The sequence below is a fragment of the Pristis pectinata genome, chromosome 10 (assembly GCF_009764475.1).
Source record: "Pristis pectinata isolate sPriPec2 chromosome 10, sPriPec2.1.pri, whole genome shotgun sequence".
Lineage (NCBI taxonomy): Eukaryota > Metazoa > Chordata > Chondrichthyes > Rhinopristiformes > Pristidae > Pristis > Pristis pectinata.
The window spans coordinates 91,784,131-92,072,488 of record NC_067414.1 but is presented as its reverse complement, the minus strand read 5'-3'; the positions used below and the strand labels follow the sequence as shown (position 1 = coordinate 92,072,488).

General features: G+C 45.8%; 1 protein-coding gene and 1 pseudogene across 1 annotated transcript; one reads left to right on the top strand and one right to left on the bottom strand.

The window, feature by feature from the left end:
• Positions 1-67,326: 67,326 nt before the first annotated feature.
• LOC127575398 (leucine-rich repeat and fibronectin type-III domain-containing protein 2) lies at positions 67,327-201,175 on the bottom strand. Its single transcript, XM_052025232.1, has 3 exons — positions 200,201-201,175; positions 96,597-97,989; positions 67,327-68,234 (listed from the first exon to the last, which is right to left on the bottom strand). Exons 2-3 carry the CDS (start codon positions 97,967-97,969, stop codon positions 67,331-67,333), a joined length of 2,277 nt encoding a protein of 758 aa, XP_051881192.1. The 5' UTR covers positions 97,970-97,989; positions 200,201-201,175; the 3' UTR covers positions 67,327-67,330.
• LOC127575399 (60S ribosomal protein L31-like) lies at positions 108,331-108,698 on the top strand (annotated as a pseudogene).
• Positions 201,176-288,358: the final 87,183 nt, after the last annotated feature.

Genomic DNA, 288,358 nt, shown 5'->3' with positions numbered 1-288,358 from the left:
AACATGCTGAATTTCCTTAGCCTTGTGAGGACGTAGATGCATCCCACCACACCAGTGATACCAGCCACCAACCACCAAGATCGGGTGGACCCGAACTCTCACCAGACTCCGCACACTGAACCTGACATGTGCAGGCTTCTGTCAGATCCAAAAGCCCTGTGCTGATGAAGAGGTGGCACTTCACGTCCCTTTTCATGAATATATCTTGGAAGTTTTAGTCTTTCAGATTTGTGCCTCCAAGTACCCACTTAGTATTTTGTGCTCTGTTTGATTTCGCTGGCTCTTGATTTTCTTACTAATCCATCTTTTGGACACGTTACTAAACCAAGTCACAATCTGCCCTTGTGGAGGTGGCATTACTCTTAAGGTAAGGTGGCAAACTCCTTCCTGGGTTGCAGATCAATATTAATCCTTCAAAAGTGACAACAGAAAACCCTGCAAGCACTCAACTGGTCAGGCGGCATCTGTGGAAAGAGAAACAGAGTTAACACTTCAGGAGGAGAAACCGTTAACAGAGAGAGGCTTACGAGTTAAAAAGGAGACACAAGAGACTTCAGGTGTTGGAGCTAAAAGCAAACTGCTGGAAGAACTCAACAGGTCAAGCATCATCTGTGGAGGCAAACAGATAGTTGATGTTTCCGGTCAAGATCCTGCATCAGGCCTAGGAATTCCTGCCTCATCTGGTCTACATCCAGACTCAGACCGTCAACAATGTTCCTGACTCTTACCTGCCCTCTAAAGTGGCCCAGCAAGCCCTTCATGTCAAAGGGCAATGGGGAGTGGACAATGAAATCCTGGTCTTTCCCTCACTCCATGAATGAATAAGGAAAAAAAAACATCGGAAGAGGAATTCATCAGCTGATTTTCTCCTCACTGCAAACATATGATGTGTTTCCACCCAGAATCTGGTCATTATGGTGTTGCTGTCTGTGGGAACTTGCACTGTGAAAATTGTTCCTACTTCAGAAATAATTCATTGGCTGTGAAATGCTTTAACATGTCCTGAGGTCATGAGAGGGGCAAAGGAAATGGATGCATTTTATTTCTTAATTACTCCAAGGAGTATGTTTTTTTTAAACAGAGGGTGCTTGATATCTGGAACAAGCTGGAACAATTTGGTGGAATCAGATAGAGTTACTACATTTAAAACACATTTAGACAGATTTAAATAGCCATGGCATAGAAGGATACAGTTCTAATGTGGGCAATGGGATTCATATAGATTGGCAAAATGATTGTGACTCTATGACACTACTGCAGTCTTTATGTGGTTATCTTGCCTCATCATGACAACAACCTTTCCCTCAATGTCAACAGAACAAAAGAGCTGGTCATTGACTTCAGGAAAGGGGGCGGTGTACATGCTCCTGTCTACATCAATGGTGCTGAGGTCAAGAGGGTTGAGAGTTCAAGTTCCTGGGTGTGAACATCACCAATAGCCTGTCCTGGTTCAACCACATAGACGCCACAGCCAAGAAAGCTCACCAGCGCTTCTACTTCCTCAGGAAGCTAAAGAAATTTGGGATGTCCCCTTTGACACTCACCAATTTTTATTGATGCACCATAGAAAGCATCCTATCTGGATGCATCATGACTTGGTACAGCAACTGCTCTGCCCAGGAACGCAAAAAACTGCAGAGAGTTCTGAACACAGCCCAGCGTGTCACAGAAACCAGCCTCCCCTCCATGGACTCTGTCTTTACCTCTCACTGTCTTGACGAAGAGGCCAGCATAATCAAAGACCCCACCCACCTGGGTCATTCTCTCTTCTTCCCTCTACCATTACGTAGAAGATAGAGGAGCCTGAGGGCACGTACCACCAGGCTCAAGGACAGCTTCTACCCCACTGTGATAAGACTATTGAACAGTTCCCTTATACAATGAGATGGACTCTGACCTCACGATCTACCTTGTTGTGACTTTGCACCTTATTGCACTGCACTTTCTCTGTAGCTGTGACACTTTACTCTGTACTGTTATTATTTTTACCTGTACTACCTCAATGCACTCTGTACTAACTCAATGTAACTGCACTGTGTAATGAATTGACCTGTATGATCAGTATGCAAGACAAGTTTTTCACTGTACCTCGGTACAAGTAACAATAATAAACCAATACCAATACCAATCTGGAAGACCCCTTGTACTGTGTTTGGAAGAGTTGTGTTGGCAAGTGCTATTTCAGCAAATAATCTCACCTGACCAGTGTACATTAGGGTGGCACAATGGCACAGCTGGTAGAGCTGCTGCCTCACATCTGTCATGACCCAGGTTCGGTCCTGACCTCCGGAGCTGTCTGTTACCCTGGTTGTTCTAGTTCGGCCCCCCCCACCCCCCACACTCCCATAGACGTGTAGATTGATAGGTTAATTGGCCACTGTAAATTGCCCCTAGTGTGTGGGTGAGTGGTAGAATCTGAGAGGGCAACTGATGGGAATGTGGGGAGAATAATATGGGACTAATGTAAATGGGTGCTTGATGGTCAATATGGACACAGTGGGCTGAAGGGTCTGCTTCCAAGCTGTTGACTGTATGTCTCAAGCAAGTCAAAATGCCATCAGTAAGCTAAGAACTCCAGTTATTAGAGACTGCAAGGGAACTTACTTGCTCCAGCCTTTCTGTGACCAATGCACCTCACTCTTAGCTCCCTCTAGAATGGCCGATCAAGCCATTTATTTGAAGGGTAATTGGAGATCCAAAAAGCGATTGAACAAAATAAATTGGGTGACTGCTTCGTTGAACACCTTCGCTCTGTCCGCCACAACAGCCAGGACCTCCCGGTGGCCACCCACTTCAATTCCACATCCCACTCCCATATTGACATGTCTATCCATGGCCTCCTCTACTGCCACGTTGAGGCCAGGTGCAGGTTGGAGGATCAACACCTCATATTCCGCCTTGGGAGTCTCCAACCTGACAGCCTCAACATTGATTTCTCTAACTTCTGGTAACCCCTCCCCTTCTGTTTCTTCCCCCCTCCCCCCACTCCTTTGTCTTCCCTTATTCCTGTGGCTCCCTTCCCCCACCTTGATAACCTGCCCATCTCCTCTCCTCCCCTCCCCCATCCTTTATTCCATGGTCCACTGCCCTCTCCTACCGGATTCCTTCTTCTTCAGCCCTTGGCCTCTTCTACTTACCTACCCCCCCCCCCCCTCACCTGGACTCACCTATCACCTGAACTCAACTGTCCCCTGCCTGCGTGCGCTCCTCCCCCTCCCCCCCACCTTCTTATTCTAACTTCTGCCCTCTTCCTTTCCAGTCCTGATGAAGGGTCTCGGCCTGAAACGTTGACTGTTTATTTCCCTCCGTGGATGCTGAGTTCCTCTAGCACTATTTGTGTACTGCTCCAGATACGTTCAGCATCTGCAGAATTCCTTGCATCTCTGAATAAAATAAAGGATTGAAAGCAAAGTTCTACAGATGCTGACAATCTAAAACCAAAACAGTAGATCCTGGAGATCCTCAGCATGCCAGGCAGCTTCTGTGGAGAAGATCGATCGGGACGCCATGCTCTGAGTCGCAATTTCCTCCAGTGGCTTTGGTGTGTGACAACCTTTAACGCACAAAATACTGGAAGAACTAATTTTGTGTGTTGTTCCAGCACGTTTGTGTGTTTTTCCAGCTTTTTTGTGTGTTGCTCCAGTGTTTTTATGTGTTGTTCCAGTATTTTTGTGTGTTTTTCCAGCATTTTTGTGTGTTGCTCCAGCGTTTCTGTGTGTTGCTCCAGCGTTTTTGTGTGTTGCTCCAGATTTCAGCATCTGCAATCTCTCGTGTGCACCCTTGCCCATTATTAGTTGGGGTTCCTGTGCCTGGAAGTCGGGAAAGTCTACTGCTTTTCTTAAACGCACGGGGACAGGTGAGGGATATTCCCACACAGGGGCGTAGTGAACGAAATTACCTGCGCCAGTAAAGTTTCAAAGGTGTGAAGCTGGTGATCGGCTTCCTCATTTCTCCCTCCCTCCCACCCTCTTGATTTCCGTCCCTGTCCTATTACCACGATGTTGTTCAAGGCAAACGAGAATTCAGTAGAGAGAGAAAAAAAAATCACATTCTCATTTTTAACTCTTGAATCCCAGTTAAGGACAAAACTATTCGGAGGAGGTTGACATCACTTGAAAGGCAAGACCCACCCCTGGTGTTGAGGGTATGTCCATGGTGCCTATCTACACTAATCCCATTTACCTGCATTAGGACCGTATCCTTCTTGGATTAGAGAGTATTGAATATGAGGAGAGGCTTAAGGTGCTAGGGCTTTATTCACTGGAGAGGAGGAGGATGAGAGGAGACGTGATAGAGGTATATAAAATATTGAGAGGAATAGATAGAGTAGACAGTCAGCGCCTCCTTCCCAGGGCACCAATGCTCAAGCCGAGAGGGCATGGCTTTAAGGTTATGGGTGGGAGGTTCAGGGGAGATGTCAGGGGGAGGTTTTTCACCCAGAGAGTGGTTGGTGCATGCAATGCACTGCCTGGAGTGGTGGTGGAGGCAGATACATTGGACAGGTTCAAGAGCTTGTTGGATAGGCATATGGAGGAGTGTGGGATGGGGGGATATGCGGGAGGAAGGGGTTAGGTAGTGTGAGGGTGGTTTGATGGACGGCACAACATGGTGGGCCGAAGGGCCTGTTTTGTGCTGTATGGTTCTATAGTTCTATGGTTATCCTTGCTTATTTCAATATCTGTCTAAATGCCTCTTAAACATATTAATTGTGTCTGATTCCCCTGGCAGCACGTTCCAGATATCAACCACTCTCTGTGCGAAAAAAACTTACCCCTCAAATGACCTTTAAAGCACCTCCTCTCACCTTCAAGCTATGCCCTCGTGTTTTTGAGACTCCTTGCTCCTCCAAGGAAAATGTCATCGACATGACTCAGTGGTTTGCTGGGGTCACTGCAGGGTTTGGTTAGTGTTGGGCAGGAGTCAAACTGGTTGACAGTCATGAGTCGGGCAAGCCAAGAGTACATTAGTCATCCGTTTGGTGATCCGTGACAGTCTGACAACTTCAGGACCACTCTCATAGAAAACTGCAGTCTATTTCCAACATAAGAAAAGAAATTCCTGTTTCATGCTGCCATGGTGCATTTTGAACATCTATTAGCAATCAAATCTTTTTTGATCAATGGTCAAGGTATATAACCATTGGGTGACCATGATATAGAAAGGTAGATGGAACGAGTGGGCAAAGATCTGGCAGATGGAGTGTAATCTGGGAAAATGTGAAATTGGTGTGAAAAATATTAAAGTATTGCCTAAATGGTGAAAGATTTCATGACTTGGATAGGAAAGGTTTAGAGAGATATGGCCCAAATGTGGGCAAATGGGACTAACTTAGATGGGCATCTTGGTCAGCATGGACACGTTGGGCTGAAGGGCCTGTTTCCGTGCTGTATTACTCTGTGACTTATGACTAGTGCATGGCTTTCAAAGGCTAGTACAGCAATGATTAGAAAAACTAACAGAATGTTATCAGTTATTGGGAGGGCTATTGAATACAAAAGTAGGGAGGTTATGTTTCAGTTAGGTCGTTAGTGAGAACAAATGTGACCAATGCACTTAACTCTTAGCTGCCCTCGAGAATGGCCCATCAAGCCATATAGTCAAGTCAAGACAAGTGGAGTTTATTGTCACGTGCACAAGTACGGTGAGGTACAGGTACAATGAAAAGCTTGCTTGCAGCAGCATCACAGGCATGTAGATTCAGACAACACACTGGATATAAATTATGCGTAAGTTATTTAAGACAGGGAAAAAAAATACTGTGCAAAACAAGACATTACTACAAAAAAAAGACATAATCAGAGACAAGTTCATGGAAGTCCAAGAGGTGGTCCATAGTGTTCCATTGCTGAGGCAGAATTAGTTCAAGGGTAATTAGGGATCTAAAATTTAATAAATACAATAAATGAATGAAAAGCAAAATTCTGCAGATGCTGGACGATCTAAAATCAAAACAGCAGATGCTGAAGGTACTCAGCAGGTCAGTCAGCATCTGTGAAGCAGTTTACTGGAGTACTGTGTTACAGTATCAGTCTTCTTGTTTAAGGAAAGATGTTACTATATTAGAAGCAGAATAGAAAAGGTTTGCTTGACCCATACCTGCAATTATGAGGAAAAGTTGGGCAGGCTCGGCTTGTATTGCTGGTGTGGGGAAGGACTTGATTGGAATATCTAAGATCCTGAGGAGTCTTGACATGGTTGATATGTGGAGGATGTTTTCTCTTGTGGGAGAACCGAGAACTGAGGGTTACATTTAAAAACATGAGGTTACCTACTTAAGACAGAGATCAGATGATTTTTTTTTTCTCTCAGAGACTCATAGTTCTTTGGAACTCTTTTCCTCAAAGGGCAGTGGAAGCAGAGTCTGGGTATTTTTTAAGGCAGGGGTACGGATCCTTGACAAGCAAGGGGGTGAAAGGTTACTGGGGTTACACTGGGCTGTGGAGTTGAGGTTAGTCACATCAGCCCTGAAGTGACAGAGCAGAATGGAAGGGCCGAGTGGCCTACGAACGATATGTTTGTACGTCCAACAAGCATTCTTCCCTTTAAAATAAAACACCAAGTGGTCTTAGCAATGTTGATCATGAGAACTATTGGATTCTCATAAAAACCCCTTGTTCCACTGATTCTCTTCAGGGAAGGAAAATCTGCCGTCCTTACCCATTCTGGCCCATACGTGACTCCAGACCCACCCAAGTGGTTGACTCTTAAATAACGTACCCTGTCCTACCAAGCCACATGGGTTGAACCATTATTGTGGCAATTACAGATGGGCCACAGATGCTGGCATTTCCAAAAATGCCCAGATCCCACAAATAATCCATCAAGGACATCTACAAGAGGCGACGTCTCAGGAAGGCGGCATCCATCACCAGGGACCCCCACCATCCGGGCCGTGCCCCCTTCTCGATGCTGCCATCGGGCGGGAGGTACGGGAGCCTGAAGACCCCGCACCTCAAGGTTCAACAACAGCTTCTTCCCCACTGCCGTCAGGTTCTTGAGCCGACCTGGAAAACCTTCACACTACCTCGGACTATATTTCTCTTTCTCCTCTCCAAGTTTTGGCACTCGTGTCATTATTATTTGGTTGCTTATTTGGCACATTATGTTATTATATAAAAATAAGTTATATATAATTTATGTTAATTAAGTTTATATTAACATATATTTGTCCTCATCTTGTGCTGTTACAAAAAGCTAATTTGGTTAGCATTTATTCCCTGTGTATTTATGCCCTTGACAACAATAACTCGATTATCATCAAAAAATGGATCTCCCAGTTATCCCAGTTCAGCTGGAATTTCTTTTTTTTAGCTGGTCTCTCTTTTGCCTTGAACTCTTTCAGCATCAGTACATTGTGCATCTCTCCCACACAGCTCAGCTCTGGCCCACCAAGGGTGGGATTTATTGCATCCATCCAATGTGGCCAAGTGGATTTATAAACCCGTCTGAAACATCGGGCCTTGTTGTTCACTGGGAGTTTAATGAGTCTGATGGAAAGGAGTTGGAGGCTGATTCCAGCCTGCTGGTCATGTGAGGACATTCGTTATAGTGTTACTCTCCCCAACACCAATTATTAAACTCTGCAGACAGCCAGGTGACAATGGACAATGTTTCCACTGTTTTGCTGTGAGGTCCTTCATTTCTCTTTCCAAACACTTGCTGCTGGGTCATCGAGAGAACGAAGAGAGAGGTAATTATCCTTGCATCCAATCCATCACAGACACAGCCCTCCCCACCCCTGACAGCATCTACAGGAGGCGCTGCCTCGAGAGGGTGGCGTCAATCATCAAGGATCCCCACCATCTGGGTCATGCCCTCTTCTCAGGCAGGAGGTACAGAAGCCTGAAGTCCCACACCACCAGGTTCAGGAACAGCTGCTTTCCTACAACCATCAGGTTCTTGAACCAACCTGCACAACCCTAACCCTACCTCAGCAACGGAATGCTACGGACCACCTCTTGCACTGCCACGGACTTGTCTCTGATTGTCTTTTTTTCCACTATTGTTTTGTTTTACACAGTCTTTTTCTTCATTGTCTTGTATAATTTATGTTTTATGTGTTGTCCGAACCTACGTGCCTGTGATGCTGCTGCAAGCAAGCTTTTCGTTGTACTGTACCTCACCGTACTTGTGCACGTGACAATAAACTCCACTTGACTTGACTTGAACTCCAAAAGTTGTCTAAGGTCCCTGAGGAAGTTGCCCATTGATCATTTCTCCATCACACACATGGGCAATGGACGGAGAGAGGCCACCATTGGCTCTGTCTACATGCAGGCAGACGGATGAGAATGGAATCAAGGCAGTGTGAACCCACCCATCTCAAGGAGGGACCCAAGTGTTGGGTGATGACGGTTTGCTCAATTGCGTCAAACCTGCTGACAGGTTGAGAAGGCCAAGGACCTTTTTCTCAATCACAAGTGAATTTGGTGTGCAGAAGGTCGGGATGGATTCGATTAAGGAGTTCTGCGAATGGTGGTACAGATTTGGGAGGCCGCAGTGCATTCAAGAACCTTCTCACATCCACACCATAACCTCTAGTGTCATTCTCCCTTCTTTATCTCATCTACATATTGCCCTGTGAAGAGGGGCTAATGAAATCACTCTACTTGGAGTTGACTTTGACTCAGTGGGACAAATGGCTTCCTCTGTGGCATAACAATTCTGGGCTTCCATCTTCTAAAACACAACATTGCTCTTCACATGAATGCTGGGAACATTTACCTCACCAGCATTGCTCTTGATCCATCCATTGTGCGTTTCCTTGCCAAATATTCTTTACTGGATGAACCATTATTTTTAGTTCATCACAAACTTCGATCGGCTAATCCAGGCCATGACATCTTCTTGCAGCTACCATTGGGCAGGAGGTATGGAATCCTGAAGTCCCACACCACCAGGTTCGACAGCAGCTATTTCCCTTCAACCATTCTCTTCAGCACAACCCTAATCACTACCTCAGTATAGCAACACTGTGACCACTTTGCACTCCAATGGACTTTTTTTTTGTTCCATTTGTGCTCTCTTTTGCATAAATGATGTTTAATTCATGTTTTTCTTCTGAATGTTGTGTCTCTGATGCTATGTGCCTGTGATGCTGCTTCAAGTAAGTTTCTCATTGCACCTGTGCCTACATGGACTTGTGCACATGACAATCTACTCGACTTTGACTTTGAAATATCATGCAGGCATCTGTCGAGAACTGGATCAGTGTGCTTGCAACCTTGGTGTCAAATGTGACATAAAGCTGAGCTTGAGTCTTCATCTCTAAGAATGACCATTTCTACGTCTGTACCCTTACCTGACTCCATCCCCGTAACCTTGAAGTAACTTCCAGTTATAACCACCCCCATGCCCTCTTGGATGGATGGTTGGATGGATGGCACGGTAGCGTAGCGGTTAGCGCAAAGCTATTACAGTGCCAGCGATCGAGGTTTGATTCCCGTCGCTGTCTGTAAGGAGTTTGTACGTTCTCCCGTGTCTGCGTGGGTTTCTTCCGGGTGCTCCGGTTTCCTCCCACATTCTAAAAGACGTACGGGTAGGTTAATTTGGGGGTTTAAAATGGGCGGCGCGGACTTGTTGGGCCGGAAGGGCCTGTTACCACGCTGTAAATAAAATTTTTAAAAAATTTTTTAAAAAGTCAAAGGAAACACTCAGTTCGTGAGTTGTTAGTTTAGTTTCATCTGTGAATAAAAAATGAGCCTGTGTTTAAAGGCGATCTGTGTCATGGCTTCCAAGGTGCACCTGATAATTGAGCTGAGTTGACAATTCATTCTGAGGCTTTCCTCACTGATGTTCTCAGAGTGCCAGTAGGTTATGATTACATGGTATGTCAAAACAATTTCAGTGGCAGAACAATTCATTTTCTGTTGAAACATTATTTCTTTATACATGGGAATAAAAGCCCACATGGAATTCGGTGTATGCTTAATTCATATAGACAATACCTCCTTGAATAAACTCTACCCTCACTAATGGAACAGGTCTATCAGTCTGCTGAAAGCATTTATCATCATCAGATGAACACTGATAGATAACTCTTGTCGACTAAAGTTGAACAGTGATATCCTTTCATGTGGCCTTGTCAGAAAGCATTTGAAAAGCACATTCAAAAATTCCGAGAGCAGAATCTTTGCCACACCTTCACCGTGAGTGAAAGGACAACTGCTAATTAAAGCCACCCGTTCATAAAAGGCTTATCTGTAGTTTTTCAGAGCACTGACAATGATTCATAAGCAAGTAGTCTTTGGGATCCTTCTCTTCGCTGGGGTCGACTGGTTGTGAGTCTCTGTCCCATTCCAGAAACTTCAGGTCAACTGCTCCAGTGAGGCACTGAGGGGGTGCTACACTATCTCATCTTCCAGTGAGATGTCAAACCCAGGAGCTGTCTGCCTTCTGAGATGGTTGGCAAGTGGGATTCTCTCCACTGGCCTGGATGAGTGCAGCTTCAACAACACTCAAGAAGCTCGATACCACACAGAGATAAGCACCCCATCCACAACCATCAGAATCAGAATCAGGTTTATTATCACTGACATAGTTCATGAAATTTGTTGTTTTGCAGCAGCAGTACAGTGTAAAGACATAGAAACTACTATAAGTTACAAACCAAATAATAAATAAATAGTCCAAGAGAGAAATAATGAGGTAATTTCATGGGTTCATGGACCATTCAGAAATCTGATGGCTGAGGGGAAGAAGCTGTTCTCTGAAACTTTGAGAGTGGGTCTTCAAGTTCCTGTACCTCCTCCGCAATGAAGAGAGCATGTCCCTGGATGGTGAGGACCCTTAGTGATGGATGCCACCTTTCTTGAGGCACTGCCTCTTGAATATGTCCTCGATGGTGGGGAGGGTTGTGGCTGTGATGGAGCTGGCTGAGTCTACAACCCTCTGCAGCTTCTTGCGATGCTGTGCATTGGAGCCTCCATACCAGGCTGTGATGCAACCAGTCTTTTACAATTGTAAGAGTCTTTGGTGAAATGTCTCTATATGCTATGTCTCTATATCTCCAGGAAAGTATGTTTGTAAATGAAAGTTAATCAGAATCAAAATCAGAATCAGAATCAGGTTTATTATCATTGACGTATGACATGAAATGTGTTGTTTTGCGGCAGCAGTACAGCGCAAGATGTACAAATCTATAATTACAAAAATAAATAAATAGTACAAAAAAAGGAATTACGATGGTGGTGTTCATGGGTTCATGGACCGTTCAGAAATCTGATGGCGGAGGGGAAGAATCTGTTCCTGAAATGTTAAGTGTGGGTCTTCAGGCTCCTGTACCTCCTCCCCAATGGTAGTAACGCGAAGAAGGGCATGTCTCGGGTTGAGGAGGGTCCTTAATGATGGTTGCGCCTTCTTGAGGCAACGCCTCCTGAAGATGTCCTCAATGGCAGGACGGTTGTGTCCGTGATGGAGCTGGCTGAGTCTACAACCCTTCTGCAGCCTCTTTCGATCTGCACATTGGAGCATCCGTACCAGGCAGTGATGCTCTCCACCGTACATCTGTAGAAGTTTGCAAGAGTCTTTGGTGTCATAAAATCTCCTCAAACTCCTAGTGAAGTCAAGCTGCTGACATGCCTCTTTGTGAAACCATTGCACATGCTCCGCCAGTCGTTCAGGTTGGAGAAAGCAAAAACCATCCCAGTACCCAGCAACAAGAGCAGCTGAGCTCGTCTTTGGAAAAATGTAGGGTCAAAATATTCCCATAAATTTGAATTACTGTTCTTTCAGGTGCTGCAAGAGCAAAGCTAAAATAATCTTTAAAAAGTTTTCTCTGCTTTGACATTTTTGGGAAGCCTTTGAAATTTGGTACAATTTCTATATTTCATTCAGATTGATTGTGAAGCTGGGAAGCATAAAGCTGTAACTGATTTACAGGAATTGTGGTCTGTTGCAATTAAACTTCCCCTAAGTAATACATGGAGCTATCCGGTGCCGGTGTTTTCTACCAATGGAGCATGGGTTTGTTGTTCTCTCCATGTACCAAATGTACATTTGAAGTGAACCAGTGTCTGCCTCTTCTGACAAAGGAAAGGAAAGGTGAAGCCAAGAGTGGGCGAATAGCAGGTGAGGTTCATAGCCAAACCCTTCCATGGATAGCACAAGCTCATTGAAAATGCAAGAGGTTTGTCACATCAGAATCAGGTTTATTATCACTGACTTATATGACATGAAATTTGTCATTTTGCGGCAGCAGTACAGCACAAAGACATAAAAATTACTATAAATTACAAAATAAATACATAGTACCAATAAAAAGAATAACAAAGTAGTGTTAATGGGTTCATGGACCATTCAGAAATCTGATGGCGGAGGGAAGAATCTATTCCTGAAATGTTAAGTGTGGGTCTTCAGGCTCCTGTACCTCCTCCCCGATGGTAGTAATGCGAAGAGGGCATGTCTCGGGTGGTGAGGGCCCTTAATGATGGCTGCCGCTTCTTGAGGCACCACCTCTTGAAGATGTCCTCAATGGCATGGAGGGTTGTGTCCGTGATGGATCTGACTGAGTCTACAACCCTCTGCAGCCTCTTTCGATGGTGAGGGTCCTCAGTGATGGACCCTCATCATCAATGTAATTAATTCAAAGAAAAGGAATCAAAATATATCAGGACAGGTGGATGGCTTGTGTTAAAGATTTTGTGGTTAAACTATTTCTGGTAGGCAGACTCTAGGGGATTGGGCCAACTGTGTTTCTGAAATTCCAGCCCTCGACATTACTAGAAGAATATGCTTCCTCACGGAAAATAACTTTGTTTCCAAAATCTTCAAAAGGCTTAGATGGTCATCTTGGTCGGCATGGACCGGTTGGGCCGAAGGGCCTGTTACCATTGTTATATGGCTCCATGACTCTATGAGACTATCCGAACCCCATGGTCTCTAAATTTTTTCTCTCATTCCCAAACTTATGAAGGTCCTCCTCTCTTTCTGCAGATGCTGCCTGACCTGCTGGGTGTTTCTAGGCATTTGGGTTTTTATATCAGATTACTCCATTGGCATTTTTTTGATTTTCATTTTGAAATGGAATTTGGTGGCCTCTTCTACTTCAGATCCACGGACACTTCAGCAAGCCTGACTGGTGAAGAGCAGTATGAAGCACTTCTGATTGGCCACATACAGCCACATCATTAAGTAACATTATTTGACGTTCAATGAAGGGAGCCAATAATAAATGACTAAGAACAGGCGGATAACTGAAAAGGGACTCAAAGACATTCTCTTAGCATAGGGCTAATAGAATCCTTCCTTGTTATAACTTGTGTCAGGGTCCCAAGATGTTGTTGTTGTAGCTTCATTAAAGTCATCCATGATAAGCCTTGGTGAAGCAGCCAGCATAATCAAAGACCCCGCCCACCCGGGACATTTTCTCTCCTCTCTCATCAGACAGAAGATACAGGAGCCCGAGGGCACGTACCACCAGGCTCAAGGACAGCTTCTACCCCACTGTGATAAGACTATTGAACAGTTCCCTTATGCGATGAGATGGACTCTGACCTCACGATCTACCTTGTTGTGACCTTGCACCTTACTGTCTACCTGCACTGCACTTTCTCTGTAGCTGTGACACTTTACTCTGTACTTTATTGTTTTTACCTGTACTACATCAATGCACTCTGTACTAAACTCAATGTAACTGCACTGTGTAATGAATTGACCTGTATGATGGTATACAAGAAAAGTTTTTCACTGTAACCTTGGTACAAGTGACAATAATAAACCAATATCAATACCAATAGCAATATAAGATACAGGAGCATAATGAGACCATTCGGCCCATTGAGTCTGCTCCACCATTCGCTCATGGCTGATTTATTTTTCCCTCTCAACCCCATTCTCCTGCCTTCTCCTTGCAACCTTTGACGCCATACTAATGAAGAACCTGTCAATCTCTGCTTTAAATATGTCCAATGACTTGGCCGTCTGTGGCAATGAATTCCACAGATTCACCACCCTCTGGCTAAAGAAATTCCTCCTCATCGCTGTTCCAAAGGGACGTCCTTCTATTCTGAGGCTGTGCCCTCTGGTCCTAGACTCTCCCACTACTGGAAACATCCTCTCCATGTCCACTCTATCCAGGCCTTTCAATATTCAGTAGGTTTCAATGAGATTCCCCCCTCATCCTTCTAAACTCCAGTGAGTACAGGCCCAGAGCCATCAAATGCTCCTCATACTTTAACGCTTTCATTCCCAGAATCATTCTTGTAAACCTCCTCTGGACCCTCTCCAATGCCAGCACATCCTTCTTAGATATGGGGTCCAAAACTGCTCACAATAATCCAAATTTAGTCTGACAATGCTTTATAAAGCCTCAGCACTATCTATATTAAACTATACAGCAAGATCCTATCAAGAGAGGCTAAACAGTTCAAGGCTGTATTCTTTGGGGTTTAGAAGAATGAAAGGTGATCTTATTGAGACTTATGATCCTGACGGGGTTGTGTCAGGTTAGATGTTGAAATGTTTTCACTCATGGGAGTGCTTGAATGAGGAGACACTGTTACAAGATAAGGGGGTGGTCATTTAAAACTGACGTGCATCGAAATTTCTTTTGCAGAGGGTAGTGAATCTCTGGAATTCTCTGCCTTGGACGATGTCGAGGCTGGATTATTGGAAGTATGGAGGTGGAGGTAGATAGATTTTTGAAAAATTGGGGAATTGAAGGAGACACAAAAAGAGGCTGCTGATGCTGGAATCTGGAGCAACAAACCATCTGCTGGAGGAACTCAGCGGGTCGAGCAGCATCTGTGGGGGGGGGGGGGGGGTTAAAGGAACTGTCGTGATGCAGGGTTTTGACCTGAAACATTGACAATCCCTTCCCCCTCACAGATGCTTCTTGACACGCTGAGTTCTTCCAGCAGATTGTTGTTGCTGGAGAATTGAAGGCTTTGGGGAATTGGCAAAAAAGAAAGAATTAAGGCCAGCATACTTCAGCCATAATCACATTGGATGGCAGGGCACAACTGAAGGGCCGAGTGACCTACTCCTGCTCCTATTTCTTGTGTTTCTGTGTTCTCGTGCGGTGCATGGCACCAGGAGAACTGGATTAGACTTTACAGTTTTATTGTATAAATAAGAATTCAGAAAACGTTACACCAAAAGAAAATGGAATACTGATGATTTTGCAGGAACCTTGTGTGATTAGGAACTAGAACATTGAATATAGAACATAGAACAGTACAGCACTGGACAGCCCATTCAGCCCACGATGCTGTGCCGATCTTGATGCCAGTTTATACTAACTGTCCTCCTCCTGGTATCATCAACATCCCTCCATTCCCTTCATATTCATGTGCCTATCTAAAAGCCTCTTAAACTCCACCAAACTGCCTGCTTCCACTACTACCCCTGGCAACCCAGTCCAGGCACCTACCACCCTCTGCATAAAAACTTGCCCTCACATCGCCTTTAAACTCCCCCTCTAACTTAAAACATGTCCTCTGGTGTTTGACATTTCTACCTGGGGAACAGATTCTGACTGTCTACCTTGTCTCTGCCTCTCATAACTTAAGAACCTTTCTCAGGTCTCCCCTCAGCCACCGACATTCTAGGGAGAACAACCCAAGTTGTCCAACCTCTCCTTATAGCTCATACCTTTAATCCAGGCAGCACCTGGTGAATCTCTTCTGCACAGCCTCCACATCCTTACTACAATAGGGCGACCAGGACTGCACACAATACTCCAAGTGCGGTCTGACTGAAGTTAGACTAGAACAACCAACAGTGAGCAGAAAAGGAAGTCTCTGTCTCAACCTCAACTTTGCATTGGTCAAAAGCACTCTGTGACATTGTGAGGTGTATATGAGAGACACAGCAAGGGAATTTGTACATTGCAAGATCCTGCAACACAAAGGTGATAAGCATTAGGGCAGTTACGGTAGTGTAGCATTTAGCGTAAGATAAGAAGATATCTTTATTAGTCACACGTACATCAAATGTATCACTGTAAAGCGTTACGCTATCCGCTACACTACTGTACGCTATTACAGCGCCAGCGACCTGGGTTCAAGTCCAGCCTCTGCCTGTAAGGAGTTGTATGTTCTCCCCGTGTCTGCGTGGGTTTCCTCCGGGTGCTCCGGTTTCCTCCCACACTCCAAAGACGTAAGGGTTAGGAAGTGGGCATGCTATGTTGGCACCGGAAGCATGGTGACATTTGCGGGCTGCCCCCAGAACACTCTGCACAAAAGATACATTTCACTGTGTGTTTCGATGTACATGTGACTAATAAAGATATCTTATCTTATCTGTTATTGATGCCTGCTGAGGGTTAAGTATTAGACAGGAAGACTACTGGTCCTGTGGGAAATGAATGACTGTAGAGGGGTTGAGGGAGACACAAGGGACTGTAGGCTTGCTTCTCTTCTTCAGGTCAGTGAGACGGGACCATTTACGTCCATCTGGGGGGAAGCAAGGACCCTGTTTAATGAACTGGAAAGATGACACATCTGACAATGCAGCACCCCTCAGTACCGCAGTGGAACCTGGGGCAGGACAAAGATGCGCAGCTCCCTTTATGTGCCCCTGTTTTGTCTTTGTTCCCATCTCTTTCTCTGCATTCAGTCCCTCTAGATACCTCTGGTCCTCTGTGTTTTTCTCTCCATTGCTGTCTATTTTTGTCACCAGGGCAACAAACAACCTGCGGTGGTGGAACTCAGCAGGTCGAGCAGCGCCTGTGGGAGAAAAGAGATTGTCGACATTTCGGGTCGAAACCCTGCATCAGGGCAGAGGGGTTGACGATTCAAACAAAGCGCTGTTCCTTCAACAATGCAGCACTCCCACAGTGCAATATAGTAGAGTCAGCTCAGATCTCCAGCTGGGCCAACAGGGTGGGAATAAACTCTCAATGAGGCTTGAGCCAACCTGGCAGACCCATCGTGGTTCCCTGTTGGACGACTGCCTGATGTTCCTTTATATGCGAGAGGCGTTGGATGACACGGCTTGGTAATTTATGGATTAATTTCTTTGTGATGTGGAGCAGTATTTGTCAAGGGCCCACAACAAGTCTTTCAGGCAGGATGACAATGATCTAAGATCGAAACCCACGTTGTTTCAGGTTGTTGTGTTGCATCAGTGATTATAAATGATGTTAGATGGACAAACACTACTTGACGTTCATTGTCTTACTCAGTGTCTTGGAATTGTTCAATATATTTTTAATTATGTTCTTTTCTTTACGTGAAATATAAGGAACTCATTTCCTTGCATCTCCTTTTTATCGATGTTGCTATGGTTACCTCCCTCACTCCTCCAAAGACCGTCAACCTGCTCAATCTTCCTCCCACTCAATCTTTATTCTGTTCATGTTGTTGGCCTTTTAATCTCTGCCCAAAGACTACCCCAACCACAACTCCCAAACCCATTATGATGAATCTTTCCTCTGTCCCCCTGGTAAACGAAAAGATGGACTCTTGACTTCACAATCTACCTCGTTATGGCCTTGCACCTTATTGTCTACCTGCATTGCACTTTCTCTGTAGCTGTTACACTTTATTCTGCATTCTGTTCTTGTTTTACCTTATATAACCTCAACGCACTGATGTGATGATTTGGGCAGACATGGTAGTTGTAGCAGTTAACGTAACGCTATTACAGCGCCAGCGACCCGGGCTCAATTCCGGCCGCTGTCTGTAAGCAGTTTGTACGTACTCCCCGTGTCTGCGTGGGTTTCCTCCGGGTGCTCTGGTTTCCTTCCACATTCCAAAGACGTACGGGTTAGGAAGTTGTGGGTATGCTATGTCGGCGCCGGAAGTGTGGCGACACTTGTGGGCTGCCCCCAGAACACTCTACGCAAAAGATGCATTTCACTGTGTGTTTTGATGTCACTAATAAAGAAATCTTACACGTTATCTAATACAGTCCACTCTAATTTTGTTGAATAATCTCTTGTGTGGTACATTATTGAAGGATTTCTAAAAGTCTAAATACACAACATCAACTGTGTTTGGGTATTTCTAGGAATAATATCCAGTAGTCTGGAAAATCTGCTGCTCCGACACCATCAAGGGTGCCACATGATAGAACATGCCCTGCCTGTGCATGTGCTTGTCTAAGTGCCTCTTATCTGCCTCTAACACTAACCCTGGCAAAGCATTCCAGGCACCAACACTCTCCATGAGAAAAAAAGCTCGCTTCATAAATCTCCCTTAACCTTCGACCCCAACCCTCATCTTAAAGCTATCCCTCTAGTATTTGACATTTCCACCCTGGGGGAAAGACTTTGACTATCTACCCTATTTATGCCTCTCATAATTTTATAAACTTCTATCAGGTCTCCCCTCAGCCTCCTACGCTCCAGAGAAAATAATCCAAGTTTGTGCAACCTCTCCTGATAGCTAGTACACTCAATGACCTGCTGAGTGCTTCCAACACTTTTGATTTTTATTTCAGATTTCCAACGTTTGCAGTCTTTGAGTTTCTTCTACGTCGAGCAGTTTGGAACCTAGTCTGAGCTGGTCATCTTTGTCTCTCTAATTAACATTAATGGATATTCAATCAGTACAAAAACTCATTAATCAAACTCCATGGCACTTTAATGGGGTGCAGCTGCTTCACAGTCTCTCATATTCCACAGCCATGCAGATGAAGCTTTATCACGCAAAGTAGATGTGAAAACTTCTGAAACATGCCATCAATCATCAGTAACAATTAGAAAGGACCGATACTATTAGGGATTAGAAAAAAAGTGCAGGAGAGAGGGCAAAAGCAACATTCAACCGATGATGCGGAATGTTTCATAAAAATAGTGACTGTGAAAATAGTCATAATGTCATGGGTCGTATTGTGCCCTCAGTGTTTTCTTCATATTAATTGGAAGACAAATGCTACTGTTTTCCTGCTCTTTAGCTTATGCGCACAGAACACGTACCTCAAGCATTAACCTCACTTATAGGGGTTTTAAAGATTTAATGGCAGAGTTGGATAGATGGAGAACAAATAAAATGTAGACTATAAAGGAGAGAGAGGGAGAGGGAGAGAGAGAGGAGAGGGAGAGAGAGAGGAGAGAGAGAGGGAGAGAGAGGGGAGAGAGAGGGAGAAGGAGGGAGAGAGGGAGAGAGGGAGAGGGAGAGAGAGAGGGAGAGAGAGAGAGGAGAGAGAGGGAGAGGGAGGGAGAGAGGGAGAGAGGGAGAGGGAGAGAGAGGGAGAGAGGGAGAGGGAGAGGGAGAGAGAGAGGGAGAGAGAAGTAAAAAGCAAACATCAGAACAGAGAATATGGTAGAGGGTGAAGCAGAGGGACAGAGGGAGATGAATAAAGAGGGAACTAGGGACTGAGATCAATAGGAAGGTCAAGATAACTGGAAAGAGGGAGAGAGAGTTAGGGAGACAAATCAGCCGAATAGGCTGAGGCAGAAATTTAAAGAGGGTGAGAGAAGGAAATCAATAATCTACAGGAGAGAAAGAGATAGAGATGTAAAAACTGAGAGGGAGCGAGAAGTAACTGGAGGGGGGAGAGATAGAGGCAGATACGCTACTGGCAATAAACGGAGAGGGAGAAACAGAGGAAGGGAATTTAAGCAATGAACGAGGGAGAGAGGGAGGAACAGTTAAACAGAAGGAGAGAAACAGATAAAAACAGAGGGAAAGAGAACTATAAACAGGAGGAGACACTTGAAACTCAACCATCTCCTCAGTTTATTAACATTATAAAGTGGGAACTCCTGGTCAGGCAGCATCTGTGGACAAAGTTAACATTACATCTGAAACAAATAGAAGCAGGAGGAGGCCACTCGGCCCTTGTGACTGCTCTGCCATTCAATAAGATCATATTTTACCTTCTTTTCTTTGTATCCAAATATCTATCAATCTCCATCTTGAATGCACTCAGTGACTGAGCCTCCATGGGCCAGTTGGGTGGAGAATTCTGAAGAAACATTTGTCTTTGGGGTGAAGAAACTTCTTCTCAACACCGTACTGACATGCTCTACATTGATGACCGCTCAGCCAAGCATCAGTACAGAGCCTTCGACTTGCAACATCTTTTCCTGGGAAGTGGGGGCCACCAGAAATCATTGCCAATTGGAGGCACAAGAGACTGCAGATGCTGGAAATCTGGAGCAACACACAAAACGCTGGAGGAACTCAGCAGGTCAGGCAGCATCTGTGGTGGGAAACGGGCAGTCGATGTTTTGGGTCGAAACCTTCATCTGCACCAGAAACATCAACTGTCCATTTCCCTCCATAGGTGTTGCCTGACCGCTGGTCAGTGTCGGTAGGGTTGCTGGGGGGGGTGGGGGGTGGGGGGGGTTGACTCACTGCACACCTTCAGCAGGGAGCTGGAGTGAATACATGAACACAAGAAGATTGGAGCAGGAGTAGGCCACTTGGCCCTTCAAACATCCCTTCCCATTCAATAAGACCATGGCTGACCTTCGCTGGCCTCAGATCCTCCTCTGTGCCAGATCTACTCAATTATCTGATCTTTTAACAATTTATCTACCTTCTCTTTAAACACCTCCATGATCTCACCTAGGTGTAAATATATTTCCACATCATCACTTCATACTTTTAAGGGCAGTTGTTTATGTGGAGGAAGGAAGCTCAGACTGTACAGTTACACCTGACATTAATAATCTTCTCGCAGCTACCATCAAGCAGGAGGTAAAGAAGCCTGAAGTCCCACACCACCAGGTTCAACAACAGCTACCTCCCTTCAAGCATTCGGTTCTTGAACCAACCTGCACAACCCTAATCACTACCTCAGTGTAGCAACACTATGCACTACAATGGACTTTGTTTTTTTTGTTCTAATTGCGTTTTTTCTTGTATAGTTTTGCATAATTTATGTTTAATCTATGTTTTTCTTGTGAATGTTGTGTCTCTAACGTTATGTGCCTGTGATGCTGCTGCAAGTAAGTTTATCATTGCACATGTGCATACATGTACCTGTGCATTTGACAATAAACTTGACTTTGACCTTTCAATTTATTATCATCCTGGTTAATATCTTTGAACCTCCTCTAATGTCTCTCAACTGCTTTTGTAATTAAATGACTAGAACTATGTACAGGTTCTATGTATGGTCAAATGAAAGTTCACTATTTGCCTCACTATTATATTTGCTCATTACTTGTGAACACAAAGGACAAGGGTGAAATGTTTGTAAACATGTTCTGCTATAAGTGCTAAGTATTGCTTCCAGTTCTGGTCAGCATGCATCAGGAGGAATGTAAAGGTTCTAGAAAGGATGCAGAGACGTTTACCTTGGAATTGTTCCAGTGATGAAGGATTTCAACAATGGAGTTTGACCTGAGAAGCTGGGGCTGTTCTTCTTGCAGCAGAGACATTTTTTTTCAGCACAGCCTCCATTGAGTCCAATGCCCACTGAGTTCTTTTTTGGTTTCAGTGAAAGATGCAAGTTTTGAAAATATTGTGAGGTTTGAACCAAATTGCAATAATTGGTTAGGTTCTCCCATTTCAAAAGCTTTATGGAATCCATTTGTTCCCCTTCATCCACAGTGCATGCTACTGAAATCCGTTGGGGATTTTCCTTCACAGATCTGGATCTTACCAACTATGCCAACTGTTATGGTTGAATTGTCCTGAGCTGCAGAGGTACCAAGTCTTTATTCAATCAGTCTCAGTACAAGCATACATATAGGAGGTTAGAGTGACCTTGCACCGTATTGTCTACCTGCACTTCCTCTGTAGCTGTGACACTTTACTCTGTACTGTTATGTTTTTACCTGTACTACCTCAATGCACTCTGTACTACCTCAATGTAACTGCACTGTGTAGTGAATTGACCTGTACGATCGGTATGAAGGACAAGTGTTTCACTGTACCTCAGTACAAGTGACATTAATAAACCAATACCAATACCAATACCCTTTAGAATCAAGTACTTTGCACTTGTACATTGTAGATAAAATGATAATACATGACTTGTGATTGACCAGAATCATTCTTTGGTGAACTATGGTGTCTGGCTTACATGTACAAGTGAGAAACCAATCATAGTCTGTACAACTGTGACGATCAGTTTCCAGACCACTTGTGTCAAGTGGCTCCCTACTTGGTAACTGTTCTAATAGAGAGCAAGCTTTGTTTTACGCAGCTGCATCTTATGATTCAACAGGAATCCCTGCAATTAATAATGCAGTCAAAGTAAGTATCTGAAGGATGGCTCTTGATTTTAACAATGGTTCTTGTACTACCTATATACCCTTTGTCTATTACTCTCTAATCCTCAATAACTTCTTCAAAGATCTCAAATGAATGGTCAAACATGACCTTGTTCACAAGACCTTGTTGGCTTTGCCAGATTACATTTTAAGCAGCCTGCTATGCAATAGGAACAGTGAAATGACTCTGTAGAACTGCAGCAGAGAACAGGGGGATGACCACGTAGCAGAGAGATAAAGGGAACTCTACAGGGTTGGTACCAGGCAGAGAAAGTCTGGAACCAGTTCAAACTGGTCCAAACTGAGGGAAGGGTTAGATAGATCTTAGAGCAGGATAAAATGTCGGCACAACATTGTTGGCCGAAGGGCCTGTACTGTGTTCTATGTTCTAAACTGACCCAACCACAAACTGCAGGCTAAAGTGAACTATTGTAAACTCATGCCTGGTTACCAGCCTAACAACAATCCCATAAACTCCAGGACAGAAGTTGTCATTGTACGTATAAGGTAAAGACAGAAATGACACAGCTCACGTAGCAGATGAAATGCTCAAGCGTGATGGCTCACGTACAACGGCACTCAAGCTTGACATTGCAAAAGGTGGGGTAGAGAAAATGGGGGGGAAAGTAGATAAGAAATAGTATAAGAATAATGGAAACTTTGGACTGGGGAACATTGTTCCAGGACGAGAGACTCCTCCAGCTTGTAATAAAGAGAAAGTTTGTTCTGTAGATAAACTCCGGACCCTGTGTGAATTCTTCGCATCTACACTGTCTTTAATAATAGCTTGTAACATTTTCCCAATCACAGACATAGAGCTTTGTTGAGTTGGTTTATTTTTCCTGCTTTCCATCTCACTTTTTTTTGACTAGAGGAGTTACACTCACAATTTTCCAACTTATGCAATCTTCCCAAGTCCAGAGAATTTTGCAAAGTTAAAACCGATGTCTGAGCCACTTCAAAACAGTGATGAGGAATGGGAATGTGGAAATAAGAACAGTGGAAAGACTGCAAGAGCTTCTGTAGAGTTATGAAAAGGAAAAGATTAGCTAAAGTTAATGTGGGTCCCTCACAGACTGAAATTATGATAGAGAATTAGGAAATGACAAAGGAATAAACAGTTATTTTATGTTGGTCTTTATAGAGGAAGACACAAAAAAATTGCCCAAAATTGGTGAAGATCTACAGGGAAGGTACAAACGAGGAGCTATGAGAAAATAACTCAGCGGGTCAGGCAGCATCTGTGGAGGGAAATGGACAATCAACATTTCAGGTCGAGACCTTCATCTGGACCAGAAACATTAACTTTCCATTTAACCCCACAGATACCAGCTGAGTTCCTCCAGCAGCTTGATTTTTACTCCAGATTCCAACATCTGCAGTGTCTTGGGTCAACGTTGGTAAAAAGATTTCGTTGGGAAAAATTAATGGGACTGAAAGTCGATAAATCCCCAGATCCTGATGACGTTCATCCAAGGAGTTTGAAGGAGATAGCTATGGAGAGAATGGTAATACCAGCTGTTGTCTTCCACAACTGAATAGATTCTAGAATTCTTCCCACAGGTTGGAAGGCAGCAAACTGTAGTAATAAAATGTGGTATATTCCACACTATAGGACATGAATTTAAAGTGAGAGGAGGAAAGATGTGTGGGGTAAATACTTTACACAGAGAGAGGTAGGTGTGCGGAGTAGTAGTGGAAGCAGATACAATAGTGGCATTTAAGAGGCTTTTAGATAGACACGAATATGCAGGGAATGGAGGGATATGAATCACGTACAGGCAGAAGGGATTGGTTAGATTGGCGTCATGGTTGGCACAGACATGGTGGGCTGTAGGTTCTGTTCCTGTGCTGTACTGTTCTATGTTCCATGTTCTATGTTCTATGCCAGGCCGTATAACGTAAAAAGAAAGAGGCAACGTTTCAGGTCGGAGTGATTGCTAGTTTTCAAGGAGGTGATTTCATCGAAATTTGTAATTTTTATGAGGCTTGACAGCCTGGATGAGGAGTCTAGAACCAGGGGTCAGGGCTCAGAGCAAGCAACTGAAACTTCTTCAGGGGATGGCGAATCTTTGGAATTTTCGAGTCCGGAAGCTCAGTCATTCAACACAGAGATCGATAGATTTCTGGATATTGAGGGAATCAAGGTATTTGGGGGATAGGAGGGAAATGGTGCTGAGGGAGGAAGATAAGTCGCCATCTTAATGAATGGCAGGGCAGGCTTGAATAGTCAGGTATTCTACTCTTGCTCCTGTTCCCAATGTCCCTGTGCCAAGATCGAATCTGCCATGACCTTATTGAACAGTGGAGCAGGCTAAGGGTCCAAATGATCTGCTAATGCTCAGAGGTGAAAGTAATTCAATACCAATACAGTCGTATGACTGACATTGCCTATTTAAGTCACTTGTATTGCTGGAGTCAGCTACTTTATTATTGGTGCAACTTATCGGCCTGAACTGGCTTACTTTCACCTCTGGTCCTGCTCACATTTCTAATCGTCTTTGGTTCTTCTGGGTAGACATCGCTTCTTTGAGCCAGCTCCTATTCATCTGCCAACATATCTCCTTATGTGCTTTGTCATTTCCCTTTGTTCGATAACTCTCCTGCGCGGTAGCTTGGGGCATTTGGCCACATTAAAGTCACTACCTAAATGCAAGTTGTCGTTATTGAAGGTCACTTTTTGGACCTCAAAGAAACACAGAAGTTAAAGTTCCAGGCTCATTTAATCTCAGGGCACCAACAAAAATCGCAAAGGTGAACAGTGGTACACACAGCGAAGCTGATCCCGATCCTGATCTCCGCTGCTGTCTGTGTGGAGTCTGCACGTTCTCCCTGTAACCGTGTGGGTTGGTAGGTTAATTGCCCACTGCAGTTTAAAGGGGACGTGGGGGGCAAGTTATTTTTATGCAGGAGAGTGGTATGTGACTGGAACGGGCTGCCAGGGAGGGGTGGCAGTGGAAGCAGATATAACAGTGATGTTCAAGGGACTGTTGGATAGACACATGAATATGCAGGGAATGGAGCGATATGGATCATGTACAGGCAGGAGAGATTTAGTTTAATTTGGCATCGTGTTCAGTAAAGATTTTGGGCTGAAGGGCCTGTTCCTGTGCTGTACTGTTCCATGTTCCATGTCAATTGCCCCTAGTATGTAGGTGAGTGGTAGAATCGGGGGATAATTGATGGGAGTGTTAGGCAGAATAAAATGGGATGGATGCGTAAATATGAATTTGATGGTCAGCACTGACTTGGTGACCTGTTCCTGTGCTGTATGGCTCCGCATTCTATGTTTTCTATTCATCTGGAGACTCGGACAATAAACAAGGGGTGGTCATGAGCAAAAGGAGATGGGAGGTTGCAAGGTGTTGCGGTTCCTTTAAAAGACCTGCCTACTGCCTGTTAATCAGCACAGCTGAAAATCAGGGCTGTGACCTCGCAGATGAGTAAGGTGCGTGACCTGACCAAGGCCGGAGAACGGGCAAGGTTTTGTTGACAGAGAGTGCCTAGAACACAAATAATCCCAACTGAGCAAGCTGTCCAAGGACTTGACCTGGAGAGTGAAACGTGAAGCACTTCTGCATTCTGTTATTGCTTTTCCCTCGGACTACCTCGATGTACTGATGTGATGATCTGTATGGATGGCATGCAAAACAAAAGTTTTTCACTGTACCTCGGGATGTGACAATAATAATCCAATCTGCCAACTCCGACAAGCAGGGGCAAGGTTGTGACAACGCGAAGGTTTGGCCCATGACAGGGAAGAACCAGTAATGATACCCTTGTGGCTCTAGTCAAGAATTCGGAATGCACTGCACGGTGTCAGACCTAGTGACGGAAGGTGGGATTGGGTTCGGTAGTACTTTATTTATCTGACCGGCATAGTCAAGATCAGTTGAATGGCCGCCTTCTTTGCTGTAAGTTCCCTGCTGTTCATAATTCACGGCCTGAAATGGAGGCAACAGCAGATTACACAGTAGATTTTACAGGAGCGACATACAAAATGCTGGAGGTACTCAGTGGGTCAGGCAGCATCTGTGGAGGGAAATGGACAGTCGACATTTTGGGTCGAGACCCTTCATCTGGACTGACAGATGGAGGGGAGGTAGCTAGTGTAAAAAAGGTGGATGGAAGGGGTGGAGCAAGAGCTGGCCAGTGAGACACAAAGCGCTTGAGGATCTCAGCAGGTAAAAGGAACTCAGAAGGTTCCTTCCAAAGGGAGTTGGATAAAGGCTCAAAGAGTCGCTGGGATATGGGGAGAGGGCCAGGAAGTAAGGTGAAGGTATATCTCTTCAAAGGAGCTGATAAAGGCTCTATGGGCTGAATGGCCTCTTCTAGGGGACTTAATGAGAACTCTTCTATCTCTGAGGGTGGTTCTGATTTGTAAACTCACTGCCTTAAAGGGCGGTAGAAAGAGAATCAATTGGAATTTTTGGAGGGGCACAAGAGGAAGATGAGTGAGGGTAGGACTTTCACGGTGAATGGTCAGGGCCCTGGGGTGTGTTGTAGAACAGAGGGACCCAGGAGTACAAGTACATGGTTCCCTGTAAGTGGTGCCGCAGGTAGACAGGGTGGTGAAGGAGGCTTTTGGCACATTGGCCTTCATCAGTCAGGACACTGAGTAGAGAAGTTGGGATGTTTGTTGATGCTGGTGAGGCCACATTTAGAATATTGTGTTCAGTTTTGGTCACCCTGCTATAGGAAAGATGCCATTAAGCTGGAAAGAGTGCAGAGGAGATTTACAAGGATATTGCCAGGACTCGAGGGACTGAGTTATAGAAAGAGGTTGAGCAGGTTGGGACATTTTTATTGGAGTATAGGAAACTGAGGGGTGATCTTATAGAGGTGTATAAAATCATGAGGGACATAGGGTGAATATGTACAGTATTTTTCCCAGGGTTGGGGAATCAAGAACAAGAGGGTATAGGTTTAAGGTGATGGGGAGAAATTTAATGGGAACCTGAAGGGGCAACTTTTTCAACCAGAGAGTGGTCAGTACATGGAACGACCTGCCAGAGGAAGTGGTTGAGGCAGGTACATTAACAACATTTAAAAGGTACATGGATAGGGAAAGTTTAAAGGGATATGGGCCAAATGCGAGTAAATGGGACTAGCTTAGATGGGAATCTTTGTTGGCATGGACCAGTTGGGCTGAAGGGCCTGTCTCCGTGCTGTTTGACTTTAAGAAGGAAGAGAGACCACAAAGCAGCGGAGCGGTGCAGCAGTTAGTGCTGCTGCCTCATAGCCCGGGGACCTGGATTCTATCCTGACCTCCTGTGTGGAGTTTGCACGTGCTCGATGTCGCCATGTGGGCGCTCTGGATTCCTCCCACTTCCTAAAGACACGCCGATAGGTTAATTGCAACTGGGATTTGATGGGCTAGTGAAAGCGATCAGTGCAGGGACAATGGAGAAAGGAACTGAAGGGATTTCTCTTTCAGGAATTGGAATAGATCCAAAGGGCTGAATGGCCTCCTTCTCCATCATAATAAATCAGGGCTGTAGAGGAATGGGACAAAACGGATTACTGTACCAGGAGACACAAAAGAATGCAGATGCTGGAATCTGGAGCAACAAACAATCTGCTACCAGTCCTGATGCAGGGTTTCAACCCAAAACATCGACAATTCCTTTCCCCCAACAGATGCTGCTCGACCCGCTTAGTTCCTCCAGCAGATTGTTTGTTGCTGCACCAGGAGCTGGCACTGACTTGATGGGCCAAATGGCTTCCTTCTGTGCCATAACGATTCTCCCTCCAACCTAAAGCAGGTCTCCAATGGGTCTGTAAGCAAGGCTGCTACACCAGAAGAATAATGACTTAAAGATCCAAATGAAAGACTGACACCCAGCGAAGGATTTCGGTTTACAATTACCACCTGGGATTGGCCGGCACATTAAAAAGTAATCCTAAAAAATTATTGATCTTTTATTTTACATGGTATAGCAACCAGAAGTGATACATTTCAATACAAACCAATACACCCCCTTTATCACAGTGACCCGTGGACACTCTGCTCACAACCACCCCCTGCCCTCTCCCACACAGCAGGATTGGCCCTTGGGGCCCTGTGTCCTGCACTGCCTTATAGCTCACTGGAATCCTGTTTCCTGCGCTCCCTTATAACTCACTGGGACCCTGTTACCTGAGCTCCCTTATAACTCACTGGGGCTCAGTTTCATGTGTTCTGTTTAAAAGCACTGGGGCCCTGTTTCCCAAACTCCCTTCAAATGTACCAGGGTTTATTTCCCACACTCCCTTCAAACACACTGAGGCCTGTTTCCTGTCCTCTCCTTAAGCTCATTAGGTTGCTAGAATTGTGTAAACATTGAGAGAAGAGCTGAAATAAGAGAATGATAGATTAAACGTTCTCCTCCAACCCAACACAGGTATCCAATGGGTAAGCTGTAAAGCAAGGCTACCTACACTAGATGGATAATGACTTAAATATCCAAATATAAGACTTACTCCCAGCGTACGATTTCAGTTTACAATTACCAGCTGGAATTGGCACAAATATTAAAAAGTAATCCTAAAATATTTTTTTGTATTTTTGTGGCCATGGTGACCATGTGTGATGTATTTCAGTCTAAGTCAATGCACCATCTTTATCACTGGTGGCCAGTGAGACACTCCCTCAACACTACCTCCTGTCCTCTCCTGCACACACAATTCCAGTCCCAACTCAAGGCTCCCAGCTGCCGTCCCCACCTCATCTGCCGAGCGATATGGAGGGTTGTTTATCAGACTGGAAGCCTGTGACCAGCGGTGTGCCACAAGGATTGGTGCTTGAGTCCACTGGTATTCATCGTCTATATTAAGAATTTGGATGAGAATTCCAATTCTGAGCATAGGTGGAACGATTGGTAAGTTTGCGGATGACACTAAAATTGGCGGTACAGTGGAAGTGAAGAAGGTTATCTAACATTACAATGGGACCTTGATCAACTGAGAAAGTGAGCCAAGGAATGGCAGATGGAGTTTAATTCAGATAAATGTAAGGTGTTGTATTTGGTAAGACAAACTGGTCAGGACTTGCACAGTAAATGGTAGGGCCCTGGGGAGTGTGGTAGGACAGGGAGATCTAGGGGTGCAGTTACATAGTACCACGAAAGTGGCGACACAGGTAGACAGAGCGGTGAAGAAGGCATTCAGCACACTTGCCTGCATCAATCAGCACACTGAGTACAGGAGCTGGGATGTCATGTCACAGCTGTACAGGACATTGGTAAGGCCACATTTGGAGTACTGCGTACAGTTTTGTTCACCCCGCTATAAGAAGGATGTCATTAAACTGGAAAGGGTGCAAAAAAGATTTACAAGGATGTTGCCAAGACTGGAGGGCTTGGGTTATAAGGAAGAGGCTGGATAGGCTGGTACATTTTTTCCCTGGAGCGTAGGAGGCTGAGGGAGGGACCTTATAGAGGTTTATAAAATTATGAGGGGCATAGATAAGGTGAATAGTCAACATCTTTTCTCAGGGTAGGGAATCCAAAACTAGAAGGCATAGGTTTAAAGTGAGAGGGGAAAGATTTAAAAGGGACCTGAGGGGTACTTTTTTCACACAGAGGGTGGTGAGTACATGGAAGGAGCTTCCAGAATGAGTGGTAGAGGCATGTATAATAAAGACATTTAACAGGTACTTGGATAGGAAAGGTTTGGAGGGATATGGGCCAAATGCAGGGAAATGGTACTAGCTTAAGTAGTCAGCTTGGTCAGCATGGACGAGTTGGGCCGAAGGGCTTGTTTCGGTGTTGTGTTATGGCTCTATGACTGTGACTCACAGAATTGGTTAATATGGTTCAGGCCAGCCAAGCCAGAGCCAGGACGAGAGACGACCGTGGAGGGGGTGAAGGGAGGTGAATCCACACTAAGCTGCTTGATCCTCCTCAAGCTTTAGAGAGCAGATGTCAGAACTGGAGACTGCTCATGCACGAATTATAAAGTCACAAAGTACTGGAGGAGACTACTCCGCCCTTCTTGCCTGTGGTGCATCTGCTCAGTGAGGTTTCACTTCACCCAACATCCTGCCATTCTCTCTTCTCTCCCATCGGGTAGAAGATACAGGAGCCTGAGGGCACGTACCACCAGACTCAAGGACAACTTCTACCCACTGTGGTAAGACTTTTGAACAGTTCCCTTATACTATGAGATGGACTATGACCTCACAATCTACCTTGTTGTGACCTTGCACCTTATTGCACTGTACTTTTTCTGTAGCTGTGACACTTTACTCTGTACTGTTATTGTTTTTACCTGTACTACATCAATGCACTCTGTACTAACTCAATGTAACTGCACTGTGTAATGAATTGACCTGTACGATCAGTTTGTAAGACAAGCCTTTCACTGTACCCCAGTACAAGTGATAATAATAAACCAATACTAAAGGGAAGATTCCACCTGATAAGAATATTCAGGGAGGACATGAGACATCTCCTCAGCACCGGTCCAAGGATTCACTGCTCACTCTCTGCTGAGGAGATCTTAACTCCTTTCTCCAGCCTGTGTCACACCAACAGATCTGGACTGCTTTGTATTAACCAGTTCAGGTTACATCAGTCCAGTAAGACTCCAATAATCCGCTATCCTGTCATTCAGAAATCCCAATGGTTGGGCATCTGGCCCTGCTTCCCATGCCCCCTTCAAACTCACCAACCCCTGTTTCCTGTGCTCCCTTAAATACGACTCAGTCCTGGGACCCCTTTAAACTCACAGGGCTCCCTTTACCAATGGTCCCCACAAACACACCTGCTACCTGGCCACCAGGAGATCCTGCGTATCACGGCAGAAGGAGCCAAGGTACCTGGAATAGGAAAGGTTTAGATCACTCGACGAGGCGGTCACCCAATCTACATCGGGTCTCACTGACATAGAGGAAGCTGCATCAGGAGCACCGGATGCAATAAACGACACCCTCAGAATTATAGGTGAAGCACTGCCTCACCTGGACAGACTGGCTCAGGCCCTGAATGGTGGTGAGGGAGGAGGTATAGGGGCAGGTGTGGCACTTTGGCACAGTTGCAGGGATCAGTGCCACAAGGGTCTCAACCTGCAATGTCAACCATTTATTTCCCTCCATAGATGCCACCTGACCTGCTGAGTTCCTCCAGCATCTGCAGATTGTCTTGTGCCTCTTGTTTCCTGTCTTTGCTTTGTTCTATTTGCTGATTTCCCCTTAAATTCACTGAATTCCCATTGCTGTCACAACATCGAGCAAAGAGCAAGCTCGTGGAGAACCCCAGTACAAGACTGGAGACAGGATGCTTCCTCAGAACCAAACACAGACCAGAAGGAATCTTGCCTCAGGGCTCTGAGGCAGAGTCTCAGCAGAAAACCAGGACTGCTCTAGAGTTGCCAGCTCTAAGCAGCCAGGGGACAAAGTACACCCAAAAGTAGACTAATATTCTGGGGACTGGTGCTAGTGAAGCCAGGGTTCTTATGTTAGTCCCTGATGGGGCTCAGCTGTGTGTCGTTATGCGATTAGTAATGCATAGATGCATGGACTCCATGTGCTGCACAACGAGGCACCGTCAATGGAGCCGAATCGAGGGCCAGCACTCAGAACCATGACAATTGCCTACACTCCATTTAAGCCCACTCACCCTCACTCCTCTTAAACGTACCAGAATCCTGTTTCCCACCCTCCCTTTAAACTCACTGGTTCTGATTTCCGTGCTCCTCTTAAACATATCAGGCTCTGCTTCCTATGCTGCCTTAAACTCCCTGGGACCCCAGCTCCTGTAGACCCTCTGAGTTAGAGTCATAGAGTATTACAGCACAGAAACAGGCCCTTCGGCCCATCTTAGTCCATGCCGACCTGATCTTCTGCTATTCCCCATCGATCTGCCACCGGACCATCTCCCTCCAAACCCTTCCCATCCATGTACCTACCCAAACTTCTCTTAAAATGTTGAAAACTGAACCTGAATCCACACTTCCATTGGCAGCCCCTTCCACACTCGTACCATCCTCTGAGTGAAGAGTTTCCCCCTCAGATTCCCCTTAAATATGTCACCTTTCAGCCTAAACCTACGTCCTCTAGTTCTAGTCTCACCCAACCCTGAGGGGAAAGAGCCTGCATGCATTCACTCTATCTATACCCCTCATAATTCTGTATACCTCTGTAAGATCTCCCCTTATCTCCTGTGCTCCAGGGAAAGTTTCCACCGGGTTCACTGGATAGTTTATTAGACTGCTGTGTAGCATTTAAAATGTGCATTAAAAAGCATGTTGGGCATTTGTAGGAGTGTTGGATTCGACTGTTTTAAGTAGTTATTTTAAACAGGTCTCGTGTTTAATACACCTCAAGTGGTTGTACAAGGAATGGCCACTTCTAGCTTATTGGTTCGTCCATCAGGTGAATAGCTGTTTTCTCACTGGTTGGTTTTGGCCACAGGTATCTAATAGGTTTCTGATTGGACTATTGTTAGCTAGAAGTACCTCTTATCTCAGTAGTAAAAGGTGTCGCTTTTTGTTAGCCACCTCTCTTTCTCTCTTCCCCCCACCCCCCTGCACCCCCCCCCCCCCCCCCCCCCCCCCCCCCCCCTACCCCCCCCCCCCCCCCCCCCCCCCCCCCCCCCCCCCCCCGTCCCTAGCTCATCTTTAGTTCCTTATGTCTCGGCTCATCTTCCAGTAGTAAAGCTAGTGCCATGTGCTCTGTGGACTGTTTCTTTGTTTTACACTTTTCCAATAAAACTTTGTGAAGCACTAAGTTGTTTTCAACTCATTCCTGGACTCCTGCGGATTCGAAAATAACTGGATCGACAGAGCAATATCCAATCGTCCCAGAAAATCTGCCAGTCCGACAGCACCCAAGTTCCAAGGACTCAGCACTATCAGAGTTTACCTCGACTTGCACTGAGAAACCCCTATCAGGCCACCAAGTGAATGAATTGACCCTTGTAACCTGTTGTCAAAGCATACTCACGAAGTTGTGCCCATGTATTCTGAACGTCACTTGAATACTGAGAGTCAAAATACTGGAGATCTGAAGCAAAAGAGAGAGGCACTCAGCAAGTCAGGTTGTGTGTCCACTAACACTGCCTGATTTGCTGGGCATCTCCTTCAGTTCTGAGGTGTGGATGGGGGTGGCTGGGGGCACTCAGTGGGCAGGTAGGCCTCTGTGCAGGGATGGATGGGGCTCACGGTTCTGGCTGGACACCTATTGTCAAACTGACAATTGTTTAGGACCCTTAAATCATAGCATTCACCGTAAACATTACATAATTAATTAATACACTGCAATAATTGATTAAATGCACAATGACAGCACAATTTACGTTTATATGACACCTTTAAGTGTCCTAAGGCACTTCACAGGAATGTTAGTGAATAAATTTGATGGGATTCCTCTTTCCCAATATCTGTTATTGTTTGATGTTAATTCTAGGGGATTTCTGGCACTCAGTAATGGGGATATCCTCAGTATCAGGATGCATCGTGGCTTGGTACGGCAACTGCTCTGCCCAGGACTGCAAGAAACTGCAGAGAGTTGTGGACACAGCTCAGCACATCACGGACACCAGCCTCCCCTCCTTGGACGCTGTCTTTACTTTTTGCTGTCTTGGTGAAGCAGCCAGCATAATCGAAGACCCCACCCACCCGGGACATTCTCTCTTCTCTCCTCTTCCATCAGGTAGAAGATACAGGAGCCTGAGGGCACGTACCACCAGGCTTGAGGACAGCTTCTACCCCACTGTGATAAGACTATTGAAAGGTTCCCTTATGCGATGAGATGGGACTCTGACCTCACGATCTACCTTGTTGTGACCTTGCACCTTATTGCACTGCACTTTCTCTGTAGCTGTGACAGTTTACTCTGTACTGTTATTATTTTTACCTGTACTACCTCAATGCACTCTGTACTAACTCAATGTAACTGCACTGTGCAATGAATTGACCTGTACAAACAGTACGCAAGAAATATTTTTCACTGTACCTCGGTACAAGTGACAATAATAAACCAATACCAATACCAATCATATTAAAGAATTCTCATAGACAGCAAACCAAAAAGCAAAATGCAAGGGCCTAGAAATTCAGTTGTACTTCCTTTGGTCCTTTGAAATTGAAAATGGACTGTTCCAGAAGTTAAACACAGCAGTATGTATTTTCTCTGTGAAATTTTGACCAGTGGGACACACACTGAACTCTCTATTTTTTTCTCTCTCTCTCTTCTGCCTCCATCCATGATTGACCTGCCACTGTCTCCCAGCTCCACCCCCGCTCCCCTCCCCTACCCGCACTACCTACCCGTCATCTTACCCGCCCTCTCCTCAGTTCACCGATCACCTCGGACTCCTTTATCACCACTCCCCTTCTCTTCTTTATACTGGCTACCTCCCCTCTCCACTCTCAGTCCTGATGCAGGGTTTTGATCCAAAACAGCAACAATTCCCTTTCCCTCCACAGACGCTGCTCGACCCACTGAGTTCCTCCGGCAGATTGTGTGTTGCTCCAGATTCCGGTATCTTCCGTCTCTTGTGCCTCCTGACACACACGTATGTATCTGCTGTGGATAAAATCATGTCACTTCCCATGAACGTCAGTGGGACAATTAGTCCAAGTTGTCCTACAAGTGCCCACTTCCAGGCAACCTCAAACAACTACGTTTTCATCACAAAATTACGGAACGTCCCCTTTAAGGGGAAGTCACAATATTTCTCTGTTCATTTTTCAGGATGTGGATCTCACTGAGAACGCCAGCATTTATTTCCCATCCCTAATTTCCCTCAGGAAAGTAGTCGTGAGCCGGCTTCTTGAAGTACTGCAGTAAGGATACAGAGACACAAGAGATTCTGCAGGTGCTGGAATCTGGAGCAATGCACAAAAAGTGCTGGAGGAACTCAACAGGTCAGGCAGAATCCATGGAGGGAAATGAACAGACGACGTTTCGGGCCGAGACCTTCATCAGGACTGGAAAGGAAGAGGGCAGAAGCCAGAAGAAGAAGGTGGGGGGAGGGGGAGGAGCGCACGCCGGCAGGGGACAGGTGCGTTCAGGTGATAGATGAGTCCAGGAGAAAGGGGGAAGGTAGGTGGGTGGGGGAAGGGGTGATGACCTGCCATCTCCTCTTCTCCCCTCCTCCATTCTTTATTCCATGGTCCACTGCCCTCTCCCGCTGGATTCCTTCTTCAGCCCTTGGCCTCTTCTATCTATCACATCTCAGCTTATTACATCTTCCCCCCCTCCCCCACCCACCTTCCTTCCCCCTCTCACCTGACTTGCCTATCACCTGAACTCACCTGTCCCCTGCCTGTGTGTGCTCCTCCCCCTCCCCCCAACCTTGTTATTCTGGCTTCTGCCCTCTTCCTTTCCAGTCCTGATGAAGGGTCTTGGCCCGAAACGTCGACTGTTCATTTCCCTCCATAGATGCTGCCTGACCTGCTGAGTTCCTCCAGCACTTATTGTGTGTTGCAGTAAAGATACAATTGCTCGGCTTGCTAGATTGTGTTGGAGCACATAGATCACAATGGAGTCACAAACAGGCCAAACTAAGTATGGAAGCAGATATTCTTCCCTGAGGAATTAGTGAACCAGGTTGTTTGTTATGACAATCCAGAAGTTTTGTGGTCACTCTTCCTGAGACATTTTCTACCTTCTATTCTTCTGATTGTGTACTTTCTGTGCACATTCCACACCATGCTATGCAAGTATGTAGCTGCTGAACCAGAATCAGAATCAGGTTTATTCTCACTGACTTATATGACATGAAATTTGTTGTTTTGCGGCAGCAGTGCAGTGCAAAGACATACAAATTACTATAAATTACAAAAATAATTAAAAAGTGCAAAAACAAGGAATAACAAGGTAGTGTTCATGGGGTCATGGGCCATTCAGAAATCTGATGCGGAGGGGAAGAAGCTGTTCGTGAATCACTGAGTGTGGGTCTTCAGGCTCCTGTACCTCCTCCCCCGATGGTAGTAATGAGAAGAGGCATGTCCCGGATGGTGAGGGTCCTTAACGATGGATGCTGCCTTCTTGGGGCACTGCTCGACGGTGGGGAGGGTTGTGCCTGTGATGGAGTTGGCTGAGTCTACAACCCTCAGCAGCCTCTTGCGATCCTGTGCATTGGAGCCTCCATACCAGGCGGTGATGCAACAAGTCAGGATGCTCTCCGCCGTACATCTGTAGAAATTTACAAAGCCTTTGGTGACGTGCCAAACTCCTAATGATGTAGAACCACTGGCGTGCCTTCTTCGTGATTGCCTCAAAGTGTTGGGCCCGGGATAGATCCCCGCCCCGATGTTGAGGCACAGGATCATGAAGCTGCTCACCCTTTCCACCACTGACCCCTCAACGAGCCGTCATTAAAAGGGTCATCGGCAATACAACAATGGGCATAGTGCATGCCTATAACCGTCCATTTTGATACTGCAATTAATCCATATTTTAAGTATTATACACAGCTTGAAATAAAAATTGGAATTAAGGTAGAAGGTGAAAATATCATAAATAAACCAACAAAGTATTATTTTAATGTCCAAGATATTTTGAAATATTTATCTGAGGGAATTACGATCCACATCTATAAGATAGGTTTCATCTGTCCCTAGTTCCTTATGAAGTAAACCTTTCCAGGTTATCCATTCTAGTTTGTACTGTTTAAACTTGGTTTTGCTCAGTCCAATTGCTGCATTCTGCAGTGGTAAGGGGTTGTTGCAGTGCGAAACAGGCAGTGAACTCACATGCACTGTTAGGTGTGGATATCCAGAACCATTGTGGTTGACTCCCAGCTCTTCTACAGGGCCTACTGATTTATGATACTCCTTAGAGTAATCCACAGAAAGCAAGGTTTGATATTTGTGGGCAAAATTGACAGAAACAAAGTTGATTCAAGGCTCAATATGTCCAATCAATGCAGTGTTGCCATCAACGGAAAGCTGATATTCTACTGCCAAACCAGTAGAGTGCCAGAGGGAAGGAGAGTTGCAGTGAAGTGCTAGACTGAAAGTACACTGTTACTGGCTCCATCTCCTTAGGTTCTACTACTGCAGCTCAGGTATCACCGACATGGGCCCCTGGTACAGGTATCTAGTCTGAGGGCCTGTGTATTTAAATCCACAGTTTTAAAGGCCACACTCTGTTGCACAGATACCCACGTATCATCAGCAGTCCCTACCTCCAGCCCCATAAACCCGCAAAATTGTGCTCCTTCAATTCTGGCCTCTCTTAGTATACCTCGTTTTCCATTGCCTTACTGTTGACTGCACGGAGTCAGCTAACAAGCACTAAACACTGGGAGCCTTTCCCTGTGTCTCTTAACTTGCCTGTAGAACCACCTGTTGGACCAGGATTCTGGTCACCACCCTGATCACCAGAATTCGGTGCAGCCACTCAGTCTCTGCACATTATATACGAGTATAAATGTTCACTGAGCCCTTCATGTGTCACTGGAGATTAACAGTTATTGATATTCAGGCCGTTTTTCATTTCGTTATAAAAGCATTCATAATTTCAATAAATGCAGAACATGACAATTAAATTATTCATCCCTTCCGTTCGTTGTTTTTATTCCATTGATGACTCCTGAAAGACCCTCCCGTACACATACATATACATGTGCACATGATGCATACGCACAGCATGGTACACATAGACAGACATAGACACATACAACTTCGCACACTTGCACCCACCCACACACGCATGCATGTGTGCTTCACGTACACACTCACATGCATACTCAGAAACACACACACACACACACACACACACACACACACACACACACACACACACACACACACACAAAGAAACACACACTTACAATCATTCATTCCCAGTCACACGCACACACCATCAAGCAGGAGGTACAGAAGCCTGGAGTCCCTCACCACCAGGTTCAGGAACAGCTACTTTCCTACAACCATCAGGTTCTTGAACAGACCTGCACAACCCTAACCCTACCTCAGCAACAGAACACTACGGACCACCTCTTGCACTGCTGTGGGCTTGTCTCTGATTGTGTTGTTTTTGCACGAACGACTTGTTTTGCATGGTCTTTTTTTTTCTTCACTGTCTGGTATAATTTATGTTCTGTGTGTTGTCTGACCCTACTTGCCTGCGATGCTGTGCAAGCAAGTTTTTCATTGTACCTGTACCTCACCGTAATTGTACATATGATACTACATTTGATTTGACTTGACACATATAAACATATGTACATATACACACAGACACACACTTATGCACAAACATACACACACATACATAGTCACACACATACAGACACACATACATATATGTGCGCAAACACACACACACATACAAACACACACACATATATATGCACAAACACACACACATACACAGACACACACATACAAAGGTGCACACACACAGACACATGCACAAACACACATGCACAGATACATAGACACACATACAAAAGTGCACACACACACATACAAAGGTGCACACACACACACACACACATATGCACAAACACACATGCACACATACATAGACACACACAGACACACAATATTTACAAGACATCAGTCAGGAGTGTGTTGGAACACTCCACTTGCCTGGATGAATGCAGCTCCAGCAACACTCAAGAAACCTAATACCATCAGGATGAAGCAGCCCACTTGATTGGCCCCATCCTCCACTCCCTCCCACCACCAGTGGCAGTGCAAACCCTCCACAACACAACGCCAGGTCTTTTTAATGGTGAGAGATTGGTTGCTATGGAGTGTTGAGGGCTCACATGCACATGGCTCACATGTGACAGAAGAAAAAAAATCAAAACTGGCCAAGAGAAAAGTAATCGCACAAAGACAAGAGGGCTCTCCCACCTTCACAGCTATAAAATTGGGTAAAAATGGGTGAAAAATGTAAAAATGGGTGTGTTCTCAGTGGGCTGAAGGGCCTGTTCCCATGCTGCATCTCCAATGTGGCTCATCTGTTTGACAAGGTCCCTCAATGTACGTCTCATCCAGAAAGTTAAGATGCACAGGATCCACCGTGACCTGGCTGTTTGGATTCAGAAACTGGCTTGCCCATGGAAGACAGAGGGTAGTGGTCAATGGGACTTAAGCTGTCTGGAGGTCTGTGACTAGTGGTGTTCCATAGGGATCAGTGCTGGGACCTTTGTTGTTTGCGATGTATATAAATGACTTGGATGAAAATGTGGATGGGTGGGTTAGTAAGTTCGCAGGCGATACAAAGATTGGTGGCATTGTGGATTGGGTAGAAGATTGCCAAAAAATACAGCGAGATATAGATCATTTGCAGATATGGGCGGAGAAATGGCAGATGGAGTTCAATCTGGCCAAATGTGAGGTGTGGCACTTTGGGAGATCAAATGTAAATGGACACAGTTAACGGCAAGACCCTCAACAGTGTTGATGTACAGAGGGATCTTGGGATCCATGTCCATAGTTCCCTGAAAGTGGCGACACAGGTTGATAGGATGGTAAAGGAGGCATATGGCATGCTTGTCTTTGTCAGTTGAGGCACTGAGTTCAGGAGTCGGGAAGTTATATTGCAGCTTTATAAAACTCTAGTTAGGCTGCATCTGGAGTATTGCTTTCAATTCTGGTCGCTCCATTACAGGAGGGACGTGGAGGCTTCGGAGAGGATGCAGAAGTTCACCAGGATACTGCCCAGAATAGCAGGGATGTGCTATAGGGAGAGCCTGGAGAAACTGGGGTTATTTTCTCTGGAGCGGTGGAGGCTGAGGGGAGACCTCATAGAAGTTTATAAGATAATGAGAGGCATAGATAGACAGCTGGTATCCTTTTGCAGGTCAATACCAGAGGGCATGCATTTAAGGTGACAGTCGGTAAGTTCAAAGGAGATGTGCAGGGCAGGCTTTTTACACAGAGAGTGGTGGGTGCCTGGAATGCACTGCCAGGGGTGGTGGCGGAGGCAGATACAGTAGATGTGTTTAAGAAGCTCTTAGATAGGCACATGAATGTGCAGAGGATGGAGGGATATGGACATTGTGTGGGCAGTAAGGATTAGTTTAGTTAGGCATTTGATTACTAGTTTAATTAGTTTGGCACAACATGGTGGGCTGAAAGGCCTGTTCCTGTGCTGTGCTGTTCTATGTTCTACGTTCTATAATTCTATCATCGGCTGACCCTCATTCAGCTCCGCTCTCCACTCTACCTCTTTGCCAGCACTGACCTTTGGCTGCTGCTGGTCAGGTCAGATGTCAACAGTCCGTTTAAAGGCAGGAGACACCATGGAAGCGGGAGTGCAATGGTCAGCTCCTGCAGAAAACATCACCGACTCCAGGGCTATGGTTTTGGGAGCGAGCGGGGCTGGTGTGAGAAATGGCCCCAGTCGGATCTTACTTCAGAGACTTCCCTGTCAGAGCTTTGCTTCGAACTGGATCCCCCTCTGAGTCTGCCCAGTAAATGCCAGCATCACCAGTGACATCCATGTCCTGTGAGTGAAGCACAGAAAACAGAAACAGGCCATTCAACGCTTTTAACCTACTACGCCGTACAACATGATCACTGATCATCTAAATTCAGTCCTCAGTTTCACCTTTCTCCCCATATCCCTTGATCCCACTAAGGGCAATACTTAATCCATTCTTGAATATATTTAATGATTTTGCTTCAACCGCTTTCTGTGGTAGAGAATTTCACAGGTTCACCAGTCTTCAGGAGAAGAGATTTCTCCTCCTCTCAGTCTTATGTATGGAATGATCTGTCTGGATGGCAGGCAAACACAACCTTGGGCGGCAAGACCCGCGTTCAATTCTGGCCACTGTCTGTAAGGAGTTTGTATGTTCTCCCTGTGTGTCTGCGTGGGTTTCCTCCGGGTGCTCAGGTTTCCTCCCACATTCAAAAGACGTACGGGTTAGGAGCTGTGGGCATGCTATGCTGGCGCCAGAAGTGTGGCAACACTTGCTGGCTGCCCCCAACACACTCTCAGTAACCATAAAGATGCATTTCGCTGTGTGTTTTGATGTACATGTGACTAATAAATAAATACGTTATATCTTTTTACTGCATCTCAGTACATGTGACAAGAATAAACCAATTCCAATTCTAATTCCAATTCCAAATGCCTTTCCCCTTATCCTTAGATTTTACTGGTGGTCCTGGATTCACCAGCCATCAGGAACATCCTTCCAAAGTTAAAGTCAAAGTCAAAGTCGAGTTTATTGTCATAAGCACAAGTACATGTGTGCACAGGTGCAATGAAAAACTTACTTGCAGCAGCGTCACAGGCACATAGCATCAGATAAGCAGCATTCACAAGAAAAACATAAATTATACACAATTTTTACAAAAAAGAACAATTAGGACAATAAAAAACAAAGTCCATTGTAGTGCAAAGTGGTCATAGAGGTCATAGTGTTGTTATACTGAGGTAGTGATTAGGGTTGTGCAGGTTGGTTCAAGAAATGAATGGTTGAAGGGAAGTAGCTGTTCTTGAACCTGGTGGTGTGGGACTTCAGGCTTCTGTACCTCCTGCCTGATGGTAGCTGCGAGAAGATGGCATGGCCCGGATGGCGAGGATCTTTGATGATGGATGTTGCCTTCTTGAGGCAGCGTCTCCTGTAGATACTACCGATGGTGGGGAGGGATGTGCCCATGATGTATTGGGCTGAGTCCACTACTTTCTGCAGCTTCTTATGTTTTTGCACATTTGAGCTGCCATACCAGACCTGCACCTGATCTGTGCAGTCCCACTGGAATTTTGCAGGTTTCAGTGAGACCCCCAAATGGGATGAAAAGTCTCCTTCCCCTAGCTAGCTGGGGGAGTTCCAGCTTCCATAGGATAAGTGGGTGTTTACAGAAGTGCTTGTGACTAGTCTCCCATCAGTGGTGAGGCAGCTCCCTTCTGGTCTCTTGGGCACTAGAGTCACAGGGCTATACAGCACAGAAACAGGCCCTTCAGTCCAACTTTCCTGAGCTAGTCCCATTTGCATGCGTTTGGCCTATATCCCTCTAAACTGTTCCTATCCATGTACCTGTCCAAATGTCCTTTATGCATTGTAATTACCACTTCCTCTGGCAGCTTGTTCCACATACCCACCGTTCTCTGTGTGAGAAACGTCCCCCTCAGGTCCCCTTTAAATACTTCCCCTCTCATCTTAAGCCTTTTCTCTCTAGTTTTGGACTTCCCTGCCACCGGAGGAACCATCCACCTGATGTATGCCCCTCAAGATTTTATAAACCTCAATAAGGTCGGTCACCCCTCAGACAGCATTTATTCTTCATCTCTAACTGAGAGCACATTAGTGAATCTTGAACTGCTACACTCCTCACGGTGAAAGTGCCCCCACAATGGCGTCAGGGAGGGGGGGGGGGCTCCAGGATTTACACTGAGCAACTGTGAAGGACCATTGACCTGCTCCATCGAGGTGGAGGGCGCCATTGGGCACTGTACCTGACATGACCCAGCGGTCACAAGCTGTGGTACCCCTAGACTTTAGCGGCGCTTGTTGGGTGGCGTGACAGTGCGCTGAATGTTTTCTCGACTGCTTTATCAAGATCCTCTCCTGACTAACTGTTTAACAGCCTGCTCTCCATTCTGCAATCACAGTTGCTGCTTTTAGTACCATTACATATCATCTTAAATGTCTCTGTATTAAATGTCATTTGGTGATTCATCTACCAGGCTCTCATCACCAATTCTGCTGCAGCCTTGAAGAATTCCAATAAATTTTTATCAACGTGGCCTACCACTCATAAACTCCTGTCAGTGTGGGACTACTGAACCCGATTTCATTATTCTCTCTCTTTATATTAGATCCCAGTGTTCGAGCCACTGCGGATGTCAAGGAAGAGATCAAAGGTCACGGATCAGCTTTTGTTAAAGGTTTTTGAAAACATCAGCTTCCTTTTAATCATCTAGGGGTTGTTGCTATGAGTAAATGCCATGTACAGTTCTGGTCAGCAGACTATAGGAAAGCAATAGAGAGGGTGCGGAGAGCACGGTGTCAGAGATGGAGAAGTACAGTTAGACAGAGGGAACAGCAAGGATCTCATTCTCTAAGCAAAGCATGGTCATGGATTGAATTTAATTGGTGGAAGGATTAAAAGGTTGAGCATTAATTATTTCATTCAATGAGCAGAGGGCATCTGGAACTCATTTCCTTAAGGGGTGGTTGAGGCAGAATCCCTGAAGTATCCCTGGATGGGAATTTGAAGAGCTGTAACCTACTAAATTGGTAATTGCCAAATTGGTTTATTATTGTCAGAGTGAGAAACTTTGTTTTGCATCCCATCCATACGGATCATTTCATCACATCAGTACATCGAGGTAGTACAAGGGAAAAGCAATAACAGAATGCAGAATATAGTGTTACAGGTACAGAGAAAGTGCAGTCCAGGCAGAGTCCATCTTATCATACTAGGGGACTGTTCAACTACCTTAGCAGGATAGAAGCTGTCCTTGAGCCTGGTGGTACATGCTTTCAGGATTTTGTATCTTCTGCCCGATGGGAGGGGGGGTGAAGAGAGAATGTCCAGGGTGGGAGGTGTCTTTGATTATGCTGGCTGCTTTACTGAGGCAGAGAGAAGTGTCTACACAAGAGTCCATGGAGGGGAGGCTGGTTTCTGTGATGTGCTGAGCTGTATCCACAACTCTCTGCAGTATCTTGTGGTCTCGGGCAGAGCAGTTGCCATACCAAGCCATGACGCATCCAAATCAGATGCTTTCTATGGTGCATCGATAAAAATTGGTGAGGGTCAAAGGGACATGCCAAATTTTTTTAGCTTCTTGATCTGGAACTCATTTCCTTAAGGGGCAGTTGAGGCAGAATCCCCTAACTATCCCTGGATGGGAATTTGAAGAGCTGTAACCCACCATAGACCAGAAGCGGGAAAGTAGGATTAACATAGTCCATTTTTTGGCTTGTTTGAAGACAGAATCATGGAATGATACAGCATGGAAACAGACCATTTTGAGTCCAACTCATCCACACTGACTAGTGGGCACCTTTCCATACTGATCCCATCAGCCAGCACTTGGTCCATTGCCCTCCATGCCTGGTGATGGGTTAATGCAGTTCTGATGCAGGTTATGCAGTCTAGCCACCCCATTACAGAAAGGATGTGGAGGCTTTGGAGAGGGTGCAGAAGAGCTTCACCAGGATGCTGCCTGGATTAGAGGGCACGTGCTACAAGGAGAGGTTGGACAGACTGGTGCTGTTTTCTCTGGAGCGGTGGAGGTTGAGGGAAGACCTAATAGACAGGTTCATAAAATTATAAGAGCCATAGACAGGGTAGACTGTCTTTACCCCAGGGTAGAAATGTCAAATACTTAGCTTTAAGGTGAGGGGAAGAAAGTTTAACAGAGATGTGCAGTATCAGTTTTTTACACAGAGAGTGGCGGGTGCCTGGAACACACTGCCAAGGATGGTGATGGAAGCACATACAATCGTGGTGTTTGTAAGGCACATGGGCAGGCATGGTAGTGTAGCGGTTAGCGTAACGCTATTACAGCGTTAGCGACTAGAGTTCAATTCTGGCCGCTGTCTGTAAGGAGTTTGTACGTCCTCCCCGTGTCTGCATGGGTTTCCTCCGGGTGCTCTGGTTTCCTCCCACATTCCAAAGACATACGGGTTAGGAAGTTGTGGGCATGCTATGTTGGCGCCGGAAGCGTGGCGACACTTGCGGGCTGCCTCCAGAACACAGAAAGGAGCATTTCACTGTGTGTTTCAATGTACATGTGACTAATAAAGATATCTTATCTTAAGAGGCTTTTAGACAGACATGAATATGCAGGGGGTGGAGAGATATGGATCATGTGCAGTTGGATAGATTTAGTTTATCTTGGCACCATGGTTGGTGCAGACATCGTGGGCCAAATTGCGTGTTTGATGTTCTATGTGGATAAATCATGAAGACGTTATTCACAAATGTGGCCTTAATTCTCTGAATATTGTGAGGTGAAGTGTTCAAAATCAGAAGCAGCTTGAAGAGGAACTCCAGATCAAGAGGGCACCCATTGAAAATTAGCCAGGCAATCTAAGCATGAGTGCAAAGATCTAAAATTCTGCCCCAGAAACTTTAGACACTCCATCAATTGAAATGTTGAAGCCTCAGGATGATAAATGCAAGACCTACTCCTAATCCAAGGCTGCAAGACCTACTCCTAATCCTACATTTTATGTTCTTTAGATAGGCAAACAGCTTTAAATTGCTCTGAGTGATTTAATTGAAGGGCATAGAGGGACATAGATAGGATGAGTGCATACAGTCTTTTCCCCAGGGTTGGGGAATCAAGGGCATATGTTTAAGGTGAAAGGGATTTAATAAGAACTTGAAGAGTAACTTTTTTACACAAAAGGTTGTACAGTATCTATGTGGAACGAGCTGCCAGAGGAAGTGGTTGAGGTAGGTACAATAACAGCTTTTAAAAAACAGTTGGACAGATACATGAATTGAAAAGATTTAGCAGGTTATGGGCCAAATGCTGGCAAATGGGATTGGCTTGGATGGGTCATCTTGGTCAGCATGGACCAGTTGGGCCGAAGGGCCTGTTTCTGTGCTGTATAACTCTACGACTCTAGGACAGGACAGGCTGATGCTAATGAAGCAAGTTTGAATGCTATTGCAAAACGATAAGTCACTTCCTCTGGAATCCAGAATACGCATGACACAATCTTAAACTTACAGTGAGGTCATCCAAGAGTGAAACAAGTCATTAGTTGGTTCAGGCAGGAGACTTGGCTCAAGTGTGTACTACCACCATCCTTTTGATAACCTACTGAGGACACACAAATACAGTCTGAGTTCAAAACATGGCACAGAAGGAGGCTATCACACCAGTGTCAGCTCCTTGTGAAAATAGTCCAATTAGTCCCACCTCCCCGCTTTGCTCACAAAGTGCTGCGAAGTATTGATATCTGAGAATGATAGAAATCTTTTCTGAATGTTACCATTGAAATGACTTCAACCACCCTCCACAGCAGGTAATAATAACTACCCGTGTCAAAGAAAAAATCTCTGCTGCTGCTGTTGTTAATTGACCTTTGACTATTAGCCATCATGCCAATGCAAGCAATTTTTCCTTTTGTGTTCTCTCAGAACACTTCACCATTCACAGCACCTGGGGGACTGTTGTAGAAAAGAGGGACCCAGGAGTATAAGTACATGGTTTCCTGAAAGTGGAGTCACAGGTCGACAGGGTGGTGAAGAAGGCATTTGGCACGCTGACCTTCATCAGCCAGGGCATTGAGTATAGAAGTTGGGATGTTATGTTGCAGTTGTATGAGACGTTGGCGAGGCTGCATTTGGAATATTGTGTTCAGTTTTGGTCACCCTGCTCTAGGAAAGATGCCATTAAGGTGGAAAGAGTGCAGAGGAGATTTAGGATAGGATAGGATACCTTTATTAGTCACACGTACATCGAAACACACAGTGAAATGCATCTTTTGTGTAGAGTGTTCTGGGGGCAGCCCGCAAGTGTCGCCACGCTTCCGGCACCAACATAGTATACCCACAACTTCCTAACCCGTATGTCTTTGGAATGTGGGAGGAAACCGGAGCACCCGGAGGAAACCCACGCAGACATGGGGAGAACGTACAAACTCCTTACAGACAGCGGCCAGAATTGAACCTGGGTCGCTGGCGCTGTAATAGCGTTACACTAACCGCTACACTACACTGCCTGCCCTCTACACTACTGTATTTACGAGGATGATGCCAGGACTCGAGGGACTTGAGTTAAGGAGAGAGGTTCAGCAGGTTGGGACTTTTTTCAGTGGAGCGAAGGAGAATGAGGGGTGATCTTGTAGAGGTGTAAAAAATCATGAGGGGCACAGATAGGGTAAATGCGCACAGTCTTTTTCCCAGGGTTGGGGAATCAAGAACCAGAGGGCATAGGTTTAAGGTGATGGGGAGAGATTTAATAGGAATCTGAGGGGCAACTTTTTCACCCAGAGGGTGGTCAGTATGTGGAATGAACTTCCAGAGGAAGTGGTTGAGGCAGGTACATTAACATTTAAAAGGTACTTGGACAGGTACATGGATATGGAAGGTTTAGAGGGATATGGGCCAAATGCAGACAAGTGGGACTACCTTAGATGGGAATCTTGGTCAGCATGGACCAGTTTCCCTGCTGTATGACTCAATGACTCTTGCTAATTGACCTTTGATTATTGGCCTTCCTGCCAAGGGAAGCAGTTCTTCCTTTTGTATTCTCTCAAAACACCATTTACAGCATCTTTGGTGAATTTTCCTCACCTTATCTTTCCCAAGGAGAACAAGGATATCTCTCTATATTAACTGGTCCCTCATTCTTTTGGGACTCTTCCAGGGCTCTTATGTCAAGATCAGACATGGGTGTTGGTGTTGCGGTGAGGGGAAGAAGGCAGTGTCTGTGAGGAGAGTTCTGGGTTGAAGATACATCACTGCGTGCGGAATGAGATGGAGAGAAATGTACTCCAGTGAATGAAGCAGAGTTCTGGTGTCAGGGTAGGGATGAGGGATGGGACCTTAACCAGACTCATGACAGATATTTGAAATCTTACCTCGGTCAGGCTTCCAACACTGGAGTCAAGAATCTAGTGCAATACCCTTGCCATTAACACATTGTGCCAGCTGTGTCCCCAAATGAGATGAAGACACCACCCCACGAAACTGGTAACCTTCTCCACTGGCACCCCCCTGTGCATCAGATACATGAGAAGCTGCAAAAGCAAATAGGTCTCCTGCCATCTCTCCAGCCCTTTCTGTTTGGCTGCAGCCAAAGTGGACCTCCCATGTAAGAGGTCCAGTCTCCCTTTAAGTATCACCAGAAATTCGGTTATCATTTAATCTATGTGACCAGCAATGATTGTGGGCTGAGAGATAGGCAATGAGGACCGATGTGTTTGGTCCACATTGGCCCAGGTTGTGTTGCTGGTGACGTCAAGTTTCTTGACCAGATTATGTTACTGCCCCTTTGAACCCAGGCTTCAAGATTTTAGAATTCAACCATCAGGTGGATCATTGGCACAGCCGGTAGAGCCGCTGCCTCACAGTTCCAACGGCCTGGGTTCGATCCTGACTCCCGGTGCGACCCGTGTGGAACTTGCACGTTCTCCCTGTGATGACATGGGATTCCTCCGCGTGATCCGGTTTCCTCCCACGTCCCAAGGACGTGCAGGTTAGTGGGTAAAGTGGCCTCTGTAAACTGCCCCTGGTGTGTGGGTGAGAGGTAGAATCTGGGGGGGGAGTTGACGAGAGTAAAATGAGATTAATGTGGGATTGGTGCAGTGCGGTTGATGGTCAGCATACACTTAGTGGAACGAAGGGCCAGTTTCCATGCTGTATCTTCCTACTGCTCCCTCTCTAGCACATACCAATCTTAAAAATAAGATAATATATCTTTGTTAGTCACATGTACATCGAAACACACAGTGAAATGCATCTCTTGTGCAGAGTATTCTGGGGGCAGCCCACAAGTGTCGCCACACTTCCGGCACCAACATAGCATGCCCACAACTTCCTAACTCCTACGTCTTTGGAATGTGAGAGGAATCCGGAGCACCCAGAGGAAACCCATGCAGACACACAGGGAGAAGGTACAAACCCCCACAGACAGCAGTGGGAATTGAACCCAGGTCGCTGGCGCTGTAATAGTGTTACGCTAACCGCTACACTACCGTGCCTGCCATAGTTAGTCGCATTTCTCAATTCAAGGGAATGGCAATTGCACAAGGGGTCACTGTTGAATCATGTTTGACACATTGAAATAAATAAGTCCAGTGTAATTATCACCCTTCCAAAAGTTCATTCCAAGCTGTTTCAACCTTTATCAAAATAGAAGCATTGCTAATTATTACCTACAATTTACTTATTTTGCACTGACTGCACTAATTATTCTAATCATCCGACATTTAGGGAGTCTACAGACCACGTACCAGAAACACAAGGCAAGCCATGTGATGAGGTCAGATTCTTTTCTGAGGGAGCGCCAAGTGGTCCATTGTTCCAAAGCCACATTTAATGCACCGGGGGAACCGGTGCGTGAAGTGAGTCCTGTGTCACCTGGTAACGAGGAAGGAGAGAATGCTCTAGGTCATATGCAGTGTTTGATTCCAGCTTGGGCTCTCCATTAGCTGGGCAGGCAGGTCAGCATGAAGGTTAACAATTGCCATTCTCTTATTTGTCAATATAGCCCAGTACATCCTTAATCTTCCTTCCTTTGTCATACGGACAAACAAAGGAAGGGGAAAGGAAGGAAGATTAAGGATGCACTGGGCTATATTGACAAGTAAGAGAATGGCAAGGTATGCAATGGAGAATGTGTCCTTAAAAGGAATTCAGACATGTCCATAGAAGATCAGCACCTCATAGTCTGCCTGGGTAGTCTACAACCTGACGGCATGAATACTGAATTCCCCAATTCCCCACCTGACCAATCCACCCCTCCTCACCTGGATTTACCTATCGCTGGCCGACTCTTGCCTCACCCCTCCTCCTCACCTCTTTTATAGTGACTATCTCCCCTCCAATCTCTCAGTTCAGATGAAGGGGCTCGGTCCAAAATGTCGACTGCCCATTTCTCTCCGCAGATGCTGCCTGACCCACTGAGTTCCTCCAGTGGCTCGATTTTTGCTTCAGACTTGCATCCAATCAGATTTGGTGTTGCATTTGTGCATCCTGTCTCTGCAGATCTGATTTCACAATATCTTTAAAATGTATAGAGCCAAAGCAAGTTTAGAGATAGAAGTTTCAAGCAGTGAACATCATCAATAGTCTGTCCCGGTCCAACCATGTGGATGCCACGGTCAAGAAAGCTCACCAGTGCCTCTACTTCCTCAGGAAGCTAAAGAAATTTGGTATGTCCCCTTTGACCTTCATCAATTTTTATCAATGCACCATGGAAAGCGTCCTATCCGGATGCATCACAGCTTGGTACGGCAACTGCTCTGCCCAGGACCGCAAGAAACTGCAGAGAGTTGTGGACACAGCTCAGCACATCAGGGAAACCAGCCTCCCCTCCATGGAATCTGTCTATACTTCTCGCTGCCTCGGTAAAGCAGTCAGCATAATCAAAGATACCACTCACCCCGGCCATTCTCTCTTCTTCCCCCTCCCAATGGGCGGAAGATCCAAAAGCCTGAAAGCACGTACCACCAGGCTCAAGGACAGCTTCTATCCTAATGTTATAAGACTATTGAACAGTGCCCCTGGTACGATAAGATGGACTCTTGACCTCACAATCTACCTTTTTGTCTACCTGCTCTGCACTTTCTCTGTAACTATAACACTTTATTCTTCATTGTATTATTGCTTTTCCCTTGTACTACCTCAATGGACTAATGTGATGAAATGATCCGTATGGATGGCATGCAAAACAAAGTTTTTCACTGTACTTCGGTACATGTGCACTAATAAATCAACTGACCAATTTACCAATTTTCAGTTTGGTTCCCTTCTGCAATCTTTGATGGGACCTCACAAATGGCAATAAATATAAAACACGGCCTATTTTTCGAAAAAAAAAGTGCAGTCGGAAAGTCTTTAAGCTGACAAGGCCATGACAGAGCCTGTTAGCTTAGCGCTGAGTTAGAGCTTTGAATAACTGTGCTTCTCTGCCAGCTACTGACTACATCTATTCATGATTTGCCTTCAGACATGAATGCTGTTCCGTAATTTGCTGCCAATATCACAGCACTCACTGTTCAGGATGTGTAAATAGTTCAGCAGTTTGAAAGAAAGGCTTGCATTTCTAATGGAGGAAATGCAGCAGCCAATTTGCACCCTAGAAACTCCCACAAACAGCAGTGCAATAATGACCAGATAATCTGTTCCAATGGAATAAATATTGGACAGGATAAATATTGGAATGGCAAAGTGGGATCTCTTATATTGCCAATTAAGATGTGTCAAGGACTCCCGACAAAACTGGGGCTTCTCTTGCACTTCTGTTGCCAGAGTTTCCTTGGGGTAATTCTGGTTCAGGTCCCCCTGAAAGAGGGCTCCTCTGACAGACTGGTGCTCCCCCATATCTGCACCGCTGCAGGAGTCTGTGTGTATTGATCGAGTCTGTGAGAGGAGCACTTGAAGCCACAGCCTTTTCCCTCAAAGTTGAGTATAAGAGTAGGAGTAGGCCCCTCGGCCTCTAGAGCCTGCCCTGCCATTCAATCTGATCATAGAACCATAGAACCATAGAACACTATGGCAGAGAAAACAGGCTATTCGGCCCTTTTAGTCTGTGCCAAAACTTTATTCCGCTAGTCCTATTGACCTGCACCCAGTCCATAACCTTCCAGACCTCTCCCATCTGTGTATCTATCCAATTTATTCTTAAAACTTAAGAGTGAGCCCGCATTTACCACATCAGATGGCAGCTCGTTCCACACTCCCACCACTTTCTGAGTGAAGAAGTTCCCCCTAATGTTCTCCCTAAACCTTTCCCCTTTCACCCTAAAGCCATGTCCTCTCGTACTTATCTCTCCTAATCTAGGTGGAAAGAGCCTATTCGTATTTACTCTGTCTATACCCCTCATAATCTTGTAAACCTCTATCAAATCTCCCCTCATTCTTCTACGCTCCAAAGAATGAAGTCCTAACCTGTTCAGTCTTTCCCTGTAACTCAACTCCTGAAGACCCGGCAACATTTTAGTAGATCTCCTCTGCACTCTCTCAATCTTACTGATATCCTTCCTATGGTTAAGTGACCAGAACTGCACACAATACTCCAAACTTGGCCTCACCAATGTCTTATACAACCTCACCATAACATCCCAACTCCTATACCCAATACTTTGATTTATGAATGCCAGGATGCCAAACATCTTCTGTTTGCTGCCAGTTCTCCACAGCCCTCAGTACCTTGATCTCTCAAAGGCTGATCTACCTCCTGCTCAAGTACCCCAATGGTCCTGTCTCCACAGCCCTCTGGGGATGAGAATTCCAGAGACTGATCACCCTCTGTGACAATTATGCAAATGAGCCAATCTCAGAGACAATGATGTACAGAGGGATCTTGGGGTCCAAGTCCATAGCTCACTGAAAGCGACCACGCAAGTAGATAAGATATCTTTACTAGTCACACGTACATCGAAACACACAGTGAAATGTATCTTTTGCACAGAGTGTTCTGGGGGCAGCCCGCAAGTGTCGCCACACTTCTGGCGCCAACATAGCATGTCCACAACTTCCTAACCCGTACATCTTTTTGAAATGTGGGAGGAAACCAGAGCACCCGGAGGAAACCCACACGGACACAGGAAGACGTACAAACTCCTTACAGACAGTGGCTGGAATTGAACCCGGGTGACTGGCGCTGTAATAGCATTGTGCTAACTGCTACACTACCGTGCCTGCCCAGAAATCGTGTTCCTGTCCAGGATCAAACTGTGGACCTTTTGCATGTGAGGCGAACGTGATAACCGCTACACTACAGAAACCATGCCAAAGAAAGTGCATGGCATGCTTGCCTTTATTAGTCGAGGCAGTGAGTTCAAGAGTCAAGACATTATGTTGCAGCTTTATAAAACTCGAGTTAGGCTGCATCTGGAATACTGCATTCAATTCTGGTTGCTCCATTATAGAAAGGATGTGGAGGCTTTGGAGAGGGTGCAAAGGAGGTTTACCAGGTTGTTGCCTGTGTTGGAGAGTATGTGCTTTAAGGAGAGGTTGGACAAACTTGGAATGTTTTCTCTGGAGCATCGGAGACCTGATAGAAGTTAATACAATTATGGGAGGCACAGATGGGGTAGACAGACAGATTATTTTTCCTGGGGTAGAAGTGCCAAGTACTATGCATTTAAGGTTGGGGGGGGGGGTTTAAAGGGGATGCGTAGGGCAAGTTTTTTTACACAGAAAGTGGTGGGTGCCAGGAATGGGCTGCTGGGGAAAGTGGTGAAAGCAGATACGACAGTGACATTTAAGAGGCTGTTAGATAGACACGTGAATGTGCAGGGAATGGAGGGATATGGATCATGTGCAGGCAAATGGGATTAGTTTAATTTGGCACCATGGTCGGCACAGACATCGTGGGCTGAGGGGCCTGTTCCTGCGCTGTACTGTTCTATGTTCTATGTTCTGCATTCTGTGTTCTAATCTTGTGAATCTGGGATTGGCTGTGGAATAGGTGCAAGTTTTAAACCAGTTGGGGTTGTCTTATGCCTTGTATAAACCAGCCCTTGTGTTCTCTGCTTGTAATTCATTATGAAAACTAGTTGGCAAATACCAAAATCTCTGCCTCATGGATTTAAACAATTAGTTCCACTTAACAACTGTGCTAATCTAAGCTTACCTCTGCTCTTCAGTCCACAAGGGAGTTTGTATTATGCTGTGCTCTGCAGTTTTAATTTAAAATTAAGAGCCTGATGAGGTTCAATTCTGACCTCCATTGCCGTCTGGAGTTTGTGTGTTCCTGCGCTGGCCATGTGGGTTTTCCCTGGATGCTCCGGTTTCCTCTCATGTCCCTGGTAAATTGATGACTGGGAATTGATGACTGGGAATTGTCCCTAGTGAGTGGGTGAGCGGTAGGAGCTGGGGGCGGGAGTTGATGGGAATGTGGGGAGAAATAAAAAGTAAGAATGATGCAAAGGGACAGTCAGCGCGGAATCGAAGAGTCAAAGGGCCTATTTCCTCACTGCAGAGGAAGGAAACAATACCGCAGATCTCTTTTCCATAATGGAGACGCAAGAGCCTGCAGATTCTGAAATCTGGAGTAAAAGCAAACTGCTGTTGGGAGTCAGCGAGCCGAGCGACATCTGTGGAGGCAAAAGGATGGTCGACGTTTCAGGTGGAATATCTTGCATCTGGACAGGTCCTGATCCACAAGGTTGACCATTCCTTTGTTGCCATAGATGCTGCTTGGCCGCTGAGTTCCTCCAGCAGTTTGTTTTATGGCCTTTCCGTAACAATGGGCAGGAGGCGGATATTCTTCCTCCGGGGGTGGGGGGGAGGGCAGGTGGTGTTGGGGGCTAAAACACAAGTACTAAGTTTGTGGATTACAGACTTTCTGAAACTACACTCCATCTGCGTGGGTTTCCTCCGGGTGCTCCGGTTTCCTCCCACGTTCCAAAGACGTACAGGTTAGGAAGTTGTGGGCATGCTATGTTGGCACTGGAAGAGTGGTGACACTTGTGGGTTGCCCCCCAGCATGGCATGGTAGTGTAGCGGTTAACGCAACGCTATTACAGCGCCAGCAACCCCGGTTCAATTCCAGCCACTGTCTGTAAGGAATTTGTACGTTCTCCCCATGTCTGCGTGGGTTTCCTCCGGGTGCTCCGGTTTCCTCCCACATTCCAAAGACGTACGGGTTAGGAAGTTGTGGGCACGCTATGTTGGCGCCGGAAGCATGGCGATACTTGCGGGCTGCCCCCGGAACACTCTACACAAAAGATGCATTTCACTGTGTGTTTCGATGTACATGTGACTAATAAATATACATCTTTTATCTTAAATATCTTTCAGAAGCAGAATACTATGTGAATACGTGAGGCTATGTTGCATTCACTGTGCAATCAAGGGCAAGTTTCTACTTTGTGGAAACTATAAGGGAAAGAATATCCCACCTTTGTAGGTAAGGCGACTTCCTGGAAAACCCACTTAAAGAGCACTTGTATCTTCTTATTCAGTAGCTGTTCAAATCTCCCAGTGACATCCTAAAGGGCAAAAGTTCTGAAATTCTGTTTGTTTATCACCTGTCTCTCTGCATGACCTCACTGGCACAGATGGGAATTGCTGCCACGTCCACAACATGGCGTCATACAGGTGTTTTGATCCATTGTCGATACATCAATCACATTTGTTGTATACTAATCCTACCCAAATCCAATTCATTCACTCCACATTCCCAATCAACTCCCCCAGCTTCTACCCCTCACCTACACACCAGTGGCAATTTACAGTGGCCAATTAGCCTACCAAATCGTACGTCTTTGGGATGTGGGAGGCAACCGGAGCGCCTGGAGGAAACCCATGCGGTCATAGGGAGAACACACACAGACAGTGCCCGAGGTCAGGATCGAACCTGGGTCACTGGAGTTGTGAAGGCAGCAGATCCACCAGCATGTCACCCAGCTTTCCCACAGATCTCCTGCTGGGACAATAATTGAAAACCGGGGGGAGGCTCCTGGAATTACCGCACAATGAAGTAACTCCGAGGCTGCTCAATGAAGCGCACGGAACGATCCCACGGAGAGCAGTTGAAAGGACGGATGGCAACTGCTGGTCGCAAGGAGAATGGAACAACTCAGACATTGAGAGGGCAGCCTTCTGTTCATCCATCCTTGGCCCATTCCTGGACGGAGCGTTTATGGGGGGGTGGGGTGGGGTGGGGGTGTCCTGGGATATTAAAGTAACAGCACAAAAGCACAAAATGCCAGAGGAACTCAACGGGTCAGGCAGCATCTGTGGAGGCAGAGGGACGGTCGACGTTTCGGGTCGAGACCCTTCATCAGGGCTGAGAGTGTAGAGGGGAGATATAAAGAAGTGTGTGGGGGGGGGGAAGTAATGAAACAGGGGCTGATAGGTGGTGGTTGGAACTGGGTGAGGAGGGACATGATGGGCAGGTGGAGCCAGGTGGGGGAGAGGGAGGGGTGGAGTTGGGAGACAGCGGCTGGTGGGTGATAGGTAGAAACATAAAGAGAGCGGGATGTTGAGGGTGGGGAGGTGTAGATGGGAGGTGGGGAGCCATGTGGGGGGGGGGAGGGTGGAGGTAGAGACAGAGGTTGTCAAGTGGGGACAAAGGTGCTTTAGCTCCACAGTATCTGCAGTCTCTTGTATTTTTAGCTATTAGTATGTTTTAGTAGCTGCTTCCCACTGAAAAGGGACGGAGGGGGTGAAGATAATTAATTCGCGGCCAGTCATTGTCATGGAAACAGGCCCTTCAGCCCAACTCATCCATGCCTACCAAGATGCCCATCTAAGCTAGTCCCATTTCTCCATTGTTTGGCCCATATCCCTCTAAACCTTTCCTATCCATGTACCTGTCCAGATGTCTTTTAAATGTAGCTTCCTCTGGCAGCTCGTTCCACGTCCCCACCACTCTCTGTGTGAAGAAGTTGCCCCTCAGGTCGCTTTTAAATCTTTCCCCTCTCACCTTAAACCTACGCCCTCCAGTTTTTGATTCCTTTTCCTTGGGAAAAAGACTGTGTGCATTCACCCTATTGACGTCCTTCATGGTTTTATACATCTCTGTAAAGTCACTCATGTCTGATTTACCAGAAAGGATCCACAGCGTGGTATAAAACACAGCCACACCAAAAACGAAACACAGTACAGGCTCTCGTCACTCACAGCGGATTTAATACTCTTTTGTTTTTTTTAGAAAAAGGACAAACTACATTACGACAAAGTTCTGCGATAGGATTCCTCTCGCCTCCTGGTATAAAACGAACAGAGAGACGAAACACAGGGTTCTCCACCAACGCCACCACCAAACACAGGGAGGGAGTGGACTGAGCTCCCCAGGCGCCGGGAGAGCCTTGGCAGGCCAGAGAGACAACCGCGGGACGCAGGAGGAGCAGCGCCATGGGTCCACAAATGGAGTTTACAGTGTGAGTAGTCTCGCCTTTCAGTTTGTAGTTGGAGCAAAGGATTGTGATTCTTGAGGATAAAAATAATATATTTATATATATATGTATTTATATTATGTACACCACGTGCGTAACGATTATTTAACAACTTTTTTTTGCAGTTATATAACACAATATTTATACAACTGACTTCACAGCCAGACAACGTCAATGGTGTCTCCCTCACTGCCTTTGGGAGGGGGCAGGGGGGGTGGTTGATGGAGGGTGTGGAAAGGGTGACAACAGATCTACCAGACATGGTGGGCTTCCATCACCCTGAGTTGACCAGGCACACCAGAGACCACCAGCCATCTCTGGTGCTGTTAGTTCTTTACGTAAGAGGGAGGGGATTTGATGTGACTGCACCGTAGGGAGGGTTTACAAGGAACTGGATACAGAAGAGAAGGCCATTTTGGCTACAGAGCAAACCTCACTAATTTTCCCTGGAACCCACTCTTCCCCACATTCCCATTAACTATCTCAAGATCCCACCACTCACTCGGGAACCATTTACAGTGGCCGATTAGCCTATCAACCTTCAAGTCTTGGGATGTGGGAGGAAACCGGAGCACCCGGAGGAAATGGTCCAAGGGAGAGCCTGCAGACTCCACACAGATAGCACCTAAGGTCAGGTTTGAAGCTGGGTCCCTGGAACTCTGAGGCAGCAGCTCTACTGGCTGCACCACTATCACGCCCCTATTCCAATTATAGCGAAGGATTGATTGGATAATCTGTTTTCTTTTTGGAGCAGATCAGATTGAGAGGAAACTTGATTGGGGTGTGAGATGAGAAAAATAGATAAAGTCATGGAGTCATACAGCACAGAACCAGGCCCTTCGGACTAACTGGTCCATGCCAACCAAGATTCCCATCTAAGCTAGTCCCATTTGCCCGTGTTTGGCCCATATCCTTCTAAACCTTTTCTATCCAATGTACCAGTCCAAGAGAGAGTAGATAAGGATCTATAGAAACTAATTTTTAGGCGCATTAGAGGGGTGATGAGGAAATACTTCTTTACGCAGAGAGTGGGAGAGATCTGGAACTAATCTCCAGAAAGTGTTATGGAGGCAGAAACCCTTGCCGCAGTTTAACAGTACTTGGTGAGTATTTAAACAGCTGCAGACCCAATGCTGGGACATAGGGTTCAGATGGGTGGCTCTTTTTCAACCAGCACAGACAGAATGGGCTGAATGGCCCCCAGTATCATTAAAGGTTTATGCTTTCAGCTTGCACAGCCCCTTAAATCCACTCTAACATTCAACAAGATCCTGACTAATCCTAGATTTTGACTTTCTTCCCCAATATCCAATTACCTTGCTTCTCAATAGACAGCATCAACAAACCTTCAGCAGCATAGAGCCATAGAGTTATACAGCATGGAAACAGGCCCTTCAGCCCAACTTGTCCATGCCGACCAAGATGCCTACCTGAGTTAGTCCCACTTGCCTGTGTTTGACCCATATCCCTCTGAACCTTTCCTATCCATGTACCCGTCCAAATGTATTTTGAAAGTCTTAATTGTACCCACCTCTACCACTCCTCTGGCAGCTCATTCCACACACCCACCACCCTCTGTGTGACAAAATTGCCTCTCAGGCCTCTTTTAAACCATTCCCCTCTCACCTTAAACCTACACTCTCTAGTTTTAGACTCCCTTACTCTGGGAAAAAAGACTATTTCCATTCACCTTATTTACACCCCTTATGATTTTATACACCTCTATAAGGTCACCCCTCAGCCTCCTAGGCTGCAGGGAAAAAAGTCCCAACCTATCCAGTTTCTCCTTATTCTTCCTTTCCCAGTAACACCCTTGTGAATGTTTTCTGCACTTTTTCCAGCTTAACGACATCCATCCTATAGCTGGGAGACCAGAACTGCACACAATACTCCAAGTGTGGTCTCGCCAACGATTTGTGCAGTCGTAACATGACGTCCCAGCTCCTTTGCTCAATGCCCTGACCAATGACGACAAGCGTGTCAAACGCCTTCTTCACCACCCTGTCAGGAGAATGCTGAGAGATCCAACTAATGGGATTGGTTGATTTTGATCCCTTCCCTACAGATGTTCTGCATTCCTATACCAGCTGCATGTCCCTGCACACCAACCTCGTTACAAACCCTAGCCTCTCCTGCCATAGTATACTCTACTTGCCTTGAAGTTGATGCAGTGTAGAACTACAAGACTGATATCTATGATGTCCCACAAGAAAGTATTACATAGGATTGGACTATACTCATTGAAGGATGAGAGGTGATCTCATTGAAATATTCCAGGAGGAATATTCTGGTGGAGGAGAGGCTGTTTCCTCACACTGGAGAATCTAGGACTAGGGGTCAGAGTCTCAGGCTAAGGGCTTGGTGATTTAGGACTGCAATGCCATAAGAGTGATACACTACAGAAACAGGCCTTTTGGCCCATCGTGTGCCACCATCAAGCATCCATTTACACTGATCCTACACTAATCCCATTTTTTATTCTCCCCACATTCCCATCAACTATTGCCAGATTCTACTGCTCACCTACACACTCAGGGCAATTTACTCTGGCCATTTCACCCTACCAACCTGCACGTCATTGAGATGTGGGAGGAAACCGGAGCACCCGGAGGAAGCCCGTGTGGTCACCGAGAGAACGTGTGAACTCCGCACAGTCAGCGCCGAATGTCAGGATCGGACGCGGGTCACTGGAGCTGTGAGGCAGCGGATCTGTCAGCTGTGCCGCGGTACTGCCCTTTGAGTGTTCGGAGTGATTGGGCGGGATGGTGTAATTATGATTTAACAGCATTTTCAGTGATAGTTATACGACTGAACACGCTTTCCTCCCGCCGCTCAATTTACTCAGTCACCTTTGTTGGGGTAGGAATAGGAGGATTTGGGCATCAGACAACAAAGTGGAGTTCCGAACAATCTGCTGGACGAACTCAGCGGGTCGAGCAGCATCTGCGGGAGGAAAGGAATTGTTGACATTTCGGGTCAAAACCCACTGAGTTTCTCCAGCAGATTGTCTGTTGCTCCAGATTCCAGCATCCGCAGTCTCGTGTGTCTCAACAAAGTGGACTTGAGGCAACTCGTTGGTCATGAGCTTACAAATGTTGGAACAAACTCAAGGCACCTTACAGTTTCCCCTTGGGTCTGTTCCTTCCACTCTTTTTACTTTAGACCCTCCTGAGTGTCGACATGTCCTGGAGCCAAATCAATCCTCCCAGTTAGGAAAAACCCTGCTAACATCCCTTCTCCCTGAATCTCATAAAAATGTCTTGTTGATGTGACATACTGCAGACTTGAAACCAAAACACTTAAAAATAAAGGCTTTCAAACAACCCTTTGAGAGACTAGTTTGTCTACAAAACAAGATTAATGCCCATACTTAAAATCCCTTAAAGTGCTTTGTGGTGTCAAAAAAGAAGGCAAAGGAAACCGATTTATCAGGTTTACAGTGATTGCATATTCTTTGCAAAATAATCAGCATCAAGTTTGATTGAATAACCCAGGCTGAACAACAAAGAATGCATGGGTCTAGCATTTTTTTTTGGTTTTAATCGATTAAAAAAAAGTGCTTCCCTCAACCAAAACCTACATGAAAACTTATTTTTAAATTCTGTTTACCTCTGAAGCTCAGTCCTGACAAAAGATGTCAATCATGCAGAATTTACGTTTTTGTTCATTTTGCGCTAAGGGCTGCACATGATTTCGACTGGACCACTGGCCAACCCGACCTGCTTGTGAAATGCGCTGGGAGCTCGACAATGGTGACCTCATTGATGGCAGTAAATTTTCAATAAGATGATATGGCTTGGAGCATTAAAGTGTTATAATTCACCTGGTCACCAGATCCTGGGAAAGGTGAGGACAGAGGCAGCGGGGAAGACTCCTGTTTCTGTTACAGAGCCCACATGTGTGTGTGTGGTATGTGTGTCTGTATGTGTGCATATATTTATATATGTTGTGGGTCTGTATGTGTGTATGTGTGTGTGTGTGTGTGTTTCTGTGTTTGCGCGTGCGCGCAGGTCTTTGTGTGAGGGACTTGTGTGTGCATCTGCTTGCATATGTGTGTGTGTGCATGTGTTTGTGTATGGGGTATGTGTGTGTCTTAGAGTCATACAGCACGGAAAGGAGCCCTTCGGCCCAACTGGTCTATGCCGACCAAGATTCCCACCTAAGCTAGTCCCATATGCCCGCGTTTGCCCGTGTGTGGGATGTGTGCGTGTGGGGGAAAGTATGTATGGAGTGCGTGTACCTCATGGAGTCATGGAGTGAACCAGCCGAATGAGTCCATGGTGATCATCAAACACCCACTTACACTAATCCTACACTCATCCAATTTTATTGTCTTCACATTCCCATTAGATCTTCCCAGATTCCACCGCTCACCAACACATCAGGGGCAATTTACAGCGGCCAGATGTGGGAGGAAACCTATGTGGCCACGGGGGAGAACATGCAAACTCCACACAGACAGCACCTGAGGCCAGGATCAATCCAGGGTCACTGGAGCTGTGAGGCAATAGTTGCACCCCTGTGCTGTTCAATTATTAAATCTAACTCCGTATCAACACCTAGTTAACCCTTAGCAATAATTCAGCAACACAGATTCGAATTCTTTGGAAAAAGGATTAGAGGGGACATGAGGAAATATTATTTCACCTTTGGAGTGGTGGGGCTTAGAACTCACTGTCTGAAAGTGTGAGGGAGGTAGAAATGCTCACTGTTTTTAAAATGCATCTTGATGGTCACCAAGGGATTACCAGGAGCTGGGAAGTACGACGGACTTAAATTCATTTCTTTTTTACGGTCAAGCCTTCTTTCTGTGGTATAACTTTCTGCTTGCCTTATAAAACAAAATCAATCCATCTCCATCTTGAACTGATATCCCTTGTCACCATCCCACAGCCTGAACAATGGGAGAGATTCCAGTTTTTCTCCAGCCTTTCACCTGAAGGAGCCTTTCCTACTGTAACCCTGCAGTCATTAGCTCCGATTTTAAGATCACGTCTCTCTGCTCCAAGGCATAGTTCCTCTCCAGCTGCCTGTCAAATTCCCTAATAACAAGCTTCAATGCAAAATAGAAGCAATTGGAGTTTGGATGCAATTTTGTTGATCAAGGTTGCCAGTGTCACTTCTTTTTCATTGTTATTCCTTTTTTTACACTATTTATTTAGTAATTTTTACGTCTTGCACTGTGCTGCTGCCGCAAAACAACAGATTTCATGACCAATGTCAGTGATAATGAAGCTGGTTCTGATTATCCAAGGGAGATAAAGCACTCAGTGTAGATACATCACAAACATAGCGGGGTTTCAAGGGGCTGAATAGCCAACTCCTGTTACTAAGCTTGCTCATTGGGTACTGTCCTTCCCTCTCTGATTCTCTCAAATTGGCAACATTTGATGCAAAACAACAAACAGCTGGAGGAACTCAGCAGGTGATCCTATGGAGGGAAATGGACAGTCGATGTTCTGGGTCAGGCTTCATCTGCGGGCGGGGGTGGGGGTGGGGGAAGAAGCTGCTCTAGATTCCAGTGTTTGCAGTCTCTTGCGTCTCTGTGGCAACTTCAGAATCAGAATTATCATCACTGACGTATGTCATGAAATGTGTTGTTTTGCAGCAGCAGTGCAGTGTAAAGACATAAAATTATTGTAAGTTACAAAAATTAAATAAATAGTGCAAAAGAGGAATAACGAGGTAGTGTTCGTGGGGTCATGGACCGTTCAGAAATCTGATGGTGGAGGGGAACATTTGGTTATTAATTTCTAAGGGGGTGATACAAATAGCATTCTGGAAACAATAAATGGCTTTATTGGTAAGGCAATCTGGGTCTGAGTCATAACATATAAAGGGACCAGGTCGTCTGGGGGGCAGGGGAGAAGGGTGTCAGCCAGGACAGTCTCCCCCAAGGCTCTGGGACAGGACTGTTGGGTGCACCTTTACACAGTATATTTCTCCCATTGAAATATTATCCAATCCTTTCTGAAGTAATGTTCAGGTCTTTGTCTTAGTTGGGACTTGCTGTCTGGCCATCATCTAATGACCCTGTCTGAAAGAACTCTCATCATTCCTGTCCTCATTCTTCCTACATTCTCTTGTTGTCGTTTATCCATCAGCATTAGAAGTCTACATCTGTGACTAAAAGCGGGATTGAGCTGTGATCCGAGAGCGATCTGTGAGATTGCAAAGGATAAATTGAGAGGGAAGTTGTGGGAACCCAAAGTTCAGGGCCCTTGAATTAATGACAATTTCCAACAAATCCCAACAGGGAACGTAGGGAAAATGAAAGTGGAATGTGGAACTCACCATCCCGCAGGCTGGTTGATGCATTGAAAAGATGTTAGAAAAAGAATGGGGATGGGATGGGGAGATTATTTGTGTTTAGTTATTCATTTACAGGATGTGGGCACTGCTGTGAAGGGCAGCATTGATTGCCCACCCTGATCATAGAATCATAGGGTCATATACCACAGAAACAGGCCCCTCAGCCCATCATGTCCATGCCGACCATCAAGTACCCATCCCATGAACACTACTTCATTATTTCTTTTGTTTTTGCACTATTTATTTATTGTGTAATTTATAGTAATTTTAAGTCTTTGCACTGTACTGCTGCCACAAAACAATGAATTTCACATGTAAGTCAGTGAAAATAAAACCTGATTCTGATTCACTTGGTCCATAGCCTCTGTGCCTTGCTGATTCAAGAGCTCATTGAGATATTTCTCTAATGTTGTGAGAGTATGTGCCTCCACCACCCACTTAGGCAGTGAGTCCCAGATCCCAATCACACTCTGGGTGAAAAACATCTTTTCCTTAAATCCCCTTTAAATCTTGCACCCCTCACCCCAAAACCTGAGCCCTCTGGTTTTCAGGCAGTTTATCACTACCCTGTCTATGCCCCTCGTAACTTTGTGCACCTCAGTCAGGTTCCCTCGGCCTCCTCCACTCCATCTTATCCTGGCTCTCCTCATAACTGGTGTGTTCCAACCGAGCAACATCATGGTGAATCTCCTCTGTACTTTCTCCAGCGCAGTCACGTCCTTTCTTTCGTGTGGCGACCAGAACTGTACACAGTACTCCAGCTGTAGCCGAACTAATGTTTTATATAGTCGTACCATAACCTCCCTGCTCTTATGTTCTATGTCCCAGCTAATGAAAGTATCCCATATGCCTTCTTCACCACCTTATCTACTTGTGCTATTGCCTTCAAGGATCCTTGGACATGTACACCACATCCCTCTGTTATCCCGAAGAAGGTGGTTGTGAGCCACCTGTTTGAACTGCTGCAGTCCTTATGGTGCTGTTGGGAAAGGAATTCCAGGACACACCCAGTGACGATAAAGGAACGGTGATATATTTCCAACTCATGATGGTGTGTGCCTTGAAGGAGAGCCTGCTGTATCTGCCAGCTTGCTTCCACTGACCTTTATTTACCGATATATTCTTCAGGGGGTGGGATCTGGGTATCATTGCCAAGCCCAATATTTACTGGCCATCTGTGGCTGCCCTGACAGAGTGGCTTGCTGGACCATCTCAAAGTCAACTAGACATGCTCCCCTCTGGGGTGCTAGAGATCTGTGATCCAGATGTTTCATTGGTATCTTTATCTTCCTTCACAAAATTCATTATTAACTTAATTTTAATTAGAGTCATAGAGTTATACAGCATGGAAACAGGCCCTTCAGCCCAACTCGTCCATGCTGACCAAGGTGCCTTCCTGAGCTCGTCCCATTTGACTTTATTTGACCCACATTCCTCCGAACCTTTCCTATTCATGTACCTGTCTAAATGTCTTTTAAACATTGTAACTGAACCCGCCTCTACAGCTTCCTCTGGCACCTCGTTCCATGTACCCACCATTCTCTGCATGAAAAATTGCTCCTTAGATCCCCTTTAAATCTTTCCCCTCTCACTTTAAACCTATGCCCTCTAAATTCCACAACTGCTGTGGCAGGACTTGAACTCTGATCTCTGGATTGGTAGCCCATTAACTTAACCACTGCACATTCTGGGTGATTCTGTTGGAACTCACTGAGGAGGTAGTGAGGAGGCTCATTTACAACACAAAGAACAGCAATAAACCTGCTACTGTTAGTGTCATGAGCAACTGGCAGGCTAGGACTTTATTCCCTGGAGCGTAGGAGACTGAGGGGTGACCTTATAGAGGTGTATAAAATTATAGGGGGCATAGATAGAGAGAATGCAGTCTTTTTCCCAGAGAAAGGGATTCAAAAACTCAAGGACATAGGTTTAAAGGGGAAAGATTTAAAGGGACCTGAAGGGCAAATTCTTCACTTAGAGGGTGGTGAGTATATGGAAGTGGTTAAGGCAGGTATAATAGCAACATTTAAAAGACATTTGGACAGGTACATAGATAGGAAAGGTTTAGAGGGATATGGGCCAAATGCAGGAAAATGGGACAAGCTTAGATGGGCATCTTGGTCAGCATGGACGAGCTGGGCTGAAGGGCCTGTTCCCGTGCTGTATTACTCCATGACTATGACCTCTGGATGGATTCTGCTCTGTAAACACCATCTCATTTACCCTCTCAAAGCCTTAAACCTTTTCAATAAAGTGAGACTACCTCACTGTTCTGGGGAACATGGCTGAGTATTCCTCGGTTACGATAGCTTCTTCTTTCTGGGAACCTTTGACGTAACCTCTCTGTGGTGCTCTCACCCTCACTTTGCCTGTAGACCAACCTTGTATGCCTTTCCTATTTCTGACATCCCATACAAAATTCCACGGCCCTGCTTAGTTCCCAGAGCCGGGATGCAACGTGCTTCCCCTGGTTGAATAGCCCCCCTGACCGGATCAGGATCACACGATGAATGGCTTCATGAATGAGGGCATTTCTTAAAAAAAATATCTGGTTTACTCACAGAATGGGGGCACCACTGAGCAAGGCCGACACTTATTGACTGTCAAGTCGGTGGTGGGCCTCTTTCCTGAACTGCCATTGATCAGGTAGTGAAGGATCTCCCACAGTGAACGGTGCCTTTGGTGGCTTGCTGAGATATTTCAGAGGTATCAGGGGGAGGGGGCCAGTCAAGATCTGACCATGTTAGTGAAGGTCCTGAGGCCAGAACACAGAAAGGGTGGAAGATTTCCTTCCTTGAAGGATGTTAATGAACCAAATGTCTTTTTCCAACACCACCACCATACTTTTTATAAATTCTGGATTATTTAATAAATATATTCAACCACGATGGGATTTGAGCTCATATCTCGAGGGTATCAGGCAACACCCAAAAAGCTGGAGGAACTCAGCTGGCCAGGCAGTATCTGTGGAGGGTAATGAACAGTCGACACTTCTGGGCAAGACCCTTCCTCTGGACTGAAAGATAGAGGGGTGATAGACATTGTAAGGTGAGGAGGAGGGGTGGAGCAAGGGCTGGCAGGTGGTAGGTGGATCCAGGTGAGGGGGGTGGGAATAATGGGCAGATGGGGGAGGGGAGAGTGGGAATGGCACCCGAAGCTGGGAGGTGATAAGTGAGAGTGTCACGGGGCTGCGGCTGATGCAACCTGACAGGAGAGGAAGGCGGAGCATGGAATGGTGGAGAGGGCAGAGGGGATTACTGAGGGAGGGGAACCAGTTGGAGAAGTGTATGTGGGTGATGAACAGATAGAGCGGGAGGGGGAAGGGGACATGGTGACCAGGGTCAGGTGGATCGGGAAGAGAGAGGAAAGGGACAGAGGGGGGACCAGTTACTGGAAGCTGGAGAATTCAGTGTTCAAGCCGTCAGGTTGTGGACTACCCAGGCAGAAACATGAGCCACTGTTCCTCCAGTTTTCACTAAGCCTTCACTTAGCAGTGGAGTGTGCTGAGGACAGACATGTCGGCGTGGGTGTGGAGAATGGGAAGGGAGGATTAAAATGGCTGGCAACCGGGAGATCAGTCCAGATGAAGGGTCCCGACCCGAAACGTCGACGGTCCATTTCCCTCCACAGATGCTGCCTGACCCGCTGAGATCCTCCAGCTCCTTTGTGTGTTGCTCCGGATTCCAGCATCTGCGGTCTCTTGTGTCTCCAGGTTTCTGGATTACTCGTCCTCCCAATATCCTATGGAAATAGTCAAGGAGCCGCCTCCCATCAATGCTTTCCAGAAGAGAGAAACTAAAGAGGGATTGAGATGGGAGAACGTCTCTTTCACCACCGCAGCGCCATTAGGTGGTGCCTCCATGACCGCAGAGGTCACCCTGATGGCTGAGGTGGAGCCGTCATTGCCGGGAGCTGCAGTGCACCACCCACTGGTCCAACCCACCTTATGGTGGCGTCCAAAAGTGGGACCCGGTCCAGGACCTACAGCTGAGCTCTGGTTCCCACATTGTGTCGGTCTGGGCCAGGCAGCATCCATGGAGGGAGAACCAAGGGTCGACTTCTCACCGGAGCTGTGGCAGGCTGGGGGGACCAGCAAGGGCTGTTGAGCCGAAGCGTTCGCGGGAACTGACTTGGCCCACACCCCCCCCCCACCCCAGTCCCTTTCCTCTCTCCCCTCTCCTCCTGATCCGCTGTCCAACCCCCCCCAAAGCCTTTCCAACTGTTCCTCCCGTCTCACTCCTGCTCACCGGCTGACGACCTGGGAAGGGTTGCGAGACTTCCTCTGAAATCCTTCCACCTCGTCGCCCCCCCCACCCCGACCCTTTCGACGCCCCATGGTCCGTGGTGGGATTTAGAGGGTGGGGGAAGTGGGCGCCAACCACCAGCCCTGCCCCATCTCCGCTCCCCATTCCCCCCAACCAATCCCTCCCTCCCTCCCTCACCCCTCGGCCACTCCTCCCTCCTACACCGTGCTCTCCATCACCCAGTCCGAGCTGCAGCACGCCCCCCGGGTGATCTCCAGGCCGTCCTCGTCGTACTGCAGCAGGACACCGTTGACCGACAGGCTCCGCTTAGTCCAGATGTTGGTGATGCGGCGCGGGTAGCTGTAGCACTGGCCGGAGGAGAAGTCGCCCATGTCGAAGGACTGGCTGCGCCGCGCCTTGCCCTCCATGGGCAGGGTGAGCAGCTTGTTGAGCCGCGATTCGCTGCGTCCCAGCAGCGGCTCCTTGTCCGAGTAGCGGGCCAGGGTGGACGCCCCAGACTCGTGGCTGTCCTCCCTCCTCTGGCAGCGCAGGTCGAGGGAGGCGAACGCCCCCATCAGCCGGTCCATGTTGTGCCGGGACCTGGAGGTGGACCTCCACTTCTTGGAGAGGGTGCTGGAGTCGCTGTGGAGGCTATAGCAGTCCTGGCTGGAGCAGGTGGAGGACGAGAGGCTGCTCCGGGCCGACTGGCAGTCGAAGGCGGCCGTCCCGTCCCCGGCGGCCCCCGACTTTTGGTGGAGCTGGGGCAGGACCCCATTGTGGACGGGGGCGGCCGGGGTCTGGGAGTACACGTCGCTGACGTCGGACATCTTCTGGTGGCCGCGGCAGAACCTGTACCTCAGCGCCAGCACCACGATGAAGACGAGTAGCGAGGCCACGATGATGCCGCCCACCACCAGGATCATGGTGCCGCCCAAGAACTGGCCGTGGAAGGCGGCGCAGCGGCCGTAGTCCACCGCGGTGGCGAAGCGGACGCAGCCCACCACGTTGGTGGCGGTGAGCGTGGTGGCCGTGTCGTCCCAGATGGCCAGCACGCACAGGTCGTAGCCCGCTCCCGCCACCAGGTTCTTCACCACGAAGCCCTTGTTGGAAGCCGGGATCATCCTGAAAGAGAGCAGGGATAAGAAGGAGAACGGTTTGCAAGGTCAACAGCTCAGAGGCAAAACACTCTCACCTATTAAAGGAACATGTCAGGCAAATCCCTCAGAGCTTTTGAAAGAGGTAACCAAGAGGGTAGATGAGGTGAGAGCGGTGGACTTTGGCTCCATGGACTTTGACAAAGTACCTCATGGCAGGCTAGTCCGGAAGGTTGGATTGCATGGGATCTGGGGAGAGACAACTCATTGGATTCATAATTGGCTCAGTGGTAGGAAGCAGAGAGTGATGGTCCAAGGGTGTTCCTCAGACTGGAGGCCTGGTGTGCCATGGGGGTCGGTGTTGGGACCTTTGTCGTTGGTTGTTGATGTAAATGGATGTACATGTTCAAGGGATGGTTAGTAAGTTTGCAGAGGATACTAAAACAGGTGACATCGTAAACGGTGAAGAAGGTTATCAGGAATTACAGGGGGATCTTGATCAGTTGGGTAAGTGGGCCAAGTAGTGGCAATTCAGATAAATGCAAAGTGTTACACTTTGGGAAGTCCAAGCAGGGTAGGACTTATAGAGTGAATGGTTGGGCCCTGGGGAGTGTTGTAGAACAGAGGGACCGAAGACTACAGGTACATGGTTCGCTGAAAGTGGCGTCACAGGTAGACAGGGTGGTGAAGAAGGTGTTTGGCACGCTGGCCTTCATCAGGCAGGGCACTGAGAATAGGAGTTAGGATGTTATGTCGCAATTGCACAAGACGTTGGTGAGACTGCATTTGGAGTATTGTGTACAGTTTTGGTCTCCCTGTTACAGGAAAGGCATCATTAAACTGGAGAGAATGCAGAGAATCCAGATGAGGATGCTGCCAGGACTAGGGAGAGGTTGGGCAGGCTAGGACTTCATTCCCTGTAGTGAAGAGACTGAGGGGTAACCTTATAGAGGTGTATAAAATCATGAGGGGCAGAGATAGGGTGATTGCACATAGCCTTTTGCTCAGGGAAGGGAACTAAAAACAAAGGGGCATAGGGTTAAAATGAGAAGTGAAAGACTTAAAAGGGACTTGAGGACCAACTTCACGCAGAGGGTGGCACCTATATGGACGAGCTACCAGAGGAAGTGGTTGAGGCAGGGAGAGTAATAACATTCAGAAGACATTTGGATAAGTGCATAGATAGGAGGGGTTTAGAGGAATATGGGCAAAATGCTGACAAATGGGAGGTTTAGTGGGCACCATGGCAGGCATGGACGAGATGGGCTGAAGGGCCTTTTTTCTGTGCTGCATTACTCTATGACTCTATATCTCTGCGACTTAAAACCTGGTAAATTTCTAACTTTTCTCAACCGATTTTCTCTCTCAACAGATGCTGCTTGAAGTGCTAAATGTTCCTAGTATTCTTTGCTTTTACCTTGTGTATCAAATTTACCAGAATGGTTCCAGGAATGAGGGATTTCAGGTAAGAATTTAGACTGGAGAAACAGGCTTTATTCTCCGCAACCTTTCCACCACCTACAAGGCATAAGTAAAGAGACTGATTGAATACTCTCCACTTGCCTGAATAAGTGCAGTTCAACAAATGTCAAGAGTCTCAAACATCACCCAGGACAAAGCAGTCTGCTTGATTGACTCTAAATATTCATTCCCTCTACCAGTGGTGCACAGTGGCTGCGGTCTGTCCTACCTACAAAATGCACTGCAGTTAGTTGCCCAGATTACTCTGACACCACCTTCCAAACCCATGACCAGTTAATCGACTACGCTTGTTATGCACAAATTGTATTTATCTTTATTCACTTACAGGAATTTGGCAATGAAAGCAAGTTCACTTTATTGCCCAAGCCTAACTGCCCCAAGAAGGTGGTGATAATCCATTTTCCTGAACCCTGCAGTCCATTGGTAAAGGTGTTCCTGCTGTGCTGTTAGAGAGGGAGCTCCCAGATTTACCAAGTCATAATAAAGGACTTGGAATACTTTTCCAGTTCAGGATGAGGCACGCCAGTTAAGCTCAGCAACAAAGCTTTGGCATTGACTTTCTTAAGCACTGTTGGAGCTGCAGACTTCCAGGAGAATATTTCATTATACTCCTGATTGACCCTTGTAGTCGATGGAAAGACCTTGGAGTGTCAGGATGTGAGGCACTCATTGCAGGATACCCAGACTCTGACCTGCTTCTGTGGCCACTGTATTTATAGAACATAAAACACTACAGCACAGTACAGGCCCCTCAGCTCACAATGTTGTGCTGACACTTTATCCTGCTCTAAGATCTATCTAACCCTTCCCTCCCATGTAGCCCCCTATTTTTCTATCATTCATGTGTCTATCTAAGAGTCTCTTAACTGTCCCTAATGTATCTGCCCCCACAACCACTGCCAGCAGTGTGTTCCACGTACCCACCACTCTCTGAGTAAAAAACTTACCTCTGACATCCCCCTTATACCTTCCTCCAATCACCTTAAAATTATGTCCCCTCATGTTAGCCATTGTCGCACTGGGAAAAAAGTCTCTGACTGTCCACTCGATCTATGCCTCTTATCATCTTGTACACCTCTATCAAGTCACCTCTCATCCTCCTCCTCTCCAAAGAGGAAAGCCCTAGCTCGCTCAACCTATCCTCATAAGACATGCTCTCCAATCCAGGCAGCATCCTGGTAAATCTCCTCTGCACCCTCTCTAAAGCTTCCACGTCCTTTCTATAATGAGCCGACCAGAACTGAACACAATACTCCAAGTGTGGTCTGATCTGTAGTAGGCATGTAGTAATGTACAAGTATGTAGGTGGTTTGGTTATGTATCAGATCAATGGGTGCTGACAATGCAACTGAATGGCTAATGGTAGGTTGTCAGACAATATCTTATTGGAGATAATTGTCACTTTGCTTTCATTGCAACAATGACTTATTTTATTAAAATACTTCATTTGTTGTAAAGTTCTTTGGGATTTCACAAAAGATGTAGATGTCTATATAAAGCCAATTCTTTCTTTTGTCCTAATCCCCAACTATTGAAGGTTAAAAGCCTAAAGTAGATAATAGCACAGGTTAATTCTTTCATGGTATGCAAATTTAACATTCTTTGCTTTCATGAGATCTTCAACACACCAACAACTTGCAATTTCATCAGTCCTTAAACAACCAGAAGTTAATTGCAGAGGAAATCCTGTAAGATTGTTTTTAAATTGAGGTATCTATAACGGTAGTAATTTATATCTAAGTCACCTCATGATATGCCTGTCTTTTTTTTCTCTCTGTATTGAGGTATCTACAACAGATGCACCAATTTATGTCTAAGTTAGCACAGAATGTCCCTTCCCTGTTGAGTTGGGGGTGAGGGGGTGGAGGGTAATGAGAGGGCCAACTTGTCTGTTTGTCTTAAGGGCTCAAGATAGGATTACAACTCATCAACACAACTACGGTCAAGACCTCTCCACCTCACTCAACCTCAGGAGATAATATTTATCAAAGTTTTGCACAATAGATTTTGTCCCAGCATACATGTGTCAGCACCTCAAAGAAATCAAACTTTTTGTTTGGTTACAGCTTCTGGAGAAGAGTCAAAATTGGTGACTATTTGCTTGCACCCACTGGTTCAGCTTTGGAATAGTTCTTCATCATTACTGGATCTCAGTCCTGGATCTCCTCCCTTGCACTACCTGGAAGCACCCTCAGTGAGCTGCCTCAAAGACAATGGCTCAACACAGCTTTGTCAAGGTCAGTTGGGGTTTGGTGATCAACTTTTCCAATGATCTCTACAACATGAGAATGGCTTCCTAACAAAAAAATCTATTTCTCTTTATTGGTTTAAATTTCCCAAGATCTATCCAAAAGTGAAATTCTCCAACATCAGCTGTTTTTGTTACACTTCCATTGTAGCAAATTGAATTTACTTCCCATTTTCACTGCAGTAAATGGATCCACAAACAGGGGTACAGCAGATGAAGATGCTAGAGGAGGTCGTTTAATCGAGGTGTTATAAAATGAAGGAGACACAGGAGACTGAAGATGCTTGAACCTGGAACAAAAAATTTCTGAAGGAACTCAGTGGGTCAGGCAGCATCGGTGGAGGGAAATGGACAGTTTTCATTTGTGTCAAGACCCTTCATCTGGACTGAGAGTGCAGAAGGGACACAAAACATTGACTGTCCATTCCCCTCCACAGATGCTGCCTGACCCATTGAGTTCCTCCAGCAGCTTGTTTTTTTGTATAAAATTATGAGAGGCTCAGACAGTGTGAGAAGGTAGGACTCAGGTCAATAACTAGGATTAGAGGGAAGCTGAGAAGATGATGGTAGGAGTCTGGAATTCTGAAGGGATACAGAAACACTAAGCTAAATTAAAAATTCCTTGGATGATAATTGGACATGCTGAATCCATGTGGCCTTGAACCAGGAAACAATATTAGCCTGGGTGATTCTACCAACTAGCACATGGTTCTACAATTCCATGATTAGGAGTAGCACTGTCAAATAGGTGGATACTGTTAAGGAGAAAAAAAAGTAAAGAGAGTTTTAGGAGGGGACTTCCAGAGTTTGGGATCCACTAGCTGAAGGAACAGCCAGCAATGGTGGATTCAGGGATAGATGGGAAAGAGGCCAGGTACAGAAAGGGGTTAGAGATCTTGGAAGCTTGAGACTGGGTATTAATGTAGATCAAGGCAGTAAGAGATAGAGTGAGCTGGACTGTTTCCATGTCTCCAGACTCAGATCAAGCAATGATACAATGGAACTTCAACTGATAAGAGGACCTTCCTTGCCCCACATGGTTTGGGAGTTAGCATCTGAACTACTCGGAAAACTGAGATAAGGAAGATTTTTTTTTCTCAGAGGGTTATGAATCTTTGGGATCCTCTATCCCAGTGAGCTGTGAATGTTGCTCCATTGAAATTTTACATCTAAAGGGAATCAGTACGTATATCGAGCTGAGGTCAGCAAACAGTGCCGATCTTGTTGAATGGGGGATCAAGACTGATGGCCCTACAACCTACACTTTCTTGTATTTTGTACGTTCCTATAAACTCTTAAGCTGAATAAAGGCCAAAAGTTATTTTGGATTCACAAAGGCTGCGGTTATCCAAACCAAAGAAGATATTTTCTTAGCCCTTCACTTTGCCACCCTTTCCTCTTTACAGATAGATTTCAATTTACATTCCTTAATTGCCAGCCTGGGTTTTGCCTTTTGACAAAACACACAGAAAGTGCATGTAATTTATTGCCACAGCTGCTCATCTGTAAAAAAACACTCTGGAATTCATCAGTGCCCGCGGCCCTTCCATTCCATAGGATAATGAATCTTGTCACACTAAATGTACAATGCATGTTATTGCATTACAGTTTAATTTGATTATGCTCCCATTTATTTACTCAGGAAAAATTAAAAATGTAAATGACTAACGTCATGTGAAATATTGTTCATCATGAGCAACGAAGAGGAAAGCTTGTGGTTCAATTGAGGAGATTACATTCTATCGCACAGCTTTACCTGGAACCTGCTGTCCCAAAGTCTATCTGGCTCGCTGTATCCTCACAGTTCTGCTAAAATCCTTCAAATTTCACTCTGGACTTTCTGCATTCTTCAATATTCAAAATCCTTTTTAATATCTTACAGAGCTGAGCTTCACAGATCACAGTTGTAAGGTTCAATGCAAATTTAACAAGACTGCACTAGAAAGGAGCCGGTGTTTTCACTCTTCATAACTTAGTCAACTTGCGTCACTGAAGATACTTGTGTATTTGATGTCTCATGTTGGTATCCAAATCTATATTCAGTTCTCTGTGTCCCTATTATATTTAGGCTCCTCTATCTTATTTACTTACTTGACCTGTGTGGAACATGGCCTCTTGCTCTGCCTCCCAAAGCCAGCCACGTTACATGTTGCTACGTTAACTTTCCACCTACTCTGAGTGTCTTTGCTGGTATTTTGGTGCAATCCTCTGTAATTTTAATTATATTCTGCAATTGGTTATCATCCACAAAATTCGAGCTCTTCTATTTTTGTTTTAATCCATGCTGCATTTGGTTTGAATTTACTTACACTGACTTTTTTATTAAAACTAGCACCTTGTCGAAGGCCTTCAGAAAGTCCACACCCTCCTTGCCTACTCTTTCTGTTGCTTCTTCAATTGTGGCATCAACGTAATTTTCCCCTCAATAATCACGACTGAGTTGTTTGTAATGTGTGGCGCGGTGGCGCAGCTGGTAACGCTACTGCCTCACAGCTCCAACAACCCAGGTTCAATCCTGATCTTCAGTGCTGTCCATGAGGAGTCTGCAATTTCCGCCCCGTGACCAAGTGTTTCCTCCGGGTGCTCCAGTTTCCTCCTGCATTCCAAAGAAATGCGGGCTAGTAGGTTAACTGGCTTCAATCTTTGTTTTGGAGGCAGTGCAGAGCAGGTTCACCAGGTTGATTCCAGAGATGAAGAGCTCAGTCTATGATGAGAGATTGATTCACCTGAGGATATACTTGTTGGAATTCGGAAGAGTCATTGAGTCATACAGCATGAATGAGAGGGGATCTTATAGAAACATATAAAGTTATAAAAGGGATAGATAAGATAGAGGCAGGAAAGTTGTTTCCACTGGTAGGTGAGACTAGAACTAAGGGGCATAGCCTCAAGATTCAGGGGAGTAGATTTAGGACGGAGATGAGGAGGAACTGTTTTTCCCAGAGACTAGTAAATCTGTGGAATTCTCTGCCCAAGGAAGCAGTAGAGGCTGTGTCATTAAATATATTTAAGACACAGATTTTTGCATAGTAGGGGAACTAAGGGTTGTGGGGAAAAGGCAGGCAGGTGGCGCTGAGTCCACGGCCAGATCAGCCATTGAATGGCGGAGCAGACTTGACGGGCCTTATGGCCTCCTCCTGCTCTTATTTATGTTCTTATGTTCTCTGCAAAATTACTCCTCGAGTGTAGGTGAATCGATGGGAATATTGAGAAAGTAGCTGTCGTGGAAAATTGGTGGGGAAATTCCTCTGTGAGCTGGCATTGACTCAATGGGCTGAAGGACCTCCTTTATGTCACAGGGAAATACTGTTTGCTTTCTGATCTACCACTGACGGTATCTACAGTTCACTGGGCAGTTCTATTTCCTGATTTCAACACAGAGCTAATATTGACCACTCCCTAGTCCTCTGGCACAGATGCATTGAAATCCGGCCCCAGTTGTTAAGGCAGGTTTCACCAAGTTGTGCTCTATCTCTGAAATTCATTCCATCAATCAAATGATTTCACTGGGGGAGGACAACCAACACGCCTACATATCATGTTCAGCGCTCCCAGCCATGGGTGAATTTCTGGGCATTTATCATTTTCCACTGTTTTTCCATACATGAATATCCCTGGTTTAGTTAAGAATTTTCAGCTGCAATCTGCTTGGATCAAGAGTTTTACTGTCCTTAAATTCTTGATCATCTTGTTCCTCACTTCAATACCATCCTTTTTATTACTGTTTCAGTTATTGTCTCAACAGTGGTCTGACCCAGAACCAAGCTCACCACAGCTTGCGTCATTGCAGTAAGCAGACAATATTTGAGTATGCACACCAAGCTTCAAGTCGAGTGTTGGCGTTACGCTGAGCAATGGTAAAACTAAGTCCTCTAGCAATGTGCACAATGCCAGCCTTCAACAAAACAAAAATGTTGATCAGGAGGTGTTGGAAACTATAGGCAACTTCCCATATCTTGGGAGCCACCTCCACAACGGCAGATATCAATGATGAAAATCAGTATCGCAGTCAGAGTGCCAACACTATTTTTGGCCATCTGGGGCAAAGGTTGCTTGAAGGTCAAATCCCAGCACAAAGCTCATGGACTACTGGACAAATTGACCTCACAATCTTACCTTGTTATGACCTTGCACCTTATTGTCCACCTGCAATGCACTTCCCTGTAGCTGTGACACTTGTATTCTGTTATTGTTTTTACCCCCGTATTATTTCAATGCACTCTGTACTAACTCAATGTATCTGCACTGTGCAATAAATTGATCTGTACGAATGGTTTGCAAGACAAGTTTTTCACTGTACCTCGGTACAAGTGACAATAATAAACCAATACCAATACCAATACCAATACCAATACAGTGGTGAAAACACGATGATGCTGGAGGAACTCAGCAGGCCAGGCAGCATCCGTGGAGAAAAGCAGGCAGTCAACGTTGACCGCCTGAAACGTTGACCACCTGCTTTTCTCCACGGATGCTGCCTGGCCTGCTGAGTTCCTCCAGCATCATCGTGTTTTTCATCTAGATTCCAGCATCTGTAGTCCTTTGTTTCTCTGGACAATGGTGATCCCTGCTCTTCCATACATTCCTGAGACATGGACCACCTATGGAAGTATCTCGGGACACTGCAAGGAGACCACCAATACTGTCCCGTAAAGTCCTCCAAATCCACTGACAGGATAAGCAAACCCATGTCATCGGAGACACAAGAGACTACGGGTGCTGGAATCTGGAGCAACACACAATCTGCTGAAGGAACTCAGCAGGTCGAGCAGCATCTGTGGGAGGACAGGAATTGTCGATGTTTTGGGTTGAAGCCATGCACCAGGATTCGTGAGTCCTTATGCAGGGTTTTGACCTGAATTGTCGACAATTCCCTTCCTCCCGCAGATTCTGCTTGACCCACTGTGTTCCTCCAGCAGATTGTGTGTTGCTCCAGATTCCAGCATCTGCTGTCTCTTGTGTCTCCTATTAGTCACAGTTGGAATGGGTTCAGGTCGGGTTTAAATTTTATACCTGAGTAGGTCTCTAGCCCGAATTGCCTTCATCAGACATAGCTGACTTCTGAATTATCTTCTTAACCCATACAATCAAATAGATGTGGATCAGAAAATGATTACTGTATAGCCCAAACCCAGTTGTGGAAGTAGTTGAATATTCTAGGTTTGTTTCATCATTTTGGTTGAGGTGAGGTGAGGTTAGTTCATGCTCGAAAAGCAATGGAATATGAATTGCAATTGATAAGTTGCTGCTGTCTCAGCTCTTCAGAGTTCAGATCATTGATGTACAGTGTAAATCATTAAATTGGTTTATTATTGTCACATGTACCGAGGTACAGTGAAAAACTTTGTTTTGCATGCCATCCATACAGATCATTTCATCACAGCAGTGCATTGAGGTAGTACAAGGGAAAACAATAACAGAATGCAGAATAAAGTGTTACAGTTACCGAGAAAGTGCAGTGCAGATAGACAACTAGGTGCAAGGTATGAGGTAAATTGTGAGGTCAAGAATCCATCTTATTGTACTTGGGCACCATTCAATGGTCTTCTAACAGTGGGATAGAAGCTGTCCTTGAGCTTGGTGGTACGTGCTTTCAGGCTTTTGTACCTTCTGCCCAATGGGAGGAGAGGGAAAGAGAGAATGTCCGGGATAGGGGTGGGGAGGGGATCTTTGATTATGTTGGCTGCTTTACTGAAGCGACGAGAGGTGTAGACAGAATCTATGAAGGGGAGGCTGGTTTCTGTGATGTGCTGGGCTGTGCCTACAACTCTCTGTAGTTTCTTGCGGTTCCAGGCAGAGCAGTTGTCACACCAAGCCATGATGCATCCAGATAGGATGCTTTCTATGGTGCATCGATAAAAATTGGTGAGGGTCAAAGGGGACGTGCTAAGTTTCTTAGCCCAAAGACTTGAGAAATAGACAGAGACATCTGCCCACAAACAATGTCTCTACAGCACCCTATATAAGTTTTCTGATGTTCCTACACTAAGTTATAGCATACTTACTCTTGAAAAAAAACTGCTGGAAGAACTCAGCAGGTCAAGCAGCATCTGTGGAGGGAAATGGATCACCCTTTTGCCTCCACATCTCTTTGTCTTTACAGATGCTGCTTGGCCCACTGACTTCTTCCAGAAGTTTTTTTCCAGATTCCAGCATGTGCGGTCTCTTGTGTCTCCAACATATTTCTTCTGTCCATTTTAAGTGTCACCGTGACATTAAATATAAATAGAAAATGCTGGAGTTACTCTGCATTTCGGCTAGCTTGTGTGTGTGTGTGTGTGTGTGTGTGTGTGTGTGTGTGTGTGTGTGTGTGTGTGTGTGTGTGTGTGTGTGTGTGTGGAGTAAGAGAGAGAGAGAGAGAGAGCGAGAGAGAGAGACAGAGAGACAGAGAGAGAGAGAGAGACAGAGAGACCAAGATGACCTGCTGAGTACCTCCAGCATCCTCTGTTTATAGTTCCGATTTCTAGCATATGAATATATTAATCAGGAGCAGGAGTAGACCATTCGCCCCCTCGAATCTGCTGTGCTATATACAGAGATGTTAGCTGACTGTAACTTCAGTAATCTTGGATCCCTTCGTTAGTAAAAATCTATTTACCAATGCTTATAAATATTCAAAGACTCTGCTTTCATCATTCATTGAGGAAGAGAGCTTCAAAGATTCATAACACTCTGAGAGAAAAAAAAGACACCTCATCGGATTTAAATAGGTGATCCTTTGTTTAAAGATTGACCCCGGTCCTAGATTCTCCCGCATCCTCTGCACATGCACCATGCCATGACCTCTTAGGATCTTCTTTGCTTCAATCAATTCTCCTTTCACTACAAGCCTAGCCTGCCCAACCTTTCCTCATCAGACAGCCTGCTTCCTCCAGGCATTACTCTCAGAAACCTTCACTGGACTACTTCCAAAGCATTGACATTCTGTCTTAAACAAGGAGACACAGTATTCCTGATGTGGTCTCATCATAGACTCAGAGAGCCATACGGCACAGAAACAGGCCCTTCGGCCCAACTCATCTGTGTTGACCCAATTGCCTAATTGAGCTAGTCCCAATCGCCTGCATTTGGCTCATATCCCTCGAAACCTTTCCTATCCATGTTCCTGTCCAAGTGCCTTTTAAATGTCATAATTGTACCTGCCTCTACCACTTCCTCTGGCAGCTCGTTCCACATACCCACCACCCTCTGTGTGAGGAAGTTGCCCCTCAGATCCCTTTAAATCTTTCCCCTCACCTTAAACCTATGCCCTCTCATTTTGAACTTCCCTACCCTGGGAAAATACTGGCTATTCACCTTATCTATGTCCCTCATGATTTTATGAACTTCCATAAGGTCAGTCCTCAGCCTCCTACACTCCAGGGAAAAACACCCCAGCTGATCCAGCCTCTCTTTACAACCCAAGCCCCAGACCCGCTAACATCAGCATAATCTTTATTTTACCGTCTCCACTTTAATATTAAATATCCTTTCTATCGCAGGACAACCAGAACTGTACACGGCACTCCAAATGTGGCCTTACCAACACCTTGTACAGCTGTAACATGATGTCCCAACACCTGTACTTAATATTCTTAACAACGAATGCCGTGTATAAGTCCTCTACTTTTATATTCAATTTCTCTAGCAATAAATGATAACATTCTGTTAAATTTCCTAATTACCTCCTGTACCTGCAAATCGTACCTCACTTACTTAACCTTCCTGTCGTACTTTGTAACCTCCTCATACAACTTATTCATGACTTACTTTCCTTCCTATCTTTGCATCATCAGTAAATTTTGCAACCGTAACTTCATTTTCTTCAAGTCATTTAAATTGTGAGAAGTGAGAATTGTGATTGTGAGAAGTTGAAGACTTAGCATCAATTGCTATAGGAACGACTGTGAAGCGGACCCAACTCCCAGACCCAGAAGGAAACAACCAGCGAGGCCTAGGACGGGCCCGTCTACCCCACTGTGATAAGATTATTGAACGGTTCCCTTATACAATGAGATGGACTTTGACCTCACGATCTACCTTGTTGTGACCTTGCACCTTACTGCACTGCACTTTCTCTGTAGCTGTGACACTTTACTCTGTACTGTTATTGTTTTTACCTGGACTACCTCAATGTAACTGCACTGTGTAATGAATTGACCTGTACGATCAGTATGCAAGACAAGTTTTTTTACTGTACCTCGGTACAAGTGACAATAATAAACCAAAATCAAAAAACCACTCTTACTGTCTCACCAACCAGAGAAAGGCCCATATATGTATCCTCCCTTTTAAGCGTTGGCCAACCAATCTTCTGTCCACACCAATCTGTTACCATCAACACCACGAGTTTGGTTCGTGTGTGGGATTAAGACCTAATCTGAGCTAATAAGGTTGTAAACTCGATTCTGCATTCCTGATCACCTGCAGTACCTATTCGTCGCCTTGCTATTCAAGTAAGATAAGATAAGATATCTTCATTAGTCACATGTACATCGAAACACACAGTGAAATGCATCCTTTGTGTAGAGTGTTCTGAGGGCAGCCCACAAGTGTTGCCACGCTTCCGGCACCAACATAGCATGCCCACAACTTCCTACCCCATACGTCTTTGGAATGTGGGAAGAAACCGGAGCACCCAGAGGAAACGCACGCAGACACGGGGAGAACGTACAAACTCCTTACAGACAGCGGCCGGAATTGAACCCGGGTCTCTGGCACTGTAATAGCGTTATGCTAACCGCAACACTACCACGCCTGCCCAGTAGATACAGGTATCTCTCTCTGCTTTAAAAATATTCAAAGACTCCGAGATGGGCCAAAGGCCCTGTTTCCATGCTGTAAAGACTCTATGACTTTATGACTCCACTTCCATTGTTCTTTGAGATGGTAGCATCAGCAGGTACCTTTATTTTTTGTTTTCAACCACGATCTTAACATTTCATTCCTAGTTTCAAACCCCTCCACTTCTTTCACTCGACTTCCTCTGCACTCTGCCAATTTTGGCCTCTTGTGTATCGCTGATTTCCATCCTTCCACCACTGGCAGCCATGCCTTCAACTAAACCCTAAACCCTGGAATTCCCTCCTTAAATCTCCCTGCCTCACCACATTCCTTCCTCGTTCAAGAAGCTCTTAAAACCTGTCCCTTTAGCCTAGTTCTTGGTGACCTGCCCTAATATCATCTCATCTAGTCTGGCAGATAACACCTCAATTGATAAGGTGATATTCCTGCAACACACCCTGGAATATTTTGTCATTTAAAAGGTGCTAGATAAATGGTTCTGTTATTCCAGGCAGATACCATATTACTTTAAATATCATTATTAAATTTTAAAAAATGATTGCAAGGGAAGGAAAACCAGGACAAGAAATTTTCAATTAAATTTCTGCTATTTATGGACGAAACAAGATTACTGTCTTTAAACTTAATTCAGACCACGTTCAACAAGAGGATAGTCATGTTCCCTGCCTACCTTATACTGAAGCAACATAGGGCTCCCTCATTATGAAGCCACTCAGCTCCTAGACTGGCATCACAGCAGAGATATTTTAATATTTGTCTGCACAATGTGGACATTGCTGGAAATGACAGTATTTATTGTCCATCCCTGATTGTCGCTGCTCTGGGATCCCCAACTGACAACTCCCAAACAGAACTCAATGTAAGTTTTCTGCTGAATCATGCACTAGGGCATCCAGATCCCTTTGTACCTCTGCAATCTCACCAGTCAGATAACATGCAATTCTTTTATCTTTCCTGTGAAAGGGAGAGCTGGAGGAGGACCTACTTAGGACCATACGGGATGCTGAGAGTTTTATAGGTCAGAGTTTCAGTGAGGAGGTCACTCCTAAGGTACAGGCAGCAGACAAGGGGACCAGACAGACAGTGCAGGGTTCCCCTGTGGCCATTCCACTCAGCAACTAGTTCCAGAAGACTGGAGGGTGGCTAATGTTGTTCCTTTGTTCAAGAAGGGTAGCAAGGAGAGGCCAGGGAACTACAGGCCAGTGCGCCTGACTTGAGTTGTAGGGAAGTTACTGGACGGAATTCTGAAGGACAAGATCTACCATCATTTGGATAGTCAAGGCCTGATCAGGAATAGTCAGCATGGTTTTGTGCGTGGGAGGTCATGTCTGATGAATCTTTTGAAGTTTTTCGATGAGGTAACTAAGGGGGATAGATGAAGGTAGGGCAGTGGATGTTGTCTATATGGACTTTAGTAAGGCCTTTGATAAGGTCCCACATGGCAGGCTGATCTGGAAGGTTAGGTTGCATGGGATTCAGGGGGAGCTAGCGAGGTGGATTCAGAATTGGCTCGATGACAAGAAGCAGAGGGTGATGGTTCAAGGTTGATTCTCCGACTGGAGGCCTGTGACTAGTGGGGTGCCCCAGGGGTCAGTGTTGGGACTTCTGTTATTCATTATTTATGTAAATGATTTGGATATGAGTGTGCCACGATTAGCAAGTTTGCTGATGATACTAAATTAGGGGGTCATGTTGATAGCGAAGCAGGTTACAATGAATTGCAAAGAGATCTTGATGAGTTAGGGAGATGAGCTGAGGAATGGCAAATGGATTTCAACTTAGATAAGTGTGAGGTGATGCATTTTGGACATACAAACCAGGGTAGGACTTATACAGTGAATGGCAGGGCACTGACGGGTGTCGTGGAACAGGGGGACCTGGGAGTACAAGTACACAGTTCGCTGAAAGTGGCCGCACAAGTTTGTGAAGAAGGCATTTAGCATGCTGGCCTTCATTAGTCAGGCATCAAATTTAGGAGTAGGGACATTATGTTATTGTTATTTAAGTCGTTAGTGAGCCTGCAGTTTTGGTCACCCTGTTATGGGAAATTGTCAAGCTGGAGAGGGTGCAGAAGAGATTTCCAAGGATGCTGCCTGGACTGGAGAGCCTGAGTTCTAGGGAGCGGTTGGCCATGCTAGATCTTTATTCCTTGGAGCAAAGGAAAATGAGGGGTGACCTCATAGAAGTTTGTAAAATCATGAGGGAAATGGATAAGGTGGACGGTCATAGTCTTTTCCCCAGGATTGGGGAGTCCAAAACTGGAGGGCACAGATAGAAGATAAGAGGGGAGAGATTTAAAAGAGACCTGAGACGTAACTTCTTTACACAGAGGGTGGTGAAGGCCTGGAATGGGCTGTCGGAGGAAGTGGTCGAGGCGGGTACAACTGCAACACTTCAGAGGTATTTGGATAGGTACAGGGAGGGGAGGGGCTGGAAGGGTTATGGGCCCAATGTGGACAACTGGGTCCAGCAGAGAGTAGGCAGTGGTCAGCATGGACCAGTTGGGCCGAAGGGCCTGTTTCCATGCTGTATTAATCTATATGACTCTATGATAGCTAGTTTACCCCTTTGCATACTGCTGGGGTGGGGTGGGAGGGGGGTGCATTGACCTTGCTGGGTACAACAGCAGCACCCAGGTCAGTGGCACTGAGAATGACGGTAAGGGAGCAGACAGAAAGGGCTATAGTGGTCGATGACTCAATAGTTGTTGGGGGCTGATAGGAGATTCTGTGGCCCCACAAGAGACACCAAGGTCACAAGATCACAAGATCACAAGATAAGGGAGCAGAAGCAGGCCATTCGGCCCATCGAGTCTGCTCCAAGGAAAAGGGAAAAAGAAATGGGGTGGGAAAAAAAGAGAGAGAAAAAAAAACTATTCTAATCCCATTTGCCAGCCTTATCCCCATATCCCTTGATACCCTGACTATTTAGATATCTGTCTATCTCCTCCTTGAATACCCCCACTGATCTGGCCTCCACTGCTGTGCGTGGCAAGGAGTTCCACAATTTCACCACCCTCTGGGTAAAGAAACTTCTCCTCATCTCTGTCTTGAAACTGTACCCTCTAATTCTAAGATTGTGCCCTCTGGTCCTGGACACGCCCACCAAGGGAAACAGCCTAGCCACATCTACTCTATCCTTACCTGTCAACATTTTAAATGTCGCTACGAGGTCCCCTCTCATCCTTCTGTACTCCAGCGAGTACAGTCCAAGAGCCGACAAACGCTCATCATACTTAAGCCCTTTCATTCCTGGAATCATTCTCGTAAATCTCCTCTGAACCCTCTCCAACGTCAGCACATCCTTCCTAAGATGCGGGGCCCAAAACTGCGCACAGTATTCCAAATGAGGCCTCACTAGCGCCCCGTAGAGCCTCATCAACACTTCCTTACTTTTATACACTATACCTCTCGAGATGAATGCCAACATAGCATTCGCTTTCTTAACCACCGATCCAACCTGGTGGTTAACTTTTAAGGTATCTTGTATGAGTACCCCCAAGTCCCTTTGTACTACCGCACTATCAATCTTCTCTCCTTCTAGATAATAATCTACCCGCTTATTTCTACTTCCAAAGTGTACAACTGCACATTTCTCAACATTGAATCTCATCTGCCATTTCCTTGCCCATTCTCCTAAACTGTCTAGGTCCCTCTGCATTCTTTCTATTTCCTCTATGGTCCCTACTCCTCCACTTATCTTGGTGTCATCCGCAAACTTAGCCACACAACCATTTATTCCATCATCCAAATCATTGATGTACAAGGTAAAAAGGAGAGGCCCCAACACCGACCCTTGCGGCACACGGGTTGCCTCCCGGGTGCCAGGGTCAGGGATGTCTCAGAGTGGCTACAGAACATTCTCAAGAGGGAGGGTGTGCAGCCAGAAGCCGTGGTGCCCGTTGGTACCAACGACGTAGGCCGAAAGAGGGATGAGGTCTTGCGCAGTGAACATAGGGAGTTAGGAAAGAAATTAAAGAGCAGGACCTCAAGGGTAGGTATCTCTGGATTACTCGTAGTGTCATGTGCTAGTGAGGGTAGGAACAGAAGGTTAGAACACATGAGTGCATGGCAGAGGAGCTGGTGCAGGGGGAAGTGTTTCAGGTTTCTGGATCATCTGGTACCTCTTCTGGGGTAGAGGTGACCTGTACAAGAGGGACGGGTGACACCTTAACAGGAAGGGAACCAATATCCTGGCAAGGAGGTTCACTGCTATCCGGGAGGGTTTAAACTTGTTCGGCAGGGGGATGCGAACTGGAGCACCAGGTCACAGAATGGAAGGATTGAAGCTAAGTTAGATGTCGTGAGCAACAATGATATTTCAATGCAAGGATTATCGAGAGTAAGGGCGATGAACTTAGAATCTGGATCAGTACATGGGACTGTGATGTTGTGGCAATTACTGGTTGAGAGAGGGACGGGACTGGCTGCTTAACGTTCCAGGGTTTCGATGTTTTAGAGGAGATAGGGAGGGAAGTAAAAGAGGGGGAGGGGTTGCATTACTGGTCAGGGACAATATCACAGCTGCACTCAGAGGGGAAGAAATGGAGGGCTCATCGATGGAGTCTATATGGGTAGAACTCAAAAATAAGAAAAGTGCCATCACTGTGATGGGTTTGTACTATAGACCCCCAAATAGCCACAGGGACACCGAGGAGCAGATAAGCAAGCAGGTTATGGAAAGGAGAAAATCAGCAGGGATATTGTTGTGGGTGACTTCAACTTCCCCAACATAGACTGGTAACTCCTCAGTGCAAAAGGTTTAGATGGGGCAGAATTTATTAGGTGTGTCCAAGAGGGTTTCCTGAAGCAGTATGTGGATAGTCCAACTAGAGGGGAGGCTACACTGGATCATGTACTGGGGAATGAGCCTGGCTAGGTGACTGACATTCCAGTGGATGAACACTTGGGAAACATTGATCGCAACTCCTTAAGCTTTAAGATAGCTCTGAATAAGAGTGGACCTTGCAGGAAAGTATTAAATTGGGGGAGGGCAGATTAGAGAGCATCAGACAGGACCCAGGGAGGGTCAATTGGGAAGAGTTGTTTTTGGGCAAATCCACTTCAGACATGTGGAAGGTGTTTAAAGACCAGCTGCACGGAGTACAGGACCGGAATGTTCCAGTAAGAGGGAAGGACAAGGATGGCAAGGCACAGGAACCTTGGATGATGAGAGAGGCGGTTAATTTAGTCAAGAAGAAGAAGGAAGCACATGTAGGGCTTAGGAAGCTGGAATCGAACAGGACACATGAGGACTATAAAAGGAGCCAGAAGAGAACTCAAGAAGGAACTTAGGAGAGCTAGAAGGGGTCATGAAAAGTCCTTGGTGAGTAGGATTAAAGAGAATCCCAAGACATTCTAGACATACATCAAGAGTAAAAGGATAACTGGGGAGAGGGTAGGACCACTCAAGGATAAAGGAAGGAACTTGTGCTTAGAAGTGGAGGATGTGGGTGAGATCCTCAATGAGTACTTTGCGTCGGTATTTACTGAGGAGAAGGACGTAGAGGATTGTGAAATCAGAGTGGAGTATGGTAAGATGCCAGGGCATTGCGAGATTAGGAAAGAGGTAATGTTAGTTGTCTTAAAAACGATTAAGGTGGATAAGTTCCCAGGGTCTGATGGGATATGCCCCAGTTATTGAGAGAGGCAAGACATGAGATTGCTGGGGTGTTGACCAAGATCTCTGTATCTTTGCCAGCCACAAGTATGGTGCTAGAGGACTGGTGGGTAGCTAATGCTGTTCCTTTGTTCAAGAAAGGAAATAAAGATAATCCTGGAAATTACAGACTGGTGAGTCTCATGTCAGTGGTAGGGAAACTAATGGAGAGGATTCTTAGGGATAGGATTTATGAGCATTTGGAGAAGCATGGTCTGATTAGGGACAGTCAACATGGCTTTGTGCAGGGCAAGTCGTGTCTGATTAATCTGAGTTTTTCAAGGAGGTGACGCAGGTGATTGATGAAGGTAGAGCTGTGGATGTTGTCTACATGGATTTTAGTAAGGCATTCAGCAAAGTCCTGCATGATAGCCTCATCCAGAAACTTAGGATGCATGGGGTCCACGGTGACTTGGCTGATTGGATCCAAAATTGACTTGCCCATGGAAGGCAGAGGGTAGTCGTGGATGGGTCTTATTCTGGAACTAATGGTGTTCCGCTGGGATGCACTAGGACCTCTGCGGTTTGTCATATATATGAATTATTTGGATGAAAATGTGGTAGGGTAGGTAAGTAAGTTTTCAGACAACACAAAGATTGGTGGCATTGTGGATTGCACAGAAGATTGCCAAAGCATAGAGCAGGATATAGATCAGTTTGCAGATATGGGCAGAGAAGTGGCAGATGGAGTTTAATCCGGGCAAGCGTGAGGTGCTGTACTTTGGGAGATCCATCATAAAGGTAAACAGTCAAAGACAGGATCCTTAACAGCATTGATGAACAGAGGGATCTGAGGATCCAGGTACAGGGTTCCTTAAAATTGGCCGCACAGGTTGATAATGTGGTAAAAAATGGTTGCCTTCATTAGTCATGGTATTGAGTTCAAAGCCAGGAAGTTATGTTACAGCTTTATAAAACTCTGGTTCGGCCACATTTAGAGTATTGCATTTAATTTTGGTCACCTCATTATAGGAAGGATATGGAGGCTTTGGAGAGGGTGCAGAGGAGGTTTACCAGGAGGTTTGGAGGACATGTGCTATGAGGAGAGGTTGGGCAAGATGGGGTTGTTTTCTCTGGAACAGTGGAGGCTCAGGGGAGATTTGATAGAAGTTTATAAAATGATGCGAGGCCTAGGTAGAGTAGACAATCAGTATCTTTTTCCCTGGATTGAAATGTCTAGTACGAGAAGGCATATATTTAAGGTGAGACGGGGAAAGTACAATGGAGATGTGTGAGGCAAGTTTTTTACACAGAGAGTGGTGGGTGCCTGGAATGCACTGCCAGGAGTGGCAGTAGGAGCGTTTAAGAGACCCTTAGGTAGGCACATGAATATGCAGAGAAGGGAGGGATATGGGCAATGTGTGGGGAAGAGGGATTAGATTAATTAGGAGTCATTGGTTTAATTAGTTTGGCAGAACATCGTGGGCCAAAGGCCCATAGAACTTCATATGCTCTATGATCTATGAAAACAGGCAGTTTTGCTTTTTTCCACATTATAATATTCTTTGCCAAATTCATTGCCCATTCACTTAACCTAACTATGGTGCTGTGTAACCAGCAATGTCCCAGTTACAAGCTACTTTCCTACCTATCTTTGTGTCATCAGCAAATTTAACAACCAGATCTTCAGTGCCATCATCCAAGTTGTTTACATAAAATGTAAAACAATTTGTAAAAAGCTATGGCATTGTTATTGTGTTCAATTTAAGTTAAACATAGAACAGTACTGCGCAGGAACAGGCCACTCAGCTCACGATATCTGTGCTGAACATGATACCAAGTTACACTAATCCCTTCTGCCTGCACATCATCCATCTCCCTCCATTTCCTGCATATTCATGTGCCTATATAAAGGCCTCTTAAACACAACTATCAGATCTGCTTCTACCACCACCCCTGGTAACACGATCCAGGCACCTGCCACCCTCTGTGCAAAAGCTTGCGGAGCACACCTCCTTTAAACTTTTCCCCTCTCACCTTAAAGTTATGCCCTCTAGTAATTGTCATTTCTACCCCAAGAAAAAAATTCTGACCATCTCCCCTACCTATGTCTCCCATAATTTCATAAACTTCTATCAGGTCTTCCCTCAGCCTCCAATGCCCCAGAGAAGACTATCCAAGTTTGTCCAACCTCTCCTTATAGCTCATGCCTCCTAATCCAGGCAACACCCTGGTGAACCTCTTCAGCACCCTCTCCAAAGCCTCCACATCCTTCCTGTAATGGGGCGACCAGAACTACACACAATACCCTCTGTGTGACCTAACTAAAGTTTTATACAGCTGCAACATGACTTGTCCAATACACCATGACTTTAACATTTTCATTTATAAAAGAATTCAGAAATTACTGGGAGCACTCAACAGGCCACATCTGTGGGAAGAGAAACAGAGTCAACGTTTCAGCTCAAAGACCCTTCTTCAGAACTGGGAAGAGAAGCTTGGGTGACTGTTTCGTTGAACCCCCGGATTCAATCCACAGGAGTGACCCGGAGCTTCCCACTTCCTGTCACTTTAATTCTCCATCCCACTCCCACTCTGACCTGTTGGTCGGTGGCCTCTCGCACTGTTAAGAACATGGACAATAGAACATAGACAAAAAAATGTTGGGCCCTATTACTGCACTACAACAAATTACCCCTCAAAAGTACCTGATTAGCTGCAAATGAGCTGACATTCTTGTGCATTCTTGAGGAACAGCACCTTGTCTTCCTCCTGGGGCACGCTGCAGCCTTCTGGACTCTGTAGAATTCTATAAGTTCAAGTAACTTGACTTCTTGGACTGTCTCAATCACCCTTCCGAGATATTGGCTCAGTGTTGTTTGTTTTTATTCCCTTGTTTCTTTCACCTCTGGGACTGGCCAGCCTGATCCACATCTCTTCCTGCTCTGCATTTCGCAACTCCTACATTTTTTTTAGCATCGAAGAGTCATACAGCACAGAAACAGGCCCTTCGGCCCACCACTTCTATGCTTACCATCTACACTAATCCCATTTACCAGCGCTTGGCCCACAGCCTTCTATGCCATGGCAGTTCAAGAGCTCACAATGAGTTGTGCCAATCCGCCTCACTCGGATCCTGTTCTCCATCCATCTCTCACTCGTTGGGACATGGTGCAGCCCCCAATCCTCAATCACCTGTGTCTGACGAAGTCCACAGCCTAGCCTCCCCTCAGGAAGGGACATCATTGCTCTAACCATCGGTGGGCTCGTCCAATGTCCAGTCTGTGTCGACTGAGGCCTTGTACCTTTGATTACATCCTAAATCTAGTGAACTCCAATTGATGCACATGAGGGAGAGTTATATTCATACAGCACCTTTGGTGAATGTCAGCTCATTTGCAGCTAATTGGGTACTTTTGAGGGGTAATTTGTTGTAATGCAGTAACAGGGCTTGACATTCTTTTGTCTATGTTCTTTTGTCCATGTTCTCACTCTCTAACTGCTCCTATTCACTCACTGACCAAATGACCACTTGATAGAGGTGTGGAAGATGATAAGAGGCATAGATTGAGTGGACAGTCAGAGACTTTTTTCCCAGGGCGACAATGGCTAACACGAGGGGGCGTAATTTTAAGGTGATTGGAGGAAGATATAAAGGGGATGTCAGGGGTATGTTTTTTACACAGAGAGTGGTGGGTGCGTGGAACGCACTGCTGGCAGAGGTTGTGGGGGCAGATACATTAGGGACATTTAAGAGACTCTTCGATACCCACATGAATAATAGAGAAATGGAGGGCTATGTGGGAGGGAAGGATTAGATAGATCTTAGAACAGGATAAAATGTTGGCACAACATTGTGGGCTGAAGGGCCTGAACTGTGTTGTAATGTTCTATGTTCTATGTAACCATGTTTATCCCCATGGTCACCACGGTTGTACCCAATCGGAGACATCCCCCTCCCCAACCCTCCCTGCACCTTCTTTCTGTCTGCCTCCCAGTTCTTCATCCTCAAACATTAACTCTGTTTCTCTTTCCGCAGATGCAGCCTGACCTGCTGAATGTTTCCAGCAAATTTTTTTTTTGGTTTTTAGATTTCCAGCATCTGCAGGTTTGTTGATTTTTGCAATTTTGATTTTAACATTTTCAGACCCTTCCATGACCTTGCCTGTAATTTCCTTTCGTTCTTGAATCAACCAGTCAAGAGTCAATCAGGTTGGTGGGTCTGGAGTAGTAAATGGAACAGAGCGGGTGGCAGATTCCTTTCTCTGAAGAACATTTGTCAAAGTCTAGTTTACTGTCATACACACAAATACATGTGTGCACAAGTGCAATCAAAAACTTGCTTGCAGCAGCATCACAGGCACATAACATCAGTTACCCAACATTCACAAGAAAACCATAAATTAGATATAAATTGTACACACTTTTTACAAGAAAGAACACAATTCGAAAAAAAAAGTCCATTGTAGGTCCAAGTGGTCATAGTGTTGTTATACTGAGGTACAGGTTAGGGTTGTGCAGGTTGATTAAGGAGCTGAATGGTTGAAGGGAAGTAGCTATTCTTAAACCTAAGAAGTTTCTACAAGCCTTCTTTATGGTTACTGAGACCAGTTTTATTTAATTATTTGAACTTAAATCTCCCAGCAGTCATGATGGAATATGCATTGTGGTCTCATGTTTCCATATTGATGGGCCAGAACTCTGGCTGCTGGCCCACACACTGCATCATAACATATCCATTGCTCTGTAGTGTGCTCCTGCCTCTCATTAGTCCTCAACATCACTTGGCACCCATGTCCAACCCTGCTAACCAAAATGGTGCTCAGGATCAACCTTCATTATTCCACAGACATGGACAATACTGGATCACATCACAGTGACAGACACACGAGACTGCAGATGCTGGAATCTGGAGCGACAAACAATCTGCTGGAGGAACTCAGCAGGTCGAGCAGCATCTATGGGAGGGAAGGAATTGTCGACATTTCTCCAGTGGGTTGTTTGTTGCTCTGGATCATGTCAACCCTCTGGAAATCACGTTGGGAAGCGAAGAGGCTGATTTGACAGCATCCATTTAAGTCTCAAGTCTAAGTAATCGTGTGTTTTTTGTATCCCCATATATCTCTTTTCAATGTTGAAGGTTTTCCCATCAATTCTAGGGACCACTGCTGCTCACAATTTACATAAATAATCAAGAACATACATTGCATATTTGCATATGATACCAAATTAAGAGGGGCAGTCAACACTGAGGAGAACTGCAACAACTTACAGAGGACATTAATAAACTTGCCAGTGGCTAAGTAATTAGCAGGTGAAGATCAAAACAACTGCAGATGCTAAGAATCTGAAATTCAAAGAAAAACAGAAAATGCTGGAAACAGCAGGTCAGGCAGCTATCTGTGGAAAGAGAAATAACGTAATGTCTACTCTCTCTGTCGCTTCTTCAAAAAACTCAAGAAGACCTCAACTGAGGTTATCTAGCATTTTCTGTTTTCAATTGGCAAATGAAGTTCAACACAGATAAACGTGAAGTACGAGGGAGGTCATTTATTACTTGGACAATGGAAGTCCAGGTGAGATAGAGGAACGAGAGGATTTTGAAAGACAAATACAGGAATCAATTGTGCCACAGGCTAGCAAAGCCAAAAGGGAAAGCAAACCAGCCCTGGGGTGTATTTTTGGAGAATAGAATTGAAAAGTAGGAAAGTAATGGCAAATCTGTATCAACCCTTGATTAGACCACACTTCCAGTGTAGTTGTAGTCACCACATATTAGAAATGAGTAAGAGGTCTTTGACAGGGTGCAGAGGAGTTGTATAAGGATGATATCAGAAAAGAGAGGGTGTACATATCAATAGGGTGAGCAGCTTCAAGTTCCTGGGCATCAACATCTCGGAGGATCTATCCTGGGCCCAACACATTGATGCAATCACAAAGAAGACATGCCATTGGCTCTACTTTATTAGGAGTTTGAGAAGAATTGGTATGTGACCAAAGACTCTTACTAATTTCTACAGATGTACGGTGGAGAGCATTCTGACTGGTTGCATCACAGCCTGGTATGGAGGCTCCAATGCACAGGATCTCAAGATGCTGCAGAGGGTTGTAGACTCAGCCAGCTCCATCCTGGGCACAACCCTCTCCACCATCGAGGACATCTTCAAGAGGTGGTGCCTCAAGAAGGCAGCATCCATCACTAAGGACCCTCACTATCCGGGCCATGCCCTCTTCTCGTTATTACCATCGGGGAGGAGGTACAGGAGCCTGAAGACCCACACCCAACGTTTCAGGAACAGCTTCTTCCCCTCCGCCATCAGATTTCTAAATGGTCTGTGAACTCATGAAAACTACCTCATTATTCCTCTTTTGCACGCTTTATTTATTTTTGCACTTTATGGTAATTTAATAGTAACTATATTATAGTAATTTAATATCTTTGCAAAACAATAAATTTCACGTCACATAAGTCAGTGATAATAATCTGATTCTGATTCTGAATCTGAAACAGACTGGGCCATTCTCTTCTGAGAAAAGAAGGCTGAGCGATGACCTAATAGAAACCTTGGAAGGCTACAATAGGTGATGCAGAGTGAATGCTTGAAGAGGGTAACTGAGACTATGATAAGAAATCCAACAAGAAATCAGAAGGAACTTTTTTGACCTGAATGTTGGGAATGCAGAGTGGATACAGGGAATGACTGAAGCGAGAAGTATGGATGGCTTTAAGGGGAGGCAAAACAAGCATCTGTGGGGAAAGGGATTGGAGGGATCTCATGGGTTTTGATGGGGGGAAAGACTGGAAGAGGCTCCAGTGGAGTGTAAACACTGGCATGGACTGGTTGGGCAGAATGGCCTTCCTCTGTACCGTGTATCCCATGTGAAGTGACAGAATCGGTAGAATGTATGATACAGGCCACTCGGCCCCTCGCATTGATGCAGGCCAGGTTAATACTATTGAGGCTGATCCCATTTCCCAGCTCTTGCTCTGTAGCCTTGTAGGTAGCAAGTGCACACCGAATGTGCGGAGGGGTTCGTCCTTCACCGTCATTCATGTTCCCCCGCTGTCTGCCAATCTGCAGTGACGGAAAGTGAGCTGAGTTGGAACCTGCTGGCACTCTCAGATCTCTCTCGACATACCTTCACTCAGTCGGCCGCCTGATGCACGCTGGAGTTCACCTGCCATGAGTCATACCCATCTGTAACGTTACCTGGTGCCCGTTGGAAACTCCCAGCCTAGGATAAACCTGCAAAATCTTTCCTTGTGTAGTGACACCTCCTATTCCCTGCTTCCCCCCTGGTGTTTTCTCCACAGGATGTAAGTTGGCTTAGTTTCCAAGTTGATTTTAAATCTCTTGTTGCCATGAATGCTACCACATTGGGCCTGTACCTTCCATACTTCCTTGCAACAGAGAAGGATGCCATTCGGCCTATTGAGTCTATGCTAGCTTGCTGAGTAATCCCAATTCTCCACTAGTTTCCCCTGTAACGTAGAGTCAAAGAATCATAGAGACACAGTACAGAAACAGGCCCTTCAGCCCACTGAATCCGTGCCAGCCATCATCTGCCCATCCCACATTAATCCTATCTTTCTTTATTCATCCCACATTTTCATAAGCTTCCCCCCCCCACCAGTTTCCACCACTCACCTACACGAGAGGGAACTTACAGTGGCCAACTAACCTATCAACCTGCATGTCTTCGGGATGTGGGAGGAAGCTGGAGCACCCGGAAGAAACCCACACGGTCACAGGGAGAACGTGCAGACTCCACACAGCCGGTACCTGAGGTCAGGATCGAACCCGGGTCTCTGGTGCTGTGAGGCAACGTCCCTACCAGCTGCACCGCTGTGCTGCCCTTAACCTACTCTCCCCACATTCCCATCGATTCTACCACCTAAGGACAATTTACACCTACCAGCCCTTCATCCAACTTCAGCAGGGCACATCAATAACTGAGGAAGGCCACCACGTATCTCTCAATCAATATTCCCAATTTATCTGCCCATTAGTCCAGCTTCCATCCGATTTCCAGCCTTCTCATAATGATGATGCTTCCTGCATGTAGCCTGGCCTTTTGTATCCAAGCTCGTCCTATTCCCACCCTTCTTTACCTCACACCATCAATCCTTTTGCCATTTAGTCCCTCCTGGCTTCCACCCTCTCAGGCAAACTTCCTTCTCATTCTCCCCTCCCTACTCTCTCTGTGGCCAAGATGTGGAGCTCACAGCCAAAGCCAATAGACTGGGCAAGTCTGAGGGAGAAAAGATACGTGGCTGGGGGTACGAGGGAAAACGAAGCTGAGGGCACGATTGAACTCATACCGCCAGCTCACATTCCGGATTCATGAGTGAGCCAGAGCGCTGGACAGTCAGGATTTCCGAACAATCGGACACCGGATTATCGGAGTATTACTCGAATTGGTTCACCTTCTTGATGGAAGAGGTCTTTGGTTTGGGAGATGCTGTCGGAGTAGTCTGAGTGAGTAAACCACAGTGCATTCTGTCGGGGCAGTGTCCGGAATGCTTGTATAGTTTCCACTCCCTTTAGGTTCACTGGGTTCACTGGAAAGTTTATTATACTACTGCATAACATGGAAAGGAAGTGAAGTGAAGAGGTGTTTGGGTATTACTAGGAGGAACATCCAATAGTCCAAAACATCTAGTCCAGTACCACCAAAGTCCCAAGGATGCTGGATTATCGGGGTTTTCCTACATGTATTAAGAGTCATGGAGTCATACAGCACGGAAACAGATATTTTCTAACTGTATTTTCTACGTCCAACTCAGTTTTGCACTAATTCTGCACTAAATTTGTATGCTGTATATATCGTTTTTTGCATTATTTGTAGTTGCACAATTTTTTGTTTGTCTGCGTTTGTTGTATGTCTTCTGTTTTATCTATGTCCTTTGTCGTGTGAGTCTGGAGGAAACGACATTTCATTCCTCCATGTGTTTTTATAGCATATGGGTGACTGACAATAAAGTAACTTGAACTTCACCCCAACTGGTCCATGCCGACCAAGATGCCCATCTAAGTTAGTCCCATTTGCCTGCACTTGGCCCATATCCCTCTCAGCCTTTACCATCCATGTACCTGTCCAAGTGTCTTTTAAATGTTGTCATTGTACCTGCCTCAACCACCTCCTCTGGCAGCTCGTTCCATATATGCACCATCCTCTGCAATGAAGTTACCCCTCAGGCCACTTTTAAATCTTTTTCCTCTTAATTTAAAACTCCGCCTTCTAGTTTGTCATTCCCTTTCCCTGGCAAAAAGGCCATGCGCATTCACCCTATCTATGCCCCTCATGATTTTATACACCTCTATAAGGTCACCCCTCGATCTCCTATATTCCGAGTAATAAAGTCCCAGCTTGCCAACCTCTCCCTTTTAAACTCAGGCCCTCGAGTCCTGGCAACATTCTCGTAAATCCTTGCACCCTTTCCAGTTTAACGATGTCTTTCTTATAACAGGGTGACCAAAACTGCACACAATACTCTGGGTGTGGCCTCACCAATGTCTTGCACAACTGCAACCAAATGTCCCGACTCCTACAATCGGTACCCTGACAGATGAAGGCCAGTGTGCCAAATGCCTTCTTCACCACCCTGTCTACCTGCGATGCCCCTTTCAGGGAACCATGGGACTTTTACTCCTAAGTCCTCCTGATCTACAACACTCCCCAGGGCCCCGACCATTCATTGTGAAAGTCCTACCCTGGTTTGACTTTGCAAAATGCAGCACCTCGTACTTATCTGAATTGAAAGCCTTTTGCCACTCCTCAGCCCACTTACGCAGCTGATCAAAACCACACTGTAGTTCTAGACAACCTTCTTCTCTGTCTACAATGCCACTTATGATAAGATACCTTTATTAGCCACATGTACATTGAAACACACAGTGAAATACATTTTTTTGCGTAGTGTTCTGGGGGCACCCCGCAAGTATCGCCCTGCTTCCGGCGCCAACATAGCATGCCCACAACTTCCTAACCCGTACGTCTTTGGAATGTGGGAGGAAACCGGAGCACCCGGAGGAAACCCACGCAGACACGGGGAGAACGTACAAACTCCTTACAGACAGCGGTGGGAATTGAACCCGGGTCACTGGTGCTGTAAAGCGTTACGCTAACCACTACACTACTGTGCCTGCGTGTCATCTGCAGACTTACTAACCGCGCCTTGCGCATTCTCGTCCAAATCATTGCTATGTTATTTCTTTCTCCCTCGTGTCCTCCACCCTCAGCCCCGAGCTCCCTGTGCCCCCACCACCTGCTCACCTGTAGACCAACACTTCATCGGACGAGCTGTTGTACTGGAGCTGGTACATTTTGACCTTGGGCGCTGACCGTCCCACTGACCACCTGACCAGGGCTGTGCTGGCCGTCACTTGGGACACCGTGACCCTCTTCTCCGGCCTGACCTTGGCCTCGCCCCGCTGCGACTTGCTGGAGCTGGTGATGTCGGACAGCCGGGAATCGGGCTGTAGTGCCCGCCCGGTGCCGTTGCTGAGGTGGGGCAGCTGGACGATGGAGAGCTCGACGGGGGCGGTGGACTCTCCGGCCGCGTTGGCTGCGATGCAGGTGAAGGTGCCATAGTCCTGGGAGGTGGTGATGAGGATGTCCAGGGTGCCATTGTCATAGACGACAGTCCTAGAGGAGTTGCCCAGGATCCTGTCATCGGGGGCGACCCAGTGGATGACCGGCCTGGGATCCCCGATAGCCTTGCACCGCAGCGAAGCCATCTGCCCTTCCAGCACCAGGACCTTGAGGCTGTGCTGAGTGATCAACGGCTGCTCACACACAAACTCCTCCTCCGATACGTACCAGAAGTACCTCCCCTTCAGGTTCGGGGGTGAGGCGCAGGTCTCCATGTCGTCCTCCCGGTTTAGCCGGCGGAACCAGAGGAGCTCGCAGTTGCAGTGGAGGGGGTTGCCCCCCAGGGTCAGGCTGAGCGGGGTGGAGAACGGGGTGGTGGACACGGCCAGCAGCTCCGACCTGGCGAAGATGGGGTCCGGAGCCAGCTTCTGCAACCTGTTGGAGATCAGGTCCAACCTGGCCAGTTTCTGCAGGTCCGTAAAGGTCCCCTCTGGGATGTAGTCGATGAGGTTGTGGTCCAAGCTCAGCGTGTGGAGGTTGGTCATCTTGCTGAGGGCCTCCCACGGGAGGCTACCCAGGTTGTTGTAAGAGAAGTCCAAATCCTCCAAAGTCACCAAGAAGTCGTCCAGGGCTCCGTCTTCCACCCTGCGGAGCTGGTTGTTGTTCAGGATCAGATGCTGGAGGTTCAGCAAGCCCCGGAAAACATTGCCCCCGATTTCCGTCAACCTGTTGGTGTCCAGGTGCAAGGAGCGGAGGCTCTCAAGATCTATGAACGAGTAGGGCTGGATGTAGTCAATGGTATTCCGGGACAGAGTCAGATCAACAAGGCCACTCATGTTGGCAAAGTCTTGCCGGTTTACGGCGATGATGAAATTGCCTCCCAGCCGTAGCTCGACAGTCCTCCGGTCAATGTCCGGAGGGACAAACAGAAGACCCTTGGAGGGGCAAAGGGTCCCCAGCGACTCGGACAGGTTTTGACACACGCAGTACTTGGGACAAGCGCACACTGTCGTTGCCATTCCAATCACCAGCAGGCTACAGAGCAGTCTTTCCATTGTAGATCATGTAGAGGTACCTGAAAGAGAGGCAAACAGTGTGAGGTTTCTGCTCAAGTGAGTCATCAAGTCATAGAGCCACGGAGCACGGAAACAGGTCCTTTGCCCCAACCAGTCCATGCCGACCAAGATTCCCATTTAAGCAAGTTCCACTTGCCTGTGTTTGGCCCATATCCCTCTAAACCTTTCCTATCCATCTACCTGTCCAAGTGCTTTTTAAATGTTGTCAATGTACCTGCCTCAACCACTTCCTCTGGCAGCTCTTTCCATATACTGACCACCCTCTGGGTGTCAAGGCACAGTAGTGTAGCTGTTAGTGTAATGCTATTACAGTGCCAGCGACCCGTGTTCAATTCCGACCGCTTTTTTTTAAGGAGTTTGTACATTCTCCCTGTGTCTGCGTGGGTTTCCTCCGGGTGCTCCGGTTTCCTCCCACATTCCAAAGACGTACAGGTTAGGAAGTTGTGGGTGTGCTATGTTGGCGCCGGAAGCGTGGCGACACTTGCGGGCTGCCCCCCCGAACACTATGCAAAAGATACATTTCACTGTGTGTTTCAATGTACATGTGACTAATAAAGATATCTTATCTTATCGGTTATTGATGCCTGCTGAGGCTTAAGTATTAGACAGGAAGACTACTGGTCCTGTGGGAAATGAATGACTGTAGAGGGGTTGAGGGAGACACAAGGGACTGTAGGCTTGCTTCTCTTCTTCAGGTCAGTGAGACGGGACCATTTACGTCCATCTGGGAGGGAAGCAAGGACCCTGTTTAATGAACTGGAAAGATGACACATCTGACAATGCAGCACCCCTCAGTACCGCAGTGGAACCTGGGGCAGGACAAAGATGCGCAGCTCCCTTTATGTGCCCCTGTTTTGTCTTTGTTCCCATCTCTTTCTCTGCATTTCAGTCCCTCTAGATACCTCTGGTCCTCTGTGTTTTTCTCTCTCCATTGCTGTCTATTTTTGTCACCAGGGCAACAAACAACCTGCCGGTGGAACTCAGCAGGTCGAGCAGCGCCTGTGGGAGAAAAGAGATTGTCGACATTCTCACAGTGGGGTAGAAGCTGTCCTTGAGCCTGGTGGTACGTGCCCTCAGGCTCCTGTATCTTCTGCCTGATAGAAGGGGAGAGAAGAGAGAATGTTTTCCCTCAGCCCTGAAGTTTTTTTCCCCACCACCATTGTTGATCTGAACCTTCTTCTCTTCTTCCCACTGAGATCCAGACACACCTTGTGGCCTTCCCCTCCCCTCTCACCCCGCCACCTCCCCTTTCCCATTGAAATTAAAACTCCTCATAGCTAAGTCTGGTCATGTGTGTTCCTGGAGTTTGTCCCTCTCTAACCACCTGCCCTTGACATTCAATGCCATTACCATCACCAAGAACCCCACCATCGATGACCTATGGGTGCTTTAGCTTCCTCCCGCGTCCCAAAGGTGTGTGGGCTGATGTAAGCTACCCTTAGAGTAGGTGCGGGGTAAAATCTCCGGGGAGTTGATGGGAATGTGGGGAGTATAAAATTTGGGATTAGTGTAGGATTTGTGTGAAGTGATGGTTGGTGTGGACTTGGTGGGCAAAGGGCCTGTTTCAATGCTACATGCCTCTATCAGTGTCTGTACGCCCATTTCTATTCTTATCCCCTTTCGCAAAGTGGCCTCTGGCATCACATCAGCCCGTGGGAGTATAGTTTGTGCCGCCATGTACGTGGTGCCAATTTCTTGCCACCTTGCTATCTGTTTCCTGCGATTAGTCCATTATTCAAGAGGCATTGTGCAATTGAATGGTGCCTTGGAATAACATAAAAAGACACAATTAAAGTAGGTACAGGGGCCACATCTATAAAACCCTGCAGCTTATGATAGTGCTATTCAAGGCAAAGCTAGCAGCTCTCCATCATATCTGGCAGTTTTCAATGAGGTTTGTCCATTACCATGGCAATCCAAGGCCCACTTGGTCTTATTTTTGGGAGATTACCATATTTGAACATTTTCTTCCTAAAAGTTTGCCACACACTCCTTTGGACATCAGAGAAAAGTAAGTCAAAATGGCCACCAAACAAATGCCTTAACCTGGTCTACAAGCTACAAGGTGAGCCCCCACAGTATATTGAGATAGCTTCTTCAAAAAGTCAGCATTAGCTCAACGGGCTAAATGGCCTCCCTCTGTGTTATTCCATTCAATGATTCTATGAGGAAAGGCTGATTTTCTGGTTCTGTTGAGCAACAGTGAAGGCTCAGTGTGACACACACCCTCTCTCATCAAACGTCTAAGTTCATTCCAAAGACTCGAGCATTAAGAAGGCCAGCCTCACACTCCAAAGCCCTACTCAGTCAGAGCTGCATTGTCAGAGGTGCTTTCTTTCAAGTGAGCTCTTAAATTGGTGCCCACCTGCTCTTTCAGGTGGGTATAAAGCATCCAAGTTCTCTGGTTCTTACCTTCCACCCCACCAGCCCCCACATTCAATGGACCATCATTCATGATTTGCACCAGCTCAAACAAGATTCCACCACCAGACTCACAGTTCACTCCCCTGCCTTCAGCAGTTCGAAGGGATCGCTTCCTTTTCAACTCCCCGGTCAGCACTCCTGTCCCCACTAACCACTCTCCGTCTTGTAGCACTTTCTTGTACAACTGCAGGAGATGCATTACCTGATCTCCCTTCTCTTCCCTTCCCACCATCCAGGGACCCAAACAGACTTTCCAGGTGAAGCGAGTTATATAACCAACGGAAACAGGCCTTTCGGCCCAACTCAACCCATTCAGGCCATTGATTCACAGGCACTTCTTCCAATCTAGCACGCTGCATCTGGTATTCACAAGGTGGTCTCCTCTACGTTGGAGAAACCAAACGCAGGTAGGGTGACTGCTTTGCAGAACATCTGCTTTTAGTTCACAGAGGTTCCCCTGAGCTTCTCGTAGCCTGCCACTTTAATTCCCCATCCCACTCCCACTCCTTTCCATCTGGGGCCTCCTGTACTGTTAAGATGAGGCCCAACGCAATCTTCCCTCTGGGGAAGATCCTCAATATACATCCTCAATAATGAATTCTCAAACTTTAGGTAACTCACTTTCTCTGTCTGTATCAGAACTGGCCATTCCTGATCTAAGTTATCCGTATGTGATGTTGGCTCAGTTTTTCTCTCTCTATGAGTACAGCCTGATCTGCTGGGCATGTTTCACGGCTCTGCTATTAGCAACACATAACATGGTCAAAGGATCATAACAACCCTCTAACTGCCCCATTAACCCATTCGACAGGTTTCATCCTATCATAAATATTCCCTTTATCCATTCCTTTCTCTGCAACTTAGAAATATCTCTCTATGGATGCTTCCCTGTCCTGTTGAGCATTTCCTGTATTTTCTGTTCCTTTTTATTTCAGATTTGAGTCATCAGCAGTTTTTTTTTATTATTATAGGAGATTGCATGGGAATATTTCAAAGAAAAGCACATTATTTATTCCTTGCCAATATTGATCCCTCATTCCACACCAATCAATCACATCATTTGATTGTTATTATGTTGCTTTTGGTGGGAGCTCACTGTGCAATAATTGACTGCCTTGTTTCCTTCTTTACAACATAATGGCCTGCAATGGAAGTATTTCATCAGCTATAATGAAAACAGAAAATGCTGGAAATACTCAGCAGGTCGAACCACATCCGTGGGAAGAGAAACAGAGTCAACGTTTCTGGTTGAATGTCCTCCATCAGAACTGGGGAAGGAGATAAAAGAAGCTCATGAGGCTGTGGGGAAAGTGAAGTGGGGATGTTTCTGGGGTAACCATGGGGATAATGAGTGAAATGGAGGTTCACTCATTGAGCAGATAACCTCGTTTCCAGTCCAGTCAAGTGGAGTTTATTGCCATGTGCACAAGTACGGTGAGGTACAGGTACAAGGAAAAACTTGATTGTAGCAGCATCACAGGCACGTAGGTACTGACAACACACAGAATATAAATTATGCATAATTTTTGCTATTGGTATTGGTTTATTATTGGCACTTGTGCTGAAGTACAGAGAAAAACGTCTTGCATACCGATCGTACAGGTCAATTCATTACACAGTGCAGTTACATTGAGTTAGTACAGAGTGCATTGATGTAGTACGGGTAAAAACAATAACAGTACAGAGTGAAGTGTCACAGCTACAGAGAAAGTGCAGTGCAATAAGGTGCAAGGTCACAACAAGGTAGATCGTGAGGTCAGAGTCCTTCTCATAGTAAAAGGGAACCGTTCAATAGTCTTATCACAGCGGGATAGAAGCTGTCCTTGAGTCTGGTGGTATGTGCCCTCAGGCTCCTGTATCTTCTACTTGATGGAAGAGGAGAGAAGAGAGAATGACCCGGGTGGGTGGGGTCTTTGATTATGCTGGCTGCTTCACCGGCAGCGAGAGGTAAAGACAGAGTCCAAGGAGGGGAGGCTGGTTTCTGTGACGTGCTGGGCTGTGTCCACAACTCTCTGCAGTTTCTTGCGGTCCTGGGCAGAGCAGTTGCCGTACAGTTCAGGAGTTAGAAGCGGGCTGCGCAGGGCTGGGACACTAAAAGGCTGGAAGCTGTGGAGGGAAGACCACCTGCCCCCAGGAAATGAGGTCCGTGACTGTCTGAGTGACCGTGGTCTGATGGTCGACGGTGGGGTCGCAGTCTAAAGGGGGGGTATGAGGGGGTGTCTGAGAGCTGACATCTAGCCTCTGCGAGGTAGAGGTCAGTTCACCACACCACTACAATACCACCCTCATCAGTGAGTTTGATCACAATGTTGGGGTATGGAGTGCTCCAAGTTAAGAAGGGAGTAGGTTAGAGCATGAGAAGGGAGTGGATAAGTCAAGACAGTCACCATTAGGTCAGCAGTTAGCAAATGAGTAGATCTATCGTAATACCTCAACGCATTGTGCAATGGATTGATCTGTACAGACGGCATGCAAGACAAGTTTTTCACTGTACCTCGATACAAGTGACAATATTAAACCAATTCCAATTCCCTTCCTGCAGTTTAACCACCTTCTTCTGTCTCCTTCCCATTCTGAAGAAGGATCTTCCACCTGGGACGTTAACACTGCTGAGTATTCCCAGCATCTTCTATTTTTATTTGGGTCATTCCCAATTGTTCAGTGGGTAAGAATGACTTTTCCACAGGTCACGCACAGAGCAGGAGACGCCATGATCCCGGCCTGACCGGCTTGAGAATGATAGGACATCTTCCGCCAGGATTCTACCTCAGGATCAAAGAACATGGAACTTAGAGCAGTACAGCACAGGAACAGGCTCTTCAGCCCACAATATCTGTGCCGACCATGATGCCAATCCAAAGTAATCCCATCTGCCTGCAAGTGCTCTATATCCCTCCATTCCCAGTCTGTTCGTGTGCCTGTCCAAATGACTCTTAAACGTTGTTGTTATATCTGCACCTTCTAGACACTTATTGCTCCCTGTATACAAAACTTGTCCTGCACATCCCCTTTAAACTTTCCCTCTCTCACCTAAAGCTTTGCCCTCTAGTATTTGACATTTCCACCCTGGGAAAAGGACTCTCTCTACCCTCACTATGCCTCTTATAATTCTATCAGGTCGCCCCTCAGCCTCTGATGCTCTAAAGAAAATGATCCAAGTTTGTCGAACCTCTCCTTATAGCTCAGATTGCCCTGTACCTAGGTTATTCCAAGCAGATGCAGGAGCTCAGCCTTCCCTCCAACAGGGAAACTAGGTTACCATTAGTGGATTCCTTCTAGAGTCCAAACAACAGAGCTCCCAGGCTGGGAAACTTGCCTACTGAACCAGATTAACCCAGCCTGAGGACTGCGAACCCTCTGTGATCAGTGGGAGGTCGGCTCTGATGTAAGTAGGGATTTTCATTAATTTAGTTAATTATATTGCTGTGTTTTTAATTATGTGTGCATGTTTTGCAGTCTTTTAGCTTTTAAAATTCATTTTAATATGTTGAATTTTTTTTTTTTAGCTGGTCCCAGATGACTGTGAATGTGGTCAAAGATTCGCCGCTGTCTGTAAGGAGTTTGTACGTTCTCCCCGTGTGTCTGCCTGGGTTTCCTCCGGGTGCTTCGGTCTCCTCCCACATTCCAAAGACGTAGGGGTTAGGAAGTTGTGGACACGTTATGTTGGCGCTGGAAGCGTGGCGACACTTGCGGGCTGCACCCCAGCACATTCTCAGTAACGCAAAAAAGAAACATTTCACTGTGTGTTTCGATGTACATGTGACTAATAAATATCATATCTTAAAGATTCATACAGACGCTCATTACAGGGCCTCAGTGATTGTCAGAGAGGCAGCACAGTGGCGCAGCTGGCAGAGCTGCTTCCTCACAGCTCCAGAGACCCGGGTTCAATCCCAATCTCCGACACTTATCTGCATGGAGTTTGCACGTTCTCCCTGTTATGGTGTCAAGACAGCAACCTCTCCCTCAATGTCAGTGAAATGAAGGGGCTGGTCATTGACTTCAGGAAGCAGGGCGGAGTACATGCCCCTGTCTGTATCAATGGTGCTGAGGAAGAGATGGTTGGGAGCTTCAAGTTCCTGGGTATAAATATCACCAACAATTTGCCCTGGTCCAGCCACGTAGGCGCTATGGCTAATAAAGCACACCAACACCTTTACTTCCTCAGAAGGCTAAGGAAATTCGGCATTTCCCCATTGACCCTCACCAATTTTTACAGATGCACCATAGAAAGCATCCTATCCGGATGCATCACAGCAACTGCTTTGCCCGAAACTGCAAGAAGTTGCGGAGAGTTGTGAACGCAGCCTAGTCTCTCAAGAAAACCAGCATCAGCTCCGTCTAACTCTGCCTGAACTGCTGCCTCAGGAAAGCAGCCAACGTAATCTAAAACCCCTCCCACCCTGGTCATTCTCTCCTCTCCTCACTCCCACCAGGTGGAAGATGAAAAAGCTTGAGAGCACGTACGAGCAAGATCAAGGACAGCTTCTACTTCACTGTTACAGGAATCTTGAATGGACCTCTTATTCAATAAAGATGAACTCTTGACCTCACAATCTATCTCATCATGGCCTTGCACTTTATTTGTCTACCTGCACTGCCCTTCCTCTGTAATTGTAACACTATATTCTGCATTCTGTTTTCCTTTTGTACTACCTCGATGTATTTACGTATGGAATGATCTGTCTGGATGATACGCAAAACAAAGCTTTTCACAGCATCTCGGTACATGTGACAATAATACACCAATTACCAAATACCAACTCACTACAGGGGTTTCTTCCAGGTGCACCAGTTCCCTCTAAACCTTTCCTATCCATGGACCTGTCCAAGTACCTTCTAAATGTTGTTAATGTACCTGCCTCAACCACTTCCTCTGGCAGCTCGTTCCATATACTGACCACTCTCTGGATGAAAAGTTGCCCCTCAAGTTCCTATTAAATCTCTCCCCTCTTACCTTAAACCTAGTTCTTGAACCCTGGGAAAAACACTGAGTGCATTCACTCTATCTGTGCCCCTCATGATTTTATGCACCTCGATAAGATCACCCCTCATTCTCCTATACTCCAGTGAAAAAAATCCCAACCTCTTTCCATAACTCAGTCCCTTGAGTCCTGGCAACATCCTCGTAAATCTCCTCTGCACTGTTTTCAGCTTAGTAGCATCTTTCCTACAGCAGGGTGACCAAAACTGAACACAGTATTCCAGATGCCGAGCGTTTCCAGCATTTTGGTGTTTATAAAATTAGGCCAAATGATAAGCGTCTTCAAACAGTCAAATGAATTTTAACATGCAGAGAGGGGTCAGACCTTGGTTCAACCATTCTGATCTGAAGGATACCAACTGGGGCAGTGTAGCACTCGCTGAATGCCAGGGCAGAGAGAAGACTAGACTCTGTACTTAAGCCTTGAAGCTGCAATGCATGTTTTAACTAGAGAATGATCACACTCATCCACTGTGGTTTGCAATAAACATGTGATATAGCTATATCTGTACATTGCATAGTCATAGAGTCATATACAGGACAGAAACAGGCCCTCCAACCCAACTCATCCATGTCGACCAAGGTGCCTTCCTGAGCTACTCCAATTTGCCTGTATTTTCCCCACACCGCTCTAAACCTTTCTTATCCGTGTACCTATCCCAATGTCTTTTACACCTTGTAATTGTACCCACCTCTACCACCTCCTTGTTCTATGTACCCACCACCCTCTGTGTGGGAAACTTGCCCCTCAGGTTCTCTTTATCAGCTCATGAACACTTAAACTCTTAGCGAATGCAGCCAAAGATGAATGTTTTTACCTGCCATAGTTGTCCCCTTCATTATCTATGTTCTGCCCTGACTTCCAATTGTTAATGCTGCCTCTGGACTTCGGAATTCTCTAAAGTACAAGAGTGGGAGAGGCTGAGTCACTCAATACATTCAGGGCCCGAGGGAGCATTGTAGAGCCTTTGGGAGTACTGAGGAACAAAAGGACCTAGGTGTACAAATCCAAAGATCCCTGAGGTTGGCAGCACAGGGGTACAGGATACTTGCCTTCATTAGCTGGAGAATGGAATATAAGAGCAGGTAGGTTATGGTATAACTTTATAAAACATAGGGTAGGCTACAGCTGGAGTGCTGTGTACAGCTCTAGTCACCACACTATGGGAAGGATGTGATTCAACAGTCACCCGGTGCAGCGGGGGTGGCGGTGGGGGGTGGGGGTGGGCGGGTCATTCAGGGGATCTCCTGGTGGGTCTTCTCCTGGGCCTGGCGGCAGGCGGCCAAGGGGTCCCGTTGGTCCGCCTGCCTGCCCCTCTTCCGGGCTTATGCCCGCGCGCGGGTGTCCTTGGAGAGGGAGCATGAGGTATCCGCGGGCACCCTGGTTGAGTTCCGTGATCACTGGGCCCCTCAGGGGATCGAGTGTGTCGTGGACGGTGAGAATGCGATTCTTCTCTGAAGTATTGCGTGTGCGTTTAGCGGTTGTTAGTTAGTGTTATTGCTGCAGTTATGTAGCTGCTCAGTTTTGTTTTTCTATTTTCTGTATTAGTTGTAGTATTTTGACATGGGTTTTCCTTTTGTAGTACTTTTAGCTAATAAACGTTTATATTAAAAACAAAGGACGTGATTCAAAGGAGATTCACCACAATGTTACCCGGGATGAAACATTTAAGTGATGAGGAGAGGCTGGATAGGTTGGGCTTGTTTTCTTTGGAATGGAGAAAGCTGATGGGGGGACCTGATAGAGGTATGGAAAATTACGAAGCTCACAGATAGAGGAAACTTTTCCCCATAGCTGAGATATCTAAAAATAGAGGACATGGATTTAGAATGAGGGGTAAGGAGGTTAGAGAGGACCTGAGGAAGAATCTTTTCACCGAGGGGGGGTGGGTGTTGGAATCTGGAACGCACGGCGTGAGAGGTTGGTAGGAGCAGAGAATCTCACAGCATTTAAGAAGTAGCTCAACAAGCACTTGAATCACCAAGGCATAGCAGGCTACAGACTTGTGCTGGTGAATAGGATTAATGTTGATTGGTACCTGATGTCAGAAGTGCTTGTTTCTGCTGCTCTATGTGACTCTATGTTTAGGTCCGACTAAAATATAAAGTCATACAGAGCAGAACCAGGCAGTTAAGGGTCCCAGGCAAGAAAGTAGAGTTGAGACCAACAATCAGATACAATCGTATTGAACATCAGAGCAGGTTTAAGGGACCACATGGTCAACTCCTTTTGTTTCTTTTGCCTATATCATAAACAAGGCCACCATTTACTCTGTTCAGAGGGTCTTACAAGACTATTTTAATCCCACCAGATACTAGGATCCGAGGGGCAACTTTTTCGCACAGAGGGTGGTGGGTATATGGATCAAGAAGGAAGTGGTAGAGGTGGGTACAACTACAATATATAAAAAGATATTTAGACAGACATTACTGTCTGTAAGGAGTTTGTATGTTCTCCCTGCCTCTACGTGGGTTTCCTCCAGGTGCTCCGGTTTCCTCCCACATTCCAAAGATGTACGGGTTAGGAAGCTGTGGGCATGCAATGTTGGCGTCGGAAGCGTGGCGACACTTGCTGGCTGCCCCAGAACACTCTACGCAAAAGATGCATTTCACTGTGTGTTTCGACGTACATGTGACTAATAAAGATATCTTAGATAGGAAATTTATTTAGAAAGATATATAGGTCAGAAAGGTTTAGAGGGATATTGGCCAAACATGGGGAAATGGGACCAGCTCAAGTAGACAACTTAGTTGACATGGACAAGTTGGGCCGAAGGCCCTATTTCTGTGCTGTATAAATCTTTGGCTCTACCTTCCCCATTGGGGCATTAGTGAACCCCAGGGGCATTCGACATTTCCCTGGCAGAGTAAGTAGGAGCTGCTGAATGGGATGGGTGACCGTCTGTGGCCGGATTAGGGCCCGCGGAGCATGATGACTTCGGCAATGAAAGGTAGAGAGAACAAGAAAGGCTGTTCTGCCGTTAGCGAGGTGGTTACCGGGGAACGTGTAATAAATCTGCACAAAGCATTGGTTTTAAGAGACATGATCTGCGTTCCATTGTGGAGATCTGAAAATTTGCTGTGAAGGAAATGGGTACTCCTGATGTCCGCATGGATTCTCATCTTAACAAGGCTGTTTGGGCTAAAGGTGGAAGGAATATTCCACTTTGCATTTGTGTGCATTTACCTGGAAAATGTAATGAGGATGAGGACTCTCCTAACAAACTCTACACATTGGTAAGCTCTGTGCCTGTCACATCACGTGGAGGTTTACAGCCAGTCAAGGCTGACAAAAACTGAAACCTAAATTCTCAAAAAAAAATAAACAGCAACTTAACTTTCAAAATAAAAAAAAGGGGCATTTGGTAGCAACCTGCTCACCAGGAACAAGGCCACCGTCTTAATTTCAGATTCACTTAATTAACTGCATTTAAATTCCCAGCTGCCCTAATAGGATTTGAACTAGAGAGAAGGTGCTAGGGAAACTATGCGGAGTTGGGGAGAGGGGACCTCACAGAGACATTTAAAATGTTGAAAGGACTGGACAGAGTAGATGTGGTCAAGCTGTTTCCCTTGGTGGGTGAGTCCAGGACCAGAGGGCACAATCTTAGAATTAGAGGGTACAGGTTTCAAACAGAGATGAGGAGAAATTTCTTTAGCCAGAGGGTGGTGAATTTGTGGAATTCCTTGCCACGTACAGCAGTGGAGGCCAGATCATTGGAGGTGGTTAAGGAAGAGATAGATAGATATCTAAATAGTCGGGGTATCAAGGGATATGGGGATAAGGCCGGAAATTGGGGTTAGGTTTTTTTTTGCCCACCCCCCCACCCCCCAATTTCTCATTTCTTTTTCTTTTTTCCTTTTCTTTGGAGCAGACTCGATGGGCCAAATGGCCTACTTCTGCTCCCTTGTCTTGTGATCTTGTGATCTTGTGAACTCAGATTGGTTGGAACAGTGATGCGGGGATCCAGTTATAAATCCTGCAACTTCACCTCCAGTACCCTATTCATGGACATTGTGTAGTTCTGGCATCTCCTCCCTCTCTGAGTTGAAGTCTGAATCCACCAGCAATCCAGGACAAAGTCAGGATTTTCACCAATGTTTTTCAGATGATATATTGTGCCTGCCAGAAGCAGCACCTTGAAGTACCTAATTGTAGTCATTTCAATCATTCGAATTTATTCTTGGTACAGCAACCAGTTCCTTTGACAACTGCAGCCAGCTAATTCAATTACGAATGAACATAGGCGCCTCTGGGTAGGTAAGAGCTGGGGACAATAGGTTAAATCGAGAGGAGAACAGGTAGGTTTGATCTCAATAAAAGTTATCGCCATGCTTTTTAATTCCTTGCTTTTCAACTTTGAGATAGTTACACACCTGTGGTGGTGGGGAGTAGAGTGTGGGGAGCTGTGTAAACGTTCCCATCTGACGTGTCTCGCTCAGAAACACTCATAGAACATGGAACAGTATAGCACAGGAACAGGCCCTTCGACACAGCATGTCCACACTGAACATGATGCCAAATTAAACTAAATCTCTTCTGCCTGCACATGATCCATATCCATTCATTCTCTGCTTATTCACGTGTCTATCTAAAAGCCTCTTAAACAGCACTATCGCATCTGCCTCCACCACGACTCCTGGCAGCCTATTCCAGGCACCCACCACCCTCTGTGTAAAAAAAACTTATCTTGCACATCTCCCTTAAACCTTCCCCTTCTCACCTTAATTGCATGCCCTCCAGTATTGGATATTTTGACCACGGGAAAAAGATTCTGATTGTCTACCCTAGCTATGCCTCTCATAATTTTATAAACTTCTATCAGGTCTCCTCTCAGCCTCCAACACTCCAGAGAAAACAACCCAATTTTGTCCAACTTCTCCTCATAGCTCATACCCTCTAATCTGGGCAGTGTCCTAGTAAACCTCTTCTGTACCCTTTCCAAAGCTCCCAAATCCTTCCTATATTGGGGCGATGAGAATTACACACAATACTTGAAGTGCGACCTAACCAAAGTTTTATACAGCTGCAATATCACTTCCTCACTCGTATACTCCTGTAAGACTGAGTCATCTGTGCTATCACCTACCAGCCCCAGTCACACCACCACCCCTCTCCTCTTTGTACTGGCTATCTTCCCTCTCCACACTCAGTCATGATGCACGATTTCGACCCAAAACGTCAACAATTCCTTTTCCCCACAGGTGCCGCTCAACCCACGGAGTTCCTTCAGCATCTGCAGTCTCCTGTGTCTCCTTTTCTGGTATCACTCCATGCTGTCAGGCATTCTCCCAGCAGACTTGGGAAGAGAAACATTGGATTGCGTCTCACTCCCCTAAGTTTTCTTTTGAAAATTCAGGATCCCTTATTTTTCTCTCCCCACTGCTTGATGACTGACTGGGGTCGCTTATGCACCAGGAATACCATGAATTGAAGATTGGGGGTGGGTTGGGGGGGGGATGTGATGGTGGGGATGGAATCATTGGGTCACTAAAAACGATTGAGCATTTTTTTGAGTCATTTTGTTCCAAGTTACAAAAATACAGAAGATCAGGGAGAAAAGATATTTGGCCAAGAGACAAAATATCGGCCAACTGGATGCTGACAGTATTGTTTCTCTTTCCCATTAGCTTAGAAAGGCAAATATAGGCAGGTCTAGTGACCAATGGCTGGACCCTGGGGGGCGGGGCAAATGGGGGCATTGATGTACTAGTAGCCGGCACAGACAAGATGAGCCTCATGACCTTCTTCAGCACCATAACAATTCTGTGGTGAAAGGCTTTACGCTTATTTGTTTACAGAACGCCATTAGTAATGCCAGCATTTATTGTCCATCCCTAATTGTTCCTGCCCTGAGAGTGCAGTTAAGAATAACCACATTAATGTTCTGGAGTCACATATAGTCCACAGAGTCACAGAGTAATACAACATGGAAACAGGCCCTTAACCCTAACAGGTCCATGCTGACCATGGTGTGCATCAAGCTAGTCCCAGTTGCCCACGTTTGGCCCATATCCCTCTAAACCCCTCCTATCCATGTTCTTATCCAAATGTCTTTTGAATGCTATGATTGTACCTGTCTCAACCACTTCATCTGGCGGATCGTTCCATATAAGCACCATCTGTGATAAAGTTGCTCCTCAGGTCCCTTTTAAATCTTTCCCCTCTCACCTTAAATCTATCCCCTCTCATCTTCATTTCCCCTTCCCTGTGAGAAAGACTGTGTGCATTCAGCCGATCTATGTTCCTCATGATTTTATACACCTCTGTAAGATTACCCTTTTTTCTCCTATGATCCAAGGAATAAAGTCCTAGCCTATCCAATCTCTCCCTATAGGTTGGACCCTCGAGTCTTGGCAGCATCCTCGTAAAACTTCCCTGTACTGTTTAAGCATAGTTGCTATGGTGATACAGGGAAGCCTGGCAGCCAACTTATAGAGAGTCATAGAGACAGACAGCATGGAAACAGGCCCTTTGGCCCATCCTGTCTGTGCTCACCATCAAGTACCCATCTATGTTAATGCCATTTACCAACACTTGGATCCTAGCCTACTATTTCTTGGCAGTTCAAATGCTCATTTAGACACTTCTTAAATGCGAGATTACCCGCCTCCCACACTCCCCCAGGCAGTGCGTTCCAGATACCAACCACCTGCTGGGTGAAACAATTTCTCCTCAGATTTCCTCTTATTACTCAGCCTTACCCTAAACCTACGCCCTCTAGTTTTACACACTCTGCTATGGGGGAACATTCCCTATCTGTGTTCCTCATAATTATGTATATGTCTATCAGGTCCCCTTCAGTCTCCTCCAAGGAAAACATTCCCACCCTCTCCAATCTCCCCTCATAACTGCAACATCTTGGTGAATCTCCTCTGCACCCTCTCCAATGCAAGCAATACAGTGTGGCAACCAGAACTGCACACTGGACTCCAGCTGTGACCTAACCAAGTTGCAGCATAATCTCCCTGCTCTAATATTCTATGACCCACCTAATAAAGGCGGGTATCCTGTGTGCATTCTTTAGCAGACCTGCTCCCTCACGGCCCCAGAGACCCCGGTTCAATCCTGACCTCAGGTGCTGTCTGTGTGGAGTTTGCATGTTCTCCCCGTCACATGTGTGCTTCCCCTGGGCGCTCTGGTTTCCTCCCAAATCCCAAAGACATTTGGGGGGGGGGGGGTGTGGGGGGTTGGTAGTTCAATAGATCACTGAAAATTGTCCCTAGTGTACAGGTGGGTGGTAGAATCTGGGGAAGTTGTTGGGAGAATAAAATGGGGTTAATATAAATAGGTGTTTGACGGTCAGCGTGGGCTCAGTGAGCCAACAAACTTTAACTGTACCCATCTCTACCACCTCCTCTGGCAGCCCGTTCCATATCCCCACCACCCTCTGTATGAAAAACCTGCCCCTCAGATCTCCTTCAAATATCTCCCCTCTCACTTTAAACCTGTGCCCTCTTGATTCCCAAATCCTGGGAAAAAGACTGAGTACATTCACCCTATCTATGCCCCTCATGATTTTATACACCTCTATAAGATCACCCCTCATTCTCCTATGCTACAATGAAAAAAGTCTCAGCCTGTCCAACCTATAACTCAGTCCCTCAAGCCCTGGCAGCATCATCATAAATCTCCTCTGCACTCTTTCCAGCTTAATGGCATCTTTCCTACAACAGAGTGACCAGAACTTTTTACTACACTCCCAAGTGTGGCCTGATGAATGTTTTGTACAGCTGCAACGTGACATCCAACTCTGATACTAAATGCCTTAGCCTATGAATGCAAGTATGCCGAATGTCTTTTTTGCTCCCCTATCCACCTGTATCATCATTTTCAGGGAGCTATGAACCAACACCCCAAGGTCCCTCTGTACATCAATGCTCCTGAGGTCACTACCATTTACAGTATATGCCCCATTTGTATTTGACATTCCAAATACAGATCATTTCATTAGATCAGTACATTGAAGAAGTACAAGGGAAAAGCAATAACAGAATGCAGAATATAGTGTTACAGTTACAGAGAAAGTGCAGTGCGGGTATACAATAAGGTGCAAGGGCATAACGAAGTAGATTGTGAGGTCAAGAGTCCATCTTACTGTATAAGAGGTCCGTTCAATAGTCTTATCTAAACAGCAGGTGTACACGACCTCACAAATCACCCATTCACCTCGCACCCCCCACCCCCACCCCCCCCCCAATCAGGCACTACACATTAGCCGAATCTGTTGTTCCCACATTTAAGGTACGAAAGCGGGTACCGCCAGATTCAAGGAAAGCTGCTAACCCCCTGTTGTCAAACTCTTGAATGCGAGGGCAGGCAAGGTGGTGTAGTGGTCAGGGTTACGCTATTACAGCACCAGCGACCCGGTTTAGTTCCGGCTGCTGTCTGTAGGAAGTTTGTACGTTCTCCCCGTGTGTCTGTGTGGGTTTCCTCCGGGTGCTCTGGCTTCCTCCCACATTCCAAAGACGTACGGGTTAGGAAGTTGTGGGCATGCTATGTTGGCGCCGGAAGCGTGGCGACACTTGCAGGCTGTCCCCAGAACACTCTACGCAAAAGATGCATTTCACTGTGTGTTTCGATGTACATGTGACTAATAAAGATATCTTATCTTATCTTAAAGATGAACTCTTTATCTCCCAATCTACATCATCATGGCCCTTGCAATTTATTTGCCTACCTGTATTGCACTTTCTCTGTAACTGTGACACTTTATTCTGCATTGTTTTCCTTTTTACTACCTCAATGTAATTATGTTGGAATGATCTGTCTGGATGGCATGCAAAACAAAAGCTTTTCACTATATCTCGGTGCATGTGGCAATAATTAACCAATCCACTGTGCTGCACACCTCCTTGGACAAAGGAACATAGTTATCTCCTGGATATTATTGGATTGTTTCCCCATCCAAATGTCAGTGCTTCCAACAGCCCTGCATTCCCTCTGTATAGGGGAGACCTGAGCTGAGACTGATGTAAATTGCTGGCCACATTTTATAGCCTCCCTGGGAATCAACCCAGTTACCTTATCAATGCATTGACAGCTGCAGATTGAGAATTGAACTTGCTGACCAAAAATAAGCAGTATCCGAATGACTGGCATGCAATGCAATGTCTAAATTTCGACAAAGGAGAAAAATAGTGATGTTTCTGAGTGACACCTCCAAGGGCCCCCCGAAGCTACTGCGATCTGCATATTAGCTGCCCATTAAACCTGCCACAGAAGGGGAGCCCAGTGATTAATAACAATGGTTCTCTTCAATAGCACAGTTAATGACTTCCAATCAACCTCTCTGTCCAAGAAAGACAACTATTACGTTGTCATAGACTCATTGCTTCAGTAAGGGAATTAGCACTGTGGATTTTAAATTTGTGAAATATACTTTTTCTTTCCGTCTTTTTTTTAACTCTCACAAATGCGCCTTTCTTTCGCTCATTTTGTTTCTCTTCCTGTACGTGATTTGATGTTGATTTATTTTCGCAGTGGAGAATGAATCTCACAAATTCTCTACCCCAGAGATTTTGCGTCAGTCATTGAGTCACACAGCACAGAAAGGGACATCCATGGAGACCTTTTTATCCACCTTCACTCATCCCATTTGGGTCGTATCCCTCTACGTCTTGTCAATTTAGGCACCTGTCTAATTGTGTCTAATCCCACTACCTCTCCTGGCAGCATGTTCCAGCTATCAATCATACTCTGTGTAAAAGACTTTCCCCTCCAACACCCTTTAAAGTTCTTTCTTCCGACCTTCAACTTATGCCCTCATGCTTTTGATACTCTTACCATAGGAAAAAAAAGATTTTTACCATCTACCCTGTCAATGTCTCTCATAATCTTATATATCTCTGTCAGGTCACCCCTGATCCTCCTTAGCCCCAAGTAAAACAAGCCTAGCCTATCCAATCTCTCCCCATAACGTAAGTCCTCCAATTTGGGCAAAATCATGGTGAATCTCCTCCGCGCTCTCTCCAGTGCAATCACTGCCTTCCTATAGTATGGCAACCAGAACTGCATACAATACGACAAATTGTGGAGATCAGATCATTGCAGCAAGGCTGAAAGATTGCAGCATGCTGTTGTGCAGAGGGACTTGGGAGGGCTTGTGCATGAATCACAGAAGGTTGGTTTGCAGGTGCAACAGGTTATCAAGAAGGCAAATGGAACGTTGGCCTTCATTGCCAGAGGGATTGAATTTAAGAGCAGGGAGGTTATGCTACAACTATACAGGGTACTGGTGAGGCCGCACCTGAAGTACTGCATGCAGTTCTGGTCTCCTTATTTCTGGTAAGGAGACCAGAACTGCATCCAGTATATCTTTCTTGAGGAAAGATATACTGGCTTTGGAGGCGGTGCAGAGGAGGTTCACCAGGTTGATTCCAGAGATAAAGGGGTTAGCCTGTGAGGAGAGATTGAGTCGCCTGGGACTATACTCGCTGGAATTCAGAAGAATGAGAGGGGATCTTACAGAAACGTATAAAATTATGAAATAAGAGAGAGACAGGAAAGCTGTTTCCACTGGTGGGCGAGACTAGAACTAGGGGACATAACCTCAAGATTCAGGGGTGTAGATTTAGGATGGAGATGAGGAGAAACTGCTTTTCCTAGAGAGAAGTGAATCTATGGAATTCTCTGCCCAGGGAAGCAGTAGAGGCGACCTCATTAAATATATGTAAGACACAGTTAGAAAGATTTTTGCATAGTAGGGGAATTAAGGGTTATGGGGGAAAGGCAGGTAGGTGGAGCTGAGTCAGCCACGATCTTACTGAATGGCAGAGCAGGCTTGATGGGCCAGATGGCCTACCCCTGCTCCTGTTTCTTATGTCTTATTAGAAGTATTTAAGATAAGATAAGATACCTTTATTAGTCACACGTACATCGAAACACACAGTGAAACGCATCTTGTGCGTAGAGTGTTCTGGGGACAGCCCGCAAATGCCGCCACGCTTCCAGCACCAACGTAGCATGCCCACAACTTCCTAACCCGTACGTCTTTGAGATGTGGGAGGAAACCGGAGCACCCGGAGGAAACCCACGCAGTCACGGGGAGAACGTACAAACTCCTTACAGACAGCGGCCAGAATTGAACCCGGGTCGCTGGCGCTGTAATAGTGCTACACTACTGTGGTGGAAGTAGATAACTTTTTGAAAGATCGGGGAATTGAGGGCAATGGGGAACTGGCACAGAGAGGAGGCATAGATAGGATAGAGTATCAGAATCTTTTTCCCAGGGTGGAAATGTCAAATACATCAACACTCCTGAGGCCACTACCATTTACAATGTGCGTCCTGTTTGTATTTGACAGCCCAAAATTGGTAAATTGCATAAATTCAAAGTGAGAGGGGGAAGGCTTGATTTTCAAGCAAGTTTTTGAAACAGAATGCACTGCCAGGGGTGGTGGTGGAAGCAGATACAGTAGCAACATTTAAGGGGTATTAAGGCAGGCACAAGAACAGACAGAGAGCAGAGGGAAATGCACCATGTACAGGCAGATGGGATTAGTTTAAACTGGCATTGATATTGGTATTGGTTTATTATTGTCACTTGTACCGGGGTACAGTGAAAAACTTGTCTTGCAATGCCGTTTGTAGAGATCAATTCATTACACTGTGCATTGAGGTAGTACAGGTTAAAAACAATAACAGAATACAGAGTAAAGTGTCCTAGCTACAGAGGAAGTGCATTGCAGGTAGACAATAAGGTGCAAGGTCATAACAAGATAGATTGTGAGGTCAAGAGTCCACCTCATCATATAGGGGAGCTGTTCAAAAGTCTTATCACCATGGGACAGACTGGCGATACGTGCCCTCAGGCTCCTGTATCTTCTGTTTGATGGGAGAGGGGAAAAGAGAGAATGACCCGGGTGGGTGGGGTCTTTGATTACACTGGCTGCTTCACCAAGGCAGCGAGAGGTAAAGACAGAGTCCAAGGAGGGGAGGCTGGTTTCCGTGATGCGCTGGGCTGTGTCCACAATGCTCTGCGGTTTCTTGTGCTCCCAAGCAGAGCGGTTGCCATACCAAGCCGTGATGTATCCAGATAGGATGCTTTCTATGGTGCATCGATAAAAGTTGGTGAGTGTCAAAGGGGACATGCCAAATTTCTTTAGCCTCCTGAGGAAATAGAGGCGCTGGTGACCTTTCTTGGCCGTGGTTTGCACAGACATAATGGGCCGAAGGGCCTGTTCCTGTGCTGTTCTATGTTCCTACGTTCTAGATGAGGCCTGGGGCAGATCAGCCATGATAATGTTGAAGGGCAAGGCAGGCTTAAGGGGCCGAGTGGCCCGCTCCTGCTCCTATTTTCTTGTGTTCTCGTGCTCTCCCACTCTAATTCACTTTCCTTCTCAGTTCCTCCTCTGACTATTGGTCGACTTCGCCGAGGAAAGGTGGACCCTGTTTGTGTTATTGTTTGCTGTGTTAGCAACTTCCCTTCCCAACAACCTTGTGGCCAAGTAGTTCTAATTGAAGGCAATGCCTCACCAAGGACTTTGAACCAAAATTTGTCCAACAAATTTCTGCTCAAAGTCCTCAAAGTTCATCCTCCAATTTTGAATATACAACTGAGGTGACGAGATGTATTTGAATGATGGAAATAAAACTGCAGAAGCTGGAAATCTAAGATAAAAACAGAAAATGCTGTGAACACTCAGCAGGTCAGGCAGCGTCTGTGGAGAGAGAAATGGAAGTAAAATTTCAGGTTTTAGGCAGGCACGGTAGTGTAGCGGTTAACGTAACGCTATTACAGCACCAGCGACCCAGATTCAATTTCGGCCGCTGCCTATAAGGAGTTTTTACATTCTCCCCGTGTCTGCGTGGGTTTCCTCTGGGTGCTCCGGTTTCCTCCCACATTCCGAAGACGTACGGGTTAGGAAGTTGCGGGCATGCTGTGTTGGCGCCGGAAGCGTGGCGACACTTGCAGGCTGCCCCCCAGAACACTGCGCAGAAGATGCATTTCACTGTGTGTTTTGATGTACACGTGACTAATAAAGATATCTTGTCTTATCTTATACATCAGAACTGGGAAAGATATTGCGCCGGGGAGGATGCAGAGGAGATTCATCATGATTGAAGGAATTTAGTTATGGGGAGACAGTGGACAGGCTAGGCTAGTTTTCTCTGGAGGGAAGGAGGCTGAGGGGTGAGCTAATGGAGATACACATAAGCCAGGTAACCCACACTCCCTCTGTTCTTTTCTTCTTGTCTATGCACACAGACACACAGAGACACACACAGACGCACAGAGACACACACAGACATACAGAGACACACACAGACACACAGAGACACACACAGACGCACACAGATGTATGCAGGCACATACACGTATATGAGTATCTAGAACTGTCTATTATTATATTGGAGAGAACTGTGTTTGAGGAAACAGCTCCCATCGGTCTTATTAAACAGGAAAATAGAGAGCTGATAATAACTTCTCACTGGAGCATCACAGCTGACCTGCTATTTTCACGCTTGGCTTGACAACTGTTAACAAGCCATCCTGTATAGTTGGAGGTTATTGAGAAAATGAGTGTAGCTGCGCAGAAAGCATTTAAAGTTGCTGTCGGTTCTCCCTTTTCCTCATGAGAATACAGGAACAGGAGTAGGCCACTCAGCCCCTCAAGCCTGCCCCGTCATTCAACATGATTGTGACTGGTCTACCTCAGGCCTCATCTCCTGTTCCCCATAGCCCTCAATTCCCTGACAGAACATAGAACATGGAACATAGAACAGTACAGCACAGGAACAGGCCCTTCGACCCATTATAACTGTGCCGGCCATGATGCCAAATTCAACTAAACCTATCTGACTGCACATGATCTATATCCCTCCATTCTCTGTATGGGCCTCCATTATGTCAGCACTCACCCATCAATCCCACCAGTCTGATTCTCCTGCCAACCACCTACACCAGGAGCTATTTACAGAGGCCAATTAGCCTACCAACGGGATGCCTTTAGATGTGGGAGGAAAACGGAGAGCTCCTGGTGACAGGGAGAATGTGCAAACTCTGCACCTGATGTCGGGATCTAACCTGGGTCCTTGGAGCTGTGAGGCAGTTGCTTTAACCACTGTACCACTATGCCACTCAATTAATGAGCAGTCTATTCCAACCTTCACCATGACAATTGAAGAGTGAGAAAGATTCAAGGATGTGTTCAATGCTTCCTTGGGGAAATGTAACATCCCCACCAATACCTGGGCACCTTTGCCTCATTACCACTCAGAGTGGAGGAGAAGCATTCAGCATGGTATTGAGAACCTCAGGGCCATGCATCGGGAACACCCAGAAGCCTTGCATAAACAGAAGGAGGACATCACCTCACAAACCACCCACTCACCCACCCCGTCAGTCACCACCTGCCCCAGTAGCCGAGTCTGCCATTCCCACATTTAAGGTATGAAAGCACGAACCACCAGATCAAGAACAGCTTCTACCCCACTGTTATCAGACTCCTGAATGGACTTCTTATACGATAAAGATGAACTCTTGATCTCCCAATCCACCTCGTCGTGGCCCTTGTACTTTATTTGTCTACCTGCACCGCACTTCCTCTGTAGCTACAACACTATATTCTGCATTCTGTTTTCTTTTTATGACCTCAATGTACTTACGTGTGGCATGATCTGTCTGGATGGAATGCAAACAAAAGTGTTTCACTGCACACTGTACCTGCGACAATAATAAACCAATACCAATATATTTTCCTCGCAACCACCCCAAAGCCCACAAGATTGGAGTGAAAACAAGTGATCCTCATTATGGGGAATAGGTTACAGGGAACATTAGAGTGGGATTACTCTGTGAACTGGCAGAGACTGGATGAGCTCAATGTCATAAGGAAACATAGAAATATGGATAGAGGGCACTGCCTCAGGATGTTGCCTGGGATGGAGCGTTTCAGTCATGAGGAGAGACTGGGTCTGTTCTCCCAGGAATGGAGGCATGTAAAATAAGATTATTGAACAGTTCGCTAGTATGATAAGATGGACTCTTGACCTCACAATTTACCTCATTATGACCTTGCACCTTATTGCACTGCACTTTCTCTGCAGCTGTGACACTTTATTCTGCATTCCGTTATTGTTTTATCTTGTACTACTGCAATGCACTGTGTAATGAATCGATTTGTATGAACGGTATGCAAGGCAAGTTTTTCACTGTACCTCTGTACAAGTGACAATAATAAACCAATTCTAATTATGAGGGGAACAGATAGGGTAGACTTCAGGAAACCTTTCTCTATATCAGACATAGATAAAACTGGAGGGCATAGATTTAAGGTAAGAGGAGAGGGGGAGAAGATTAGAGGGGATTTGAGGGAGACCTTTTTCACCCAGAGACCGGTGAGTACCTGGAATGCACTATCAGTGTGGTGGAAGCAGAGTCATTCACAACATTTAAGAAGTGTCTAGACATATGTCGCCCAAGCGTACAGGGTTATGAACCAAGTGCCAGAAGCTGGGATTAATAAAAGTGGGTCAATATGGACGTGGTGGGGCAAGTAGCCTGTTTCCATGCTGCATTGCTCTCTGACGAGAGAGTGAGCCACAGATTCATGTAAAGTTCTACATGGAGCTCTTTAACTGGCTCAGTGTTTTTTCCTTTGGTATGGGAGGTGTGTATCTATACCCCTCATAATTGGTATTGGTTTATTATTGTCACTTATACTGAGGTACAGTGAAAAACTTGTCTTGCATATTGTTCGTACAGGTCAATTCATTACACAGTGCATCGAGGTAAAACAAGAACAGAGTGCAGAATGAAGTGTCACAGCTACAGAGGAAGTGCATTGCAGGCAGACAATAAGGTGCAAGGTCATAACGAGGTAAATTGTCCTGCCATAATCACACCAGGAGATTGGGATAGCTCCCATGGAGACCATCTCCCCCAGTCCTCAGAGAGAATGGAGGGAAGTGCTATCCAGTTGTCAGCCACTGAGCCTATCGTGGAGACTTAACCAAACAGCAGGCCTCTCTTGTATCTGCTGTGGACATTACCAAGTTAGTAAAGTCCAACTTCTTAAGATCCGTGTGCACGTGACACAGAGGATTAACAAAACTATCTCAAGCAGCTTATGGAATATAATTGGAGACTTTTTTTTAAACACAGCTGGTTGTTGTGGTCTGCGATGCACAGTTGCAGAAGGGAGATGGAACAGTTTCTACGAGGCAGCTTAAAGGGAATTGGGTAAAAACTTGAAACTTAAGTGCTTGCAGGACACTGGAGAAAGTGTGGGGACTAAGAGCTGGGAGTTGTGGGCAGCAGTCATGCAACTAATAGAGCCAGCTTGAACATAGAACATAGAACATAGAACACTACAGCACAGTACAGGCCCTTCGGCCCATGATGTTGTGCCAACATTTTATCCTGCTCTAATATCTATCAAAACCTTCCTTCCAACATAGCCCCCCATTTCTCTATCATTCATGTGTCTATCTAAGAGTGTCTTAAATGTCCCTAATGTATCTGCCCCCCACAACCTCTGCAGGCAGTGCGTTCCACGCACCCACCACTCTCTGTGTAAAAAACTTACCCCTGACATCCCCCTTGTATCTTCCTCCAATCACCTTAAAATTAGGTCCACTTGTGTTAGCCATTGTCACCCTGGGAAAAAGTCTCTGACTGTCCACTCGATCTATGCCTCTTATCATCTTGAACACCTCTATCAAGTCACCTCTCATCCTCCTTCTCTCCAAAGAAAAAAGCCCCAGCTCACTCAACCTATCCTCATAAGACATGTTCTCCAATCCAGGCAACATCCTTGTAAATCTCCTCTGCACCCTCTCTAAAGTTTCCATATCCTTCCTATGATGAGGCGACCAGAACTGAACACAATACTCCAAGTGTGGTCTGACCAGAGTTCTATAGATCTGCAACATCACTTCGAGGCTCTTGAACTCAAGAGCCCGACTAATGAAGGCCAACACTCCATACACCTTAACAACCCCATTGACCTGCGCGGCAACCTTGAGGGATCTAAGGACGTGGACCCCAAGATCCCTCTGTTCCTCCACACTGCTAAGAGTCCTGCCATTAACCTTGTGTTCTGCCTTCAGATTTGATCTCCCGAAGTGTATCACTTCACACTGATCCCAGGTTCATTCCTGACCTCTGGTGCTCTCTGTGTGGAGTTTACACATTCTCGCTGTGAGTTTCCTCGGGGTGCTCTGGTTTCTTCCCACATCCCAAAGACGGGCAGGTCGGTAGGTTAACTGGCCGCTGTTAAGTTGCCTCCTAGTGTGTAGCTGGGTGGTAGTATCTGGGGGAGTTGATGGGGATTCAGGGACAATAAAAAAAACAGGATTAATGTAGGATTAATGTAACTGAGTAGCTGATGGTTGGCATGGACTCAGTGGGCCAAAAGGCCTCTTTCTCTGCTGTATCTCTCCCCCTATGAGAAAGAAGGCTATGCCCTGAAGTCCATCCATGGTCACTGGTACTAAGAAGCAGTGGCACCATGGTATAGCAACAAACAAGATGCTTGAGGAACTCAATGAGTTCTGGGGTTGAAGTGGATCGTCGACGTGTTGGGTCAAGACCCTTCTTTTGGACATAGGCAGCATTTTATACCCTGTCTCCAAAGCTCTGTGGCTCTGAATTTCAGGGGCAGGGTACAACGCTTGCTCAGGACATTTAGCACGAGCGTGACTGCTATTTCCATTATGATATTTACACCTCTTTCAAGATGTCCCAGAGTGCTTTCGAGCCAATGAAGGGAATTTAAAGTGAAGGGATTTTCAGTCCTTGCTATCTGCTGATTAGTGATCCATGGACCCACGTAATCATGAAAATTATCCCAAGCCCCATCCTGAATTGTTTCAGAGTCTTTTACCCGCACCAAAAAGATTAGAACTACTTCTATCAGAGCAGGAACCGCTACAGATACAAAACTTCCTTTTTTCTTTGATGTGCATCAATAAACGACCAAATAAAGTTAATGCCTTCAGTGGAGAGTCACTGTGATGAGATTCCAGACCACTTGTGTCAAGTGGCTCCCTACTGTGTAACGTGGTGGCTGCAGTTCTGATAGAGCAATTGCTGCTTACCTCGCTGCACTTTGTGGAGTCAAGACAGGCCCTTCAGCCCATTGAGTCCATGCCGACCATCAACCATCAATTTACATTAATCTTATTTTAATACCCACTTACGTTCTTCCCACATTCTCATTAACTCTCCCCTAATTCTACCACTCACCTACATACTCAAGGCAATTTATAGTGGCCAATTAACCTACCATTACTGCTCTGGGTATCAATACATTCAATACACATGTTTATTTGGGAGGGTGTATTGGGGACATAAGAGAGAGCCTCAGTAGTATCGACATCTTGTGTTAGCTGCAGAAAGTGTGTGCCCTCAGCTCTCTTGAATATCGAGGACTGAGCAAAACCAAGAGACAATTTACACAAAGCTATCTCCCACATATGCTAATCTAATTGTCCAGATAATCTGCCTTTATGATGTTAGTTGAGCGTTAAATGTTGGCCAGAATTCAAGGCTAATGCTCTGCACTTCTTTAACATAATGCTGTGGGATTTATAGGCCAGAGAAGTAGAGAGGGTCAGTTACAAAGGGAGGAGAGAGAGAGTGAGTAAGAGAGAGAGTAGAGTAAGAGAGAGAGAAGGGACATGCATTGATAGTGGAGGAGGAAGCAAAGTAGAAAAACACAGAGAGAGAGAGAGGGAGAGGGAGAGAGGGCAGGATGTGTAGTGTCCGAGAGGCAGAGAGAGGGGGAAGGCAGGGCATCCAGTGACAGAGGAAAAAGAGAAGTGGAGAGATAGAGAAACAGAGGCACAGAGGGAGAGTAAGAGAAAGGGAGATAACTAAACAGAGAGGAGAGAGAGGGAGAGAAGGTGATGGAGGTGAAGAGGAGATAGAAAGAGAGACAGATAGAAAGAGAGAGAGATCGAATGAGAGAGAGAGAATGAGAAGGAGGGAGAGAGAATGACATGCGATGATACAGGTGGCCGAGAGATCAAAAGAGAGGGAGAGAGAGGGAGGTGCAGATTGAAATGGGCTTCCATGTGCTTGCACTGAAGGGCCCTGAGGTTCTCAGCATCATCCTTATCAGACAAGGTATCTTTATTAGTCACACGTACATCGAAACACACAGTGAAATGCATCTTCTGCGTAGAGTGCTCTGGGGGCAGCCCGCAAGTGTCGTCACACTTCTGATGCCAACATAGCATGCCCACAACTTCCTAACCCGTACGTCTTTTTGGAATGTGGGGGGAAACCGGAGCACCTGGAGGAAACCCACGTAGACACGGGGAGAACGTACAAACTTCTTACAGACAGTGGCCGGAATTGAACCTGGGTCGCTGGCGCTGTAATAGCGTTACGCTAACCGCTACACGACCGTGCCTGCCTAAAGGTTCCTTCTCCAGTCTGACTGACCATCAGGGAAGTGGCCAGCATCTAGGACAGTGTGGCCATCCCTCGGCATTGACCTGGAACTTGAGGCCAATTTTATCCTCGAGTCTCCAGCACCTTCTCTGAGTCAGATTGCGGGTTTTACCAAATTGGCTCTCGACGGACTAATTAGCCATAATTCAAAGAGCCGGCAGAGGACAATGGAATGGAACTCTACATGTAACTCTGGCCCAGCTCCGGCAGGAGGTCTGGCCATTCCTGGGACCGGCCTGTCCGGGTTTTCAATCTGTTCACCTGCAGCGAAGAAGTGGCGGGGAGAGACAAGTTACAGGAGGACTCTGACACTGGCCACTGAGAAATGAAGAGGTGCCATTTCTCAGCTGAGTACGGCAGACAACAAGTAACAAAAAGAGCAAAGGGGTAAATGATGAGCTCCAGAGCACCCCTCACACACTTAGTGAATACATCAGCCAAGTCTGCTATGAGAGTCCTGGGTCAACATTGGATGGGTTGGAGAAACACTGACTGGGATGTGAACACTCTCAGAGAGATAGTTCCAGCACTACTGTTAACACAAGAACAGAAAGGGCCTCAAACGTTAGTACTCAATATTGCTTCCCTTCTGTGGGCAACCTATGGTGAATCATAACCAGGTACAAGCAACAGCCTTAAGAACACAAGAATAGAAATGTCCGCCTTCTGTCCTGCTCTGTTTCTTGGAGATCGAATCGTAGATTTATACAGCATGGAAACAGACCCTTTGGCCCAAATGGTCCATGTCGACCAAGATTCCCATCTAAGCTCATCCCATTTGCCCACGTTTGGCCCATATCCCTCTAATCCCTTCCTAGCCAACTACCTCTCCAAGTGTATTTTTAAATGATGTTATTATATCTGCCTTAACCACTTCCTCTGGCAGTCCGTTCCATATACGGACCACCCTCTGGGTGAAAAGGTTGCCCCCTCAGGTCCCTATTAAATCTCTCCCCTCTCACCCTAAACCTATGCCCTCTAGTCCTAGATTTCCCCAGGGAAAAGACTGAGTGCATTCAGAAGCCTCTCCACGAGCGAGCCAAAGGTTCAGGATGAGGTAAGGAAGTAACGTTGTCCAAAGTTCAGTCAGAGCCTGGAGCTCTCTTGCCTGAAAGCTGCAGATGATCAGATAATTGATGCTTTCAAAATAGATTGGAAAATATTTGGGAGGTGAGGTATCGAGGGATTTGGAAAAGGTGAGAAAATGGAAGTGAGAGCTCTCTCCTCTGTTCACTGTTCTCTTTCCACCTCTATTTGTTTCCTCCACCCCACCTTTTTGAAATCAATCTCCCTCCATCTCTATTTCTCCATTTACCCCTCTCTGTCAATATGTCTCCTCTCTCTACCCCTCTCTCCATTTTATTTCACTTCCCACCTTCACTTCTCTCTATCAATTTATGTTCTCACTCTCTCCCTCTCTATTTCCCTTCTTTTCTATTTCGTTTCTCATCTCCACCTTTTTCTGTCAATGTATGTTCCCTCCCTGTCTCTCTTTCTGCCTCTCTCTCTCTCTCAATCTATCTCTCTCTATCTCTATTACTTTCTACTCTATCATCCCTCTTTGCCTCTGTCACCTCTCCTTGTGTTTGGCTCTTTCTTTGTGGCTGTCTCTCTCACCATATCCTCTGCTGCCACCTTTCTGCCTTCTCTTTCTCTCTGCCTTCCCTCACTGGCCTCTGTCTCTACCTCTGTCTCTCTACCTTTGCCTCTCTCACCGTCTACTTCTTGGTGTCTTTGTTGCTGTGTGGCCCTCTGACTCTCTGTTTTGCTGTCTCACTGACTTTCTCTACCTCTGCCTCTTGCATTGTGTACCTCTGATTTTAACCACCCGTTGGGTGACAACAAGACTGGGTTTGTAGAAAGTCAGCACAGTAGTGTAGCGGTTAGTGTAACGCTATTACGGCGCCAACGACCCAGGTTCAATTCCCGCCGCTGTCTGTAACACAGTTTGTACGTTCTCCCCGTGTCTGCGTGGGTTTCCTCCGGGTGCTCTGGTTTCCTCCCACATTCCAAAGACGTACGGGTTAGGAGCTGTGGGTGTGCTATGTTGGTGTCGGAAGTGTGGCGACACTTGCGGGCTGCCCCCAGAACATTCTCAGTAAAGCAAAAAGATGCACTTCACTGTGTGTTTTGATGTACATGTGACTAATAGATAAATATCTTGTGTTCAATCCCTTGACTTTTGTTTCTACTCCAGGAATGGCACAGTGACACAGTCTGACATCGGGTGCTGTCTGTGTGGCATTTGTATGTTCCTCCTGTGTCTGAATGAATTTCCTCCAATTTTCTCTCACATCCCAAAAGATATGCTGGTTAATGGGTTAACTTGCTACCAAGCTTAAGTGGGTGACATGACAGCTGGGGGGGAATTGTTGGGCATGTAAAAGGCATCAATAAGGTGAATGTTCACAGATCTTTTCCCCCCAGAGTAGGGCAGTCTAAAACTAGAGTGCATAGGTTTAAGGTGAGAGGGGAAAGATTTAAAGGAGACCCGAGGAGCAAGATTTTGGCGGATTTATGGAACAAGCTGCCAGAGGAAGTGGTAGAAACGGGTACAACAACAATGTTTAAAAGACATTTGGACAGGAACATGGATAGGAAAGGTTTAGAGGGATAGGGGCCAAATGCAGGCAAATGGGACTAGCTCAGGAAGAGTTGGACAAGTTGGGCTGAAGAGCCTGTTTCCCTGCTGCGTAAGACTCTCATAGGATGCAGGGACATAATCGAGGAATGGGATCAGATTCAGAATCAGAATCAGGTTTATTATCACTGACTTATATGTCGTGAAATTTGTTGTTTTGCAGCAGCAGTACAGTGCAAGACATAAAATTACTATAATTACAAAATAAATAAATTGTGCAAAAAGGAGTAACGAAGTAGTGTTCATGGGTTCATGGGCCATTCAGAAATCTGATGGTGGAGGGGAAGAAGCTGTTCCTAAATTGTTGAGTGTGGGTCTTCAGGCTCCTGTACCTCCTCCCCGATGGTAGTAACGAGAAGAAGGCATGGTGGGGGTCCTTGGTGAGGGTCCTTAGTGAGGCTCCTTGGTGATGGGTCCTTAGTGAGGGTCTTTGGTGAGGGTCCTTGGTGAAGGTTCTGAGTGAGGGATGCCATCTTCTTGAGGCACTGCCTCTTGCGAGTGTCCTCGATGGTGGGGAGGGTTGTGCCCGTGATGGAGCTGGCTGAATCTACAACCCTCTGCAGTCTCTTGCGATCCTGCGCATCGAAGCCTCCACATCAGGCGGTGATGCAACCAGTCAGAATGCTCTCCACTGTACATCTGTAGAAATTGCCCCAAGAGCAAGCACAGACTTGATGGACTGAATGGCCTCCTTCCAAGTCATGAGCATAACAGTGTGAAAAAGTCTGGTCTTGATGCCCAAACGATGTGTCCACATTGTGTACCTCCACCTGACAACATAGACTTCCCAAGATGTGTTACAACGTTGTCAGTCGCTCCTTCAAAATGGACCAGCAGCAATCGAAACCAAGGAAGATTGCATTAAAAAAATAACAAATTAAAAATGAATTGATTAATCAGATGAATTAAATTGAATCGGAATTACAACACACCATAGATTCTTGGCCCTGTGCCAGGTCTGTGGCAAAATGATATATCAGTCCCTCTCCTGTAATAAAGTGGGCAGCGAGCAGCAATGCACATAACAACTCTTCCTTCTGTGGTTTCATTTCATTCAGCCTTCTCCTGTATACCTCTCAAAGGTCTCCCCTCAGCCTCCTCCACTCCAAGGAAATCAAACTCAACGTCAATGCACTCAACGTCAGCAGGACCAAGGAATTGATTGTGGAAGAACGGGAAGTCAGGAGAACACACTCCAGTCCTCGTTGAAGAGTCAGCAGTGGGAAAGGTGAACAGCTTCAAGTTCCTGGGCGCCAACATCTCAGAGGATCTATCTTGGGCCCAACACATTGATGCAATCATGAAGAAGGCATGCCAGTGGCTCTACTTCATCAGGAGTTTGAGGAGATTTGTTATGTCACCAAAGATTCTTACAAATTTCTATAAATGTGTGGTGGAGAGCATTCTGACTGGTTGCATCACCACCTGGTATGGAGGCTCCAATGCACAGGATGGGAAGAGGCTGCAGAGGGTTGTAGACTCAGCCAGCTCCATCACGGGAACAATCCTCCCCACTATTGAGGACATCTTCAAGAGGCGGTGCCTCAAGAAGGTAGCATCCATCACTAAGGACCCTCACCATCTGAGACACGCCCTCTTCTTGTTACTACCATCGGGGAGGAGGTACAGGAGCCTGAAGACCCACACTCAATGATACAGAAACATCTTCTTCCCCTCCACTATTAGTTTTCTGAATGGTCCATAAACCCATAAACACTACTTTGTTATTCCTTTTTTTTTGCACTATCTACTTATTTTTGTAATTTACAATAATTTTATGCTTTTTCACTCCACTGCTGCCACAAAACAACAAATTTCCCGTCATCTAAGTCAGTGATAATAAATCCGATTCTGATTCTGATTCTACTTATCCAGTCTCTCCTCATAACAAACAACAGCCTTGCGGAAGCAGCAATGAAATGGTTTGCAGCAAAACAGCAATAAGGTGTGTTTCATGTCTGTGCAGACTGCAAGTGATCTAACACTGCTTCTTCCTGTAGTTTAAGCAGCCATCAGAACAAATCTTCTTTGCTTTAAGTAAGCGTGTTTGTTCACACGTGACTATGCACACACACATCATATGCAAAAACACAAAGGACATGGAAAGCACAACAGCAAGCATGCGTCAGGCACTCATGTGTGCACGTATGTTTGTACATGCATTGACCTCTGTGTGAATACCTATGCACATATATGCAGGAAGATACAGGTGTGCACACAAATGCAAACACAACAAAATGGTTTCAGATGGAAGACAGGCGCTCCAGATTAAATTGATAAGATGTCTGTTTTCATTACTTTGCTCTGACCATTGCGGCATGAGGACAGGCACTACAGAGCAGAGATTTTTCAATCTTACTGTAAATATATTGATCCACCTATCTATTTGCTTCTGACTGAAATGAGAGTCTGCCTTTCTGACTTTACTTTGACATTTCTAATCATAAGGCAACATAAAAATCCAAAATCTGTCTATCTAACTGTAACTGACTGTTTATGGTCTGTTTAACCCTATCGTTACCAACCAGACTTCGACTGCTTCCCATGGTGGGTCAACTCATAATTCACAATATCAGTCTACAATGACAGTTTTTCTATTTATTAGCTCTGTTTTTAACTATCTGTCCATTTGCCTCTCTCCATAGCTACTACTCTCTTTCGATCTCTTTTTATAATTAGCTCTCTATGTTTCCATACACAAATACCCATTGACTCCAAAGGCTGAACTGGTGGTGAGCAAGTCTTGTGAAATCCTTCTGAATCCTTGCATTAGGTTCCTGATGAGTTCAAAAGGACAGAAATCTCAAATTCTTTAAAGTAATATGATCATCAAGGGGCGATTGTTGGTGTGGAACAGGACAAGTTTGGATTAACTCCGACTTGTGACTCAGATCTAGTTATCCTTTTTAATAAGGATTTAGTGTATATAGGTTAATCCTCGCCACTCCAAACCATACTGATCAACTTAGACATTTGCCCACAACAACTCAATGCTCCTTCCCCTGTTTTTGGGTCTCATCCAGTAGAATTAATGAAGACTTGCTGGTCTGGTCAATGAGTTGGTGAGTACGTTAGCAGGAGCGAAAACCAGGGAATGAATCTCCACACCATTAGTTATTAACATCGCACGTGTGGGACTCTCTCTTCTGGGTCAGTAGGTGGTGGAACAATGTCCCACACAAAACAATTGATCCCCAAATCCCAAGCAGTACCAAGGAACTCCGCATTATCAGACGTGCATTCTCTCTGGGAAACCTTATCCACTCTCTTAAGAAGATGTAAAAGATCCCTCAAAAGAACAGAGTTCTCAAAAGATCCTGGGCAATATCTATCCCTCAAACAACATCATCAACATATTAGAACTTGTGAACAAATTAGCTTCTGCTTTCTACAATGTGACACAATTGCAATAGTTGAAAAGTGTATTGAAACATCCGGAGGTCAGGAAGGGCACTAAATAAATAGATCTTTTCTCTTTGGGGCATCCTGAGGTGATCATTATATTAATCCGAGTCCACTTAATTGGCGAGCCAATAACAGAATCCCTCAGGTTGCTGTGCACGGTTATAGTTCAAGGGCGTTTCTTTCAACCAGGTCAGGGACGCTGGCAACGTGCGCTGAGAAAATGCTCCGTGAAGCTAGACCCCAAGTTTAAAACAAATGAAAAAGTTCCATGGAAGGTTCACCTTAGTGAATGCACCACATCCAAATTAAGATGCTAAAGCGAAATAGAGAGGAGGTAGAGTCATAGAGTTATGCAGCACAGAAATGGACCCTTCAGCCCACCACATCCATGTTGACCCTTTCACCAATCTACACTAATCTCATTTGCCTGCATTAAGTCCATATCCTTCTATGGCTTGACTGTCTAAATGCCTGTTAATTATATCTGATTCCACCCCCTCTGGCAGTGCATTCCAGATATCAGCCACCCTCTGTGTAAAAGAATCTTACCCCTCAGGTTCCCTTTAAAACCCATCCCTCTCACCCTAAACCCATGCCCTCTTGCTTTTGATACTCCTACCACAGGAAAAAGATTCTGACTACCTACCCTATCTATGCCTCTAATACACTTCTATCAGTTCACACCTCAGCCTCCGTCGCTCCAGAGAAAACAAACCCAGCTTGTTCAATCTCTCCCATAACTCAGGTCCTGGAGAATCTCCTCTGGACTTTCTCCAGTGGAAGCACACCTTTCTTTAAGAACTGAACACAATAATTCAAGTGTGGTATAGCTAGTCAAGTTCAAGTTGAAAATCAAGTTTTTCATTGTACCTCCGTACATATGTCAATAATAAACCAATTCAAACCAATAGTGTTTTGCAATATGGTCCCAACTTTTATATTCTATGCCCCAAACTATGAAGGCAAGCATGCCTTGTTACTTCTTTGTTAGCCTATCTACTGTTATTGCCACTTTCAGGGAACTAGAGACTTGAACTCCAAGATCCCTCTGTATATCAACATTCCTTAGTGCCCTACCATTTAATGTATACATCCTTCCTCAATTTGACTTCCCAAATTACATCATCTTGCACTTGTCAGGATTAAATTCCATCTCCCAATGCTCTGCCCAACTTTCTTTCTGATCTATATCCTGCTGCAGCCTCGGATAACCTTGCTCAATACTACTGACTTACATGTCATCCTCAAACTTACTGATCATAACTCTTACGTTCACATCCAAGTCATTACTATACGTCACCAACAACAAGGGTCTCAGCACCAATCCCTACAGTACACCTCCAGTTACAGACTTCCAATCAGGAAAGCATCCTGCTGCCTCCTGTCACCTAGCCTACTTTGGATACAATTCGCCAGCTTGCCTGGAATCCAATGTGTCACAAAACCTCTGGACCAGCCTACCTTGAGGGACTTAGTCAAGTGCCGTACTAAATTCCATATAGCAACATCTGCTGCCCTGCCTTCATCAACCTTCTCACTTACTTCCACCTTCTTCAATACTCCTCTGGGTTAGAGATTTCCCGAGGTTCATCACCCTCGGTGAGAGGTTCATATGCACCTCAGTATTAAATGACTGCTTCCTTTCCTTCTAACTATGATCCTCATTCGAGACTCTCCCAATGATGGTAACACCTGGACAACTACTCCCTCATAGAACAGAACAGTACAGCACAGAACAGGCCCTTCGGCCCACAATGTTGTGCTGACAGAGCTAATCCCTCTGACAGATTGCCAATATCCCTCCATTTTCCTCTCATTCATGTGCCCATCTAAGCCCCTCTTAAAAGCCCCCAATGAGGTTGCCTCCACCACCCTATCAGGCAATGCATTCCAGGCGTCCACCACTCACATACCCCTCACGTCTGGTCTGAATCTACCCTCTCTCATCTTAGATGCATGCCTTCTGGCATTGGATCGCTCAATAATGAGAAAAAGATATTGCTTGTCCATGCCCTCTACGGATCTTAAATGTTTCAATAATTGGTTCACGGTAGGTAGAAGCACCTACAGTGCCTCGGCAATTCAAGTGCTTGTCTAGGTAAATGTTATGAGAATATCTGCCACCACCACCCCCTCAGGCAAAGTATTCCAGATTCCAACCATCCTTTTGGGTGAAAAAATATTCTTCCTCAGATCCTCACTGAACCTTTTACCCCCTATCTTTAATCTATGCCCTCCACTTTTAGACACTTCTGTCCAGGGTAAGTTTCCTACTGTCTGCCTGATCTCCACCTCTCACAATTTTGTACACCTCTGTCAGCCACTGATCAGTGCTTTGAATGAACTCAATGACTTGAGTCTCCACAGCACTCTGGGATAGAGAATTCTAAAGATTCACCTGCCTCTGAGTGAAGAAATGTCTCCTCATCTCAGACCTAAATAGCCCACGCTTCATTCTGAGACTCCTGATCCCAGACAGGGGAAACATCCACACTGCATCCAGTCTGTTGAGCCCTGGAAGGATTTTGTACGTTCAAAAGAGATCTTCTGTCATTCTTCAAAACTCTGGAGAATGCAGTTCTGGTCTAATAATGCATTTTGGAAAGTCAAACCAGTGTAGGACTTATACTGTGAATGGTAGGGTGCTAGAGACTGTAATGGAACAGAGAACCTAGGAGTACAAGTGCATAGTTCATTGAAGTGGAGTCACAGGTAGACAGGGTGGTGAGAAAGGCATTTAGCACGCTGGCCTTCATCAGTCAGGTCATTGGGTATAGGAGTTGGGACATTATGCTGCACTTGTATAAGTCGTTGGTGAGGTCGCACTTGGAACACTGTGTACAATTTTGGTTACCCTGTTATAGGAAAGATGTGGTTAAACCGGAAAGAGTGCAGAGAAGATTTATGAGGATGTTGCCAGGATTAGAGGGTCTGAGTTATAGGGAGAGGTCTTTATTCCTTGGAATGTAGGAGAATGAGGGGCAAACTTAAAGAGATGTTTAAAATTATGAGAGGCATAGATAAGGTGGATGGTAACATTCCTTTCCCCAGGGTAGGGGAGTCCAAAATTAGGCGGCATAGGTTTAGGGTGAGAGGAGAAAGATTTAAAAGGGAGCTGAGGGGCAACTTTTTCATGCGGAGCGTGGTGAGTATATGGAACGAGCTGCCAGAGGAAGTGGTTGAGGCAGGTTCAATAGTATCATTTAAGAAGCACTTGGGTAGGTAAATGGAGCAGTGGACCTTGGAGGGATAGAACATAGATAGAACGTAGGACATTACAGCACAGTACAGGCCCTTCGGCCCACAATGTTGTGCCAACATTTTATCCTGCTCTAAGATCTATATAACCCTTCCCACCCACATAGCCCTCCATTTCTTTATCATTCATGTGTTTATCTAAGAGATCTGGGCCAAAAGCAGGAAATTGGGAGTAGTGGTCATCACGGACTGGTTGGGCTGAGGGGCCTTTATCCATGCTAGGAGGGATGGTGGGATTGCCATACAAAGAGCGATTATAGAGTCATAATCTCTCTAGGGTCAAAGAAACTAAAGGGCATAGGTTTACGGTGGGAATTAGTGCGGCAAATTTTTGCTGTTCTCCCTCCTATCCTTAATTAGGTAAGGAGGTTGAAACTCCAGGCATGGTCTCACCAATATCCTATACCCACACAGTCTCTCTTGGTGCCATTTGACCTACAAGGGAGTCAAAGGGTGTGGGAGAGAAAGCAGGAAAGCAGAGCTGAGGCCAAGATTAGATCAGCCATGATGTCATTGACTGACGGAGCAAGTTCAAAGGTCAGAATGGCCTGGCTTCTGTTCCTTATGTTCTTAGATCTGGAGTGATTCTTGAACTCACAACTCAGAACAACACGAGATTGAGTGAGAGGTGTGGTTAAGGATGTGATTAAGCCAGAAAGAGAGCAGAAAAGAGGTCATTGCTGGGACTGGAGGGCTTGAGTTATAAGGAAGGTCTGGAGAATCTGGGACTGCTTTCCCTGGCATGAAAGATGCTGAGGGGTGACCTTATGGAGTGTCTAAAATCACGAGGGGCATAGATAAGGTGGATGGTCACCATCTTTTTTTTCCCAGGGTAGGGGAGTCTAAAACCGGAGGGCATGGGTTTACGGTGAGAAGGGAAAGAATTAAAGGGGCAAGTTTTTCACAGAGACAGTGGTGGGGATGTGGAGTGAGCTGCCAGAGGAAGTGGTAGGGGCAGGTACAGTTACAACATTTAAAAGACAATAGAAACTTCAGAGGGATATGGGCCAAATGCAGGCAAATGGGACTAGCTCAAGTAGGCAATTGGGTCGACATGGACGATTTGGTCCAAAGGGCCTGTTTCCGATGTTGTACAACTATGAAATTCCTCCAAATCTAGGGCAGCACCACAAGAGGCTGCTAATTCACCAATGCTGTCTGTAGTTACGTGCAGTCGGAGGGCTATTTAAGAGTTGCGCCCAGTTTGAGTCAGCTCCTTGGTTAACAGAATGAATCAAAGAGGAAGAGTCTGGCTCTTGGTGCCTGTTCAGTAATATCACAACCTGACAGCATGAGCCTTCTTGCTGAAGTGTTAGTTCTAACGGCAGTACACGAGTTTGGAGCTTGGCTATATTCAGTGAGCTGACTCAGTGTTGCTGCTTTGCACCAAGCCATTACCACGGCAATCAAAGGCATGTAAATTGCTTGCTCCTCGCTGCATCTGGCCAAATACGTCATGTAAAAGACTTGTTAATTGGTGCCCGTGCAAGTGGCAAAATGTTCCTTCGAGCAAAATTGACATTGTTTTGTGATATCTTTGGCCCAGACAAGAGGAGACGGGGTTCGAAGTTTGGTGGCAAAAAGCCCATGGGCTGTGGGTGGATCGGCAGGCCAGCTTGTCGAGGTGTTACAACCCAGCCCATCAAAGGAAATGAAAATATAAATTCAACAGTAACTGCTTCATGTCGAATAGAACGGAAACAGGCCCTTCGGCCCAATTTGTCCATGCCGGCCAAGATGCCGTGTAAGCTACTCCCATTTGCCCGCATTTGTCCTGTAGCCCTCTCAACCTTTCCTATCCATGTACCTTCCCAAATGTCTGTTGTACCCATCCCAACCACTTCCTCTGGCAGCTCGTTCCACATACCCACCACCTTGTGTGAAAAGCTTGCCCCTCAGGTCCCCTTTAAAACTTTTCCCTACTGCCTTTCAGACCTACGCCCTCTAGTTTTAGACTCGTCTACCCTATGACCATTCACTTTATCTATGCCCGTCATGATCTTATAAACATCTACGATTAAGGTATCTTTATTAGTCACATGCCCATTGAAACACACTGTGAAATGCATCTTTTTGCGTAGAGTGTTCTGGGGGCAGGCCGCAAATGTTGCCACGCTTCCAGCGTCAACATAACATGCCCACAACTTCCTAACCCATATACGATCGCCCCTCTGCCTCCTTCACTCCAGGGAAAGCTGTTCCAGCTAATCCAGCCTCTCCTTATAACTCAAGCCCTCCAGTCCCGGCAACATCCTCGTGAACCTTTTCTCCGCCCTTTCTAGCTCAGTGACATCCTTCCTATCGCTGGGTGACCAGAACTGCGCACATTGAAACCAGAACATGCTGGAAACAGACCACAACTGTGGAGGGAGAAGCAGCGTTAACCCTTCAGGTCAATGAGCTTTCACGTGCACTGAATGTTATCGGGTTTAATGTAAGTCCCTCTGCCTTTTAGTGGGGGCATCTCAGCAACAGAGCCTTTAAATGTTCTGCTCACACCTCAGCTGTGTTGAGGCACTTGTTCCTCCTCCAGCCCATCCTAAGCCAGGCCCTCCCCTCAGCCAATAATGTTCTGCTGCTGGTATCACCGTAAACCAATTTGCTGGACGTTCATCTTCTCTTGTTTGTGGGATCTGCCTATGCACAGGCTGGACGCTGACTCCCATTGATTCCAGTAGTGAATGCAAGACAAAAATACCTCACTGACTAAAGCGTGTGAGTTGCGCTGAGCTCCGCAAAGACGTCATGCAGACACTTCCTTTATTGATTTAACCATCACCAATTAATTACCTCGTCTTCTCTCCTAACTATTCATTCCTCAGTGGCTTCCAGCTCTCAAAGCCATTGAGCCCTGTCGATTTAAAGCTGAGCCTTAGCACCTTATCGACCCATTGAATAAGGAAGGGGCAGCACAGTGGGCACAGTCAGTTGAGCTGCTGCCTCACAGCTCCAGCTACCTCGGTTCAACCTTTCCTTCCTCTTATTTGCTTCACTCCAGGCCTGGTGCCTGACCTGCCTGGCTTATACTGCAGCAACTGTGGTGGTCTGGCCTGGACCTTCCAATTCCACAGAGACAATCTGCTGGGGTCCTAATGATACCCCAGCAGCAAAGTTACTTATCTGGAGGTTCCAGACATCTGGATAAGCAATCAGGAAATGCAAACTTCAAGTTTTACCACAGCAGCTGGGGAATTTAAATTGTGACTTAAATAAATGTGGAAAAAACAATTAGCACATATAATCGGTAACAAAACCTTTCTGGTTCACTAAGATCCTTTGGGGAAAAAGTCCTGATATCATTACCTAATCTGGCTATCCGGATATTCCAATGTGGTTGACTTTTAACAGGTGTATCAAGGATATGGACCTAATACAAGTAAATGGGACTAGTGTTGATAGGTACAAAAGATGGACCAAAGGGCCTGTTTCAGTGCTGTACAGCGATATTGGTAAATTGGTTTATTATTGTCACACGTACCGAGGTGCAGTGAAAAGCTTGGTTTTGCATGCCATCCATACGGATCATTTCAAAACGCAAGTGCATTGAGGTAGTAAAAGGGAAAGGCAGTAACAGTGCAGAATATAATGATTCTTTGAGCCACAGAATTTAGATTTAAAAGAGTAGAAGTAATGAGTAGGTCTGCAGAGAGCAGCTTGCAACGAGTTGTCACTCTCCAGCTCTGTGATAGTTCTATGATGCCTATCAGCTCAGAGGTTTTAAGGAACGCGCAAGAAATGCTGATTTTGTCGGCAATCCCACACTCTTTGAATGAAGGAAAGCAAAATGAGCAAATCTTTGACCTAAAACATCGACTGTTTCTCCCTCCACAGATGCTGCCTGACCTGCTGAGTATTTCCAGCAATTTTCTGTCTTCTCTTTAGATTTCTGGCTGATTTTTTCGGTTTTGATTTTCAGAGCAAAATGAGACGTGGCTTTCCAATCCTCCCAATACTGTGGGAAATCAAAGCAGGACAGTGTCACAGTCGACCTGGTGCTTGTGAGTTTGGCCGCTGCCATTACACGACGCTGGGAAAGGGGAAAGAAAGCCTTGTCGTCGTCTGATCCCTTCAATGTCTGCCGTAATAGCATTCAGTTTAAAAGAGGATCTGCAGCCAAGATATCGCGGCTAAAAAAAAAACCTGTAAGTCTCAACAGCTTGCTCACAAATGAAATCTTCTGCCAAGTGTTATAATCTTCTGACAAATGTTTACTGCCACATGCCACCACGTGTACGATGTGTTACATGGTCTCACATTGTCACCTCTGATGGTGGGAGGATGCTGTTGCATCCCTTTGACACACTGCATCCTGGGAATGTTGGCGTGGTTCGGCTCTGTTTTTGGTACCTCACTCATTTACCTTTTACTCTGCATCCTTCCTATTGTGTGGCCCGGGGTTGTGTTTCCGCAGAATGACCCTTGTACCAATCACTTGGCTTGTGTCTTCATTGTTAAAATGGCCTGCACTCCCTGGATGGTCTCCGGTGCAGGGATGGGTAGAGGCTTCTCTGTCCGTCATCCAGTTCCCCATACTATAAATTGGTTTATTATGGTCACGTGTACCAAGGTACAGTGAAAAACTTTGCTTTGCATGCCATGCATACAGATCATTTCATCGCAACGGTGCACTGAGGTAGTACAAGGGAAAACAATGACAGAATGCAGAATAAAGTGTTACATCTACAGGGAAAGTGAAGTGCAGACAGACAATAAGGTGCAAGGTCCATGGTGAGGTAGATTGTGAGGTCAAAAGTCCATCTGGTCGTACCAGGTGACCATTCTTATGATGGCAGGATAGAAGTTGTCCTTGAGTCCGGTGGTACGTGCTTTCAGGCTTTTGTACCTTCTGCCTGATGGGAGAAGGGAGAAGAGAGAATGACCTGAGGGGGTGGGGTCTTTGATTATACTGGCTGCTTCACCAAGGCAGCGAGAGGTATAGACAGAGTCCATGGAGGGGAGGCTAGTTTCCGTGATGTGCTGAGCTGTGTCCACAACTCTCTGCAGTTTCTTGCGGTCATGGACAGAGCAATGCATCCAGATAGGATGCTTTCTATGGTGCATTGATAAAAATTGGTGATGGTCAAACGGGACATGCCAAATTTCTTTAGTCACCTGATGAAGTAGAGGCACTGGTGAGCTTTCTTGGCCGTGGCGTCTACATGGTCAGACCAGGACAGGCTGTTGCATTCTGTCTCAGAATTGGTTCCTGCCTCTACAGCTTTGTGTGTGGGAGCAGGAGAGATGGGCAAGAGCTCTAGATTTTCACTGCTCATTGAGTGACAACCATTGCAGAGCCATGCACTATCCTATCTTGGAAATAGATTGCAGATTCATAGAGAGATACAGCACGAAAACAGGCCCTTCTGTCTTTCAAGTCTATCCTGACCATCAAGCATCCATTTTTACACTAATTCTATTTTATTCTCCCCACATTCCGATCAACTTTCCCCAGATTCGACCACTCAGGGGCAATTTACAGTGGCCAATTAATTTACCAACCTACACATCTTTGGGATGTGGGAGGAAACTCGCATGGCCACGGAACTTCACACAGACAGGACTCGAGGTCAGGATCGAACCCAGGTCGCTGGAGCTATGAGGCAGAGGTTCTCCCACTGTGCTGCCCCATGGTTCCTTCATCGCCACTGGCTACGAATCCTGGCTCAGCACCACCTTCTCAAGGGCAATAAGGGATGGACAATAAATGCTGGCATTGCCAGTGAACAGAAACTCAGTCTGAGAAATTAGCAATATATCCCCTGCAACAAACAATGCACTGGAGGAACTCAGCGGGTCATGCAGTATCTGTGCAGAGCATTGATCCTCTGTCTAATCCCAACACTCTAACTATTATGTTGGGAATTTCCCAGGCAAGGTTCTGCTAATCAGCAACCAAAACCAGCAGGAATTCAGTGGAGATTTTGGAGGAACAGCCCCTCTCCCTGAGGAAGCAAAGGAAGTCGATGGGTTATTTAACCCCTCCGGCCTATTTTCCTGTCCAATGAGTGTATTTTGTAGAGTCATAGCACGAAAACAGGCCCTTCGGCCCATTGAATCTGTGTCCATCATCAGCCACCATTTATATATCTCACACTTCATTCCTATTTTATTCTCCCCACATTCCTATCACCTCTCCCTCGGTTCTACCACTCGCCTATACACTCGGGGCAATTTTCCGTGGTCAATAACCGACCCACACCTCGTTGTGGGAGAAAACTGGAGCACTCAGACAAAACCCACGCGGCCACAGGGAGAACGTGAAAACTCCATACAGACAGCGCCCAAGGGAGAGGACCAGCCAGGGTCTCTTGCATTGAGAGGTTGACGGCTCCACAAGAGGTGCCACTGTGCTGCTCCTTCAGTTCGAAGGCCTCGGGGAATGGACTTCGACCTGGACTGTTGACTGTGTTCCTCTCCCCACAGGCACACAGCACCCGAGGTCAGGATCGAATCTGGTTCAGTAGATCTCTGATGACCAATGTGTCACCGACTCTATCAACCTGCCTCTTCTTTGTGTTTCTTTAAAATCTTTGTTAACGAAACATTACTAAACTCAGACTTAAAATTAACATTTGACTTGATGTCAATTATCATCTGTGGAAGAGAGTTTTCCAAACTTCTACCAGGTAATTTTCAAGCTCTCCATCTCGGAGCCTTGAGATTCCAGGGCTGACATTTTACCCCAAGGTTAATCTCCAAAAGAAGTCTGTGTCTGTGAGAGGTGGGGAGAGAGGAGAGGAGGGGGGGAGAGAAGAGAGGAGAGAGGGGGGAGAGAAGAGAGGAGGGGGGAGAGAGAGGGGAGAGAAGAGGGGGGAGGAGAGAGAGGGGGAGAGAGAGGGTGGGGAGAGGGGGAGAGGAGAGAGTGAGATAGAGAGAGAGGGAGTGAGATAGAGAGAGAAGGAGAGAGAGAGGAGAGACAAAGAAGAGAGAGAAAGAGAGAGAAAAGGAATCATCTATCCGGTGCCCTTTCTGTCTTCAGACTGTGGTTTACAGTGAGTGGTGCCTTTTAGAAGTCGATGTGCTGAGATTGCCACGATGGGCCGAGCAGCCTCTCTGTGCCGAGCGATCCTGAGGCAGATGGAGATCAACCTAAATGAGAATCGCAGCTTTATTTTTTACAGGCGCGCCACAGCAGCTTGTCAGTGAGGCTCTCAGTGTTAACAGAGGGGATTACCAGCTGCTGTGAGTAATTATTCAGTGGTGACTGTCTCTGTTAATGTTAATTTTGCACTAGTAACCACAGGAAGCAGAGTGCAACCTGACCACCCCCGTGGCATTTGGCTGCGAGCGTGGTTGAACTCAGTCTTAGGTCGATGATCTCATTGTTTCAGTGTGGCTGGCCAGGTCATGTGTGAGCTGGAAGGAGCATCTCCAAGGTGACCAGGGCTTCTCTGCAGCTCCATTTGCCCTGTAAACGTTGCCCAAGAGCTCTGTGGCAACATCTCAGACTCTGGGTAGTCAGTAGGTAACAGATCATTTTATTGGTCCATTTTAAACTTACCTCCTGGCCTGAAGGTGCCCACTGAACGGTCAAGAGTGCAACTTTGCAAAGCTTAGTTCTGTAACTGTAGCACTTTATTCTGCATTCTGTTACTGATTCTCCCTTGTTACTACCCTGACGTACTGTTGTTGGGAAATGATCTGTATGGATGGCGTGCAAAACAGAGTTTTTCACTGAACCTCGGTACATGTGACAATAATAAACCAATTTACTGGTTACCAATTTCCAAGATCAGGTGCATGGGTGTTTGATGGTCATTGCAAGAAACTGTAGAATTCATTCACGCACAGTTCTGGAGCAAACTGTCTACTTTTATTTCTAGTCAAGAAACATGAAAGTCTGCAACATTCTTAAAAATGTAAACTGAGCAAAAAAAATCTGGAAGTGTTAGTTCAAACGAAAGATCTAGGGTACTTATATTTGGAATGATCAATATGGATGGCATGCAAAACAAAGTTTTTCACTGTATCTTGGTACATGTGACAGTAATAAACCAATTACTAATTGTTGTCTGCCTGCACTGCACTTTCTCTATAACTGTAACACTTTATTCTGCATTCTGTTATTGTTTATCCCTTGTACTACCTCGATGTACTGATGTGATGAAATGATCTGTATAGATGGCATGCAAAACAAAGTTTTTCACCGTAGCTCGGTGCACGTGACAATAATAAACCAATTACCAAATATAGTTGATCCATATTATATTTGGCTGGAAGTCCCTCCATGGGGACCTAGTCTACTAATTCCAGAATCTCTCCCCAATTTCCTTGTGCCTTCAGAAACCTCAACAACACCTGGGGTACTTTGTTCAACTGAGCTTGCATTCCCAGTGCTGCCCTGTTAGCCAGCGTGGGTAGAAGGGAGGCAGTGGGACCCAGCGTCCTCCCTCACCAACATCCAGACACTGAGCTTCCCAGCTGCGACTGGGGAAAACCAACCGTTCCTAATGGAAACCCGGCACCTGCGCCGGAAGTAACTGTGCCAAGTCCTTCTGTGCTGCAACCCATGGAAGTCTCAGTAATCGTGCTAAGCAAGTGGAGCTGAGGCCAAGATTAGATCGAAGGAAATTCGGCATGTTATCGTAGCCTGACAAATTTCTGCAGTTGTACGGTGGAAAGGATTCTGACTGGTTGCATCACAGACTGGTACAGAAACTCCAGCGCACAGGAACACAAGAGGCTGCAGAGAGTAGTGGACTCGGCCAGTTCCATCACGGGTACAGCTCTCCCCACCATCGAGGACGTCTACAAGAGGTGATGTCTCAGGAAGGCGGCATCCATCACCAAGGAACCCCACCATTCGGGCCGTGCCTTCTTCTCGATGCAGCCATCGGGCAGGAGGGAGGTACCGGAGCCTGAAGACCCACACCTCAAGTTTCAACAAACAGCTTCTTCCCCACTGCCGTCAGGTTCTTGAACCGGCCTGAAAAACCCCAACACTACCTTGGACTATTTCTTTTACTCTCTCAATGTGCACTGGTGTCATTATATTTATTTTGTTGTGTAAGTTATGTTAGCTTATTTTTGTCGTGTTTGTAACGTACTGTGCTACTGCTGCAACAAGCTAATTTTCATGGCATTTATACCCTGTGTATGTGTGCCTATGACAATAAACTTGAACTTGCCATGATCTGATTGAGTGATGGAGGCAGTCCGTCCAAAAGAGACTCACTGGGGAAATCCCTGGGATGAGAGAGCTGTCCTATCATGAGCGGCTAAAGAAATGAGATCTCCAATCTTTGAAGAATGAAAGGGTGATCTCACTGAAATATTTAATATGCTTAACCAAAATTTTACAGGTACAAAATTAATGAGATGGTCATTTAAAACTGAGGTGAATAAGAACCTTTTTCTCGCGGAGGGTGGTGAATCTCTGGAGTTTTCAACACCAGAAAATTGTGGAAGCTGGATCAATGGGGACATTTAAAGAGGAGGTAGATACATTGTTGAAAGAACAGGGAATCGAGGGCTATGGGGAACTGGCACAGAAGATGAGATGGTCGCGGGGGCAGATCAGCCCTGATCATATTGAAGGGGGGGGGGGGGTGGAAAGAGAGCTTTTGGGGCCGCATGACCAATTCCTGCCCCTATTTTCTGATGTCCATATGTTTTTATGACCAAAGATTGGAAAAGACTGCCCTTATTTTTCATTGGATTTGCTACTCAGGCATCTGTGGCAGTGGAACACACCTAGATCTTTATGCTCAAGTCTGGTATGGGGCTTCAACCTCTTACACTTCTAGCTCAGTGACAAGAGCTTACCAACAGAGCCATCGGTGGCACAGTGAGGCAGCTGGTAGAGCCATTGCTTCACACCTCAGAGACACAGGTTCAATTCTGACCTCTGGTACCATCTATGTGAAGTTTGCATTAAAATGGACCTTGCTTTTTCTTTTGTTTTATTTGTGCTCTTTCTTGTAAAAACAGTGTATAATTTATGCTTATCTTGTGAATGTTGTGTATCTGATGCTCTGTGCCTGTGATGCTGCTGCTGCAAGTTTTTCATTGCACCTGTGCACACATGTACTTGTGCATATGGCAATAAACTCGTCTTTGACTTTGGTGTTCTCCCTGTGACAACAAAAGTTTCCCCTAGGTGCTTCGGTTTCCTCCTGCCTCCCAAAACACACGGGTTAATTGGCCACTGTAACTTGCCCCGAGTGTGTGTGAGTGAGTTTTAGAATCTGGCAAGAGATTTTGGAAACGTGGGAAGATAGGTTACAGGGAAAATTAGTGGGGTATAGGTTTGCTCTGTGAGCCGGCAGAGACTTGATGGGTCAAAATGGCCTCCTTGCATGTGATAAGGAACTATTACACCAACATGAAACACATTAACACATGAAATAGTTATTGTCGTCAGATTAGGTTCAACTCTACTTATAAAATGCACGAGTTTAGCAGGTGTATATTTTGTGAATTATAATTGAGACCGATATTTACAGAATCCAAAATAAATGTTGCAGCTGTCCAAAATGTTAGTTAGACCACACTTAAGAGTATCGTGTATAGTTCTGGTCACCACACTACAGAAAGGTCACAGTAGTGATAGCGAGGGTACAGAAGAGACTCACTAGGATGTTGCCTGGAATGGAGGGTTGTAGTTATAAGGAGAGATTGGATAAACTGGGTTTATTCTCACTGGAACATTGGAGGCTAAAGGGTGACTATATAGGGGTATACCAAATTATGAGGGGCACACAGAATAAATAGTGAAAATCTTTTTCCCAGGGCAGGAGAATCTAGAACAAGGGCATAGGATTAAGGTGAGGGGAGGAGAAATTTAAATGAGATCAGAGAGGTAAATTCTTTACACAGAGGGTGGTGGTTATCTGGAGCAAGCTGCCAGACGAGGTGGTAGAGGCAGATACAATGCTTAACAGGCATTTGAACAGGTATTTAGATAGGAAAGGTGCAGAGGGATGTGGGCCTAATAGAGCCAGATGGGATTAGCGTTGACATGTATCATGGTCAGCACAGACAAAGTGGGCCGAAGGGTCTGTTTCTGTGCTGTACAATTCTATGAGTGGGTGGTGTATCTTAGCTCACTGCTCCCGACCTCTGCCAGAGGTCAGAAGGTGAGATTTCAAAATGGTCTGCATTCAACTTTCATATTTGGGTGTTCACCAGATGGATTCCTGGCTGAGAAGAACATCTTCACCCAGGTGGTGGTGAACCTTTGGCATTCTCTACCCAAAGAGTCTCAGTTGCTGAATATATTCAAGGCAGGATTGTCCTGTGAGGAGAGATTAATCACCAGGTGTGGCCTGTGTTCTAGACTTGATCTCATTGAAATATTACATAGCAAGGCATGTTCGACACAAGGATGATGCTTCCCCTGGCTGGGGCATCTAGGATCGTGGGTCATTGCACCAAATAAGGGGTATCCCCCATTCAGGACTGAGTTGAGAAGAATATCTTCACCCAGAGGGTGGTGAATCCTTGGAATTCTGTTGCATATATTCAGGGCATGGATTGTAAGATATTTTCTTTCTTTTTCGATCTTTTTATTGAATTTCAAATTAATATACATAACATTAATGATTACACATATGATGCAAAGAGATCAGGCTAACAATAATAACAGTTAATATATATAATCACAAGGAGTAAAAAAATATAATCTTAGCAGCTCTCTTGCTAAATGAATATGATACAAAAAAAAAATTGAAAAGAGATTTAATTGTGAAAAGAAAACCCCCAAATCAAAAAAAAACAAAAGCAAACCAAAAACTTCAAAAAAACTGGACTGATATTTCTTCAGTTAAAAAAAAATATTATGTCGTTAGATCTGCTCCTCTGTTTTCAAAGGTTATTGAAAGGGATTGAAAAAAGGTCAGATATTTTATTACTAAGAAAATGAAGGGATCAAATCCATCCAATTGGATGACTGAACTCCAGCCTTTCTAACCCACCAGATGCTACTAATAGAGGTGTGGAGGGAATTGAGGAAGTGCAGAGACCACCACCTTTCCCCCAGCCCTTCTCTCCTGACAAAGACAATAATACAAGTGATTGGGGGAGGTTACAGTCTCTCTGCCATTCAGTAAGATCAAGGCCGATCCCATACCCACATAACGCTCCTCATTCCTTACCTTTCTACATTCATTGGGACATCACAGACAATGGTGGCATTTGTTGTCCATCCCCAATTACCCTTGAGCTGTGGAAGCAGTGGAGAGTAAACCATCTTGGTGGGTCTGGAGTTACATAGCAGTCAGACCAGCAAGGAAGGCAGATTTCCTCCCCTCAAGTTGATTGATGAAGCAAATGAGATTTTACAACAATCCGACAGTTTCAAAGTCACTTTTTGCTGACATTTTTTAATTCCACATTTTCACGATATTCATATCTTCCAGCTGCCTTGGTGAGGTTGGAATGCTGCCCTATGAAAGCTGGATACTAGCCCAGTCTGCCTCATAGCTTGGCATGGCAACTGCTCTGCCTAAGATGGCAAGAAATTACAGAGTTGTGATCGCAGCCCAGTCCAACACACAAACCAGCCTCCCCTCCATTGACTCTGTCTACACTTCTCATTGCCTTGAGAAAAAAGGCAACATAATCAAGGACCCCTCCTACCCTGGACTTTCTTCTCTCCCTTTGGGGAGAAGACAAAAGCCTGAGAGCACGAACCACCAGACTCAAGGACCGTTTCTATCCTGCTGTTATCAGACTCTTGAGGGGACCTCTCATACTCTAGAAGATGAACTCTTGATCTCCCAATCTACCTCGTGGTGACCCTTGCACTTTACTTTCCTGCTGCACTGCATTTTATCTGTAACTGCAACACTGTATTCTGCATTCTGTTTTCTTTTTACTAACTTGATGTAATTATGTATGGCATGATCTGAATAGATAGCACGCAAAACAAAAGCTTTTCACTGTACTGCAGTACATGTGACAATACTAAATCAATACCTTAACCACTACACCACTGTATAGATCCAAGTCCAATACTCATCCCTAAGTAACCAAAAATCAATTGATATCAGATTTGAAAGACTGATTAGAGTTTACTTATTAACTGTCCATCTATCTATTTATTGGGTTATCCACCCCAACTGCGTTTGAGAAAGTGTTGGTAAGCCCCTTCTTGAAGAAGCAGAGAATCCCAAAGGTTTATGGAAACTTCCCCTCTTTCAATCTCAAACCCAGCAGCTGAAAGAGTTAAGCAGCCTCCGCAATCCTTCAACGTGCTATTCCAGCAAGTGATATTTTTGTTCAGCTAGGTTCCCACCATCATTTATCAAATTGGCACGGGAGAAGGCAAAGGGAAGGCATGTCATTAATTCCACCAGTTGAGCAATCTTTAATTAGGTCAAACTCTCCCGTAATGTCAAACCTTAGGGTTGTAGAGTTTCAGCAGAGGGCTCCTACCTCAACATTTTCCACTCCCCTTCTCCTTCCAGCACAGGTGCACATTGCAGCCGATTTTACGGCCTTGCGCTGCCAATCAGAAGGCACATAACGCTGTAGTTTGCATTTAGACAGCACCCATGATGTGGAGACTTACCCAAGAGTTTTACCAAGGAAAAATAAAATTGATGCCGACCAGCAAAAGGAATATATAAGGGTGAATAATCAGATCCATTTGCAGAATTTTATATTTTTATTGCTTTTTAAAAACTAAAAAATAGGACAGGGGCAGAGAGATTTAGGGAGGGCATTGGCAGATGAAGCCACTTACCATTTCTCTTACAGTATGGCCCATTGAGTCTATGCCAGTTTACAGAGCAATCCCAGTCCCTGCTAATTATCCTGGTCATTTATTCTCCCCACATTCCCAACAGTTAACCCCAGATTCTACCGCTCACCTACAGATGGGGGGGGAGGATATTTACAATGGCCAATTGACTTACCAAATAGCATATCTTTGGGATGTGGGAGGAAGCAAAATGGGGACAATAGTCTTAGGCTACAGAACAATATTGGTCAGCTGGTAAACTGGGTGGAGCGATGGCAGATGGAGTTTAATCCCAATAAGTGTGAGGTGATGAATTTTGGGAGCTCTAATAACAGAAGGAAATATACGATCAATCGTTGGGATTTAGAGGGTATTGAGGAACAAGAGGGACAGACTGTCCCCAGTGATTGCACTGGAGAGGGTCCAGGATTTTGCCTGGGATCGTGGATGTATCCAAGAAGATTTTGTTGACGGAAGATGGTATTGATTATGATATCGTTGGAAAAAGACCAACAAGATGCAAGAGTGATTAAGGTTTTATGTGGTGTAGATTACTGGACTGATCACAGGCTCATTATCTCCAAACTCAATCTTCACATACTAAGAGGCCTCTCCTAGACAAAGTCTATTAAATGATTCAATATGAACAAATTCAAGGATGATACAGTGAAGCAAAGAGTTTGTAGAAGAGCTTGGCAAACAGCTAGCGAATCAGAACTGCAGAGACAAGAAATTCTGCAGATGCTGGAAGCTGGAGCAATACACAAGAAGTGATCAGAAGTGAGCTAATCAGAACCTGAGTCCAGATGGTGCAGAGGATGGAGATACAGGAGACTGAAGTTGCTGGAATTTGGAGTAAAAGAAACACAAAAGTGCTGGAGGAACTCAGCCAGTCTCTACAGAGGGAAAGGGACAGTTGATGTTTCAGATCGAGACTTCATCTGGACTGGATGTCAACTGATGTAGAGGATGATTGGGCCCTACTCCAAGAAACCAAATACAATGTTTAGCAATGACTGGTAAATTGGTTTATTATTGTCACATGTACTGAGGTACGGTGAGAAACTTTGGTTTGCATGCCATCCATACAGATCATTTGATCACTTCAGTACATTGAGGTAGTAAAGGGGCAAGCAATAACAGAATGCAAAATATAGTGCTACAATTTCAGAGAAAGTGCAGGGCAGGCAGACAATATGGTGCGAGGCCATGACGAGGTAGATTCTCAGGTCAAGAGTCTATCTTACCTTTCAATATGGAAAGCTTGGACTAAAAGATATAGAAACAACCAGACAGGTTTGATGAAAATGATAGGGAAGTTTCTCCCTGACAAACTTCACAGGGCAGACCAGAGCGATCCCACATCCATTTCTAAAAAGAATACCTTTTCCAGCAGGTGTCCAAAAAAAATCTGCAAGATGCAGGATCTGTGGCTCAGTAAGAAGGAAGATGAGATACAGAGGCATGCTGAGCAGAAAGACTCCAAGAATTTCCATGCTGCTCTAAAATCTATATATGGTCCTCAGCCATCTGGTGGTTCACTTCTACCTGGTCTTAGTAAAGCAGCCGACATAATCAAGGACTCCACCCACCCCAGACATTCTCTCTTCTCCCCCTCCCGTCGGGCAGAAGTTATGAAAGCCTGAAAGCACGTACCACCAGGATCAAAGACAGCTTCTATCCCACTGTCATAAGACTATTGAACTGTCCCCTAGTACGATAAGATGGATTCTTGACCTCAACCTACCTCGTTATGGCATTGTACATTGTCTGCCTGCACTGCCCTGTAGCTGTGACACTATATTCTGCATTCTGTTATTGATTTTTTACCTTGTACTACCTCAATGCACTGTGTAATGAATTGATCTGTATGAACTGTATGCAAGACAAGTTTTTGCACTGTATGTCAGTACAAGCGACAACAATAAACCAATTCACCAAATGAAGTGACACTCATCAGCGAAGGGAAACAGAGTTGGACTGAGCATTGCAGCTCTATCCTAAATAGACCATGTACAATCCATCATGAAGCAATAGATTGTATGCCACAACATCCAACAAACCTTGCTGTTGCTGAATCCCCAGACCTAGCAGAAGTTCAAAAGTCAGTGTCACAATCCTCATGTGGAAAAGATCCAGGAGAGATGCTATACCAGCAGAAGTCTTCAAAAAAAGGGGGTCCACTGTGATCGAGAAACTACATCACTTGCTATGAAACAAGGAAAGAGCACCCCAGGACTTCAAGGCTGTCTCAATTATACGCATATACAAACATAAGGGAACTGTTAAGTCTGCGATAATCACAGAGGGATTGCTTTACTCTTGACTGCTTGTAAAATCCTCGTTAGAGTCCTGATTCATGTTGAGGAAGCCCTACAGTGTGGTTTCCGTGAAGGGCATGGAACAGTAGACATGATCTCCACAGCAAGGCAATTCCAAGAGAAGTGCCCAGGACAAAACTGCTGCTTGTTCACTCCCTTCAATCTCACTGAAGCTTTCGATGCTGTGGAGAGGGCCTATGGTGGATCATGGCAACATAAGGTTGCACCAAAAAGTTCATCACAATTATACCATGATAAATGGCAGTATAATAGCCAGAGTAATGGATGACAGAGAGTGTTTAGACCTGTTCCCGGTCACCAGTGGTGTGAACCAAGGCTGTGTGCCTGCCCCCACACTGTGTAATATGATATTCTCTGCAATGCCACCCAGATAAAGGAGATGGAATCAACCTTAGATGCAGGACTGATGGTGCTCTTTTTAACCCAAGGAGACTCTCAGCCAAAACCAAGCTACGAGAAACCAACTTAAGGGACTTCCTTTTTGCTGATGACTGTGCACTCAATGCAAGCTCTGAAGCTGATGCACAGGAGAGCTTGCTCTATCATCGGGCAGAAGATACTAAAGCTTGAAAGCACGTACCACCAGACTCAAGGACAGCTTCTAACCTGCTGTTATCAGACTCTCGAACGGACCCATCTTACGCTAAAGATGAACTCTTGATCTCCCAATCCACTTTGTCGTTTTGGCCCTTGCACTTTGTCTACCTGCACTCTGTAGCTACAACACTATATTCTGCATTCTGTTTTATTTTACTCTTAAGATAAGATATCTTTATTAGTCACATGTACATCGAAACACAGTGAAATGCATCTTTTGCCGTAGAGTGTTCTGGAGGCAGCCTGCAAGTGTCGCCAGGCTTCCTGCACCAGCTGAAGATGTATCGTGATGTACTTATGCTTATCCAAGCATGATCTGACTGGATGGCATGTAAAACAAAAACTTTTCACTGTATCTCGGTACATGTGACAATGATAAACCAATATTTACACTAATACCAGTGTCTGTGGAAAATTTGCCTCAGAATTAGCACAAAGAAAATAGTAATTATGCACTAACCTGCACCAAACACCCCACACACAAGAACCAAACATCCTTGTGTATGGTAGAGTCTTTCAGTAGTGGACAAGTTCACATGCCTTGGCAGTGCTCTCCCAAGATCAGTCAGTGATGACAAAGTCAACAGCAAGATAGCAAAGACCAGCTCTGCTTTTGGAAGACTGAGAAATAAAGTGTGGGAGCGAAGAGGAATCAGTCTACAGACCAAGCTGAAGACGCATCGTGCTGTTGTCATACCCATTTTACTCTATGCTTGCGAGACATGGACATTGTACAGCAGACATGCCAGACAGCTCAACCATCTCTACATGACCTGCCTGTGCAGAATAATCCACATCAAGTGGCAAGATCAGATTCCAGATGCACACACTCTGTCCCAAACAAACCTCCCCAGCATTTACACATTGCTGGAAGAATCACAGATCAGGTGGGCAGCACATGTCAGAAGAACATCCGATAATAGAAAAACCAAAGCAGCTACTTTGTGGAGAACTGACTGAGGGCAACTGATCAGGTGGTGGACAGAAGAAGAGATTCAAAGACTCTCTTAGAACATCCCTATAGAATTTCAACATTAGTACATCCTGCTGGGAACAACAAGCATTGAATAATAAGATAAGATATCTTTATTAGTCACATGTACATCGAAACACAGTGAAATGCATCTTTTGCGTAGAGTTTTCTGGGGGCAGCCCACAAGTGTCGCCATGCTCCTGGCGCCAACATAGCATGCCCACAACTTCCTAACCCATATGTCTTTGGAATGTGGGAGGAAACCGGAGCACCCGGAAGAAACCCACGCAGGCACGGGGAGAACGTACAAACTCCTTACAGACAGTGGCCGGAATTGAACCTGGGTCTCTGGCGCTGTAATAGTGTTACACTAATCTCTACACTACTGTGCCTGCCCAGTTTGGCATACCTGCATATAAAGCAGTGTTCACTCATGAGAGGAAGCTAGAATGGAGCAAGCAAAGATGGAAGGGGAAATCTTGAAAATCAAGAATGACTGATGCTACAGCATTGCTACAGTCTGTCACCTGCGTGAAAGGAATTTTCCAGCCCGGATTGGTCTAATCTGCCATCTCCATGCACATCGCAACAATATAGACCAGGTGTCATGGGCTGACTCGACGACAAGTGATGAACGACATGGAGAGTTTCAGTTATAAGCAGAGACTGAATTTGTTTTCCTCGGAGCAGAAGTGGCTGAGCAGGGTGTGGATCGAGTGGATAATGAGAGACCTTTCACTAGGATGGAGATAGGTGAAACCAGAGAGCATGGCTTTAAGATGAGGAGTGAGAGGGTGAGAAGGAGCCAAGGAAAATTATTTTCAGCCAGAATCTGGTAAGCACTGCCTGGGGGTGCTGGAGGCAGGTACTCTCACATTTGCAGAGTATCTGGACGAGCACTTGGATTGCCTTGATGGTCATGGACCAATTGCTGGTAAATGGGATTAATATAGATGGGTAATTAATGGCCAGCATGGATATGATGGGCCGATGGGTCTGTTTCTGTGAGCCTACCAACAACATGAACTACAGGTGAACTCTCATTCAAGACAGAGGTGAAAACCTGGAAGGTGCGTTTTTAAACACAAAGCGATTGTAGATCTTCGAGAGCTACAAGTTTGTCTACAAGTGTCAGAGAATTGTGGGCACAGCTCAGCATATCACGGAAACCAGTCTCCCCTCCATGGACTCTGTCTACACTTCTCACTGCCTCAGAAAGGCAGCCAACATAATCAGAGGCCCCTCCCACCCTGGACATTCTCTCTTCTCCCCCCTTCAACTGGGCAGAAGATACAAAAGCTTGAAAACACACCACCAGGCTCAAGGGCAGCTTCTATCCCACTGTTATAAGACTTTTGAATGGACCTCTTGTACATTAAAGATGAATTCTTGACCTCACAATCTACTTTATCATGGCCCTTGCACCTTATTGTCTACTTGCATTGCACTCTGTAACTGTAACCATAATACTATGTTCTGCATTCTATTACTGCTTTTCCCTTGTACTGCCTCAAAGTACTTATGATTTGAAATGATCTATATGGATAGCTTGAAAAACTAAGTTTTTCACTGTATCTCAGTATAATTACAATAATAAACCAATATCAATAGCAATACCAGTTTGGAACTTACAACCAGAGACTGGAGGAAACAGCTGATGAACATTTGGACAGGTTAAAAGACCCTTACAAGAAGGTACAATTTCCAGACCTTTACAAATTTGGTCTTGTGAGATTAAAGTGTGTGTATTGAGCAGATAAGAGAATTCAGGCAAAACTATTTAATGTGATGAACAATCTTTGTGGGAAGGTGCAGGATGGACTAGTATGGAGACGGTACACAAAAATGTGCAGCAGTTTCACTCAGAGAAAAGTTCTGAGGTGCAAGCAGGGAATAAGCCGGCAGAAATGGTAATAACAGTGTGGCCCTCCTTTTCTTCTTCAAGATAAGCGAGTTTTAGGGAAAACCATTAGGTCAGAGGAGTGCAAGAGGCAGGAGGCTTGGCTAGTTACAGGTCCCACTCTGCCTTAGAATGGCTATTCAAAAGGGCTTGGTGCTCTAAATGTCACAGGGGAGGGCATATCTCATGTGAGTTCAAGTCATCGATGGAGGTAACAGTCTGCTCAGACGTGAGGAAGAAGTTTATGGAACAATCCTCCTGGTACAATGGGATAACAATTTTGTGAAGCAACAAACAATCTGCTGGAGCAGACACAAGAGACTGCAGATGCTGGAATCTGGAGCAACACATGAGATGCTGGAGGAACTCAGCGGGTCAGGCAGCATCTCTGGAGGGAAATGGACACTCGACGTTTTGGATCGAGACCCTTCATCTGGACTCAGCAGTGATGCACGTGCATCAGTACTGATGGAATTTGATGACAGTAATTGGTAATTGGTTTAATATTATCACATGTACTGAGATGCAGGGAGAAACTCTGTTTTGCATGCCATCCATAAAAATCATTTCTAAACATCTGTACATCGAGGTAGTACAAGGGAAAAGCAATATCAGAATGCAGAATATAGTGTTACAGTTACAGAGAAAATGCAGTGCAGGTAGACAATAAGGTGCAAGGGCCACAATGAGGTAGATTGTGAGGTCAAGAGTTTATCTTTATTGTGCAAGAGGTCCGTTCAATAGTCTTATAACAGTGGGATAGAAGCTGTCCTTGAGCCTGGTGGTACGTGCTTTCAATCTTCTACCCAATGGGAAGGGAGAAAAGAGAGGATGACTGGGGTGGGATGGTTCTTTGATTACGAGGATGGTGAAGTTGCGGCAGTGGGGATAACCATGCAGTTATGGGTGGGACCTTCCAGGAGCAGGTAAGGTAACAGCCTGGTTGAAGCATGCAAATATTGTATACTTAAAAAGGATGAAGGAAAGTCATACAGCATAGATCCAAGACAAATAGGAACATACATATATGTCTGTTCTGTCACTCACTAAGATTGTGACAGATCTGATTGTGACCTCAGCTCTGCATTCCTATCTACCCTAGTAATTTTTCACCCTCTTCCTTATAATAAATTCATCTATCTCCATCTTAAAAATGTTCAAAGATACTTCTCCCACTGCCCTCGGAGGAAGAAAACCTCGAAGATACATGACATACGACAGAAAAAAAACTTGGCCCCTCTGCCTCAAATAGTCGATCCCTTATTTTTGAACAGTGACGCCTCTTTCTACATTCTCCCCCAGGAGAAAATGCCCTCTCCTCATTCACCCTGTCAAGACCCCTCAGGATCTGTAATGTTCCAATCAAGTCCCTCTCATTCTTCTGAACACCAGCAGTTCCCATGGAGACATGAGACTGCAGATGCTGGAAATCTCCCTAGATGCTACCTGACCTGCTGAGTTCCTCCAGCTCTTGTGTGTTGCACCAGCAAGTTCCAAGCCTCGCTTGTCCAACCTTTCCTCACAGGACAACCCTCCCCTTCCATATATCAGTCCATAAAACCTCCTCTGAATTGCTTCCAATATGATAACACCCTTGCTTAGATAAGATGACCAACATTGTACACAGTACTGCAGATGTAGTGTTACAATTTCCTGCATAATTGAACCAAAATCTTTTTGTATTCCATTCCCCTAGCAGTAAATGATAATACTCTGCTAGTTTTCCTGTTACTTGCTGTACCTGCTGCAAATTATGAATTATGTACTAGGACGCCAAGATCCCTCTGCAAATCAGAATTCTGCCATCTCTCACTCTTAAATAACATCATTCTATTTTTTTATTATTTTCCCTGCCGCAATGGAAAATTTCACCTTCTCACATTATATCTCCCTTTCCCAGCTCTATGCCTAGTCACCCAACGCACCTCTGGCCATCTGAAGTTTCCCTTCACAACTTACCTTTGCCACTTTGATGCAGCACAATGATGATGGATAGGAGTGCACGGCCACACTTGGAGCACAGCACACTGTTTTGGTCCCCTCACTTAAAGGAGGATACACTAGCATTGGAAGCAGTCCTAAAGAGAGTCAACTAGGTTGATATCTGGTATGAGAGGGCTGTCCTGTCACAGTGGCACATCTAACTGAACATCTGCCTCACAGTGCCGAGTTCAATCCTGACCTCAGGCACTGTCTGTGTGGAGTTTGCACGTTCACCCTGTGACAGCATGGGTTTCCCCCAGGTGCTCCAGTTTGTGGATTGCCCCTCCAATTGCCCCCTTGTGAGTGGTTGGATTTGGCAGGAGTTGAAGAGAACATGGGAAGAATATATAAAAAAAATAGGTTTAATGTAAGATCAGTGTAAAATGGGTTCTTGTGGGTTGGTGCAGACTCGATGGGCTGAAGGGCCTGTTTTCATGCTATATAGGAATTGGTTTATTATTATCACTTGTACCAAGGTAGTGAAAAACTTGTCTTGAATACCTATTGTACAGGTCAATTCATTACACAGTGCAGTTACATTGAGTTAATAAACAGTGCATTGAGGTAGTACAGGTAAGAACAATAACAGTACAGAGTAAAGTGTCACAGCTACAGAGAAAGTGCAGTGCAATAAGGTGCAAGGTCACAACAAGGTAGATCGTGAGGTCAGAGTCCATCTCATCGTATAAGGGAACTGTTCAATAGTCTTATCACAGTGGGGTAGAAGCTGTCCTTAAGCCTGGTGGCATGTGCCTATGACTGCATTGCTCTGTAAGTAGCTCTACAGAACTTTGATCTAAATTCTCTGGAGTTTGAGAATGAGGAGTGATCTTATTGCAGCATATAATATCATTCCAGGGCATGACAGGGTAGGTGTTGAGATGTTTCCACAAATGGGGCAATTTTGAACAGGGGACATCGTTACAAGACTGGAGGGGGTTGGGCAGTCAAACTGAGCTGTATAGGAACTTCTGCTCAGAGGGTGGTGAACCTCTGGAAATCTCTAACCCCCCCCCAGAGTGATACGGAGGTCAGGTCATTGGGTGTATTTAAAGAGATAGGTAATGCGTTTTTGACAGATCAGGGAACTGGAGATGAGGCCTGGGGCAGCTAAGCCACAATCATATTGAATGGCAGGGCAGGCACGAGGGACCGAGTGGCCTTCTCCTGTTCCTAGGTTCTTCTATCTCCAGAAGTGGGATTGCTATGAGAGTGGGCAACACCAAAAGATATGCCTTCAACAACAGATTACTGAGGACATTTTCCAAGCCTGAGGTTTGTGGTGATGACTGTTTGGCTGAAAAACAATAAAAAGCAGGCATGGGCAGGGGGCAAAGCAAATTAATATTTTTTACTAGTGCAGTCATGGAAACCTCTTACAGACATGGTCTCACTGCAAACATAGCATCCGCCACTTTCTTACTGGTTTGGCCTCGGGGGCCTTTATCAGCTTGCTGTCATCTCTGGCCAAGTAATGCAGGTTTTACACTACGCTGGCATTGAAATACAAGGACACAGGTGTCAATTACAGATGCAGGAAGGGAAAGTTGGAAAAGCAGTGAACAAAATAAATCGGCAGAGGAAACAAAGGCGAATAGGTTAAAGTACAGAAATATTGTAAGAGGCCAATATTAAAGGTGTCATGTCTAATTGCTCAAAAGGTGGCTACATTAATGACAAAGAAGTAAATGAATGTGATCCAACTGGAGATAAGGCTGTAGATTGACCAAAGCTGGGAGCTGAGTGCTTGAGGATGTTCAACATATCAGCAAAAAGGAAAAGGAAGAGGTGTAGAACTACTCATCGGAGATGAGATCAGTGCAGGGTGAGAAGTGATCTTGGCTCAGTAAGTCATGATGTAGAATTGGAATTGGTTTGGATTGAGGTAACAAAAGGCAAAAAGCATTGGGAGTTATCTAAAGGCCAGCAGATACAAGTTGTAATATTCAGCATATCATAAATCAGCAAATTAAAAGATATTGCAAACATGTAATACCCCAGGCACGATAGTGTAGCAGTTAGTGTAACGCTTTACAGCGCCAGCGACCTGGGTTCAATTCCAGCCGTTGTCTGTAAGGAGTTTGTACGTCCTCCCCGTGTCTGCGTGGGTTTCCTCGAGGTGCTCATCCTCCTCGGGAAACCATCCTCCCACATTCCAAAAAAGATGTACAGGTTAGGAAATTGTGGGCATGCTTTGTTGGTGCAGGAAGCGTGACGACACTTGCGGGCTGCCCGCAGAATACTCTATGCAAAAGGTGCATTTCAGTGTGTTTCGATGTACATGTGACTAGTAAGGACATCTTGTCTTATCTTAATCATGGGAGGCTTCAATCTATAGAGACCGGAGTGTCAAATTAGCATTAATAAGGGACAAATTCAATTACAAGATGATTTTCTGCTTGCGGAAGTAATGTGGGAAGAGGCTATTCTAGATTTTGTATTGTGCAATGAGAAAGGGTTAATTAATAATGTTGTTAAGGAACAAGGGAAAAGTGATACTGAGCTTGAAAGACAATGGCTAGCATTTAAAGAAATAGTGCATGATTTGCAAAAAAAGACATACTTCTAAGGCACAGAAATAGAACAGGAAGAGAGGTCCGTCTGCAACTGACAGGAATATTTAAAGATAGTATTAAATCTAAGGAAGAGGCTTATAACGTTGCCAGAAATAGCAACAGGCAGAAGGATTGGGAGCATTTGACAGCTCTGCAAAGGAACACTAGGAAATTGATAAAGAAGCGGGAGGTAGATTGAGAGTAAACTAGCAAGAAGCAAAAGAAATGGATTATAAGAGCACCTCTAGGTATGCAAAATGGAAACTATTAATGAAGACAAACGTGGGTCCCCTACTGATGGAGATGGGAATGTTAAAAGGAGGAATAAAGGAGTGACAGGGGAATTAAAAATTACTTTTGAGTCTGTCTTCATGGGAGAAGACAGGAAAAAGCTGTCAGGGATAGTACAGAAGCAAGGGTCTAACAAGAATCAGGAACTTAAATTAAAAATCACATTAGTCAAGCGAGAGTAGTAGAGAAGTTAGGGAGATTGAAAGCCAATAAATCCCAAAGACCTGATGATCCACATCTCAGAGTTCTGAAAGAGTTCAGAACAGAACATGGATGCATTGATCATAGTCTTTCAAAATTCTGTAGGTTCTGGAATGGTTCCTGCAGTTTGGAGTGAAGCAAATTTGACCGCACTGTTTTGGAAGAGAGGGAACTGCTGAACCGTTAGCTTAACGTCAACAATGAGGGAAATGCTGGAATCTATAGTGAAGGATGTAATGACAGAACAACCAGGAAGGAATAATAGAATTGTGTCGAGTCAGCACGGACTTACGATATGTGAGTTGTGTTTGACTAATGGAGTTCCTTGGGGATGTGAGGAGGCGACGAGATGAGGGTAAACCAATGGATGTGGCTCATTTTCAGAAGGGTTTTTGGGAGGGTCCAGAAGAGGAGGTTGGTTCAATAAGGTTGGAATTGGTGGAAACATTCTGGCATGGATTGAGAATTGGTTAACAGACAGAAAGCAAAGTGTGGGAATAAACAAATTGTTCTCAGGTTGACTGTCTGGGACCAGTAGGATACTGCAGGGATTGGAATCAAGCCCCAGTTATTGACAAATTATATCAGCAATTTAGCTGAGGGAACTAAATGTCATATTTCCTAGTTTGCAGTTGATAAAAATCTAGGTGGGACTGGAAGTATGGAGGAGGATGTAAAGAGGCTTCAAAAGGATGTAGACAAACTAAGTGTGTGGGTGAGAGCATGGCAGGTAGAATATAATGTGGAAAGATATGAGGTCATCAAGTTTGGTTCACAAAATAAACAAAGAGAGTATCTTTATAAATAGTGACAGATTGTGAAATGTTAGTGTTCAAAGTGAGCTGGGCATCCTTGTATACAAATCACTGAAAACTAACAATCAAGTACAGTAAGCAAACCAGAGGGCAAGCTATATGTTGGTTTTCATTGCAAGGGAATTTGAGAACACAAGACCGTACCTGAATTATTGCAGGTCCTTTTGGTCTCCTTCCCTAAACAAAAATACACTTGCCACAGAGGGAGAACAGGCACGGTAGTGAAGCAGTTAGTGTAACGCCATTACAGCACCAGAGACCCGGGTTCAATTCCGGCCACTGTCCGTAAGGAGTTCGTACGTTCTCCCCGTGTCCGTGTGGGTTTCCTCCGGGTGCTCTGGTTTCCTCCCACATTCCAAAGGCGGACGGGTTAGGAAGTTGTGGGCGTGCTATGCTGGCGCCAGAAGAGTGGCGACACTTGCGGGCTGCCCCCAGAACACTCTACGCAAAAGATGCATTTCACTGTGTGTTTCTGTGTACATGTGACTAATAAAGATATCTTATAAAAAGACTCAGGGAGCGTTGTAGAACAGAGGGACCTAAGAGTACATTGTCCCCCGAAAGTGGTGTCGCAGGTGGACAGGGTGATGAAGAAGGGTTTTGGCGCGCTGGCCTTCATCAGCCAGGGCATTGAGTACTGAGTTGTACAAGATGTTGGCGAAGCCGCATTTGGAATATTGTGTTTAGTTTTGGTCACCCTGCTATAAGAAAGATGTCATTAAGCTGGAAAGAGTGCCAAGGAGACTTACGAGGATGTTGCTGGGACTCAGAGGGACTGAGTTATAGAGAGACTGAGCAGGTTGGAACTTTTTTCATTGGAACGGAGGAAAATGCAGGTTGATCTTATAGAGGTGTATAAAATTATGATGGGCATAGATAGGGTGAATGTGCACAGTCTTTTTCCCAGGGTTGGGGAAGTCGAGGACATAGGTTTAAGGTGGGAGGGGAGAGATTTAATAGGAACCTGAGGGGCAATTTTTTCACCCAGAAAGTGGTCAGTATATGAAATGAGCTGCCAGAAGAAGTGGTTGAGGCAGGTACATTAACAACATTTAAAAGGTACTTGGACAGGTACATGGATAGGAAAGGTTTAGAGGGATATGGGCCAAATGTAGGCAAATGGGACGAGCTTAGTTGGGAACCTTGGTCAGCATGGACCTGTTGGGCCAAAGGGCCTGTTTCCATGCTGTATGATTCTATGACTCACTGTTCTGTATACCTTTATGACTCTCTAACAGCTTTGCCATTACAAATAAGTTGAGACAAAAAAAGTGCATATGAGATGCTGGAGTGATTGATATTGATTGAATCTGGCACAGATGATATTATTGGAGAAAATGAGACAGCATGCATTCTAGGGAAGAGTTCAGTGTCTACAAGACTCAAACCCTTCAAATTGAGTTGGACACTTTAAGGGAGGACTGCAATGCAATGCGATAGCAGTTCAAAAACTCTAATGATCATTTGAGGCTTGTCACAGCAGGTCTGGACTTACTAATATCAGCACAACACAGCAGAGTCAGTGCAGCGAGTCAGACTGAAAAGAGTCATGGCAGAATTGAAAGCCTCTGAGGCGATCCAGAAAGGGGAGTTCGAAGATGATTGAGACATTACCCGTGTTTGGATGCAATGTTTCAGAGTTACTTGGTGTAGCTTGCTGTGGAGAGTTCAGTACATGAAGAGACCAAGAGATTGAGTGGACGTCTAGCTGACTGAAACTACAACTGTGCACTAGTTAAAGATTTGTATGGATTTATCTTTTAAAAGGGGAAACAGTGCACTATATACGAGTATAGGTGTTCCTTTGGGAACCAATTATATCATGTGATCAGTCACTTGGTTCATTGTTGTACTAGAGGATGCAGTTTGTTGCGTTGCTGTCTGCAGTAAAGGTTCTTTTGTTGATTTGCTCTGTTGTTTGCTTATGCAGGTGGCAACTTAAAAGAACCTTGGGACACTACAAAGTCAGATCAGAGAGGGACAGGATTAGTGGGTATTGAGGGAGGAAAGATAAATGGGAGAGGCAACATACCAAATGCCTTCTTCACTACCCTATCCACCTGTGTCAGCGAGCTATGGCCTTGCACCTTAATGTCTCTACATCAACACTTCTGAGATCCACCATGTACTGTATATGTTCGACCAGCATTACCCCAAAATCCACTTCCCCACTCAAGTACAAAGTCAAGTTTATTGCCATGAGCATAAGTACATATATGCACAGGTGCAATGAAAAACTTACTTGCAGCAGAATCACAGGCACCTAGCATCAGATAAGCAGCATTCACAAGAAAAACATAAACTACAAAAATCATACAACAAAGAAAATAAAACAAAAAACCCAAAGTCCATTGTAGGGCAAAATGGTCAAAGGGGTCATGGTGTTGCTATACTTAGGTGGTGATTAGGGTTGTGCAGGTTGGTTTAAGAACTGAATGGTTCAAGAGAAGTAGCTAACTCTAAAGCATGTCCTTCCTTAGGTACAGAGACCAACACATGGCACTCCAAATACAATCTTGCCAAATATAAACAGAAGATTCTGGAAACACTCAGCAAGTCAAGTAGCATCTTTGGAGAGAGAAACTGAATTGATATTTCAGGTCTCTGTTCTGTTCTGTGGTATTCTGGCAAAGGATCTTCTATCTGAAGTATTATCTGTTTTTCTCTCCACAGTTGCTTCCTAACCTGCTGAATGTTTCCAGCATATTCTGATTTTATTCCAACTTTTCAGCAGTTTTTTTTTATCTTCATGATCTTGTCAAAGCTCTGTACAATGTTAGAATGGTCACAGCACAGAAGTGGGTGACTCAGTACATGCCCTCCTATCATCAGAGAGGGGGTACAGGAGCCCAAAGATCCACACTCAACAATTCAGGAACAGCTTCTTCTCCTCCACCATTAGATTTCCGAACAGTCCATGAACATTACCTCATTATTCCTTTATTTACACTATTCATTTACTTTTGTAATATACAGTAACTCTATGTCTTTGCACTGTACTGCTGCCACAAAACAACAAATTTCATGTCATATAAGTCAGTGATAATAAACCTAATCCTGATGCCATCATATCCTTAGTCCTGTACTCCAGCCTCCTTACAACAAAGGGCAACATGCAACTTACCTTCTTAAATAACTGCAGTACCTGCATGTTTTTTCTGCTCTCTTGAGAACAAGCACTTAGTAATGATCACTGAATACATCTTTATTCCAGTATTTAAGAGACCAAGGCAGGGCATTCTCAGCCAATCAAAAATGCTAAAGGAATCAGAATCAAGAACCAACCAATCGAAACAAGTGATTCTTGCCACCAATCACTAAAAAGGAAAATATCACCTGCCAATCACCTCCCCAAAAGTTTTTGATCCAATCCTTCTTGAGGAACACAATTAATTTCCAAGGTTTGTTTTATTGACAGTTTACACTTTTTTTTAGCATTTGTATTGTTAATATTTACATAGATATCCTCTCCACAGTTTGCAAGTTTAAATACAGAAGTATTCCCTTTGCAATGTCCCCAAAGGCTGAGATGGTGATTATATGACACAGTTCGACATCAGAGAAGCAGAGTAGGAAAGGCTGGCATACATTTTATGGGATTTGCTGAATGAAATGGTGTTGAAGGCCGTAGTTGCAGAAAGTAAGAGAGTACATGGGGTGGAGGATGGTGGAGTGGGGTCATTCCAGGGGGCTCTCTGATCACGGATGAAAAGATTGAATGGAAACATGGATGCCTAATCCCGACCACTATCCACAGAAGCCCTTTGGCAACAATGGCGTGGATCTACTGCTTAAAAACTGGCTGTTCTGCTCGGAAATACAGCGATCCCAAATGAAGGTAGGAGAGCCGAACTTCTAATCCACTGACCATCAATCCTGGGACAACTGCATCCCACGATTGCACTCCTCACGGAGTGCATTTGACTGAGGATTGGTGATCTGCAGAGGGTTCAGCTTCCATGCTGGACTCCGGCATGGAAGTTCAACCCTCTGTAGACTTCTCACAGCTAAGCAACACACAAAGCATGGGAGGAACTCAGCGGGTCAGGCAGCGTCTATAGAGGGGAATGGACAGTTGACATTTCGGGTCGAGACCCTTCACCTTTTTGTGTGGTGCTCCAGATTCCAGTATCTGCAGTCTCTTGTGTCTCCGGTGTGTTCTCACAGCTAAGGTTGGGAACTTATACAAAGAACCTGACAGAATCCAGAGGTCCCATTGATTTAAATTGGAAGAAAAAAACATGGACAGGAACATTAATTAGGCATATATGGTGCAGAGGGGTAAGTAATAAGAGGCTGTGACCTGAAACATTAACTTTGCTTCTTGCTCCACAGATGCTGCCTGACCTGCTGAGTATTTCCAGCATTTGATGCTTTTCTTTCAGATTTCCAGTGGTTTATAATTTTCAGCGTGATGTAAATATATTTAATTATTTTTAATAATTTTCTGGTGAATTTAAGAATTTCTTTTCAATTTAATGATTGTGAGAAATTTTTTTCCTTCTGAGCATTTTTGTGGATCACAAACTCCCTGACAACTTTGACAGCCGGTAAACTTATAAGCAGTGTTTGGGGGTGATGAGAGTTGCCATGGTCCTCACTGGTTGTCATAGCAACACTGGCCTGGGAGCCTGACACTCACACTTAGAGAGGCCCTGCCTGTCAGCTGGTCGTCATGGCAACACTGGGCTGGGAGCCTGACACTCACGCTGTGAGAGACCCCACCAATCAACTGGTTGTCATAGCAACACTGGGCTGGGAGGCTGACACTCACGCTTAGCGAGGCCCCGCCAATCAATTGGGTGTCATGGCAACACTGGCCTGGGTGTCTGACACTCACGCTGGAGAGATGGCTCCCTGGAGAGATGCCACATCCCTAATGGAGAAGACGGTGGTGAGTTGAAGTTGCTCTTGGTGAAGGCACTCCCACAGTGTTGTTTGGGAGGGAATTCCAGGATTCAGGCCCAGCGATGATAAAGGGATATTTCCAGGTCAGGATGAGGTGTGCAACTTGGAGGGAAGTCTGTATGTGCTTCCCTTGTTCTTCTTGGCAGCAGAGGTTATGAGTTAGCCTGAGTGAATAAATGCAGTGCATTTTCTAAATGGGACAGACTGCAGACACTGTGCACTCATGAGAGAGTCATGAACAAGGAGATATAGTTACAAGAAGCCAGTTATTTAAATTTCTTCTCTCAGAGGGCAGGGAATCTCTGGTGGTGGCTGGATCATTAGATATATTTAAGGTAGAGAGAGGTAAATATTCTGAGGCGGACCTGACAGAAGTTTCTAAAATTATGAAAGGCATAGATAGGGTAGACAGTCAGAATCTGTTTACCAGGGTAGAAGTGTCAAGTACTAGAGGGCGTGCATTTAAGGTGAAAGGGGAAATGTGGAGTGGCAGAGGCTGAGAGGAGACCTGAGAGAAGTTTATAAGATTATGAGAGGCATAGATAGACAGCCAGTATCTTTTTCCCAGGGTCGAACTGTCTAATACTAGAGGGCATGCATTTAAAGTAAGAAAGCGTAAGTTCAATGGAGATGTAGGGGGCAAGGTTTTTTACACAGAGAGTGGTGGGTGCCTGGTGGAACCAGATACGATCATCTTGTTTAAGAGGGTGTTAGATAGACACATGAACATGCAGGGAATAGAGGGATATAGATCATGCCCAAGCAGAAAAAGTTTGGTTTAATTCGGCGTTATGCTTGGGGTTGACTGAAGGCCTGTTCCTGTTTTACATTCTATGGAGGAATTGAGGGTGATGAGGAACTAGCAAGGAAGAAGGGTTGAGGCCAACATGGAACAACCATGATCGCATTGAACGGTGGGACAAGCTTGAGGTGTCTGGTGGCCTTCTCTTGCTCCTATTTCCTTACGTTGTTGTGGAATGAATGCTTAGAGTGGTGGATGGGGTGCCACTCAAGGTCGCTGCTTGATTCCCATAGTGTCGAGCTTCTTTAAGCTGTTGGAGCTGCAACCATCCAGGCAAGTGGAGTGAATTTCATCACAGTCTTGACCTGTCAGTAGTGGGAAGTTTTGTTTTGGCGGTGGGGCGGGGGGAGTGGGGGGAAACACTGGCATTCCATTCAAATGGTGCTGGAGTCAGTCGGCAAACTCCTTACAGTTCTGATTCAGACTTGGTTGAGAATGCCAAGAGAGTAGCTTCCTCAACATCAAAACTAAATGTCAGCTGGTGCTCAGTGGGGAGTGTGTTTGCTTCTGAGTCAGAAGGAATGCATTTAAGTCCAACACTAAAACACAAAACTCCAGGCTGACACTCCATAGATTCATAGATTCCTGGAGTTATGCAGCACAGATACAGGCCCTTCAGCCCAACTCATGCATGCCAACCAAGATGCCTCTCGCTGCCTTGGCAAAGCAGCCAGCATAATCAAAGACCCCACCCACCCATGTCATTCTCTCTTCTCTCCTCTTCCATCAGGTAGAAGATACAGGAGCCTGAGGGCACGTACCACCAGGCTTAAGGGCAGCTTCTATCCCACTGTGATAAGATTATTGAAAAGTTCCTTATACAATGAGATGGACCTTGACCTCACGATCCCTTGCACCTTATTGCACTTCACTTTCTCTGTAGCTGTGACACTTTACTCTGTACTGTTATTGTTTTTACCTGTACTACATCAATGCACTCTGTATTAACTCAATGTAACTGCACTGTGTAATGAATTGACCTGTACGATCGGTATGCAAGACAAGTTTTTCACTGTACCTTGGTACAAGTGACAATAATAAACCAATACCAATACCAATATCTATGCTAATAGAAACACAAAGTGCTGGAATCTGGAGCGAAAAACAAGCTGCTGGAGGAACTCAGTGGGTCAGGCTGCATCTGTGGAGGGAAATGGACGGTCAACGTTTTGGGCCGAGACCCTTCAACTGGACTGAGAAATAGAGAGGAGATGGCCAGTGTAAAGAGGTGAGGGGAAGGCCTCTCACCTTAACCCATGCCCTCCCCTACCCTGGGAAAACGACTGTGACTATCTAACCTATGTCCCTCATGACATTATAACCCTCTCTAAGTTCTATAAGGATTCTCCACATGAGAACGGAGGCTGCACTGCAATGTTTTCTTTTGGAATGGACTTAAATCCCTGGCCCCGTGGCACTGGTTTGAAGCAGAACAAAGGTCCTCATCCAACATTACTGAAGACATACATTATATGCGGTCATCGTTGCTGTCTGTGGGAGCTTGCCATGAACAAGTAGGCTCCCCTGATTCCTGCAATGGGGGTGGCACTTTAAAAGCATTGCTTGAACTGCAAAGGTCAATGACTTTTCATAAGAGCAGTTCTGACGAAAGGTCATTAGTTTGAGACATAATCAGACTCTTGAACTGACTCTCATACACTAAAGGTGAACTCATCATCTCTCAATCTACCTTGTTGCAACCATTGCACTTTGTTTACTTGCACTGCATTTTCTTTGTAGCTGCTACAATATATTCTGCAGTCTGTTTACTTTTAAGGATCTCCATGTACTTACGTATGGATGGCATGCAAAGTTTTTCCCTGTATCTCTGTACATGTGACAATAATACATCAATTCCAATTTCATAGCACATGGAACATAGAACATAGAATAATACAGCACTGTATAGGCTCTTCCGCCCACAATGTTGTGCTGAACTAATTAAGCTAATGACACACAATCCCTTCTGTCTGCACAATGTGGGGGGGCGATGTGGGAGGGAAGGGTTAGATAGATCTTAGAGCAGGATAAAATGTCAGCACAACATTGTGGGCTGGCCTGTACTGTGCTGTAGTGTTCTATGTATGTTCTATGTTCTAGTGTCCATATGCCTCCATTTTCTGCATATTCATGTGCCCATCTGGGCCTCTTAAGTGCCTCTATCGTATCTGCCTCCACCATCACCCCTGGCAGCGCATTCCAGGCACCCAACACTCTCGGTGTAATAAACCTGCCCTGCACATCTCCTTTGAACTTTCCCACTCTCACCTTAAACGCATGGCCTCTGGTATTAAACATTTTGACCCTGGGAAAAAGGTACCGGCTGTCTACATTATCTACACCTCTCATAATTTTATGAACTTCTATCAGGTCTCCCCTCTACCTCCGCCGCTCCAGAGAAAACAACCAAGTTTGTCCAACCTCTCCTTATAGCACATGCCCCCTAATCCAGGCAGCATCCTGGTAAACCTCTTCTGCACCCTCTCCAAAGCCTCCACATCCTTCCTATAATGGGGCAACCAGAACTGAATGCAGAGTTGATGCAACCTGACCAGAGTTTTATAAAGCTACAACATAACTTCCTGACTCTTAAGCTCAATGCCTCGACTAATAAAGGCAAGCATGCCATGCACCTACTTTACTTTTTTCTTTGACCTGCTGTGTGTTTCCAACATTCTCTGATTTTAATTCAAATTTCGAGCATCTGCTCTGTTTTGCTTTTCATTACCTGGAGTAGGTTACCGAGGCATTTCCCTTTGGCATTCAATGGTAGCCCCTAGCACCATCTCCAGCACCACCTCAGAAGTTACCAGTGGTTTTAACCATTTCTGCTGGAACCTCGCTCTACGGTCCGAGCCCAATGGGAGCTGGCTATATGTGTCAGCTTCAGATCAGGTACAAAAACAAACACCCTTAGGATCAGGAAGGGTTTGGATTGGCCGCAACCAGATCGGGTTTTAATCTTATACCCGAGCTAATCTCTAATTGCAAAGCCGTGCCAATTTAGTGAACCAATAGTTAGAAGCTTCAAGCCAGGGAAAACTGTCAAGAGAATCTTGTTGGCGTGTTTGAGATCAGCCTAGCAGGAATCCTTGGAAATGGCAGTGCTTCTTCTCAACTGCAGACATAACAGATGGGCTGATGCACCGAGAGCGTGGAGGAGGCTCAAAACTGGCAGAGAGAGACACAAAGAGAACATCTATAAAAGAGAGAGGGATGCAGAGAGAGAGCATCGACAAAAGAGAGGGGGATAAAGAGAGAGCGTCAACAAGAGATAGGGGATACAGGGAGGGCATTACAAGATTGAGGGGGATAGAGAGAGGACATCTACAAGAGAGAGGGGGAGAGAATATATACAGGAGATGGGGGATTCAGAGATAGCATCTACAAGGGAGAGGAAAACAGAAAGAACATCTACAAGACAGCCAGCTCCTTACAGTGGACAGCCAGCGCCTCTTTCCCAGGGTGCCAATGCTCAAAACAAGAGGACATGGCTTTAAGGTATTGGGTGGGAAGTTCAAGGGTGATGTCAGAGGGAGGTTTTTCACTCAGAGAGTGGTTGGTGCATGGAATGTGCTGCCTGGGATGGTGGTGGAAGCTGATACATTGGACAAGTTCAAGAGATTGTTAGATAAGCATATGGAGGAATTTAAGATAGAGGGATATGTGGGAGCAAGGGGTTCGATAGCCTTAGGAGTGGTTTGAAGGGTGGCACAACATGGTGGGCTGAAGGGCCTGTATGGTGCCGTATTGTTCTATGGCTCTATGGACAGAGGAGGATACAGAGAGAACATCCACAAGAGAGAGGGAAGGAGAGAGAGAACATCTACAAGGGAGAGAGAACAAGAGAGATGGGGATATAGAGAGACCATAGAATCATAACATCATAGAACCATACAAACATACAGCACAGAAATGGTCCCTTACAGCCCACCTCATCCATATCGATCCTGACGCCTATCAACACTGATACTATTTACTTACATTAAGCCTGTATCCTTCTACTTCTTTCCTATCCAAGTACCTGTCCAAATGCCTCTTAAACACTCTAATTGTATCTGCCTCTGCCACTTCCTCTGGCAGTGTATTCCATATCCCCACCACCCTCTGTGTGAAAAACCTACCCCTCAGATCTCCTTTAAATTTCTCCTCTCTCACCTTAAGCCCTCTAGTTCTGGACTTCTCTGCCATGGGAAAAGGATTCTGACTAACTGTCTTATCTATGTCCTTCATAATTTTATAAACCTCTGTAAGGTCACCCCTCAGCCTCCTACGCCCCAGTGAGAATAAACCCAGCCCATCCAATCTCTCCTCCTAACCACAGCCCTCCATTCCAGGCAACATCCTGATGAATCTCTTCTGCACTCTCTCCATAGCTACCACATCCTTCCTGGAGTGTGGCCGGCAGAATTGTACAAAATACTCTCAGTACTCTATAACACCCTTTACAAGAGAGATGTAGAGAGAACATCTACCATAAGGTTTGGTAGGTTAACCGGCTAATGTAAATTGTCTTTAGTGTGCAGGTGACTGTAGTGGCAGTGGTAAAATCTGGGGAAAGTTGATGGGAGGATATAGAAAAGTAAATGGGACTGATTAGTCATTGCACTGTTTCTATGACTCTTTGCCCTCCTAATTACTAACTTATGTCACCCTGTTCACCTTCTGAAGGACTTCTTCTGTTTTCAGTTCTCTATCCCTGCCATATTTCCTTAATCCATCCCTTGACGTCAGGGTTCCTTGGACTTGCTACCAGTACCTTCCACCTTCATGGGTACACGTTGGCCCTGAGCTCTCTATATTTCACATTTGAATGTCTTCCACTTCTCAGATGTAAATTGCTGCTCCCAGTCTACTTTTTGCCAGATCCTGTCACATGATATTGAAATTGGCCTTCCCCCGATTCAGGACCTTAATATCCGGACCATCCCTATCTCTTCCCATAACTACCTTGAAACATAAAGACTTATGGTCACTATCTCCAAACTGTTCTCCCACTGACACTTCAGCCAGTTTCTCTTCTACGTTCCCCAAGATTAGGTCCAGATTTGCTCCTCCTCCAAATAGGTCTATCTGCCAATTGGCTCTAAAAGCTTTCCTGGGCGCATTTAAAAATTCTTCTCCCTCTGAGCCTTTCACATTAAAATGATTCAGTTACTATTGGGGAAGTTGACATCCTAAACTATTATAAATACAGTGTATTGTCCTCTGTTGTCAATGCCAATCTATTCATTCTCAACTCATAATTTCCGTCACCTCTCTCCCCTTTCCTGATCTCTCTGCTTCAGGAGACAAACTTCCCACAAAACAAGGATGGGAGGGGTTTAAAGGGATATGGACCAAACACGGGCAAATGCGACTGGCTTGTTGGGTACTATGTTCAGCATGGACAAGTTGGGCCGAAGGGCCTGTTTCCATGCTGTATTACTCTATGACTCTATGACTCTTGTCGCTGTCTCCACCCTTCCCTCTTCCATCTGCCAACCACCCCGCCTCACCTGGATCCACCTATCACCTGCCAGTTCTTGCTTCACCCTTCCCCCTCACCTCTTTATACTGGCTATCTCCCCTCCATCTTTCAGTCCAGACGAAGGCCCTCAACACAAAACATCAACCATCCATTTCCCTCCACAAATGCTGCCTGACCCACTGAGTTCCTCCAGCAGTTTGGTTTTTTTTGCCCAGATTCCAGCATCTGCAGTCTCTTGTATCTCCAGAATTTTTCCCATTGCAATTACAGCTCAGCACAGGTCTCTGTCCATTGAAATCATAGAGTCATAGAGTCATAAAGTTGGAAGTACAGAAACAGGCCCTTCAGCCCACCATATTCATGCCGTTCTTTTTGCCCATCTACACTATTCTCATTTGCCTACATTAGGACTATATCCTTCTATGCCTTGCCTACTTCAGTGCCTGTCTAAATGCCTTTTAAACATAGTAATCTTGATTTGAAGGGAAAGATTCAGGGAGCCCACCATTTTCTTGCCTGCACCCCTGACACACAGTGAGGAGGCTACTAATGTCCACAGTTCAAATCAGCACAGGGGTCAAGGTGAGACTGAGGTTTTACAACCCTAGGAAAAGAATTAACCTGTAGTTTGGTCAAAAAAAATCTGAAATGAAACAAAAAATGCTGGAAACACTTAGCAGGTCAGGCAGCATCTGTAGATAGAACAGAGTTATCGTTTCAGGTCGAGAACACTTCTCGTTCCACAGATGCTCCCTAGCCTTCTGAGTGTTTCCAGCATTTTCTGTTTTTATTTTAGATATTTGGTACCTGCTGTTTTTGTTGACTGTCAATACATCGGACATTGTCTTGTGGCCTCTGGTGTTTCGAGCTGTCACCTCAGTGCAGAAGGACCCCTCATTCTCAAACTGACCTCTTACTCAGATGTACCGGTTGAAGTTCACCCACCTCCTGCCGTACTTTGGGAACAGTGGAGCTGGAGGGACGGTGCGAATGGAGAACACACACTGACATGATGGGATCCAGCTCTACCTTGGAAGGGGTATCAGAACCAAGAAGGCACAGGTTCAAGGTGAGAGGAAGGAGTTCTAAAGGGTGTCTGAAGGGTAAGTTTTTTTATAGAGAGTGGTTGATATCTGGAACGTGCAGCCAGAGGAGGTGGTGGAGCCAGATGCAATCACTATGTTTAAGAAGCATTGAGACAGACAGAGAAAGCGTAGATCCTAATACAGGCAAATGGGATTAGTCTAGATAGGTAAAAAGGTTGGCATGGACGCGGTGGGCCGAAGGGCCTGTCTCTGTGCTGTATAACACTATGATTCTTCCACTGCAGTGATTGTTACATGTTTGGGTGCTCTCCCACTGCATGGCAAGAAGAACCCTGAAATGCCACAGATTCAGCTTATGGGCCTCTGGATCAATCTGTGCCCAAAACTGCACCGGACTCTTCACAATTCTTCAGTCATATTAGGCCTCGAAACAAGATGCAGGACACCGAGGCCATCCATTTCTACCTCTGGAACATTGTCCGACTCTACCCTGTCTCGGCTCCTGTGTCACCGCACATCTGGACTTCTCCATCGCACTCCTGCACAGCACTGGGTACAGAGGTGTAGTGTTTACAGTACTGGATGAGCAACCAGAACTTTGAACGACACATCCAGAAACCAGGGTTCAAACCCCACCCAAGTAAATCTGGAATTATAACTGATCTCAGTAAGGGCAATTGTTAAACTCCTGGATTGTTGGAAAATGTACCCATCTGGTTCACAATGTCCTTCGGGTCTGGTGCATATGTGGATCCAGCCTCTTCAACGTGGTTGACTCTCTACTGCCTTCCCTGTTCGCAGGCAGTTGAAGAGCGCCAGTGACATCCATATCTAGTGACTGCAATAAAACCTCCACGTCCTGTAAGACTCTGAGATTCAGGAGCAGAATTAGGCCCTTCGGCCCATCAAGTCTGCTCCGCCATTCAATCTCGGCCAATTTTTTTAACCCCATTCTCCCGCCTTCTCCCTGTCACCCTTAACCCTCTTACCAATCAAGAACAATCTTCTTCTCCAGAAGAGTCCTACTCTTCATTAATTAGCATCCTTCCAAAGCGTGCTGTTCATATCCTAACGCATCAAGTCCTGTTTGCCCGACACCACTACACAGGCCCCTACTTTTAAAACTAGCAGGCTTGCTTCCAAATCCTTGCTTGACCTCACTCCCTCTGCATCTCTTTAATCTCCAGTCCTACAAACTCCAAAGATACCTGCAACCCTTCTACTCTCAGTCCCTGAGTTTACTACCAGCACCCATGCCTTCAGCTGCCAATGTCCTGAGCTGTGGAATCGCTCCTTAAATCTCTCCACCTCCCTGAGTTTCTCTCCTCCTTTAACTTGTTCCTTAAAGGTTACACCAGGCCTTTGACTCATCGTACTAATATCTCCTCATATGGCTCGATGTCAAAATTCCTTTGACAAATATTTCAATGAAGCTGGTTAAAATGAGCTGCTATAATAGAAGTTGTTGTAAGAGGACTGAAGAGAATGAGTTAAGTTGGGAGCACAATGATTATAGTAATAGGTTTACTCTCCAGCAGTAATAGGTTCCATAGAATAAAGTAAAATGAGTTAGGGAAGGATTACTGTAACCATGGGTGTTTGATGGTATTGGTATTGGTATATTATTGTCACTTGTACCGAGGTACAGTGAAAAACTTGTCTTGCATACCGATCATACAGATCAATTCATCACACAGTGCAGTCACATTGAGTTAGTACAGAGTCCATTGAGGTAGCACAGGTAAAAACAATAACAGTACAGAGAGTCACAGCTACAGAGAAAGTGCAGTGCAATAAGATGCAAGGTCACAACAAGGTAAATTGTGAGGTCAGAGTCCATCTCATCATATAAGGGAACCATTCAATAGTCTTATCACATTGGGATAGAAGCTGTCCTTAAGCCTGGTGGTACGTGTCCTCAGGCTAAAGAAATTCGGCACGTCCCCTTTGACCCTCAGCAACTTTTATAGATGCACCATAGAAAGCATCCTGTCTGGATGTGTCACGGCTTGGTACGGCAACTGCTCTGCCCATGACCTCAAGAATCTGCAGAGAGTGGTGGACACAGCTCAACGCATCACAGAAAGCAGCCTCCCCTCCATGGATTCTGTCTACACTTCTCGCTGCCTCAGTAAAGCAGCCAAATTAATGAAAGACCCCACCCACCCACCTCGGACGTTCTCTCTTCTCCGCCCCCTCCCATTAGGCAGAAGATACAAAAGCCTGAAAGCACGTACCACCAGGCTCAAGGGCAGCCTCTATCCCACTGTTATAAGACTATTGAACGGTCCCCTTGTACAATAAGATGGACTCTTAACCGCACAATCTACTTCATTATGGCCATACAAGTTATTGTCTGCCTGCACTGCACTTTCTGTGAAGTGACCACTCGGTCTAACATATCTGTGCTGGCTCCTTGAAAGATAAATCTACATAATCCCACAGGCCCACAAGTATTTACCGTAGAACCTGCTCACATACCTCCTCAGACAACCCTCTCTAGATCATAACAACTTGTTGAATAATAATCTCCCCTCTTTTGAATAGCACAATGGTGCAGCTGTGTGGGTGAAAGGTAAAATCTGCGGTGGAGTTGATGGGAGTGAGAGGAGAGTAGCTACAGGAAAAAACTAATGGGGGGAACTGGGATTACTCTGTGAGCTGGCATTGACTTGATGAGCCAAATAGCCTCGTTGCATATTGTCTGGAGATTATCGTAAACTAGCCTCACTCCAGGTTACCAAAGGCTGCAGATCCAGTTGTTTCTGGCTTGATGTCGAAGAAAAGCAGCCTTGTCACCATAAAATCTCAACTCATTCAGTATTGTCCTCCTGGGAAGCGAACCTGCCAACCTATTTCCTCGTTTCCCTACTTACAGGAGTCCCAGAACAAGTGGTTAACATGTCATTCCCTTTGAAGTCACTTTGCTCAACAGAAAGGTCCATAAGCACAGCTTTGTCAGTGCCTCGTCAGTAGAGAATGTAGGTCAGAGTGGACAGCGGTAATCCAGTCCCTTGTTTTAAGGGAACATCGCTGTCATAATTTATCACATAAGGACATTGATAAACCCTATTAATATAGAGGTTCATAGAGAGGTAGAAAATAGGAGTGGGATTACGCCACTTCACACCTTGTCCACTGTTTTAATTGCAGCTGATTACCCTGTTTCTGTCCGTTCCCCATGTCCCTTGATCCCTTTTACATAAGAAGTATATCTACAGTCTCTGGAGTTTTGAAGAAATATGTCTACCTCCTTCTTGAAAGTATTTAATGACTGGACTCCACTGCCTGCCACAGCAGAGAACTCTAAACCATTCCAGAAGCGCTCTTACCAGGGTGCTATGTCATTTCAATAAGAAGTGTCGACTCTGCGCTACTTCCAAAGCTGGTCAGTTTATTTTGAGTGTGATTTGCAAATTAATGGGTTATACTTCAGGGAGGAGTTGAATAAGATGGGGTTTTATTTCCTGGAATTTAGAATAAGTGGGTTCCCTACCCTCTGTGCACTGAACAATAATATAACGAGAGTGTACAGCAAACCAAGCTCACATCAGCCACACACAAAGCGCTGGAGGAACTCGGCAGGTCAGGCAGCGTCTATGGAGGGAGATAGACAGTCGACGTTTCGAGCCGAGACCCTTCACTAAACATCGACTGTCTCGTTCCCTCCACAGATGCTGCCTGACCTGTTGAGTTCCTCCAGCTTTAATGTGTGTTGGCCCAGATTCCAGCATCTGCAGTCTCTTGTGTCTCCAGACTGGCATCAGGATGACCACTGTCTTGGACCCACGGTCCGGTTTAAGGAGCGTTGTAAGGATACGTAACACAAAGTCCCTTCAGAAGATATGAACATGAAAACAGAGTTATCCATTTAGCCCTTTTGCCACGGACACCTTTCAAAGCATTAGGCCCTCTTGGAAGATAGGAAGATCGGAACAGAGTCACCCATTTAACCCCTTAGGCCTATTCTGCAAGTCAGGTGCTAAACAGTGTTGTAATGCCATATCCCCAGCATTTTTTGCTAGATTTATCTACATTTTTGGTTATTAAGAACCTTATTTCAGACTTTAAACCAACAACTGAGTTACATCATTTGCCAACAGAGCTCGAAATCTTCAATAATCTCTGCCTGTAGATGTGTTTCTTAACTTCACTGTGCACCACATGCCAGCCAGAAGGAATAGCCTTTCTCCACTTATCCCATCGATTCCACTCAGTATCTTTAATGCTTCAATCAAATTTGCAGAATTCTAAATTCCAGAGAAATATAACCCTATCTCGCTCAATTTCTCCTTGAAGTTTAGCCCATTAATATGAAAATTACACTCAAAATGGACTGACTAATTGGTATTGGTATTGGTTTATTATTGTCACATGTACCGAGGTACAGTGAAAAACTTGTCTTGCATACCATTCATACAGATTAATTCATTACACAGTGCAGTGACATTGAGTTAGTACAGGGTGCATTGAGGTAGTACAATTTTAGTCATCGAGTCAGAGTCACAGAGTCATAGAGCACAGAAACAGGCCCCCTGGCCCAACTGGTCTATGCCAACCAAGATTCCCATCTAAGCTAGTCCCATTAGTCTGTGTTTGGCCCGTATCCCTCTAAACCTTTCCTATCCATGTCCAAGTGCCTTTTAAATGTTGTTAATATACTTCTTTCAACCAGTTCCTCTGGCAGCTCACTCCATATACGGACCACCCTCCAGGTGAAAAAGTTGCCCCTCAGGTTCCTATTAAATCTCTCCCCTCTCACCTTAAACCTATGCCCTCTAGTTCTTGATTCTGCAAGCCTGGGAAAAAGACTGAGTGCATTCACCCTATCTATGCCTCCTGTGATTTTATCCACCTCTATAAGATCACCCCTCATTCTCCTGTGCTCCAATGAAAAAGGTCCCAACCTGCTCAATGTCTCTCTGTAACTCAGTCCTTTGAGTCCTGGTCACATCGATGTAAATCTCCTCTGCACTCTTTCCAGCTTAATGGCATCTTTCCTATAGCAGGGCGACCAAAACTGAACACAATATTCCAGATGCCAATATCTTATACAACTACAACATAATAGAGGCCTATACGTGACTCCAGACCCAAAGATGCACTTGACTCTCAAGACCCAAGCCAGGCAGTTCAAGGTTAATTAGGGAGATACACAAGAAAATAGGAACAGCAGTAGGCCACTTGGCCCCTCATACCTGCCCCACTGTTCAATATGGTCATGGCTGATCTGAACCAGTTCCCCATGGTCCTGAATTCCACAATCTTTCAAAAATGTGCCTACCTCCTCCGTAAATACCTCCAGTGATCCAGCCTCCATAACCCTCTGGTGTAGAGAGTTCCAGAGATTCAATACCTTTTGCAAGATGTTCCAATGCACCTCAGTTTTCAATAATCACCCTTTATCTTGTACTAAGCTCCTTCAAACACCACCACTGCAGGGTCTAAATCCTGGATGTTCTTCCCCAACAGAACTGTGGGAGGACTTTCAACAGAAGCACTGTAGTGGTGCAAGAAGGTAACTCAGCACCACTTTCTCAAGGCAATTACGGTTGGTCAATAAATGCTGGCCTTGCCCAAGATGGCAAATACCAATTGAATAAATAAATAAAAATCAAAGGAATGTTGGTGAGGCCTCACTTGGAGAATTGTGTACAGTTTTAGAAAGACATCGCTAAACTAGAAAGAGTGCAAAGAAGATTTACGAGAATGCTGCCAGGACTCGAGGGCCTGAGTTACAGGGAGTGGTTGGGCAGGCTAGGACTTTACTCCTTGGAGTGTAGGAGACTGAGGGGGTGACCTTAATGGGGTGTGTAAAATCATGAGAGGCATAGACAGGGTGAATGTGCACAATCTTTTTCCCAGGAAGGGAAAACAAGAACTAGAGGGCATAGGGTTAGGGTGACAGGGGAATATTTAAAAGTGACCTGAGGGGCAACTTCTTCATGTAGAAGGTGGTGCATATATGGAACAAGCTGCCAGAGAAAGTAGTTGAGGCAGGTACAATAACAACATTTAAAGGATATTTGGATAGGTAAATGGATAGGAAAGGTTTGAGCCAAACGCAGGCAAGTGGGACTAGTATAGCGGTTATCATAACGCTTTACAGCGCCAGTGACCTGGGTTCAATTCCGGCCACTGTCTGTAAAGAGTTTGTACGTTCTCCCCGTGTCTGCGTGGGTTTCCTCCGGGTGCTCCGGTTTCCTCCCACATTCCAAAGACATATGGGTTAGGAAGTTGTGGGCATGTTATGTTGGCGCCGGAAGCGTGGCGACACTTGCGGGCTGCCCCCAGAACACTCTACGCAAAAGAGGCATTTCACTGTGTGTTTCGATGTACATGTGACTAATAAAGGTATCTTATCTTATCTTAGCTCAGGTGGGCACCTTGGTCAGCATGACAAGTTGGGCTGAAGGGCCTGCTTTCATGCCATATTACTCTATGACACAATTACTGCCCCTACAAATGAGATCAGTTTATGCAACCAACAATTCACACACTGTGGGACCTTCCAGGTATTGTGTTTAGTTTGTTAACTATAGTGTCAGCCATGGAGGGATTTGTCTGTCAATAAACTAGATCTGGCTTGAGCTATTTAACAGCTGAATTATTCACAGCCGACCCTTCGGGGAGTTAGGAGCCTGTGTGTCTAAAGTCAATGTGCCTGCCTTTATTAGCTGAAAGGGAAGGGGCAAACAGAGATGAAAGCTGCTTTTTGATACCTGCTGGGAAGCCCTGGTGAACGCTTCCCAAGTTATATAACCTTGCAAAATGGAGGCCTTGCGTCAATCGTCGACAAATTTGCAATCCCTCGAGTCACCCCATGTGGCCTATCAATGTCAACAGCTTAGCAGACTTCACCTGCAGTCGGAATATTTTATGAGCAACGCTGAGGTATCTTACAGCTGTTGTGAAATGAATAACAGCCAGCCAGGAAAGAAGCAAAAAAGAAGAAAGACTTATTCATATGGCGCCAATACATCCCAGAGCATGTAACAGCCAATGGAGAACGTTTTTGATAGTCAATAATTAATTACTTCAACTCGTCTTATATTCAGCTCCAGATAACAAATACAAGCCACTCAAAGCATTTACCTGGAGTAGAGTGAATTTGATTAATGTCTTCTAGCTGCTAGAAGATAGCGGTGTACTGTATTTACCCAGTGTCTTACAATATCTCTCAGAGGTGCTTCAAATAACAATGAATTGCTTTAAGTGTAACGATTATTGTTATGTTGATAAACACAACAGTCAATTTTCTGCAGCCGTCTCGCACAAGCAGAAATGACGTTTGTTAGCTGGACTAGACTGTGGTGATTGCTTCGGGACAGGTTTCTCCACAAGGACTGCGGTGGTTAAAGGTACAGTCCCACCCCCAATGTCCATGGTATAACTAGGAAGGGTCAAGAAATGACATCCTTGCCAATGACCCCCGCACCCTGAGAGGTGTAGAGGTGCAGGGTAACAGTGGCACGGCTAGTGGAGCTGCTTCATCACAGCTCCAGTGACCCGGGGTTCGATCCTGGCCTCAGGTGCTGCCTGTGTGGAGTTTGCACGTCCTCCCTGCGACTGAGTTGAGTTTCCTCCGGGTGATCCTGTTTATTCCCACAAGAGGTGTGGGTTGGTAGGTTAATTGGCTAAGTTACCTCAAGAGGGTAGGTGAGTGGTAGAATCTGAGGGGGGAATTGATGGGAACGTGGGGAGAATAAAATGGGATGGATATTGGATTGGTGTAAACGAGTGGTTGATGGTCACTGTGGACCTGGTGAGTTGAAAGGCCTGTGAATTTCTCAGTTAACCTCCGACACTGGACCCCACGTGGAGCAGGACCTCACTCCACATTCACACCAGGTTATTCCACTGATTTTTATTTCGGATTCCCACTGCCCCTCCGCTGCCTTAAGTCCATTGGTCTCCTTGTGGAACAGCGGGCACGATCAGGCATCAAAATCAGGATACAACTTAGACACACCAGTCAGCATCGACCCTCGGAATGTGCTACCAAAGGTGGTCGGGGAGGGAGAGGCTTGAGGCGTTTGAGAGGCTCTTCGATGATTATGCAGAGGATGGAGGGATATGGACCTTGTGTGGGCAGAAGTGATTAGGTGTCATTAGCTTAATTAATTCGGCTGAGGCATCATGGGCCAAAGGGCCTGTTCCTGTGCTGCACTGTTTCCTATGACCAGGGCACTGGATTCTGGACTGCACTGTGGGTGTAACTTCCCCACAATGTTAGCAGTTTAAGACCCCCTTCTCAACACCAGTTAAGTGTGAGCAACAAGTGCTGTCCTCACCCTAAACAGAAGGAAGTCTCTCCACCACGGGTGGCTACGTTATTGGTATTGGTGTTGGTATTAGCTTATTATTGTCACATGTACCAAGATACAGTGAAAAGCTTTTGTTTGCGAGCCATCCTGACAGATCATTCCATATATTAGTACATCAAGGTAGTAAAAAGAAAGTAGAATGCAGAGCATAGTGTTACCAATAATAAACCAATTTACCAATTTACAATCACAGAGAAAGTGCAGTGCAGGTAGACAAATAAAGTGAAAGAACCACAATGAGGTAGATCGACAGATCAAGAGTTTTATCTTTTAGCATATAAGAGGTCTATTCAAGAGTCTGAACATAATGAGGTGTAAGTTGTCCTGAAGCCTGGTGGTATGTGTTCTCAAGCTCTTTTATCTTCTGCTTGATGAGGGAGAAGAGAGAATGACTGGGTTGGGTGGGGGTCCCTGATTATGTCGGCTGCTTTCCCGAGGCAGCGGGAAGTGTAGACAGGGGATACTGGTTTGCATGGTGGATTGGGCTGTGTTCACAACTCTCTGCAATTTCTTGTGATTTTGGGCAAGGCTGTTGCCGTGCCTTTAGCTGTCAAGACTCTAAGCTCTGGATTTCCATTCCAAAGCCAATTTGCACCACTATCACATTCTAAGATGTTTCTTAAAATGTTTTGTTTTGACATTTTTCTTCATGTATCCATCAGAGACCATCATTTGTGATCTGGAACTCACTGGGCTGTAGGAATGGTGGAAACAGATTTGATACCTATCTTCAAAAGGCTTCTGACCCAGCTATTAATGCAGAAGTAAAATACTGCAGTTGCTGTAAATCTGAAATAAACACAGAGGATACTGGAAATACTCATCAAGTCAGGCAGCTTCAGTGAACAGAGAAATGGGATTAATGTTCTTTGTCGATGGCATTTCATCAGAACTGTTGCCATGAAACTACTTCAAATTAGAAGCATAATCTAATGCTAACTGCTGCTCTTACTGCTACATTAAAGCAACAAACAATCTGCTGGAGGAACTCAGCAGGTCAACCGGTATATTTGTTGCTCCAGACTGCAGCATCTGCAGACTCTTGCTGCTACGTTAAAGCAGTTGGTCTCACCATATCAGTTATAATTCCCTGTGTTTTATCCACCCCTCCCCCCCCCCCCATTTTTACCTTCGCTGTTACTGAAAAACTAATTTGTCTTCCCTCATTCCTAGTCTGGACAAAGAGTCCCAGACCTGAAATCTTAACTGTTTTTCTTCCACAAGAGACTGCAGCTGCTGGAATCTGGAGCAACAAACAATCTGCTGGAGGAACTCAGTGGGTCGAGCAGCATCTGTGGGAGGTAAGGAACTGATGCAGGGCCTCGACCTGAAACATTGACAATTCCTTTCCTCCTACAGATGCTGCTCGACCCATTGAGTTCCTTCAGCAGATTGCTTGTTTCTTCCACAGATGCTGCCTGACCTGCTGACTATTTCCAGCATTTTCTATTTTTATTTCATGAAACTATACCATTCCAGATGTGGAAGCGATACCTTCAGTCTGGCTGAAACTTGACCCTAGGAAGAGAGCAATGTGATTGACTCTTTACTGTCTTTTGAAGCAAGCCCTTTGGTTTAGGATGAGTAATGAATACTGGAGTGGACAGCACTTCCATCTCCCATGAACCATTTGAGAAAGGTCAATGGCCTTTTGCCCAGAATGGAAATTATTACATATATTCCAGATTTCATGCAAGAGGCAATTGATATACATGAGCTCCTTTATTCCTCTCCACAGAACAATGGCAGTGAAGTGGTTAAAAGACTGTACTAACAACCCAGTGCTCTGGACCATGAATCCAGAGGTTGAATCCTACCAAAGCAGCTGGGGACTTTCAATTAAATAAGTTTGAAATGTTTTAAGCAAAAGATAAAACTATCAGATTGTCTTAGAAACCTGTTTGTTTCCTTCAGGGGACCGTCCTTACGTTGTCTGGTCTAGGAGGAGCAGTTAGCATCAGATCATGCTTCTTATTTGGAGTAGTTTCATGGGCATCAGTTCTGATGAAGGGCCATTGACAAAGACCATTAATCCTGTTTCTCTCTTCACAGAGACTGTTGAACTTGCTGAGCTCTTCCAGCATCTTCTGCTGGACTCCACACCCACCAACGTGCCACCTCGCTGCCTCTTCAGGTGAAGGGCAATTAGGGAGAGACAAAACTGCTGGCACTGCCAGTGGCATCAACATCCCATGGGAAATAAATGAAAGATGTTGCTTGTCTAAGGTTTGAGTCATCTGGACTCAACTGTGGTGACCTCACATTAGGTAATTCGTACAAGACGTCGGTGAGGCCACATTTGGAATATTGTGTTCACTTTTGATCACCCTGCTATAGGAAAGAGAGCAGAAAAGATTTACGAGGATGTTGCCAGCACTTGAAGGACTAAGATATGGAGAGAGTTTGAGCAGTCTAGGATTTTAGTCCTTGGAACGTAGGAGAATAAGAGGTGATCTTATAGAGGTGTATAAAATCATGAGGGGCATAGATAGGGTGAATGTGCACAGTTTTTTCCCAAGGTTGGAGAATCAAGAACTAGAGGGCATAGGTTTAAGATGAGAGGGGAGAGATTTAATAGGAACCTGAGGGGCAACTGTTTCACCCAGAGAGTGGTCAGTATATGGAACGAGCTGCCAGAGGAAGTGGTCGAGGCAGGTACAATAACAACATTTAAAAGACACTTGGACAGGTATATGAATAGGAAATGTTTAGAGGGATATGGTCCAAACGTTGACAGGTGGGACCAGCTTAGAAGAGAATATTGATTGGTATGGAACAGTTGGGCCAAAGGGCCTGTTTCCATGCTGTATGACTGTACAACTCTAATGCTCCTGCTAAGCTCCTTACCATGATCTATTATGTTAAAAGCACAACTGAAATCTTATATCGGGATGAGTGTAATGGATTCTCTTCCCCTGAACTGGCAATCTCATGTAGCTCACACAGGGAGCCTCTCTTCCCAGACTGAGACTGCTGGGTGCTGTTTAGATAGAACTGTCGGGACAGTTTGCTCTGTGGCTGGCCTGCCTCAAAGTCTCATCTGCAAGATCGTGACACAGACAACCCTTGCAGTTCCTCCAGTTCCCAATGCAGACTTCCCTCACATGCATGGGAAAGTCAATTGCAAAATAAATCTTGATTCAGCTTCCCATCCTGATAATTTTGTCGACGCTGTTCTGGTTTGTTTTAACAGCAAGTGTTGGAGGAACTCATTACAGGAAATTACTGTGCCTGATGTTTCAACAACATCAGAAAGCGATGATTAACCCAAGTGCTCTACTATTCACTCCACTGCAGGTCAAGTGCAGGTTAATCCACCTCCGTCCTACTGGCAGCCAGAATGATTGCATCGAGCTATTAATCCCATTTACCCCTTCCCAACCCACCCCTTGATTTTCATGTCACACACAATGTCAGTGCTTGAAACAATCAGCCTTGGCAGGCAAACACCAGCAGAAATCTCCATAATGTTTTGCTTCATTAGCCTATCTTTTAAAGGCTGCATAAAGTTCCCAGCAACAAAGGGCATGACTGGATGATCCCTGCCAATCACTGCAATAAAGGATAGGGAGTGACTCTGTGCACATTATTTATATAAGGTGACTATCCTACACTCACGGTATCTTCCTGGGGAAGTAACGTCAGGAGTCTCTGCTGATGTGGTGTTGTGCTTATGTAGACTCTGTTTATTGTTTGGCTGGTGAATGAACTGAAATAGACTGTCTGCTCTGAGTCCCCCACAAGGTCCACCCACATCTCACTGGCTTGAGCAGTACTGCCTTTCCTCCAGTGTTGAGAGAACCTATCAAACTGGCTGCTTTATTACCCAATCTGTACTGATGATGTCCATGTCGGGAGAACCTATCAAACTAATTGGTAAATTGGTTTATTATTGTTACATGTACCGAGGTACAGAGAAACACTTTGTTTTGCTTGTCATCCACACAGATCATTTCAAAACGAAAGTATATCAAGGTAGTACGAGGAAAAAGCAAGAACAGAATTCAGAATCAGGTGTTACAGTTGCAGAGAAAGTTACAGTTGCATTGCATGTAGACAATAAGGTGCAAGGTCATAACAAGGCAGATTGTGAGGTCCAGGGTGCATCTTATCATACAAGAGCATTATCTGTATTGTTGTCAGTGTTGAGAGAACCTATCAAACTGCCTGCTTTGTGATCTAGTATTATGGACCCGAGATGTTATCAGGAAACGCAATGCTTGTGGGAATATTAGGTGGTCATATTTACCTCCCTATCATTGAGTTATAGAGTTACAAAGCACAGAAACAGAGTCTTCGGTCCACCAAATCTACACCGACCATCAACCACCCATTTACTCTCAGCACTGTAGATGTTTCATTGAGGTCACCTCTCATTCTTCTAAAATCCAGAGAATAGGGCCTTAGTTTTCTCAGCCTCTCTTCAAGTGGCAGACCTATGGCCCAGGAACCAGTCTAGTGAATTTTCACTGCACTACTTTGAGAGCAAGTATATCGTAAAGTCATAGAGAGATACAGCACGGAAACAGGCCCTTCGGCCCACCGAGTCTGTGCTGATCATCAAGCCATCCATTTACACCAATCCTACATTAAACCCATTTTTTATTCTCCCCACGTCCTCATCAACTCCCCCCAGATTCTACCACTCATCCACACACATTAGGGGCAATTTACAGTGGCCAATTAACCTACCAATCCGCACGTCTTTGCAATGTACCAGAGCACCCAGGGGAAACCCACGCGGTCACAAACTCCACACAGACAGCTCCCAAGTTCAGGATTGGTAAATTGGTAATTTGGTTTATTATTGTCACATGTACTGAGGTTCAATGAAAAACTTTGTATTGCATGCCGTCCATACAGATCATTTCATTACAACAGCGCATTGAAGTAGTACAAAGGAAAACAATAACAGAATGCAGAATAAGGTGTTACAGTTACAGAGAAAGTGCGGTGCAGGCAGACAATAAGGTCCAAGGACATATCAAGGTAGATTGTGAGGTCATCTGATTGTACTGGGGGACCATTCAATAGTCTTACTACAGCGGGATAGAAGCTGTCCTTGCGCCTGGTGGGATGTGCTTTCAGGCTTTTGTATCTTCTGCCTGTATGGTAAGGAAGGACAGGCGAAGGTAACCTGTACCGAGAAGGACAAGAGAAACAGGTGCATCGGAATTCCATCACCTCAGCTACAGCTGCATATCATCCTGATGTGGAGATATGTCATCATCAGGTTTAAGTCCTGGAGTTCATTCACCAGGCAGTGAATCACTGGATCACAGAGGGTCATAGAGTCACACGGCATGGAAACAGGCCATTCGGTCCATCAAGTCCGTGCTGACCGTCCAGCATCCACCCACACTAATCCTACACTAATCCTATTTTACAAAAGCCAGTACGAATTTGGGATCTTACTATAGTGGAGGAAATAAGGGAGTCACGAAGTCTGAGGGAGAAATGAATGTGTTTGTGAGACCTCTGCTAAGATTGTACTTAGCCTGAACTGGGCTTGGATTTAAACTGAATGCTGCGAGGAGGGTTAATGGTGACATTTAAGTTCCTTAGTCTATGTAAGGTGTTGTAAATTTGGAGATGATTTAAAGTTTAAATACCCCATGTGCAATGATACCTCAGGTTTGGATGTGCTAATGTTGTCTCAGTGCAGATGCTAAGTAGGGGCTGGGAAATGTGATGGTTGACAGGCATTCAGAGGTGGGAGGTCAGAGGTATGGATTCCCTGAAAGGATTAGGAGAGAAACAAAAAGGTTCAGTGTCCTTGAGGAGCAGAGAGGAAGAGAGAGGGAAAGAGAGAGAGAGAGAGATGGAGAGAGATGGAGAGAGAGGGAGAGAGAGAGTGAGAGAGAGAGAGGAGAGAGAGGGAAAGAGAGAGAAAGAGAGATGGAGAGAAGGAGGAGAGAGAGAAAGAGAGCGAGGTAGAAAGAGGGAGAGAGAGATGAAGAGAAAGAGGATGGAGGGAAGAAAGAAAAAGAGAGAGATAGAGGATGCCAAATTAATAGTATTTTACTGTACTTTGTCGAAGTTAATAGGCTGTCAGTCAATGTTGTTTTTGTGTTGAGAAACAGCTATGGAACAATGTATTCAGAGTTATCTATGATAAAATACTTCTTTATTCCAGAATGCAACATTTCTTAGAGGTACTATTGGTCATTTGCTGAGTTTCTTGTTGAGTTGTTGAGCTTAGTTTTATTGTATTGTTTATTTATTGTAGGGTTATTGTATTGCTGTTGATAGTTCAAACAATGAATATATTTATGTATAATTAAGTTTATAGTTGTTGACTATACCCAAATGTGTCTGCAAATAATTAGTTATTTATATAATTAGGTATTTTATGCAGGTAACTAATTAATAAAATTATTTAAAGGTCACTATTATTATGGGTTTGTAACTTTTTTCAAGGAGCAAACAACGTAACAAATAAAAATCAAAAGACCGCAGATGCTGGAAATCTGAAACAAAAACAGAAAATGCTGGAAACATTCAGCAGGTCAGGCAGCATCTGTGTGGAGAGAAACACTTAATGTTTCATGTCTAGGACCTGTTGTCAGAACCAGGTAAGAGAGAAAAAGGGACTAGTATGATAGGCTTTTAATAACTAATTTAATTAGTTCAGCACAACATTCTGGGCCGAAGCACCTGTTTCTGTGCTGTACTGTTCTGTGTTCTACGTTCTATAAAAATAAGTCCATTTTCAGTAGGAGAGACGGTGGGGGAGGGATGGGCAGAACAAAGGGAATATCTCTGATAGGGTGAGACCAAATGGGTTAATGGTGACACTTAGCTTCTTTAGTCAGTGTAAGGTGTTGTAAATTTGGCAGCACGGTCAGCACAGACATCGTGGGCTGAAGGGCCTGTTCCTGTGCTATGTTCTCTGTTCTAAATGGTGAGGCTGTGGGACATGCCCAGCAGGGCAGACTAAGAATAGAATAAGAAAAACTAATCCAGTATGATGGCAGGCAGAACTGCTGAGTTCTGATGCAGACTGAAAAAAGAGAATGAGTTTACCTCAGGTTAGAGAATTTGATGTTGAGTCCAGAAGGCTGCAACTTGCCCGGACAGAAGGTGAAATGTTGTTCTACAACTTTTGAGTTAGATCTCGTTGTAATGGTGCAGGAGGACACAGACAGAGAGGTCAGAGTGGGAGTGGAGCGATGACTTAACATTGTAGGCACTTGGAAGCTCAGGGTGTCTTCTGCAGACTGAACATAAACTGATTCCCCAACCTGCATTTGGTTTCTCCGGTGTAGAGGAGATGCTTTGTGAACACTGACTACAATGCACTCGATTCGTGCTTCACCTTGAAGGACTGTTTGGGGTCCCTGGATGGTGGGAAGGGAAGGTGTGAAGGGGCAGGGGTTGCAGCTCCTGCAGTTGCAATATAGATGTGACATATGTACAGTATATACACTTAAGATCAATGTGTACTATGTAGCATCACTGCTGATGCATTAATGAGTCAGCCACTGCTTGTAGTTGAATGAGGTTCCCAATCAATAAAGGATATTTGGCTACAAGTTTTAACCCATTCGCTTGCCTTATCGAACAGTGAACCTACAGAATCAGGTTTATTATCACCACCTTACATGATATGAAATTTGTTGTTTTGCGGTAACAGTACAGTGCAAAGACAAAAATTAAGATAAATTACAAAAATAAATAAAAAGTGCAAACAAAAGGAATAACGAGGTAGTGTTCATGGGTTCATGGACCATTCAGAAATCTGACGGCGGAGGGCCAGAAGCTGTTCCTAAATTGTTGAGTTTGTGTCTAAAGGACTCTAAAGGAGGAAATGAGTAGCAGGGAATAGACAGAGCACTGAATATAAAATAGTGAAAAGAACAAACATATATCTTTGAAGAAAATATAATTAAAAAGGATTACCACTGAATATCACATAAGAGCTGGGTCAAAACAAATATATAGGTGCACAGGGAGTTGGACAAAATCAATCCAAATTTAGCTTAGTGCCAGGAAACAATGGGTATTGATTGACAGGTATTTTTACCAGAGGGGTTCCACACAGCTCAATACTCAGTCCCTTGTACATCTTAACGATTTGGATTTAAGATGTGATAAAGAAGTTTGCAGGTGATGAAAGAACTTGGCCATGTGATTGACAGGAGTGGAGGGAGGAATTGTAAAATGCAGGAAGATTTAGATGGTCGGGTCATTTGGGCAGTAAAAAAGGCAAATGGAATTTAATCTGGAGAAGCGTGAGGTGTAGCAAGGCAAAGGAATGCACATTAGGTAGTAGGATACTGAGAAGTGTGCAGGATCAGAGATATCATGAACTGGACATCCATAGATCCTCAAAAACCTCTTTAAATATATTTAAGACACACTTAGGTAGATTTTTGCATAGTAGGGGAATTAAGGGTTATGGGGTAAAGGCAAGTAGGTGGAGCTGAGTCTACGGCCAGATCAGCCATGATCTTACTGAATGGCAGAGCTGGCTCGATGGGCCAGATGGCCTCCTCCTGCTGCTACTTCTTATTAGTAACAGGACAGTTAGAAGAAATGGTTAAAAGGGAACACAGAGTGCTCTCCCTTATTAGTCAAGGCATAGAATATAAATGCAGACAGGTTGTTTGTACATAAGGAAATAGGAGCAGAAATAGGCCATTCAGCCCTTTGAGTCTGCTCAGCTATTCGTCAAGATCGTGGCTGACCACTCACCTCAACACCGTCTTCCCAGACTATTCCTCATATCCCTCGATTCCTCCAATATCTACAAAAACCATCGATCTCTGTTTTGAATGAATGGAGCCATCACTGGGGCAGAGAATCCCATTGGTTCACCATCCTCTGAGTAACAACATTTCTCGTCAACAACCCCCCCCCCTCACCGATTCTACCACTCACCTCCACACTGGGGGCAATTTACAGCAGCCAAATAACCGACCAACTCGTGCGTCTTTAGTACGTGGGAGGAAACCGGAGCACCCGGAGGTAACCCACATCGTCAGATGGAGAGCGTGAAAACTCCACACAGAGGTTATGATCAAACCCAACTCTGTTTAGAGTTTGCCCATTCTGTTAGCTGCATTTTCTATAAGCTGCATCAGTATGCCACTCCTTCTTTATGTACACCTTTCCTTAAATAAGAAGACCAAAACTGTACAAAATATTCCATAACGGTAGTGTAGCAGTTAGCGTAACGCTATTACAGCACCAGTGACCTGGGTTCAATTCCTGCCGCTGTCTGTAAGGAGTTTGTACGTTCTCCCCGTGTCTGTGTGGGTTCCCTCCGGATGCTCCGGTTTCCTCCCACATTCCAAAGACGCATAGGTTAGGAGCAGTGGGCATGCTATGCTGGCGCTGGAAGCATGGCGACACTTGCGGGCTGCCCCCAGCACATTCTCAGTAACACAAAATGTTGTATTTCACTGTGTGTTTCGACGTACATGTGACTAACAAATAAATATCTATATAATTATAATAAGACATCGTTACACTTGTTCTCAAATCCTTGTGTAATAAGACCAACATATCATTTGCCTTTCTAATTGCCTGCTGCACATGCAAGTTAGCTTTCAGTGGCTTGTGTGCAATGACACACAGGTCCCTTTGATCATTAACATCTCCCAGTCTGTCACCACTTAAACAATACAGTATTCCTGTTTTATCTACCAAAGTGGGAAGACTCACATTTTTCCATGTTTGTTCGGCCACATCCTGAGAAATTGTATGCAATTCTGGTCACCACTTTACAGGAGGGCTACCATTGTGCTGGGAAGGTTTGCAAAGAAGTTGCTGGGATGGGAAAGTTTTAGCCAGGAGGTAAGATTGGGATAGGTGGGGGTTGTTTTCTGAGGAGCAGGGGAGGTCTGGACATGAGATTATGAGGGGTTTAGATGGACTAAATAGCAAGGACCGACTTCCTTAGCAGAGGGATCAGAAACCGGGAGGCATAGGTTTAATGCAAACAGCAAAAACAAAATTATAAAGGAGATAAGGTCAAAAATATTCACCCAGAGGGTGGTAACTGTCTGTAACTCATTGTCTGAAAGGGTGGTGGAGGCAGAAGCCCTCACCACATTTAACCAGCACTTGGATTTGTACTTGAAGAGCTGTGATGTGCAGGGCTCTAGACCCAGTTATAGAGTCACACAGCACGGACTGCTGTCTGTAAGGAGTTTGTATATTCTCCCCGTGTCTGCATGGGTTTCCTCCGGATGCTCCGGTTTCCTCCCACATTCCAAAGACGTACAGGTTAGGAAGTTGTGGGCGTGCTATGTTGGCGCCGGAAGCGTGGTGACACTTGCAGGCTGCCCCCAGAACACACTACGTAAAAGACGCATTTCACTGTGTGTTTCAATGTACATGTGACTAATAAAGATATCTTATCTTATTATCTTCTTATTAAATCTCTCCCCTCTCACCCTGGACCGATGTCCACTGGTTCTTAATTCCCCAACCCTGGGAAAAAGACTGTGCGCATTCACCCTATCTATGCCCCTCGTGATTTTATCCACCTCTATAAGATCAACCCTCACACTCCTTCGCTCCAATAATTAAAGTCCCAACCTGCTCAACCTCTCTCCACAACTCAGTCCCTCGAGTCCCAGCAACATCCTCGTAAATCTCCCCTGCACTCTCTCCAGCTCAATGGCGTTGTTTCTATAGCAGGGTGACCAACACTGAACACAAGTGCTGGGATTAAGTTGGGTCACTCTCTTTTAGCACACACATATAGACACACACACACAATGGGCTGAATAACGTCCTTCTGGTTCATAAATTATCTATGACACCAGCACTCAAAAAATATTAGGCATTGAGTCTGGAAGGCGACATAGTTGAAGGGGATGTTGCAGTTCTGATGAAGACATGAAGAACCTTCATTGTATAATTTCTTTACTTACAGTTTCTTTCAGACACACTTCACTGTTTACCAAAGAGGATTATTCTCCAAGCACGGTCTCTGACTTTCTTCAGATTAGTTTTTTTTTCATTATTGAGAGCTTGTCATTAAGAGATAGAGGAGGAAGCAGCATCAGATATTTCATGGGAATCTCACAGAGTGCTGTATAAGTTCAGGTTTAAGGCTGCTCTTTTTCAGCAAGACAGTTGCCATTAGTTCTGGTTTTTTCAACTGCGACTGAAGACATATTTTCAAGCCACGAACAGACTCAACAGTATATCACCTGTGGCCAGCAGCTGATGCAGGAGATAGACTGATTAAAATAAAGATTGGGCTAAGATCTGGTAATGAAGAGACTTTGTGTGAGAGCGAAAAAAACATTTATGAAGCAGGCGAGAGGCAATGGGGAGGAGGTGGTGATGTGGAGGAAGGAGTGATGCAGAGAAAATATAGGAGGCTTGTTAATAGCATGGTGGGAGGTGATGGAGAGGAGTAGGGGATGGGGAGGGGGAAGTGATGGTTGAGGTGATTACGAGAGTAAGAGGATAAGAGGGGGTGAGGGAACAGGGATGGGGGGAGGTGATGGGGAGGGATGAGGGGATGAGTTGATGGGGAGGGGTTGATGGGGAGAAGATGACGGGAAGACGGTGATGCGGAGCGAGGACATGGGGTTTGGGGAGGTAATGGGAGGTGAGGGAGATGAAGGAAGGGAGGTGATGAGGAAGGGAGATGGGGTGAACGGGAGGGGAGGGGGAGATGATGGGAGGGGGAAGACGATGAGGAGGGGAGGTGAGGGGGAGTTGGGGAGGAGTTGGGGAGGGGAGATGGGGAGGAAGGGGAGGGAAAGCTGAGGTGATGGGGAGGGGCAGATGATGAGGAGGAGAGGTGAGGGGGAAGGAGTGATGGGGTGATGGGCAGGGGAGGTGGGAAGGGGAGGATGAGGTGGGGGGGTAGGGGAGGGGAAGGATGAGCTGAGGGGGAGGGGAGGCGAGAGAGAGGAGAGGTGATGAGGAGGGGGAGATGATGGGTAGAAGAAGTGGGGATGTGATAAGGATGGGAAGTGATGGGGAGGGGAGGTGAGGGGGATGGGTGATGGGTAGTGGAGGTGGGGAGAGGGGAGGTGAGGGGGAGGGGAGGTGAGGGGAAGGGAGGTGAGGGGAAGGGAGGTGAGGGGAGGGGAAGCAAGAGGGAGGGGTGATGAGGTGGGGAGAAGATGAGCAGTGAGGGTGGGGGGAGGGGAGGTGATGGGGAGGGGAGGTGAGGGGGTGAGGGGGAGGGGAGGGGAGGGGAAGTGAGGGGAGGTGAGGGGGAGGGGAGGGGCGGTGATGAGGAGGGAAGGTGAGGGGGAGGGGAGGTAATGAGGAGGGGAGGTGATGAGGAAGCGGAGGTGAGGAGGAGGGGAGGTGAAGGGAGGTGATGGGGAGAAGGTGAAACGATGGGGTGGGCTAAGGTCGAGGGGAGGGGGTGAAGTGATGGGGGGTGAATTGGGGGGGGGACGGACGGTCAGGGGGAGCCGGCGATGCCTTTCCAGGGTGAATAGTTCTCTGCCTGCCTGCCATTGCCGGGGCCGGTCAGCCCAGATCCCCGTGCAGGACGGGGCCTGTTCTGCTTTCCTTGGGACAGGACAATGGGCACTGACACTGTGCCCCGTTCCCCGCTGTGCAGTGAGCTCGGCCCCTGTCCCAGTCTGACAAAATGCAGATATCCCTCAGCCTCTGCCCTTGCAGGGCACCCTCCCCACCTGATGCACGTTACCCCTGCAAACCCTGCATTGCCAAGGCAACCCTTAGGCCACTGTGCCCTCAGACAAATCCTAAATGCACTGAAAGTCTCGAAGGTGATTGTTAGTCCCAAAACCTCTCACACCGGCACAGAGACCTCCCAGTGGTCCCAAGCTGGGCCGATTCCGGGGGTGTGTGTGGGTCAGTGGAGGGTGCATGAATCCCTGGATGGAATTGTGAATGTTAAAATATGCCCAAGCATCAATTTATCCCATCAAACTGGACCCCTACAAATTAGAGAGATGGGGGGGGGGTGGTGGAGTTGGGGGGGGGGGGGGGTGGGAGAAGAGAGAGAGAGAGAGAGAGAGAGAGAGAGTGAGAGATTGGACAGCTGAAACCAGAGGAAAGGGGAAAACAGAGGAATTACTCGCGTTAAACAAATGTTGGAAAACTAAACTTTTGTTTGTGATATTGATTTTCCCTGAAGCAGTAAGTGTGGGAGCCTCACAGGATTACAATAGCACTTTGTCGAGATCCAGATCCCTCACCCCTACGCCATATGAAATCCAATACGTTCATATAAGTGCCTTTGACGGGAATCCTATAGTGTTTGACAATGCTTCTCTCTCCCGCTCTCGATCAAAATTCCTCATGCCACCCTTTATGAATATTGAAGTGTACAAAATTAATCCTACTGAAATGCCGTAATAAACAAGATCAGTTAAGTATATCTTGCCGGTCCCGACGGCAAAGCTGTCAAATATTGTCAAAATTGAGGGAAAATAAGAGAGTTGAAACGAGAGAGAGTGTGGAGAGTTGGTGTGGTTAATCCAAGCAGCTCTTTCAGACGAGGCTATTCAGCCCATCAGTGTGGGACCATCATTCAATTAGACCTTGAGCGATCAGTACTTTAACTCCAACCACTGTCTTTCTTCACAACCCTTATTATCCCCAGTCAACGTAAGATCTGTCACGTGTAAACGAAGATTAAAACAAACCCACAGGCACTGCAAATCTGAAATAAAACCAGAAAATGCTGGAAACACTCAACAGGTCAGACGGCATGTGTGGAATGAGAGGGGATTTTCGATCTGAAACATTAACTGTCTCTCAACGCACACAAAACACTGGAGGAACTCAGCAGGTCGGGCAGCATCTATGGAGGGAAGTGGATAGTCGATGTTTTGGGTCGAGACCCTTCACCTAGTCCAATATTTTGTGTGTGTTGCTCTGGATTCCAGCATCTGCAGAATCTCTTGTGTCTCTAATTAACTGTCTCTCCACAGGTACTGTCTGACCTCGAGTGTTTCCAGCATCTCCTGTTTGACAGTAGGTCTCAAGGTCAATTTAGACATTTTTTAATTGACTTCCAACTCTGGCAGACTACAAAACCCCAGATCTCCCTGGTATGAAACAGTATGTCCAGTTATTCCACACCTGAATAATCTAATTATTAGCCGGGGGATAAAACCCCACCAAATGACAAGGCTTCTCTTTATTCACTGTAACAAACCATTCAATGATCATGAACCGGGGAGATCGCACTTTAATCTTCTGCCACAGAAGGGACTGGAAGCCTGGCCAAGAGAGAAGCCCTGCATTTACAGCACACCCTTCACAGCACAGATCGGGCTTCACAGCCAGGGAAATGCTCCTGGAGTAATGTTGACCACCAATGTCCAAAGCCCACTTGTAGGCCATCGAGTGCAGCGTGATCATTGGCCGAGGTGGCAGGAAAGCCCCTTACAGAATTAAATTCTGATACTCTTGTCCACCAGCTCCTGGAGAGGCCTTTGGGGGACTCGGTTTGCAGACGCGCTCTGGGCACCTCCGACACATGACTGATAGAATGATAGAAAAATGGAGGGCTATGTGGGAGGGAAGGGTTAGATAGATCTTAGAGCAGGATAAAATGTCGGCACAACATTGTGGGCCGAAGGACCTGTACTGTGCTGTAGTGTTCTATGTTCTATGTACCCAACACTTCCCTCACTGCACTGGATTTTTTTTGCGCTCATAGCCCTGATCCAGAAACTCCAAGTAAGAATGCGATGTGAAAGAACACAAGAAAGAGAAGCTGGGTATCAGAACTCACCACCTGCTCCATTACTCAATGAGATTATGGCTGATCTTTTACCTCAGTGTCACTTCCTTGCACTAACCCCATATCCCCGATTTCCTTTAATACCTAAAAATCTATTGATATCTTGATGTCTTGAATACATTGAGCCTCCACAGGGTGAAGAGATTTCTCCTCATCTCAGAATGAATGGCCAACCCCTCATTGTGATTGTGACCCCTGATCCCAGATGTCCCACCTGGAGGGAAATATCAACCGCATCTACTGAGGACTCTTGTTTCAACCATCTTACAGAGAGTATAGGCATAGTCTGCTGAATCTTTCCCCCATTGGACCAACCACCATCTCAGAAATAGATCTGATGAACGTCTGCGCTCCCCCAATCGGAAGTATATCCTTCCTTACTTAGGGAGACCAGACCTGGTTCAGGGTTCCATATAAGCAGACAACGTTCTGTTTTTGAAGAAGGGTCCTGACCCGAAACGTTGACCGCCTGCTTTTCTCCATGGATGCTGCCTGGCCTGCTGAGTTCCTCCAGCATCATTGTGTTTTTCCACCTAGATTCCAGCATCTGCAGTCCCTTGTATCTCCGTGATCCCACACCAACTGCATCTTCCTCTCCCCACTCCTTTCCGCTTTCCGCAGGGATCAGCCTCTCTGTGTCTCCCTGGTCCGCTCATTCCTCCCCGCCCATCCCTCTCCCTCCCCGTAACAAGAGGTGTAACACCTGCCCCTACACCTCCTCCCTCACCACCATCCAGGGCCCTAAACAGCCCTTCCAGGTGAGGCAGCCATCCACATGCACATGCCCCCGGCATTATTTATTGCATCCGGTGCTCCTGATGTGGGCTCCTCTACATCAGTGAGACCACTCGCCTTCCTACTTGCTTGCTTGAGTCTGAATATTAACACAGTGATCGCTATATGGGCACCCAAGTCCCTCTGAATCTTTCAACATTTAAAAAAAATCACCTTTCTTTTTTCCCCAAAGTGGGTAACCTCATATTTTTCCACATTATATTCCACCTGCCTATTCACTTAACCTGCCCATATCCCTCTGCATCCTCTTTACAGCCCATACCACCACCTAGCTTTGAATTATCCACCACTGTGTCTGGCAGTTTAGCAAGTGTCTCCTCATATTCCCCGGCGCAGGTGAACACCCCTGCCCCTACTCCCTTCTGAACACGACGGGCTAATAGTTATCCCCTCCCCTGCGTTATAATCCGAGCCCAAACAGAGGAACGTCAGCGTGGATCAAATGGAACCCCATTCAGCCCGGAGTTTTCACCTCCCGCTCCCGAGTTCGGCCAAGACACTGGGAGCAGGACCGTGGACAGCGTCCGCCCCGGCTGTGAGAGCTGAGCGACGGGGCTGACCCAAACGGGAAGGTTTTGCAGATCTCAGAAGGGGTAGACCAGAGTTCTCCCGGCAAACCCCCCCCCACACACACACACACACTCAGCACAGACGCGGGGCGAAATCTGCCCTGATTACTGGGAGGGGTAGCAGGTGTAAGTGAAGCTGAGGGTTGGAGTGTGTCCCTCGGACGGCAGGCAAACTGCAGAGCAGCCTCCACGGCTGTGCCGCGGCTACGTTGTGTAAAACGTCGGCATCCGGCTGCACGGATCGAAACTGGCAAGAGTTCTCTCAGAGTAAATGGAAAACAGATTCCGATGGCAGGGGGGCGAGTGACTGGGGGGTTTACGTATCAACAGCCTTTGGCACAGAGGAGAGAGAGAGAGGAGGAGGAGAAGGGTGTTATGTTTTAAATGCAGCGAGTGGGTGTTTTGGCGTTCCCTGTCTGCATCAGTCCTCAGCCGGAATCGTCGGCAATTCCTCCCCCCTACCCCCCCCCCCCCCCCACCGCCACAAACACACACACATGCTGCTCGACCCGCTTAGTTCCTCCAGCAGATTGTGTATTGCTCCAGCTTCCAGCGTCTGCAGTCCCCGCTGTGTCCCGGCCCCAGAGTTGGGTGGATGGGTGGGGATGGAGGTGGGTGGGGGGGTGGGGGGGTGGAGGTTGGGGGGGGGGGTGTTCAGGGGCAGAATCGACGGGTGGAATTGAAGACAGGGAAACGTGCGGGGACAGTCGAGGTTAGATGAGGGGCCAGAGTGGAGAGGGCACAGAAGGAGGCCATTCGCCCCATCGATTCTGGTCATCTGGTCAGATATCCTCTCCCTCTTCCCACGTGAATCTCTTCCCCCCCCCCCCCCACCACCCCACCCCTCAAGCAGTCACTCTAGGGAAAAATATCAAATACTAGAGGGCATAGGTTTAAGGTGAGGTGGGAGATTAAAGGGAATGTGCAAACCAAGTTTTTTTTCACACAGAGAGTAGTGGGTGCCTGGGGTAGAAGTGGAGACAGATAGGACAGTGGCGTTTAAGAAGCATGTAGACAGACACATGAATATACAGGGAATGGAGGGATATGGACCATGTGCAGGCAGAAGGGATTGGTTTCATTGGGCATCATGGTCAGCACACACAGGGTGGGCCGAAGGGCCTGTTCCTGCGCTGTACTGTTCTATATTCAATTCTCCTTCGACAGCCCTGATAACGGGTGGATCAGCTGCCCACCGCTGGGAAGGCGGGCTGGCGTTTCTCTTTCGGAAACACCTTTCATTTCACGCAGCCCCGCTGTTCCAACGCAGCAGGCTCACTTGGCCCATCCGCTCCGCGGCGGGTAAGTCGGGACGGGTTCCTCTGCTCATCCTGAATGAACCGATGATAATTCCCAGCGGGGTGGTCCGCCCATCAGAAGGGTACCCGCTTGGGGTCTCAGTCCCTCATGCTGTGTCCCCGAGAGCCCTATAGTATCATATCGTCCAAAGCAGTTACACTCCGCACCACCCTGTGCCCACCCCGCCTCCCCTCTTTTGTCCACCTATCACTGCTCTGCTTTTCCCTCCTATATATCGGGCTTTCGCCTTTTCCTATCTTCAGTCCAGAAGAAGGGTCCTGACCCGAAACGTTGACCGCCTGCTTTTCTCCACGGGTGCTGCCTGGCCGGCTGAGTTCCCCCAGCAGGTTTTTCATCTCACGGGCACTGTTACCCGTTTAGTCGGGAGCTCTGTGCCAGAACTTTAAAACCATTTACAAAGCAGCTTAATTCCATATTCCCACATGACATACATCATTTCGGCCCATCGGGTCTATGCCAGCCCTGGGAGTAATCTCACCCCTCCCCCCCCCCCACTACTCTTTCTCTGTAACCTGTTCTCTCTCCAACTCTCGTCCACACGCTAGAGACAATTTACAGCGGCCGAGTTCGCTGACAAACCGGGAGGCACCCAAGGGCGAACCCGTGGGGAGATCGCGCAGCCTCCACGCAGACAACAGCCAGAGCTCAGGATCCCCCGGTGGAACCCACGGCCGCAAAGCGGAGAGCAGAGCCGCTGCCTCACACCACCACCACCACCCCCCACCCACCCAGAGACCCAGGGTTCAATCCTGACCCCGGCTGCTGTCTGTGTGGAGTTCGCGCGTTCTCTCCGGGTGCTCTGGTTTCCAGTTGCGGGTCGGTAGGTACATTTGCTCAGCTAGGGGTAGAAATTTGGATATATGGCGGTAAATATATGCTTTATAAGCGGAGTCCCGTCCGTATTCAACGCATACAGCAGAAGACAGATTTGGGTAGAGCTGTAATCTATAAACGTCAACTGGCAAAACCATAGTAGCAAGACCAAGAAGGGCTAGCATAGGCAGAACGGACCGAACGGTCGGAGATGGGTGAAGGTCTTTCTCCCTTTCTCTCAAAGGCCACGATCCCATTCGCATCCTTGGAAATCTTTTGTGTTGCAAAAGAGCGGGTCTGTCGCGACTGGCGGCAGAAGCCAGAGGTCCTTACCCGGGGCAAACCGCCCCTCGTTCGACCGGAGGCGAGCACACTGGGGTTATTTTTGGCGTTAGATAGGGTGGGTGTGGGATACAGCACAGACGCAGGCCCTTCAGCCCACCATGTCCATGCCGTCCATCGATAGTAATCCGCTTCACCCGCACTTGGTCCATTGCCTGAACTGCTCGTCTAAATACGCCTTAAATGTTGTGAGCGTCTCTGCCTCCACCCGCACCCTCAGACAGTGTGTTCCAGATTCCAGCCACTCTCTGGGTGAATTAAAACATGCTCCAGATTCCACCTAAAGCTCTCACCCCTTTGCCCCCTTATAGAGGTGTATGACCTTACAGAGGTGTTTAACATCATGAGGGGCATAGATAGGGTGAATGCGCACAGTCTTTTCCCTGGGAGCAGGGAATCAAGAACTAGAGGGTATAGGTTTAAGGTGAGAGGGGATAGATTTAAAAGGGACCCGAGGGGCAACTTCTTCACACAGAGAGAACGAGCCCCCAGAGGAAGTGGTTGAAGCAGGTACAATACACCATTTAAAAGACACTTGGACAGATACACGGATAGGAAAGGTTTAGAGGGATATGGGCCAAACGCGGGCAAATGGGACTAGTTTAGATGGGCATCTTGGTCAGCATGGACGAGTTGAGCCGAAGGGCCCGTTGCAATCCTGTCTTGCTCTATGATTCTGCTCCGCTCTGGGGACAAGTTTCCGACTATCTTACCCTATCTGTGTCGACCTCAGTCAGACGCCCCCCCAACCTCCTCCGCCCCATGGCCAACAACCCCAGCCTCCCCACACCCCCCCCCCCCCCCCCTTCCCCAGAACGGATACACTCCATCCCAGGCAACACCCTGGTGAGTCCCCTCTGCACCCTCTCCAGCGCTACCACCGCCTTCCTACAGGGCGGTGCACTTGTGGGGAGAGCGAGACTCCGGGTCACGGACATTCAACCTCCAGTGAGGGGGGTGGTGGGGGTAGGTGGGGAGTTTTCACCCGAAAAGGGGGCGGGCGTGCAGTTGGGGTGAGACGGGATGGGAGGACACGGGTGTGGACCATAAACACGGCACACGACAGACAGCCGGAGTGGTCTGGCACTCCTCTGCGACCACCGCATGATGTCCTCACAGGTGAGAGGCGCTGGACACATGGTAACCAGCAGACGCACGCCAACACTCTCGGAGCAGCTAATTTGATCCGATTGTGCTTCTAAGTTAAGATCATCCCCAAGCTGGTGTTTGGGATTTTATTGCTCTTTTTTTTGCAAAAACAAAACCCCAAAACATTCCTAAAGCTTTGCGTGCGAGAGAGAGAGAGAACATCTGGCGCAGTCACCGATCCTTAAAGTGTAGAATGGAAGGGTTCATATAAACTTCAGAGCGCCAACCAGGAGCCGTTGAAATTGATGTTCGGGCCACATTCACATTTCTTGTCGGAAGGAGGCAGCGCCGCTGGCAACTGGCTGCGCTGAGCGCACACACCTCCCATGGTTAACACGGTGCCACACATTGCAATGCCTTGCACCGTGACCACCCCGCCGGCCGCTGCCGTCGCAGGGGTGCGGGGAGCCCCGGCAACCCTTCAGCAGGCGGTGGGGGGGGGGGGGGGGGGGATGGTTACAATGACCAGCGCGTCTGCCCGGGAAGACGAAGCCCCTTACCTTTAAACGGGAACATGCAGCCTGAGTTGGCAGCCGGACGCGAAGGCAGGGCGCGGGTCGGTGGTCAAACTGCCCATCACGTGTAGTCCAACGGAGGCGCAGTCCGCAAGCCCGAGACGTTTCATCCTTCGCCGCAGGTGTAGTCAACGCTGTGGACCCGCGCCGTCTCCTCTCGCTCGCCCTCACCGCGGAAATTCCATTTATATCCTCTTGGAGTTTTGCTTCTGACCGGCTTTCTCCTCTTCTCTCCCCACCCTCTCTCTCTTTCCCCCACTTTTGACTCCTTTTTTCGTGTGTGTGTGTGTGTGTGTGTGTGTGTGTGTGTGTGTGTGTGTGTGCGTGTGTGTGTGTGTGTGTGTGTGTCTAAAAGGTCTCGAGTAACTCTAGCCTGCACCTGGAAGGTTCTGAAGAATCCACTTCCCCATATTGACAAGATAAGCAACCAGCGTGACACACACACACACACACACACAGAGGCACACACACACACACACACACACACACACACACACACACAGAGAGGCACACACCCACACACACACACACACAGAGGCACACACACACACACACAGACACACACACACACACACACACACAGACACACACACACACAGAGGCACACACACAGAGACACACACACACACACACACAGACACACAGAGGCACACACACACACACACACACAGACACACACACACAGAGGCACACACAGACACACACACACAGACACACAGAGGCACACAGACACAGGCACACACACACCTTCCTCCTCAAGTGCCGGCTCCCGAGCCGTCCACTGTGGAGAGGACTATGAGACGCGCTTTCCTTCCTTCTCCCTCGATCTCTGTCTCTCCCAGGAAAGCAGCGGACGGAGGAGGAATGTGACCCACTCGCTCGTCTCCCCTCACTGCTATCCTCTCCCACTTACTCTCTCCTTTCCGTCTCCCTTCCCTCCTCTTTCTCGCTGTCTCACCTCCTCTCGTTCACACTCCTCCCTCTCACCCCCTCCCTCCTGCTCTCTCCCTCCCCACTCCCTCCCTCTCACCCCTCTCTCCCTCTCCCTCACCCCCTCTCCCTCTTGCCCCTCACTCCCCCTGACCCCTATCTCCCTCACCCCCTCTCTCCCCCCACTCCCTCCCTCTCTCACCCCTCACCCACTCTCTCCCTCACCCCCTCTCTCCCCGTTTCTCACTACCACGCACTCCCTCTCTCTCTCACCTCCCTCCCTCTCTCTTTCCCCACTCCCTTTCTCTCTCTCTCTCACCTCTCCCCCTCACTCTCTCTCTCTTTCCCCACTCTCTCCCTCCCTCGGAGGCACACTCCCAGAGGATTGAAGACCGTGGCACTCTCCCTCGCTTTGCCGAGCTGTGCACGGAGAGAGAAGCCGAGTAGCATTCGCACACCCCTTCCTCTCTGCCCGCCTTTCTCTTAAACACACGCACACACAGCAGTCAGTGTCCCCGAGAGGACAGATGCAGACAGTGCGGTCCTGGAGCCCGCCTTATCGCCTTTGGCTGTAGGTGGCAGAACTAACTCAGCTCCCAGCCCTGGGGGCGTTCGGCGCCCATTCCTACCACTCTGGTTCCCTCCGGAGGGTCCCCGCACAAGCGGGACGGGTCTTCCCTTGAGGGGGCTGCGGCTGCCGACATTGAAAGCGGTTGGAGCCTCCTTAAGAGGATTTGTGCGCCATTGTGCAGCGAGTCGGTGCCCTCCTAAAGCCGGGCTAAGCCGAAGCTGCCGAAGGTCGGTCCTACGGGTCTGAAGCGGGGAGAAAGTGGGAAGGAAGGAGGGTCGAAGGTACCTGCCACTCGATCCCTTCGCGGACGGTGACCAACTTTCCAAGTGCGGCCACGGTTTCAATCCAGGAAGCTCCGCAGCCAACCTGAGCACAGCCAAGCTCCCATATATTAAACAAAACAGCAGTGACCCGAGACCTGAACGTTAACTGTTTCTCCCTCCACAGAGGCTGCCTGACCTGCTGAGTGTTTTCAACATTTTCTGTTTTCGCAGTATCTACACTTCATTTATATTTACCCTGTCAACGTGATGCTGGCCGAGAGTCACATAGGCATAAAGCACTTAGGCATTCGGCCCATCGAATATATACTGACCATCAGGCACCCACTTACACTCATTCCCAGTTTGGCCTCTCCGCCATTGCCATCAACTCTCCCCAGATTCTACCATCCGCTGACACCAGGGGCAATTTAGAGTGGGCAGTTAAACCACCAACCCAGACATATTGGGGGGGGGGGGAGGGTGCAACTAGAGCACACAGGGGAAACACACGTGATCACAGGGAGAACATGCAGACTGCACACAGGCGGCATTGGCGGTCAGGATCGCACCCGTGCGGCTGGAATTGTGAGTCAGTGGTTCTACTAGCTGTTCCACAGAAGGGCTGATATATCCCCACGCCTTTTACATTCAGTGGAGAGAAGATGCACCTCACCAGTGGATTATCCAACACAAGTAGATAGGGTGGTAGAGAAGGTGTACAGCATGATATAAGATAAGATTTCTTTATTAGTCACATGTACATTGAAACATACGGTGAAATGCATCTTTTGCGTAGAGTGTTCTGGGGGCAGCCTGCAAGTGTCGCCACGCTTCCGGCGCCAACATAGCACGCCCACAACTTCCTAACCCGCACGTCTTTTTTTTGGAACGTGGGAGGAAACTGGAGCACCCGGAGGAAACCCACGCAGACACAGGGAGTCCATGCAAACTCGGGGAGTCATGCCGTAGCTGTATAAAACTTTGGTTAGGCCTCATTGTGTGCAGTTCCGATCGCCCCATTACAGGAAGGATGTGGAGATGGTGTAGAAGAGGTTCACCAGGATGCTGTGTGGATTAGAGAGTCTTGGCTATAAGGGGAGGTTGGACAACCTTGGGTTGTTTTCTCTGGAGCGTTGAGGGTGAGGGGAGAGCTGATAGAAGTTTATAAAATTATGAGGGGCATCAACAGGGTAGATAGAGTCTTTTTTCCCCAGGGTGGAAAAGTTGAATACTAGCAGCCATAGTGTTAAGGTGGGAGGCAGGTTTTTTACACAGAGAGTGGTGGGTGCCCGGAATGCACTGCCAGAGGTGGCGGTGGAGGCAGATACGATAGCAACGTTTAAGAGACATTTAGACAGGCACAAGAACAGACAGGAGATGAAGGGATACAGACCATGTGCAGGCATATAGGATTAGTTTGGATTGGTATCATGGTCAGCACAGACACCGTGGGCTGAAGGGCTTGTTCTTGTACTGTACTGTTCTCTCTCCGGTGTCCAGGGAAAGAAAGGGAATTCCAAGAGTGAAGTCCTTCCTTAGCACCAGAAAACTGACCCAAGATGTAGTTTGTGAACCCATTATCCTTGGTCACCAATCAAGAATACGTCCACAATTTTATTAAATTGCTAAATTGGTTCCGGTAGTGTAGCGGTTAGCATAACGCTATTACAGCACCAGCGACCCGGGTTCAGTTCTGGCTGCTGTCTGTAAGGAGTTTGTACCTTCTCCCCGTGTCTGCGTGGGTTTCCTCTGCGTGCTCCGGTTTCCTCCCACATTCCAAAAAGACATACGGGTTAGGAAGTTGTGGGCATACTATGTTGGCGCCGGGAGCATGGTGACACTTGCGGGCTGCCCCCAGAACACTCTACTCAAAAAGATGCAATTCACTCTGTGTTTCAATGTACTTGTGACTAATAAAGATATCTTATGTCCCCATTTGAGTTATCGATCCGACTGACTTCAAACTATGCCATCGTTCCCTCACCGTCACTGGGTCTAAATCCTGGGACTCCATCCCCAACAGCACCATGGGAGCACCTTCACCAGAAGGACTGCAGCGGTTCAAGGAGGTGGCTCACCACCACCTTCTCAAAGGCAATTAAGGATGGGCAATAAATGCTGACCTTGCCAGCAACACCCATGTCTCACAAATAAATAATAAATAAAAGATTGTATAATCCCACTTCTCCCTTTTTTTAGCCTCAAATACTGCACAAGGAAATAACTGCCGCACTCCCTATTAGGAAATACCTTTCATGGAACATAGAACAGTACAGCACAGTACAGGCCCTTCAGCCCACAGTGTTGTGCTGACGTATATAAACCTACTCCCCGATCAATCTAACCTTTCCCTCCTACACAGCCCATAACCATTTTTCTTACATCCATGTGCCTATTTAAGAATCTCTTAAATGTCCCTATTGTATCAGCCTCTGTCACCACCCCTGGCAGTGCATTCCAGGCACCCACCACTCTCTGTGTGAAAAACCTACCTCCGACGTCTCCCCTAAACTTTCCTCCACTCACTTTAAACTGATGTCCTCTGGTATTGGCCTTTGCAGCCCTGGGGAAGAGGCTGGCTGTCCACTCTAAGTATGCTTCTCGTGATCCTTTACACCTCTCTCAAATGGCCTCTCATCCTCCATCGCTCCAAAGAGAGAAGCCCCAGCTCGCTCAACCTTTCCTCATAAGACATGCTCTCCAATCCAGGCAGCATCCTGGTAAATCTCTTCTGCACCCTTTCGAATGCAATAATTCCTTCAATCTCAATGCACCATTCAAACAAAACAGGACCAATCTGCACTTTAGCTACATTTACCTTCCTTTGAGATAGGCAGCAAATAAGAAAACACACACAAAACGTTGAGGCTGCTTCCTTTTAACCAAAGGTGTCAAAAGAGGTAGGGAGCGGGCAAGTACATGGTTACAGTTTGCCATTATCTAGTTGAATGTCAGCACAGTCTTGAAGGACTGCATGGCCTCCTCTTCGTATTCAGCTCCCCATTACTTTCCTTTCTGTTTCCATAGCTAACCGGCCCAATTTGTGAGATTGGTTGCGGTTGGGGGAGTTGTTAAATCTGAACTAAATATCTTGCTGTTTTTGACAACGCCATAAGATGCTTACAGTGCCCTGCAGATTCATCACATTGAATCTAATTTGCATCTTTGACTTCCTATTGTGCTTTCTCAATCAATTTGGATCTCGTTATGTCTGTCACTGCCAACTTGCCCAAAAGAGAAGGACAAACTGTTATTCTTGGCTGGCTCTCTAACTCTGATTCTCTTCGCACTTCTGTGTTCTCTTCCTTAGCCACTTGCTCCTCCAATTCCTTTTAATTCTTATTTTGGGAGGGATATACTTACATCGAAGGCACTTCACTGAATGAAGTTGATTCCCCGGATAAAGGGGTTGTCTTATCAGAATGATGACATGTTTCGGGGGTGTGCTGCCTAGAGTTTTGAATGAGAGGTGATTTCATAAGATAAGATATATTTATGAGTCACATGTACATTGAAGCACACAGTGAAACATGTCTTTTTGCCTAGAGTGTTCTGGGGGCAGCCTGCAAGTGTCGCCACGCTTCCGGCGCCAACACAGCATGCCCACAACTTCCTAATCCGTACTTCGTTTGGAATGTGGGTGGAAGCCGGAGCACCCGGAGGAAACCCACGCAGACACATGGGGAGAACGTACAAACTCCTTACAGACAGTGGCCGGAATTGAACCCGGGTCGCTGGTGCTGTAATAGCGTTACGCTAACCGCTACACTACCATGTCTGTCCCTTAATAAATTTTTAATTGAAGTGTACAAGATTGCAGGGGATCTAACAAGGTGGATGCTGAGAGAATGTTTCAGGTGGGTGGATCTAGAGTCAGGGAAAATAGTTTCAGAATAGGTGGAGGGGTTCACCCAGTTAAGGGGGAATAAGGAGAAATTTCTTCTCTGAGAGAGTCAAGACTCTAAAATTCTCAGTGGTCAAGGATGTGGAGAATGGGTCATTGAAGGTACTCAAGGTTGAGGTACACTGACTTCTGGACTATTGTGAGGTCAACGTTTATCGGATAACAGGCAGGGAAGTGAAGCTGTGGCCAAACATCAGATCAGCCATGATTTTGTTGAATGACGGAGCAGGACCACATGGCTGATTTCTGCCCCCATCCTTAATGTCCTCTTGACTATCCGTGACTTTAATTGCTCCACTTGTGGTAGCCCTACCTTCAGCTGCTATGGCCCTAAGCTCTGGATCTCCTTCCCTAAGTCTCTCTCCCCCCCACCCCATCGCCCCCTCTCATGCCTTAAGTTGCATCCTAACGCCTGCTCTTTGACCAAGGTCCTCCCCTACTTTACATGTCCCCTGCATCAAATCCTTTGTAATAATGCTCCTGTGAAGTACCTCAGTACAAGCTACCCTGTTAAAGGTGCCATATAAATACATTTGGTTGTTATTGTTGTTACAAATACATCAGATATTGTCATGGACTCTCTTCACTTTGAAAAGTAAATTTGAAGTACACTAATGAAAAAAGATGCTAGAATAATTTTTTCCAATTGTATTTATTTCAGACTCCTCGTAGGCTAATCCCTCAGGTTAATAATATATTTTGATGAGACATCTTCTTGAATTAATTTTTCACCACTTCTCCATCATCTGGTTCAATTATTCGAGGCCCTGCGTTCCCATGGCGACCACCTGTTCCCTAGGAATGGCAGGAAACAAGACTGTGCATACTGGTTTATCACAACAAACTTCTTGTGGGTGTTGCCAATGACACATGGGCACATTTATATGAATCAGAAATGGGAGAAAAGGATATACTTATTGGCCGCACTCATTCCCTTTCTGCTAACACCTATTGGCCACTTTTCTTGACCTTGTACAGCTAATTAGTAAGTTTGTGGATGGCACAAAGGTTGTTGGAATTGTGGATAGTGAAGAAGATCATCAAAGGATACAGCAGGATATAGATCAGTTGCAGTTATGGGCAGAGAAATGGCAGATGGAGTTTAACCCGGCCAAGTGAGAGGTGTTGAACTTTGGAAGGTAAAATGTGAGGGGAAAGTATACAGTAAATTGCAGGACCCTTCAGAGCATTGATGTACAAAGGGATCTTGGGGTCCAGGACCATAGCTCCCTGAAAGTGGGTGATAAGGCATATGGCATGCTTGCCTTCATCAGTTGGGTATAAGAGTCAGGAAGTCATGTTGCAACTGTATAAAACTTTGGTCAGGCTGCATTTGGAGTATTGTGTGCAGTTCTGGTCATCCCATTACAGGAAGGATATAAAGGCTTTGGATAGGATGCAGAAGAGGTTCACCAGGATTCTGCTTCGATTAGAGAGTATTAGCTATGTTGTACAAACTTGGGTTGTCTTCTGTGGAGTATCAGGGGCTGAGGGGAGACCTGATAGAAGTTTATAAAATTATGAGAGGGTAGATAGAGTCTTGTTACCAGGGTGGAAAGGTCAAATACTCGAGAACATAACTTTAAGGTGAGAACGGGGAAAGATTAAAGGAGATGTGCAGGATTAGTTTTTTTACACACAGAATAGTGGGTGCCTGGAATACATTGCCAGAGGAGGTGGTGGAGGCAGATACAATAGTGGTATTTAAGAGGCATTTAGATGGGCACTTGAACATGCAGGGAATGGAGGGATATGGATCACTTTCAGGCAAATTTGCATCATGCTCTGCACAGACATTGTGGGCCGAGGGGCCTTTTCCTGTGCTGTAATGTTCTATGTTCTATGTTCTGACTTTTCTAGAATTAGGTCCTCGTCCTCTCCTGCATCCTCAAGTATTGATTCCAAATCGCAAAGTAGCAAAATCTGAGCTGATTGCAGGGTTTAGAGTGGACTACCTCACCTCCCAGGGCTTTCCAACTGGTGTGTAACTGTCAGTTATGTCAGAAGAGTAAATGCTAGGACCAGTCTCCTGATTCACCATTGAACTGGACAACACTATGAATGTAAAGAAAACCTTGCACTCACTTGCATTTCTTGCATATATTTCTTATGAATTAAGTTTATCTTTCAAAAGACTTCCAGTTTGCACATGACACGAAACCTGATGATGTCAGAGAGGCAGGTATGCTGGAGAAATGTCAGGTGGTGCAAAGAAGAGTGTTAAGCAATACCATAATTTTAAAATCCTTCCTTCCTTTCATGTACCTCTGTCTTGTCTCCCTCTACCCTTTGTAACCTCTCACTTCCCTACAACTCTCCGAGATCTCTGTGCCCTTTCAATTCTGTTCCTTTGGATGTCCCCAGATTTTACCATTGGTGGCTGTACCTTGGTAATTTGGTAATTGGTTTATTATTGTCACATGTACCAAGGTTCATTGAAAAACTCTGTTTTGCATGCCATCCGTACGGATCATTTCATCACATCAGTACATCGAGGCAGTATAAGGGAGAAACTGTAACGGAATGCAGAATATAATGTTACAGTTACAGAGAAAGTGCGGCGGAGGTAGACAATAAAGTGCAAGACCATGATGAGGTAGATTGTGAGGTCAAACATTCACCTTTATCGTACAAAGTGGACCGTTCAAGAGTTTTAAAACAGTGGGATAGCCTTAAATTCTGGAATTCCCTCCATAAATCTCTCCTCTTCTCAAAATTGCTTTCCTCTTAAAATCATATCATCTTTTGTGGCTTCATTAGCAAATTTTCTTTAGCTAGCCTGTGAAGAATTTTGGGGTATTTTTACAATTGAAAGGATGCTGCAGAAACGCATGTGATTGTCGCTATGCAAATTGATTCATTTTTGGAAGGAAAGTTGAGGAGAGATGACAAAGACTAAATTTAAGGCACAGGAGGCCCTGCCTGATAATGGGGAGCCTCTTAGACTCGTTCCTCTTAGCATCCCTTGTTCTGTACCCCTACAGTCCAAGACACATATAATAGAACATGGAACATAGAACAGTACAGCGCAGGAACAGGCCCTTCAGCCCACAATGTCTGTGCTGAGCATGATGTCAAATTAAACTAATCCTTTCTGCCTGCACATGATCCATCTCCCTCCATTCCCTGGATATTCATGTACCTATCTAAAAGCCTCTTGAACACCACGATCGTATCTGCTTCCACTACCCTGTCCCTGCAGTGCGTTCCAGACACCTACCACTTTCTGTGTAAAACCCTTTCCCCACACATCCCCTTTAAATTTTCCCTCTTTCTCCTTAAAGCTATGCCCTCTAGTGTTTGATATTTCTACCCGGGGGAAAAGGTTCTGACCATCTACCCTATCTCTGCCTCTCATAATTTTATAAACTTCTATCAGGTCTCCCCTCAGCCTCCAACGCTCCAGAGAAAACAACCCAAGTTTGCCCAAACTCTCCTTATAGCTCATACCCTCCGATCCATGCAGCACCCTGGTAAACCTCTTCCACACCTTTCCGAAGCCTCCACATCCTTCCTGTAACGAGGCGACCAGAAGTGCACACAATACTCCAAGTGCGGCCTTATCAGAGTTATATTCAACTGCGACATGACTCCCTGATTGATGAAGGCAAGCATGCCATACACCTTCTTTACCACCCTATTTACTTGTGTTGCCACTTTCATGGAGGTATGGACTTGGACCCCAAGATCCCTCTGTACATCAATGCTCTAAAGGGTCCTGCATTGATCTACTGTATACTGGCTCCATACATTTAACCTCCCAAACCTCAACACCTTGCACTTGCTCCATCTACCATTTCTCTGCCCATGACTGCAACTGATCGATATTCTGCTGTATCTTTTGATGACCACCTTCACCATCCTCAACTCCTCCGATTGTTGTGTTGTCTCCAAACTTACCAACCAATCCATCCACATTCTCATCTAAGTAATTTATAGATAATCACAAACAAATAACAGTGGAGAGAGTTTCTGAAATGCAGTGCCTGAGGGCGTGGTGGAGGCAGATTCTCTCGCAGAAACATCTGGCCAAGCACTTGAATCGCCAAGGCCTAGAAGGCTACAGAGCAAGTGCTGGCAAATGAGTACTCGATGGTTGGCGTGAACGCGGTGCACTGAAGGACCTGTTTCTGTGCTGTATGTCCCTTCGGTTCTATGACACCCTCTCCATCTCGAGGTGAAAGACAACTTCAAATTCCCTCTGATCCATGATCAATCTCTATCCCTAATTTTTGTAAAGTTATTTATCCATTTTTAGGGAATCTGTGCATCACTGGCAAGGTCAGCATTTATTGCACATCCCTAACTGCCCCCTTGAATCGAGTGGCTTGCTGAGCCACTCCATACGACCCGTGGAACTGGAGTCACATAAAAGCCAGGCTGGGTAAGAACATCCGACTTCCTTTGTTAGACACTCGTGCATGGATTTTTACAACAAACCATAAATTCAGGGCTTGAAGCCGGAAGCGTGGCGACACTTGCGGGCTGCCCCCCAAAGTCACTACACAAAAGATGTATTTCACTATGTGTTTCAATGTACATGTGACTAATAAAGATCTTATCTTATTTTATCTGAAGTTTGGCAGACCAAAGGGTCTGTTACCCTGCTGTATCTATTCATTATTCATCTTATCAATGAATATCTTTTAAAATTCCAGAGGATGAACTGAATTGATATTCCGAAGATGTCACAATGGGACTCAAGTTGTATCTCTGCTAGTTGGTCCAGGGCTGTAGATCATTGGCTTGATAATTTAAGGGCTTCACCACCACTATAATGGTATGACCGACAAAGGTAGGGGATTCCCATGAACAGAACTTCAAATACAAGTTAATAAGCCTGTCCTAAAAGAAAATAGGACCCATGGCTCAATTAAAAGAGCATTGGAGTGCAGCATATCCAAATGAAACTTGGGCCGCAGCTGGTGGAAATCCAAATTTTTGATATCCAAGTGAGCGTCTTCCTTCAGACCCTGAGCCTGAACCTTCAACATGACGTTGAGAGGTTAGAAACAGAATACCCTAGTGGGCAACTCACCTTTTTTCTGTGTGGTTGCTGCCTTTTTAGCACCAGTGTAAACTTCCTATTAAACAGTACCCTGGTAAGATAAGATGGACTCTTAACCTCACAATCTACCTCATTATGACCTTGCACCTTATTGTCTGCCTGCACTGAACTTTCTCAGTAACTGTAACATTTTATTCTGCATTCTGTTATTGCTTTACCTTGTACTAACCTCAATGCACTGTTATAATGAATTGATCTATATGAACGGTATGCAAGACAAGTTTTCCACTGTACTCTGTACATGTGACAATAATAAACCAAGATAAGATAAGAGATATCTTTATTGGTCACATGTACATCGAAACACACAGTGAAATGCATCTTTTTGCGTAGAGTGTTCTGGGGGCAGCCCGCAAGTTTCGCCATGCTTCTGGCGCCAACATATCATGCCCACAACTTCCTAACCCGTATGTCTTTGGAATGTGGGAAGAAACCAGAGCACCTGAAGGAAACCCATGCACACACGGGGAGAATGTACAAACTCCTTACAGACAGCGGCCGGAATTGAACCCGGGTCGCTGGCACTGTAATAGCGTTATGCTAACCACTACACTACCGTGCCTGCATTATTTTAACAATTGAAGTTGAATTCATTTTTCTTTAAAACAAGGAAGGCTTTAGAATCAATGAGCTGTTGTCTGGATATAGGACCCAGATGTTACTGGGTCTCTGGGACTGATAAAGCTGAAAAATGGTTTCAAGCACACTGTGTGTCCAAAACATAAAACTACGAGTCGTAATTCGCTGAATTTTACATAAGGAAAATAAGTAGTTGTTTTGTAGCAAGCTGAATAGAAATGAGGCTATTAATAAACGAGTATTTGCGCCTTTAAATATGTGCCAGGATGTATTGGGGCAGGTGCATAGTTGCCCTGAAATCACAGGGTGCTTTCCTATTGACTGTGTTGATTTTCCTGGCATGCATTATTTGGCACCATCTTCCGCTGGGATCTTGGCTCCTAGCACCTAGGGTAAGTGGAATGTCACGTCCCAATTCAGGTGGTCTGCTGCACTCACACAACAGATTTAACAGGTGATGCCCTTCATCAGTCAGGGCATTGAGTATGGGAGTTGGTGAGGCCGCACTTTGGAGTATTGTGTACGGTTTTGGTCACCCTGTTGTAGGAAAGATGTTGTTATACTAGAAAGAGTGCAGAAAAGATTTAACAGGATGTTGCCTGGACTTAGGGGCCTAAGTTACAAGGAGAGGTTGCGTAGATGAGTGCTTTATCCCCTGGAACGTAGGAGATTGAGGGGTGACCTGATGGAGGTATATAAGATCACAAGGGGCATAGACAGGGTGAAAGCACACAGCCTTTTTCCCACAGAGGGGGTGCTAGAAACAAAGAGGGCATAGGTTTAAGATCAGAGGTGAGAGACTTAAAAGGGACATCAGGGGCAGCTTCTTCACGCAAAGGGTGGTGCGTGTTTGGAATGAGCTGCCAGAAATAGTGGTTGAGGTGGGCACATTAGCAACATTTAAAAACCATCTAGATAAGTCAGTGGATAGGAGAGGTTTAGAGGGCTATGGGCTAAATGCAGGCAGATGGGGCCAGCTCACTGGACAACACAGTCAGCATGGACGAGTTGGGCCAAAGGGCCTGTTTCCGTGCTGTATGGCTCTGTGACTCTTTGATAGGTGGCTAGGCTCCACCAAACTCACCCATGCCCTCTCACCACAAACTGCTACTGTTGTGGTGGCCATTAAATGTTTGTGACTGTCTAAACATTGAAAATCACCTGACAAAAATATAGTCCTGTCAAAGAAAGTATTGAAGCATTTAGGTAATAAAATAAGCTTCACTTACCTTTTTCCCAACAGCTGAAGTCTCCCGAATGTTTGGATCTCCCTCATAGGGACCACTGGCTAATGCTAGTCCGGGAAGTCTGAAGGTCCGTTCTGTCCATTGGAATCCTAAAGAGTCCACCAGAGCAGCAGAGGGAGGTCTGGACAGAAGATACCACCACTCCTATTTGAGCCTTAAAACCAGAACTTCCAGCAGGAACAGAAGGTAAGTCTCTGCATTAGTGTTGGCCTGGAAACAAAAGATCCGGCCCAATCACATCTGTTTACGTGCAGTTGAAATAAAACACGGTTCATGTAAGTGGTTCTCAGAAATGATTTGGATTGTTGACCTGGCCCTCCCCTTCAACAGCTGTGCACCACCGAAATAGAGGCTACATAAGCAAGGAAGTGATGGCAAATCTTTAGAAATCATCAGCTTTGTCTGAATATTGTTGTATCTAATTCTGGTCACAGCTGTTTAGAAAGAATGTCCAAGACTTGCAGGAGGCTCAGACATTTACTGTGCACACAGAAGTTGTTCGGCCCAACTTGTCCATGCTGGCCAAAGATGCACTTTCTGGCTCTTGGTCTCTGGTCCTTTAAGTTCAAGTTCAAGTTTATTGTCATAGGCATACATATGCAGGGTATAAATGCCATGAAAATTAGCTTTTTCCTGCAAGATATAGAACAAAGAACATAGAACAGTACAGCACAGGAAGAGGCCCTTCAGCCCACGATGTCTGCACTGAACACAATGCCGAATTAAAGTAAATCTCTTCTGCCTGCACATCATCCACATCCCTCCATTCCCTGTACATTCATGTGTCTGTCTAAAACCCTCTTAAACACAACTGGCAGACCTGCTTCCACCACCTCCCCTGGCAGCCTGTTCCAGGCACCTGTCACTCTCTGTGTAAAACAAAATTTGCCGCACATCTCCTTTAAACTTTCCCCTTCTCGCCTTAAATGAATGTCCTCAAGGATTTGACATTCCTACCCCTGAGAAGAGATTCTGACTGTCTACCCTATCTATGCCTCTTATAATTTTATAAACTTCACTCTATAAACAGGCCTCCCCTCAGCCTCTGATGTTCCAGAGAAAACAACCCAAGTTTTTCTATCTTCTTCTCATAGCTAATACCCTCTAATCCAGGCAGCAACCTGGTAAACCTCCTCTGCACCCCTTTCCACAGCCTCCACATCCTTCTTGTAATGGGGCGACCAGAATTGCACACAATACTCCAAGTGTGGCCTAACTAAAGTTTTATATAACTGTAACATGAAAACAGTAGGGGGCCTCACCAACCCCAGTCTCCTGTTACTGGGAGCTTGGTATCAAAGCCCAAAGTGTTCGGTACTAGCAGCCCAAAGTGCACTCTCAACACTTCCGTATCTTCAAGTAAAAATCTGCTGTGGTGTGAAAGGAAGCAGGAGTTGCATTTGTATTGGATGTTCCTGATCTCAGACTCCGAGATTGTTTCAGAGCCATTGAAGTGTTTATGAAATGTAGTCTTTAACTCAGAGTAAGAAACAGGAACAGGTGTCAGCCCTGAAGCCCCTCAAGCCTGCTCTACCATTCAGAATCAGAATCAGGTCTGTTATCATTGACATATGTTGTGAAACTTGTTGTTTTGCAGCAACAGTACAGTGTAAGACACAAAAATTCCTATAAGTTACAAAAATAAATAAATAGTGCAAAAAAGGAATAACGAAGTAGTGTTCATGGGTTTGTGGACCTTTCAGAAATCTGATGGCAGAGGGGAAGAAGCTGTTCCTAAATCATTGAGCTTAGGCCTTCAGGATCCTGCACCTCCTCCCTGATGGTAGTAACGAGAAGAGGGCATGTCCCAAATGACGTCTTCTTCAGGCACTGCCTCTTGAACATGTCCTTGATGGCGGGGAGGGTTGTACCTGTGATGGAGCTGGCTGAGTCTACAACCCTCTGCAGCCTCTTTTCATCCTGCACATTGGAGCCTCCATACCAGGCGCTGATGCAACCAGTCAGAATGCTCTCCATCAAACATCAATAGAAATTTGCAAGAAATTTGTGAGACTCGACGAGACGGGGCTCATCTGATCGTTGCCCTCTTTTCTGTCTGTTCCCCTAACCCTTGATTCTTCTACACACCACACACCTTTCTTGACTACATTTAATGACTTGGCCTCCATAACTCTCTGGTACAATCCGAGAGAAGGAATTTCAGTCTTACATGGATGTCCATTTATCCTTAAATCATGCCTCCCTCCTTCGGGATTCCCCAAAAGGGAAAGCATTCTGTCAGAATTCCCCTGTCAACCCCTTTGGAATCTGAAAATTTCAATAAGATTAACACTCAATCTTCTAATTCCAAAGATTCTGGGCCTAAACTATTCAGGGGAACCTTCTCATTGCTCTCTCCAATGCAAGTATCTCCTTCCTTAAATCAGGAGACCAAGACGGAACGCAGTACTCCAGGTGTAGTTCTAAGACTATACGCAGCACTACTGTATTGTTGGTGTGACACCTCTTACTTTTATCAGCACAAAACAAGCTGCTGGAGGAACTCAGCAGGTCAGGCGGCATCTGTGGAGGCAGAGGGATGGTCGACGTTTTGGATCGAGACTCGTCATCAGGACTGAGGGAGCAGAGGGGAGATAACCAGTAGAAAGAGGTGAGGGGTGAGGCAGGGGCTGGTAGGTGAAAGGTGGAACCAGGGGAGGAGGGGGATGATGGGAAGATGGAGTCAGGTGAGGGGAGGGGACGGTGGAGATAGAGACAGATGATGTGAAGACACAAGAGACTGCTAGATTCTGATTAGTAAGGAAGGTGATAAGTAGAAACAAATGAGGGCTGAGGAAAGGTGACTTGGGAGGGGATAGGAGACTCAGTAGGTTACGTGTGGGTCAACACACAAAGAGCTGGAGGAGAAGATGAAAAATACGATGATGCTGGGGGAGCTCAGCAGGCCGGGCAGCATCCGTGGAGAAAAGCAGGTGGTCAACGTTTCGGGTCAGGACCCTTCTGCAGGACTGAAGATAGGAAAAGGGGAAGCCCAATATACGTGGGGGGGGGGGGGGAAAGCAGAGCAGTGACAGGTGGACAAAAGAGGGGAGGCGGGGTAGGCTGGAGGAACTCAGCAGGTCAGGCAGCGGCATCTAGGGAGGGAAATAGACAGTCGAAGTTTCTGGTTGAGACCCTCTGTCGGGACTGTTTGTGTATGGGTGGTAGGTGAATGGAACCAGGTGATGAAGGGGAACAGATCTGGGTATAATGGAGTGGGGGGGGCTGGGGTTTGGGAAGAAGGGGGCGTGAGAGAAGCTGGGTGGATCAAAAGGAGATAGAGAGGAACACAGGTAGTGTGGGTTACCTGAAAATGGAAAATTCAATGTTCATTCCAGATGTACCCAGATGGAATGGGAGGTGTTGTTATTTTTCTTTTCTTATCCATTTCTACCTACCGACTACCAGCCCTCCTCCTCTCACCCGGTTCCATCTCCCCGTCAGCCCCCCCCCCTCCTCACCTGGATCCACCTATCGCCTACTACCCCCTGTCTCATCCCTCCCCCTCACCTCTTTATACTGGATATCTCCCCGCTACGCTCTCGGCCTTGACTTGACTTTGGGACGGCACGATAATGTAGCGGTTAGCGTAATGCAAAAAGACGTATTTCACTGTGTGTTTCAATGTACATGTGACTAATAAATAAATATCTTATCTTATATCTTATCTTGATGCGGTGTCTCAACCCGATTTGTCAACCACCCCTCTGCCTCCGCGAATGGTGCCTGACCATCCGATGAGTTCCTCCAACAATTTGTTTTTCTTTTGCTCCAGATTCCAGTACCTGCAGTCTCTTGTGTCTTCCTCCTTTTATACTCCATCCCTTCGTAATAAAGGCTAAAGGGCTCTTTTTTTCCAGGGTTGGGGAATTGAAAACTAGAGGACATAGTTTTAAGGTTAGAGGTGGAAGGTTTAATAAGATCCTGAGGGGCAACTTCTTTATACAGCGGGTGGTAGATATATGGAACCAGCTGCCAGAGGAAGTGGTTGAGGCAGATACATTAGATATATTTAAGAAGTATGTGGACAGGTATGTGGATGACTGGAGTTTGGAGGGATATGGGATAAGTGCTGGGAAATGGGATTAGCTCGAATATACATCTTGGTTGGCATGGACACCTATGGGCTGAATGGCCTTTTTCTGTGCTGTACAACTCTATGAGTCTAACATGCCATTTGCCTGCCAGAGAAACTGTGTAATGGAATTTTTCTCCATCATGGAATATAGTAGCTGGAGATTTGGAATATGCTAAAATGTCTTTATTAGTCACATGTACATCGAAACACATGGTGAAATGCATCTTTTTGCCCAGGGTATTCTGGGGCAGCCCGCAAGTGTTGTCACTCTGCTGGCGCCAGTATAGCATGCCCACAACTTCCTAATCCGTATGTCTTTGGAATGTGGGAGGAAACCGGAGAACCCGAAGGAAACCCACACAGACGTGGGGAGTAGGTACAAACTCCTTACAGACAGTGGCCGGATTTGAACCCGGGTTGCTGGCGCTGTAATAGCGTCACACTAACTGCTACACTACCTGTTGGTTGGCATCCCACAAGGATCATCTGGGAGTATCCAGGGATTAAAGTTTGACTTATAGTGAGCATCCTGACAGAGAAAGAAGAAGGCCATACAACATGGTGCACTTTCCATTTTCCCTTGGAAGACTGAAGGCATGAGATATTGGAGATGGGAAGGTGGCTGGGGGTTGGGTCACGTGATGTGTAGAGTACTCCAGTGATAGGCTGTTGGGAGTTACACATCTTTGTGTGACAGCACCACGAGGGGTAGGGGTTGTGAGTCGGGATGGGGGTGAAGGTGAGCTTCACCCTTTGAATTCTGGGCAGGGAGCCAAATAGGTGGAATCTACAGTCAATTGGCATTTCCGTTCCTTGCATCATTGAAAGCTCCTCCGAGTTCCTACCCAGTGAATACAACCATAACATCATGTAGGACACAGAGCTAGAAGACTTGAAGCTTGGACATGTCCAATTGCTATCAAAGATGAAAAAATATGCCCTCCCTTCACTGATGTTTCCATTTAGAACAATGTCCAAAACTATTGGGTTAGATTAACTGGGCATCTGGATAAAATATCATTGAAATCAGTGTGGTTTGAACTACAATTGGTAAAACAATAATGAGTAATCTTTTTCCTTAAACATTGGGATGTAGGCCTTGCTGCCCTTCATTGCTCATCACAAGTTGCCCTGGAGAAGGTGGCAGTGACCTGCCTTCTTGAACAACTGCAGTCATAATCAAAGACCCCACCCACCCGGATCATTCTCTCTTCTCTCCTCTCCCATCAGGTAGAAGATACAGGAGCCTGAGGGCACATACCACCAGGTTCAAGGACAGCTTCTATCCCACTGTGATCAGACTATTGAACGGTTCCCTTATACGATGAGAGGGACTCTGACCTCACAATCTACCTTGTTGTGACCTTGCACCTTATTGTCTACCTGCACTGCACTTCCTCTGTAGCTGTGACACTACTCTGTACTGTTATTATTTTTGCCTGTACTACCTCAATACACTCTGTACTAACTCAATGTAGCTGCACTGTGTAATGAATTGATCTGTACGATTGGTAGGCAAGACAAGTTTTTCACCGTACCTCGGTACAAGTGACAATAATAAACCAATACCAATACCAAATAATACCCTCTGGTGAAGGTGCTCCCACAGTGCTGTTGGGAGAGGGTTCCAGGATTTCCACCCAACAGCTGAAGGGCCAGCGATATTTTTCCAAGTTAGGATGGTGTGCAACTTGGAGGGGAACTTGCAGGTGGTGGTGTTCCCTGGCACCTGGTGCCCTTGGCTTTCTTGGTGGGTAAAGGTGACCGTCAGTGTTTGGATTCTGGACAGGCATCCAGAGTGGTGGAACCTTTGATCATTTTGTATTCCCCTTCCTTACATCGTTACAAGCTCCTTTGTGTAGACATAGAGCACCTACTAAATGCAGACAACCTCAAAATCAGGTGGGGATAGGGAATTCTGGATTGCTATTAAGGATGAAATATCCCTTCCCTTTACTGTTGTTTCCACAGTATCATTTAACAATGTCCAAATCCATCAGAATAGCTTGTCTGGAGTTGAACATCAGTAAATAGGAGCAGGAGTAGACCTTCCAGCCCCTCAAACCTGTCCCACCGTTTAATATGATTATGGCCGATTTGCCCCAGGCCTCATCTCCTCCTCTCTGCTAGTTCCACATAACCCCTAAATTCCTCGATCTTACAACAATGTACCTACTTTCTCTTTAATATGATGCAAAAAAAATGAGCTGTTGGAGGAACTCAGTGGGTCAGGCAGCACCTGTGGAGGAGTGTGTTTATTGTTCCTACATGTTGCCGGGACTCGAAGGACTGAGTTATAGAGAGAGGTTGAGCAGGGTTGGGACTTTTTTCATTGGAGCGTAGGAGAATGAGGGGTGATCATATAGAGGTGTATAAAATCATGAGGGGCATAGACAGGGTGGATGCGCACAGAACTAATCCCATGTTGGGGAATCTAGAACTAGAGGGTGTAGGTTTAAGGTGAGAGGGGAGAGATTTAATAGGAACCTGAGGGGCAACTTTTTCACCCAGAGGGTGGTCCATATATGGAACGAGCTGCCAGAGGAAGTGGTTGAGGCAGGTACATTAACAACATGTAAAAGGTACTTGGACAGGTACATGGATAGGAAAGGTTTAGAGGGATATGGGCCAAACATGGGCAGCTGGGCCTAGCTTAGATGGGAATCTTGGTCGGCATGGACCAGTTCGGCCGAAGGACCTGCTTCCGTGCTGGATGACTCTGTCTGGAGTTTCTTGTGTCTTCAATGAAGTAGTGTCTCTTGTGACTGAAATACATGAAACCAGCTCATTACATTGTAGGATTTCTTAGCCACACGCACAGACAAAATAACTACATTGAGGCTTCCTTGAGTTGAGGTCAAGACCTGGATTATTTCAGGAGGTGGATTAGTTTCCCGCACGGTTGGCGGCTGTGAGTGACTCAGGTCAGGTTGGGGTTTGGTGAGTTCACAGATTAAAGGATGGCTGAGGTGAGGGTGTCAGGGTGAGGCCACCGGTTAGGGTGTTTGTTCAACAGCGGAGCTTGTCACATACAGTAGGTGTGTGTTCAGCTGGGACAAGTCAAGGTTCTCTCAAGCTCATTGGGCAGTCATTGGGAAATTGTTATGGTGGCAGTCAGTGAGGTTTCAGCCCAAACAAGCAAGCAACAACATGTCATTTTTTTATTCATCACTGGGCCGTAGACATTGCCAGCAAGGTGGACATTGCCCACACCTAGTTGCCCGTGAGAAGGTGGTGGTGAGCTGCCTTCTTGAAGTCCTTCTGATGAAGGTGCTCCCACAGGAAGGAGTTCAAGGACTTCGTCCCGTAGAGTCATACAGCACGAAGACAGGCCCTTCGGCCCAACCAGTCCATGCTGACCAAGATGTCCACCTATGCTAGTCCTAGTTGCCTATGTACGGCCCATATCCCACTAAACCTTTCCTTTCCATGTACCTGTTCAAGTGTCTTTTAAATGTTGTCAATGTACCTCCCTCAACCACTTCCTCTAGCAGCTGATTCTACACACAGACCATCCTCTGGAGAAAAAGTTGCCTCTCAGGTTCCTTTCAAATGTCTCCCCTCTCATCTTAAACCTATGCCCTCTAGTTCTTGACTTCACAACCCTGGGAAAAAGTGCATTCACCCTATCTATGCCCTTCATGATTTCATACACCTCCATAAGATCACCTCTCAGTTTCTGACACTCCAATGAATAAAGTCCCAACCCGCTCAACCTCTCTCTACAACTCAGTCCTTTGAGTCCTGGAAACATCTTTTCTACACTCTTTCCAGCTTAATGGCATCTTTCCTACACCAGGACAACTAAAACTGAACATAATATCTCAAATGCAGGCTCACCAACATCTTGAACAACTGTACATAACCTCCCAACCTCTATTCTCAATGCCCTGACTGATGAAGGGCATTAATCTGTCATTTGTTTCAAACATAGAACATTACAGCACAGTACAGGCCCTTCGGCCCACAATGTTGTGCTGACATTTTATCCTGTTCTAAGATCTATCTAACCCTTCCCTCCCACAGAGCCCTCCATTTTTCTATCATTCATGTGCCTAAGAATCTCTTACATGTCCCTAATGTATCTGCCCCCACAACCTCTGCCGGCAGTGCGTTCCACGCACCCACTACTTTCTGTGAAAAAATTTACCCCTGACATCCCCCTTCTACCTTCCTCCAATCACCTTAAAATTATGTCCCCTCATGTTAGCCATTGTCGCCCTGGGAAAAAGTCTCCGACTGTCCACTCGATCTATGCTTTTTATCGTCTTGATAACCTTCTCCTGTCTACAACACCTGTGACAATGAAGGACCAACAATATATTTCCAAGTTGCGGATCAGTAACACGGAGGTAATGGTGTTCCCATGCGGCCGCTTTGCTTGCCTTTCTTGGTGGGAGAGGTTGTGTGCTTAGAAGGTGCCTGGTACAGTAACAACAGTGGATTTAGTAGTTGACTCACACCGTGGCTATAGTGCACTGCTGGCAGAGGGATTGAATATTTTAGGTGGTAGATGGGGTGCCAATCAGGTGGATGTGTTGTCCTAGATGGTGTTGAGCTTTTGGAGGGTTGTTCTGTAATGTTGAGCAACACATAAAATTCTGGAGGAACAGTGGGTCAGGCAGCATCCATGGAGGGAAATGGACGGACGACGTTTCGGGCCAAGACCCTTCTTCGGGATTTTTGTCCGCTTCCCTACGTAGATGCTGCCTGACCCCTTGTGTTCCTCCAGCATTTTGTGTGTTGCTCCAGATTTCCAGCATCTGCAGTCTCCTGTGTCTCTGTAATGTTGTTCTGACCTCCATAAGGTCATCCCCTCATCTCCTGTGCTCCAAGAAATTAAGTCCCAGCTTGCTCGACCTCTCCCTGTAAATCAGGCCCTCGAGTCCTGGCAACATTGTCAAAAATCTTCTTTGCACTCTTTCTAGCTTCGTGGTGTTTTTCCTATAACAGAGTAACCAAAACTGTATTGCGTGTGTGCGTGCATTGAGCGTGCGTGTGCATGCACGTGTAAGTGCGTGTAAATTGGTAAGTAGGTTTATTGTTGTCCCATGTACCGAGGTACAGTGAAAGATTTTGTTTTGCATACCATTCATACAGATCATTTCATCACATCAGTACATTGAAGTAGCACAAGGGAAAAGCAATAACAGAATGCAGAATAAAGCATTACAGTTACAGAGAAGGTGCAGTACAGGCAGTCAATAAGATGCAAAGCTATAATGGGGTGGATCGTGAGGTCAAGATTCCATCTTATCGTATAAGGGGACTGTTCAATAGTCTTGTAACAGCGGGATAGAAGCTGTTGAGCCTGGTGTGTGTGTGTGTGTGTGTGTGTGTGTGTGTGTGTGTGTGTGTGTGTGTGTGTGTGTGTGTGTGTGTGTGTGTGTGTGTGTGTGTGTGTGTGTGTGTTTATGTATGAAGATAGTGCATCTGTGTGTTCTTAACATGTCTGTGCACATGTGTACATGCTGAGTATCTGCAGCAGGACTGGGTCACCAACTATCTTGGACCATGTCCTCTATTTTAACTTACATCAGCTCTACCCCTACCCGATTATGAGGGGCATAGACAGGGTAGAGAGAAGGAAGCCTTTCCCTACAACAGACTTGTCTAAAACTAGAAACCATTGGCTACAAGTAAGGGGGTAAGAGGTTTACAGGGGATGTGAGGAGGGATTTTTTTCATTCAGAGGGTGGTTGGATTTCGGAACAAACTGCCCGAGGGGGTGGTGGAGGGAAAGGTTCACACAACAGTTGGGAATTATCCAGATGATCACTTTAAATCACCAAGGCTTAGAAGGCTACGGACCAAGTTCTGGAAAGTGGGATTGGTATAGATGGGCACTTGATGGTCAGCGAAGACATGGTAGGTCGAAGGCCTGTTTCTGTGCTGTATGACTCAACAACTCTATGACCACAACTATCTAGCTCTATATAAATAGTCACCTCTGCCAATCTCCCACCTCTCTAGCTGGCATCTGGACCAAAGGCAGGTCCATTGAATTGAGGTGTAGATCATAGAATCATAGAATCCACAGAATCATAGAACAGTACAGCACAATACAGGCCCTTCAAAGTGAAGTCGCAACATTCAGGATGGTATTGAGAATCTCGAGCCCTGTATTGGGACCACACTAAAGTCCTATATTTACAGCAGAAGGAGGAGACCACCTGACAAGTTACCTGCCTGCCCACCCCATCTGCTGCCACAATGTTGTGCCAACCTTTAAACCTCACCTAAGACTATCTAATCCCTTCCTCCCACATATCCCATATAGAGGAATTTAAAATAAATTCCTCCATATGCCTATCTAGCAATCTCTTGAATTTGACCATTGTACCTGCCTCCACCACCATCCCAGGCAGCACATTCCATGCCCCAACCACTCTCTGGGTGAAAAACCTTCCTCTGATATCTCCCTTGAACTTCCCACCCATTACATTAAAGCCATGCCCTCTTGTATTGAGCACTGGTGCCCTGGGAAAGAGGAGCTGGCTGTCCACTCTATTCTATTCTGTCAGATCTTCCCTCAGAATCTGCTCGTACAGAGGAACAGACTCTTACTTTCCCCTTCAGCCTCAATGTACCTTTTCTCCAACTGCTACCCCAGTAACTCTCTCCATGACTCATGCTAAACCTACGCATCTGGCCCTCTCTATACCTGGAACTTCTCAAACTCCTCTATTGTAGTCACGCCTGGGACACCACATAATTTATTATACCTCCCCCCAGAGAGGTTACAGCGTCTTCTTGGCAGGGCCTGTTAAAAGGAGACTGACCAGGGTGTCTGTACTTCACACAACATTCAATTTAAAACGGTCTGACTCAATGTTGGTTCAAATCAATCTGAGCACTTCACATAATTGTGTGCTATGACCTACTTAAACCCAAGTAGATATTAACAAAACACAATGATCTTGGGGTAATAATTATACTACGATCATTACATGATTGTGTTCGTAGACTGTATAAATAAAAGGGAAAATATTAGAAGCACTCAGTGACTCAGGCAGTACACATGGAGGAGAGAGAGAGAAAGGAATTAGTGTTTCAGGCAAACAACCCAGGATCATCGAATTGTTATGGCATAGAGGGAGGCTATTCAGCCCTTTGAGTTTTATGCTGTCTCCTAGTAGACTCATTCCGTTGTGCCCATCCTCCAACTCTTTCCCTATGGCACCGCAAGTTCCTCTCTCTCAAGTGTTTCTTTAATTCCCTGTGAAAATCCCTGGCTGATTCTGCTTCCACTCCGACAGGGAGATTGCAAATCTAATGTCAGTGGTAGGGAAATAACTAGAAAACATTCCAAGGGACAGGATTAATCTGAACCTGGAGAAGCCATGATGAATCAGGGATAGTCAGCATGGCTTTGTTAATGGGAGATCCTGTCTAACTAATTTGATTGGAGTTTTTGAGGAGATGACCAAGTGTATTGATCAGGACAGTGTAGTTGATGTAGTCTACATGGATGTTGGTGAAGCTTTTGGCAAGATCCAATGTGGGAGCCTGGTCCAATTGATAAGAGCCTATAGAACCCAGGGCAATTTGGAGAATTAGATCCAAAATTGGCTTGGTGATAGGAGGCAGAAGTTGATGGTTGAGGTTGTTTTTGTGCTTGGAAGCCTGTGACCGGTGGTGTACTGCAGGTATCTTTGCTGAGATATTTGGTGTTTGTTGTATACTTTAATGATGTAGATGTGAATGTGGGAGGTATGATCAGTAAATTGGTAAATTGGTTTATTATTGTCACATATACCAAGGTACAGTGAAAAACTTGTTTTACATGCCGTCCATACAGATCATTTCATCACATCAGTACATCGAGGTAGCACAAGGTAAAACAATAACGGAATGCAGAATAAAATGTTACAGTTACAGAGAAAGGACAACACAAGCAGACAATAAGGTGCAAGGCTACGACAAGGTAGATTATGAAGTCAAGAGTCCATATTATCGTACTAGGGACTGTTCAATAATCTTATAACAGCGGGATAGAAGCTTCCCTTGAGCCTGGTGGTTTGTGCTTTCAGGCTTTTGCACCTTCTGTCCAAGGGGAGGGGATAGAAGAGAGAATGTCCGGGGTGGGTGGGGTCTTTGATTATGTTGGCTGCTTTACCGAGGCAGCGAGAAGGGTAGACAGAGTCCATGGAGGGGAGGCTGGTTTCCGTGATGTGTTGAACTGTGTGCACAACTTTCTGCAGCTTCTTGTAGTCCTGGGTAGAGCAGTTGCCATACCAAGCCATGATGCATCCGGATAGGATGCTTTCTATGGTGCATCAACAAAAATTGGTGAGGATCAACGGGGACATGACAAGTTTCTTCAGTTTCTTGAAGAAGTGGAGGCACTAGTGTGCTTTCTTGGCTGTGGCTCCTACGTGGTTGGACCAGGACAGGCTATTGGTGATGTTCACTCCGATGAACTTGAAACTCTCAACCCTCTCGACCTCAGCACCGTTGGTGTAAACCAGAATGTGTGCACCCTGCGCTGCCACCCCCCCCCCTTCCTGAAGTAAATAACCAGGTCTTTTGTCTTGAGGGAAAGGTTGTTGGTGGGTGTTGCTGAAAGTGAGCAGGGCATCTTTGGTACAATGTTAAGTTGGTAAGATGGGTCGAAAATGGACAGTGGAATTTAATACTGAAAGGTGTGAGGTGATGCACTTTGGGTAGAACATACACAGTGAATGGAGAGGCCCTTGGGAGTAATAAGAAATAGAGGGACTGTGGTGTCTCTGAAGGTTTCAGGACTGATGGATAAGGTGGTTAAGATAGCAGAGGGGATATTTGCTGTAGAATATAAGAGCAAGGAGTTAATGGTACAACTTTATAAAATATTGGTAAGGCCACAGCTGGAGTTCTGTGTGCAGTTTTGGTCACCACACCATAGGACGTGATTGCACTGGAAAGGATGCAGAGAAGATTCACGGGGGGTTGCCTGAGATGGAACGTTTATGTGGAGAGAGCAGACCCTCCCATATCACTGCAAATTATATTCTCTTTCCAATTCCAATAGAGAAATGGGGGCTATGTGGGAGGGAAGGGTTGGATATATCTTAGAACAGGATAAAATATCGGCACAACATTGTGGGCCAAAGGTCCTGTACTGTGCTGTAGTGTTCGATGTTCTATGCTCTAAAAGAGAAAGAAGAAAATACCCAGCAGGTCAGGCAGCATTTATGGAGAGAGAAAAACTAAATGAGTGTTATAAGTGGATAATCTTACATCACTATTGTTCGGTTCCGGCACAAACAGGAAAGGCTGGTTATCTGAAATTTATTATTGAGTTCCAAGGACTGCAAGGTGCATAGCTGGAAGATGAGGTGCTCTTCATCAGCCTTGCATAGGGCTTCACAGAGATCAAAGTGTGAGTGGAATGGAGAATTTAAGTGACAGGCAATTGGAAACTCCAGCTTACCCTTGTGGACTGAATGGGGGTATCCTACAATCACCCAATCTCCTCTCAGCCTTCTTGTCTCCAGGGAGAAGAATCCCAACTTCTCCAGTCTAACCTTGCCACTGAAATCCCTTATTCCTGAAAGAAAAGCTTCCATTTAATTAGCAACATTCATAATGTGTCAAAATATCTTGCACCCAATAGAACTCTTCAGATTTTAGTTTGGAAGCAGGATAACCAATTGGCACTCAGCAAGCACAAACAGGATAAAAAGCAGAAGATCTATTTCCATTTCCATGATAGCGACTGAAGCATAAATACTCACCAGGACACCAGTCTTTTGCTCATCCAATACATAGTGTCATCTTTAACATTCGTCCAAACAACTAGAATATTCATCTCCTGTGTAACAACTCCCAAATTCAACATCTTCTTCAAACGACAGCATCTGTTGCCGTATGGCGCCTGAAACCAGCTCATTACATTGTATTATTTCTTAGCCACATGCACAAACTAAATAATTGCTTTGAAGTTTCCTTGAGTTGAGGTCAGGGCCTGAATTATTTCAGGAGCTGGATTAGTTCCCTGCACAGTTGGTGGCTGTGCGTGACTTAGGTCAGGTCAGGGCTTGGTGAGTTCACAGATTAAAGGAAGGCTGAGTTGACGGTGTCAGAGTGAGGCCACCGGTTAGGGTGCTTGATCAGCAGTGGAGCTTGTCACATATCGAGGGCCTGAGGTAAAGGGAGAGGCTGGGCAGGCAAGAACTTTATTCCTTGAAATGGGGGGGTGATCCTATAGTGGTGTATAAAATCATGAGGGGGGCATAGATCGGATGAATAAATACGGTCTTTTTCACAGGGAAAGGGAGTCAAGAACTAGAGGCCTTAGGTTTAAGATGAGAGGGGAAAGATTTATAAGGGACCTGAGGGATAATTTCTTCTGAGGGTGGTGCATATGTGGAACGAGGGGCCAGAGGAAGTGGTTGAGGCAGATACAATAAACATCTAAAAGACACTTGGACAGGTACATGGATAGGAAAGGTTTAGAGGAATACGGGCCAAATGCTGGCAAGTGGGACTGGCTTAGGTGGGCACCTTGGTCAGCATGGATGAATTGGGCCGAAGGGTCTGTTTCCGTGCTGTATTATTCTATGACTCTATATGCGTGTGTGTGTGTGTGTGTGTGTCCAGCTGGGACAAGTTAAGGCTCTCCAAACCCATTGGGCAGCCTGTGGGAAGCTATTATGTTGCCATCCAGCAGGGTGAATGTGTGTGTTGTTAGCAAGGTGAGCATTTACTGCTCATTCCTAAAATGAGAAGGGAGTGGTGAGCTTCCTTCTTGAACTGCTTTTAGTAAAGACACGCTCACAGTGCTGTTGAGGAGGGATCTCCAAAATTTAGCTGATGAAGGAATAGCGAAATAATTCCAAGTCAGGATGGCGTGTGATTTGGAGGGAACTGTCTGGTGATGTTGTTCCCATTCCTTTGTTGCCCTTGTCCTTCTTGACGGTCGTGGCTGTGGGGTTGGGAAATGCTGTCGGAGTAACCTGGGCAAGGCAATGCAGTGCATTTAGGTGGCAGACACTGTGCGCTGGTGGTGGAGGGAATGAAGGTTTAGTGTGGTGTGTGAAGTGCCAATCAAACAAATTGCCTTATCCTGGATAGTATTGAGCATCTTGAGTGTTGGAGCTGCATTCACTCAGAAAGTAATTCACTATCTTCCCCACTTACATCCTGTAGATAGATGGGATTTGCAAAGTCCTGTCAAAGTTAAAGTATATTGCAACTGGTGCACTGGTGATTGGTAGAATCAGAGAAGTTTCAAGGTAGGGGAATCAAGAACCAGAGGGCATATATTTAAGGTTTGAGGGGAGAGATTTAATAGGAACCTGAGGGGCAACCTTTTCACCCAGAGGGTGGTCAGTATATGGAACGAGCTGCGAGAGGAAGTGGTTGAGGAAGGTACATTAGCAACATTTAAAAGGTACTTGGATGTGTGTGTGGATGGGAAAATGTTAGAGGGATATGGGCCAAACACGGGCAAATGGGACTAGCTTAGATGGGAATCTTGGTCAGCATGGACCAATTGGGCTGATCAGATTGTTTCCGTGCTGTATGACTCTGTGACTTTACGAGTTGATGGGAATGTGAGGAGAATAAAATAGGATTGAAGTAGCTTTAGTGTAAATGGGTTCATGATGGTCTATGCAGAACTCTTATGAGTCTATGACTAATAGTGTTGTGAGGAATTCTGGAAGGTCAGGTCCCTTGTGTCAACAAGGGGTTCATGTTGTAACGTGGCCACTTGTGGGGAAATGGCTAAAATAAATCCAACCATGTGATGGTGAAATCAAATTCCACAGTCAGCTGCATGCCAGCGTACCTGCTCTGTCAACGCATTAAAACCTGCTGAGCTAAGAAAAACAAGATGCTGGAGGAACTCAGCAGGCCAGGCAGCATCCGTGGAGAAAAGCAGGCGGTCAACATTTCAGGTCAGGACCCTTCTTCAGGACTGAAGATAGGAAAAGGGGGAAGCCCAATATATTGGTGGGGGGGGGAACAGAGCAGTGATAGGTGGACAAAAGAGGGGAGGCGGGGTGGCCACAAGGTGGTGATAGGTAGATGCAGGTAAAAGATAGTGATAGGCAGGTGTGGGGGAGGAGGGGAGAGCAGATCCACTGGGGATGGGGCAAAGGTATAGAGGCAGGTTCCCCATGGGGGGAGGGCAGGTAAAAAAACAGGTGAGGAGCAAAAAGCTCGGAAAGGGAAGAAAAGAAGAGGCACGGTGGGTGGGGGGGGAGAGGGTTGGGTTACTTAAAGTGGGAGAATTCGATGTTCATGCCGTTAGGCTGTAAGGTCCCAAGACAGAAAATGAGTTCCTCCAGTTTGTGTTTGGACTTCTCCTGGCAGTGGAGGAGGCTGAGGACTGACATCTGAATGATGAAGTGGGGGAGAGGTTTCTCTAAAACTGGCTGAATGTTTTTGAAAGTTCAAGAATAATTATTCCAAAAAAATTAACTTAAATACTAAAACAGTCCAAATCACCTTAAAAGAACTCAAAACACTTCTGACTACTTTTGAACACATGTAGGCACCTTAATACCTCTAAATTAACAAACCCTTCATGTAGTCTTGGTGGGCTGAAAGGCCTGTTTCCATGCTGTATGACTCAAAACACAACAGCTAACTTACACGTTGCAAGCTCCCCCACAGTAGAAATGGAGTCATAGAATCATAGAGAGATACAGCACAGAAGCACACACTTTAGCCCATTGCATCTGTGCTGACCATCAAGTACTCATTTACATTGATCTTGCATTAATCCTATTTTAGTGGAACATATAGAACACAGAACAGTACAACATCAGAACAGACTCTTCGGCCCACGATGTCCAGACTGACCAAGATGCCAATCCAAATTAATCCCATTTGCCTGCACTTGGTCTATATCCCTCCATTTCCTTCCTGTTCATGCATCTGTTTAAATGTCTCTTAAACATCACTATCGTATCTGCTTCCACCACCTCCCCTGGTAGCATGTTCCAGGCACCTACCACTCTCTCTGTAAAAAAACCTGCCTGATAAATCTCCTATAAGCTTTCCCCCTCTCACCTTAAAGCTATGCCCTCTAGTATTTGACATTTTCTCCCTAGGAAAAAGAATCTGACTCCCCATATTTCCATCGGCTCTCCCCAGATTCTGCCACTCATCTACATGCTGGGAGACACTGGAACTGGCACACTTTTAGGTCAATTGGCTACGTTACCCCTTTGTGTAAGTAAGTGACGTAAGAACTAAAGGAAGGTTGATAGAACTGTCAGAGGGGACAAGTGGAACGTGATGATGGGAATTATCTGCTAGGAGCTAGCATGGATATGAGGGGTTAAATAGCCTCCCGTGCTGAAATAAGCTGGAAATGGACTGGATTGTTTTGCAAACAACCTCCTTCCATGTTGCAATGATTCCAAAACACTGAAGGTTGTTGCTTCTAAATTAGATTTGCCAAACTTGGCTGCCGCTTCACTCTGTGGCCAGCAGGAACGGACCACTTCCTAATCCAACGCCTGAAAAATATTAACAGCAAGAGCAAAATATCAGTTGGAAGCACCCACACCCTGCAGAGAGGTTATAGAAGGTCTGTTTTTTTTCAGGTAGAAAGTTTTATCAGAACCTAAAATCATCAAATGTTGCTTCAGGAATGTCATTCCTTGTATACAGACCTATGTCAAAGTGGTAAAGAGACACCTGAGTTAAATTACTGGACTGATTTTGAGAAGCCGAGAGTATCAATCTGAAAATATGAGTTCAAAGATTAATTGGTAATTGATAATTGGTTTATTATTGTCATGTGTACTGAGATACAGTGAAAAGCTTTTGTTTGCGTGCCATCCAGACAGATCATTCCATACATAAGTACATTGAGGTAGTACAAAGGGAAAGATAACAGAATGCAGAATATAGTGTTAGAGTTACAGTGCAGGTAGAAAATAAGGTGCAAGGGCCATGATGAGGTAGACTCAGAGATCAGGAGTTCTCTATTGTACAAGAGGTCTGTTGAAAAATTTTCTAGCAGCGGGATACAAGCTGTCCTTGAGTCTGGTGGTACGTGCTTTCAAGCTTTTGTATATTCTGCCCGATGGAAGGGGGGAGAGAATGACTGGGGTGAGGTTATGTCGGCTGCTTTCCCGAGGCAATGGGAAGTGTAGATGGAGTCAATGGAGGGGATGTTTACCTGATTGCCCACAACTACCGAGCAATTGAAATTCAAATAATTAAATAAATGGTGTCCAGGAAACTGCTGGATTGTTAAAAAAAACTGGAAAGATAAAAAAGGTAATTTTGAGACAATAAGACCATACAACCATAAGATATTGAAGCAGAATTGGGCCATTCGACCCATCGATTTTGCTCCGCTATTCAATCATGTTGATTTCTTTTTTCAACCCCGTTCTCCTACCTTCTCCTCGTAACCCTTCACTCCCTTACCAATCGAGGTAATAATAAAGGATAAGTAGGAGAAGAATAAGGGCAACTTTGTCTCTCTTTCCCAGTTCTCGTACAGAATCTCAGGCCTGAAGTGTTAACTGTTACTCTCTCCACAGACGCTGCCTGACCTTTTGAGTGTTTGCAGCATTTTCTGTTGTTATTTCAGGTTTCCAGCGTCTGCCGTATTTTCTGGGATTCTCATTTGCCATTGCAAAACCCCGCCTGGTTCGCTAATGTCCCATGGTGGAGGAAATCTGCCGTCCTTACTCACTCTGTCTTCTATGTGACTCCAGGCTCACAGCATTGGAGTTGCTTCTTATAAGAAGGATTTAAGAAAGGACAGTAATGCAGGACATGACAATGACCTCCATACACTACAGATAAATAGTGTTAATAATGCAGATCACCTGGACATTGCTATCTGAGGGAGCTTGCTGCATACAAATTGGCCCTGTGTTTCTTGCTTTATAGCAGTGATTACACTCTAGAAATGCTCTATCAGCTCTAAGCTGTTTGGGGATGAGCCAAGCATGCAAAAAACTCTGTGGAAATGTCTGATATATTCTGAATGCCTTCCAGCAATTTTAATTTTTATTGGACAGTAATTGTCCAGTTCCCTTGGTTCACGAGCGATTAGGAGGATTTAACCTTGCGTACTCTGTATGACTTAATGGCCAAATATGTTCAATGCACAAGTTATTAGTAAAGAGTTACCCAGTGCAGTCATCATAAGCAATGAAGCACAGTTTTTCAGCTATGTACTCACTGGAGTCCAGCTGTGGTCAATACTGTGGTCAATGCCACCCCACAGACTGGCTGGGAAAGAAGAATTTGCAGTCAATGTTACCAGCTCTCCAAACAAGAAGGTGCTGGGACTAAACCTCTTGTGTGGTTAAGTGTTGTGCAGGCAACGCAGTGTAACTCTGGACTGCCTTGGGAGCAACAGGTGAGTCATGCATCTGCCGTTTCTGGAATCAAAGAAGAATTCAGCACAGCAGGCCCTTCAGCCCACCTTGGTTGTGCTGGTAGTGTAGCAGTTAGCGTAACGCTATTACAGTGCCAGCGACCTGGGTTCAGTTCCAGCAGCTGTCTGTAAGGAGTTTGTACGTTCTCCTCGTGTCTGTGTGGGTTTCCTCCAGGTGCTCTGGTTTCCTCCCGCATTCCAAAGACGTATGGGTTAGGAAGTTGTGAGCATGCTGTGTTGGTGCTGGAAGCGTGGCGACTCTTGCGGGCTGCCCCCAGAACAGAATGCAAAAGATGCATTTCACTGTGTGTTTCGATGTACACTTGACTAATAAAGAAATCTTATCTTATCTTGGTATTGTGAAAGAGCTGTTCGCATGCCCTCATCTTCCCCACAGGCTTCCAAGTCATAAGCACACCAATTCAGGATGTGGGAGCAGAGTGGGGAAATGGTAGTGAGATAAAAGGTCAGCTATGATCTTGCTGAATGGTGAAGCAAGCTGACCTATGGTGAGTGGCCTACTCCTGCTCCCAATTTGTACATTCATATGCATGTAAGGTGTTGGATGGCCTCCTTTTTTACCATGAATTTCTCCAATAGTTTGTCGGTGCGTACTCTGTGGCTTGGGTTCGGATGTAAGTGAAATGTAGACACACTGGTGGGTACGGTGACACTGAAGCAACTCAAGTACAGGACTGAAGGCGCAGAATTGAACCCGGGTCTCCGGCACTGTGAGGCAGCGGCTCTCTCAGCTGCACCGATGAACCGCATTCGTCACAATGGCGGCCTTAACGTGCTCCGTTGGTGCTCTGGGATGCTCTGAAGGTGTGAAAAGTGCTGGATAAGTGAAAAATTAGAGGTGGCACAGTAGTGTAGCGGTTAGCGGAACGCTATTACAGTGCCAGCGACCTGGGTTCAATTCTCGCCTCTGCCTGCAAGGAGTTTGTACATTCTCCCTGTGTCTGCACGGGTTTCCTCCGGGTTCTCCGGTTTCTTCCCACGTTCCAAAGACGTACAGGTTAGGAGCTGTGGGCATGCTATGTTGGCGCTGGAAGCATGGCGACACTTGCGGGCTGCCCCCCCCAGCACATGCTTAGCAAAGTTTCGATGTACGTGTCACTAATAAATATCTAAAAAACAAAATTCTGTCCTCCTCATCCAAAAGACGGGCGAGATGCCAAAGAAGGTTCTTCTTGACACAATGTTGGATTTGTTTGTGCTTTGGTTGGGAACTTTCCTTGGAGCTGTTGGATTTATGGCATACCTCCAGCCAAGGAACAGCAGCGGGTCGCAAAAACAATATGGACAAGGTTAATTAAATCTGGGAAGATCAGCCCTCTGCATACTACAGTCAACGTGGAGCATGTCTCTCTGCTTTAACATGACAAATGGCCATATGGCATCAGTGTACTGTTGCCAGTCTCGGTTTCACTGCTCAAGCCACTGATGTGGTACTTGAACCCACGATCTTCTGACTCAGAACCGCCAGTGCTGGTCTGAGCCAGTGTACATTGAAGTTTATGAAGTCTCCTCAGTCCTGAACTCAAGTAGAGGCTTTGTTGCTGGATGGACCCCACACATTCGTTGTCAATATGTCTGCATTTCTCATTTAGCCTAACCCAGGATGTAGAGTACACACAAAGTATCAAAGGCATTTAGAGTCATAGTGTCATAGAGTCGTAGAGCAACACAACATGGATACAGGCCCTTCAGCCCAACCAGTCCATGCCAACCACGGTGCCCACCCAGCTAGAACCAATTTCTTGCGTTCAGCCCACATCCCTCCAGGCCCCTCCCCTCCATGTACCTATCCAAGTGCTTCTTAAGTGATTCTATTGTACCTGCCTCAACCACTTCCTCTGGCAGCTCGTTCCATAAACTCACCATGCTCCGCATGAAAAAGTTGCCCCTCAGGTCCCTTTTAAATCTTTCCCCTCTTACTCTAAACCTGTGCCCCCTAGTTTTGGACTCCCCTACCCTGGGGAAAAGGCTGTTACAATCCACCTTATCTATGCCTATCATAATTTTAAACATCTCTATAAGGTTGCCCCTCACTCTCCTATGCTCCAAGGAATAAAGACCTAGCCTGGCCAACCTTTCCCTATAACTCAGGCCTTCTAGTCCTGGCAACATCCTCGTAAATCCTCTGCACTCTTTCCAGTTTAACCATGTCTTTCCTATGACAGGGTGACCAAAACTGTACACGGTCAAGTGCAGCCTCGCTAATGACTTGTACAACTACAACGTAATGTCCCAACTCCTATACTCCAAATTTGACGCATAAAATGAGGCCCCATACATATAAACTAACATATGGATTAGGAATGGGAGTAGCTCAGTCTCTTGAGTCAGATCCACCATTCAACATCATGGCTGATTTGAGTACAACTTCAACCCCTGTCCACCCCATTGCTTAGTAAAAATCTGTCAAACTCTGCCTTAAAAATATCCAAAAATTCTCCTTCTGTCACCCTTTGAGGAAAATAGTTCCAATGGATCACAACCCTTTCAGAAGAAAAAAATCACCACTTCTGTCTTAAACTGGTGACTCCTTATTTTTATATAATGATCCCTAGTTCTATATCTTGCTCCAGCAGGAACAAGCCTAGCCTGTCCAACCCTTCCTGATGAGACAACTCATAGCGACCTCACCACCCGCCAGAAAGCTCTTGAGACCGATCTCACTTGCCAGTCTGAAATACATAAAATAAAGTGGTTTACAACAAGTTACTGCATAGTGCAGAAAGAGGCAATGGAATGAATTGATGCAGTCTCCATTAGAAACGCTGTTTTAGCCAGTTTGGAAGTTTTGTCGTACCATTGGCTTTAACTTTTCAGGGTTAAGTTGTACCATCAAATAAAGGTTACCAAACAACTCAGCACCATGAAATACATAAAATAAAGTGGTTTTCAGCAAGTTACTACATAATTTTGTTGTAGAAAGTGGCAATGGAATGAATTGATGCAGTCTCCATTAGAAACGCTGTTTTAGCCAGTTTGGAAGTTTTGTCGTACCATTGGCTTTAACTTTTCAGGGTTAAGTTGTACAATCAAATAAATGTTACCAAATGACTCAGCACCATGAAATACATAAAATAAAGTTGTCTTCAACAAGTTACTACATAGTCTGCTGTCTTGTTGGGCACACCCACAGGAAGTGCTCATCTAAGCGCTCTTTAAATGTCAGAGGTCCTCTGCCTCCCAACACCCTTTCGGACAGTGAGTTCCAAACCCCCGCCATTTTGCGGGTAAAACATTGCCCAACTCCCCTCAGTAATCCTCAGTAACCCACCTACCTTCCCCCTTCTCACCTGGACTCGCCTATCACCTGCCAGCTTGTGCTCCTCCTCCTCCCCCTACAGTTTTATTCTGGCTTCTGCCCTCTTCCTATCCAGTCCTGCTGAAGGGTCTCGACCCGAAACATCCACTGTCCATTTCTCTCCGCAGATGCTGCCTGACCCACTGAGTTCCTCCGGCACTTTTGTGTGCGTTGGTCCAGATTCCAGCATCTGCAGAATCTCTGGTATCCCAGTAACCTTTCCACCGGCTACTGCAATCTATTCCGATACAAGAGACTGAAGATGCTGGAATTTGGAGCAAAAGATAAGGAATTCAGATCAAAAAATGCTGGAGGGACTCAGTGGGTCAGGCAGCATTTGTGGATACAGAGGGATAGTTGACAGAGATAGCCAGTATAAAGAGGTGGGAGGGAGGACTGAGGCAGGGGTTAGTGGGTGATAAGTGTAGCCAGGTGAGGAGGGAAATGAGATTGTGGTTGAAGCGTAGAAGAGCAGTATATACCACCGAGGGTGAGCAATGAGAGAGCGACCACAGGACTCCTGTTGAAGAGAGGGGACAAAATGTGGGCATACCTTGAAGACTTCACGGTGAAGTAGTAAAATGGAGACACAAGAGATTGCAGATGTTGTAATGACACAAGAGACTCAGTTCCACCTAGCACCTACCAGCCCCTGCCTCGCCCCTCCCTATCACCCCTCCCGCTGAGTTCCTCCTACAGTTTGTGTTTTATTGCGGTCTATGTTGTCTGGTTGGCACAGTTTTGCTGATTACTGATGATGATTTCAACTGAAGGCCGCTTTCTCTTTTATGTCTTGTTTTTTTTGCTCTCCTGAGGAATTTATTGAATTTCTTTTATTTATTGTAAATTGTAAGTTGGTTTATTATTGTCAAATGTACCACGGTACAGTGAAAAACTTTGTTTTGCATGCCATCCATACAGATCATTTCACCACATCAGTACAATGAGGTAGTACAAGGTAAAACTATAACAGGATGCAGAATAAAGTGTTACAGTTACAGAGAAAATGCAGTGCAGGCAGAGCATAAACTGCAAGGCCGTGACCAGGTGGATTGAGAGCTCAAGAGTCCAACTTATCGTACTAGGGAACCATTCAATAGCCTTATAGCAGCGGGGTCCTTGAAGTTGGTGGTACGTGCTTTCAGGCTTTTGTATATCCTGCCCAATGGAGGGGGGGGAAGAGAGAATGTCCAAGGTGGGTGGGGTCTTTGATTATGTTGGCTGCTTTACAGAGGCAGCGAGAATTGTAGACAGAGTCCATGGAGGGAGGCTGGTTTCCATGATGTGCTGAGCTGTGTCCACAACTCTCTGAAGCTTCTTGTGGTCCCGGGCAGAGCAGTTGCCGTACCAAGCCGTGATGCATCCGGATAGGATGCTTTCTATAGTACGTCGACAAAAGTTGGTGAGAGTCAGACGGTACATGCCAAATTTCTTCAGCCTCTGAGGAAGTAGAGGCGCTGGTGTGCTTTCTTGGCCGTGGCATCTACGTGGTTGGACCAGGACAGGCTATTGGTGATGTTCACTCCTGGGAACTTGAAGCTCTCAACCCCGTTGAAGGCAAAAAAGGAGGGGTTGGGCTATCTGAGTGGGCTAGCCAATCACCATATAAAGTACAGGTTTAGTCATTGAACTAAGAGTTGTTAGTTTAAACCAGTTCAAAGGATCACCTCAAAATGGGTACTTAATTGGCTCCTCGGACCTGTGTCCACCCACAATCCTAGACTTTCATTTCCTTCACTACTGCCACACAGTGGCTGCTGTGTGTACTGTCTACTAAATGCACTGTAGTTACTTGTCCAGGCTCCTCTGACAGCATCTCCCAAACCCCACACCCCCTACCACCAAGAATGTGAAGGGCAACAGGTGCACCACCACCTGCAGGTTCCCTTCAAGTCACACACCCTCCTGGCTTGGAAATATATCCTTGATCCTACGCCATCACTGGGTCTAAGTCCTGGAGCTCTCTCCCCATCAGCACTGTAGGGGCACCTTCACCAGAAAGTGTGCAGCAGTTCAAGAAGGTAGCTCGCCACCGCCTACTCGAGGGCATTTAAGGATGGGCAATAAATGCTGGCCGAATGAATGATGACCAGATCCTAAAAAGTGAACGAGAAAAGTTTGCAATTTTGGGTCAGTTTTGTATATGGGCCGGTTCCCCTCAGAGCTATTGGAGATGGCTGAATCTTGGAACCAGCCAAGTGGATTACAGTTAGTCTTTTCCAATTCTGTACACTCTCATGTTGCCATGACAACTGGAATTAGCTTCATATAAGATTCTCAAAGACAGGCAGAAAACATTTTCCCATCCATTGTTCACAGTTCAATTTGACTGTAGGTCCCAGAGGTGAAAGGCTGGTATCTAAACCGCTGCGCCAATCAGTCCCTTCATTACAAATGTTACCTCAGGTCTCAACAAAATCCATTTTACTTATACCGAATGAAATGAATCTTTTCGGTTTGACTGATTTGGTATCTCAACTACTTCCTTGTGAATGAACATCTTTTTTATCATTGCCAGTGATGAGGGGTATGACTAAGTTGACCTTTTGTGGGCCCTTGCTCTGTTTGTACAACAACAAGCATTTGTTCTAAATTGGTGACAAAATGTTTCAGATGTAATCAGCAATTTGCCAATCTGATTAACAAAGGAAGAAGCAGCTTCTAACCCGCTACCTAAATAATTTTATGGAACTTAATTTTGTATATTGAACCACACTACGTGATGGGTGTGCCTGATAACTCATTCTATATATAGTACACACAGCTGGTGGAAAGGAGGCAAGATGCAAACATTGTATAGCGCCTGACATTCAGGGTAGCACATGGTGCAGCTGGTAGAGCTGCTGTCTCACAGCTCCAGTGGCCCGGGTTCGATCCCACCCTCCAGTGCTGTCTGCATGGAATTTGCATGTCCTCCAAGTAACTTGATTCCAGGAGCTTGGGTTTCATTCCGCATCCCAAAGACGTGCAGGTTAATAGGTTAATTGTCCACTGTAAATTGCCCCTGGTGTGTAGGTGAGTGGTAGAATTAATGAAGGTGTGGGGAGAATAGGTTACAAGGAAAATTAATGGGGAATGGGGATCACTTTAAGAGCCTGCATAGATTCGATGGGCCAAATGTCCTCCTCCTGTGTCATGTGGAAAAATACACACTATACATATGGAAAAGAAGTGGCAATAACTAAAGTACAGGAAGTCCCCGGATTACGAACGAGTTCCATTTTTGAGTCTGTTTGTAAGTCGAATTTGTACGTAAGTCGGAACAGTTACGTACAGTTCACACCTAGCGTCAATTAGAAGCCCCCGGATGCGTTACCACCAAGCAATAACATTAGCCTATGCCAATGCGTGGTGTTGTTCTCCCTCGGGCCGACAAACCCCTTAAAACGCTCAGTGTTTTGAGGAGTGTCACACAAAGTAGTCCGCCCATTCGTTAGTATGAACCATTGTGTATAACTCGATTTTTTAAAATAATAGGCTTTACAGAGGTCGGTTCGTAAGTACGGGCGTTCGTAAGTACGGGCGTTCGTAAGTATGGGCGTTCGTAAGTCGGGCGTTCATAACCTGGGGACTTCCTGTAATTGGTAATTGATTTATTATAGTCACATGTACCGAGATACAATGAAAAGCTTTTGTTTGTGCCATCCAGACAGATCATTCCATAAAAGTACATCATGGTGGTACAAAAGGAAAAAAAAATGCAGAATATAGTTGTAGTTATAGAGAAAGTGCAGTGCAGGTAGACAAATAAATTGCAGGGTCCATGACAAGGGAGACTGAGAGATCAAAAGTTCATCTTTAGCGTATAAGAGGTCCGTTCAAGAGTCTTAAGCAGGACAGAATCTGTGCTTGAGCCTGGTGGCACCTGTCCTCAAGCTTTTGTATCTTCTAAGGAAAATTTAAGGAAATTCAGCATGTTCCTGTTCACCCTCAAAAATTTTTATCAATGCACCACAGAAAACATCCTATCCAGATGCATCATGGCTTGATATGGCAACTGCTCTGCCCGAGATGGCAAGAAACTACAGAGAGTTGTGGACACAGCTCAGCACATCACAGAAACCAACCTCTCCTCCATGGACTCTGTCTACACTTCTCACTACCTCGGTAAAGCAGCCAGCATAATCAAAGACCCCACCCACCCCAGACATTCTCTCTTCCCTCCCCTCCCACCGGGCAGAAGGTACAAATACCTGAAAGCAAGTATCACCAGGCTCAAGGACAGCTTCTATCCCGCTGTTATAAGACTATTTAACAGACCTCCTGTGCAACATGATGGATTCTTGACCTCGCAGTCTACCTCGTCATGGTTTTGCAGCTGATTGTCTGCCTGCACTGCGCTTTCTCTGTAAGTGTAACACTGCATTCTGTTATTGCTTTTCCCTTGTACTACCTCAATGTACTGATGCGATGAAATGATCCGTATGGACGGCATGCAAAGCAAGGTTTTTCGCTGTACCTCAGTACATGTGACAATAATAAACCAATTCCAAAACTCCAAGCTGCCACTTGCTCTAGTGATGAACTTCTCTTCCCTGTATGAATGTGAAATGTATTATATATTGCCACAAGTAACACATTCTATATCTAGCGAAAGAATGGCACCCTGTATAATTATAAAGCAGTGTGATCCAACCAGATATTGTTGGGCTTTTACTTTGGCACTACAGAAACGAGATCTTACATTCAAGAGTCAGCATTGGTATGGAAACAAGTGGTCTGATGGACCGATTGCCAGAGTTTAGGATAGCATTTAAGCTGAGCAAGTACTTGGGTTTGCGCACCTAAAGACATTTGTTCAATGCTGTCGATGGGTGTGATGAACCACAATAACCTTAGACAAGAAATATGTGCCAGGTAAAGGTGGTATTAGGGGAGTGGGTCAATAACTTAATCAGAAGGCGGGTTATGGAAAATTTCTTTAAGGAGAGGGAATGTGGAAGGGAGTTCTAGGGTGTCGGAGGCAGACTACGAGGGTGCAGTCACCAGTGCTGAGGCAAGAAGAGAGTGGAAGGGAGGCAGTGTTCGAGGAGCGTCGGAGGAAGAGGTGAGTTGTGAAGGAACTTGAAAACAAGGATGGGAATTCTAAATGAGCAATGTTAGGGAGTGGAAGATAACTGTTAATTGGTAATTGATTGTGATACAGTGAAAAGCTTTTGTTTGCATGTTGTTCCATACAAAATTATGCTGAGGTAGTACAAAGGGGGAAAGAAACAGATTGTAGAATATATTATTACAGATACAGAGAAAATGGAGTGCACGGAGACAAATAAGGTGCAAGAGCCATGATGAGGTAGATTGGGAGATCAAAAGGTCATGAATTTAGCCTTGGCACATGAGAGGTCCGTTCAAGAGTCTCATAACAGTGGGATAGAAGCTGTCCTTAAGTCTGGTGGTTCATGCTCTCAGGCTTCTGCTCAATGGGAGAGAGACAATCACCAGGATGGGTGGGATCCTTGGCTGCGTTCCCAAGGCAGCAGGAGGTATAGACAGAGTCAATGGCGGGGCGGGGGGTGGGGGTTGGTTTGCGTAACGGACACGACTGAGTTCACAACTCTGCCATAGTAGCCTGCGTGAGTAACTGCAGCGCTTTTTGGACTTGGTACACACTGCAGCCACTGTGTGCCAGTGGTAGACAGAGTGAATGTTCAGGGAGGTAAACAGGATGCCAATCAAACAGGCTACTTTGTCATGGATAGTGTGGAGCTTTAAGGGGGCTGTACTCATCCAGACAAGAGAAGAGTGGTGACAACAAACTATCCTCCTCCAGTGCTGACAACAACAACACATCGGAATGGAACAAGTGCTGCCCACCTGAAATGGACAATGGGGAAAGAGGCACTGGAGGAAGCGAGCTCGTTCAATAATGACCCAGAGCAAGGACTGCAAGGACAGGGAGGGATAAGTCATCACAATGTCACAGATCATAGAACACAGAACAGTACAGCACAGGAACAGGCCCTTTGGCCCATAATGACTGTGCCAACCACACTGCCAATTTAAACCGCACATCTGCCTGCATGCGGTCCATATACCTCCATTCCCTGCCTTTTCACAGAACGTAGAACAATACAGGAAGAAGTAAGGGTGATGTCAGGGGTAAGTTTTTTACTCAGAGAGTGGTGGGTCTGTGGAACGCACTGCTGGCAGAGGTTGTGGGGGCAGATACATTAGGGACATTTAAGAGACTCTTAGATAGACACATGAATGATAGAGAAATGGGGAGTTATGTGGGAGGGAAGGGTTAGATAGATCTTAGAGCAGGTTAAGATGTTGGCACAACATCGTGGGCAGAAGGGCCTGTACTGTGCTGTAATGTTCTATGTTCTAATGCAGCACAGGAACAGGCCCTTCAGCCCACAATGCTGTGGGAACTACTTAAACTGGTAATTAAATACCTAACTAACCTAATCTCTTTTACCTACACGATATCCATATCCCTCCATTCTCTGCATATTCATATGCTGATCTAAGAGCCTCTTAAATGCCTCTATCGTATCTGCCTCCACCACCACCCCTGGCAGTGTATTCCAGGCACCCACCACTCTCTGTGTAAAACTCTTTGCCCTGCACATTTCCTCTGAATTTACCCTCTCTCACCTCAAATGCATGCCCTCTTAGTATTAGACATTTTGACCCTAGGAAAAGGATAACAACTATCTATGCCTCTCATAATCTTATAAACTTCTATAAGGTCACCTCTCAGCCTCCGCTGCTCCAGAGAAAACAACCCAAATTTGTCCAACCTCTCCTCATAGCACATGCCCTCTAATCCAGGCAGCATCCTGGTAAACTTCTTCTGCACCCTCTTCAAAGCCTCCACATCCTTCCTATAATGGGGTGACCAGAATTGAATGCAATTCTCCAGGTGTGGCCTAACCAGAGTTTTATAAAGCTGCAACATTCCTGACTCTTAAACTCAATGCCTTGACTAATATAGGCAAGCTTAACATATACCTTCTTGACTACCCTATTAATCTGTGCAGCCACTTTTAGGGAACAATAGACTCAGACCCCAAGATCTTTCTGTACATCAACACCGTTAAGGGCCCTGCCGTTAACTGTCTACTGTCCTTTTACATTTGATCTCCCAAAGTGCAACACCTCACACTTGCCCATATTAAACCCCACCTGCCATTTCTCCGCCCATATCTGCAACTGATCTATATCCCATTGTATCCTTTGGCAAACTTCTACACTATCCAAAACACCACCAATCTTTGTATCATTTGCGAACTTATTAAACAACCTATCCACGTTTTCATCCAAGTCATTTATATATATGATAAACAGCAGAGGTCCCATTACAGATCCCCGTGGAACACCACTAGTCACAGACTTCCAGCCAGAATAAGTTCCATCGACCACTACCCTCTGCCTTCTATGGGCAAGCCAGTTCTGAATCCAAACGGCCAAGTCACAGTGGATCCCATGCATCTTGATGAGCCTGTCTAAATGCCTCTTAAACATTGTTATCATGCCTGCTTCCACCATTCCCCTCGCAGTACGTTCCAGGCACCTTCCATTCTGTGCAAGATTTGTAAATCTCCATTAAACTTTCCCCCTCTCACCTTAAAGCTATGCCCCTTGGTATTTGACCTTTCTCTCCTGGGACAGAGATCCAGACTGTCTACCCTATCTATGCCTCTCATTATTTTATGAACTTCTTTTAGGTCTCCCCTCAGCCTCCAACTCTCCAGGGCAAACAGTCCAAGTTTGTCCAACCTCTCCTTTTAGCTAGTGCTTTCAAATCCAGGCAGCATCCTTGTAAACCTCTTCTGCACCCTCTCCAAAGCCTCGACATCCTTCCCGTAATGTGGTGACTAGAAATGCACACAACACTCCATATGTGGTCATTGAAGTTTTATACAGTCGCAATATGATGTTGAAGATTACAATCAGGGTCCTTGTGCTGTGCAGTGGTGACCTTGAATGGTTTAAATGTAGAGAAAGATGGACATGAGTTGGGGTAATAATAGTTTCAAGGATTTTGCAGGGGATAGTGGGATGCAGATTTGAATGTACAGAGTGGAAAGGAGTGGGGATGGGCGGTTTTGAAAGGGAGAATGGAAGTTCTAAGAAGGTGTCACTTGAACCTTAGATTACCAGAGGAAGTGAAGGTAGTTGAGTGCTGGCAATAGCTCCCTAAAAGTGGCTGGACAGGTTGATAGGGTGGTAAAGAAGGCATGTGACATGCCTGTCTTTATTAGATAGGGAGCAGCATTTGAGTCACATGGACAAAGTCACTTAGATTGATGCAAATTGCCTTTCACAACCTCAGGATACCCCAAAAGCATCTTCCAGTCAATTAAGCAGTTGTGGGAAATGCAGCTCCAATCTGAGCCCAGGAAGGCAAGGTCCCAGCAATGTGACAACCAGACGGGAGATGTCAGCATGGTGGGTAGGTTACTGGACTACTATCCAGAGGTCTGGATCATTGCTCTGGAGGCATGAGTTCAAATCCCAACTCAGAGAATAGTGAATTTAAAGTTAAGTCATTAAATGAACCTAGTCTCAGTAACTGTGACTATGAATTGGTTTGTTGTTTAAAAACCTATCTGATTCATTAATAATGAAAGATATTTTAGAGGAATAGAACAATTCAGAAACAGGCCCTTCAGCCCACTGAGTCTATGCTAACCATCAAGCACCATTTACACTAATCCTACATTGATCCCAATCCTATCGCCCACATTACTGGGCTCAGATTGGAGCTGCATTTCCCACAACTGCTTAATTGACTGGAAGATGCTTTTGGGGTGTCCTGAGGTTGTGAAAGGCAATTTGCATCAATCTAAGTGACCTTGTCCATGTGACTCAAAGGCTGCTCCCTATCTAATAAAGACAGTCAGTGTGGATCAGCAGTTACATCTCCTCCCCGCTGACAATCAACACAGGCACACCTCAAGGATGAGTGCTTAGCCTACTGATCTACTCTCTCTACACTCATGTCTGTGTGGCGAGGCACAGCTCAAACGCCATCTATAAATTCGCTGATGACTCCTCTGTTGTTGGCAGAATCTCAGATGACGAGGAGGCGTACAGGAGTGAAATAGATCGGCTGGTTGAGTGGTGTCGCAACAACAACCTCGCACTCAACGTCAGCCAGACCAGGCAATTGATTGTGGACTTCAGGAAGGGGAAGTCGGGAGAACACACACACCAGTCCTCACTGAGCGGTCAGCGGTGGAAAGGGTGAGCAGCTTCAAGTTCCTGGGTGTCAACATCTCAGAGGATCTATCCTGGGCCCAACACATTGATGCAGTCACAAAGAAGGCATGTCAGCGGCTCTACTTCATTAGGAGTTTGAGGAGGTTTGCTATGTCACCAAAGACTCTTGCAGATTTCTGCAGATGTATGGCAGAGAGCATTCTGACTGGTTGCATCACTGCCTGGTATGGATGCTCCAACGTGCAGGATCACAAGAGACCGCAGAGGGCTGTAGACTCAGCCAGCTCCATCACGGGCACAACCCTCCCCACTATCAAGGACATCTTCAAGAGGTGGTGCCTCAAGAAGGTGGCATCCATCACTAAGGACCCTCACCATCCGGGACATGCCCTCTTCTCGTTACTACCATCAGGGAGGAGGTACAGGAGCCTGAAGGCCCTCAACGATTCAGGAACAGCTTCTTCCCCTCCACCATCAGATTTCTGAATGGTCCATGAACCCATGAACACTACATCATTATTCCTTCTTTTTGCACTATTTATTTAATTGATAATTTATAGCAACTTTTATGCCTTTACACGGTTCTGCTGCCGCAAAACAACAAATTTCACATCATGCAAGTCAACGATAATGAACCTGATTCTGATTCTCTCTCCAGGTTCCACCACTGACCTGCACACTAGGGGCAATTCACAGCGGGCAATTAACCTACCAACCTACACGTCTTTGGGATGTGGGAGGAAACCGGAGCACCTGGGAGAAAGCCCGTCCTGAAACAGGAAGAAGGTGTGAATTCCACACAGACGTGATCAGAGGTCAGTATGGAACCTGGGTCACTGGAGCTCTCCATACTGTGTGGGTCACTGTTCCACCCCTTCTGGCCATTGTGTGAACCCAGACCCAAAATAATGTGGCTGATGTATAAATGCCTACTGAAAAGGCATGGCAAGGGGACATAGTTACAAAATAAGGAACCAGTCATTTAAAACCTAGGTGTGTAGAAATTTCTTCTTGCGGAAGGCAGTGAATCTCTGGAATTTGAGACCCTAAAGGGGCAAGTTTTTCACACAGAGGGTGGTGGGTATACGGAACTAGCTGTCAGCAGAAATGGTAAGGGCCAGTACAATTACGTTTAAGAGTCATTTGGATAGTAGATAGGAAATATTTAGAGAGTTATGGGCCAAACCCAGGCAAATGAGACAAGTTCAGTCAGGCAACTTGGTCAGCATGGACGAGTTGGGCCGAAGGGCCTGTTTCCGTGCTGTATAACTCTATGACTCAAAGGGCTGTGGAGGCTGGATTGCTGTAAGTACTTGAAGAAGAGGGAGATAAATTTTGAAGGATCGGGAAATCGAGGGCAATGGGGAGCTGGTGCTGAAGAGAAGTTGAGGCCTGGGTGAGATCATATTGAATGGCAGGAAGTTTGACAGGCTGAGTGGCCTACTCCTACTCTTGCTTCTTGGGTCCTTGTGAGTTGAGGGAAGGCCAGCAATGTCGGTATCCCCTGAATAAATAAGTAACCGTGATTTTCAGTGTTTGTTGAGCAAATAGCTGGAAAGAAATCTTCTTTGAAATAGTCAGCTCATTTCCATGCACTGAGGAATCAAAATTGAGCTTGGGGAAACTAGGAAGAAAATGACAAATCGTTGAGCTACTGAGACTCACAGGGAAAGACTCAGGCAAGTTTTATGTTTCTGTCAAGTTACGGTTATGAAGTGTCTGTGGGTGTGAGGGCCAGTTTAAGTCAGTCACATTATGTGCCTTTGCTCTGAGACTAGATGAGGTTTATACAGGTTGGTACAATGACAGCAGCAGCAGTACCATAGGAAAAGGGAAGATTTATAAGTTCAAGCAACATGAATTTGTGCAAGTCATTTTGACACCTGTGCCATATCCCGTGGCCTCTCTGAGTTAGGTCAGCAATTAAGAGATGAATTATTGCTGCTTGTGTGATGTGGAGTTGTGTCTAATAGAAAAGAGGTTGAAAGTGTTGCAGATTTATTTAACTTCGCCACCAGAGCCAAGAAATTTCCATCCGATTGGCAAGGACTGAATTCAACACGGGATCCCAATAGGGAAATAATAGTATTGCAGCCCTCCTCTGGATGCACAATATCTTCAGGTTATTTTGAAGGTGCATTGAAATTGATTTTGTTAATACTTTTTTTTTAATGTTAACTTGGTAGCTCCTTTCTTGTTTATCATGACCAGATCGGTGCTGAGATTGGCTGTGATTGTATGAGAATAGCCAAGGGTTCAGACTCCTGAAACATTCCACAACTCAAAGTGCATACGGATCTCTCAATAAGAAGTTAAGTCATTGAGTCCTACAGAGCATGGAGACAGGCCCTTCGGCCCACCAAGTCCGTCCTGACCACCAAGCGCCCATGGTCACTCATCCCATTTTATTCTCCCACATTCCCTTCAACTTGCCCCCAAATCCTTTCACTAGGGGCAAGTTCTCTGTGACTATCTGGGTTTACTCCGGGTGCTCTAGTGTCCTTCCAAATTCCAAAGACATGGTGGTAGGTCAATTGTCCACTGTAAGTCCCACCCCCCCCCCCACCGGTGTAAGTTAATGGCAAAAGGAATCAGAAGGGACTCAATGAGCATGTGAGAGAGTAAATTACAGGGCTACAGGGAATTGGAATTAGCTTATTATTGTCACTTGTACCGAGGAACAGCGAAAAACATACCTTGCATACTGTTCATACAGATCAGTTCATTACGACAGTACAAGGGAAAACAATAACAGAATGCAGAATAAAGGGTCACAGTTACAGAGAAAGTGCAGTGCAGGCAGACAATAAGGTGCAAGGTCATAACGTGGTAGATTGTGAGGTCAAGAGCCCATTTTATCATACTAGGGGACCATTCAATAGTCTTTTAACTGCGGATAGAATCCTGGGGGTACACGCTTTCAGGTTTTTGTATCTTCTGCCCACTGGGAGGGGGGAGTAAAGGGAAGGGTGAATGGAACTGATGGGGTTTCTCCTCTGGGAGCTGGAATGGACCCAATAGGCTGAATGGCCTTCTTCCGTGTAAGTATAAGATATGACTGATTCCTGGGATAAAGGTGTTATTCTTGGAGGAAAGATTGATCAGGTTGAACCCATACACTTTGAAACTTGGAGAATAAAGGATGATATTGAAACAAAAGATTCAGATTCAGATTAGTTTATTGTCATATAAAGCAGGGCTCAATGAAGTTCCTTGCTTGCGTGAAGCTCACAGAGTAAACAGTGTACATGATACTAATAGATACAACAATAAATACAGCAACGTGCAACAACAACAGACTGGTGCAAAGTACAGTCGTGAAAACTGAAGTAGTGCAAAAAGAAATGCTGAAGTGATAATAATGGAAGAAGTAGAGCTAAGGGTTCGAGAACATGGCAGCACCACCGGGAAGGGGATGTGACAGAGGGGATTGGTTCAGGAATCTGACGGTGGTGGGGAAGAAGCTGTCCTTGAGTCTGGTTGTCCGGGCTTTCAAGTTCCTGTATCTTCTCCCAGAAGGTAGAAAAGAGAAAAAGGGTGGCAGGCATGCGTAACAACACTGTTACCCTTCCTGAAGCAACACACCGTGAAGATGGACAGGATGGGAGGAAGTGATGAGCCGATGATGGACTGGGCTGTGTTTACCACTCTCTGCAGGCACTCAACAAGGTGGATACTGAAAGGATCTTTCCCCCTCAGGCTGGAATCTAGAAATCGGGACATAGACTCTGGATCACAGGCTGTGCACTGACGATGGAGATGAGAACTAACTCCTCTTCTCGGAGGTTCATCAATCTTTGGAATCCTTTGCCCCAGAAAGTGTGCAGGCTGAATGATTGAATAACTTCAAGGTCAATAATTCTTTAATCCAAAGGGGAAGAGAGGGAATTGAAAGGTTCCGTGGAACAGGCAGTAAAGTGGGCCTGAAGTCAAGATCAGTTTGGCCGTGATCTTAATGAATGTGGGTGACTCCCGCTCCTAACCTCTCATGAAAACCACGATGAAGCTGGAGGAACTCAGCAAGCCAGGCAGCAGCCGTGGAGAAAAGCAGGCGATCAACGTTTGGGGTCAGGAAGGGTCCTGAAGAAGGGTCCTGACCCAAAATGTTGACCGCCTGCTTCTCTCCACGGATGCTGCCTGGCCTGCTGAGTTCCTCCAGCATCATCGTGTTTTTCATCTAGATTCCAGCATCTGCAGTCCTTTGTTTCCTAACTTCTCATGTTTAGTTCCATTACTTTCTTCATTGGAGTTACTTCTACTAATGTTGCTGAGGCCTGGTTTCTGATCCAAAGCTATCTTATAGATTCATGGAGTTATACAACATGGAAACAGGCCCTTCAGCCCAACTCACCCATACTGACCAAGGTGACTAGATGCCTACAGCACAACATGTAAGGAGGCCATTCAGCCCATCAGGTCCATTACTGTGATCCCATTACCCCTCCTTCTCTGTTTCACTCTGCCTCTGCAACTTATTCTCTCTCACACACACACACTCTTCAACACCCCTTTGATTCTCTTTGCCACCTTACAGGGTAATTTGCAACAGCCAATTAACCGACCATGTGCCTTTGGGACGTGGGAGGAAATGGGAGCACACAGAGGAAAAACCAGAGAGAACATACAAACTCCACACAGACAGCACCGGAGGTCAGGATCGAACCTGGGTAGCTGGAGCTGTGAGGCAGCAGCGATAACTGCTGCCTTGTGCCTGGAATCCAAGCATGTGATCCTATTCCTCCAGTGAATACACTACCTCAATGTGATTAGGTAATACATCCATCAGTTTCTCACCTTTGTTTACAGTACCAGTGCGTTAAGGGGCTCACATTACTTCCAACCACCCCCCAGTTCGCAACGTAATCTTACACACACTGTGTTTTAATTTTGATATCCCATTTTTTAAACCACTCTCCCTAGTACTAATCCTTGCCATCTATTTTATAGCCATTTGCAGGTCTTTGTATCCGAGATCAAAGCTTGTGTGGTTCTTCTTTCACTTTTATGTCATCTTATAACTCTCAAGCCATCCGTGCTTAGTTTATTTTGGCAAGTGGAGGTTCTGCCCCTGAGGAACCCATAAAACGCTTCTGTATCACGTTAAATCATCTCCTGAACACCGAGTGCTCTACTGTGAATTGTAGAATCGTAAAGAATCACTGCACAGCAGCACAGCAGGAGGCCATTGAGGCCATTGTGTGCATACTGGCTGAGGAAGAGCAGTTAGAGTCATAGAGCTCTACAACACAGAAGCAGGCTCTTCGGCCCAACTTGTCCATGCCGACCAAGTTGCCTACCTGAGCAAGTCCCACTTGCCTGCATTTGGCCCATATCCTTCAAGACATTTTCTATCCATGTAGCTGTCCAAACGCTTTTTAATTTGGTACATTTCCCACTTCCCATCCCTCTTAAAATGGCCTTGCTCTCTCAAGTATTTATCCAGGCACATTTTAAATGTGATTAAGCTGTTTGCTTCTAACCGTTTGGTAAATTGGTGAATTGGTTTATTATTGTCACATGTACCGAGGTACAGTGAAAAACTTGTCTTGCATGCCGTTCGTACAGAGCAATTCATTGCAACAGTGCACTGAGGTAGTACGAGGTAAAACAATAACAGAATGCAGAATAAAGTGTTACAGTTACAGAGAAAGTGCAGCGCAGGCAGACAATAAGGTGCAAGGTCATAATGAGGTGGATTGTGAGGTCAAGAGTCCACCTTGTTGTACCGTTCAATAACAGAGAGATAAACTTTTCACACAAGGTTTGAGGCGACTACAGTTCTGGGTGGATTTTTTCTCCCCTCAACCTCCCCACTAATGTATCAATCTATGGGCTCAAGTTATAGAGTCATAGAGTAATACAACAGTGGAACAGGCCCTTCGGCCCAACTCATCCATGCCGACCATGGTGCCCACCAAGCTAGTCCCACTTGTCCCTGGTTACAGACCACCCCCTCAGTGGAAATACTTTCTTCTTATTCCTTCTGTCCAGGCCACTGACAACTTTTGTCCACCTCGATTAAACCTCAGCTGAGCTAATCTGTTCTCTTAACTATAATTTGCCAGCCTTGGTGAAGCTCCTCTGCATCCACTCTGTGACCAGCCCCATACGCAGTGCTCTAGAGATGTGGCCTGATAAATATTTTATACAGTTTCTGAAGAACAAGACCCTTCTTGCTCTTATCATTCAGGTTTTACAAAACTAAGTATCCCAAATGTTCAATTCCACATCCCACTCCCATACTGACATGTCTATCCATGGCCTCCTCTACGTTGAGGCCAGACGCAGGTTGGAGGAACAACACCTCATATTCCGTCTTGGGAGTCTCCAACCTGACGGCCTCAACATTGATTTCTCTAACTTCCGGTAACCCCACCCCTTCTTTTTCTTCCCCCCTCCCCCCCCCCATCTTCCCATTCCTGTGGCTCCCTTCCCCTGCCTTGATGACCTGCCCATCTCCTCTCCTCCCCTCCCCCATTCTTTATTCCATGGTCCACTGCCGTCTCCTACTGGATTCCTTCTTCTTCAGCCCTTTGCCTCTTCTACCTGTCACCTCTCAACTTATTATATCTTCTCCCCCCTCCCTCACACACCTACCTTCCCCCCTCACCTGAACTCACCTATCACCTGAACTCACCTGTCCCCTGCCTGTGTGTGCTGCTCCCCCTCTCCCCACCTTCTTATTCTGGCTTCTGCCCTCTTCCTTTCCAGTCCTGGTGAAGGGTCTCAACTTGAAACTTGACTGTCCATTTCCCTCCATAGATGCTGCCTGACCTGCTGAATTCCTCCAGCATTTTGTGTGTGTTGCTCCAGATTTCCAGCATTTTCAGTCCCCCTTGTGTCTCCATTTTGCCTGCAATTCATTTCCATTTATTTCTTTCATTTGTCTATCCTGACCCGCTCAGCATGTCTCCACCCAGTAGGTCAGACTATATTGTCCAGGCTTCACAACATTAGCAACATGTTATACAGACAAAGGAACTTAACTGTCCATTCAATGGCTCCATCACTTCAAAGTCAAAGTTGAGTTTCTTGTCACATGCACAAGTACATGTGTGCACAGGTGCAATGAAAAACTTACTTGCAGCAGCATCACAGGCACATAGCATCAGATACGCCACCTTCACAAGAAAAACATAAATTAATAACATAAATTATACAAAATTATACGAGAAAGAGACACAATTAGAACAAAAAAATGTCCATTGTAGTGCAAAGTGGTCAAGGTGGTCATAGTGTTGCTATACAGAGGCAGTGATTAGTCTTGTGCTGGTTGTTTCAAGAACCGAGTGGTTGGAGGGAAGTAGCTGTTCTTGAACCTGGTGGTGTGGGACTTCAGGCTTCTGTACCTCCTGCCCGATGGGAGCTGCGAGAAGATGGTTTGGCCTGGATGGTGGGGATCTTTGATGATGGATGTTACCTTCTTGAGGCAGTGCCTCTCGTAGATACTACAGATGGTGGGGAGGGATGTCCCTGTGATGTATTGGGCTGAGTCCACTACTCTCTGCAGCTTCTTACGTTCCTGTGCATTTGAATTGCTGTACCAGACCATGATGCAACCGGTCAGGATACTTTCAAAATACATCTGTAGAAGTTTGTTAGAGTGTTCGGTGACAAGCCGAATCTCCTTAACCTCCTAAGAAAGTAAAGTACACGCTTTCCTTATGATTGCATCTATGTGCTGGGCCCAGGACAGGTCATTCGATATGCTAACACCCAGGAATTTAAAGCTGCTGACCCTCTCCACCGCCGATCCCCCAGTGTAGACTGGTGCATGTTCGCCCTCCTTCCCCTTCCTGAAGTCAACAACCAGCTCTTTAGTTTTACTGACATTGAGCGAGAGGTTGTTGTTGCGACACCACTCAACCAGGTGTCCTACCTCACTCCTGTATGCTGACTCATCACCTGTGACTCGTCCAACAACTCCATCAGCAAATTTGAAGATGGCATTGGAGCTGTGCTTAATCACACAGTCATGCGTGTATAGGCAGTAGAGCAGGGGGCTAAGCACGTAGCCTTGAGGTGCACCTGTGTTGATGGTCAGTGAGGAGGAGATGCTGTTACCAAACCTCACTGACTGAGGTCTGTTTGATTGATCAACTCCTTTATGGTTGCTGACGTGGCAAGGCCAGGTGAAAGTGTAACTGAGTATTGAACCATATCCAGTCATGATCGGAGCTCAATAATGGGTGTTGTGTCTGCTGGCTCCGAGGATGCCTCTCCGTCTGAATCCTGGTGCTTAAAGAACAAGTCTATTGAAATGAGTTCTTCACAAAGCAACATCCTGCTTAGCTTTATACTGATGAAGTCACTGGATCCTTGAGGAATTGTCCAGGAGGATTTCCCCCTCCATGGCAGTCACAATGAGTACATTGTCCTGCTTGCACAATCAATAGCCTGTGTCTAAAGCTAGAAGCAGAGACTTACAACATTTAAGGACTGTCTAGACGAGCTCCTGAGTTACTAAGGCAATATGTTAAGTGCTGGTAGATGGGATTAGTGCAGACAGATACTTAATGGTTGGCATGGCCATGGTGAATGTGCTTCTGAGCTCTGAGACTCTATGACTCCTATGTCGGACCCCTCTAACATCTTATCCATGATGGCCTGGAATATTTTTGCTGATGTTTTCTCCCCCGCATGATAGTTTGGTGCCTTACTGCATGCTCCTGTGGGTGTTAATTATTGAGTAATCTTGGTTGTCTTCCCATACATTAAGCTGTGTGTAGGCATAAGACACGTCTACCTTAATCCCTGCCAACCCCCAGTATAAATCTTGGGATGTGGCCGGAGGGTACTGTTGACTTTGGAAAGGGTATGTTGCTAGGTATTGAAAGCACCCGCCTGATTCAATATTCGGGTCCCACTCCCCCTCTACATGAAGATCAGATCCCACCATGTAAAATTGGCCCAACTTCACAAGAGATTGAAGACAGTTATCAAGAATTACAGTAGGATCTTGATCAGCTGGGTAAGGAATGGCAAATGGAGTTTAATACAGTTAAGTGCGAGGTGTAGCATTATGGGAAGACAAACCAGGGCAGGACTTTCACGGTGAATGGTAGGGCCCTGGGGCGTGTTGTAGATCAGAGGGACCCAGGAGTACAAGTACATGGTTCCCTGAAAGCAGAGTCACAGGCAGACCAGGTGGTGGAGAAGGCTTTTGACACGCTGGCCTTCATCAGTCAGGGCACCGAGTATAGGAGTTGGGATGTTACGTTGCAGTCGTACAAGACACTGGTGAGGCCGCCCCGGAGCATTGCGTTCAGTTTTGGTCGCCCTGCTATAGGAAGGATGCCATTAAGCTAGGAAGAGTGCAGAACAGATTAACGAGGATATTACCAGGACTCGAGGGGCTGAGTTACAGGGAGAGGTCGGACAGGCTAGGACTTTATTCCTTGCAGCATAGGAGACTGAGATGTGATCTTATAGAGGTGTATAAAATCATGAGGGGCATAGATGGAGTGAATGCGCACAGCCTTTCTCCAAGGGTTGGGGAATCAAAAACTAGAGGGCATAGGTTTAAGGTTAGAGGGGAAAGGTTTAATAGGAACCCGAGAAGGAACTTTGTCACGCAGAGGGTGGTCAGTGTATGGAACGAGCTGCCAGAGGAAGTGGTTGAGGCAGGTACAATGACAACATTTAATAGTCAGTTGGACAGGTACATGGATATGAAAGGTTTAGAGGGATACGGGCCAAACACAGGCAAATGTGACTAGCTTGGATGGGCATCTTGGTCAGCATGGACCAGTTGGGCCGAAGGGCCTGTTTCTGTGCTGTATAACTCTATGACTGCCATTATTGTCTCATCCTTCCACAAGTGAGGAGGCTGGCAGAAGCCAGCTTGATTATCTTTGTGGTGCTGGGAGAACCTGAGTTGTCAGCATCAGAACAACCCCTCCTCTTAGACCACCACATCACCCCCTGCACCCGCTCCCTGCAGTGACCCCTGTGTTATTATGTGTTATTATGTACTTATAATAAAGAACTACAGTTCTCAGTAGGCAATGTAAGGGGTCACTTGGGGGAACGGGAAGTGGCTGTAAAAAGAGAGGGAAAGCAGGCCAGCCTGTTGTTGGTTAATAAAAAATGTTCAGATGTTAAACCTACGCGAAGTTTGTCTCTTGATGAAGAACAAACATAACAACTGCGACCACTACCCTCATCCTGCGGGCGGCTGGCCCAACCTGATCCCGGGGCTTGAGGGAGCCCGACGATCTTTACCCAGTGACCTCCACTCTTCCAGGGGTCAGTGGGCCTCTTCATGGCAGTGAGGGTTGGGGAGCAGGGGTACTAACGGGGGTGAGGACGATCCCAAAACAAGGTTCACGACTCCTATAGGAATCTGCGGCCTGATAGTTCCAACAGAGCTCACCATGAGACGCACTCAGGTGTAGAAGTTCTGAGTCATCCTAACTCTAACCCCAACGCACTGTTGGGTGAGGATCTGCTCGTTTTTGGAATAAAGCAATGCCTTTTAAAGCAGAAGAGAAGGCAGATTATTTAGAGTCATTCATCATGTAAACAGGCCCTCTGGCCCACTGACTCTGCATTGACATTTACACCAGAATATGGAACTGTACAGCACAGGAACAGGCCCTCCGGCCCACAATGGCTGTGCCAACTATGATGCCAATCCAAACTAATCCCATTTGCCTTCACATGGTCTATACTCCTCCATTCCCTGCCTGTTCATGTGTCCCTCTATCTGTGTCCCTCTATCTATGCCCCTCTATCTATGCCCCTCTATCTATGCCCCCCATCCCATTCTATCTGTGCCCCTCTATCTGTGCCCCTTTATGCCCCTCTGTGTCCCTCTATCTGTGTCCCTCTATCTATGCCCCTCTATCTATACCCCTCTATCTATGCCCCTCTGTGCCCCTCTATCTATGCCCCTCTATCTATGCCCCCATCTGTTCCCCTCTATCTGTGCCCTACTATGCCATTCTATCCGTGCCCCTCCACCTGTGGCATTCTATCTATGCCGCTCTGAAACTAACCCCAGTTTATTCTCCCCACATTCCCATCAACTGCCTCCAGACTCTACCACCCACCTACACCACGGCGATGATTCACAGTGGCTGATTAACCTACCAACCCGCACGTCATTGGGATGCTGCAGGAAACCAGAGCGCCCGGTGGAAACCAGCGCAGTGTCAGGGAGAACGTGCAAACTCCACACAGACAGCGCCGGAAGTCAGGATTGAACCCCGGTCTCTGGAGCCATGAGGCAACTGCTCTACCCGCTGCGCCACTACATTGGCTCACATTCCTCCAAAGTCAAGTCAATGGGCCCGAGCTGCACACCTGGTGCCCTGTATCATGGCATTTGGAAATGTTACATCACTCCTGACACCAATGCAGATGTTGAAATGGGCGTGTTGCAAGTGGTCAGTCTTCTGAGAGGAAAACAGGCCATTGGTTGACTGTTGGTCTCGCCTGAAGCCATCTTGCCAACCCCATTGTCACAAGCCTCATGTAGAGAGTAAGCCTCCATCTGGTACTGTGCTCAATATCCTCCTTATACACCATGGGTGTGCTTTGACCACTCACTCTCCAGCGGGTTCAAGAAGGTGGCTCACTAGTGCTGCCTCCAGGACAGCCATGGAAGGGCAACAAATGCCAGCAGTGTCCACATCCCCAGAAATTGTAAAAATAAGTGCTCTTGTTGCCATTCTTGCCTTGTAATTTTGAAGATAACTTTAATTTGTCATGGTAGCAATAGTCATAGAATTCATCGGACAGAAACAGAGACTGGACAGACCGTCAGGCATCCATTTACACCGATCGCATTGCATTTTCCCCACATTCCCGTCAGCTTCCCCTAGATCCTACCACGAGGGACAATTTCCAGCGGCCAGTTAACCTACCAACCCTCACATCCTTGCGATGTGGGAGGTAACCAGAGCACCGGAGGAAACCCAGACAGTCACAGGAAGAACAGGCAAACTCCGCACAGACAGCGGCAGAGGCTGGGATTGAACCTGGGTCGCTGGAGCTGTGAGGCAGTGGCTATGTAAGCTGCACAACCATGTCGTCACCAGAGGTGAGGTGTTTGTGTGTTGCAGAGTCAAAGCCAGCATGAACGCCAGGGCAAGTATTTTCTTTTTGGACAGAACTCCTGAGAAAAATTTGATTGAAAGCCCAAAAGGAGCAAAATCTCTTTCCAAGATGATTAGATTTCATGACAGCTAGAAGATAAAGATCTTAATTATGAGCAAACAGATGTTACAGCATCTTAATTTTTAATCAACTGCTTCAGGTGTGGGCCTAGCAATACCTATGGGCAGCAAATGATTCAGGAGAAATGTCTGAGTGAATCTCCCGATAGGCCATTGCCCTGCCTGAGAATCGTTCAGGGAAAGGGTTCAGAGTGATGTAGTTTTGTGTTACTGGGAATAAAGGAAGTTTGGCCATCCAAAGCCCCCAACTCTTTCTAATGAGCCATTAACTCTCTCTGTGATTGCTTCCTAACTAACAGAGTGTTTCCTATTTTTATTTCAGGATAATACAATCTCACCTGGATATGGTCAAATGGAATAATATCCAGACTCAGGTACCTAGAAACTCTTACCTGGGTAAATGTACAAGTCATGCTGTATGACAGTGACAACACATTGTGCTCAATTGCATTGGCTTTGAGGAGTGAGATTAACCAGGAACGGATGACGAGACAAAATGGATGAGAATAACCTCCAAAATTAGAGTTATAGAGTGACACAGCATGGAAACGGGCCCTTCGGCCTAACTGGTTCATGCCGGCCAAGATTCCCATCTCAGCTGGTCACATTTGCCCGCATTTGGTCCATATCCCTCTAAGCTGCTCCTAGCCGTGTATCTACCCAATACCTGTTAAATGTTGTTAATGTACCTGCCTCAATCACTCCCTCTGGCAGCTCATTCCATATACTGACTGCTCTCTGGGTGAAAAAGTTGCCCCTCAAGTTCCTATTAAATCTCTCCCCTCTCACCTTAAACCTATGTCCTCTAGTTCTTGATTCCCCAACCCTGGGAGAAAGACTACGTGCATTCACCCTAGCGATGCCCCTCATGATTTTATCCACCTCTATAAGATCACCGCTTATTCTCCTATGCTCCAATGAAACCAGTCCCAACCTGCTCAACCTCTCTCCATAACTCAGTCTCTCGAGTCCTGGCAATATCCTCGTAAATCTCCACTGTACTGTTTCCAGCTTAATGGCATCTTTCCTACAGCAAGGTGACCAAAACTGCATTTGAAACTGGAACTGAAAACAGAAAACGAAAATTATGGAATTGCAGGATAGAGCCATTCAGTCGATCACGTATGTGATCTTTTACACAAGAACATAGTGACATATAGAGGGATCTTGGGGTCCAAGTCCCTAGCTCCCTGTAAGTGGCCACGCATGTAGATAGGGTAGTAAAAAAGACATATGGCACACCCGCCTTCATCGGTCAGGGCATTGAGTACAAGAGTAAAGAAGTCATGTTGCAATTGTTTAAAACATTAGTTCAGCCACACTTGGAGGATTGTGTGCATTTCTGGTCACCCCATTATAGGAAAGGTGCGGAGACTGTGGGAAGGGTGCAGAAGAGGTTTACTGGGATGCTGCCCGGATTAGAGGGCATGTGCTATAAGGAGAGGATGGACAAACTTGGGTTGTTTTCTTTGGAGTGTTGGAGGCTGAGGGGAGACCTGATCGAGGTTTATAAAATTATGAGGGACATCGATAGGGCAGGCAGTCAGAATCTTTTTCCCAGAGTAGAAATGTCCAATACAAGACAACATAGCTGTAAGGTGAGAAAGGGAAAGTTTACAGGAGATGTGTGGGGCAAGTTTTTTTACACAGAGAGTAGTGAGTGCCTGGAACGGGCTGCCAGGGATGGTGGTGGTGGAAGCAGATACGACAGTGGCATTTAAGAGGGTATTAGATAGACACATGAATACGCAGGGAATGGAGGGATATGGATCGTGTGCAGGCAGAAGGGACTAGTTTAATTTGGCGTCGTGATCGGCACAGACGTCGTGGGCCGAAGGGCCTGTTCCTGTGCTGGACTGTTCTATCTTCTACCTTCTTTAGAACTATCACGCAGGAACAGGCCCTTCAGCCCATTATGTCTGTGATAACCATAATCCAAACTAATCTCATCTGCCTGCATCTACAATCCAGGAACAAGTCTCGGTAGTGTAGCAGTTAGCGTAACATTTTACAGCATCAGCGACCCGGGTTCAATTCCGGCCACTGTCTGTAAGGAGTTTGTACGTTCTCCCCGTGTCTGCGTGGGTTTCCTCCGGGTGCTCCGGTTTCCTCCCACATTCCAAAGACGTATGGGTTAGGAAGTTGTGGGCATGCTATGTTGGCTCCGGAAGCGTGGCGACACTTGCGGGCTGCCCCCAGAACACTACGCAAAAAGATTTATTTCACTGTGTGTTTCGATGTACATGTGACTAATAAAGGTATCTTATCTTATCCTGTTAGCCTGCTCTTCCCGGAAATTTTTGGTCCGGGAAATGATAACACACTGATTAGGATGATAGGTACAATGAGATGATGTTGGCAATCACCAGAGCTGGACTTGTGCAAGGCTATCATTGCCTGTGTACTCACCTTATGCAGATTTTGTATGTTGAAGCCAGCGGGACTGCATATGAATGAAAGCCAACACTGCCACATGGCTTCATGAGTGATGTGTACAATGATGATTTGAATTAGCAGGAGTAGGCCATTTGGCCCCTTGAGACCGGCCCACCATGTATTAAGACCATAGCTGATCTGATTGTAACCTCAGTTTTGCATTCCTGCAGGAATAGTTGGAGAACTCAACGTTGAGTCCGGAAAGCTGAACTGTGCTCAGAAGGGAGATGAGGTGCTGTCCCTCGAGCTTGTGTTAGACCTCATTGTAACATTGTAAGAAGCTACAGACAGAAACATCTGGATGTGAGTGGGATGGTGAATTACAGTGCCAGGCAGTAGGCAGGTCAGGGCCACTTCTGCAGGTCGATAAACTTCCTCTGCAACGTGATGGAGGTATATAAAATATTGAGAGGAATAGATAGAGTAGACAGCCAGCGCCTCCTTCCCAGGGCACCAATGCTCAAGACAAGAGGGCATGGCTTTAAGGTTATGGGTGGAAGGTTCAGGAGAGATGTCAGGGGGAGGTTTTTCACCCAGAGAGTGGTTGGTGCATGGAATGCACTGCCTGGGGTGGTGGTGGAGGCAGATACATTGGACAGGTTCAAGAGTTTGTTGGATAGGCATATGGGGGAATGTGGGATAGAGGGATATGTGGGAGGAAAGGGTTATATAGTGTGAGGGTGGTTTAATGGACGGCACAACATGGTGGGCCGAAGGGCCTGTTTTGTGCTGTATGGTTGTATGGTTGTATGGTTCTATGGTTCTATGGTCTCTGTGACCTTTACGTCCTTTGTGTGCTCTGGTGACCGGAAGTGGAGGCAATACTCCATTGGGCAGGTTTGAGTCATAAGGAGAGGCTGGATAAGCTGGGATTTATTTTTCCTGGAGTGCAGGCAGGTGAGGGGTGACCTTACAGGGGTTTATAAAATCATGAGGTGCAATAGATAACATGAATGGCCAAAATCTTTTCCCAAGTCCAAAACTAGAGGACACAGGTTTAACGTGAGAGGGGGTAGATTCAGAAGGGAACCTGAGGGATATCTTTTTCATGCGAGAGGGTGATGCTTATTTGCAACGAGCTGCTAGAGGAAGTGGTAGAGATGGGTACAATTACGACACTTAAAAGACATTTGGACAGGTACATGGATAGAAAAGGTTTAAACGCACTTGGACCAAATGCAGGCAAATGGAACTCATTCAGTTTAGCAACTCGGTCAACATGGACCAGTTGGGCCGAAGGGTCTGTTTCTGTGCTGTATGACTCTGACTCTATAACTCCAGTCAACACCTAGCCAGTATACCGTACCGGTTCCACATAACTTCTCTGCTTTTGTAGTTGCCACTTTTGATATCCTCTAGGGTCAAATGCAACCAACTAGAGTTTCTCTTCTCTCGCATCATGTGCAGCAATGATTGGAGATGTACTGAAAGTGGCTGAGAAGAAACACTGAACACTTGGGAGTTTCTTGTCAAGGCACCTAGAGGGTGGTGTATAGCATCTTCCTGTTTCCATTCTAAAACAAGGAAGCCCTCAGGAACTATCAATAGTTAATAAGCAAACTGACAGCGGAAGATTAGGAAGCGTTTTCTCCTGACTTACTTCTTACCCTGTATGCAGTTCAATTTATAAGCACCTTTCGCTTTGGTCTATTCGTAGTTATTATGCTTTTGGTCACCTCAGCTCATCTTTTGAGGCAAGTCCCTCCGGTCCGAGGATGACCAGTTTCCATTCTGGTTCGGTGCGCTCTGGGGTGGCTGGTGAAGTCAAAGTGGGAACTTGTAGTGTGGAAGGTCGTGACTGTCATGGGACACCATCAAGTTCTGGTCGAAAACGAGACCACTGCCAATCAAGGTCTGGCTCCACCCACTCATTAGTGCACGCACTTGACCATTGGTTCCTGTACACACCTTTTGTACCTGGCCATGACCTATTGGACCTGTTGAATTACCTGAGCTGGCTCCACCCAGCTCTCTAGCACTATAAAGAATGCGACATGTACGTGGCTCTCTCTCTTTTGATTGCTGCAGAAGTCGAAACCACGCTGAAGGGACCATTGGTAAGACTGCGCATTTCAACAGGGGTTCAGGAGCATCCTAAGTAGATTCCCAGTAGTGTAGAGCTGATGCCTGTCCAGAGTCAGGGGGTTCAGGCACTGTATTGTGTTCTCCCTGATCGTTTGTAACTAGTTCGCTGTGTGTGTGTGTGTGTGTGTGTGTGTGTGTGTGTGTGTGTGTGTGTGTGTGTGTGTGCGTGCGCGCGAGTGTGCATCCATTCCTGTTCATTCTGTTCCCGCGTTTTTCTTTGTGAATAAATCATTTTTCAAAATCCAAAATCCAAATGTCCAGAGTCCTCTACTTTTGAGACCCCAAAGAACCTTTTCTCACAACAGAACTGCGGACTCCGCCACGGATGAGCCAGGAGGTGCCTTGCAGGGCAGGTGGCTGGGTGGTTTGTGAGGTGGTGTACTGTTTGCACAGGGCCTCTGTGTGCTCCCAAGACATGGCCTAGAGGTTCTCAACACCATCTCAAGTGCTCCTTCTCCACTTTGAGGCCGTGGGTCGAGGTTCCCAGGTGTGGGTGAGGATGCCGAATTCCTTCCAAGAGGAGTTGGGCACATTCTTGAATCTTGGTCCATCTGGCAATCTCTTCCCATTGGCTGGAAGACTTCAGCAAATCGAGCAGCATCTGTGGGAGGGGGGGGGGGGAGGGAAGGAATTGTTGACATTTCAGGTTGAATCCTTGATTCAGTCCTTATTAACGATTGGTTGTTCCTGAGGGCTTCCTTGTTTTGGAATGTGGACAGGAAGATACTCTTTATCATCCCAGAGGGTCCTGATGCAGGGTCTCGACCCGAAACATCGACAACTCCTTTCCCCCAACGGATGCTGCTTGACCTACTGAGTTCCTCCAGCAAATATTACACCCCTGTTTAAGAAGGGAGGGAGGCAAAAGACAGGAAATATAGACCAGTTAGCCTGACCTCGGTGGTTGGTAAGATTTTAAGAGTCCATTTTTAAGGATGAAATTTCAAAGTACTTAGAAATACATAACAAAATAGGGCGAAGTCAGCATGGTTTCATTGAGGGGAGATCTTGCCTGACAAATCTGCTAGAATTCTTTGAGGAGTTAACAAGCAGGTTAGACAAAGGAGAGTCAGTGGATGTTATTTATTTAGATTTTCAGAAGGCCTTTGACAAGGTGCTGCGCATGAGGCTGATATTCAAGATAAGAGGCAAGGGACTAGCATGGATAGAAGATTGGCTGACTGACAGAAGTCAGAGTGGGGATAAAGGGGTCCTCTTCAGGATGGCTGCCGGTGACCAGTGGAATTCCGCAGGGGTTGGTGTTGGGACAATAACTTTTCACGTTATTCGTTAATGATCTGGATGAAGGAACTTGATAGCATCGTGACCAAGTTTGCAGATGAAACCAAGACAGGTGGAGGGACAGGTAGTGTTGTGGAGGCAAGGAGTCTACAGAAGGACCTGGATAAGTTGGGAGAGTGGGCAAAGAGGTGGTAGATGGAATATAGCGAAGGGAAGTGCGAGGTTCTGTACTTTTGTAAGAAGAGTAAAAGTGTCGACTTTTGGTGGTGAGGAAGAACATCCCACCTGATCTTACCTTCCTGCACTGGGTCTGTTGTCCTACAAGTCATGGTCCTTTAAGTACTGATCCAAGTAAATGTGGGTGGGGTTCTGCCTCAACCATCCTTTCAGACAGCAAGTTCTAGACCCTCGGATTTATCATTTGTAATTATAAATTACAAATGTAGTGTAGTGGTTAGCGTAACGCTATTACAGCATCAACGACCCGGGTTCATTTCCGGCCACTGTCTGTAAAGAGTTTGTACGTTCTCCCTGTGTCTGCGTGGGTTTCCTCCGGGTGCTCCGGTTTCCTCCCACATTCCAAAGACGTACGGGTTAGGAAGTTGTGGGCATGCTATGTTGGCGCCAGAAGAGTGGCGACACTTGCGGGCTGCCCCCAGAACACTATGCAAAAGATGTTTTTCACTGTGTGTTTCGATGTACATGTGACTAATAAAGATATCTTTTAAATCTGAGGGGTGAACTGGTTTCTCCCCCCTAATCCTTTAACTGGACCCAAATCGGAACCCTTAAACGGACCTCTTGTACGATAAAGATAAACTCTTGACCTCACAACCTACCTTGTCATGGCCCTTGCACCTCATTGTCTGCCTGCACTGCACCTTCTCTGTAACTGTGACACATTATTCTGCATTCTGTTATTGCTTTTCCCTTGGTACTCACTCGATGGATTTATGTTTTATAATGATCTGTCTGGATGGCATGCAAAACAAAGTTTTTTATTGTATCTCAGTACATTTGACAATAATAAACCAATTACTAATTACCGATTACTTTATATCTATGCACCAGTATAACTCCTCTGCTAAGGGAAGCGTGTCCTCCCTATTTATCTGAGGCACAGTGGCACAGCTTGTAGAGCTGCTGCCTCACAGTGCCGGTGACCCAGGTTCAATCCTGACCTCTGGTGCTGTCTGTGTAGAGTTTTCCCATTCTCCCTGTATCCACATGGGTTCCCTCCAGAGCTTTGGTTTCCTTCCAGAATCAGAATTGGAATCAGATTTATTATCACTGACTTATATGATGTGAAATTTGCGGCAGCAGTACAGTGCAAAGATATAAAATTATTATCAATTACAAAAATAAATAAACAGTGCAAAAAAAAGGAATAACGAGGTAATGTTCATGGACCGTTCAGAAACCTGATGGCAGAGGGGAAGAAGCTGTTCCTGAATCGTTGAATGTGGGTCTTCTGCATCCGAAAGACATGCAGTTAGTTAATTAGCCACTGTAAATTGCCCCTGGTATGTAGGTGGTAGGATCTAGGGGGAGTTGATGGGAATGTGGGGAGAATAAAATGGGATTACTGTAGTATTAGTTTACGAAGGTACTTGATTGTCGGCATGGACTCATGGGCTAGTTTCCATGCTGTATGACTTTGTGACCTTCATCTGGGCTCACTTAATTTTTATACACCTCATTTCAATCTTCCCACAGCCTGCTCTGTTCCAGAGATAACAACCCAAGCTTATCTAATCTTTCCTCATAGTTACAATTTTCCACTGTTGGTAACCCTCGTAAATCTCCTCTGTACCCACTTCAAAGCAATCACATTTTACCGGCAGTGTGGAGGGATGTGAACTGTGCCATTCTCAACTGCGATCTATGAGCTTCTGTTGGAAATCACAGCGGGGAAACAAAGGCTTTTGTCTAAGCTGTATAAAGAAGACATCCAGGTCTTCCTGCAGCCTGCCTGCTCAGCTCAAAGGAAAGCCAAGAGTTGGGGGTCAATGAGGCCACCTCCAGTCACACAGAGGACCAAGGATTCTCCTCCTGAGGGCAGTGCTCCCAAATGAGTCCACAATCACAAGGGACCCAGACAAAGTGAGAGGAAGGGAAACGTTCCCATTGGTGAAAGGGTTGGGAACAGGGAATGCAGATTCCCAGTGGACTAGAAACAGAAGCAGGAGATGATGTGAAGGAAACCTTCCTCACGCTGTGAAAGGCTGGGTGAAGCAAACTCAGTGCAGGAAAACTCTGATAATCAGCTGTCCGACCAGTCGGAAATCCTGACGGTTCAGTATCTATCTTAGAGGGTGAGGTTTCCCACCCTCCCTGACAACTCGACGGGACCCAGGTTCCTGCATTTTCTCATCCCCTCACTGGGGCCCAAGTTCCTGCATTTTCTCATCCCCTCACTGGGGCCCAAGTTCCTGCATTTTCTCATCCCCTCACTGGGGCCCAAGTTCCTGCATTTTCTCATCCCCTCACTGGGGCCCGGGTTCCTTTAGACCCACCAAACTCTTTTCACACAATCCTTTTAAACTTCCCGGGTTCACTGAAAAGTTACCGTGAAACATCTATAAAAGATTAATTCAGATTCACATTAATTTATTGTCATATATACTAGGGTGCAAGGAAATTCCTTGCTCGCATGAAGCTCACAGACTAAACAGTATACATGGTAATAATAAATATAACAATAAATACAGTGACGATCGTAAAAACAACAGAGGAAAGTATAGTCGTGCAAACTGAGGTGATGCAAACTGAGATGGTGCAAAAAGAAACGCTAAAGAGACAATAACAGAAGAGGTAGAGTTAAGGGTTCGAGAACATGGCGGCACCATCGGGAAGGGGATGTGAAAGAGGTGATTGGTTCAGGAGTCTGACAGCAGTGGGGAAGAAGCTGTTCTTGAGTCTGGATGTCTGGGCTTTCAAGCTCCTGTATCTTCTCCCAGAAGGAAGGAATGGCCAGGGTGGCAGACATCCTTGACAATACTGTTAGCCCTCCTGAAGCAATGCACCGTGAAGATGGACTGGATGGAAAGAGGTGATGAGCCTGAGACGGACTGGGCAGTATTTAAAAAAAGAGTGAATTAAGAGTATTAATAAAATAACATTCAATAGTCCAGACAATCTGTTGGTCCAGCACGAATAAAGTCCTGAGTGTGCCAGAATAGTGGAGTTTTACTGTAGTTGGCCTTCAGATAGGAATTGGTTGAGGTGAGGACAGAGAGTTGAGGGGCGGCCAGGCCAACTGAAAGGCAGCAACTAGGAAGAGGCCACTGTCGAGGGAGAGGGAGGCCCAGACCAAGGGAAGGCCACTGTCGAGGGAGAGGGAGGCCCAGACCGAGGGAAGGCCACTGTCGAGGGAGAGGGAGGCCCAGACCGACAGCAGGACAATGCCAAGGCAGACACCAGTTTGATGAAGGGGCAACGCCAAGGGAGTGGCTGATCTGATGGAAGGGCAGAACCAAGAGACACATCAGGCTCCAGTTAGATTAGGTTAGTAACAGTGACCATGAAGCTACAAGGGAGACATAAAACTCTGGTTGACTCTGAAGTGTCCCAGTAAGTCCTCAGTTGCAGCAAATTACAAGGGCACAGCTTTATGGAGGAGAGGGGGAAAGTCTGAGAGATGGGAGGGGCAAATTATTTTACACAGACAGTGATAGTTACCTGGAACGGGCTACCAGGAGAAGTGATGGAAGCAGGTATGATAGCTACACTTTCAGACAGGCTCAGGAACAGGCAGGGGATGGAGAGACACAGACCATGAGCAGACAGATGGGATTAACATAATTTGGCATCATGGCCGGCTCAGACAGCGTGGGCTGAAGGCCCTGTTCTTGTAATGTACTGTTTTATGCCATGTAATTGGTTCAACAGTGCTTGACTTCAGCTTCAGCTCTAACGGGGCCCTGTCTCTGGCCCACAGCGCCAAACAATCCTAAGACCTCTTGCTGTGGACGTATCACCTGGTAACTAGGCTTCAGAGGTCAGACCCTGAGGCCTGACCCCTGATGAGCTTCTCAAAGTCAAAGTCGAGTTTACTGTCATAGGCACAAGCACGCGTATACACAGGTGCGATGAAAAACTTACTTGCAGCAGTAGCATCAGGTTCACCTTGCAGAGACAGGTATGGAGCAGGACCATTGAAAAGAGGTGAGTCTCTGTGCCTGAGCTTGTGAGCTTCACCTTGCAAGAGTCTAAATGAGGCACATTTGCAAATTGTTACCTGCTGATTGGCTTATTAACAGCAGCAAATAAAGGGAAGGCAGGTATGAGCAGAGTGACCATTTTGGGAGTGGACTAGTGTTAGAGTGGCTCTGGCTCTAAAGGTAAGTTCCTTCCTTCCTTCCTTTCTCTCTCTCTCTGCTTTGACAGGACAGAGTAGTGAGAATGGCTCCAGGGTCAGTGGTGCATTCAGCTTGTGAGATGTGGGGGTTCTGGGAGACATCCAGTCTCCCTGATAACTGCATTTGCATGAGGTGCATCCAGCTGCAGCTCCTTACAGACTGTGTTAGGGAACAGGAGCTGCAGCTGGATGACCTTTGGGCTCCTATAGGATACTGAGTATGTAGACAAGAGCTACAGGGAGGCAGTCACTCTAAAGTTGCAGGAGGCAGGTAGCTGGGTGACTGTTAGGAGAAGGACTGAGAATGGGCAACTAGCGTAGAGTACTCCTGTGGCTGTTCCCCTCAATAACAGGTACACTGCTTTGGATACTGTTGGGGGGATGACCTACCAGGGGAAAGCTGCAGTGACCAGGTCTCTGGCACTGAGCCAGGTCATGTAGTGCAGAAGGGAAGAGGAGAGTGGCAGTGATAGGGGATTCTATGGTAAGGGGGCCAGATAGGAGAAAGGGCAAAATTTCTGTCAGTTGGATGGGTTGAAGTGTGACTATTTTAATGGGATTAGTATCAGGAACAAGGGTGATGAATTTGGAGCATAGCTCAGTATGTGGAACTATGATGTGGTGGCTATTACAGAGACTTGGCTGTTGCAAGGGCTGGATATTCTGATGTTTAGATGTTCCAAAAGGGACAGTGATGGAGGTAAGAGGTGGGGGAGTGGCTTTGCTGATCAGGGAGTGTCACAGCTGTAGAAAGGGAGGATGTCCTGGAGGGACCATACACTGAGTCAGTGTGGGTGGAAGTCAGAAACAGGAAGGGAGTGATCACTGATCACTCTATTGGGAATATTCTACAGACACCCCCCCCCCCCCCCAATAGCAGCAGAGGTGCTGAGGAGCAGATATTGGAGAGGTGAAAACATAACATGGTTGTTGTCATGGATGATTTCAACTTCCCTAATATTGATTGGCACCTCCTTAGTGTAAAGGGGGTAGATGGGACAGTTTGCCTGGTGTGTCCAGGAAGGATTCCTGACACAGTATGTGGACAGACCGACTAGAGGAGAGGCCACACTGGACCTAGTACTAGGCAATGAGCCTGATTGGGTGTCAGATCTCTGTGGGGGGTCGCTTTGGAGACAGTGACCATAACTCCTTGACCTTTACCATAGCCTTGGAGAGGGATAGGAGCAGATGATATGGGAATGTACTTAAGTAGGGGAGGGGGAATTATGATGCTGTTAGGCAGGAACTTGGGAGTGTAAATTGGGAACAGATGTTCTTGGGGAAGTGCACAATGGAAATGAGGAAGTTTAGGGAGTACTTGCATAGGGTTCTGGATAGGTTTGTCCCGTTGAGGCAGGGTAAGGATGGTAGAGTGAAGGAACTGTGGTTGACGAGATGTAGAATATTTTGTCAAGAGGAAGAAAGAAGCTTGCCTGAGGTTTAGAAAGCATGAATCAGACAGGGCTCTGGAGAGTTACAAGGTAGCCTGGAGGGAGCTTAAGAATGGACTTGGGAGAGCTTGAAGGGGGCATGAGTCCTTGGCGAGTAGGATCAAGGAAAACCCCAAGGCATTCTACATGTGAAGAATAGGAGGATGAGGGTAGGACTGATCAGGGATAGAGGAAACATGTACTTGGAGTTGGAAAAGGTAGGGGAGGTCCTCAATGAATACTTTGCTTCAGTATTCACCAGAGAGACTTTGGTGTACTACAGGCATGTTGACATGAAGAAAGAGGGTGTGTTGGAACTATTGGAAAAACATTAGGATAGATAAGTCACTGGGGCTGGATGGGATATATCTAAGGTTATTATGGGAAATGAGGGAAGAGATTGCTGTGCCTTTGGCAATGATCTTTGCAGCCTCACTGGCAACAGGAGTAGTGCTGGATGATTGGAGAGTGGGAAATCTTGCTCCTTCCTTTAAGAAAGGGAGTAGGGATAACCCTGGGAATTAGACCAGTGAGTCTGTCTTCTGGTGGTGGGCAAATTACTGGAGAAGATTCTTAGAGACAGGATTTATGGGCATTTGGAGAAGCATAGGTTGATTAGGGACAGTCAGCATAGCTTTGAGGGGCAGATTGTGTCTCATGAGCCTGATTGAATTCTTTGAGAATGTAACAAATCACATTGATGGTAGAGCACTGGATGTGGTGTACATGGATTTTAGTAAGGTGTTTGATAAGGTTCCTCATGGAAGGCTTATTCAGAAAGTCAGGAGGTATGGGGTCCAGGGAAACTTGGCTGTGTGGATTCAGAATTGGCTTGCCCATAGAAGACAGGGTGGCAGTAGATGGATTGTATTCTGCCTGGAGGTCAATGACCAGTGGTGTTCCACAGGGATCTGTTCTGGGACCCTTTCTCTTAGTGACTTTTATAAATAACTTGGATGAGGATGTGGAAGGGTGGGTTAGTAAGTTTGCTGATGATACAAAGGTTGGTGTTGTGGATAGTGTAGAAGGTTGCTGTAGATTATGACAGGACATGATAGAATGCAGAGCTGGGCTGAGAAGTGGCAGATGGAGTTCAACCTGGATAAGTGTGAAGTGATACACTTCAGGAGATTGAATTTGAGGACAGAATACAAGGTTAATGGCAGGACTCTTAGCAGTGTGGAGGAACAGAGGGATCTTGGGGTCCGTGTCCATAGATCCCTTAAGGCTGCTGTGCAGGTCAATAGGGTTGTTAAGAAGGCATATGTTGTGTTGGCCTTCATTAGTTGTGGTATTGAATTCAAGAGCCATGAGGTGATGTTGCAGCTCTATAGAATTCTGGTTACTCCACACCCGGAGTATTGTTTGGTTCTGGTCACCTTATTATGGGAAGGATGTGGGAGCATTAGAGGGGGTGAAGAGGACACTTACCAGGATGCTGCCTGGATTGGAGAGCATGTTTTGAGGATAGGTTGAGTGAGCTAGGGCTTTCCTCTTGAGGAGGATGAGAGGTGACTTGATAGAGGTGTACAAGATAAGAGGCACAGATTGAGTGGACAGTCAGACTTTTCCCCAGGTGACAATGGCTAACACAAGGGATATAATTTTATGGTGATTGGAGGGGGATATCAGGGGTAAGTTTTTTAGTGGTGGGTGTTTAGAATGCACTACTAGCAGAGGCTGTGGGGGAAGATGCACTGGGGACATCTAAGACTCTTAGACCCATGAATGATGGGGAAATGGGGGGGGGGGGCTCTGTGGGAGGGAAGGGTTAGATCTTGGAGCAGGATAAATGTCAGCACAACATTGTGGGCTGAAGGGCCTGTACAGTGCTGTAGTGTTCTATCACAGGCACATAGCATCAGATACACAACATTCACAAGAAAAATTTAAATTAACAACATAGATTATATACAATCATACAAGGGAGAACATGATTAAACAAAGGTCCTCTGTAGTGCAAAAGTGATCAGTGTTGCCAAACTGAGGTAGTGATCAGGGTTGTGCTGGTTGGTTCAAGAGCTGAATGGTTGAAGGGAAGTAGCTGCCCTTGAACCTGGTGGTGTGGGACTTCAGGCTTCTGTACCTCCTGCCTGATGGTAGCTGCGAGAAGCTGACAACTCCTGATGCCAGAGTCTCTCCCACAACCTCCAAATGTCTGATTTGAAACAGTTGGAAAACATTTAAATAATTCCAAAGATCAAAAGTGATTTGAAAAATTAAACAATTATTTATTTAAGAATACTTCTGAATTTAAATTAATTAACCAACATTTTTTACAAAGAAAACAAACTGCAGATCTGATCCAAGAAGAAACTACTCAATGGGAACTCACCAGCACATTGCCAGGAGGTGTGGGGGGGATGTACAATAACTGATGGCCTTGCCAGCAAAGCCTATGTCCCATGAAATAATCAAAGGGATGTGGGCTAGTAAGTGATGTGCTCACAGTCTGGCCCCTTCAGGTAGAGAAGATCCTGAAGGTGCCATCACTAGCATTCAACCCCTTCACTCGCCTTTATCTAATAAAGTAATACAGCACAGAAATGGGCCCTTTGGTCCAACTCCTCCATGCTGAGCACTTGAGCTAGTCCCTTTTGCCAGTGTTTGACCTGTATCCCTCTAAACCTATGTATCTGTCCAAGTGTCTCAAATGTTGTTATTGTACCTGCTTCAACTACTTTCTCTAGCAGCTCATTCCATATACCCACTGTGCTCTGCAGAAGAAGCTGCCCCTCAGGTCTCTAAATCTTTCCCTGCTCACAAACCTATGCCCTCTAATTTTTGGTTCCCTTTCCCTGGGGGAGGGAGAGAAAAGGACAGTGTGCATTCACCCTGTCCATGCCCCTCAACTTTACATGCCTCTAAGATTACCCCTCAGTCTCCTATGCTCCAAGGAATACCTTTCCAACCTCTCCCTATAACTCAGGCCCTTGGGTCCTGGCAACATTCTTAAATCTTTTTTGCACTCTTTCCAGCATAATGACATCTTTCCTGTAACAGGGTGACCAAAACTGTACACAATACACCAAGTGTGGTTTTGCCAATGTCTTGTTGAACTGCAATGAGGGACACCACAAAAGGACATAAGAAAATAGGAGCAGGAGCAAGCTACCAGGGCCCTCAAACCTGCCCTGCCATTCAATATCATGGCTGATCTATGCTGGCTCAACTCCTCTCCTGTGCAAGTTCCCCATAAGCCTCAGTCACTCAGACCTTGAAATATTTATCTATCTCTGCCTTAAATATTTTTAATGATCTAGTCACTATTGCAAAGTCCAAAAATGTCCTTTTATTGGCACCAGACTGCAACTGATTGCCCAGAATATCAAGCATCCAACAAATGGCCTCATGTTGATGTCAGTTTGTTACCATGCCAACAACCCCACAAACTAATCACTTGCCACAATAAGGTGTAAAGACATCAGTAGTAGGTGCAGCTTGTAGTGTATGTGGGCATAAATAAAATCAGATTCAAACTGAACTTCTGATTTTTTTTCCCTTATCTGGCTTGCTGCCAGGAACAAATGCCATATTTTCAATTGAAAATTGACAATGTTGGCCAAAAGACAAAAGTTTATAGGTGTACTGTTAAAGTGCACTCCCGAAGGTAAATTAACACAGGAAACAAGACCATCACATTTAAGGAAAGTTGAAAATTAATAAACATAATGCAGAACCCTCCACATCAACAAATTGCCTGGATCCTGAACCTGTTGTATAAATCTGCAATACAGTCTGAAATCCCTGCAACATCAGTCTCCAGATCCAGAAATGCACTTTTTAAACTACAGTTGATGCTGTGCATGGACTTTTGATAAGGGATCACACTTTAGATCTGCGAGCAAAATTGATTTTCTTAAGTTAAAAGCAACCCCCATCGACCTCAGAGTAACAGTTATGCATCAGTTGGTAGACACAAATGTTATAGAACAGAGGGTCCTAAGTGTACAAGTACATTGTTCCCTGAAAGTGGCATCGCAGGTAGACAGGGTGACGAAGAATGCTTTTGATATGCTGGCCTTCAGCCAGGGCAGAGTATAGAAGTTGGGATGTTACGTTGCGGTTGTACAGGACATTAGTGAGGCTGCATTTGGAATATTGTGTTCAGTTTTGGTCACCCTGCTATAGGAAAGATGCCATTCAGCTGGAAAGAGTGCAGAGGAGATTGATGAGGATGTTGCTGGGACTTGAGGGACTGAGTGTTGGAGAGAGGTTGAGCAGGTTATGATTTTATTCATTGGAGTGTAGGAGAATAAGGGGGTGATCTTAGAGGTGTATAAAATATGAGGGGCATAGATAGGGTAAATGTACAGTATTTTTCCCAGGGTTGGGGAATCAAGAACCAGAGGACGTAGAATTAAGGTGATGGGAAGATTTAATAGGAACCTGAGTGACAACTTTTTCACCCAGAGGGTGGTCAGTATATGGAACAAGCTGCCAGAGAAAGTGATTGAGGCAGGTACATTAACACCATTTAAAAGGCACTTGGACAGGTCCATTGGATAGGAAAGGTTTAGAGGGACATGGGCCAGATGGGACTAGGTTAGATGGGCATTTTGATCAGAATGGACCAGTTGGGCCTATAGAACCAGAGGGCCTGTTTCTGTGTTGTTACTCTGACTCTATGACAATTCAACCAACATGTGCTCAAACCTTTCATGCTACTGCACAACACTGGGGCTTCAGAAACTGAATTCAGCATTGGTGGGGATGAGAGTGGGGAACTGGAGATAAATAGGAAGGTGGGGGGTTGTGAAACAAACAACATTCTTGTGGAGTTAGGGAATTCTTAATGTCATATTGTTTTCCCTGCATACTCAAGACTAGCTTACTATTATGTATATAAAAGAAAAAGGGGCCAGTGTCAACACTTGGAGAACAGCAGTGTTCCTTTTAATCTGGAAAAACAACTGTTCAACTCTCCTTGGTATAACTTCCCTCCATGCCAGCGTTACCCCTTCAATTCTACAGATCAATCTTGATCAAAGATCTATGGTGCAGTCCTTTGTTCTAAAAAAGCCTACTGACATAACATCAACACCGCAATCTTTATCACTCCTCTTTAACTTGATTAAGTTACCTAATTAAATAATTGATGTACAAAGAAGAGAATGAAGTTGTTTAGAAACAATTTACCCTTAAGTGAAAATCCAAACAAAAATGCTGGCAATCCAAAATGAAAATGCTGGAAATACTCAGCAGGTCAGGACTCATCTGTGAAGGGTCTTTGACCTGAAACATTAATTGTTTCTCTTTCCACAGGTGCATTTTCTATTTTTATTTTACCTTTAACAATTGTCTGCCGTCTGTCATTTAGTCACCCATATTTCACTGTGTCCATTTTAATTCTGAGTTGTGTGTGACAAATTATGAATTTATGAATTAGCTAAAAGATTTACTGTGCAGTCCTTTGTTCTAAAAGCCTAAATAACATGAATTAGGATAGGAGTGGACTACTCAGTCCCCCAAGTTTGCTCCATCGATTAGTAAGATCTTGGCTAATCTGATTTTAACTTCAACTCTGCATTCTTGCCTGCACACTGTAACCTTTAATCCATTACATATCAAGAATCAATCTGCCTCACCCATATAGGTATTTGATGCTTCCACCAGCCTTTGAGGATGGGAGTTCCAAAGACTTGAAAGACTGCGTGTGTCTTTATCCCTGTCTTAAATGGGTGACTTCTTGCTTTTTAAGCAGTGGCCCTTGGATCTGGCTTCTCCCACATCCACCCTGTCAAGACTTCTCATTTCAGTCCTCTCTCACTCAGCTAAACTCCAGTGGATACAAGCCTACCTGTCCAACCTTTCCTTATCAAACAGGCTGCCCATTCCAGGTATAAGTATGCCAAACCATCTCAGTAGCACTGGAGTGATCTTTCTAGCTTAATGGCATCTTTCCTATGACAGGGCGACTAAGACTGTACACAGTACTCCAAGTGCGGTCTCACCAACGTCTTGTACAACTGCAACGTAAATTGAAAGTGGTTTGCCTGTTCTCTTGTATCTTTCTTTGGCTCAGAATCGATCTGCATCCTCCTTTGAAGCATCCTGGGACAGCCTGTGCTGTTAAGGCTGTGGTATAATTGCCAGATGGATTTGCTGTTGTAAATTGCATGCCCTCGCTTACAGAACAAACTTGGCAAATACATGAACACCTCCCCACCTGTCTCCCCCCCCCCCCACCCCCCCCCCCCACCCCCCGGTGCAGTGATTTCCTGTGGTTGGTCTAGGGACACAGCCACTGGTCTAACTGTCACCATACATTGCTGCTTTACATTTACCTATGGAAAGTGCTGGAGCCTTAATGAGTGTTGTGGAACAGAGGGACCAAGTACTGGTACATAGTTCATTAAAAGTGGTGTCACAGGTAGACAGGGTGGTGAAGAAGGTGTTTGGAATGCTGGCCTTCATCAGTTGGGCATAGAGTATAGGAGTTGGGACATTGTCTTGCAGTTGGACAAGATGTTGGTGAGACTGTACTTGGTGTACTATGTACAGTTCTGATTGATCTGTTAAGGGAAAGGTGTCATAAGCTGGAAAGAGTGCAGAGAAATTTACAAGAATGGTGCCAAAACAAGGGCTTGAGTTATGGGGAGAATTTGGGCAGGCTAGGACTTTATTCCTTGGAATGTAGGAGACTGAGGGGTGACCTTATAGAGGCATATAAAATCATGAGGCATAGATAGGGTGAAGGCAGACAGTTTTTTTTCCCAGGGAGAGGATATAGGTTCAAGGCGAGAGGGGAAAGATTCAAAAAGGACCCAAGGGGCGGCAACTTCACGCAGAGGGTGGTGCGTCCATGGAATGAGCTGTAGAGCAAGTAGTTGGGGCAGGTACGATAATGACATTTAAAGGACATTTGGACAGGTACATGGATAGGAAAGGTTTAGAGGGATATGGGCAAAATGGACTAGGTTAAGGCACCTTGGTTGGCATGGATGAGTTGGGTTGAAGGGCCTGTTTCTGTGCTCTCATTCTATTGCTCTGTCACTCTATTGATTGTCTATTTCTAAGTTCTCCTTGAAAACACTCAGGCAGTGTCTGTGGAGTAAGTCAGTGCATCCCATAGTGTTGGGTCAGTATGGCTTACATGTGGCTCCAGACCCATTGATATATGCATCAGCCTTAATTCTTGCTAATGGAGGGATAGACTACTCAGGGCTGCACTGGTGCTGATGTGCATTAGGCAGAGTCAAGGCTGCTTTAAGCTGTGCCAGGTGAGACCCAGAAATGCAAATATTTGCCATCCTCTCCCACAATAATTCACAAGAATGCAATGCACCAGATAACCTCTGCCTGTCTCTTACAACAAAAGGGTTAAGAAAAACATCACACAGGCAAGGTTATAAAGAGAAGCTCCCAGATGACACCAAATATCTTGTAGCATTTACTGGGAGAGACGGATTTATTTTGACAGGTGAGGTCCTTTAGTATCAGCCACTCTGTGGTCTTTAAGGAGAGACAGAGATGCAATAGCGAGCACATAAATTGCCCGGCTGCTGATTATTTTAAATAACCTGATCATGTCCCACTGCTCTCAAAGCTATCGAACTCCCAGAGACATGAAGAGAAAAGAGAATCAAATGCAATATAAAATAATATTGTTCCTTGCAGAGATTTAGGATAATGATTAGGGGGATAAAGTAAAGAAGGGAAAGTGCAGACAAATGGGGACATCTTGTGAAAAAGAAGAGTTTAATTTCAATAGATAACAAAATGAATGTGTGTTCAAAGGAATTTTACTTCCCTGGAAAAAACAGCAGTTCATTATTCCATCTATTATGGAATTACCTGGAGGTTCTTGCACCCTGGGAACATCTGTTAGAGATCCCAGTGGATGAATCGGAAACGCTGATGGCCTGTCGTGGCAGAATCCTTGTTTCCAAGTGATGGGAGCCCTGGGTAATCATGAAACCGGAAATCCCAAGGGGAGGAATGGGGAGTGGGATGCAGGGGAGAGAGGGATGAAGAAGTGGATGGATGGAAGGAATGGTGGGAGAGAGGGAAGGAGGGAGGAGAACAAAGCTCTGCCCCCCCCCCCCCAAAGACCGAATGTGCATTGGTAAAGAGATTGGAAGAATTCTCGTCCTTTCCCTGTCAGAAGAGCATGCATCTGGGACGGAAGTTGAGACCCTGAACACCACCGGCAGTGCAGCACCCTCCCAGCACCACAGCCCAGGGTTTTGTATTCAGATCTCTAGGGTGGGATTATAACAGCCTGACCTTCTGACCCAGGGGTGAGAGCATAGACCAGGGAGCCATGGCTAACATAGTTCAAATCACCACAATGTTGTGTGGTTATATTGGCATATTTTGACTCTGGGGAAGCCAGCAATTCATCTTCAAAGTCAATGGCTTGTTTCACACTGCTTAGTTTTCTTATCCATTGAAGGTAAGTTGCCCTCTTCACCTCCCACTCCCCATCCCCTTTTCCCATTCTGGCCCAGACCCCTAACATCAGCGGGCAGTGGAATTAATGGTCACAGAAAGCAAAGCACTGCAGCTGCTGGAAATCTGAACTAAAAACAAAGTGAAGCAGATAGCAATAATGAAGGTTAAAATTGAGAGGCATAGGGTAGAGCCAGAAGTTTTCTCCCAGGGTAGAAATATTGACTACTAAGAGGGCATAGATTTAAGGTGGGAGGGGCCAAGTTGTTTTTAGTGGTGGGTGCCTGGAATAGGCTGCCAGGGGTGGTAGTGGAGGCAGATATGATAGTGGCGTTCAAGAGATTTTTAGATAGACACATGAATATGCAGGGACCAGGAGGGATATAGATTAGATGCAGGCAGAAGGGATTAGTTTAATTTGGCATCATGCATGGCACAGACATTGTTGGCCATAGGGCCTGTTCCTGTGTAGTACACTCCTTTGTTCTATTGTTCTATGATACTCAGCTGGTCAGGCAGCATCTGTGGTTGATGACCTTTCTTAAGAACTTAGAAAAGTTAGAAATCAAATGTGTTTTAAGTTGGAGCGATGGAGGGAGCACGGGGAATGTCTGTGATAGGGTGGAGACCAAGGGAGTTTAAATGACACAAGTGGTGGCACTGGCTGAGAGAAGTTAGAACATAGAACACTACAGCACAGTACAGGCTCCTTGGCCCACAATGTTGTGCTGATATTTTATCCTGCTCTAAGATCTATCTAACCCTTCCCTCCCACAAAGCCCCCTATTTTTCTATCATTCATGTGTCTATCTAAGAGTCTCTTAAATGTCCCTAATGTATCTGCCCCCACAACCTCTGCTGGCAGTGTCTTCCACACACCCACCACTCTGTTTTTTTAAAAATAAAAAACACTTACCCCTGACATCCCCCTTATCTTCCTCCAATCACCTTAAAATTATGTCTCCTCGTGTTAGCCATTGTCACTCTGGGGAAAAAGTCTCTGACTTTCCACTCGATCTATGCCTGTTATGATCTTGTACACCTCTATCAAGTTGGTGAAGGCTTGTTTAATGCAGCTGATCTGTCTGAAGGAGGTGTACACAAAGTGAAAGAACAAGGAAGAGGAACAATTTTGGAACTGGGAGAATACAGATATCTTTATTAGTCACATGTACATCGAAACATAAAAGATGCATTTCATTGTGTGTAGAGTGTTCTGGGGGCAGCCCACAAGCGTCATCATGCTTCTGGCACCAACATAGCATGCCTGCAACTTCCTAACCTGTATGTCTTTGGAATGTGGGAGGGAACCAGAGGAACCTCACACAGACACGGAGAACATAAATTCCTTACAGACAGCGGCAGGAATTGAACCTGGGTCGCTGGTGCTGTAATAGTGTTATGTATCAAGTTGATCCATTGAATATAGAGGTGGGTGAACTGGAAGATGAGAATGAGTGAAGCCTTGGTCTGGGTGGGAGGGGGGTGTTGGTTCCTCAGCAACTGGGAGGTGACTCTCAGCTCCATCAGCCTGGGTTTGATCCTGCCCTCCAGTACTGATCTGTAGAGTTTGCACATTTTCCTCATGACCACGTGGTTTCTCCCACAGAGGATTGACTCGAACATTGCCAGGACTCGAGGACCTGAGTTATCAGGTGAGGTTGGGCAAGCTAGGACTTTATTCCTTAGAGTCTAGGGAGACTGAGGGATGACCTTATGGAGGTGTATAAAATCATGAGGGGCATAGATGGAGGGGGTGTGGGGAGAAGAGACATGAGTGCATCCATCCTGAGTTGGGGAATTGAGAACTAGAGGGCACAGGTTTAGGATGAGAGGGGAAAGATTTAAAAGGGACCCGAGGGGCAACTCTTCACACAGAGGGTAGTTCATGTATGGAATGAAGAGATGCCAGAGGAAGTGGCTGAGGCAGGTACAATAACAACATTTAAGACATTTGGACAGGTACATGGACGAGAAAGGTTTAGAGGGATATCGGCCAAATGTGGGCAAATGGGACTGGCTTAGATGGACACCTTGGTCGGCATGGACCAGTTGGGCCGAAGGGCCTGTTTCTGTGCTGTATGACTCTATGACATTGCAAAGACGTGCTGGTTGGTAGGCTAATTAGCCACTGTAACCTACCCTTGTGTAGGTAGGCAGAAGAATCGGTGAAGTTAATGGGCATGTGAGAGAACAGTTGCTGAGAAGGGAATGGAATTGCGTGAAGGTTGGCGTTGACTCATTGGGCTCCTATGTCACAAGGAAATATGAGAAGTCGTACAGCATGGAAAGAGGCCATTCAGCCCAAAGAGTGGAGGGGGTGAACAGAAGTGTGGCAAGTGCAAGGTGCATTTGAGAACAGTCAATGGAAGGTGCATATGAGTCAACTGACTAAAATAATAAAAGTTACAGCCTGAAATGGTGTAGGACAGTGAAAAGACCTTTCAGCCCATCCAGAATGATGGGCCCCTCTGAGCCCATCATCCATAAGCCTCTGGTCTCTCCAATCACCTGGTAACTGGTAGTAACTTTCCAAAAGCTCCAAGAATATGGAAGATATTTCCTGCATATATCTGCAATCAATCAGAAATTGCCATGAGGAGCATTTAAATTATTACCCTTAAACATTGGAATGCATTTTAATTTATTGGTTACATGCACACATTGTAAAAAAAAAATTGTCTATTTGTTTTTCTTGTGAATGCTGCTTATCTGATGCTCTGTGCCTGTGATGCTGCTGCAAGTAAGTTTTTCCATTGCACCTGCGCACACACGCACAAGTACATGTAATGATAAACTTGACTTTGACAAAGAAGTTGCTGGGATAAAGGCAAGTCAAGGTCTGCCTGGTTAAGCCAGAACAGAGGGTCAATTGGATCACCCTTGGAAAAGGCACAGAGATGGAAGTGTTACAGCCCTACAGTTCTCCCATGAGATGGAGGGACAATGAGATTCGCCTGCCACCTGTCTGTAAACATTCCAGACAGAGTAGGTGCACTGATGATTGCTACACATCCAGAACCACAATTTCTTCCTGCTTAAATCCACTCAGTGCTGCTTTAAGGTAGTCAGCAATGTTTAAAACCAGTCTGCACTCCTTGTAACCAGGTGGCTTTGCCTAATGTCATTTGGTTCTACTTAAAGTTACTGTGATGGACTGGGTCAACACTTCCTTCCTTCCATCCAGTCCGTCTTCAAGGTATGTTGCTGTGGGAAGACTAACAGTATCATCAAGGATACCTACCACCTTGGCCATTCCCTTTTCTCTCTTCTACCTTCTGGGAGAAGAAAAGATACCTTTGTTAGTCACATGTACATCAAAACACACAGTAGTGTGTTATGGGGGCAGCCCACAAGTGCCGCCACACTTCTGGCGCCAACATAGCACACCCACAACTTCCTAACCCATACGTCCTTGAAATGTGGGAGGAAACCGGAGCACCCAGAGGAAACCCACGCAGACATGGGGAGAGCATACAAAGTCCTTACAAACGAGCAGGAATTGAACCCGGGTCACTGGTGCTGTAATCGCATTACGTTAACTGCTACACTACCGTGCCTACAGGATATAGGAGCTTGAAAGCCCGGATGACCAGTCTCGAGAACAGGTTCTTCCCCACTGCTGTCAGACTTCTGAACCAATCACCTCTCTCACATCCCCTTCCCAATGGTGCTGCCATGTTCTTGAATCCTTAACTCTACCTCTTCCTTTATAGTCACTTTAGCATTTCATTTTGCACTTCCTCAGTTTGCACTGCTATACTTTGCACCCTCCTGTTGTCTTGTGCTCATCATTATTTATTATTACCATGCATACTGTTTCCTCTGAGCACTTCACATGAGCAATTTCATTGTATCCTGGTGTGTATGACAATAAACTAATCTGAATCTGGCAACGTTTAAAGGTTAGAAGCAATAAACAGTCTGCTGGGGGAACTCGGTGGGTCAATCAGCATTTGTGGGGAGAAAAGGAATTGTTGACGTTTTGGTTTAAAACCCTGCATCAGGACTTTTTAAAGGTCCTGGGTAAAGCTTGAAATGTTTCAGTTGTTGGCTCTACTTGCAGCTTCTCGGTGCTGTTTAAAACCATCAGACGAAGGGGGGGGGGGGACGTGTCATTCAATTGAGGGAGCTAGGAAAGAGGTTGAAAAGCAGGACGTCCCAGGCAGTAATCTCAGGCTTACACCCAGGGCCCCGTGCTGACAAGCAGGAAAACAGGAGCGGACAGGAAAGTGAAGGTGTGGCTGGAGAGGTGGTGCAAGGATGATTTCTGGGACCTGGCCAATTCAGATGGTTACACCAATAGGGAAGCTTTGCCAGTGCTTTTGGGAGAGCATAAACTATCCTGGCGAGATTATGGGAATCTGAGAAGAGAGTCAGGATGGACGGTGGAAATGTAAGTCAGAAGTGTCAAAGGCCAAATGAACAGGTAGTGAAGGGGAAGGGAAGTAGCAAATAGAAGCACAGGAAAACCTCTAAAGGCCAAATGTAAAGAGACTATATCTCAATGCTTAGTTCCTCAGGGAGAAGCTGAATAAACTAATGGTGCAGATAGTCAGGAATAGGTAATGATCTAATTGCCTTGGCAGAAAAGTGCCTGCAAAGTGACCAATAAATATTCCACATTTTGGCAGGACAGTCAAAAAGCAAAAGGAGGCCGAATAGTCTAATTAAGACACAACATCGGTGCAGGAGTTAGAAAGGATCATGGTTCAGTTGGTAGTGGTATAGAATTAAAATCAGCTTGGGTGGACCCAAGGAACAGTGGGGGAACAGAAAGCATTGGTAGGAATTGCTAATTGCTGATATAGGCCAGGATATTAATGAGGTAACTAGTGGTCTGTAAACAGGGATAATACAGTAATCATAGAGGACTGTCATCTATACATAGACTGGGAAAATCAAAGTACTACTTACAATAATCAGGATAAATTCCTGGATTATACACTGAGATGGGTTTCTCGATCAGTATGGTGAGGAACTGATTAGGGAACAGGCTGCAGTATTTTAAACATGATACCATATGATGAGAAAAGGTTGTAGCCTTAGAGCAAGGAAAAAGGCCCTCTGGCCCACTATGTCCAAGAACCTCTCCATACTAATCCTATTTACGGGAACTTGATCCATAGCCTTCTCTGCCTTGGTGATTTATATGCTTATTTGAATGCTCCTTAACTGTTGTGAAAGTCACTGCCTCCACCACCACTCAAGCAGTGCGTTCCTGATTTCAACGGAGTGAAGACATTCTTCCTCAGATTCCCTCTAAACTGCTTATTCCTTACTTGAAACCTATGTTTCATAGTTTTAGATACCTTAGTTAATAAATAAGGTATCAAAAACTCATAACCTTGTAAATGGCCCCTAAAAAAAAAATTGATCATAATAAATGGTATCAATCAGTGAGGATTGGTAACATCTCCTCCTCGATGACCATCAACACAGATGCATCTCAAGGCTGTGTACTTATCCCCCACTCTACTCCTTATACACACATGACTGTGTGGCTAAGCACAGCTCCAATGCCATATACAAATTTGCCAACAAGACCACTGTTGGTGGAATCCCAAGTTTTTGTTCTAATTGTGTTCTTTCTTGTAACAATTGTGTATAATTTGTTTTTCTTGTGAATGCTGCTTATCTGATGCTCTGTGCCTGTGATGCTGCTGCAAGTAAGTTTTTCATTGCACCTGTGCATACATGTACTTAAGCATATGACAGTAAACTTGACTTTGATATGATTGAATTTTACGTTAAGGATGAAATTGATGCTGTTAAAGTAAAACCAGAATTCTCAACCTAAACAAAGGAAACTGAAGGTACAAGGAGGTAGGGTAGCTGGGAAACCACATTAAAATGTTTATGGTGGACAAACCATGTCTTGAATCTAAAGTAATAATGCATTGTATATGACAAATAAACATTCCATTAAGGTACAGGCTCAACAGAAAAAGTGGTTAAACCCATAGATTACAGGAAATTAAGGATAACATTAAGTCTGAGAAAAGTTACCAGAAAAAGCAGTTGGTCTGAGGATTGGGTGAGTTTTAGAATTTGGCAAAATAAATTTTTGAAGGGAAAATAGACTATCAGAGTAAATCGGTCAGAAACACAAAAACAGACTGTAAGAGGTTCTATAGGTAAGTCTATAGGTAAGAGGTTCTACAGGCATGGTAGTGCAGCGGTTAGCGTAACGCTTTACAGCACCAGCGACCCAGGTTCAAATCCGGCCACTGTCTGTAAGGAGTTTGTATGTTCTCCCCGTGTCTGTGTGGGTTTCGTCTGGGTGCTCCGGTTTCCTCCCACATTCCAAAGACGTACGGGTTAGGAAGTTATGAGCATGCTATGTTGGTGCCGGAAGCGTGGTGACACTTGGGGGGGCTGCCCCCAGAACACTCTACGCAAAAGGTGTATTTCACTGTGTGTGTTTTGATGTACATGTGACTAATAAAGATATCTTATTATCTTATCAACAGGAAAAGAGTAGCAAGTGCAAATGTGGATTCCTTTGCTAGGTGATAAGAGAATTTATAATGGCGGAAAAAGGAATTGGCAGAAGAATTAAGCAAAGACCTTCACAGATGAAGGCATGAAAAACTTTCCAGAAATACTGGAGAACTAAGGATCCAGTGCCAATGAGAAAATAAAAGAAATAAGTATTCATATATTTAAAAAAAAAACTACTAGAAGAGTTAATGAGCCTGAGAGCTGATAAATGCTACAGATGTGCATCTGAGTTTTGAAAGAGATGGCCATGGGGATAATGGATACTCCGGTTATCATTTAACAATACTCCATAGATTCTGGAATGGTTCCTGCAGATTGCAGAGTAGAAAGTGTGACCCCATCATTTCAGAAGGGGAAGGAAAAGACACAGTGAACTACCAATCTGTTAGCCTGACATGGTTGGGAAAGCATTGAAATCTATAATAAATGATGTGATGGAGATTTTTTAGAAAGTAATAATAATGGTTGAATAGAGTCAGCATGGATTTATGAAAGAGAAATCAGGTTTGACTAATCCATTGGTGCGCAATTAGATGAGGGGAACCTGTGCATGTGGTGTCGATGGTTTTTCAGAAGGCTTTTGGTAAGGTCCTACACAGGAGGTTGGTGAGCAAGATTTGACCACACTGAATTGGGAGGTAATATCTGAGTGTGGATTGAGAGTTAGCTAGCAGAAAGGAAACCAAGAGTGGCCACAAACAGGTCCTTCTCAAGGTGGCAGGCAGGCTGTGACTAGTGAGGCATCACAGGGACCGGTGTCTGGGCCCCAACTATTCACCACCTACATCAACAGAAGGTGTCAAACCCAAGACTTTCCAGTTTGCTAATGATACAAAATTTAGTCAGAATCAGGTTTATTATCACTGACATATGTTGTGAAATTTGTTCTGCGGCAGCAGTACAGTGCAAGACATAAAAATTACAATGAGTCACAAAAATAAATAAATAATGTGAAAGAGGGATTGTGAGCAGTGATAAGGATGTAAAGTGGCTTCAAAGGGATATGAAAACACAGCGAGCAAGCAAGAACTTGAAAATAGAGCACAATACTGAAAAGAAATATTTATCTACCTTGGCAGAAAAAAAAAGCGCAAAGGCTGAGTACCTTTGTTTTTAAATGGTGAAAGATTGGAGGATGTTGAGAGAGAAGTCACTGAAATGGATGTACAGCAAGTAATTGGGAAGGCAAAAGTTCTGTTGGCTTTTATTTTAGGATTTGAGTACAAATGTGGAGATGACTTACCATAGTTATACAAGGCTTTGGTGAGACAACTCATTTGCTTAAAAAAAAGATATGCTTGCTATCGAGGGAATGCAGCGAAGATTCACCAGACTGATTCCTAGGGTGGAGGGTTTGCTATATGAAGGGAGGTTCTATTCTATAGAGACACAAGAGACGGCAGACGCTGGATACTTTCTTCTGTAGATGCTGCCCCATCACCCACACACTCCTCCCACAGGTTCCCCTCCCCACCTCCTTCCCTTTTATTCCATGGTCCACTGTCCTCTCCTATCACATTCCATCTTCAGCCCTTTGTTACTTCCACCTATCGCCTCCCAGGTTCTCACTTCATTCCCACTCTCCCCCCTGCCCTGCACTGCACCGCACCACCAACCCCCCACCCACCCCCCCCCCCCCAACCTGGATCCATCTGTTACCCACTAGATCTTGCTCCACCCCTCCCCCCACCCTTTTACACTGGATGTCTTCCCTCTTTCTTTCCAGTCCTGATGAAGGGTCCCGACCTGAAACGTCGACCGTCCATTTCCCTCCATAGAGTCATACAGCATGGAAATAGGCCCTTTGACCCAACTCGTCCATGCTGACTGTGTTGCCCGGTGAGCTAGTCCCACCTGCCCATGTTTGGCCCATAGCCCTCTAAACCTCTCCTATCCATGTACTTACCTAGATGGTTTTTGAATGTTGCTAATGTGCCCGCCTCAACCTCTATTTCTGGCAGCTCATTTCCAAATACACACCACCCTTTGTGTGAGGAAGCTGCCCCTGATGTCCCTATTAAATCTCCCGCCTGTGATCTTAAACCTGTGCCATCTTGCTCTTAGCACCACCTCCCTGGGAAAAGGACTATGTGCTTTCACCTTGTCTGTGCCCCTTGTGCTTATATACAGTACCTCTATCAGGTCACCCCTCAATCTCCTACATTCCAGGGAATAAAGTCCTAGTCTACTCAACCTCTCTTTGTAACTCTGGACTCCCCAGTCCAGACAACCTGTTAAATGGATGCTGCCTCCAGCTCTTTTGTGTGTTGTTCTATTCTATAGAGTTTAGAAGAATGAGAGGTGACCACATTGATACATATTATATTGCAAAGCTCAACAGGGTATTGGTATTGGCTTATTATTGTCACCTGTACCACGGTACAGTGTAAAACATGTCTTACAAACTGATCATACAGGTCAATTCATTACACAGTGCAGCTACATTGAGTTAGTACAGAGTGCATTGATGTAGTACAGGTAAAAACAATAACAGTAAAGTGTCAGAATAGATGTAGGAAAGGTATTTCCTCTGCCTGAGGAGACTTAAAATAAGGGGTAGACCATTTAAGACTGAAATGAGGAGAAATGTCTTCATTCACAGGATGATAAAATTCACCACATAAGAGGGCTATGGATACTCGATCACCATGTTCATTTGAAACAGATCAATAGGTGTCTGCATTGAGTGTTATGGGGATAGAGCAGGAAAATGGCACTGAACTAGAAGACCATCCACATTCTTGGTGAATATCAGAGAAGGCATGAGAGACTAGATGGCCTACTCCTGTTCTTATTTCTGCTTACAGATATTCTGCACTGTTTACTGCTGGTACACCTTACTTAAACACAGTCTGCAGTGCCGAAAGCCAATCGGAACAGCTTAAAAGCCAGCTGGCAATACAAGTCCAGTACTTGGAAGCCAGACTGAACTGTATCAAAGCATCCTGCACTTCTTAAGCTTACTTTACTAAGCTTAAAACCAGGCAGTGCTGTTCGTTCTGTAGTGTACTGTGCTGCTGCTGCAAAAAGCTGATTTTTTTTTCATGGCACTTATACCCTGTGTTTGTATGCCTATGACAACAATGAACCTGAACTTAATAATCAATTTGCACAGCTTAAATCTAGTTGAAGCTGCCTCAAGCCATCAGCAAAAATGTGCATAATTTATGTGTTCCTTTTGGTTGCTATGTGCCTGTGATGCTGCTGCAAGTAAGTTTTTCATTGCACTTGTGCAGATGACAATAAACTCGACTTTGACCATAGCTTCAAGAAATTCTGCATTGCTGAAGCCATTAGAACTGCTTATAATTAGTCAGCACTGACATCAAACAGTGCGGCATGCTCCTAACCAGTTTGTCATGGAGCCGTAGAGGGATACAGTGCAGAACCAGGCCCTTCAAGCTGCCAAGTCTGCACTGACCATCAACCATCCATTTACACCAATCCTACATTAATCCCACGGTCCCCCCACCCACGTTCTCATCAACTCCCTCCAGATTCTACCACTCACCCGCACACTAGGGGCAAATTTTACAGTGGTCAAATATCCCACCAGCCCACACGTCTTTGGGATGTGGGAGGAAACCAGAGCACCCGGAGGACACCCACGTGGTCACAGGGAGAATGCACACAGGCACCACCCAAGGTCAGGACTGAACCCGTTCTCCGGTGCTGAGTACCTGCGGCTCCACTAACTGCACCACCGTGCTGCTTGTAAACCCAATTTACATTGTGCGGAATTATCTGCACTGCTCAAAGCCATCTGCACTGCTAAGTAGGCAGTTTGTTCTGCTTCGAGGCTGGGCAGCACTATTTAAAGCTAATTTCCACTCCAAAGCCAATCTGGCTGAGTTTATAACCACTTGGTACAGTTTATTACCACTCTGTACTAGAACCTGTCTGCCTCTGTATTACTTAAAGCCAATCTGCAAAGCCTAAAGACTGTTTTCACAGATAACAATCAGTTGAAGAAACCTTGCACTACCTAAGCCATGGCTAACTGCTTATGGAGACACAAAAATTCTGCAGATGCTGGAATCTGGCGCAATACGCAAAAAGTGCTGGAGCAACTCAGCAGGTCAGGCAGCAGCCGTGGAGGGAAATGAACAGTCGACGTTTTGGGCCGAGACCCTTCATCAGGACTGCTTATAGCAAGTTTGCAGTGCCGTGACCCATTCTGTACTGTTTAAGGCCAGTCTACATGGTCTAAAGTCAGAGAGGGCAGGTTAAAAGTCAGGTTCCACAGATTAAAGCCATCTCCACTGTGTAGATCCACCTGTACTCCTTAATGCCAGTCTGCATTGCCTAAAGTCATCTATTGTGCTAAAGCAAGTCCATGTTGTTTAAAGCCATTTCACAATACTTAAGACCGGTCTGCACTGCTTAAATCCAATCTGCACTATAACCTGTCTGCGTTACTTAATGCCAGTCTGCATTGCCATCGATAAAGTCAACTGGCACTTCTTGGAACCAGTATGCACCACTTTAGAAAACTGTGCATTGCTCAATAGCAACACTGCACAGCTCTATGATAAATCTGCAGTGTTTATAAACAGATATAAAGATATTTATTTATTAGTCACATGGTTATTAGACGTCTGGTTTCCTCCCACATTCCAAAGACTAGGGGTTAGGAAGTTGTGGGCGTGCTATGTTGGCGCCGGAAGCGTGGCGACGCTTGCGGGCTGCCCCCAGAACACTGTCTGCAAAAGATGCATTTCACTGTGTGTATGAACTCCTTACAGTGGCGGGAATCGAACCCAGGTCGCTGGTGTTGTAATAGCGTTACGCTAACCACTACGCTACTGTGCCTGCCCATCTACACTACTGTACTGCCTAGTTCGGGCTTCTTAAAGCTAGTCTGTCCTGCTTAAAGCTGAATGCACAGCTATAACTCTATCTACATGGCCTATTGCTTGTTTTTGTGGATTAAAGCCATCTGCACTGCTTTATGCCAGTCTGCGCTTCATAAAGCCACTTTGCACTGCATGGTGCCAGATTGCACTGGCCACTACATTTTAAATCCATCTTCAC

Excerpts from the sequence above, each read along its gene's own strand:
- LOC127575398 (XM_052025232.1), bottom strand. The coding sequence starts at position 97,969 with ATGGAAAGACTGCTCTGTAGCCTGCTGGTGATTGGAATGGCAACGACA. Across the intron at positions 68,235-96,596 it reads GATGAAGTGTTGGTCTACAG|GATGATCCCGGCTTCCAACA; the intron begins GTGAGCAGGTGG and ends GCTCTCTTTCAG.